Source organism: Aythya fuligula, chromosome 1, assembly GCF_009819795.1.
Source record: "Aythya fuligula isolate bAytFul2 chromosome 1, bAytFul2.pri, whole genome shotgun sequence".
NCBI classification, from domain to species: Eukaryota; Metazoa; Chordata; class Aves; order Anseriformes; family Anatidae; genus Aythya; species Aythya fuligula.
In genome coordinates, this window is record NC_045559.1 from 192,462,438 (window position 1) to 192,750,795 (window position 288,358).

Here is a 288,358-nt window from a genome sequence, read left to right on the forward strand (position 1 = left end):
GGGAAGGGAAGGGAAGGGAAGGGAAGGGAAGGGAAGGGAAGGGAAGGCGTTTGGCAGCAGGACAGCCATGATGGGCTGCAGCATGCACAGGAGGGCCCAGGTCAGGATCTCCATGTCCTCTCCTACAGAGCCAGAAAGACCTGGCCCCTGTCCAAGAGAGGGCCTGTGTGGCTGTGTAGGAGATGGAGGGAAGGAGAGGCAGCTCTCCTGAGAAGTGGTCTATCAAAATTTGAAGCTTGGAGCAATGGTAAGCGTCCTTCAGGATACTTGACTGCAAGTCTGCAGGCAGCAGAGCTGTCCTGGAACAAGCGCAGGCACAAATGACACATTTTCTGCAAATTCCACTTTTCATATCATGTTTGTTACTTGCTTATTACATGCAGCCTGCTTAAAATAGAAGCATTTAAGAAACTGCTGCCATCTTAGGTCCTCTCAGCTTTGAGCGAAGGAGAAAAAAATCCCCTTCAGAAGTTAAAGGGCACCAACCTCCAGTTCTTGCCAACCTTTGCTGCGTACTAGCCCTCCTTCACACCTCTCAACTCTGTGTACTTGCCACCCACACACCTCTGGGGGTTGAGTAAACACTCAGGGCCATGTCTGACAGTAGGTTTCTCAGCTGTTGGTAATAAATTTGAGTGCCTAAGTCCAAATAATGCAGCCAAAGACAACTAGTGTTGGATCTAAAGAAAGCAAGAAAGAGCCTAACCACCATTTTTCTTGTTACCAGCCTAATGTTTCCAGCCTTTACCTTGGAGGCCTGAATTCCACTCCCTGCCCTTAAGACCATTTCTGTTTTACCTGGTAGCTGTTTCTGTGTTTGATAGGGAGCTGGTCTGGGAGAATCCACCTCCTGTCTGCCTGCCACTCTCCTGCACTAGATGAGGCAGTTGTGTCCATCTCTCTCTAGTCCTTGGCTGCTCAACAGCACAGCTACCTATAGGAAGACAGGGAAATCAATCACAGCATTAGTCCAAGTTATCTATAATCAGTAGTCTGGCCCTGTTGGTTGTGCTGGTCTAAATCCTTCAGAGCAAGGAGGGGATTCACACCAGGTACAGCAGGCTACTAGGTCAGGTGGGCCAGCATGGCAGTGCTGATGCTGGGTCACCTCCTTCTGCTGATGGCACCAGTTTGCAGTCACAAGAGCACAACACCATACTTATACATGGGCACTGCCACAGCTCTTGTGACTGGAGAGCTGAACACATGGGGACACAGAAATTACTCAAAATCTATAAGAATATGGAATGAGTTTCTTCAATCACATGCAATATGCCCTAGTATGACAACCTCTACCGTCTTCTCTTTTCTGAAAGGAGACTGAACCTTTCTTCCTCTGGCCCTAAGTAAAGCAAGGCAGTGAGAGCCCTGAAACACAAACTGTTATGTTTAAACTATGAACTTCTTGCCAGTTCATTCCAAGAGGTTTCTCCCCAAACAGCCTTGTATCAGATAGCTCTCACTCTTTAAGCTGGCGTCTTGTATCCCTCTGAGATAGTTGAGTCCTCCTAACATTGCACACAGGGAAGGTGGGTACCTAACACGGGGTCCAGCTTCCATTCTGCATGGGAAGCTCCCTAAAGTTTGGCTTTGCAATGTTCAATTTGTAAGCACATAAATAATCTTTTACATCTGGTTCTCAACATCTGGGAAATCTATTACCGAGCCTGTTTAGAAAGCATATTTGATCTAAGCTCTGGCTGGAGCACAGTGTCTGCATTTCATCTCTCCTCGTCCTGCGCTGCCCAGCTGTTTGTGTACCAGCTTTCTGTGTAAACAAACCTGCTCCTGCCTGATTCATTCAGCAGTTTCACAACCCGGCATCTGTGACCTTGCGATTCCCAGGCCTCCCTTGGAACAAGGCTGATTAAAGGCGAGCCTGTACTACCCCACAGCTGTCTCAGTACTTCACAGCAATGGGAAAAGGAATACAGAAAGCGAGGACCACAAATTGATTTGAATACAATGAAGATATTGTTCCAGCTCGCCCAGCTGTGGCAGTGACATTAAGGAGACCAAGGAGTTTGGTCTCTAGGTTTTCATGCAAGGAGTAGGAAGGCTTTAAAAAGCACAGATGTAATACGTAGCTCGGGTCTCCCTTATGCCTGTTGTCACATGGGCAGATCAGGCCCTCGGTCTGGTTTACATACTGTAGGACTTCTTGGAGATGTAGGAAGGTGTTTAATCTCCCTGCTGAACTTCAGTGGAAGGTACAACCTAGAGAGCTAAACTCAGCAGCCTCAGCAGCCTCACTATCTCCCTGTCCTTTCCCTTCTTCCGGAGACCTGCCTGTCACCTGGTCCCCTCTTTGGGCCCTGATCCTCCCCAGGAGGCACCAACAAGCAATTAACCATTGCCTGAGCCTACATAGCTGCTTCTCATAATCACCAGCCAATATCAAGGTAAGTGAAAGCAGACAAACACACAAAAGTGGAAACACACAAAACAGCACAGGCTGCCCAGAGAAGCTGTGGATGCCCCATCCCTGGAGGTGTTCAAGGCCAGGCTGGATGGGGCTTTGGGCAACCTGCTCTGGTGGGAGGTGTCCCTGCCCATGGCAGGGGGGCTGGAAGTAGGTGATCTTTAAGGTCCCTTCCAACCCAAACCTTTCTGTGATTCTAAGTAAAACTGATTTTCCTACTGTTACAATAGTTCAGTTTGGGGCAACTTTACAATGACACCTGCAACCTGTCTCTGGAGCATGATTCAGCAGCTGTGTGAAGGCAAACGCCTCTCAGTGAAATATGTCCCACCTTCTTGAAGTTTGTGGGAAATGAGTGATTTTTCACTAATAGAAAACCCAGGCGATTTAACCTGTTACTAGACTGCAAATTAGTTTAACAGCAAATTGCATAAATGAGCCTGCTACTGAAATGCAATCAGCTATTTTCAAGACAAACGTTCATTTTTACCACCTGCAGTAGGTGAAGCAGTTCACATCCCAGTGAGGAAAACGTTTTCCTGTTGGGTAACAGAGGTCCTCATTAGCATCACTGTGATTAAGCTGCTGGGGTTGGCTAGCAGCTAGATAACTGCACATCGCAGGCCTTCACCACCATTAAGAAGACGCCAGCTATTTAGGGAACTTGCAGGGCCCTCCAGTCACACCCAAGGTTAGTCGTGGTCTGAAGCATTATGGCTGCAAAATCTGGGGCTCATAACGCCCAGCATGTGAAGTACCTTAAGCTACCACAAAACTGTGCCTGCATGTTGGCCTTTTTCAGGAAGACTGTGCTCTAAATTAAGTAAACATCCACTCAGGGAAGCCCCACAGCCTGGGTTGTGCAAGACATTGGATTAGGTTTACAAGGCTGTCTCCTAGATTTACAACTGCAAAACAGCCCAATCCGACCCCAGCTGACTGGGCACAATGTTACCCCACTGGAAATCTAAGTAAGAGCTGGCTGGGCGAGCCGACCTGTGAATAGCTCCCACTGCCTGCCTGGCAGAAAAATCTGCTCACAAATATGCTATGCTTATCTGGTAGCTTATTTTTAAGCTTATATCTAGAGATTGTACAAATGAAACACATCAGTGAGATTCAATGTCCATGGATGTGAGTTACAGACTGCTGTTTTGTTGTTTTTCTAAATTGGCTTTATCTGAAGCTCACTTCTATGCTAAACTGTAAGTTAATACTTCTTCCTTGCTTCTCACAGAGGCATTTTCTGCAGCATTAGCAGTTTTGTTGTTGTTGTTGTTTTGTTTTGTTTTAGTCATCATTAAAAAATAGGCAGCGAGGGATGAAGCATTTATCAGTGCTTCTAATTTGAGGATTTGGGAAACAGAATATATTTTTGTAAGGGGCTCTTGGAGATGGAGCTATTATACACTAAGATATCAATGATTTTTTGCAACTGATTTTTTTTGCCTTCTTCTGATTTAAATAATGGCTCATGATAAAGAAATAGCTTTATATAAACTGTCCACTGAAAGACAAAAGTATTAATGTATTCAGGATCATAAATATTTGATGATTTGCCTCCCTTTTTAATATCTTTTAAAACAAAATCAAAATATTCTAAACTGAGTTGAGTAAACCATTGCAGAGATGAATGTTAGCAGAATGAGGAGAAAAGTGAGACCAAAAGACAAGGGACCCCACATATTCATTTAACAGAAAGCTGAAATTAGAGATTAGGGAGAAGAATACAAGAACGCTCTTCCAGATGGCAGGAACTGCAGAGGAGGAAGAGCATGATGGCAAGAAGCAATGAAGGGAAGCTCATGATGGATGAAGTAGGATGAGAACAGACACTTTGGGGCACGCATCCAACTCTTTGGGTTACATAAAATTATCTTTACCATTTATGCACTTCCCTCTTTTCTTTCTGGGTGATGTGCATTACAGATAGAGCTGGTAGCACTGCTTGTAATTACCACCGCCTGACAGTTCTCGTTATGAGATTCTGCTTTCAGTTGCTCATGAGCTTGTTGGATGTTACTCATCCAGGCTGAAATGTCTTCTGCCAAGGACTGGCCTCGGGCTGATTCTTTCCCCCTCCATTTTCTTTTAGGAGGAGGGGAGGGGAGGGCAGTTTCAGTAAAAATGATTCTGTGGTTTTCAGGGCAAGATTAGGCAACCATTTATTTGAGCAAGAGTCTGAAATTTGGCAAAAGGCAGGGAGGTCACCCTGATGCCAGAAGACGTAGCCAAGTTATAAATGTGTTTTTAAAAAGCCTCGGCTCACGTACTTCAGCAGAGACTTGTCAGCTTGGCAGAGGGGCTTGCAGAGGGTTGTGCCAGCATGGGGCACGCTCCATCCCCTGCCAGCTTCCAGCCCCCAGCAGGGCTGTCCCCAGCAGAGCTGGCCACCGTGGGCCACTGCTGTCCACCAGCCTGGAGCAGGCGCAGTTGTGTCTCTCCAGGGATGGGGGCTGCAGCTGAACTGGGGGGCTTGGGGCTCAAAGGGGTTGGGAGCAGGGAATCAGCCTGAATTAGCAAGGTAAATAGGTAAATAGGTGCTTGTTCATAACCCAGTGAGAACAGAACTGTGCTGAAATAAATCACTGGAAAGGTAAATACCAGTGCCCTTGCCTAGCAAAGAGCCCAGGACCAGAAGGGAAGCGGGCATCTGGTGGGACAAGAGGAGCAGAAGGAAGGACAACAGCAAGGAGAGGGAAGAAACCAATGTCAGCGGTAGCTATCGTGCTCTCTGGAGCCCAGAGCAGAGCCCAGGCCGTCCCCTTTCCTCTGTCACCAGCAGAAATCTGGAAGTCCACTGGCACATGTGGTTCCTCCTGCTTGCAGGGGTTTCATGCCCAGGCTGAAAACATGTCACTCCTGTTCCTTTGTTAGGTCTACAGGATTATTCTGATCCCCTTTTCCAGCTGCCTTCTTAATTTGTTCTCAAGGATGGTCTTCGTTGTCCTTCAAACCAACACTGACAGTTTCTCAGAAGGGCCCTGCATGGCCAGCTTGCTGCCAAGGGGTGGCTCAGCAGCCTCTTGGCCAACCAATGCCACCACACAACTGTGCAATACCACCTAGTGGTATGAGCTTGGCCCTCAAAGCATGGTGTAGGAATCAACTCATACCACAGTTAGGCACAGAAATGTCACAGTGGTAAGCAATATTGAAAAGAAGAAATAAGAAAAAGATCCAGGAGTGATCTTTCCACAGTCTCCTTGTTCCTGGAAAATGCTCTTCTCAATGAAACATTGCTTAGAATAAATACAAGACGTCCTTTGTTAAGGTCACTTTGTTCCAGTTTGATCTACTTGACCTGAATGGCTTGAAAGTTGTAGAGATGAGAGCACAGATGAAATGACAGTATTGTACACTGGAGAAGTACAGGTTGTGCTCATACCTGTAAAACTCTGGGCAGTTTTCTCCTTCAAAAATGATGGTGTAGGAATGGAAAGGTTCAAAGAAGGGCAACAAAGTGGTGGAGGCTGTGGACCAATTTCACACAGAGGGCACTTAAGTAAGCTAGTGTTGTTCATTTCAAAAGTAGAAAGGATGAAGGAGAAAGTACAAATAAAAAATAAAAAATGAAGTTGAAAATAATAATAATAAAAAAAGTGGTTATAGGACAGGAAACAATTACCTTCTCTTCTGATGCAAAAAGCATGACATCAGATGACATGAGCAGGGATCAGGTTCAAACCACGTAAGAGGCTATTTGCACAACGTTTAATTAGCCACATGATGTAGCAAATATTGAAATGTTTGCCATGTGTCAGGAAGCATTCAGGGCTTCTACACCTTACCTCCGGAGCACAGTCCATGATCATAGAGCTACACTCTGTATTTTAAACACCATGAACCATCCTGTGCTTGCAGCCTTTTCCTGGCAATGGGGAACCTGCATTGCAGAGCTTTGGTCTGAGAAGAGCCATTGTTCCCAGGGGTGCTGGAAGGGTTTGTTAGAAAATGTTTTTTATTTAAAAATGAATTCAGAAACCCAAACAAAGTCTACAAAAATATACAGAGAAAAAGATCTAAAAAGATCCCAAAAGTTTTACAGTAGTGGAAAACCCTAAGAATGATTTTTCTTGTGCAATGACACAAGGATATCTGAAATACCACTGTTTTCCAAATAATCTTGGCTCCAAGGCTCTTTTACATACTATAGGTTGGTTGTTCAGTCACTGGATATTTTCAGCGTGTGCTTTTGTAGGGAAAATAATTTCTAGCTGTATTTATTTGAAGACTATACTACAGTGACTAAGCATAAATAATGTATGTGAGGAGGCAGTGAAGAATTGCCTGGCAGCCTTCAACGTGACATTGCCATGACTGCTGACCTGGCAACCTTAATGTAGCTCTTTGTGTAGGACAAATTACAAACCAAATCGTAGAATCATAGAATGGCTCAGGTTGGAAGGACCTTAAAGCTCATCTGGTTGCAACCCTCTGCCATGGGCAGGGACACCTCCCACCAGCCCAGGTTGCTCAAAGCCCCATCCAGCCTGGCCTTGAGCACCTCCAGGGATGGGGCATCCACAGCTTCTCCGGGCAGCCTGTGCCAGGGCCTCACCACCCTCTGAGTATAAAATTTCTTCCTCATGTCTAATCTAAATCTACTCCCTTGTAGTTTAAATCAATTCCCCCTAGTCCTCTCCCTACACCCCCTGACAAAGAGTCCCTCCCCAGCTTTTCTGTAGCCCACTTTAGGTACTGGCAGGCCGCTGTAAGGTCTCCCTGGGGCCTTCTCTTCTCCAGGTTGAACAACCCCAACTCCCTCAGCATGTCTTCACAGGAGAGGTGCTCCAGCCCTGTGACCATTTTTGTGGCCCTCCTCTGGATTTGTTCTAATACTTCCCTCTCCTTCTTGTGCTGAGGGCCCCAGAGCTGAATGCAGCCTCCAGGTGAGGTCTCACAAGAGCAGAGCAGAGGGGAACAATCCCCTCCCTTGCCCTGCTGGCCACGCTGCTTTTGGTGCAGCCCAGGTTGGCTTTCTGGCCTGCAAGTGCACACTGTTGGCTCATGGTGAGCTTCTCATCAACTGACATCCCTGGGTCCTTCTCCTCAGGTCTGCTCTCAATCCGTTCTCCACCCAACCTGTATTTGTGCTCAGGATTGCCCTGGCCCAGATGATAAAATAATAAATAACTCTGAGGTAAGTCTTTCATTGCCCAGATGTTATTTTCCAGTTCCATTCAGGTCCCAAGTGCTGTCAAAGTGCTGAAGTTTCAATTGATACAACTTTTCATACTGAAAAATCTTTCTTTGCTTAGTTTAAGATGGTCGAAACTCCTCAAGGTCTCCCTGAAAATTCCCACATGGAGACAGCGCTGTTGAGATGCAATGAGTCAGCGCCACGTCCAGCCTCAAGCACTCTGGGGGCTGACAGAGGACCTCATTCTGGTGACTGATCAGGTGAGGAGGTGCCAAACAAGAGCCACAAGGAGCATGCTGCTTAGCCATGAGCCTGAAGGCACCCAGGCAAAGAGTATCACCTGCAAGCAAGGGCTACCCTTGGTGCATGCCTCCAGCAACACCTCAGGCGTGGTGGCTCGTCATGGCGTCTCAGCCCCGACTCACTAAAATGGAGGAATATTACTCCTTAATGTTCAGCATCTGCTTTCTGAGGTGCTACAGTGTTTCTAAAGGCTCTTCCTTCCCTTTGGATATGGGCAGGCAGTGATTTTCCTCGGAGTTAAGAGGAGAGCAGCCTTCCTGAGGCTCTGCAGCAGTTCGTTCCCTTGTTCTTCATCAGAGGGCAGGAGGACACTGAGCCCACTCTGGGGACAGGCTGGAGATCCAGCTGATGCTGCCAGAGAGATTTCCTTATTTACTACTGCAAAACTAAATACAGCTACCAAAGTATTGTTTAATCTACCATGAAAAAATCCATTGACCTCAAAATTTGCTATTTTTCTTTATATCACTACAAATGACACACTTTTTGTTGTTTTAATACTGATGGCACGAAAGTTTTCACAATCAAGAATAGTTTAAGTAACCATGTTAAATTTATAAGCATGTACCATAAACAAAATAAAAATAGCTTAGGATGCCAGAATCAGTCCAAAGCAAACACAACCTAAAAATAATAAAGCTAAATTTAACAGAAATCAAATATATTAGAGTCCAGAAAATATTAAGCTAAAATACACACACACAAAACACAACCAACCAACCAACCAAAAAAACCTCTCTTTGCTTTGATTCTTTAGAGAGTTATTTCAGGAACATAAACACAACTCAGATTTATATTGAGACGGGATTTTTTTAGTGTATATATTATCTTCCGTTTGAGGTCCTGCCCTTCAGATGTTCAACCCTGGGCATTTTTAAAATAATAATTTAAAATGCACATACCCAATCGACTGTTATAGCATTTTTTTTATTTTTTTTTTCTAGGAGGAAAAGTATGGAGGACAAAGAAAATTCCTCAGTTTCAGATAGAGTCAGTTCAAAAGTTGAGCACTGCTCTGCATAAGAGAATTGTGGTTGAATAATGAAATTTTAAAACAACTTAGAGACGTATGCTGCCGCTTACTTCCCCCTTGGTAAAACTAACATGCAAGTGCAGAAGTAAACGTAATCTGTGATGAGAATTTCTTCTGGCTTTCAAAACATCAGCAAGAGGATACTCAGGCTGCACATTTGGGGCCTCTTCTGATGCACGACCTTCTCAAAATTTATTTGCGTGGCTGCTGCCAACAGGCCTCTGAAAAGCACCAAAGTTTTTGAATTGCTGTTGGGGTCATCTTACTCAGCTGGGGAGCCATGACTTGGTGGATATATCAGCTATCCCACTGCTATGTATGATATGTTTCCTTTTCCTTCTGCGTGTGGGCAGCCAATGTGAACTCCATCTGTTCAAAATCAGACCAAGTTTTTCATTTTTTTTCTTTCCTGGGAAAGAATTTTTATTCATCCTGTAGTTGCCCATACCATTGGGATTAGGTGGCCATTTTGCTGGATGGATGGATGGAGAGGAAAGATGTCTGCTTAGGGTAAGACTGGCTGCATCTATTTCGTAGCCCTTTGCTTTGTAAAAAAAAAAAAAAAAAAAAAAAAGCATCAGAGTTAGACCAGAAGAAAAAAAAAGGAAGGGCCAAAAAGCTCAATTAAAAAAAAAAAAAAAAGAAAATCAATTTGCTGCCTACTCCATTTATTCTGAATGACAAGGGAAGGTATGAAGGCCTGTTCTTTTCTGTTCCTCAGTGAGTGACAGATTATCCCAGCTGGTTACGCAGCAGATTTCCACCCCTACATCAATGATGATGAATTCCTGCCTCTCCACTGGATACCCATGAACTTAAAAGCTGCCATTCACACAAATGCTGTAGAATAACCAAGTCAGCTCCAGCCTGAGAGCAGCCACTCTCCTCACCAATTTCTGCCATTGGTCTCACTTTGACCATACCAAAGTTGTAGGCCCCTCTGACCAGCAGGACCTCATCAGGGAGTTCTCCAAACTAGCCAAGCCAAGTATACCCATGTACAGCTCTTTTCAGATCTTCCTTAAGCTGTGTGGATTTCTGAAATACTGAAGTCCAGAGAAGTTTAATGAAGCTGATGAGGGGTCTAGAAAACAGGTCTTACAAGGAGCAGCTGAGGGAGCTGGGCTGTTTAGCCTGGAAAAAGGGATGCTCAAGGGAGACCTCATCATGCTCAGCAATTATCTTAAAGGAGGCTGTAGTGAGGTAGAGATTGTCTTATCACTTTGTGTCTGGGAGAAGAGCCCAAAGAGAGATGGCCTCAAGTTGCATCAGAGGAGGTTTAGGTTGGACATTAGGAGAAATTTCTTCACAAAAAGGATTGTGAGGCATTGGAACAGGCTGCCCAGGAAAGTGGTTGAGTCACTGCTCCCAGAGGTCTTCAAGAAACATGTAGATGCAGAACTTAGCATGGTTTAGTGGTGGACTTCAATAGTAGGTTAAGGGTTGGAGTAGATGATCTGAGAGGTCTTTCCCAACCTGAATGACTGTGATTCTCCCCTTTCACAGGATTTAAGTCCCCTTTCACAGAAGTAACACTGCAAGAGAAGCCCTGCTGTGGGGGCACTCCTGTCCTTACTGCATTCAGGGGATGGATCCTGTTGGCACTCAGGGTTTCTGGGTCTACACAGGAGTTTTTAGCCATGTGGGCTTCTGATCACGTCTCAGACAAGGTGGCTAAATCGCTGGTGGGACAGGAGATCTCGGGCTGCTGTATGCAAACCCTTGTTGGGAGGGCACTGCCCGGCGGGCTGCTGGAGCATCTGGCATCCTGGCATTAGTGGACAGTGCAAAGCAGAGCAGTGCTGAGAGTAGCATTTGGTTTACTTTCCGGTTCCTCCCAGGTCTTTTAACCCAGAGGTAGAATTACGCTGTGAGGGGAAGGTTAGAAACATGAAAGTGCTCCTCATGCAAAACCTAATCTGGTTCGTTGGAGGTCGCGTACATGGCTCTGTGATTTACTTCAGGCTGAGAACAGCATTTAGAAAGCCCTGTCACCACTCTTAATTATGTTGTGCAGAGCTCCTGGCTTATTTTACATTGTAGCAGATGAGTGCAATTAGCGTGTTTAGGATCAGAGCGATTGACTCGGCCACACGAAAGCCCATGGCCAGCACCAGCAGTCGGGCAGCTGCAGCGGGGCTCACGGGCTCTGCTGAGAGGGGTTTCTGCTGACACTAGCTTCATCTATGCCATTGTTTAAAGCCAAGAGCAAGGAGCAATTTTAAAGTAATAGATATAAGCCAATTACTGCTGTAAATCAGGGGAACAAAAATCCCACTAAATGGAGAAATCCCCTTTTAGAGGATGTACCATCTACTGCTTACTCAGCTGTGCTTCAACATAACCCTCCCACAAACTTTTTTCCCCAAACAGAAAAATAAATTAGGAACTAAAACAATTGCATTTATTGTTATTTATTTTTAAAACTATTTTTAATTATTAATTTGCAATGTATTGCATACCAATAGCTATCAAAAAGGATGCTTATTTAGCTGCCTCTGTATTTGCTTTTATCTATCCATATTCTGAAAGGAATATCTTGGTTCAGTTTTTCTTATGTTTTAACCATGGTCACACTCTGATGATTGAACTAAACCCGGGGAATGGGAATTACATATATTTCTGACACCTGGCCATCACACCCTCCAATAAAGAACCACTGCAAAGGAATCTTAATGATTTTTTGTAAGTGAGGTACAGACTCCATGTACTTACTGAATGGATTAATCGAGCAACTCACCTGTCAGCAAAAGCATTTTAAGGTAGCTTTACAGGATTAGTAAACTTCATGGGAAATAGCAGATTAATGACTGCTTTTTCGTTGATATAATTGCACCGGGCATGCCTGCATGCTTAGTTACACCTTTTCAATGCTGTTTTCAGTAGTGAGCCTGACTGCAGATTTCTGTCCCCTTGTCTCACCAGACAGAATTGCATTCACGGGTTTATACTGAGCAGCAAGCACAGTCAAAGAACATCCCGGGGAGAATTTTCCAGGGACTGTACTACATGTCGTAATTCATTTCTACATCTGTGATTTGACTTAGCAGCATTTTGTTCCTGCTTTTCATAGAAAGAACTGCACTGTATCCAAAGCAAAACAGTCAAGCAACCCACTGGTACAAGATGAGAGATGCCAGGCTTACAAGAGAAGTCTTCTGGCGTGCCAGAGTTTCATGACAGATACAAGCGCTGCCAGCCCTGCAAAGGTGACGCCACAGAGGAGTCAGGCTCTATAAGCAGGCACTTGAAATACCTCTGGAGAGCAGCAGGCCAAGCTCACCTTGGCTCTGAAGAACCCTCTCCAGGCCAGGTTTTTGCACTTTCAGGAAATATTTTGGTAGTTCTTAACCCTACTGTTCTGTTTGCTTGTTTTGTGGATGCCTTTCAGGAATGACTTGTTAGCTTGCAAAGGAAAAATTTTGACCCTACCTAAAAAAGCAAGTCATTTTCACAGTGGCAAATTAACTATACCCCTTTCACAGGTGAGGCACATGAGAATAGGTGTGTCGAAAGTCTGAGCTCTATCAGAGCTCAGTATTTGGTTGTGACCCTGTGGGGCACTCCTGCTCCTCCATTCATGAGTGACCACTTCAGCCAGAGTTATCAAACAAGTGGTTTCACTCTCTTCTTTTCCATGCAAACTAGAAAAGCTCACTTGGATAAAATGAGGATACTTTTACTTTCTTATTTTCCATGCCAAGAAATCAAGAGAACCAGTGCATTTTACAGATCAGGCTCCTTGACTGCTGGCATCGGTTGTGGGCTGGGAACAACGTGGTTAATGGCCTTGAAAAAAAGGGATGTTGTTTTGCACGAGGTGGAAGCACATGTGTGATGGGGAACTCTCTGCTAACTTGACTGAATCACTACTTGAAGGGAACAAAGTGTTCTCATCTCTCTGCCCAAAAATAGAAGAGGGAGAGACAATACTCCTTCAAGCATTTGCCAAAACGATAAGGGAGACCAACAGAAACCACTCCCAGTGCCAAAGCTCTAGTTTCAGCTCACCAAAATGCTGCCTCAGCTACCCCAGTGCTGACCCCGAACATCCCATCCTTCCATTGCAGGGCAGGGAGAAGCTGCAATATAACCTCATCTGCATTTTAAAATAAAACCATTCGAAGAAAAAAAAATGATAGAGAGCTTATGAAGGAAGCAACAAACTCTTTGATGTTATCACTTACATTGGCGTGCCCGGGCTTGAGATCTCGCCTGCCTGCATGCTGTTTGCTGTGCATTTAGCTCACTGAAGTACGTCTTCGGGGAGAGGCTGTCTCCTGAAAGCTTCAGGATCTATCGCTTCCTGCCTCCCTAATCAGCTGTGTGAGAGGGTAAATTTAGAAACACCAGGCAGCACAGCAGCACTGGCAGGAGGGGGCTCGCGCACATCAAAACCACTTTGGAGAAGTCAGAACGGGTCGTGCATGCCTCCAGCTCAGCCAGAGCTGGCAGATCCCGGGTGAAACAATGAGTGGCTCAAATGCATTCAGCACCCCTTGTCCCAGGAGGGCCTGCGGTGGTCTGCAGAGCAGGAACCGTGTGCGAGGCCTACCTCTGCTCCTCAGGTCTGGGGAGGGATCGGGGTGGGCACAGCAGCCAGCCGGGCTGGGTCTTCACCAGGAAAACAGCGCATGAAAGAGCCCCTGCCTGGCAATAAGCACAATGAATTATTTAAAGACCCCGAGCGAAAGGCAGAGCATTTCACCCTAACACGCAGGAAGAGCTCCAGAGTCCCAGACAGGTCTGTATTCCAGAAATTCCCTTTCAAGTCTCGTGAATCATTATTTATTTAAGGGCACAATTGCAAACACCAGAAAGTCAACTGTGAGAGAGACCTTCCTTGATGGCAAATAAAAAAGGAAAAATCATAAAGAGAAAGTTTTTAGGGGGGGGAACACGCTGCTCCCTTAAGGGAACTCTATACCAGTAAACAAATGATGCTGTACGTCTGCAGGCCATCGCTCTTACCACGCTGCTCTGCACCAGAGAACGTGCAGAAGATTGTTCCATTAGAGGAGACCACACACTTCTTGTGTTGGATTTTTTTTCCCCTCTTACCCAGTTTGATGCTTTTGTTTTTGCCAAGATTGGTATCTGGGCTTAGCTTCAAGCTCATCAGTAGTTCCCTTGGAGTTGCAGCCAAAATAACATCTTTTCCACAAAGGCTGGATGATTTTCAGGATGATTTTACTTCTCCGCAGGAGGTTTTTCTCCTACTAAGTGGGAGCTGTGCTCAATCTATTGTATCTTGGCCACACTCGGGCTCTGCTAGCTCAGTCAGTGCAGACAAATTGAAGACATGCAGTACAGTCAGTCAGAAGACAGATAGCACTACAGTTCCCTTTACCACAGTGGAAACATTTTGTGCACTTTATTAAAGCAGCCGAGCTTAATTAAAGCATGTAAGTGTTTCCAACAGAAGAGAAGAGCAGGTAACTAAAAGACTTGTTAAGCACAGAAAGAGCCAATGCTTGGCAACTGAAACAGAGCAAATGGAAAGAGCAAGTAAGTTTTTTTCCATGTTTAGACGAGTCATGTGATTGTCCTTCGGAAGGAATTACTGAAGGAAGGGGTAGATCTTGGTGGAGTCAGGACTGCACATTTCTGAAGCATTTACCCAAGTGGACGACGAACAGCAGAAGCGAGGGGTTAGCACCGGGACCAAAGCTCCGTCTGTGGGCTCAAGCCTCCAGCTGGAGCTCTACCAGGAGCCCTCCATTTGCCCAGGCTGAGGAGCAGACCCCAGGCTGGTTCAGCTCTTTCATGCGTTTGCCAAACTCATCCTTCGAGCTCTCCCACCACAGGGCTACTGCAGCTTCTCGGGCACCTCAGCTAGGGAACCCCTAAAAGATTTCCCAAACCTGTTTTCCTCACTGCAATGTAACCCTCTGGCTTCTTGTCCTGTGCTCCATGGATAATATCCTCAGTGGCTGCTGCTTTTTACTTCAATGTTATCTTTAATTGCCTTTTCTCGAGGTGAATGGCCCAGCTACTGCGCTCTTCCTCTCCCACACTGTCCTCATCACCAACGCTCTCCTCTGGACCATCTCCAGTGCAGGTCTTCCTCCAGACGCTGTGCCCACAAGTTGGCCAGCATTCCAGCTGCTCACTGCCCTGTAGCTGGTTGTATTTATGTTCATGCATCTCATGAGAGCATATACATTTTTACAAGAGCAAAAAGTTGACAAATCAGTTTTGCGATGTCCTCTTGAAGCACAAAAAATTATTTTATTTGCTGAACTACCAGTTCCTCATCTTCAATTCCTGTAGCAAAATCAACTATCTGAATGTATACCCCTGTATCAGCTTTTTTTGTTTCCTAAGCACTTCACTATCTGATCTTGTTTTAGTTCTCAGAGCCCCTCCAAATTCTGTGTATTTATTCTAAATACAGTTCACAAATGTATGTAAATGCTTTAACACACAAATGCATAAATTGTAGACATTCCTGCTGAGATCCAAGTATTTGAATAATACAGGAAGGGTATCATACATTTTTACAGATGACATGATGGAAAAAAGAGAAGCCTAAGAGAACAGCCACCAGAGTCAAGGCTGGAGACAGTCGGAGCACTCAGTTTGCCTATTATGGGATATAGAAGTCTGCTTGTTGTTCCAGTAGCAGACCAGATCCTATGCAAGCACAGCATGCAGTCCAAAAGGCTCATTCAAAACCTAAGGTCAGAGACTTGAAAAGCACACTGTATCAGCTTCAAACGCCAAGACATCACCCTATATACCTTATATGTCATCTTATATACCAACACTACTGTTCTACAAAGGAGGCACAGAACTAGTTACACTCCAATGTGGAATAAACCCATGTTAATACATTTTAAAACATTCTGTGCCCACCCAGGGAGGCAGCTTACATCTACAAAAACAAAAGAAACCCCAGCAACTGTCATGGGATTTTGGGGATGGAGAAGTAATCCAAAAAATGTCTTAATCTCTATTTAAAAAGAGTAACTCAAGCGAGTAGCAAAGTATGTGCTGTGTATCAGAGGAACGTGGTTCCCTGTTACTATTAGGCACCTATTAGGGCTTTTATCTCTGATATGAGCAAACATCTTGCTCCATGGTATACCAGCTCCATCACTTTAGGCACACACACACCTGTGTGCGTGTATGCACGCCATGAATTAGGCATTGTAGAACGCACGTATACTGAGGTGTGTAGCCTGAGCCATGCCTTAAGCTCGAAGGTCGACTTCAGAGCAGACAAATCTCATCTGAAGCCAACTCACTTTCTTTATGTCCCAGCATAGAAGCAAGAGATGCGCTTTCACGGGAGAGGGAGGTGAGAAGCAGCTCGTCTTCTCTTACCCCAGCCCCTTTTTAGTTTTTTGCAAGGTGCCTTTAAGCATCTAAAAAGTAACCTTACTTGCACATAGTTTCTTCAGATGCAGCATAGCTTAATAGTGTGCACATCCGTGTTCTCTTATTACTAATTTTAGTGTTAATTGTGATTGAAATGCTCCTGCATCACACCTAAAACCTGGAGATTTGGAGATAAGCAACAACCACGCAGACCTAGTAACTGAGATGCACTTTTACTGGTTCTTTCCTTACGAGTCTAGACCAAATGCTCATGAATAACTGAGTTGTCTTTAGGCACAAATTTAGTGTTTAACTGTGTGTCTATAGATACACACACAAATGGATGCAACATTACTCTGTGCATGTGTATATATATATATATATTTAAGTATATGCATAATGAAACAAGATTTTCTCACCCTCACACCCAGAATTAATCAATACAATTTTACAACTAAAAGCCTACTCAGACTTCCCAGAAAGATTACTCACTAAAACTCCACCAAAAAGCTGAATCAGGGGAACAGCTAAAACCCAAGGACTTAGGCACAGAAGTTTCCAGAGAACAAAGAAGTGGTGCACATCGCTCATGCACTCTTACCTTCCAGCAAGCACCAGGTAATTTCAGTTTTTTTTAAGTTTTTGTCTGGTGAGCAGCAGAGAAAGGTAACTTGAACTAGCCCCCTCTTCCTCCTGAGCATCCCCATGCCAGTGAAAGCTGCTGTTTGACGTGCACTGACCTATTACCTTTCTGCAATGGATTTGTGGGATTAAACTAGTAGAATAGGATGCATTCCTCATACTGTATTGCTTGAATTGCAGTCCTACTTCTTGGTGATGCCACTCAGTAAAATTAGCCAAAACCAGCAAAGCACTTTTTTACCCTCAAAGCACTTTGCAAACATTAACATTTCAGTGCTCCCATGAAACGAGTAGAACCATGCCACACAGCTTTCCTGTGCACTGCTAAAATGCCTTGCTTAAAGCAAAGCATAGCCAGGTGGGAGTCCCCTTTATCCAGGACAGCTCTTACTCAGCTTGGGCATACCCAACACCATATTTTAAAGAACATTTTCATCCTTGGTTTCATTTGTCACCAGCACGCTCACTTCAATAACGTGGCCATCTGTTAAAAGTTAGTGACATTAAAAATAAAATGCAAGCAAATGTGCAGCCAGTTCGCACAGAGACGAGTCCACCAGATATCTTCACTTCATCAGAAGGGAGACATGGCTAAAAGCAGCTGCAGAGCTCTGGCCAACACAGCAGCACGGACCGACTGCCCTCCTATTTTCATGGACTTCCTCAGACTTCATTCACTGCTTTGTTTTCAAGGTGACCACAAAGCAAAAAGCACACCACAAGTTAAGCTTCACCTGCAATGAAATCACAACCATTGTAAGCCTGATCCTTACTGCAATCACGGATTTTTTATGTTAAAAAGCACCTTATTTTCCAAGCCCAGGCTAGTATACAGTTGAGAGAAACTCTGTATTACTGTTTGGCTGACTGGTTTTCTAGCTTTGTGACAAAGCTGCACAGAAATTTTTTTTTTTTTTTTTTTTTTTTTCTGATCTACTAGTGCTTCTCTCATACAGATAATTTACAGAGGAACCTATATCCATATAAAAGTTACCAAATTTAATTCACCAAGTGCCTCCAAAGGACTGAGCAAAATGCCTGCGGGTCAAACCCCTTGCTACTTGAGTAAGAATGCAGGGAATGCTAAGAGGAATTATCTCCTTTTCTCTTGTTATTTTGAACCGGGACCAGGTACATATTTCAGTGTTTAACAATAAACATGCTTTTAGGGGAAACTCTGGGGTATTTATCATTGCGAGCTCTGCTTTCCCTGGACATTACTTCATGCTCAGAAGGCTATTTTAGTCTTGCATTAGAGAAAGATCCTGAAATGCTGTTAACAGCAAACTTTAGCAGGAGTCACACACTATGTGAAAACAAACAAAATAACAAAAAAATGAATAAAGGAGATGGGTTTAAAAATACTGCTGCCTATGAATGCAAAAGGCCAGTCTGCAGTTGCAGCAGGGCTTTAACAAGTCCTGCAGTTGTCACCATTTTAGACACTGGGACTTTCTCAGCAGCCTCAAGCTGTCCTGCTCAAATTGGGGCCGGCTGGTCTAGCCGGGCTGCCCTCAGCAGCTTCTGGCTGGGCACAGCTCCACAGCCCCTTGCAGGATCACAGGCTGAAAGCCACCAGCCCGACCCCCAGGCACCTCACAGATGCTACCATTTGCTATCAGACACTGCCATTTGAATCACACTGCTTAAGAGCAGGGCTCTGGGATTTTGCCACATGCGTGCACAACCAGCATCTCTTTAACTGGGGACACTGTCCAGTTACAGCTGGACCTCTCAGAGGCCTCCAAGCCATCCTTTCATACCCTCTGTCCTCAGCTGAAGGAGCAGATCGCTTGGTGAAGTCTGGAAAAGGTCTCTGCTCAGCCTGCCTTCTGCTACAGACTTGCACCAGGGTGACAACTGTGGTCCAAAGGGCAGCAACTCCGGATGAGCCCTACGGTCCTGGTCTTGGTTAAAGTCTTCAAGTGTTATATCAGAACTTGAAGATGGCCAATACAGTAACTAAATTCAGAAATTAAATCAAGTTCAGAGATACCATACATGGGAGAAGGAGAATGGGATAGTATACCTCACCTGAAATGTGTTTTTAAAAATAGAAATCTTTTGTTGTTGCCTGACATCAAAGAGAAAACCTCTTGTGCTACTCTTGACCATTCAAGCTTTTTTTTTTTTTTTTTTGAATTCCTTAATAAAAGGATAGGAAAAGCCAATACCTTGGCTTTCATTCCAATTCAAGCCTATTTAATATACAAAGAATTATGACTGGAGGACCAACTTTGTCCACATATATAGGGAAGGCCACTGGTCAGCCTGCATTTGCAGTATTCACTATTATGGCATCTTCACTAGAGAGAAGCATGTCAGGAAAGGAAATATCATGAGTTTTCCACAAAACTGACTGGGCAGCTTTATCAGATGCACAGCTATGTATATGCTTCTTTTTCATCATGCTTCCTCAATTACTTGTTTCTTTAGAGAGAAAAATACACTAGCCTAGAGGTATTAAGTACTGGTCAATGTTGGTAAATAAAGCTCTACTCTACACTGAAGACAATTTGATTTTTCAGCTGGCATAAGCTTTACCATTTCACATCAGCCATGATTTCTCATTACACTTGTCATCTGCATCCTGAGTTTAGGCGTCATCAAAATAGGAAGACAATTGCTAGCAGTAAGAAGTGGTGGTGACACGGCACCAGCAGCACACCTTCACTTTCCTACAGGAAAACACAGGATACTGACACACTAAATAAAATTGATGTGCCCACTTTTATCCCAGAAAGAACCTCCCACACAGGAGGAGTTTATCAGATTGTAGCTTGATTTCAAACAATTATTTTCTTAATGATCCTGGGTGAAAAATGCCTTCCTCCCCTCTTCTCCTCCTGCTAACTCGTACATTATCATAAGGAAGGCTCAAAGCTTCCTCGGAGGCATGCTATTTCTGGCTCAGTAAAACCACTACTTTTTTAACTGCGTTGAAAGTATTTCAACAAGAATTCCCAAGCGAGCTTGGAACACCTGGACCAGATATCCTGCTTTGCTGTAGTGCAGCCTGTCTGTTTGGGGCTGCCTCAGAAGGTCACTCGTACTCCAACTGCTGCAGTATGTCACCACCTTACAAATGGCAGATAGTGATAGCGCTATCAGCAAATAAAACTGGTGCCCTGGCATGCCCTGGCACAGGCTTCCTACTCCCAGGTGTGAGGTATGATAGGTTAGGTTGTAATTTAAAGGATCTGAATGAGCAAACACAGCTATGAGCTCATGAGTAAAAGACACTAATACAGAAACATTAAGTCCTACACCTTTAACTATGAAAACACGCAACTACATTGAATTTTGCAGGGCTGAGGCATTTTGGTGTTCAATACTAGTAACTCAAACTACTAAGAAACAAAGCTGTGACTTCAGCCATCAAGAATTGCATTGCATAAAAAAAAAAAAAAAAAAAAACAAAACCAACTTTTCCAAATTTGTTTTATAGGTCAAAATTAGCAAACCCCATCAAAATTTTAACTTGTGCCCTTTCAAATTATGCCATTACACATTTCACATTTCATAAGTCAAAACTTGGGAATGAGAATAGTGTGTCTTTATTGATGGTCTGCCACAAGTTATTGTGTATGCCTTGAGTTAACCAACAAAGTGTCTGCCATGTGGAAAATCCAGAACATTGCAAACATATCTGCAAAAAGAGGACGCTTCCTTACAGAAGATAAGGGATTTTGTTACCAGCTCTCGCTAAACTGCCATATGCAATCGCAGTGTTGTTTTACATGAACGGTACAAGGCTCAATACAGTCTCTCTCTCTTCATTACTGCAAGCACATGGAGATGTGTACTTCAACGCTAAGAGTTCAATGGGACTCCTCTGTCCCTTAGGTAAGCTTGTACACAATGTTTGCAGGACTGGAGTTTACGATTACAAGAACTGTGACGAGGAGGACAAAAAAAGACAAACTAAAATAGGAATTCAACAGTTCACTGCATCCATCTCACTGAAGGAAACTGATGTCATTACATTCTACTGAATGTTAAAAACGAATCAAGATGTTTAAGCACAAAGTATATATTTATACCAAATAAAACAACTGAAAAAAGTATTACATAAAGAAAATAATGTAACAGAACGTACTTAAGTACCTAACTTACAGTCATGCTCATATCTAAAAAGTAACATGGGTAACTAATATATGTAATTTTTGACAAGGGTGCATTTAAGAGTTCTCTAACATACAACATTCTAAATGTGTAGAGTATTTTTTCCAAGATACAGAAAACAAATTATTTTACACAGGCACACTTGTTAATTTGTATAAAAAACATGCTTGTAAGTGAAAAGGTCACTTTAGTACTGATTTACCAGATGTGTGAGAGCTACGTAGTGTTAATTATGTTGAAATCGTCTCTTTGCCTTTTGCATTGGTGAGCGCCAACACTGAATGGTACAATATTTGATCCATGTGTTTTACTGACACTGCAACCTGTTCCCAAGCAGGAGCCCTGCCCAGGTGTTGAACAGCCCAGTACTGTACAGCCCCATCTGTCTGCATGTAGTGTATTTAAAACTAAAAGCTATTACAATTATTACAATGATTTGTTTCAATATATACATCAGTATAAAATACTACCCAAAAAACTTTTGCATTTCGAACAATTTTAACCACTTCATCAAACAATGCATTTGCAGAATAAAAAAAAAAAAATCCAAATTAGTGTTGATTGCCAACAGTACAGCATGTCTATGGTATGTTTCCTAATAAATGAGAGAACGGAAATGTATTAAAATCAATTAAAATAAGTATCACAAAACAGAATTAATGTTAGAGCAGTTCAAGGATTCCCAGTTTGTCAGTATCTATCCTAAGCAGTGCTACCCAAATACAGTATAAGCCATTTAGTGTTTTTACAATGAGAAGAAAACATTCAAATATTAAAGCTGCAACAAACACACAAAAGCAAGGAAAGAAAACCTGTTCTGTATACATCCCTGTTGTACCAAGGTACAGCATGTCAGGAGTCTGCACTCAGTGCATTGTATGTGCTATTATACCTGGATACAACTGTGGAAGACAACTGAATGGAAACAATGCTGAATTTCCTTGCTGTTGTGGTTTTAAGTCATACCATTCAAGTTACAACAGCTTAGTGTCATTTTTTCCTGAAGGGAAGAAGAGAGAATTTGTAATGAAATTGTAAAAATGCTACTAAAATCCCTATCTTGGACACAATATACTGCTTCAGGAGCTACCGTGTCATTGCACAATATATAAGTGGCCTATTAATTGCTGAACGTAGCAGAATATACTCGTCATTGTGGAAGTGTTTTGAACATTGCTATTTTAAAACCTGCCTGTATTTCATAGCAGGCCACAATTTTGCGTATTTCAAATACTAATATTCTTATGTAAGGTACTAGAAGTACATTTATAGTGGCAAAATTCAGATCTCTGCCTCTGCTGCTTCAGTTTTTAAAATGAGACTTTTTCAGAGTTTTCATTCTTTAAATTTATCCTATTGGAACTATTTCTGAAGCATAAAATTCCAAGTAACGGCAATGATTTTTTTTGTTGATCCATTCCTAACATGAAAAAATTGTAAAAAAAGAAAAAAAAGAAAAAAAAAAAAGAAATAACAAAACAAAAATAAACCAAAAATAAACCAAAACCAAACAAAAATGAAACAAAAAACACAACAACAAAACACACCAAAAATCTCCCCCTGGGAGAAGTCCCTGCTAGATGAGATTTTTTTTTTTTTTTTTTAAAAACCAAGCTTCATGCTTACAGTATCCTTAAAATTGTGTTACACACCCTTGAAAATAAAGGCTCACGTTGAGAATGGTGACAGGCCCTTAGTTATAGAGGTGCTAACTGGTGACACTACTTTTCGTCAGAAGAAAACCACCCCCCGCAAAACATCATAGCTTATACTGAAAGTTTGATTCATGCTCATTTTGTTCATTTAAAAATACTCTTTGGAAACTGTCAACTCCTGCAGACAACTTAGTGATACATCTTTTCCTGTTAAAATAAAGATAACTCATATTCACCTCTACCCCATGCTAAGCTCTACTACTAATATACACTTCATTACTTGCTCATGTCACCATCTAACACGTATCTTTACAGTCTTCTACATAGTGTCCAGGGCTTATTTTTCACCAAACGGAATTTGACAACTATTACACTTCGGAGTTTTTAATTGAGGATTTTTTTTATTTTTTTTATTTTTTGGTGTTCTAGCCTTTTCATTGCAACTTAAGAGTGATATTAAGTTCAGACTATTTTTCCATGCTAACTTGAGAGAAACTTTTAATAAAGGTCCCCCCCCCCCCTTGTTAAGGATTCTAAGCTCACTTAGATATCAAAACTGAAAACCAGAAGAGAGATAAGATGCATCTGTCATTTTAAAATGGTTTCTGCTACTTTAAAATACGTTTTAAAATTATATATACCACACTTAGATTCTAATTTAAAATCTTGCAAAGAAACATGAAAAATAAGCCACTGGTCATGAATTCTAATGATTACATTCAAAGCTAGCCTTTAAAAAATAAAAAAGTTACAGGGAAACATACTGTTTTATGTACTCACTAGCTTATCAGGCTACAATAGGCATGTTTTAGGTATAAAAAAAAGCAGACAATTCAGATTTAAATAAGACTATGTGAAATCAGAAAAAAAAACTTAAGATTTCACTATTTAAAAAAACACCTAGAATTACTTCCCATCCTACAGCTACAGTTAAACCAACTAACAAAAATAATCAAACTATTTTTGACAAACAAGAGTTAGGCTAGAATAAGTGGCAACAATCAAAGTTCATATATGTTTCTATGTAAAATGACTCATGATTTACTATAACATAAAATATGAACAAGAGCACTTTGTGGCTAATGAAAGAGCTATCGGTAGCAACTCTTAATGCCAAAGTCTTCAGCCCTCCTTTAAGTTGTATCTCCAAATCAGTATTGACTTCTTTTGACCAGATACATCATTTTTGGCTTGTCACCCCAGTATGTCATGTTTTACCACTTGCCACAGGCAGCAGGAGACAACTAGCTGAGCAAACTACAAGCAGTGTCATGCAGAAATTAACTCTCAAATCTGAGTACTTAGATAAAATGATATGCAAGCGCACACTAGGACAAAAGGAATGGCATTCGTCATCCAAATAGGCTCATCATCTCCCCCCCACCCCAACAGTAGTTGCAACAGCAATAGAAAAAGATGAAGAAGATGTCTGTTCTTCAGAGTCAACTGTGGAAAAAAGTCAGCAATATATAACAGCAGCGATGGACAAGGAAGAGCAAAATGAAAGAATCTTGTTGAATATTTGTTCATTTACTTTTTCTGAACACAAGCCAAAGTGTGCCACACTGGCTTGTTCTGAACTTCAGATACAGGTGTCCTATTCTCCTTAGATCCTTCACAGATTTAGAATTCAGTCTCCCTGAGGCCCCTATAACCAAGTAAGAAAACTCTCTTTATCTAGCTTGGTGGCTGCCAAGACAGATTCCATGTCATTAAGGATGTCAGAGCTCAAAGCCTCTTGCAGACTTGGCATCAGTTCTTCTCCTTCTATATTCATTCCATCTCCTTCCAGTGTCCCAAGGTCCACATTTGTCCCTGGAATGGCTTCAAGGTAGTCTGGGAAACGGTTCTGATGGGACGGGATGTTACTTTGGCTGATACTGTCACCTAGTTAAAAAACAAATCAAGAGGGACGTTAAATATACTGGAGGTACCAAACCTACAACTTATCACAACTGGCTAAAGGTTAATCCTGGATCTCTTGCATCATACAAGCAGTGTGATTCACAGAAATCCATCACGAAAACCCAAGATGACTTAACTGCATGCAGACATGCAAAGAACTTGCCTTTGTTCAACTTTAACTTACTAATCTGAATCTCTACATATCTTTGATACCATTTAGCATATTTTTATTTTTATGCTTAAAAGGCAATTCTCAGTCAAATTCTGTTTGGAGAAATATTAGCAATACTGCTGAGGTGGTGTTATAACGAGTTTTTTTAAAAAAAGCAAACTCAAATTCCATGTAACTACAGTAGTGATACTATTTATGAGCTCTGCCCCACCCCCTCCCAACAGAATTTATTACAAGTATGCCTTTCACAAATTTAACTACAACGTTTCTGTTATAGAAACAGAAGCAGGAAGAACAACTATGCAAAAAATTTCTCAGAGTTTCTCAGAGTTGCTTGTTTCCATTGCAATGGGGCTGAGCATTTGACACAAGCATATTTGGGAAGCATGCGTTAAGACTGTTTAGAAAAACAAACCTGTATCCATCTCATCAACACTGTTCAGGAAGTCATCGGGGGTTCTGGGTACACTGTAACTGCTCATGCTAAGTCCGCTATCTGTGCTTTCATCTCTGGAGTGATATGTTCCACTGTAATAGAAGAAAGGCAGAAAAAAAATGAGGGTAGAGTACTTAAGCAATTAAAATAGTTAGATGTTTGTGTTAGAACCAATTCAAGGGCTTTGATAACATTGCTGTCAGAAGAAATGCTCTATTCTAATTAAAAGCTGAAGTCTGTCTGTAAGAGACACCTGGTTTTTATTTTATGCAGACCTTTTCCAATTAAAACCATATTATTTAGGTTCAATTTAACTCAATAAGAACACAGTTAAGTGGCTTTTAAAAAAAATGACCAACGTTCTGCATTGTTTTAAACTTTTCACACCCACCCACAGCTAAAAACCACCAGAAGCATATCACTGTCCTTAACGATTATGAAACTTAATAATGGTGTACCATTTCACATTTCTGTTAAGGTTTTAAAAAAAATTTAACTACTAACATCCCCTTGTTTCATCAGCCACTGAAGGGCATTTCTAGGTCACTAAATAGGAGCTGAAGTTGGAACTCCTTTAGGAATTCATCCATTGCTTCCCACTGCTGCATTACTACTGGTGCAGTCACACATGTCATAGCAAGAGAGTGCCCTAATATAAATCAAGCACTGGTACAGAAGCCATCCTGTAAACAAACCCTCTTTAGAATGATCTTGTTGACAGAACAGTTAGCAAAACAGGTGGCATGGGGCCTTACATACATTAGTTTTCTTACTGCCATCTTACTGCCACAGCAGACCAAGACTACTGCAGTGGGAAATTTGGGATGGGGGTGAAGAGTAGGCCAGTCAAATGATCAACTTGACCAGCTTGAGGGGGATGCATCCAGTTTTCAGTTGACTTTCTTATAAATTTGATCAATTATTCATTTGAAAGTAGAACAGTAAGAAAAGCTATATACAGCGGTACAAATCATTATCCTGGCTGGAACAACAATTTTCAAAAAAGGGAGGGGGGGGTTGCTACTTGTTATACAAATGATACAGATCAGCATAAATCTGAAAACATTTTGCTATGATAGCTAACGGATGCAAACAGTCACACCAGACAAAATGAGCAGAAGCAGCTGTAGGAACACAACACTACCCCATGTCTACTAATATACAAGCTTCACAAAACATTTTCAAATCTGTATTTCTTCTGGTTGTGGTTACATTCACTGAGGACCTTTACAGGTTTTCTACCTTGAATGCTAAGTGCAAATCAAAACAAAATTAAGCCGTACATCAGCTCTATTAGCATTTGAAGACATACTGATCCTGCTTGTAATGTACTTGTGAAATCCATAGTGTATGCCTTGTCAAGCATGCAGAACCGGACTGAAAATAGTTGAACAGCTGTTCAACATCGGATGCAAGTCAAATGCCATCAACTGTGTTTATATAATATATATTACATACATATATATATATATATATTATATATATTTTAGATTTCATGAGGACATCCTTGCCACACAAGAAAGAAAACTAGCTTTTCTATACCTTTAAAGCACTTCTTTCCCCCCTCATGATTGATTTATAAATAGTATCACCACACATTTGATTACAACCTTAAAAAGAAAGCCATTTAAAACTTCTTTGAAAAAAAATGCTGGTTTACTTTGCGAGACAAAATACTAGGCACAGAACTGAGACTATGCTGAACTAGATCATTCTGGCTGAGAAGGCTTTTTGGCTGCTGCGGTCCCACTTGGAATGTCCAGCCCTCCTGTCTCCAGATCACCCTAATACACATTTCCTCGCTTCAGCAAGGACTTCTTCATCCAGTCATCACACTGCCCAAAATTACTGCATGCAACTAAACTACATTACCCAAAATAGAGCGGATGCTTCTTCAATAAATACTTGTCAAAATGTCTGTATACAAAAGAAGAAAGCCCGATTTAGGAATTAAATGGAGAATTACCATCACTGCCAATATAAATCTAACAGCCAAAAACATAACCAGAGTGGCAAATCAAAAGGTGAAGTTGTTTAATAAAGTCTGCATTGTTAAATATTTCGTTTAAAAATAAATCGTAGCATAAAGATAGTAGGTCGTGAAGACAGCAGGCAGAAGACTGACTACGTAAACGAGAACACCACTGTACATTTTTTCGAATTGCTTCACTGTAGCATTGAGATGTTTTGGTCTGGATATGTAAGGAGTGGAAAATATTCAACTACCTGAACTTTGGAATGTAAAGTTAGGAGGACTGCTTCACCAGGAACTTTATATACACTGGAAAGAAAAAGCATTCCTGGAAGTATTCCTGGAAGTCTGAACTTTAACATAAGGGATAAAACGGAGACAATTAGGACAAAACTACTGGACCACCAGACTGCAGCATCTGGTTCTCAGATCCACAAGTGACATCCACTCATATCCACAAGTGTCCTTTAAGAAGTCTCTTTCCCTTATGCATATGTCAGAATTAAATGCAATGATGTGTATAAAATTATCTAGAAGGGAACAATGCTCAACACAAAATGCAAATGAAAAAAAATCTGAGCTCAAGTCAGGTATAGATTTTTCAGAATTTGGTACGGGCTACAAAAAAAGGGAATAGCTAAACATATTTAAAACTGGGCAAATGGTAACATTCCCACTTTACAATAAGTACCCTTTGCTAATTATCAACCTGGCAAAAAACTACTTATAATTTGAATTTGTCCTTTCTAGCTTTTTTGCTCTTTGTAATTCAAGGCAAAGATCTGTCATTTTACATTTCATATGTACAGAAGCACAACAAATTAGTCCATTGCTGGAATATTTGACATAGAGAAGAGTACAGTGGCCATTTCAAAACCTAAAGATGCAGAAAACAAGTTTAAGATGTGAAGGTACTACATTTTTTAAGAAATAAATTTTAAAACATTATTGGATTTGATGTATGACGGCAACAGCCTTCAAGAAAATTCAAGCTAGTTTTTACTACAACACACCAAGGCCATCTTCCATTTACAAGAATTTCTTCATTTCATAGTCATAGTATGGGAAATTATTGCCCACAACGGTATTGCTCAAAATGCAACTTCAGATAGATCAGTAGGTAGTCAGTTTTAAGATTTCTTGTCCTTTTTATTCGTTGGCACAGGGCTAGCACAGCTAAAGATCACACCAGATTCCATGTTGAATTCCATGGAAAACAAGCCCTCCCCCTAACAAAAAAATGAAGTTTTCTAAGCAGATTTATTTGTGTAGGAGGTCTAGGTCTTCCTGAAACACTGACCCAAAATTTGGAAATCACACTTACTTAGGGATTTGAATAACAAACCACCACTGTTTTCTTCTCCATATGCAAGGCCTGATTTTTTGATTTGCTTTTCTCCAACACATAAAGAACAGCGTACCTTGAGAAGTTAACTGCTTTTCCTCCCCAACAGTAGCATGCGCAACACTTATACACACAATACGACATGTAGTGGAAGAAAGTACATCTTAGTGATATGGTTTAGTGGAGGACTGGTTAGTGTTATGTCAGAGGTTGGACTAGATGGTCTTGGAGGTCTCTTCCAACCTACACAATTCTGTGATTCTGTGAAAGTACTATGAGCAACAGATTTTATTTACATCACCTAAACTGTATGAACGTATTCTATTGGCAAGATGCTGTAAAAGCATGCCATCCATCTGCTGAACTTCTCAAATCCTCATTCTAATTAGAAGAGATGGACAAGACTCCTATAAAAAGTAGATTAAACTGACATAAACTAAGATCTCAGAATGTCAGTAATGCAAAAAGTTAGATACAATGAAGATACTTTTTGAGGGATGAAGAACAGAGATGTAGAGATGTAAGAGATCAGTAACGTTCCATAATTTAAAAGAATGGAGGAAGAAATTTGTAATTGCAGCAAAGGTTTACGAAGTTTTTACGTTTTCAGTATCTGAAATTATAGCAGGTATTTAGTCTTGCTCAACTCCAGAATTACGCCGGTCCTAACATGATGTGGACCTCCTATCTTGCAAGCAGAGCTGAAACTATATTGGTGGCAAAAACATGGAAGTTAAGACTTACATCAAAAGAATTAAGATTAACGTGTGGGTTTTTTTCCCCCGTACATATAATAATGCACCACTAAAGAGAAGGACAAGGCTGTTATACTACATAAGAACTTACAGTAAGCACCCTAAAGTTAGGCTAACATTTCAAAGTAACGCAGAGAAGTACTGATGAACTCTGATAGAACACATAATCTTTTTGTCTAATGGTAACAGACGCCGAGTTGGTACCAGTTTAGACCACTTTAAAAAATATAGTTCAGTGGAGCACTACAAAATTAATGACCACAACTTAAGTTCAACCACTTAATACTGGTGAAAATAGGTAATTTTTTTACTCCATTAATTAAAAAAATGTATGCGGTTCAGAGATTAGATTTTTTTTGTCATTTCCATCTTTCCTTTTCAGCATGCTAAACAAAAATATAGATGCAACTTATCACAAGCTGCAGCAAGTTTTCCAAAATTGTGCTTGTTAGCATGAAGTATTTGCAAGCTGTAATTAGAACAGTATTTCTAAGAAAACAAACGTTCCTCAACTCAGACGGATTAAGGAAAAAGTTACATAAAAACACCAGTCTATATTGCAAAATTCTAATTCTTAAATTGAAAGGCCCACACTTCCAACTAATACTGTATTTAAAATGAAACATTCCACTGTTTGCACAGCTAACATTTAACGGAGTAAAAATACTGCTAAATTAAATAACTGAACCGATGGGGAGAGGTGAACAGAGAAACCTTAAAATGAACCTCAAGGTGTAGTCCTAAATGTGCCTCACAGTTCATCTGATCTCATAGCAAGCTATTCACAAATTCTTCTGAGTCAGTAATTTGAAATGACTGTTAGTCAACAGATTATGCAGAGGCAACATGTTATGACTTTGAATAAAAAACCTTCCTACAAGTCTGAACAGACTACTTCCTCCCACAGGAGACAGCTTTTAATCCTCAACTTTTACTAGACTTGCCATTTAAGGAAAGATTCATTTACAGCTGTGGCTTTTGGCACAGACAGATGTTCAAAATAAACTATTACATGTACTGAACAGAATTTTAAATCAATTTTTTTTTCCTCCAGTAGCTACTCCTACAAACCTGTTAAGAAAGGGATCAGAACTATTTGTAGTCATTGTTCTCAGTTCCTGAGACATTCCAGGAGATGATACGGGATTTTGAGATCCACCATCTTGTTCCATTGTTGGAAGCTGGCTACGGAGAGCCAATTCCTAAAACAGGAGTGAAAAACGAGGAGAAAAGAAAAGATCATGTTAGACATTCAAATATGTTCCAGATACATAAACATATGACATTCTAGGATAACTGATGCTTTCAGTGTTTTCAGTTACAAGATTTAAATGAAAGTAAGCTTCTGAAGACAAAGCAAGAATTTTTATTGGCTTCATTGGTAACTGAAGTTCAACCAGCCATGTCCAGTATTACAGGGACTTCACTCTAAATATATTTATGTATATAAATATCAGTACATATAGGTAATTTTTTTCATTGCATTTCAGTATCCTTTTACTAAGTTTATTCTTAAGATCAAAAAGAACAGTTAACAGTATCTGACCTCTGAAACATCACTGTGACTAGCTCTTTTTCCCTATTTCCTGTAATTTCCTATTTAATCCTTTAATCCTTTTTACCACACCTATTTTATTCAGCAAGTTTTAAAGCCTTTCCCTACATATTCCAATTCACTCATTTGATATATTTTGAAATTTGTGATTGATAAATTCAATGATTTCTCCCAAAAGTAAATCTTAAAGCTCTTCCAATGCCTAATAATTCCTTATTAAAACTAAAGAAGGCGGCACTTTTGAAGTCACAAACTTCAGATTATGTATTTTTACTCATCTTACTACGCACCGAATGTAGAACCACACAATCCATCCATAACGCTTATCATTATTACTTACTGAAAATAAGTTTTAACATTAAAAAAAATATATATGCAAAATTAAAGGTAAGTGGAGAAAAGGAACATTTTCTGTTATTTCTACTGCCCCCGTTCCCTTTTTAAACAGATAATCTACATGTTACCCATCATCTTTTGACTATCTTGTTACCATCATTAGTAGTACCTGATTATCCAATCTGTGCCTGGGAAGCTAATCTCAAGCAAAAGTTGTCTTGTCAGTCTTAACAATAATCAGTATTCCTCATTTGTACAATGAGAGGTCTTCATCCAGTTATATGCACTATATACACACATACATTAATATATGAACACTATATATAGATTACAATACTCTTTCTCCAATTCTTGTAAGTGATTTCTTTAAAAATAACATGTAAGGTTACTATATTTTCCAGCAGACTGTGCTAAATACGCTTCCCCACTGTACATTTTTTTCCCAATCTTGCATGTGATTCACTACAATTCCTGTGAATTTATTATTCTACATGTTCCTTTAATAGCAAGTTCTGTATCTTGTACTAGGATTTCTCACTCCAGTTGATTAGAACTTTGCAGAAATGTACCAAACATACCAAGTGTCTTTTTTTCTGAATCTGATGCACCTGATTGTTTCCCCAAGTAAATACAGTCTAGTGTTCACCAACACTTAACTGGCTACTGCCCTAATAAATACTAACATTCCTTGTCCTTGTGTTCAGATCACAGGATGGTATGCATCTTTAACCCATTTCTATGATTTTCACTTTCTTATGTAATAAAACCAAGTGCAAAGGCTATATAATGAGGTGTTGGTTTACAGCTAAGTTTACCAGCTTCTATCAGCTACATTGGATTTGATACAAAAAAGTTGGTATGAAAAAAAAAAAATCTTTCTTGGAACACTTCACAAATGGTGATCTGAGGAAGGTCTCAGCACATCAAACCCAGAGACAACTCAAGAACTGCAAAAACTACTTGCTCACATTTCTACCCTTCTGGAGACTAGAATTCTTCCACATGTCATTTGAACCTTCCCTTCTCTGTGAGACTACCTTCATATGATGCAGCTACTAACTAAATCCATCTTGCTATTTTGTCCAACAAGCAGGGCAGGGGTGGAAATCACTTGGATTTGCACCACTGCTTTTAGAATGTTTTCAGCCGTGGGCTCATACCTGTAATACAGGTATGATACACATTCATTCTCTGACAGCAGAGCTGTCAATCTGTGACACCTCTGCTCTTATGCCTCTCCATCTACCTGGCTGCGGCAAGAACTCTTTGGCCTTTTCCCCTTCCCTCTCAATTTGATCCATATGTTGCATTTGTACATCCTTGGGCTGCAGTCCCTGCCAAGCTAGCATAAAGAAAAAAAAATCTCTGTACTTTAAGAAAAAAAGTCACTACAACAGAATAAGCAATTTGGAAATGAGAAAGTTACCTTTGTATTTTCTAAATCCTTAATGTGTAGTAAAGATTGACTGAAGTTTTGCAATACATGACCTTAAACATTGCGGTAAAAATAAATGCTACTCATATACTGGCTAGCTACAAATGAAAAGTTGCATTTCACTAAAGATCCACTGAAAAGAGATTAAACCAGAAGAGAGAACTGCATTTTGCCTATTCTTATGTGTGTACAACCTAGGAAATTAATAATATTACTACTAATTTTTGTTCTTGTTTCAACAACAGCATTGCTGAAGTGCAAAACTACAGCTGTTTGCATTAATGCTAATTATTCAGGAGGCAGAACTACAGCTCTCCCCACTAGAGAGAATGTTATTCCATTACTCATTCAAGTAATAAATTTATGTCAATCTGGGAGTCTGGAATGGAAAGGAATTACAGAAAAGCCACGCTATTCAGAAACAAATGCAGAATGACTTTTAATAATTCCATAAGAGGGGCAAAGTTTTCTATAAATCTTCAAGACCACATTAAGTGTATTTTTCCTAAAAGGTGCACATAATGGAAGCTAAACTTGGGTAGCTCGAAGAGTAGTCTTTTTATTTCTTCCTTATAAAAGTGACTTTCAATAAAGAAGCTATGTGCTTCCTATAATTAAAAAACATGTATGGGAGTGTATAAGCCTGTCCCAGCTACAAACAGAGCAATGTGAACTCCAGGCTTTTAATTCATGCTTTAAAAATATATCCTTTATTAGAAGTATTTAAAGTCTGGAGGCAAAAATAAAACCATGACAGAATCCTGGCTTAGATTTCTATAACTTGATCTCATCCTATTTTTGTAAGTATCTCGAACTTTTTTTTTTTAAGTACCTCTGGGAAAATAAAAGCTTAGCATTCCTATTGTTAATACAGAATCTGAAGTTTGGATATTACATACAAGACCAAAATGATCTGCTATCTCCTTAAGCAAAGTAATTTTAAAAATATGGTAAGTATTGTGTAAATTCATCAGGCTGACTTTATCCAGTACTTTTCACAGTTGCATACAGTTTTATATCAAGTTCCAGGTCACACACACCATGTTCAAATTAAGTTTATGAAACTACTCTTTTCAGAGCACTTTTATCTTTACAAAAGTTCTGAGAAAAGGTAAAGACTCCCTTGTGCAACTCATGTATCATATTCTTACAATATTAAACATATGACAAACTGGTCAACTTCAATGGATATTTATTTTGGTAAACTGACTTGAAGAGGTCCAGTTGTATCATTTCTGTCTCCAAACACTGCTCAACTATTCAAACCCTCCACAGGCTTCAATAGGATTGAAGAGAGGCGTTAGGGGAAAGGCTGCACTTCGGGTAGACTATCAGCACCAATTATTTCATCACTTCAAATATTCTAGATCTCATTTAAGAGCCACAAAGTTAAAGTATATGTAGAAAAGAAACAGGGAAAATGCATGAATGGATGAAGACAAATGAATTCGGCAATGAGGAGTTATGCAATTAGTGAAGAATAAGGGAAAAGCATAAATCATTTAGTGTTGCAATCACAAAAACCAGCAAAATTAATTTAAGAGGTGATGCTGATAGAGTGATTGTTAATTGTGTCGTATACACTTGGCACAATTCTACGTAATGTCTTTTGCATAAATACTTTGTTAACAAAAGCTTTTAAACAACACCTTTGCAAATGTGGATAGGGCAGCATAAACTGGAATAGACATTGGTAAGTAGAGTCTGGTTTCTTGTCTGGTTTTGCAGTCCTCTGCTGTGCCACCGCTTCCTATTCCTCTTGCTATCTACCATGCCTCCAAGCACTGTACCTGCCCAGATGGCATGTCCCCAAAGCATCAGTTAACCAGGTATGTGTCAGCAATCATGAAAACCAAGCAGAGTTGGATAGCCTCCCTCTAACAATTTCTGCTTCCTTCTAGCAAAAGCTGGTATGTTCTGCCAGCCATCCCATACTCAGGTCATCATGAGTCTTCTGCTTTAGCAGTACCTCTGGCCTTTTTAAAATGCAAAAAGTCCTTTGAAAACACTCCCTGTAACTCTCTCTTTGTTGAGAGCTTAATACCCTTGATGAAACCATGATAAATCATTTTTATTTTGTCAGTCTAGGTCAGCTTCAGATAACACATGGATGGCTGAGAAGAGAGAGAATGTCAATGGACAACACTGGGATTCACTAGGAAACAAAAGAAACATTTTAAATCTTAGTGAAAATGTTGAGCATAAAAATGTACCTTAAGTTAAAATAAGCACGTGAAATTTAAAGCCATAAAACTGAAATGTATCAACAATACAACACATCTGAATCTTTCTTTAAACTCCACATTTTTCAAGACCCAACAATAACTGCACTCTAGTTCACTCCCTAAAAAAGAGCTGCAAGTCAGCAGCTTAATACGATACCATAATACTTAATCCTCATATACAAATTTATGCTGTTTTTTTTTTTCCCTAATGACACATTACATGGGAAAAAAATAAGTGCTCAACAATAGTTCCAGTTTTACTAGCACCATAGAAACTGCCTGCAAAACTCAAAAGTGGACTTGTTTTTAATGCTGCCTTCCATGCTTTCTAGAAAACATCACAAATCTGACAATAACACAGCTTTATATTGGTATATGTTCAAACTGACTACCAGCTAAAATGGAGACAAAATTAAAGGACACTGGAATAGCTTTCAAAACCAGCATTGATTTAGCACCGTAAGTGCTCATATTTTATGCAGGTAGGAGCAAATATCAAACAAGAACAAGCGATTCAGAAAACAGTGAGAGACTGGCCAAGTGTCTTTGCAGATTCTTCAAAGAACAGAGGAGTTTCCAGAATGTCCCTCATAAGTTGGTACGAAATAAGCCTGAGGCAACAGAACAACAATGTGAGAGAGGTACTTCATAAAATAAAAAGGACCAATAAATATGAAATGATGAACACAGAGCACATTCCAGGTATGTAGAACTACCAAGAAAGCAGCAGAGATAACAGAAAGGTAACTCAGAAAGAAGAACTGAGCAGACTGGACAGGACGTGGGGCAGCATGTGGTTCCAAGACAGGGCTCTTCATTCAGTGCTGAGAACACGCAGAAGATATGAAATAAGCAAGCATACCTGGAGGAGCCTAGCACATAAGCAGCTATGTATTAAGCTCATCTGACTAGCAAATACCTCAATATCAGTGGCAGACAAATGAGAAATCTTCCAGTCTTATCACAAGTAAGTAGTCTGTGTATCATCCAAGAATAACACCATCAGTTCCTCAAAATTATTTGCCTCTTTCTCTTTCCATTGTATACTGGAAGACAAGGAATCTGTTACCCTATTATCTAGCCAATTTTATGATTTATGCACAAGTTGGCTAACATTAGGTGAGATGTTGACAACTGGATGCTAAATGTAGGAAACTTCTGGAGGCAGGGAGAAGTCAAGTCACTCAATCTTGTAACTAAGACAGGTATGCATCCTTAGGATGTTCACTGATAATTCACGATGAGAATAATTAAGCGAACAGATGCTTGCTGTTTTCAAATTCCTTGGAAGTAGCAATAGCCAAGAGTACTTTTTTATGCACAGTAAATATGGATGTCAACTTTTGCTTCAAATACCTTTGCCTTGGACATTTTCAGAATTATATGTCCTCATTCAAACAAGAGTATTTCACGGGACTTACAACAGAAGATGAAGCTGAGCAATTGTTTCACCTTTCCAGGAGGCACTTAAGTACCAAGACCTTCATACCTAACACTGAGTATTACTACAGGATACTACTGTATCACAGCAGAGAAAAACTAGCACAGACAACATCCAGAACCAGAAAACCTGACCAAAGACAGATATCAACTTTGTATCCAAGTTAGGTGAATAAAAACCTCAAGAAGGAAGAGAAGGTTGGGCAAGATATAAGGTGTTAGACTAGATGACTTCAAGTCCCTTCTAACCTATCTGATGCTATGATTAAGAAAAGCTCACAGATCTCGTTGAGTTGAGAAACATTTCTTGGTGTTCATTCATATAAAAGAGAGATTTTATGAAAGACAAGCTGCAAGAATGGTGGTATGAGAAATTTAGCAACAAAAGCTATTATTCTTCCCTTAAATGCAAATTTATTATCATAACGCAGAAAACTCCTCTAAGCTTCATGAATTTTATTTACAAGGGAATGTATCTGTCAACAAGGAGTTGACTGAAGAAGTGTAATTTCTCTGCATATTTTCCAGGTTCACTAGGTTGACCTGACCAGAGGTTCATGTTAGGACTTCAATAATGGCACCAATAGAGAAGACAGACAGTGTTTGATCCTGTAGCGTAAAGCCTCAAAAAATGTTTAGAAAACAATACAGAAAAGTCCTTGTTTCATATGGACACTACATTATTGAAGTGGCAAATGAAAGCACAGAAAACACATCCAAGTGATGTGACATGAATAAGCTAACATAACAGAACTAGAAGTTGACATGGTTGCATATTTTTCTATCAGATTATTCAAAAGACAGCTTGGCTCATTATCAACTGCAGACTGATCAGTCAGGTGAGTGAGTATACATGGGAACCTAGTATGAAGCCTCTTTAAATGTAACTGGAATTCTGATTTTTGCTTAAGCCCTTTCAGTGGTACCCCACCCAACCCCCCCAAAAAAGTGATTGATACACGTTTGCAAGTTATCAATAAGGTCCCTTGAGATTTTATAGCTCTTTAGTGAAATTCTGGATTGAAGAACTAAATTCAAGAAATCTGATCTTTTTGAGTTAAGTATGAAATTGATTCCAAAGACTCCCATTTGCTGCATATTTGTAAGTTGGCAATAGGAAGAAGTAGTTACTGTGGAAGAGGGAACAACAATATGATAGGGTTTCAGGCATACCAGGAAGCACAGAATACACTTTTGGCATTTAGTAAGAAAAGCATCCCTTCTGAATGATTTAATTGTAGCAGAAGATAAGGTGTTTCCAACTGGTGTGAAGGAGTGTGTTTCTCTGCTTATTTCCTTCTATACCAGCAATTCTTAAGTCATTTTTTTCTTCTCTTTCATAACAGGATCTAATATTGTTCATTGAGAGCATTGTGTGGTTAACGCTCTGTAAAAAAATAATATAGTTGGATAATGATTGTATCTCAGGTTCAGTTTTACAGTGCCACTTACACCACCAAACAAGGAAGATTTTTTTCAGGGTGTCAGTATGTTTGTTTGTTTGTTTTTAAGTCCGAGTTTCTTATTTTGAAGATGATCTTCTCTGAAGAACTAGTAATGTACAAATTCTGCAGTACAATTCAGAATGCAATAGTATACCACTACTCATTACTTCCAAACACAGGACACTTTCTTCTATTCTGGTTTTCTTGCAGAGTGCATAATACTGTTTTTCTTAGAAATACAAAGTACAATACAAGCCAATAAAAATATTGTCCTAAGAACCAGTAGATTAAGAATAATGTTAGCAATAGCAAGCAAGCAGCTCTCTGAATGTATCCATAAATCCACCCTTTTCAGGGATTCATTCCATATTCAACTTCTTAAGCATTCAAAAGAAGTCCACATTCAGCTGTTTATTGTGCTACAATTTTGACCATTTTCATTTTCTCTGAGCTTGGAAGTCTTTTAGGAATTGTTGTTTCCAATAAAGAAAAATGTATCTGTGCAGCAGCCTGCACGTATCAAAATGGAACAATTATGTATTATAACCCCACAGCAATTTTTTTTTTAGTCTAATCTATTAAATAATTATTACACTGCACACGTTTAAAAGTAATAAATATTTTAAATGAATTGTTATTAACTGATTTACAGATATCCTTCTTTAAGATCATACCTGTTTAAGCAAACTGGCAAGAACATCCATATTAAAAGTATTTAAAAGTAACAAACTACTATCTTCGAAATAATGGGAGGTTTCTTTTAAATATACATCTTGACATCAGGACTGGAACAGCAGTATCTTCAAGAATGCTAAATAGGAAGGTTGTTTCCAATGCAGAAAAACGTGCAATGAATTCCTCATTTGCTTTTAAATATTGATACAAAGTTGTGGGAATGCTGCACTCAAAAACAATTTTAGGGTTGTGATCAGGGAAGTGGTTCAAAAACATGTATGGCAGAGCTTGTTTGTTTTTTTCTTAGAATGCCTTTATGTAGCAAAGTTCCTCTGCTAGCCTAATGTCTTCATGTTTCTAATTATGCTGAAACATCAGTTAAGAGCCTACCTGATGTTTTGGAGAATTTGCTGTGCTGGGATTGATATTCCGCAATGCCTAAGAGTAAAAATAAGATGGATAAAAATTACTTTAGCTGCATGGTTTGCCTATGCAGGCTGTCTTATAAACACCATCTTGTAGTATCAAGCCCCCAAGACAGGCCAGATCAGACAGGATAAAGGAGTTAAGAAACTATGAAAATCATGACACAGTGAAACAAACTTATAGATTTACCAAGGATGAGTATTTGACAGAAAAGCTGGATGACCAGGGAGAACAACATGAAGGGAACTGGCTGTCACCTGGTCCAAAGTTAGTCAGGTTTTCAATGACAACTGAGGTAGGAAGAAAATTAGAAGGCCTACCTAGAAGCATGCTAGCACAGGGTAAAATGTTTGTCGGTGGATTAATAGCAAAGCAAGAACAGCAGAGGCCCAGATGCTTAAGCATAGAAAGTCCTGATGCCATCTTTGCCATGTATTCTTACCTAGAGTACTATAAAAAGTAACAGCTTTAAAGATGACCCATCTGATACCAAGAGATGCTGAAGATTCCTACAAAAACAAGCCTTGACTACAAAAGAGATAACACAAGTCAGATTCCAGGACAGAACACTGCAGGTGATGAAGAAAGAGAAGAGCTGTCTTTGAGGACTTTAAGATATTATCCTCTCCTGATACAAGGCCCATCACCCAAAGTGAAAAGGGAGCAGGGTAAGATTTTAAAAGGTTTTCCTCAAAGAAAAGATTAGTGTTTTCTTCAACAGTGCCAAAAAAAAAAAAAAAAAAAAAAAGACACACCAAAGAATATCTTAAGTATCTAGCACAGATGGCGGTCACCTCTTCTAAAACATTCAGATGGAAAAGTGGAAGCAGAAGGCTTAAACAAAGTGAAAAGTCAAGCCCGAATTCAGGATCCAGAGATTCTAACATCCAGCCCTACATTTTGACATTCTTTATAGTAATACTTATACAGTAGAAAAACACTAAAATGAATAGCTTGCAGCCTAACTGTGAAGTTTGAAATTCCTCATCATAAGAAAAACCACAGGTTCAAAACGCAGCATGAGTGATTCAGGTGTTCCATGCTCCCCTCCACTGTAAAACAGATGAGATTTTAGCAACAAGCTGTCTCCTCAATGTATCTTATATAAACCATGAAAGTGCCTCGGAATCCTACAGACATGTTATGAAAGTGAAAGACTTTCCTCCACTTAAAAGGGAGAACTAAAGCAACTGTGGGAACCAGCTTCTTCTTTTTGCATGACTCAGAACTCAGTGAGTATGAAAATATATTCTCAAGAGGAATCTCCAATCAGATCAACAGTCCATGATGTCATCCTAATAGCAGAAACCTGCCTTCAGAAAGTTTTGTTAGAGAGGGAGGAAAGCAAAATCCTTCAGTGTGGTAAGTCAGATGTTTTCACTACCAAGCTGACACCAGTAACAGAATGACTTCAGATCTTTTTGTATCTCAAAGCTTTTTGTAGTTACTGATGTTTCAGTGAGCCTTGAAGACCAACTTAGCCAAAACAAAACAAAACGTAACACAACATACAAAAGAAATAGTGGAAGTAGGTGTCTAACCTGTGGCCTCACCTGCCGAAGCAGTTCTTGATGCTTCAGTCTCAGCCTTTCCTTCTCCATCTGTAGCTGCTGAAGTCTCATCTGTTGCTGCTGATTGGAGCTACTCCCACCCATCACACCACCTTGAGGACTCTGAGGAGCCAGAGGGGGTGGCTGTTTCACTGGAGCACTTTGGCTGATTCGCTGATTCATGGCTAAGAAACCAAAACAATAAGCATTTAAAAATAAAATTCAAACAGATACAGAATAAGTATTATCCTAAGACAACACGTATTAAAAAAGTACAAGTCCCAACAACACAAAACATGCAACTATACTGATTTTCAGTGTGATATGTATGCTCACATGTATTGTTCCTGTGAAATTAATGCAACCTTCTCATGTTTAAGAGCACGTACTTGTTCTAAAAGCTTCTGAAAACAGAGTTAAACACACAAGTTGGTGAACATTTTCAAAGCAGTGGTGAAATATTTCAATTTTAATGTTCTCTCTTCTTAACAAACTATTCTCAATTCAGAAACAAATAATAAAAAATCGCTTGTTCACATGAAATCTTAGAATTGCTAAGCTTAGGAACACACAGGATGACAAAACAGATCATCACACTTATATCCAGCTACATTTGATTACAGGCTCCCACTCTTCCTGATGTGGTGCAGCTCATCCGACAATCATTCACATCCTTGTCACAAGTTTTGAGTATTATAGGCTCCAGCTAGGTCATCTTGACACACAAAATTAGAGCTGGTACAGAAATGGCAGATGAATTACACAGCCACACATACTACCATTTGCACAGGAAGCATTTTACTAATGCTTTGTTTTCTTCTTTCCCACAAAGGCTATGTGGTACACCTTTCTTGTGCGACTAATACATGAGAGCCAATCTCCCCTTCCCCAGGAAAGCAACAGCTAACAATTTTGTTTTATAAAATAATGCATCTACTTGACAGACCTGCTCCCCCCCAACCTGTTCCCCTCCAGAGACCAGTATGGTTAAAGTCAGAGGCACTGGAGTTCCCATAGGGGAGCAAAAGGCTGGGAAAGGCTAATATGTAATAAGGGCGTGATTTTCAGAGGCTTTCACTTTTGGAATTAGCTCCACTTCTTCCTTGGAACAGCCTGAATCTGTTAGCGTTCACAATATGCTGCACAATGCATTTGTTGAGGCAGTAATGGGAGAGGTAGGATTTTTTTTTTTTTTTCTGGGAATGAGGATTATGGTTTATGGGAACCAAGAGAAAAAGGAGTGAACTTCTATTTAGGATGACAGGCTGCTTTGGTGCAAAGAAAACCATCTGGTGTCTTAGTTTGAATTAATGTTTTCATCATATAAAAAGGATTCCTGGAACACTAACATTTAACTATTTTAAGAAAGGAGCATTATCTCAAAGAATTGGTATCATCTTTTCCTCTGAAAAGCCCTTCAGTCTGCACTGTCTTTTGAGTGTTCAGCTTAAGGTATAGAAGTGTCTTCGTTTTGTTTAAGCTTAAATACATTTATCTCATAATAACAACAATGGTTGTTGCTTCACAGCTTGTCTTTCCTTTGAGAGGTAACACATGAGGAAATGCTGTATTTGCTATACTGAGAACAGAACAGACAAGAAAAAAATTCAAGACGTTATTCAACTCTCTAGCTTGCCCTTTTCACTATTCCATGTGGTGCTCATGTCCAGCATTGAGTCAATATTTTAATGGAATGGTGTGACAAGTTTTCATGGGTCAAGTGAAAAGAAAATGAAGTGTTGAATAGCTTGAAATAATTTGAAATATTTGTGATTATATGTATGAAACATTAAGACATAACTTCCTGTAAGGTAAGTGAATACATGAAGCAGGAATAGAAACTTGATCAAAGTACAAGTAGAAAATACAGAGTGAACACAAAAGAGCTGGATATTAAACTACAACCTGCAAGTCCCATCTTGACTCAGTGAAAAAGAAAAGAACAGGGAGAAACTGAAAATGCTGTGGATAAAGCTTAAAATAAAGTGGGTGTTGTTGTGAGACATCCAGCATCTGAACTGTGTTCAGCTCTGGGGCCCCCAGCATAAGGTCGTGGAAGTATTAGACCGAGTCCAGAGGAGGCCACAAAGATGATCAAGGGGCTGGAGCACCTCTCCTGTGAAGACAGGCTGAGGGAGTTGGGGTTGTTCAGCCTGGAGAAGAGAATGCTCCAGAGAGACCTTACAGCAGCCTGCCAGTGCCTAAAGGGGGCTACCAGAAAGCTGGGGATGGAGTCTTTGTCAGGGGGTGTAGGGAGAGGACTAGGATTTAAACTACAAAAGAGTACATTTAGATTAGATATAAGGAAGACACTCTTTTCTATGAGGGTGGGGAGGCCTGGAACAGGTTGCTCAGAGAAGCTGTGGATGCCCCATCTCTGGAGGTGTTCAAGGCCAGGATGGTTGCAGCCTTGGCCAGCCTGATCTAGTGGGTGGCATTCTAGGAGGTTTTGAATTAGATGATCTTTAAGGTCCTTTCCAACTCAAACCATTCTGTGATTCTATGATTCATGAAGAAGTGACCTGGAGCAGCCAACCACCTGGCTTTGCAGTGTGGGCTATGATCTCTAGTCCAGCAACAGGACAGCTTGTTCCTCTGCTGCACAGGACACAAAGTTCACATGCCCCAAAACACCACAAACAACTGCTAAACAAAAGTTTCAACAGCACAAACAGCTGTCCTATGAAGGATATGAGCCATGAACTAACACAAGATCCAAGAGCTCCTCTGGGCAATCTCTACTGGAAGACCAACAGCAGTCAGGCTACCTACATTTTCCAAACTAGGGCAAAACTGAAACTAGAGACAGTAATGCAAAAAGACAGCCCATCTAGCAGCTCTAGACAAGCTGGACACGACACTACTAGACCGAGGAACACATCTCCTTTCTTCTTTTTTTTTTTTTTTTTTTTTTTTTTTTTTTTTACCCAGAATCTGATCACGTCTGGAACCAGGACTGTGTCTTTTGCTTTTTGCATCCTATCCTCTTCCACCTTGAAAAAAAAACAATGAAGGGGACAGTAGGGGACAAACAAAAACTTTCTGAAAGTAGCCAAAAATAGCTTTTTCCTGCTACTAGCTAATTCTATAACTCAGGCAGAAGTCTGTGCTGTGGTTCAGAAGCTCCAGGATTCAAACCCTGCTATTAAACAAGATGGAAGGTCAATTACAGTTGAAAGTAAAGAGGGACAAAGGTTAGAAGATTACGACTACCTACAAAATCACCTGAAAAAAGGTAATCTAAGTTGAAAGCAAACTACCTAGCTTGTAAAAAATAAGTACCTAAAAGTTGAAGAATGTCAATTTTCATTTGGTTAAAAAGGCCACCTTTACGGTCTAGTCTCCAGTTACACAATCCTAGTTTCCAGAGTCCGTGCCTCATGCAATTCACAGCCAAGTCATGTCACAAATAATCTCACATACATACAACAGTTTGTAACCTCAGTCAAACACAAGTGTGGATTAACGACATCCCTTCACCGCGTTTAAAATTTGTTTTTCCTGCATGCAACATACAAGTATTAGTTCCATCAGTCTCTTTTCCACTGATATGCAACTTTGCGAATTGTTTCCCTCTCACGTCAAATTTTTCATGTTTTATATACCTGTATCTTTCTGACAGCTACTTGTATTACTCCTGCTCACCCTGATCAAAGTTTGCTCAATTTTTCCTATCTGTTGACTTTGCAATCTAAACTGTTAAGAAATCATGTTTGTCTGACACTTTTCATTTTATTCCATCATCCTAGATCCCTGAAATACCTTGTAATGATATTTTTCTAACTAGAAATGTATTTAAAAAGGAATATCACAAACTATTGATACATCAGTGTATATTATTAATATTCAACAATACATATTTGGGGAAAATTATGTGATTTGGTAACTCTTCAGAAACAGAACTTAAGATACAGTTTCAAATTTTTTGTTCAAGTACTCACTAAAATTATTGTCCAAGTATTTTACTGTTTGAAGAATGCAAGAATAAAAGACTTGAGTAAAAATAAGAAGAAGAGTAAAAAATTGTCAAGATTTTAGAACTGTTCTCTCAACAGATCATAAAGGTATTTTCATGTAGTGGGAATATTTTACCTATGAAATTAAAGTTTGGGATTAAAAAAGACTTAATAAAACTCAACCAGCAAATACATCCAGGTGAAGACTTAGTGGAAGAAAAAAACACTACTAAGATCAGCGATCTTGGCTCATTACACAGTTATGCAATCTTCAAGGTAAACAAAGAAGAATGTAGTTTTCTACTATTTCCAATACATTATTTAATTAAAAAGGGGGAAAACAACTTGTTTCAAGTGACAGGGAAAAACAGAGGCTTTGAAGTTGTTTTGTGCGTGCACTTGTGTGTTTTCTGTTTAAATCTCAATTCTCCAACCATTACTTACTAGGGACATGACTACAGACATTCGCACTCTAGAGAATATGCTTATCAGTGAGATCTCCTATATGCACATTTAATTTTTTCACACCTCACAGGTTTGTCATGATCCAGACACACACAGCTCTTTTTAAATACCTTGAATTCAAAGTCAAAGAACTTCAGTTATCTATAAGAGTTAGGACTTATCAGTTTTCTGATGCATCCTGTTCCTTACCTTCCAAGGGTATGGAAAGCATTTAAATAAGGGGCTCTGCACCCACACAGTGAAGGCTGCAAAGACCTCACAGGCAGAGGAGGAACAAACAAGTCTTTGTTTCTAGAAGAGGGGGATTGGAGAGAGGAGGAGGAGGGGCAGACAAGTTAAAAAACACGGGCAACTTAAGACAGTAAAAAAGATCGTGCAGTCCTATAATATGGCTTAGATTCACAATCTGCAGAATGCAGTCTATCATAATAGCTGCAATATGCTTTTGAGAACCGTTTAGGAATTAGTGGTCTTCAAATGTTATATATTAAGCGTTCTACCACCTAAACTCAACAGCAAAAAGCCTGTTCTGTACTGTAGCAGATAATACTTGACAGTTACTGAAAGGAGTTTAGACCGCTGTCTATAACATTAATGGGGGAAAAAAAAAAAAAAAAAAAAAAAAAAAAAAGAAACAATTACCAGGCATTAGTGCTAGAGAGAAAAGGCCAGCATATTGGTAACAACTCAAACATAAAAGGCTAATTCTCTCCCGAGATCCTATGCCAATTTAAATCACGTCCCAGGGCGCTGACAGTTTGCAGCAACACAGTACCTTTCCCCATGCTGGATCACATGCAAACACTGCTGTAGAGCACCCTTGCTGATTACGAGACACAGCTGAATGTCTGAAGGTCTCCCTTTTGTTTTTATCAGTTCACTCTTGAAAACCAAAGCTAATTTCCATCTCCAAATGCAAAGACATTTATTTAAGCAAACAAACTAAAGCACTCAGTATCTGGACAAACTGTAACTTACTGTTCATAACAGTCAGAATCAATATTTTGTTGCAGGAACTGAAAAAAGAGCACTTTTCCCCTTTAGCTGCACTTGGAAGTTAAGACAGTTCTTTGTGGATCTGTTTGGTTATGGCTTGGCTTTTTAACGATGCTAGCTTGTACCACTGCAACAGAGGCAAAAATCCTCTGATCAAACTGAAAAGAGCTGTGAAGAAAGTTACCAGCAGGATCTAAAAGAATGCGTCTCGGAAGTAATTAAAGCTTGTTCCAAGTGCCTTTTTAGAGAGACTTGGTACAACAATTTCTTGGCTTATCAGAATACAAGCCATGTTTCGAACTGCATTCCTATATTACTTAAAGGAAATCCCAGTTGGTGTTTCCTAATGCTGCTGTTATAATGCAACCTAAAAATCCAGAAAATAAAATATTCTGTTTTCAATTTTGATTAATCCAAGAATTCAGAAGCTAAAAGTGAGGGGGAAAAGCTACATCTTTGCTGCAGTAAACATAAAAGGAAATCTTAGCATCATAGGTAAAAAGAAATATTTGCATACTCCAGAGCTAAACTCTTGGTTAAAACAAGAAATATCTGATGAAAACGCTATTACAGAAGCATGGCCAAACTGTGGATTGATTACTCTGCATTTATTATTTCTACTCAAATCAAAATTTTTTTTTTTATTTTTTTTTTGGTATCAATGTGGTTCCCACTGATTAAAAAAACTATGAATTATAGGTTCTTTGTTTTGTTTTGATAAAGCTGCCATTGCTTTTTTATGAGTCTTCTTGTATCCTAGAATGCAGAGTTGCCACAGCTTGATTGATTGACCATCGTTAAGACCCTACAGCATCTCTGACTCCATGCCTGTCAACTGAAGATCTGTCAAAATATTTCATTAAAGCTGGCCTGCATTTTAGACCAAAGTTTAATCAGCAAAGAGCTATACATGAAGGTATGTTCCCTCACATAACACTTCCTGAGTTAATTAGGCCAAAATGTAAGCTTTTGTATAACTTCTCATAATTTTTTTTTTTTTTTTTTTTTTTGGTTTGTTTTTAAATGGACACTTCCTTTAATTCATTTGTCCACTTTTTGAGGTCCACATACCTGGTGTAAAAACATGCACACATCTGCTTTTTTTTTTTTTTTTTTTTTTTTTTTTTTTTAAATCTCCACTATAAATCCATTAGAAAATATTAAACAGGAGTTATACAACCTGGCAAAAACTGTTATTAAAAAAAAATCAGTGTTCTATCAAGAAGCAGTGTAAAACTACATTCTATATAAGAAACTGAAATCATGTTTCAACACGCCTGAATTCAAGGAGGGAAAGAAGAAAGCTAATGCTTCTTTGAATTTTAGATTATGTATGATTAGATATAGAGTATATAATTATTGTGTGTATATATATTTAGATTACAGATAAACGATGCACCTTTAATTTCTAACATAGCTCGTTCATTAACAGAGAAAAACTGCAGTGCTAGAAGAACATGGTGGATAAAATGGCCTTATTAGGAGTACAGATTTCTTCTACTGTCAAAGTTGTTCTAGCTATGTTCATCCACAACAGTGGAGGTATATACATTAACTATACTGGCATAAAGATACCACTGCCAACAAATCTTTCTCAAACTGTTTTAAATAATTCTGAAAAGAGCAAGTGTAAACTCATGTAAACCTATTGTCCCAAGAAATCTTCCATAAAAGGTTTTATTTTTTCTCCTTTTTATTAGTACACTAAATATTCTACATAAAGTAGTTCACACAGTACTCGTGGGCAGATTCAATGAACTCCATTCAGTAAAGAGGTCTAAATACATACTGCTTGTGAACAAAACAAGATTTCTGATAGATAATGACCAACTAATAAGCATTTACTGTCACATTTTATAAGGGCAGCATCTCGAAAACAATGGGATGCTTACCAGTGAAATTTTGTCTGGCTTGCAGATACACAATGAACTTACTTTGACAGAAGCCACTGGTTCAGTGAATATTGATGTTGCTCAGAATGTACACATTCTGACAGTCATACCAAAATAAGTAAGTCTAGTCCCCATCCTAAATGATCTCCTGAAATTGTTCTTCTGGAAAGACAGAAGCAGGAAAGTGAAAAATCTAGTAACAGACCTCTCAGATGAGTCAAATCCATTTTGTTTTAGTGACAGAGCACGTAAAGACAATATAACTTTAAATTTGCAGATCAAAAACAACTGTTGCTCATGTTCTGCCTTTGCACAAAAATGGAAGGCGGATCTGGAACTTGAAAAATCTGAAAGGCCACTGTGACTAGGCAGAAGGCCTGGGTCACTTTAAGACCAGATAAAAAAAAATAATAAAAGATTCTCCAGACTAGAGGTCTATCTCTGTCCTGTCCACAAATCTGCCTCAGTGAGGCTACTACAAACTAATATGAAGAAACACATATTAAAGTGTTAGACGGGTAAGGGATAAGAAAACAATACGGAATACTGCCTTTTAATCTCCTTCAGTAGTCCTGAGCACACCCTTTATTGTTGTTTTTAAAGATATAAAGTTCCTGGATTATGAAAGAAGGAAACAAAGTCCTGATGTGTGTTCTCTGCACTCCAACTGTCCTCATTACTCCTTTTTCTACTTGTGTAGTTTAAGCAGCTACTGTACACCAAGCCCCTGTGGCATTTTCCATAATAATGTTAAACACTGTCTTGCCATCTCTTCCTCCTCATCCAAAATTCATACAGACCTTCACAAAATCTTAACATGATCCCTAAGTGGGAGTTGTGGCAACAATTTCAATCCAAGGTCACATCTCTTGCTTCATACCCCATTTGGCAGCTCCAACATATGAAAGAACAGAAGGAAAAAGTCTGGGATATATAACATTAGTCTGATCGTTAATAACAAGCCTCTAAAACTGAAGTTTAGAATAAAATAAGAAAACAAACAGTAATGTGTTTTATTCCAATTCCTGCAGAAAGGTTTGTCTACCTTCTCTAACAGAGTACTACATTCAAATGTAAGACTTGTATTAACCCAATAAAGATGCAAATTAAATGCCAGTTTCCAATATTTTCCCACTTCAAGTTCACCAAAGGCAAATTATTTCTCCTTGTGTTTCAAAAACCAGCCCTGCCATCTGCAAACTGAACTAACAGTTAAAATTCCTTTAACAGTATTTGATACGAAAGCCAACTCTCGGAAACCTGTAGCAATAAAGTTGAATAATTCCAAACTTCAAGTGGTTCTAAGAAATTTAATTTTATAGAAAAAGCAGATGTTCTTCTGCTTCAGTAGCTCTGGCCACTCAAGAGTGCTTAGCTGACTTGCTTCGCACCGAGACAGTCTTTGACTATCAAGAAAACGTATCAACGCTGTTTGGGAGGCCTACAAAAAACATCAGGATCTGTGAAGAATGAACAATGCACAGTAGCATAAGCTAGTGAAAGACAAAACATCACAAAACACAAGCTTGACCTGACTGTTTCTCTTAAATATGTAACCTTAAAAATAATAACTTGAAGCCCTTTCCTATGGGGCCTGTAGAGGCACCGCTAAAGGCTGGACAGCATGTTTGTACCAGATGCTTCACTAGCACAAAGAATCCTGCTGACACAGGCCTAAGGAAGCCCCTTCCCAACCCCCATCCTTTGATCCCATCTAATCTTCTACGATTTGTCTGTACTTGGCATGAGAAGACCCTTCTTTCATATTTCGTCCTCTCCTAGACTTTAAGCTTTGTCAATTCTCCTAACTCACAACTATTCTAATGCCAAATACGTAACCTTGGGAGGATCAACATCTGAGTGAGCCAACAAGGCTTCTGTGCCGTTTAAGCAGTGTAGCTGAAGACCTCCGACCCACTTCAAAGGTGTTAGATTTGGGTCTCTGATCGAAGCTCTTATCTTCAACTTGGAGCACTCAGATTTGAGACTCAGCCTACTCCACAGCACAGTATTCTGACAGAAACTCTTATCTGATGCACCGTCTTAAAGGCCTGCTTCGAGAAAGAATCCATATCAACAGCACCCTTTTATTTTCTGTTTAGAGGCACGAACGCAATACCCAAATTCCCTTTACCAAATAAGTCAGTAGGTATGTCTGCCTAAAACAATTTCTTTAACCTGATCCTCCTTCCTCCCTCTTTTCCAGCCACATTAATGGAAGATTCCAAGCAGTACTTTTAAAAAAGTATATGCATACCTACTGCAGAAAAGAAAGATGAATACAAAGCTGCCAAGTGATGAGCAAAACACAGAGAAATAAGGGCTGTCTCCTTGGAAGCTGGGAATTCAAAAGCAGTAAAGGCAAAGACTCTTGAAACCTTCCCTTTCTGAATACTGAAATAGAAGAGTATGTTTGCACATACCATTCAACAGTTTTACTGTTTTCAATGGTTCTTCAGATCACTTAGAGGGGTATTATTGAGGAAGAAATGAACTTCGTCATTTTCAATTAACGTTAGTATTGTAATGATCGAACACTTTACTATTACAAAGAAGAATCCACCTTGGTTCCCTTCAGAAAGTGTTAGTAGACGAAAAAAATAATGAAATCCAAGCCCTTGTATTAAAACACAATGACAGAAAATAAATAAGGTGATCTGGGGGGCTGGGAGTGGGGATTTTCAACCTGCATTAAGCATTAAAAGGTAAACTTCTGAGTCATTCACGGTCTATTTAGGGTCACAGCACTTACTAGTTGAGGATCTCTACATGATAAATAAATGCAAGGCTCGCTAAGTTAGCTCTGTCAAACTGATTTTTTCTTCTTTGCTGGAGTGGTTTCTGAAGGTCACAAGTGAGAAAGCATCAGGAAAAAGATTCAGTATTTTCTTGGCTTGAATGACAAAAACATAAACCACAATACGATGTGTACAACGTCAGATTTCAAGGAAAACTCCTTCAAGCTCAACAGCAGCTAGCAGCTTGTCTCTATTTGCCGTCACTCTAGATCAGAAGAGCCCACATGCTTTTTTTTTTTTTTTCCCTTCTTCTTTCCTGCCCCTTTCAGTTACACTTGAGCTCTTTGACTGAAAAGGTCTGGAACAGATTAAAAGTCCGACCACAAAATAAAGAGCCTTGGCATATACTCAAGCCTGTCTGGGATACACATACACAGTGGGCCCAAAAAGGGAAGCTATGCAGCAAGAAACCCTTATGCAGCCTTTTGGACATTTCTAACTTCTTTCAGTTTAACTGCACAGCCTTCACATTCGAGGGACTTTCAGTATGCACAAGACAAGTAGCTTTTACCCTTACGGTTAGGCTGCAGTATTTACAAAGGAGCAGAACGTAGTTCTGAGAAGTAAGATTCATCTCACTCGTGACCTTTGCCAATTAAAGCCTTCCCCCCCACACACTCCTTTTTAATTCCAGCTGGTATATCCAGCTCATCATCCGAAACTGCACGGTAATGCAAAGAAGAGCAAAATGCATATCTTGCAAGATTACTTAAGTGAATATAATTGACCTGCCCATTTTAAATGCAAAAGGTAACATTGATTTTCAAAATGACTGCTTCCTTTTCAGCCTTATTCACCTGATTATGTAATTGTGAGTTGCGAATTACCCACACACTCCTCTCGCAACACGCAAACAGGTCCACAACTCTGTTAAAGCCAGCATGGACGCTTGCCAAAGCTGACAACCTTCAATATACGCCCCACCTTTGTGCTCAAGTTGCACAGTGGTTCGACCTGTCTACAAACTGGAGAGCAGTTTATAAACAAAGTGTGACAACCTAATGATTTCCATAAGAGCAAACGGATGTTTAATGTGAGCGCTCGAGCCTACAAAACAAAAAAGCTGAAATTTCTAACAGCCGTTTCAGAAAAGCAAAACAGAACAGTGACTGTTGAGTTCTGCAGCTCTGTGTTTATATGGCATTCATGGAGTTAATGCCTCTCCCAAAAGGGGCCCACAGTTGTTGTTAGGTCAACCCCTGTAAAGCTTCAAAGGCTTTGTATCCCCTCAGCCTGACCTACTCAGTGATCTGCACACTGTTTTCATTTAGTTGCACCGAGTCCAAAACTAAAGCTCGAAAACCACAATGATTTTTTTTTTTTTTTTTTTTTTTTTTTTTTTTTTACCCCTACTGTTCCTTCCATGTCTCTGGAAAAGTTAACTGAAATCCAAAAGAACTGAAAGTACTAAGTTGTTGGGAAAACAAATCGCGGGCAAATTAATGCATCTAATAAAGCTCACACATACAGAGATTGTGACTTTAAAGAAAAACCGAAGTTGTAATACCACCTTAAATACATCGGAACAATCCCTTGGACCATCTAGTAAACCATTCTCTTAATGTTATTGCTATTTGTATTCATCAGTGCCAATACTTTATTGAAGTGCTTGCAGCTCTGCTTTTCATATAGATCAAAGAATTGCAAAAAGCTGATACCAGTCCTATTTTGTTACGTATTTAGATCTACACCTTGTGATACCTAATTTAAGTTACTATTTCCATTTTCAATAATAATAGTCTGCTTAATATTTTTTACCTCACACAAAGGAGGTTAAAGTAGAAATGACACATCTAAACATTTATCTCTGTATTGTTTAAAACAAAGTTTCATCATGATCATCACTGTGACAAGCTGGAATTATAAGCTGGTATATGTTTCAAGTGTATTTAAATAGCATAAATTATTATTTGACAATACCCTCCCTTAGGGTAGTGCAAAGGAAAATAAGTATTTATTTGGGAATTAAAAGAATCTTCCGTACTAAAGAATTGCAAGTTTAAGGGAAAACTGAACTTGGCTGAGACTGTCTTTAGATAAATTATTTCTAAAGTTTAGGAACTCTATGGATTATATGGCAAAATCCCAACACCTAACGTTAGGTGACATATTCCTACAGGATGTGTGCTAATCTTTTTATATTTTTAAAATAAGGATTTAAATAAGGTCTATGTTTCAAATTAAAAATCTATTTTAATTATACTATAAAGAGTTTTCAAACTATGCCTGTGTAATTAAAGCTAAGTGAACTGAAGTGAATCAAAAATTCTGAAGCGAGATGAACTTTTACCAAAGCGTGGGTCAAGCCTTGGGTCTAGCCAAGATGTTGTCTTGTTCTTATGGTTTATGTAGTAAATTTCTCCATCCTGGGTCATAGCTTGTTCCCATCCATCGGGGAGTGGGCCTGCAATATAGAAGGAAGGAGTTCATGGCGGGCTCTTGTTTGCTCCAGCTGAAATTGATCTAAAAAAAATTCCAACATTTTACATATATAACAGTACATGAAGCAAAGGAGTTTCAGGCTCACGTCTAACATTTCTGGGATAAGGACAATGAAATGGCGAGTGGGAAATCAAAGCACAGAAAGCACTATCGTATTGATTTAGGATTTGGAGTTTTATTTTATAATTTGTTTGCATCCTTTTGTATGCTTTTGACACTATCTTTTGCTATAGCATTATAGTACAAAACCAGCAATAAGTCAAGCCTGCCAGAATGAAACCAGCATGAGCACCAGAAAAAAAGAAGCAGCATAGATATTCTACCTTTCATGGGAAAGTTTAGCTAGTGATTAAGGCCCAGCAGCAGCAGCAATAGTGACAAGTTTCAGAAATACTATTTCCCTGATCCTTCACAAGCAGTTAAACAAGTGACAAGACTTATTTGCACTTTTCTTCACACTGTAACTTGCTGTATAAGTGTTAAAGGCTTAAGCAAGCACAAACACAAATCTGAAGAACAGGACGCAAAAAAGCAACGTAAAAGGTAAGAAAACACCAGCAGCAGACAGACAAAGCGCTACGACCAGCAGTGCTACATCTCTATGCACAGAAAGGCACATTCAGGGAAACCTACATTTAGGCAATGGTAAACGCAGCTGTGTTCTGGAGTCCAAAGCTATTGTCTGAATACAGAGTCTTGAGGTCCAAATATCAGCTTTGGAGGAAATAACCCTTCAGTGCTCTACAGTTCAGAAAACTCTCATTCCCATCTCTGTATGATCATGGACATTCACCTATATTTTGCATCATGTACAACCTCTCTTTCCAAAGTTCCTCAACGTAAGACAGTAACACATTAGCAAAAGCCATCCCTCTGCTAGACTCAGACTCAGAGACCACTCTGCAGAAGATACATTATCCACAAAGATTGTCATTTCACATAAGATTCAGACATACACCCAGAAATTAAAATATATGGCTGAAATACCTACTATATCCACATTCAAAGTACGGTAGCTCTTTGTCTGTCTTATTGTTCTACACTTGTGCTACTGCTGAAGATTTTCATTATTTAAAGCCTTGGGAGGGCGGAGGATAGATTTTTTTGCTTAATCTCAAAAGACATTCCTGGAGGAATGTCAAGAGAGTAAAATCATCATTCAGTTGCATTTCAGTAATATCCCAAGGCGTAACCAGGACAAGAATTTCTTACTGTAGTCTTTGGCCCAAGAAATCCCCTACAAACTACATTTCTAACTCCCTCATTTTGGCCCCAGAAGCTATGCCTTTCTCTAGCAAACCCTCTATTCCACTATCAGAGAGCTACATGCTGCCAAATGAGGAAAACCGGTATACAGGCACTGGATTTTCCTTTCTTCCTCTTAATGCTCACAAGCTTTAAGTGCTGCAGACAAGTAACACCACTACCTCAGCTTTTATCTGAGGCTGTTGAACAGAACAGCAAGAAAGAGTGACAATGCTAGAAAGCATTCAAAAATCCTACCACATCCAGGGTTAACAGGACTTTTATGCAGAATTCAAAGCTCAAGTGCAAAGAACCCTGTACTTAGTAACTACACCCCAAAAGCAGCCAAGCTAATCAGATGCTATTTTATACCATGGGTACATGCCCCATATCATCCAACTGTAAAATCTGATGAACCGAAAATGTTCCCTGACTGCTAAGCCAACACCCTAGCCACGCGGGCAGACCTTCTAACCACTGTTTGCCCCAGAGTCCTTCAAAGCCACACATCCCTAGAAGATGAAACTCAGCAAGAATATCTCTTTTGAACTGCAAAGCCAAAAACCAGCTGGCTCTAGGAAAAAAACAAAACTACCCTTGGGGTGTCAGTCCTCTTGAACATTGAGTAAAGCATATTCTGGTCTGGAATGTTTCTTTGTAAAAAGAAAGGATAAAATGCCTTTGAAGCAGGATGCCAGGAGCTGATCAGTCCACCTACCTCCTGGAAGAATTCTGCTTACTAGATTCAATGATCTGATGAACATTAGTTTACTAGACAAACCTGGCCAAGGTTCTTTCTAAATAAAACACACAACTGCAGACAGGACAGTAAAGGAGTAAAGGTCTGTCTGCTCACCTGGCTGTCAGAGTAGCCAGTGGTCTTTGTGAAGTGCTATCAACAGCTGCAGAAATAGGTTTGTCCTAGAAGCTTTTGACCACTATGTTGCTTTCTTCTCTAGCCAGTAAAATGCTCATGTTCTGCTGACATCCCTACACATTGAAATGGTGAATTAAAAATTGGTTTGTACTGCTTTCTATCATCTCTGTAATTCCCATTTAGTTTTGTGAGCAGTTATGAAATCAGACTTTCAAGTCTGATTGAACTCCTGTGCAATTACGTCTCCACATCTCCTCCAAAGGCTCAACAGGAACAGAATTCCCAGAATTAACTTAAGTCACCTAAAACATAAGCTATGTAAGCTCAGTAATGCTGATGTTCAGACCTTTTCACTAAAACTCACGTAATTACTGTAGCCCATATAATGCAGTAACAGCCATTCTGGGTCTAACCAGAAATCCATCTAGCACAGGCACTTAGCCTGGGTGGATGGACAGCCCTTACTAGATCACTGAATGACTGATAAATGACTGAAAGGAGACTGTTTACTGTCAGACTCCTAAATCACATCTAAATCTAGAAAGTATAGTGACTGTGAATCCCTTGGCCTCCAGATACCTCAGTTGATTTCCTCAGTCAGATTCTATTTACTAGGTGCTACGGTATCTGTCTTTCAGATACTTCTCCATTGTCCCCCTGAACTTTCATAAACATTTAGCAGCAACAATATCCTTGTGGCATGGTCTCCTACTAGCTCTGTTTGATGCCTCCTAGGTCAATCAAATACAACCACAAAATTCCATTTCTATTAAATTATTTGCACAGTGAGAGACAAGCCTTCTAGTTCAACTCCCCGTTTACTGAAGTATATTTTTTTTTGGTATTTTTTTTCTGTTTAACTAACGATGACTAACGTTTTGGAAGTTGGAATCTAGCGAACTACTGATAATGCATACCTCTAGAACTAAACATTTATATATTGCTGTAACTTAACGTAAATACATGCATTTTTAAAAGTCCATGTGCATGCCTCCATTCAGTGCAAGTCTTCATTTTTTGTTTTTAGTTTCTCGGTACACCATTTTTGCCGTGAAATGCAATGAGCCTTGAACACAAAGCAGAGCTCACTGCTGGCAGATAGAAGGCAACAGAGTTACCAAAGCAAAAACATAAATTCAACCTACACTGAGATACAAAAGTAAATACAAGTCGCTACAGTTTCTGATGTGTAAGTATAAAATGTAAATAAAGCTGTTTTTTTTTTAATCACAAGACTAATGCATATTAGAAAGTATCTGTATTTAGCTATTAAAAGAAAATGCTCTGACAACCAAGGAAATGAAATCCTCTAATTCACAGCAGGAATCACCCAATACTTTGATCTTTAAGGACTTTCCTAATCTGTGAAATCACTGCGATTCCCAAACTTTTTAAAACGATATCGAAATCTACAGAATTCACCAGGAGTCCAAGTTTATCTCATCAACTGAGCACAGCTTACAAAAGGATATTATTATAAAATGGCAGGGCAGTAAGGAGTGAACATTACTGTCATGCATATACTTCGAAACTTGAGTTTCACAACAGAGCATACATGGTGTTGACTGTGCACAAAGCAGCACTTGTAGTACAACTGGTTACACAGAAGGGAAATCTGCAACTGAAGTGAGCAAGAATCTAAGAGAAGAGCTAGAACTTGTTTTAGTTATTGGCATATTCCTCCCTCTCCCACAAAGGAAGAAAAAACCCACACCTTAAATTACAAATTAGTCCATTTTCCTACTGATGTTTAATATGACACCAAAACCTTACCTGAAGGGGCAATGCAATAACACTATGGCTACAAATTTTCACCAGGAAGCCCAATTCCAAACTGCAATGCAAGGGGAAGATGAAAGATGACAAAGACAGGGAATCTGCTCCAAAGCCAATGATCTAATGTCTATGTGCAAGCAGAAGAGGCTGAAGTAAGCAGTGCTGTGTTAAGCATGACTCAGGAAATAAAATTATCTGAAGAAGGGAAGTATATAAATACACATTTACTTATCCCATCTATATTATCTCAACTGGTAATTATATAACAAAAAGGCATTGTTTCATTTCTTTGTTTCATGTTTCATTACTTCAGTAGGAACTGTACAGGACAGGTCCTCAGAATAACTATAATTTTATTACTACATATGTTCTTAAGATTAAAAATAAAGACAGAACAACATATTTTTTCCTGCAGTACCTTTAGGGAAAAAAATGTTAGAAATGCACCAAAAATCAGAATAGTTAAAGCTAATTTTTTATATACATTGCATATTTAAAATTAATAGGCATGTTTCTTTCCATTATTGCTGCAAAAATTCAATCATATTTAGTAGAAGATTAAACAACAAACGGCATCTAAAAACACACCATGCTTCTCCACATACATGTGGCACAAAATGTTTTAGCTGATTACGTGATTTAGTTGAGTAAGCCAAGTACAGCAGAATTGGGACAAAAACGCATCAAAGAAACAAACCAAAACCATCCTCCCTTTCACATACTGACACCCTCCTGTAAATAATATATGCTTACATATATATATATATATAATCATTCATATAGCACTTCATTCACATTCCTATCTAGGAATAGATGAAGCTCATTCAGATGACTTTAATTTCCTTAAAGAAACATAACTTGCAGCAAGATACCTAGCTGCTCTCTCACAGTCTCTGCCTCAAGAGATGGGATTTCTTAAGAAAAACAACCTTAAAATCTCCAACTACATCCTCCCAATGCCAATCTTGATTCCAATCACTTTTTTGACTTGCCTCCATCCTTTCCACTAATCTTTTCGTTTTGCTGTCTTCCGACTTCCCCTGAGCTCCATTTATCCTGCTTATCCAAAAAGACAACAGGTTTATCTTCAATATGCAGCAGCTTTCCAAGGCCTGTGTATCCCTCCCTCTTCGGTTTGTTTTTCTGTTCTTAACTCTACCTAATTTAAGCCTCTAATAACTCTTAAGGCAGCCCCTAAAAATCTTTGTTTTTGTATTTTACCACAGCAACTTTACTCGCAAGCTCCTATGGCAGTCTGCAATTACATACACTAAAAGTCGATCTGTAACTTCTGATTAAGGGCTACAATTAATTGGTGCTATACAAGGATGAACTGTATAGAAAGAAAAACTTCCTCTTGTGGTATTTTAGACAATTATTTTTTTTGCTGGTCACTGACCCCCAGCTGTCACAGTGCTTACTTGGATTTTCCTACCATCTTTCCTGAAAGGCTCTCAAAGCACTAGCGCATGTTTCACTGCCAGCAGTATTTCATAACAGGAAAAAATTTGACTTGAAGGTCTCAACTTTATTTCCCAGTTCTTGAGGATGAATTTCCAAATTAGAACATTAAGCAGTCCTATCTATACGATGCTAGCACTCAAATTTAAATTCCACTGTGCTGCGGGGATAGTTACTTGGTTTTTCCATTTATCTCATTCTTTATGAGCCACCAAGGAAGCACAAATTGCCATAAATTCGGTAGAAGAAAATAACAAACCCACATATAAAAAGCTTTAGTAAAAACAATTACACAGTTAAAATTTTAAGTTAGTACATGAAGATTTACCAAATCAAGTATAAGAAACAGAATTACACAAAAAATATAGATTCCTTATTATTTAATTCAAAATAGCTTTTTGTTAAACACAATCAAGTTAAAGGGGTGCACCCAAAGAGTCAGTTCTAAGCCATATTACTCCAAGTGATTTAAGTGTTAAAAAAAAAAAAAAAAAGAAAAAAAAAAGCACCATTTAAACATGTAATTATCAATATACAGAGAAGTTTTGGTTTCTTCATGCACATGGTCAAAGCACTGGGGAAAACCCCTTTACAAGATTTCAGTTTGTATTCAATACAGTATCATTTATGAAATAAAAAAGGAACGCTCAATAAATTTGTATTCAAATAAAATCCTTCTCAGGCCACAAGATAACCCACAACAAATTTTCATTTCTTCTTTACCACATGAGCAGCAAGATCTATGCAAGATCACTTGCTCGCACTTTTGTGATTACATTTAATTTCTTCATTTTCTTTTCGAAATAATCCTTGAGAATTGCTATTCTTTTAGATTCTTATCCCCTAACAACTAATCATTTTCTTCATTTTTTCCTAAGTATTTTACACTTATTTTTATAAGCATACAAAATGTGTCCTACTTCACTATCAACACTTTTTCCTGTTAATTCTATGATGCAATGGAAGGTTTGAGGAGTTATCTTAAAACACAGAATGTGTCAGCATTCAAACAGTCAGCAGCTAGTTTTAGTATAAACAAGAAGATAAACCAAAGAAAAGAACAGACAGAGAAGTTGTTTTCTTTCTCCTATTCCCTGTTCTTCAGAAAGAGCCCTAATAAAACACATCATCTCTATTGCTGTAGTTTCCTGGGATATATTTACAGAAAAAAATAATCACAGATTGTATTTTCACATTAGAGACTGAGAGCTTAATTGCTCTGAATCGTGACTTCCTGAACTTGAACAGGACTCTTTCATTTGTTTCAGGATAATCCAACCTCCTGGCCCAGCCAGCAAAACTTTTGATCAGCTTACCCTCTAATACTCAGCCACGAACAGCACAGTTTGGTCATGTCTGTTAATCTTTCAGTATTATCTGCAGCGTATGAATTGCAGCAAGAAACAAAGCTGTCTAAATGGACAACAAAAAGCAACACCAAAGACCAACCTTTGTGATAAACAGGAACAGCAGACATACACAAAATGAAATCAGACAAAAAATAAATGAAATGTGAACCCCAGAGACAGACGGTGACAAAGCATAGAGAAGAGTGCAGCAGCAAAACTAGCATGGGGCCAAATTTACCTGCTTGCTCTCTGCATCATCAGGACAATAGAGCTATGAAAACATGTAGCAGATTTTAGAGTAAGAACAAACACACTTTACTACTGTCTAATAACAGCCTCCCCTAGGCTAGCTGAAAAACAATTCTAATTCCAGGAAAAGATATCCTATTTCCTCAGCTAGAGGAACAATCACAATACAGGATTTTGAAAATGGTTGGAGAAGAAGAAAACCAAAAGGTCTCTGCTTCAGAATTTCCAGGTGTTTGCTTTGTTTAGTAAAGACAAAAAGGTGCGATGTCTATTACAAATGCAAGAAATATAAATATACAGGAGGACACCAAGTATAGTAAGTGAGCAAGGGGAGGCAGAAAAATATTGCAGAAGCACTAACTTTAATGTAAAATTACACTTATATAACAACATTTCATTCAGAAGAAACAAATGCAGGAATTCACTTTCTTTAAAAACATTTGAAGCATACTTTTTACACAGACCTAGAAACTACAGCATACTTTTTGCTGACAAACGTTACATGTTCTCTTACCTCAAGTATCAGCCTCTCGTTTGATGCATCAGGTTTTTTGTTTAACATTTCAAACTAAACAGACAACTGTGAGATTTCAACAACCCTACAACAACCCTGCGGATTAAAATAGCTACCAGTATCTTCATTTGTATGACCTTCTCCACAAAATACAGATTTTGCTTACCTGATGCTGAGTTCATTAAGTTCTGTTGCACGGGAGGACTGGTGGGAGCTGTGACATTCATCTGGGAAAGCATGGCCTTCCTCGGATCTTGCCATGTTGTTGTTTGATCAATATGACTGAGGAAACAAAGCCAGAGTTAGGACAGTCAGACATTCACAATAATGACCTGCTAGCTCATAAAGTTTAGCAACAAAAGGTTAAGGCTGCCAACAGCAGCCACATTCAAAACCAAACAAGAACTTTTGGATTCTTGCCAAAGAACTCTCAAACCCTTTACTCTGGTCACCATCACTTTCCCAGCAAAGAGCTGTAGCGATTAGAGCTGCAGCAATGGTCAGATGTGGCTCAAGATGAATACTGGAACCTAGATTATTGTACCATAACACATCCATGAGCTAAACATTATCTCCCTTTCTTGTTTAGTTACTTGTCATTTTTAAACACGACTTCAGTCTTTCAAACCGAGCCAGTTATGCCTGGAATCTCAAGCACAGTCGAGTAACTTGGCGTGATGAGTTCACATCCAGTGCCTGGGGAGCTGTAATGAACTGGCTGGTGAGTAATCATCAGTCTTCCCAAACTTTCTGTGCGTAGACCGCATCCTCTGATTATTTGAGGCCTACTCCCCTCCCCACCGAGGGCTGGTTACTTAAGTTACCACAGAGATGTTCAGTCACACTAGAGCAGTAATTAAAAAAAAGTGATGTTCAGTAGCCTTTCAACTTCATGTGAAAAGATGAAGACAGCTGGATTGCCCAGGAACTCAACTTAGTCCTCTCTAGAACCTAATTACAACACTTTGGGAGCTTTGATTTATCTGTTTTGAAAAGAAAAAAAGCCCTGGAAAATACATTCACCACTGTCATTCACAAAACTATTTAAGTCAATGAAAACACAAAGTGTAATGAATGATTACTTCACCTTTTGAGTATGTGATTAGCATGCTTTGCTAATCTAATGAATAACAAATGCAGGCTATTCACAAACAAGCACCACAGTATCTTGATGCCATTAATTGAGATTGCTCAGAAAAGTACATGTGGAACAAAAATAAAACTAATGCATGCTAAGCTTTGACAGCAAGGCTTGTTATCAATTCATTTCAAATTGGTATCAGTTCAAACTCATATCCAGTAGCCCTACATCAATTAGAATCCAAGACATCACTAACTTGGTGCCATTCTTTCCTTACAGTAACCAAAGTTCTCTCTTTTTGGATTATGTGGAATGCTCATTTTCACTTCCTCCAACAAAAAATGCTACATTTAAAGTTGCAATGTAGAGTCCAGTGGTGAGCTAAATTCAAAACTAGGTACTCCAATTTGTATTTGTGTATGTACCCATGTTTTGCATGGTTTTGTACATGTCCTTTGTGGATCAGTATGTATTTGTACAGAACTACTAGTCAGGCTATACATTTTCCATCTTTACGTCAGGATTAAATCACAATTGTGAATTGGGAAGATTTACTGCACAGTTAATGCTACTTTAAGGCATATCTAAGCTTAGGAGGTGGTACTGTATTATTTTACAGGGACAGATAATTCATACTTGGTCACTTCAAGATCTACATCTTTGTGTACAACATCTGACCTTGTCACCCCACTCCCTACTAAATAGGAAGGAACCTAGAAGAGCACTGTTAGGATGTTCATTTGATAAATTTAAGGAATGTACTGAAGGTGAATCAGGCCTATTTTCTCCATTGAGAAAGGAACCTAAGGTAATTAGGTCAGATCCACTGACATCAGAGGAGTTGAATCTCAAACTTGATGTATTTGCATGGCCACAGCACCCCAGAGCACTGGTCATAAATTAAGATCTACTCCTGGGTCAAACTGGCTTAACAAAACAGAACATCTCTGCGCCCCAAGCAACCAGTTACTGTGTCTAGGAACTTACTACTGAAACCCTTGACTTCAATTAATGAAACCACATTCTGCTGAATTAGTGTTTTTAACATGTTCATTGGTGTTCAAAAATATATCTTTTTTTTTTCCTGAAATACTAAATTCTGTTAATAGCTATTGATCTCAAACAAGTGAAAATTAGTAACTACAACTTCAGAAGATCATAAAATGGGTCATTAGTCACCAAAATAATTACTTGTATACAATTATTTATCATATTGTAACATGAAGTCCCTTTAACAATTATTAGAAAGTAGAAGGTATCACAAAGTGATTTTCAAAAACAAGTTTTATTTTAAGCTAAGTATCTTCTCCCTTGTATTTTACCCTCTCTAAACACACATGATTTCAGGCCAAGAATTTAAAGCCATATTCTAGTAGGATCACAAAACAGGCAGGAATGTTATTTTACAAAAATCTAAGGGTAAACAAAGCCTTACTTTGTCTACGCGTGGCAAGTAATGCCAGCTTTCCCTTGTAGACAGGAAGCCCCCCTGTTACTAAAGGTTTAATTAAAATGGTATCACTGCCATGGTGTTACTTTCCATGATACAGCTCATTTAATCCAGGTACTATTAAGCATACTATGTCTTTGCTCACATACATTTTTCAACATGCAGCTTAACTGAGAAACATGCCACATGCAGCGAGGCTTCTTTATTTCCTTTTTAGCCTGTTTATTTATAGAACAGGGAAAAACATAGTAAAGACTGCCATATATATACTGGAATGTACATAAAACTTTTTTTCCAAAAAAAATTTCATTTTTCTGCCGGTCAGTTTTGCAAAGCAATGAAAGCAGGAAAAGATAATACAGATGTGAAAACACTGTACAGTAATGCTTCACAGACTGTGTTTAAGTTACAGTACCAGCATGTGCCACTCCTCCCCTCTATTTCTAATTTGTTATATTTGCTCAGTTCAGTTCTGGGAACAGAGGAAACTGGGAAAACACCACTGCGCCCATGATTACACATTTTTTATTTCCATTTAACTCCTATAAAAATACTTGCAACACTACACAGTTATAAAACGTATACCTAGGGTACATATTTTATAGCCTTTGTTTTTATACCCTATTTGAATGCAGAGCACAAAACAGAGAGAAAAAATGTTGCCTCACTGCATTACAGAACCATTTTACAGTTACCTGTAGGGACACACAGAAACGACATTCACCAAACTTTTCCAAACATATCTGAGCACGGGACAGATGAAGGGACTGTGGAAGAAGCCATCTCAGAACCACTGCCAATTTTGAGTACAAAGGCAGCATTATCAGCTCCTCAAAACTGTGCAAGTATACCGTGCAAAGTACAGTTAATGTTCAGATGGGCTTGTTAACGTGGTTAGCTATTTTAGACAGCAGCAGCTTCCGACTTTTCCCCAGCTGAGTATCACTTGAGGGAAGTCAGCATGTTCCTTACTTTATCAGCACAGCTCCAGCCAGGATTCTTAGAACAAAGAGCCACAAAAGAAAAGCCTCAAAGCAATCAAGCTGATTATGTTCGAGTCATACGAATCACACGGCTGGTTCAATAAGGCAACTTTGTCCCATCCAACTCAGCTTTCTGCTTCCTGGCCTACATATACATTTTCCCAACACCTTCACTCAAAAATTCTCTATTTTTCCTCAAACCATAGTCCACACACATACCTCACCTCTCTGTGCCGTATCCTGAGTTTTTGGATGCTACATATAAAAAAAAAAAAAACACCCCAAGCATCACAACGCATTAATTCTTTCCCCCAACTTCCAAATCATGCTAATCAAACGGAGGAATGCAGAGCAGGCAGGCACCCATTTCTGAGGATGAAAGGTTTAAGTAAATCCCAGTACTACAGTAACAACAACAGGCTTTAATTTTGTTAAATATCTGCAGTATGTGTGCCACGGTAACTTACTATAAACATCATGCATTCCTCATCAGTTTAAGTATGGAAGCAGGACACTCTCTGCAGGTAGAGATGTTTGCCCCTGTTTTGAGTAGCAGCACAGGGAAGGTCTAAAACGAGAACACTGGCACCAACCCCACATCATCTTTCCCTGCACTGAACAGAATTTTTCCATAGTAGCTCCATTAGCTGCCAACTGCCCCAACCCTTACATTTAGTAAAGGTGATCTGACCCACATTTTGATAAAGTACTACTGTCAACCTCATTAAAAAAGTGACATACAAATCAGTCCTTATATCTAGTACAGTACTGTAAGATTAAAATTAAACCTACTCATGAGGTAGAATCACAGCTCTGCACTGTGTGCACAAAACCAAAACACCCAGAATATGTTAAATATTTGCTAGCAAACTTGTATCAATTCTGGTATCAAGAAGAGTGATTGTTATAAGAAACAACCTCAACCAAAAAGCACTTTAAGTGCTATGCATTATGAAGACAATCAAGCTGTTCCCCCCTATATATGTATTATAACTTTTAATAAAATGTGCTTTGTTTGTTTTGTTTGTTTGTTTGTTTGTTTGTTTTCATGCTAAGCGCATTTCTGCAGTTACTAAGAGCCGTAGTTCTTATGTGAAAGAAATCTTTTTTGGCATTAAACACTATCACATGCCAGAGACGTCAGTCTCACGTCAGTGCCTGGTAAAATCATGGAGAAGTTGGTTCTCGGACTTATTGAGGCGCACCTGGGGGACAAAGCAGTCATTGGTCCCAGCCAGCATGGGTTTGTGAAGGGTAGGTCCTGCCTAACTAACCTGATTTCCTTTTATGATAAGATCACCCGTATGGTGGACCAAGGGAAACCAGCTGATGTGATTTTTTTGGACTTCAGCAAGGCTTTTGACACGGTTTCCCATAGGATCCTACTGGACAAAATGTCCACCATACAGCTAAATAAAAACATCATACGATGGGTGAGCAATTGGCTAACGGGCAGGGCCCAAAGGGTTATGGTAAATGGGGCTGCATCAGGCTGGTGGGCAGTCACCAGTGGGGTCCCTCAAGGCTCCATTTTAGGGCTGGTACTTTTCAATATTTTTATAAACGATCTGGATGTAGGAATAGAGGGTATTTTGAGCAAGTTTGCTGATGACACCAAACTTGGAGGAGTTGTGGACTCAAATGAGGGCGTAAAGGCCTTACAGAGGGATCTGGACAGGTTGGAGAGCTGGGCGATCACCAACCGCATGAAGTTCAATAAGAGCAAGTGCCGGGTCCTGCACCTGGGACGGGGAAACCCTGGCTGCACGTACAGACTGGGCGATGAGACGCTGGAGAGCAGCCTAGAAGAGAGGGATCTGGGGGTCGTGGTAGACAGCAAGTTGAATATGAGCCAGCAGTGTGCCCTGGCAGCCAGGAGGGCCAATTGTGTCCTGGGGTGCATCAAGCACGGCATCGCTAGTAGGTCAAGGGAGGTGATTGTCCCGCTCTACTCTGCGCTGGTGCGGCCTCACCTCGAGTACTGTGTGCAGTTCTGGGCACCACAGTATAAAAAGGACATGAAACTGTTGGAAAGTGTCCAGAGGAGGGCTACGAAGATGGTGAAAGGCCTGGAGGGGAAGACGTACGAGGAACGGCTGAGGTCACTGGGCCTGTTCAGCCTGGAGAAGAGGAGGCTGAGGGGAGACCTCATCACAGTCTACAACTTCCTCGTAAGGGGTTGTCGAGAGGCAGGAGACCTTTTCTCCATTAACACTAGTGACAGGACCCGCGGGAACGGGGTTAAGCTGAGGCAGGGGAAATTTAGGCTGGACGTCAGGAGGGGGTTCTTCACAGAGAGGGTGGTTGCACACTGGAACAGGCTCCCCAGGGAAGTGGTCACTGCACCGAGCCTGTCTGAATTTAAGAAGAGATTGGACTGTGAACTTAGGCACATGGTCTGAACTTTTGGGTAGACCTGTGCGGTGTCAAGAGTTGGACTTGATGATCCTTAAGGGTCCCTTCCAACTCAAGATATTCTATGATTCTATGATTCTATGATTTGTGGTATTCAATTCCTAACTGAATTTTAAAAAAAGAAACAAACAAACACACACCGCCACATCTGTTACTTCCTACTGAAAATCACCCTTAGGTGCTGAAAGACTAATAAAATACAGCCATTCCTAAAAATGGAGAACTGATCTGCCCCTGCAGTAGCACGATACACCTTCACCTTTGTACTGTAGTTGCTCCACTGAAGAGAAGTGAATGGTATTACTGGAAGCCAGGTCAGAAGTGAGCTAACACAAAAAGGACACTCAACATGTACTTAAATCCTCCAGTAAAAGTTTCATTCCTTAGGAGTTGCATATCCACTGCAGTCCTGGAGTTATATGCAACCACAGTCACCAGCGATAAATATTACCTAAAATGCCTTCGGTTTTGATATTCTGGAGGAGTATTGCAACTGCAGCCCTGTTGCTCAACACACACTTCCCAAGGCATGTTGAGGACTTTGTTCATTTAACGGAATTCTCAGTCATTACAAAATCATGATTATTTCTTCCTCTTTTTGTCCCCAAATCGGCATAAATATTCCTTATATATAGTGCGCACCTCTATGTCATCTGCAGTGAGAATTTTCATCTTACAAGAATGGTTCCTCTCAGAAAAGATATTATTAATGTGAGTGAGTCAGAAATTGCCAAATCATTACCCTAAAATGCGTAAAAACAAACAAACAAAAAACGTGCCATTAAGAAGAAAAGATGTTTTAATCTTAGATACCAGATGAACATAATATGTAAAATTTCTGCAATAGCTAACATTGAAAAGGCCTGATCTACACATGAAAGGATGTACACAAGACAGAATAAACAACCCATCACTTCTCTTTGCAGTTTGGACATGACTTCATTAAAGAACATTCCAAGAAAAATAAATAGGCACAAACATTCAGAAAGGCAAGCTGTTGTTCAATACGAAAGCATCCCTAAAGAACTAGCTTAGTATCTGTCGATACAGTCATGCTTCTATGTTTTACTAGGTAGACAAGTCTTATATTTTATGCCTGCATGAGAAAATTATTTCCACCGTCTAGTGAAGTCACAATGACTAACTTGGATTTTGGTGTTGAGATTTCCAGGACTATTTTAAGAATTCACTGGAAGTACTGTTTTATTAGAAACAAAGTAAGAACACAAGCACGTACCACTGACCGCATTGTGACAGACCTACCAAAACTGGTGACTAGGCCTCATGCACTTTTTATACATTTGGGGATGAATAAGACAGTCTGTGTAACATGAGCAAGTGGCACAAAGCTAAGCTTAAGTATTTTCTAAAGTTGGTGTGAAACTTCAGCTTTTCATTATACCCCAAATGTGAACTGCTCCATCAGCAAACACCTCACCTCTGATTCTGTTTTATCCTAAACGACTGAGCCACAAGTTGTGTTCTTCCAGATTTTTCCCCTTGTCTTATTAACCACCTGGTTTCCTCAGGCTACCTAATGCGTAACGATGTGAAAGGTTTTTAGAGCTCTCACCCGTGTATTTCAGTACGTCCGGACAGGATGTATATACTGAAAGCTGGTTCTTCTGCTGGCACCAGGAGAAACTGAACGAGCATTTCTGCTCTTGGAACTGCCATAAACTGCCTCTCACACACAAAAATTAATTTCAAACTAAACCCTGTGCCAAATCTTATACAAACTTGGCCTGTGTCTAAGCAGTTTGGGTTACCTGCAAGATAACCAACCTGTATATAGTGCTAGCAGGCAGAGAGGAAACCAGAATATCCACTTTTGCAGAGGCCTAACCTCTACAGGAGCATGAAAAATGTGGCAGTGTGACTGTAGAACAGTTGTGAAAGTGACAGGATCTACTAATTCAAGAGCAGAGGTGAACACAGATGTCTAAGAAGGGTGGTAACAGCTAAAAGGCCAAAATCTGACACTGTAGCTGTTGGGTCCCCTAGCCCATCCATTTTCTAAGATTCAACTTAAAAATGGGATAAAAGAAAAAGTTTAGAGTAAAAACAGTCTCAGTCTGAACTGCTTTTATTACTACTCTTGAAAACTGGAAAATAGGACGTAGAGATTTCTACATTATGACTGATACGATGCTCAGGATATTATTACACAGAACGGAGCGGATTCAGCTTTTCCTGAGGGTGGAAGCTATGACTTACTTTGTCCATCCTTTTTTCTACCCTATTAATGGTACTTCCAAAATGGAAGGATTGAAATGTGAAATCAAATCTTCAGCTCTATGGGCCATTTTTAATTAGGGGTTGCTAACTTAAGAGCAAAGGACAGTTCTTTGCCAACTGTGTAACAGCATTACAGATTTACACCTTACCTGCATTAAAACACTGGGATGACACGAATTTCAATGCCAAGCAGCAACAGTAAGAAGAAAAGGCTGAAGGGTAAATGAGCTCTGTTGCTAGCAATGATCTCTATCTCAATCCAATACTCCATAAACACTTTCCTAAATTCGAACCAGAGTTATACAAGATACGCTCAAAATGACCAAAGATCCTTTAAGAACCTCACATTTCTCTTTTTAAATAATAATAATAATATATATATATTTTATTATTCTTTAAATAAAATCAACAGAAGGAAAAACTGTTGTTCACAGCAATGAAAATAGCATCCGCAGAGAGATGACACTCCACCTATTGCTGGAAAAGCATAGCTTCCACTTGTCCTCTCCCATTATCTTGCAAAGTTTCCCTAGGCTCCAGGATTATTACAGATTAAGATCAGGTACACAGCAGTAAAACTGACAGCCTCTTAATCTGACTTCCTCCTAGAAATTGCAGAAATGAACTAAAATTCCTACCATGATCCATCTCAAGGTGAGCATGGTCCAACTGCTGCACAGAAATAGGAACAAAGTTTCTGAATATTGTGGCAATACATAACATTTTTGTGTTTTGTTTTTTTTTCCCCTCATCAGATCTGTATGTTAACCAGGCAAAGATTGTGTTGGACTACTTGATTGACACTGCTGCTGATGTCCTCACCAAACCACACCACCAGCATACGACGACAGAGCACGCTGGTGATAGGATGATACACACAGCTCTATCCTACTTACAGCTTGCAAAAGCACATCCCCAAATCAACATGCAACTGGTAAGTGTGCAATTATGTTGTGCCACAGCTGCAATTTCATTAACTTTGAGAAAGAACATAAGCAAAGTGTATTAGAAGAATGATGGGCACAACATTGCTGTTGACAGCTACATTACCAGGTGAGAAGAGCCCATCAGAGCCGTGTCCCCTTAGAGCATCAAACAGACCTGGGCCAGATACACACGATGCTTCATAAGTACAGTCCTAGGCAGCAGAAATTCATTCCACACATGAATGATCTAAAGCTGAACTAGAGCAACGCAATAAGGAGCACCTAAATGACTTCAATGGTGCTGACAAAAGCCAAATTAGTACAGAAATACATTTTGCACAAACTCACTAGGAGTCAGGCACATTCTCCAACAGACCCCCCTCTGGAATTCGTTCCTGAAGTAGAGCCAGCATGCAAGATGCTAAGAACCAGCAAATTCCTGCAACCACGTCCCATAAAGCCACAGACATTGGTACATGGAATATGAGTTATGGAATAAGAGTTTTTAAAAGATACACGAAATGCTGTGTTTAAAACAGAGTATTCAAAGGCGGCTTCTATTAGCACCAGCCTGTATGCAGACAGCACATAATGCAGATACACTGGGGATTGAGTATTAGGCTCACTGCTCTGATTTGTTTAATCACTTTTTGGGGGTGGCAGACAAGCACAGCTCTTCTTAGGAAGGCACTTTCAGGAAGGCTCTCCCTGAACTTCAGGGGAGCATATAATCCTAAAATGCACAGGGGCAGTAGGCAGTCTAACCATACGGGCATGACTAACATGAGATGAAGGCACGATAGGCACAAAGCTTTGCCAAAGGTAGACTCACTTTTATTATAATGTGCTTGTAAAACAACTGCCATTTGTCAAGTAAAAATGGAAGTCATGATATGCTGATCTCTGGATTTGTTCTTTTTTCCTCCTGTCCCTCTTCCTACTCTGCACTCAAGGACCTCATGCACTAAAAAGAAACCCAGGAGTTAGTACCACAACACTTAAAACTTAAAAACATTTTAAATGTTTAAAAACATTTAAATGGCTTATGAAAAAACACAATTCTTGGATTTCTCTTTGGATCTTCCAAATGAAATGATATTCTTTTCCGAGTTTGAGATGAAAGAAATGAGGACACTTCAATTTCCAGGGCTCTTCCCATTACTTTGAAAACTGTAAGAACTGGTAGTATTGCAGAGATTAAAAAGAAAAGACCTTGCTTTTACTTTCTTTGGAAAATGATTGAGTTGATACAAATTCTGTAGAGGACCAAATGCTGGTATCACAGTTGGTATCATCAGATTTATTTGATTTTATTTAAACCTGCCCTCTCACAGTCCCACAGAAGACTTTATTTAAAGGAAACCTCCCCCTTCTCTCCACGCAGCCCCCAAAGTTAAGAAGTTTGTTTCCCTATGGCTGAGCCACTCAACATGCTCAAAATTCATGTTTCTTTCCTTAACTTTAAATGAGAGAGATTGCAATACCACTGAGGGCAAACCTAAAGGAAGAGCTGTCTCCACCGCTATTCCAAGTTAATGGGTTCTTTTAACTTTACGGATGCCCTCCTACGCCCCTACGTAGCAAGCACAGAGAAGACCTTCTCCAGATGCGACCGTTTTGTTTTCTGTAACAATAAAGAGGAGATTACAGAAACACTAACTTTCATGTTATTAGGGGAAGGGCAGACCATTTTGAGGAGCCATGTGCCATAGAATCCCTTATCACTTTCCTGTCCTTTTATCTCTGAGATTCTATCTCATGCCTCTCTCCCCAGTCAGCTCATAAAGGAGACAAAAAGCAAGAGGGAAATCAAATGCATCTCTGCATGTGCAGGAGCCAGTTTTATGCCCCCTTCCATATACCTGTTTTTGGTTGCCTGAAGGTTGCAAGTCAGAGAGGCTTGCCTAAGCACGCTGCAATAAAAGCTGCTACAGCCAGCTGCCTGAGGATCTAAAGGGGGTTCCTAGCAATCCTGCTGAATAACCCTTAGGCTAGCCACCACCAAGGAAAACAAAATATGAAGATAAAAAGATTCTTTAGCTTGTTTCCTTATTGCTCTAAGTAGGAAGTCTCGGAGGGCAGTTCAGACTGGTTGCTTGAGTGTTCAGACAATGATCGCTCCCAGATGGCCCTGACAGGATGGGCTGGCTACAAAACCATTAGGTAGGGCCTACTGGAAACAAATGCATGGCATTTTGCTGAAAAAACAAATGAAACTGTTTTTCTTGCCAAATTAATATCATCAACTACTTTTAAATACGTGCTTCAGAACAAGCACTTCACACCTTAAGTCAATCAGCTGTTTAGATGTTCCCAGCTTTAGTCATATGGACAGCCTTATAGGTTATCTTTTCCTCATTTGAGACTAAACACAAAAAAAAACAACCCCCACACCACAACTCCTTTATTTCCTTTCTCCGTACTTCAGTGTGTTGGCTACTGTATCCATCTCACACTGTTAATGTTTAGTTTTTCCTTCTTATTATTCAGTATTCTTTCACCCCCCCTTTCCACTTCCACTTCCTGTGTTACTGGATTTTTCCTTCCCTTTCTGACTCCTCCTTACGATCACGTCTCAGGCAGAGCTTGTTCCACTTCCAGTTCAGACACTACGTGCCACTGAGGTTGGAGGCAATTATTCACATCCCTGAAGACTTTAAAGATTGCCACATAAAACAAAGAAGAAAATCTTCCAGGCATGATGCTGCCTGAGCTGGTACCTGTGAGCTACCTGCTCAGCCAACTGTAGGCAATACAGTACTTTGTATTTTTCACCAGCAGATTATTCCCTTTTCATCACCATGCTTAAACCCCCCTGCAACCTGATTTCCCAAGTTGCAAAGCATCAGAAGCAACAGATTTCTCTGCACCCAGATATGACATATTGTCTAAAGGCTATGATTTGACAAGTTGTTTTTATTTACCCATTTAACCTTAGCTGGTAAAGATGATACAGAGCAAAAGTGTAGGAAGAAATTACACTACTTAGCTTAAACAGTTTAAAGTGATATCTAAAATAACTAAGTATACTATATACATAAATATTAGAACTACTGAATTTTGATAGTGAGCTAAAAATGGTTTTAAATCTGAGGATTTTCAAGCTCCAGGATCTACAGTTCCTCCACCACAGAGTTCAAAGAGCATCAGTTTGAGAAGTATTTTAGAAGCCCATGGTGTTAAATCAATAATGCAAGGTAAAACTGATTTTGAACTCAAGTTTCATTGCAAACATTCAAAAACCATCAAATGGAAAATTTCCATTTGAAATAGCAATAGAAATCTTTATATTATTACACATGTGGAAGCAACAGAGAAACTTAAGACAGTGAAATCACCAAGAGCAAAACAAACCCTACTTTCTCTCTAGAAGCAAAAAGTAAAGACCCATGCAACTTCTAAAAATAGTCTTTTAAAGAGTTCTTAAGTTTTAATTTATTCCATGAAATCAACATTGTGATACCAATACCTCAGCTCTTATACATTAATTTCACTTGCTTTCTGCATTTCTTTTGATATATAGGGAATGAAAATTAGAAATTATAAATTGTGATGAACAGAAGTTTATTTAAAAATCACATCAATTAAATTACTAATGATTCTTAAAGGACAAGGGATATGTAACATCTTTATCTTTACCAAGAACAGTAACTAATACGTCTTATCAATATGTACAGTGAAGTACTTACTTAGGAACGGTTCAACCCTATCCTTAGGCACAAAACAGACCACTAATATAATGGATCTCCAACTTTCACTAAATTTCAGCATGGGATTTCCATTAGAGCTGAAGTCACAAATAAATCCTAATTAATGAATATTATCACCTTAACTTAGTATCAATTAATTCCAGCTTTGGAATCCCTTCGGTCTTCATCCACCACTTACCACAATCAGCGTTCAGCCATTACAGAGGGCGGGAGGGGAGGCATAGGAATAAGGGGGAAAAATGTAATATCTGGTTTTTATTTGTTTTTTAATTTACTTATTAAAAAATGTACATTTACCATTTAAACTCCGGCTTACTAGTTACAGACTTCTCCAGTATAATAAAGATAGTAACACAGATAAAGATGAGGTTTCTCTAATAAAATAGACCCTACCCAAAAAAAGAGACAAGAACCCAGGTCACACCAGAAGTTTAATTGCTAAAAGCATTATCCTAATCAAGCCCTCCTTCCAGCATAGCCCCTCCCCAACTTCTAGCAGTTCAGCTCAGACTTCCCCCGGCCAAATTTCATGCTTGAACAGTTTGGGTTTTATGTTCCTTTTAGGAAGTGAGGCCAGCTTTTAAACACAAGAACTCCCTTTGAGTGTTTGCTGACCATTAGTCAGCACTTCCCTGTGACCCATCCCTTTCCTCCACTCCCTTTCAGTTCCAAAAGCCAACATTATCAGCTTCCAGCTTTTCCTTTCTTTGCCTGCAAAATTCACCAACTGCTTCAGAAATTCACTTGTCAGTGCAGGACCCTTCTTCCAGGGCTTCACTCCGAATTCTTGGACAAACTGAGAGCCTTTAATCTCTTCTAAAAGATTGGCTTTCTGTAGCCTAAAGTGTCCTCACTTTTCAGGGCTACTTTTGATCTGGGCTTACCAACCAGGTGGCCACAGTTTGTTTTTTTTAAGCCCCTCACGTAAAGCAAAGATGTAACTGCAACAATCTCGTATGTTGAAGTTCTGCCTTGCCTATTTGCTTGGATTTGACTTGTTCTGTAACTAGAATGTAAGATTCTGGGGAATAATGTATTTGTTTTATAACCTGTGTTTGGAGCTACACTGACACGGATCTCAGAAGTGCCAATGCGTGCTGTCCTATCAGTGATTTCAGGAACTGAGCAATAGGACTCAACTTTTCTGAATTTTAAGCAGTGAATTACAGATCACAGTTAATGAAATAAACCTGAACAATCTTCACTCCAATTCCACGTCAACTTCTCATGGGCAAGCCTCTACATAGGTTATAGGTTACTGACACACCTGCCAGGACAAGCAGCGTGAACTGCAAATGACTGCAGTGATAGCACTGCTCCATCACAGGAATCCATTGTCACAGCAAACCGGTGTCTCCACTACTGCCCTTTATAGTCAGTGATCTAGATTACCATCTATATCGTAATCTCCAGATCAGGAGGTATAAATCAGTCCTTACAGGCAAAAAGGAGGATATATCAAGAGAACAAACCCCACTATCTTTTTCATTAATATTCCTTACAAGTCATCTGCAATCCCTTCAGCCTGCCCCGCTCCAGTAATTTTCATTTTCCTCACAAAATGCCTGATCTGTTTTAGTGACCACCCTGCTCTCTTCAGCTCCCAGTTTCTTAGTTTTGCACTGAAAGGCCAAGAAAGTAAACATGCACTTAGCAAATGCCTTCTGAGCTGTGGGTCACTACTTACCCAGCAACTTCCTTCCAGAATTTATCATGCTCTCAGAGCTCAGTGGCAAACATGCACAGGTTAGTGTTATCTTTAAAATTTATTCTGCAATCATTTTGAATCACTACGCAGGTCATAACATCAACTTTTATCTCAAGACCTTTTAAAAGTAAACTATACATAAAAAATACATTTTTTTAGTTCTAAAACCTTGCACATTAAAACTTGTAGTTATTCTCTCAGAGCTTATTATATTTTATACATATTTTCAGAAATCTGTTCAGGAAATTGTGACAAAATATTTACGTTCTAATGAGAAAGGGACTGTTACAGATCTGATACCATGTTCTACTCTACAATAAACCTTTTTTATTTTGTGTTGATGAAGAAAAATGCAACAGCATAACAAAGGCAAAGAATAGGCCACAGAAAAAAAAAAAAAAAACACATCCAATGTGAAACTGTAGGAAAGTGAGCAAGGCCATGGAGTTGAGTGGCTTTATTTCAGAGTCCCCATTTCTCTGTGCTCCCTTTCTCCTCATCTCTGACTTCACTACTTTCTGAGCTCTTCAGTATTTCGGTCTTACTCCACTACCTAAACGAGCCTTGATTGCTGTAGCCCTTTAATCCAGCAGTCTGTCTGGTAACCCACGTACCTTCTAGCACAGGAACAGCTGCTTGGATGGCAGGCACCATCCCAACAGCCAAACACCACCGCGCTCTGTGCTGGAGCACGCCCAGAGCTGGCTGGAAGCTGGTGCTGCCAGTATCGCCTCCACATCAGCCAGGAGCAGGGGAGGGCTGCAGGCACGCTCCTCCTGCCTGCTGAACTGGCCAGGAACAGCTCTGCGCTGATTTTTGTCAATAAAATCAAAGGGGGAGGCAGCAGGCAGATGTTGGGTTTGCCCCCCTAAATACAGTACCCGCAGTAAGACCGTGCACCGTGGGCAAGAGAACTAAACCTGCTGGTGGAGCTGCTCAGCCTTGTCTCACTTGGAAACGGATTGGTGAGGAGGGATTTCAAGCAAGCCCATTTCATGTGTATCTTCATCAGATACCAAGTATCTTATCTGAGCACCACTGTAGGTGTTGGAGGAACAGATGCCCTGCAGGTGAAAGGTGCTAAAAAAAGAGTTTGCACAGAAATAAATTATCTTAGTGGAAAAAGAGCTTGCGTCCTGTCCAGAACTATGCGAGGATCTAAAACTGTTTAATTACTGAAAACCTGTAGCTATTTTGTTAGATGGTAAAACTCATTTAAATTTCTCCACTTCCATAAAATCAAAGGGCACTGCTCCAGAACAACACAGACCTGCAAACAGCTTACCTGGCCTCAGAGCTGTGGAGCTGATTGCTTGTTTTCAGACAAGTAGGAAAGAAGAAAAATCACTGTCAACCACCCCAGCACGGTACTAGGGGTGATTAACTAGGGAGTGGCTGAGGAAAGGATGAAACATCAAAAGAAAGCGAATGGTTGAAGTCTAAAAGAGGAAACATGACTTGCACAGGAATCTGGCAATCTAGAATATCAAAATCTGCTAAGGAGCCAAGTGGCATGAAGAGAAACTGAGGTAGCAAAGGAAGGAGGTGGAAATTTGCAAAATTTGCAAACCACAGGAAGAATTCTTGCAGAGAATGAACAAAGCCTGAGTTCACTGGACAGAAATTGTCTGGCAAACTGAATTGTGAGGCAGACTCTCACTGAAATGGAAGGAAGTGCTGAATAAAAACAACAACAACCCTGTGCTACTCACAGGCAGAGGAAGGATACAGAGCACTTAAGTTCAGGTGGAAGAATTAATGCCATGTGCTGAGCAGAAAACTATCACACAGCAGGAACACCACTTACCAGAGAGACTAGGAACTGTGTCAGAAGGATACAGCTGGATTTAGAGATCTGCAGCTGAAGAACAGTAAAAGAGAACACAAGGAAGAAGTGAAGCCAAAAGCTAATATAAAATATTAGCAATATAAGAACTGATTTTTTTTAATCAGTACAAGTTAAAACAAAACCTTACATACTTGTAAAGTAAAACCACTGTTTCTTCCACTAGGCATCTGAAATGCATTGTAGGCATCAACTGAGAAAAACACCATCAGAAGTTGGAAAGCAATAAATAGCACAGTAAAAATATATGCCAGCTGCATACAAGAAACGTCTGCCCCTCAGTACCAGAACTATTTTTAAAAGTATTGTGCAAGTCCTTCTTTTGAAAATCCTGCCCAAAAAAATGAGAAAGGAAAAGCTCCCTCGCTCTCACATTGCCCAACTATTAGATGAAACACTTTCACCCCACTGCAACTCGTAATGACCACAATTTTCCCTTATTTCTGAGCAGAAGGATTTTCTAAAACTGTACAACAGCTCTCACCAGACCCTACAGAAATGTGCATGTGTTCTGTTTAAGGTGGTAACACTGCTCCCAAGCAGAGAAAGCCAAGCACTGACTTAGCAGTTTTGTGCACAAAGCTGCCCATTTGCTCCTTGCTCGCCTTGTTTTTGCTTTGCTGATCAAAGCAGTTGCCAAGTTTTTTCTTTACCATTACAAGGCAGGAAAAATGGCTCTCCTCAGAGAGGCCCCTTGTGAAGGTCAGAAAGGTTAGCTCCACAAGCCCTGGAGTCTGCTCTGATGCCGGAGTGATTGGCTGGCTTCCCTGCAGTTACCCTGCATTTCCCCTCCTTCACAATAGTGCGCTGGTTATGGAAACTAAATATGAAAGAACATGGTGGGGGAGGAAGGAATTTCTATGGAGACAGTCAAAAACACTCTGAAGTCCTACTTTTTTCAGCAGCCTGAAAATCCAGCACTCTAAAATGTTTGATTTCTTCCTGGAATACTCAAAGAAAAACTTTGCTATACACTCATTTTCTTGACCCTCCCTTCTCATCCAAAATTCTAAAGAAAATATGTCAATGAGTGTGCTTTTTCTAAGAATACGAACAATTGCATACTGGTCTGCCTTGGTCTGGAAAATGGTTGTTTCTTAAGATGTTTACTTGCCCCATCTCTGGATTTAATCAACTGGAACCCACAGGTCACACCCTCTTAATGAAGCTTGAAACAAAGCCAGCTAATCACAGCCTGCATTTGTAGCACCTTCCCGCTCCTGAGCGGCATCACGCAGGAGTCGTTTCTAAAACCTTGCAGTAAATGTTTATTTACAGGCACCGGACCCCAACCACTTCTAGGTCCTAAAGTCAAGTAAGGAAGGTATCTTGGAATACCCAGCAAAACACTCGGTACGTTTCAGATGGTTGATTAAATACACTCAATGCTTTCTATAAAGTCAAATCTACCAATCCAGAGGCAACCACAACTATTTAGTTTTTCTCTTAAGCATCAAAAACCTAACTAGTAGTACAGACAATGAAAGACCTAGCCTCTCTGAAGCATCTACTTCAAAGAAGCAGATTCAACGCTAGTGTAAGCAGATGAAAATACCACAAATTTTCTATTTTGAAAAGGGAGATTTTGAGATTTCATATTTGGTGCTACTGTTCTGTATCACTTCAGAACTGAAACTGACTCCCAGCATTGTTCAAAAAGCTTTCTTACCACCCTGGAAGCCAAGCCAGGCTCCCTCCTCTCTGCATAACTGTAGGTGTCAAGTTCTGCCTCCAGTGCCATCACCCATGTTTGGACAGGTGTAGCTAATTAAAAGTCAGCCCGTGTGTTTGATGCTGAATGCACCTCTGCAGCTGTTTTGAGTTCATTATGTTACCAGGAGTCAAAGTACTTCCAGCAGTAGTCAAGTTGTGCAGCCTCACTGTTTCAGTACTCGCAAGATTTACCAACATGCAGTAAAGAGAGGCCCTATGCTACAGCCCTCTCATCCGAGGAGGAATCAACAGGCTTCTTGTGCTTCCACATCCATCCTAAAACATGGAAAACAGCCCCTGTATTGGAAGACAGCAGTAGGCAGCTGACAACTACAACATCCTCAAGGAATTAAGCCAAAACCAGTAAAATTGCATTGTTAAGGAAGGAAAAAAAAAAAAAAAAAAAAAAAAGCATAGAAGTGGGATTCTGTACAGACACCTCAAAGGGTCTCTGGACTGCTTCACCAAGCCCACACTGAAACGCAGAAGCAACAGGAGAGCAGGAGAAATCCTCATGACAGCCATACTGTAACAAAAAGCAAAAGGTATTCATAGCACAACAAACGGTACATGTGCACACAACGCCACATTTCTCTTTTCCTCATTTGTAGGACAGCGTTTATGACCAAGCCTTGCACTTCCCAAGCCTATTTGGGGAGGGTACAAGGGCCTGGACTGTGAGCACCTACTGACCCCACAAACATCGCTTGAGCTCCCACACAAAGGCCACGCACACAATCTGCTGGCCAGCACAAGGCATAATCACCAAAAATACTTATTTACAGCTCCATCAGACTGTTCATCCTCCCCGTGTGCTGTGACAGTGAAACCTGAGAGAAGAAAGCATCAGTCAGAGTGGCAAAAGCTGGACATCCATTATCTCACCAGTGGGCATGAGCGCAACTTTCACAGAATTACAGAAAGGCACTTTTTAAAGACCATCTAATTCAACCCCCTGCCATAGGCAGAGACACCTCCCAATAGATCAGGCTGATCAAGGCCGAACCAGCCTGGCCTTGAACACCTCCAGGGATCCACAGCTTCTCTAGGCAACCTGTCCCAGGGCCTCACCACCCTCACCTCTGACCACCTCAGCTGGGGAGATGACCTCTTACATTCTGGCTGATGTTGCCAAGTGGGCACAGGTCTCCCCTGGCGTGTCCTTCACCCAGCGAAGGCACTTCTCCTGCCCTGCCTGCAACCCAGATGACAAGTATTTTGGCAGAAACTTTCTTTTGCCATCACCTCCTGAATCCACGCTAAGGGGCTCTGCTGATGAAATCTCATTTTCTGAGAGGCCTGAGATGCATGACTTTGTTAACCCTCCTCCATTAACCCACTCCCGTCTACGGAGTTTTATTCAGCAACCAGAAGAGGTGAAGCAGCATTGCTTTATTGTAAGTCCTGTATTACAGATACAGGACTTGAAAAAAATCCGAAAATACTTAAAATATCCCAGAGTATCAAAACCAACTTTAGAAACTAATAAATGAACAAAACAAAATCTCTATCAGCAGCAAGACCAAGACCCTACTCAAATCTAAAGCATGGGAGGAGGCTAAAGCTTTGGACTATGTTTTCCTAAGTTTTTATGTTAAAGGTTCAGATTGCAGTAATTCTTTAACGATGACACAACTGGGCCAAGGACCGGGCACACTGCAACCAGCCCCTTCTTTCCGCTGTATGTAATGCAGGCAGAACTTCCCAGACAACTTCTGAAAGCAACCCCCTTCATAAAGATATTTTTAAGAAAATGCTGAGTATTTCCTTGACACAAGACTCCAGTTATGCAAAAATCGATCATGTGGATGTAGTACCATGTGCCCTATATCAATCCTGAAACTGTACAGAGGAAAGATGTCCAGAATTACTGTCCTTCTCTGAGCAAATTAAAATTAGAACAAGATTACTAAAAAGAGCTTGAACATCTATTTTTCTCAAAATCTGAACTGAAAAGAGTTTTGAGTATGGCAAAAAGCTAAAACATTTCATTAGGTGCTTCAGTTTCTTTCAGTTTTATGACTTACTATGTAATCAACAGCTCAGTAAGTTCATGCTTTCTAAATTAACAAGTTTATGTAAATTGATCACACAGACTATTAAGAACAGACAAAGAAGAACAGAAGCAACGATACAGTAAAATTAATTAGTTTCACTATTTCTATTTCAGGAACAAGGATGTCTCAACCTGCCAAATACCACATCTGATCTTCTCCTTCTTCTTTGGTTTTTAACTCAATGACTTTTTTTTTTTTTTTTTTTTTTTTTTTAAGTCAGCCTATAAACGTCAGTAAACCTAACATTATTTTGTTTAAACATAGCCAGCATTTATTGGAAATGTAAATTCTGACATCATTTTAAAATGAAACTACTACAATTTTTTTTACACCAGCACAACTGAATCAAAGTCATCTTTCCATAGGCTTATTGTTCACTCCATACAACCTTACATATACCAGCACAGGTTAATCTGACCAACTAAAAACAAAACTGCGAAGTACTTTGCTCCTAATGTTTTAAAATAACACTATATGAGAATATGAGAAATTTGCCAGTAGTAAGAAAGCAGGACAAAGAACCCAACACACGAAAATTCTAGACCAATGGTCTCCAAACTTTTTTGATCATGCACCCCATCAATAAAAGCTTGGAGCACACATCCCCAGTATATGCGTATTTGTAAGTTATATAGATATTGCATATTTGTAAGTTATATAGATGTATGACTGCATGGATGTATTATACAGATTACAAAACATATACAAAACCAGAAATTAAAAAAAAAAAAAGAGAAGATTAAAGCTATATATATATATTTTGATTTATTTATAGTACCAAAAAAAATTTCTTCCCACACCTCAACAGGAGTTGAAAGCACGCCATCCACTTTGGAGACCACTGGCTTACTGTCCAAGTGGTGAATGTCATCCTTAAGAAATGTACTCCATTTCAGAACCCGGAATATGATTTCCCCTAAAGTAGCCAAAATGCAGTTAACTTTTTTTTCTAGTTAGGCAGTTTGACCACACTGCTCTTACATGTTTGTTGCTAAAAACAGACATGCCAGAGAATCTTTGTATCATGCTTTTATCTTTAACAGCAATCATATTTGTTACATTTCACCAAAAGCTGAGACTTCTAGAGGTGTAGGCAGATCACAATCCAAAGATGGCAGCATTTAACACAGCAGAGTATTATTCTGCTAGAGATTACATAGTTCCATGTTTGCAACAGGTAAATCCATTAGGCACATCACAAAACCTACCTGAAATTAGCAGTCTCGCAAAACTACTTAAATTTTTCTTTTCTCATAAATAGAATGAGAATGCTGACCTGATGATCATGCTTAAGATTCATCTCTAATAATTCCCCATCAAATACAACAGTATTAGAAGGAGTGAAAGGAGGAAAAAAGGTTGTTTTAGTACAAAGCCAAATCCAAATGACAAAAAAAATATAACCAACAATTAAGACAGGCCTGATGTGAAAGGTAAAAGCTACAAAAACAAGGTTTTCCTCCCACTGCCTGCTTTATGCGGAGAAGGAATCCTTTAGTTTGCCATGATTTTTGTATCATCAATTGTATTGAGCTTACATGGAAAGGTTTTGGTGGAAAGGGGCTGTAGGGTGGCCTCTGTGAGCAGAGCCCAGAAGCAGCCCTGCAGCCCCCAAGGGGAGTGCAGCAGGAGGGCAGGAGGTGCTCCAGGCACAAGGCAGCACAAGTTCCCCTGCGGCCCCTGGAGAGGCCCCTGGTGGAGCAGGCTGTCCCCCTGCAGCCCATGGGTCCCACATGGAGCAGATCTCCATGCTGCAGCCCCCCCATGGGTGGAGGAGCCCCCGGTGGAGCAGGTGGATGTGGCCTGGAGGAGGCTGCGGCCCATGGAGAGCCCCCGCAGGAGCAGGGGGTCTGGGGGGAGCTGCAGCCCATGGAGAGGAGCCCACGCAGGAGCAGGGGGTCTGGGGGGAGCTGCCGCCCACCCGTGGGGGACCCGTGCTGGAGCAGTTTGCTCCTGGGGGATGGACCCCATGGGACGGAGCCGTGTGGGAGCAGTTCCTGAAGAGCTGCAGCGTGTGGACAGCCCCCTCAGGCTCAGTTTGGGAAGGACGGCATCCCGTGGGAGGGACCCCATGGGGAGCAGGGGCAGAGAGGGACTGTGAGGGAGTGGTGGAGACGAAGCGCCAGGGACTGACCGCAGCCCCCATTCCCCTGCACTGCTCAGGGGGATGAGGTAGAACACAGTGGATAGGAGGGAAGGTGTTTCTAGTTTGCTTTTAGCTCTCACTGGTCTGCTAGAGACAGGCTATAAATTACATTAATCTTACTATGTTTTTTGTTTTTTTTTTTGCCTGTGATAACAATTGGTGAGTGGTGTCCCTGACCATATCTCTACCTTTGAGCCCTTTTTCATAATTTTCAATCCTTACTTTGAGAAAGGGAAATGAGAAGGCGATTGAGGTGAGATTCAGCTGCCCTGACAATCTATAGAGGTATTCAGTTCATATAATCATAGAATCGCTTGGGTTGGAAGGGACCTTAAAGATCATCTAACTCCATCCCCCCACCACAGGCAGAGATGCCACCCACTAGATCAGGTCAGCCAAGGCCCCATCCAGCCTGACCTTGAACACCTTCAGGGATGGGGTAAGTTCTTCTCGTTGTTCATATGTCTTGCCTGATAAAGTGACTAGGTGTTTAAAATGTATTCAAGTGAACAAGTGAGACAGGTAGAAGAATCAGCACTACTATTAAGGATTTTGAGTACCTGCGTCCCACATTCCCATTTCTGTGTATGGATAAGCAGAAAAACACCAGCAAGACAACACTTTGACCAACTTAGCCTTATCTTGATCCAACACTCCCTGAGCATGTAGTAGCAGCAACCTAAGACAGTCATCAGAAAGACTCTAACAGCATCAGTACAGTTGACTCAAAAAACCCGATGAAGTGGCAGGGGAAATTATGGCCCACTTACCAAGCCTACATTTGTTATGTGAGAACGCTATTTACAACGTCACATGCTGGAACTTGTTCCCAAGCTAGCTAAACCTACATGCTTAATTGACTCAATAGACAATGCTGTATTGTCAAGACTAATCTTTTCCTACAGGCTACAGTTTCTAAACCACAAATGCTTTTATCCATTTTTATTTTCTTAGCATTTCCCAAACCAGAAAACTTGAAAATACACAGAAACTGTGCATTTCAGAAACTATTAAAATGCACATATTCATATGAAAACTGACTCACCAGAAAGTCCAAGCATTTTTAAAGAACCTGAGAGTCAACAGGTTTTTTAGGTTTGTATTTCAGAAATCCAAGACCGAAGAGACTAAGCTAGCAGGAAAGCCAGAAACCAGACTCACGTCACCAATACACACCATGTGAGCAGCAGTTCTTGCATTGTAGCAGATTTTGATTGAGTCGCTGTATGAAGTATTTGTTTCAAGTTACTGCCAAAGAGTAAGGTTTGGACAAGAAAGAAATCTGGTTAAAGTCTGAGAAACTGTCAATTAAGAACTAATTTAAACAAACATTTCATTGGATGCTCCGGATTACTTTTTATTCATATTGATGAAAAATACTTCCAAGAAAAGGCATGTGTAGAAAAAATGGGAGATCAGAAAATAAGACAAGGATTTACACAGCAAACAAGTCATGAAGTGAAATAGAACTTGAGTTTTTCAGCATTTCTATGCCAACTATCAAAATAACTGGTGAATTTTAGGAACTAAAGTGGTTCAATTACTATTTGTTTAAAAAGGCAAACTGACTCAAGCTTTTCTATTAGCAGCTTTAGATATATGGAGTTCACTAACCTAGGAGCCACCAATTTTGTTTAATATTTCTCCTACTTTCCCCAAAACTGATGAAAAGAAACAGCTCAGAAATCAACACTATTAAATCCCAAAAGCTGTCGATTGGTTTGGGGGAGGGAAGAGACAGGGAACATACCAAAAACATTTACACTGTGCTTTCTGAAACTACTAACAGAACTGAAGGCATCACAATGCCATAGAACAACTGTGATTAGTTGATCAGCTGATAGCTTTTAGACCAGGTGATTGGTTTAAAAGTACCTATAAACCACAGAACAAAATAAACCCAATAGCCACCAAAAACAGGAACACAAAAAGTCAAGCCAAGCATTAAAAATATCCATATGCCTATGTACCTAATCTTTCTGTACAGAATGGTCATTTAATGAGTTTACTTTTAATATTATTACATTTAATATCATGAAGACTCTTTGAACTTGTTTTTTTTGTCATCAGTATCCCAACAAGATAGTACTCAACAACAAAACAGTTTCCCTTTTCCAAAGCAATGTCTCACTGTAGAGACTGCCTTCAAAATGATGTATTCAAGTATATGCAACAGTTGTTGGATTCATGACTGATATGGTTGAGCACGCTGCATCTAAAACACTGTTGATAAAACCTGTGTCAGATAGTCTGCCAGCTCTTGTGCTTAATCAACTCAAGTTGAAAACAACCTTCTACAACAACAGAGGGTTAAATTAACAACCACTGTGTCTTTCTTCCACTGCCTCTCTCCCCTCTAATTTTCCACATCAAGCTTCCATCAGATTTATACCGTAGGAGGATAAAACAGCTTTGCAAAAACACATTACTCCCTTTAATAACATGCTGAAGTGTATCTGGTTCCATTTGTTTCGCTTTTTCCTGATCTTCATTAAAATACCCTTATTCAACTCAACTGCGAAAATTAAAGAAGTTGTAAATAGAAAACTATTAAATTAAAGTATAAAAAATGGACTCCAAAAAGCCAAGCCATGTTGGGAAGATGTTCTTTCAGTTGCCACAGGGTCTAATGATATTTTGACAAGACTGCAATTATGCTTCTGTTACAAGAACAGATCTTGTTCTCCACGTCTTGCCAGGGTAATACTGCTTTTAATTAATGCTTTTGTTGTGAAGTGTACCCTCAGGCAGTAATAAGTTTTATAATAATTTCAGTATGTAGCATGTATTTCCCCACACCATTTATTCAAAAATTCTCATCATTCAGCTTCATAGATAATGTTGAAGCCTTACTTCCCAGAACTCTTCAAAACATGGTTAAACTCAGAGTTAACACATGGTTGTGTCTACCAAGATGCTGTTAAAACATGTCTTTGTATGACTGCTTTGCTCTGCTCCATCAAGAAGGAAGGAACATTATGTGCCTATCAGACTGGCACTACCACAAGAAAACCGAATTTCCTTTTCAATTTCAGTCTCTATTCCCCTTTCAAGAATCAGCGTGTCTTCTTTTCAAATGGTTGAGAAATGCTTTTAGTGTATTGTCTTTTAATCAGAATTATCAGAATTACAACCATTGCCAAAGTGACACGAGATGCTGATTTTCAGTTCCATTTACTGATCACTACGCACGTTTTATACACGTACACAAGTGCACTTTTATTCTTACAACCCACCTCTCAAATTTGAATAGCCTCACTAAAGGAAGTCACAAACCAGAGCTTCAGCAAACAAACAGGCAATTACTGAAGCCACAGAAATCTAGACACATATTTATCCGAAGTCTGAGACAAGTAAAGTACTGTGTGGGAAATGTTATGAAATCCCCATCAAGAAAACTAGGCCTCAAATTTAATCCACTGACTTCTCTCTACCACAAACAGCTGTGAAGTAACAAACTCATTTTTGTTTTAAATAATATTACTTAATAAAACACGACTGTCTAATTAACTCCACAAGAAGGTGGGAAGTTTCAAACCAATTCTTATATACCAATTAAAATTGTCTTCACAATTAGTTTGGATAGCTTGCATTGACTTTGAAAAACACAGTCAATATGCAAGCTGTCGCCTTTTCAGACTGCAGGGACCCATTTTTGTCTGTCACATGTTCTTTGATCATATTCTAGATAAAAAATTAAAATCTTAAATCTCACACTGGAATATTCAAGCTTTTTTAAATTAAAGTGATGTCTATATTTTAGTAGATTAAATTCTCTGAAGTGTTCAAGCACTAAAACCTATGCTGAGTTTACACCTTTCTCAGAGAGGAGTTAACGTTACACATTATTTCCTTTTCTTTTCCATTACTTTTGCGTTCCACCAATAACACAAATCCAATATTCTGTATGGTCTCTCAGAAGAAAAACTCATTTCAGAAATTTCAGAATCCTAACTCCATTTCATACGGAAATGATCCTCAATTTCTTCTGCATGGCTCTTGCATCACTCCAGTGAAAGCAAACATTTAAACAGGACATGATTTGGCAAGAATACGTTTATATATCGTCAGAGAAATTAATGAATGACAGTATATGGCCTACATCAAGAAGGCCAGACTAGGTGACAACCACCTCTACTGCTTCCAAATTAAATTATCTTCCTTTTGCTGGAAGGTGCATCAGCCTAAAAGGGCACCATTTGAATTTCAAGGTCAGGTTGGACTTGTTCACACGGTCTAAAATCTGATGAATCAGTAAAAACAACAGCAGGTTGAATTCCAAGTTGTGTTAATGTGTATTTGCAAAAGCAGTCAGTGCAAAAGTTCGAAGGCTTGCAATACCACAGAAAATAAAGTTAGTCTACTTAAACAGTCTAACAGATGTAAGACCACTCACACACACACACAATTCTGTTGTTTGTGTGTACACATTTTTAGAATCAAGCCTACCACAACTTTGAGCTTTTTCAATCTTAACTGCCAGTTTCTTCTGCACCCTTGAGATACTTGTGCAGCAAATAACTACTGATGGACTAAATAAGCAGTCAAAGCCAAACCAAAAATAAAGATCTTAAGTTTCCAGGCTTTCCTTACAAGAATCAGCAAATTATCAAAATCAACAGAAATCCACTGCTGGCTTCTGAACCGCATGGTATAAGCATTGATTAAATAAATTACCCTTTTGACCTTTTCCTTTTTCTTTAAAGAAAAGCCTGACTTGGTTACTCAGTTCTTAATATGTTTCTTGGTATGAAGTAAAACATAACCTTGGAATGAAAATGGATTCTCCAAACAGAAGCAGATTGAGTAACGTGTTAACCTATTAGACTTCTGGTAATTGATTTTAATAATGTTAACACCAAATCACTCACTGAAGAAGGAAGTATTCAGTCACATAAAAATCAACCTGTACATTAGCTTCAGTTAACTGCAAAATCAAAAGGTATGTGTCTTGATACAGAGCATTATTTAAAAAGGAAATTAAAGCCATTAATTGTTACAGTCTACTGAGTGACATTATAACCAATGGTGTATCTAGTGCTTATAAAATGAAAAAAATAAGTCACAACCTAGGGTATAAAAATACATAATAACTCATAACCAAGATCTCTCTGTTTTTTGTTTGTTTGTTTGTTTTTTGTTGTTGTTGTTGTTGGTTTTTAAATGATTTTGGTCATACTGGCTAAGCTGCATAAAAAGTTACCCCATAAAGACTATTAAGGATAGACAACTCTACCTCACAAAATAACCTCAAACACAAAAAAAAAAAATCCAGAATCACAACTACAACCTGTAAATCTTAGACACATCTGGTAATTACACTGCTTTGAAAGAACAGAAATGTCATGCTATATACAATATATATAAGACCTTAACTGGATTTACACAACACACAAATATAACACTGTTAGACCTTTTCACTCCATGGGTGTGTCAATCACTGAAGTTCTATACTGAACATCAAGAATTTTAGTGACATTTATTTCTTAAAACAAATTTGGTTTTTAATTCCAACTTCTGAATAAAATTAAATTGTTTACCTTCTCATTTATGTATCTGCTGTCAACCTTTCATTCTCCCATCAGAGTTGAATACATCTTTCTGTAATGAACACACGCACTGAAACTATTTGCTCTATCATCATGTAGTAGAAAAGTTAATTAAAACATTCAAAGTTTACTTTAGTTTTACACAGCACAGCAGTTAAACCAAGCAGGTCAACTGGAAGAACAAGTCATAAATCAAGAAGGAGCTGTGTACATGTATAGCAAGGAACAGCTTCAGTTTTTATTCTGGTTTTTGAGATTAACCACAACTACAGCAACTATTTACACAAGGAACGGAGAAGAGACTAAAAAAGCACTGACCTTTTACAGTTCGTAAAATATCAATGTGTATTCACACTTACAAACATCTAGAAGAATATCCGATGACAGACAATGGTACAGGCTAGATTTTTTTTTGTTATCATCAATTCCTCCAAGAATAAACCGTGACCAATTCCTATACTAGCAGATGTGCACCTACACATCCCTTCTTTTCTTGCTTCCCCAACATCAACCCCTGTTGGTCAGATACTCAGTGTTAGTTTTTTTTTGTTGTTGTTTGTTTGTTTTAAAAATCATCCTGCTTGATAGGCCTATGGGGAACAAACCACCTGTATTTTCAGAGCAAAAAACATCGTATAAGAGAAGCTGATCCCTCAGGCTGCTAAATCAAGCCCAGCTCCACTGCAGGAAATAGTAGCGTGCTAGTTATGCTGCTGAGAAGAGTAACACACCATAGGCATGCAATTATTTCAAACCATCATTATTACTTACAACTAAGTTAAATCATTGCCTGTTCTATTGCTTTTGTGGAACAACTTTGTTTCGTACACAAGGGAGAGAAATGAGGAACTGCCAGTTCTGCATTATTTCTCAGTTCCCTTCTACTGCAGTTTCCCTGAAAGCCCTCCCCACATTACCTGCACTATGAGTTTGGACTTTGCTCCACTCTGCAATTCTGCTGGTAACTGTGCTTCGGGAACTTGCAAGCTCATCAACAAATAACTGTACCTGCACAACTTTTAACAGAGTTATGGTATTGCCCTTTTCTTACTAAAACTTGGTACATTTATTAATTGTTCCACTGATACACACTTCTACATTTAAGATTTTTACTTACATGTGCGTCCTGACAAAAATTCTGAGGACTGGCAGGACTAACTCTGGTTTTACCTGGACCAGAGTTGCAACAGAACTACTACTGAAGAGTTGTACAGCATAAGTACGCTAGCTTCTGTGTTAAATATCCCACTTAAAATAGAGCAAATAGATTCTTTTTCAATAGAAAAATAATCCTTAGATCTCAACCACTTATTTTATAAGAGCTTATTTTCCTCCATTTTATTGAGAGTATGCTTTGATTAAGTTATTACTGGAAATAGCTTTGCAGGAGTATTAAAAGTCACTCAGAAGTCATGCTTTTCCCATCATAATTTTGAACACAAGGTGCACAAAATCTGTAGTGTTAACAAATTGAAATTAGTAGTCTGATCCCTTATTAATAGTTAATACAATAGTGTATTTATTTCATCCGGATTTTAAATCCCATCAAAGCACTGGACAGACCAAAATCCTGTTCAGCATTCACAGGCTTAAATATACAGATATAATTTTACATAAAATACGGACTGATAAAAATCCAAGCTATCTACCTCCCAGTGCTGTTTACAAAAGACACTATTTCAGGTCTTCCAGTTTAGCAGGAGTGTTTTAATTCTGATAAATTACAAGGAAAGAAAAAAAAAAAAGATTCTGTACAAAGGCAAGAAAATTGAGTTTCAAAACAGATGTTAGCTACGTTAGCATAATACATCACACTGACTAATAGCTCAATACCCAAGGTAGCTGCTTAAAATAAATAAAACACAAAAATATAAATAAAATACCCACACACCTTGCTGACTTCAGTTAAACTTAGTTCAAACATCAAGTTTATAACCACAGCAAAGCTAAGTTATGAATATTGTTAGAAGTGTTTAAAAACAACCACGGACATTCGAGTATCAGTTACAGAATGTATACTAGATTACAGCTAAGTATTGTTTTATATATATATATATGCTTACTTAAATATATATAAAAATAGATATTAAACATATATATTTACATATATTATTAAAAAAAAAACAGAAAAAAACTTGCCTGTCCCAATTAACTATGATACATACTGGTGGGACTGGAATGGACTGGAATTACTGAACCTTGGTTCAGTTTTTGTGGAACAGGAAGGTGCTAACTCTACACAGATGTCCGCAATAAAACTTTCCCAATTTCAGTTTACAAGCCGGACAAACACCTGTTTTTTGTTGTTTCCCTTCTCCATACAGCTGTTTAAGAACTGCTTTTTCCCATTATTTTGCTATTTTGAAGTTCATACTAAGCTATACATTAATGCATGGTTGTATTTAAAAAAAAAAAAGTCTTTTTATACCAACTCATCCATACCATCACCCATGTATGTATGACACAGTCCTAGTAGATGACCAACATTTACTGTTAGACACAGAAATAGAAAGTCTTGGGCCATGTTTCAAATTCCTCCATTCAATGAAATCTGTGCTTCCATACGGAGCATGGAAATGTAAATTCCACAACAGAAAGATGTGCAGATAACATACCTACAGGAATTCATATACAAGGAGGTTTTTGTTGCTGTTGTTTCTTTCTTAAAATCAAATATCTCAAAATGCAATGTTACAAGTGAAACTCAGTAGGCTTTCTTTCACTATAATTCTCACAAATATTAACTATGTCAGCTTCCTGAATTTTAGATTAAGAGTAGCTGGTTTTGTTGAACATCGCCATCACAGGCTGTGCATAGAGGCTTAACAGGAAAACACAAAAGGATCCCTTTTCTGGAGGTTCATAACAGAACTTGGATTCAAGGAAGACAAAGTGTAAATGTTATGCCTATTGCTTGCTTACTCTTGTAATGACTGTGTTTAAAAGTCACAATGAATTTGTTTGCAACTAGCAACAGAAGAATATTGCTTAGAAACTAGAGTCAAGAATTAGGAGACATTTAAATAAAGCTTGTTTTTTAAATATTTATATAGTTTCTCCTGTAAGTGTAGTTTTATCATTCAATACAGCCATTATACAGTTGTTAAAAATATATTTTCAGTAGAGTAAAAACAGACTCCTATGAAACCTCAGATATATTTATTGCAGACAATATAAATGCATCAAAGCCAGTCTGAAGCTGCCAAAGATAGAGTAATATAACATCCCTCTATCTCTCTATAGGAAGTGTTAATATGATGTTACATTATAAATAGTATTGATAGTAATTAAAAAAAAAAAAAACACTCCTCAAAACATCAAAAACACGTTTACTATGTTCCAAAGGGCAAAACAGAACTGTTTCATTGGCTCCAAAACTGCTTCTAATGTTTTAGGATATTATGAACAATGCACAGGACACAAGAGGAGGAACAGTACAACACACAAAAAAAACAAACTGTCACTCTCATTTACTACAATTCTGTTGAAAGTCACTAGTGCTATACAATTATTTTAAAAGTTTAAGAACTAGTTGGTTTATGTTATATTGAATATTGGATCAAAATACTAAAAGCCATCAGCTATACATTAGTTAAAACACTACACTGTGAAGTAAAACTGGATTTCTGTGTCAGATGGAGTGACTCCACGCGCATCTCTGCAGCAGCAGCACTGCTGTAAGGGGCTTCGTTTATTCTCATGCACAGCCCACCTCTACCACCTCCTCTAAGCAGCCTCGCCATGAACTGGGGCAGAGAACCAATCAGTTGAAAAAAAATACCATACCAGAAAAAATGCTTTGTGTGTGGCTCATGGTGTAACTTCACAAATAATTATGCCAGCACTACAGCTCTGAAACTCAAGAAACACTTTCTCAAAGTCTACAAAGCTGTTTTTTTTTTTTTTCCACTCCTCAAATTTGATGTGAACATAGAACACATTTAACCGTATAATGCCCTGCCTTCCGATGAGTTTTACTCCCATCTCACCCCATCTCATGTACCACGCATGACAAGGTCTCCCACCACTGACTCATAGAAAAAATTAAGACCAACTGTAGCAATAAGAACTACAAAGTAGCTCCCAAAACAGACAACAAACTATGGCAAACATAATGGCCATCTCTGTGTATGATTGTGGCCACCTCAATGGTAGCTGAACCCATATCTATCCTTCTTGTATTCATTGTATTCAGCTGTGAGGTTACACTTGCAAGACTTTTTTTTTTTCCCCACTACGTATACATAATCAAACTACATTAAAAATAAAGGACATACTTCCCCCGTGGATTTATATTTTAATCTGTTCTATCTACTCCAGAAACCCATAATTACAGAACACCAGGAGAACAAACATGGAGGATGATTTCATAGGCAAGCAGCAATTTCTTCTACTTTAAATACAATTCCCTGCTATTATGACTTAACACGCAGCGCTGATCACTGAAGAAGTCATCTCGTGTGCTAGTTGAAATGGGATTACTGTGCTCCATACCCAGTAACCTATCAGAGCTCCAAGCAAATTAAAGGAATTGCATAAATACAATCACAACACTGAGCAATAACCTAGAAAACCAGTATACATCATTCAAGCACTCCAGGAAGGCAAATCCCTATATAAATAATTGAACTCTACATACGAGACAATAAGAAAATCCTACCCAAAAGCATGCCACTTCATTTGCTTGGTTTGAAGAGAAACTACACCCCGTTTTAGAAGTCATTAGGTGTGAGCTGTCCACCAGAATCTATGCTATAGGCTTTACTCTGCTGTATAGAGCCTTTTTGTGAAGGAGCATATTAACAGGAGGAAGAAGGGCTGTGGGATCTCCACCCTTGGAGGTTCTCCAGACTTGGCTGAACAGTCACACCTGGCCTGATCTAGTGTTAGCCACGTTCTGCTCTGAGCATAAGGTTGGAGAGATGACCAACCTTCATTAAACACTGTATTGGCTACATAGCAATTAAGACACAAACATTTGCATTTGTGAACTTAGAGAAGGAAAAAAACACAAACATATCTAGATCATATGGCACATCCACAGCTCTTTGCATCTTCCTGTCTACTTAAGATTCCTAACAATCCTGAAGCTCCTATGTCAATTCAATCAACCTTCACTGCTCGGAGAAGAAAGTTTTCATCTCACTTGAACTTGAGTCACACAAGGGTTTTGGGTTGTTTGTTTGTTTGGTGGTGTTGTTTTAGAAGACCCAGATGATTGCCCCTTATTATACAATTACTGATCACCACATATGGAAACATCAAATATCAGAAGATAGTTACCACTGGTTGACAATCTTAATTAGTGCCAAATACTCTTATTTTGGTAAGAAAACTGTCTTGACATGTAGTCACTATTCTTCAGTGTTGTGCAGTACGTATCCAGTGATGATAAACTAAAATAAGTAACAGTATTGACAGCAGTTATTTTGTAATTGAATTCAAAAGCAGAATTTGAAATGTCAATTCCAAAGCAAAGTTCAGACTGACATTCTTCCAGCATTACTGGAATGACACATATGAAGAAATTACCTGTCTTCCAAATACCTTGGTATTGCTTACTTCTCCAACAACATATGCATTCAATTAAAAACCTACACGTATGTGTGCAGTATCAGCTAAAAGACAGATACTTCATTCTGGAAATGAATCTCTCAGGGTGTTTTTTTTTGTTTGTTTTTGTTTTTTTTAAATGATATAACGTATCATTTTATCACACCACCACACTATTGTTGGAGCAGATCCCACACATGGGAATGAAGTAAAGACCTTTCCCTTTCAAAGCAAATGCACCAACGTTAAGAGTTTGTATCTCAAAATTCATTAAGAAAACTTCTAGAGACACAGCAATAATAGCAGGCATAATGTTTCAGAAACTGATGACTAGAAGATGTGATTAGGAACAGCAAAGTTGTTTTTGTTTCTTTTGTTAAAAAGGCAGCTACAGAATAAGGATAGGTCCTGATACAACGTGAGCAATTTATACTATTAAATAAGAACCAGGAAGTAGAAGTCAGTAGCTTTTACAACACAGATAGGCCTGGTCAACTTCCACAGGGGCCTATGCACTAGGATCTGTGCTGGAAAAAGAAGCACAGCAGCAGCACAAAGTCTCCCAGAGATAGAAGTTCCTCTGCTGACTACAAAGAACTGAAATAAAAACATACAAAGTCAAAGGACAATAAATAGCAGACAGAATAAAACGAACATGAGATTACCTTTTTTTTGTTGTTGTTTAAGATGGAAGGTTCAGAACGATGGGTGCTGCACAACATCTTAAAAATACAAAAAATTGCAAGAGGCTCACAGAAGGGCTACAGGGATTACTGAAGGGGGGAAAAAAAAAGCTTCTGCCCCAAAAGACCCAGCAGGTTAGGACTCGAGTTTCAAAAAAAGATAATTTGCAGAGAAGATCAATCTTGAGCAGCATGGGCAAGCATCAACTGTTCATTGTCACTTCCAAAATAAGAACTGGGCACCACTGATTGAAGCTAATGGAAGCCAAGTTTAAAACAGAAAAAGGCGTTTCTTCATGCAGTGGATGGATGGCCGGAGTGAAATTTCTTGCCAAAGCACACAGCAGATGCTAAAAGCTTACATGGTCTGAAGGGGAGACAGCACAAGTCTTGGAGGACAGAAATAGATAGAAACCATACCTGGCTCAGGATACTCCTGGAATGAAAGCAGTTGTAAACCAGAGAGTACTCAGGAAGAGTATCACATATACCTTAGTTGTTCTTAGTCCGTCATGGATAGGTTTCTTAGTCATCATGGATACGTTTACAGAGATGCTGCTAATAAACCATCTTATGAGAGCAAAGCTGGCAGGGCTCAAGTAGTTGCTAGGTTTTAAAAATTGAACTTCTAATCAAAAACAGTAAATAAAGACTTTGGGAGAACAGCATGGCTACTTCTAACTGCCTCCCTACTGCTAGTATTCTCATTTCTTATCTCCACATCAACCATACAACATCTGATTTATTTCCTTCACATAATCATTATATCTATACCTTAGATGTATTACACAAAAGCTACCTATATGAAACAACGCTAAAAAATTAGTGTCTGATTCCGCAGGTCAGCCCTTCTGTGTCTGCCAAATGCCAAATACTGGATCTGTAGGATCCACCAGAGAGGTAACAGCTAATAGGTTCTCTGAAATGCTGGGCAGGAACACGGGCTAACTAGCCTAATAGCTTGGAAAAAATGTACTTTTCCTTTAACAGAAATATTGCCCATGATGCAAGTGATATACTAACCTCAATGAAAAGCAACTGGTCCTATCAAAGTGAAAACGAAGATTGCTTTATGAAGCAGAACAATGGGACAGAACCAGTCGCTATAGCACTGCAGCCTGTGTATCTTCTTTTCATAATTTTTTTTTGACTCATCAGTTTGATAAAGTAACTGCTTCCAAGAATTCATATCTTATTTATTTTTCTGCAGCTTGAAAAATAGACAAAGATTTTAGTTGGAAGTCAAGAACCGAACCACATCCTGTACAACAAAGTAACACGTGCATCTATTTCTTTTACACAACATGCATCTTGCAATTGGACTAAATCATGACAAAGTACACACATACCTACTACATATGGTAGATGGGACGGGGATATTTTAATCAACAGCGGGCAAGTAACTGAACGGCTACTAGTCTAAGCTCTCATGACTTCATACCACAGCTGCGGGTAAAGGCAATACAGATCAAATACCTTTACCTGCAGAGATAAGTATACGATAGTTATTCCAGATACTTAAGAATTATAGGCATCACGTAAAAGCAAACTCATAAGCTTGCAAATCTCTCTCATATAAACAGTTTTACAAAGTTAAAGGAAAAAAAAAATATATGCAGATCCTGGCAAGGCAACAAGCACCAGAATCTCCCGTATTTCAAATAAATTCCATACAAACGGACTTGTTCTGCGAGCACAAAAAAAAAAAGTGCTTAATGTCTTCCTGTGGGGAATAAAGACTTCTTCACATAAGCTTATTTACATTAAATTTATCCATTCCAAAAGCCAGCAATCTTCACTTTACTGCAACTCTCTCAACAACTGGGTAAGTAAGCTATTACCTTGGTTTAGAAAGCATTTTAAATCCTTCCCCTTCAGTTTCACAGAGCAAGCATCTAAAGACATTCTGAGAGGGCAGAACTTGGCAGAGGGCAGGGGCTGCGCTCCTCCTGCGAGAGAACTGCGGAGTGGAGGAATCAATTACAGTTCACACGCAACCTCCGAGTTGCTCACCATCATAGCATAAACAGGACTCAAATTGTAGCCCTGAGCAAAAGCCACACAAATAGCTGCGCCAGAAGAAAAAAGCTCCCCTCCTGCCCACCCCCATTCCGACGCAACCTTAAAACCAGAAGTTGGACAATGGGCACCACAGCTTCTAAATTGAATTAAGAATCATTTTTCCTGGAGACATTGCCATGCACAACTGACATTTAACTCATCAAGAAAACAATGAATGGTCCAAATTCCTCCACAAATGTCTATAACACAAAGCTGATCGTGTTAGGACCCACCTAACTGTGAATAAAAAACGGGCACAGATTTGAGTTGCAAAATATTTTTTGAAGAATATAATTAAAACTTCCTTTGACCTTGTTAATAAGGATACTTAAAATGTTAATTTTTAACTAAATGGTTATGCTAAGGTTTGTTTCCCATTTTTCTTCCTTATGCCTAGCCAGTGACTAAATTATCAGGATATTGTGAAATACCAATAGATTTTTTTCAGTTATTAGTCATTATGGTAAAAAAAAAAAAAAAAAAAAAAATGGCAAAAACAAAAACTCACAAGCATACAGATTGTAACAGTTCTCTTAACACTACAAATCTGAAAGTTCCTATCCTCCATTATCTAGTAATTACTTGGTCCCAATATCATAGTTGTGCTTTAGAACAGCTTCAGACTATGATTCCTGTAAGGAAAAACCTGAAAGACCAGCTATGAAAGAAAGGGAACGCTTGTTTCAGTCCAAATGTTAAACTGACTGGCTAGAAGAGTGTAAGTATCCCATAAAGATGGAAATTAAGTACTTGCGTATTTAGGGACAGAAGTAGGAAAGTGAAACATGGATCAACACTGATGGTAATGTGATTATGTCAACAGCAGACTATGAAAAAGCTCTCAAAACCTACCCATTCACAAACCAGAACACAAGCGGTTTTAGCTTAGTCAGGCTCATTCCTACAAAGCACTGCAGCCAGGGAATGTGCCATCGGATGCTCTTACTAAGACTGAGAGAGTTTAAAACTTTTTGCTGTTAAACAGGCATAATTCATCCTGACCTAACGGCAAGCAGAGACATCAAGGGACAGCTAGGCTCCAATTAACGCACACTATTTCTTCATTTCCAGAAACATGTTTTTGTTATATATACAAAAACAGCCTATAAAGTCAGGCATAGAAGGTGCTTCTTAGACTACCAGCTAGGATGCGAAGATTCATGTTTGATACACAGCTACCATTGCATGTCTTTATTACAAAAACATTTTTAAACTCAGGCTAGAGAACAAAAAGTCCATGCACCGTCCCCTGTAAACAAGGAAAACACATGCAATCTGTGCTGTACCACTCAGTCCTGTTACATTTTGTTACTAACAGTAAGATTTCCACTAATAATTAGCATTATTAGTAGCCCTCATGCTAAGAAAACTTTTATTGGGACAGTGATTCTTTAATTTTACCTTTTCTTTGTAACGACCTTTTATATTTCAGATTACACTTTTGTAACTGTACCTCATTTCCTATACTTAATGTAAAGCTGTTCAGTCTGATAAAGATTTTTTCAATAATGAAGTATTAAAGAACACCACTGAATTGTGAATACCAGGTATTTAAAGTCCTCCAACTATACCATCAACACAGTAAATGTGGAAAGAAACTTTATTCTCTCTTACCATTCTAAAGAGACCACATATATTTTGAATGAAAAGTAGTTGTAGAGGATTTGCCAACCAAGGTTTTGAAAAGGATCATGAAACAAGGAAGAATTTTTTGAGGTCCTATGAGAAAGTATACCTGGAATTAAAGCCCACTTAGTGAGTTGTGCTTCTTTCCTTTACCCAAAGAATTCCATTTTGCATATACAACCCATGCTTGTTTGCTTTCAGATAACGTACTACTACGTCACAGATGGCTAATTTTATAACATATCCGGAAAAGACAAAAAGTTTACTTAACATTTCAGTTACAACAGGTAATTAGAAAGGGAAAGACATCCTTAAAGCAATAACTATTTGAATAAACTCATGCAGTGCAGACAGACTACCAACAAAGCTCTCCATAAATCAGAACCCTTTGGAGATAAACTAGCAATAGTAAATGACCTTTACTTGACTTCCCTATAAAACAGTTCAGCAGGAGAAAGAAAAAAACACCACAACTGGCTTCCCAACCTCAGTGTAATAATCAATAACTAAACTTACTGCTAACACCAATCTAAGTTAACAAACCGCATGCCAGAGTCTCAAAAGGGATCTGATCTTTCACTATGACACAGCAAAGTCTCATTAGTGAAATTAAAGCAAAGTCCATGACTGTTTTCAGGACAGCTTTGTTTCCTTAGCAACTGCCATGACTGACGTGCAGCACACTGGTAAAGGTCCTGCTTTACAAGGCAGCTTTATATTATTAGTTTGACTTAACCAGCAATTTAGAAAACCTAGCTATACTTGCCTGAAACACCGCCTCAAGTAACTTTGTTAAAACCAGATTAAACACCAGCTGAGCGAATCCCAGAAAAGAAACTCCAGGAAGCACTTCAGGAGGCTGTGAAACAGGGGCACAGTCTGGTTATGCCTTCCAAAAACTCCTGTTCTTCAAACAAAACTCCAGTGTTACTTAGCAAACAAACATGTATATACACACACATATAATATATACACGTATATCTGTATATATACATATGTATGAAGTACAGTTTTCATTAAAAAGACAAACATATTATATGTATGTGTGTATATATATGTGTGTGCATACACACACACACGTGGTACAGTTTTCATAAAAAAGACAAACTTCCCCCATGCTCTAGATTCCTATTTAAACACACTGAAATATATTTTATCTGGTAAATTTCCAAATATCTCCTTACACAAAAATGAAGTTTAGCAAGCTGGTTGTAAGACTATGTCCTGCCATTACATGGCATTTATCTGCTAACATTCCAGCACAGCCTCCTCCCAAGAAGGTTTCACATTATGCGAACTCCTCAGCCATCAAGCTTCCCCTACAGACAGTCCTGTCTTTCTTCCACAACTCGATGCTATCTTTTAGCATACAGCAGGTTGGGAGGCCTTTGAAAAGTGGTGGAGTCTCCCTGCCATTTTTCGGAGACCTTCAAAAGCCGCCTGGACATGGTCCTGGGCAGCCTGCTCTGGGTATCCCTGCTTGAGCAGGGCTTGGACCAGATGGACCCCAAGGTCCCTTCCCACCATTTTGTGATGCTGTGATCTCAGTCACGCCCTAGGGACACCCGCCAGAGGATTGCTGCTACTCATAGAAGATTCACGTAAATTTCCCGCATTCAACCAAGGGAAAATTTCTCTAAGAATTACTGAAGAAATTGAGTCATTTAAATATTAGGGGGGTTACATAATCACACACAGCTTATTTGGAAGGAAAGAAAAAAAAAAAAAAAAAAGAGGGAACAACTTTTATATAAAATAGTGAAAGACTGAGTTCTACCATTAATGAGTTTTACCACGTATGTGTGTTTGGACTGTACAAATAAATACAAATACACTGCAATTTACAAAAACATTAGGAAACAAAATTAATAGAACTGAGCTGCTATCAGTTTCAAAAGGTTAAACCAAATCGAATTACATCATCTGAATTTGTTCCCAGCTGTGAAGATAAACACATGCAGTGGTCTGGCCACATATAAAAAGAGGAGAAACATCTCTGATTTGGCTGACATCTCTCTATAGCCATTTACCTCATTTTTTTTTTTTTCCTTTGGTTGGCTGGCAGTGGGAGGATAGTCTTAATCAAGAGTCTGACTGAAATTGTTTGCAGTTAATACCAGAGCAGTTTTTTTTAACAGTTACTCTTGTATTTCAACCCTGAGTAAAACATCTTGATCTCCAGGAAATCTTCAAGTAATTACTGATGTCTGATATATGAAAATGTTTATTTGGGAGCAAACTAGGGACAAGTACTCTGCTTTCATTTTACAGGTGACCCAGTTTAGGTCCCGCAGGTAAACATTTCAGCATGTCCAGTAAATAAAAAGTTCCTTTCTCTGAAAGTCTACTGTAAAGATGGGCAAACTGCGTGAAAAACCCACTCTGCTTGCTCTGTGCTAGCTTTTAAAAACATGCAGTTGTTGTGCCACAGGTGCAGATGGAAGTGGAGGCTTTGCATATGAAATTTTCAACCTACTGACTTTCTTCATTTGCAGAGGAGGAGAGATAACGAAGCAAGAGATGAATCTTATTAAAAGGTCAGATTTTTGCCACATACTACTCAGAGTTCAATTGCATTTACCCATTAGAAATAATTTTTGTAAAAACTGGTAGGTCCACTGTCTTGGATTTATCGGAGCTTTCAAATTAATATCATTTTATTTTACTGCTCTCTACTGAGTGGGAATTTCCATATTGTGGTTGATGGGTTACAGGTTACACTACGCTACAAACCAAAAGACTACTAAAGAAAACCTTCTATAATTCTTTGTCATCTTCAACACTCAGAAGAAAGGTAAAGGATAAGAGAGTCCAGAAGATACTCATCTTGATTTATATCAAATTCTTGTTTGTCTTTAGAAAAGGTCAAGACCTGAGCAAACAGAAGTGATTCCATAGTGGCATAATTGCTCCCATGGAGCTTGATGCTACTACTTTTAAACAAATACAACCTGACAAAATCTTGTGTGGAATAGCAGAAGCATACTTTATATAGAATTCTGATTAACCCTGTATCAGATGCTTCTTATTACTGATCAGAGAGACTCTAAGATTTCTCATTATAAAAGACATAGTAAAGAATTTAGTTACAATTGCAGCGGTCACCACATTACAGTTTTCAGACCCCAGTAACAAAAACTCATTTTAAATTAAATGTAGGAGATATGTATGTATGGCTATAAAACAGTATTATACATTCCAAGTATATAAACCAAAAGTATTCTCAACAGATAAATAAGTACTAATTCTGACCAACTCACTAACGGAAATTGAAAGGTTTAGCTTTTATGTTTGATACTTGAAACAACCCCTTTTTTTCTGCCTTAATGAAAATTGTGTTAACACAATCTTAATTTCACAAGTATGCCACTGCTTTCTCTCTCTCCAGTGTGTGTATTCGGATCCAACTTAGATTTGTAAGAACCATATTCATCATCTTCTACAGTTGGCCCATGCTCCCCTACAGCACTAGCAGCTCTCAGTGGAGGTTTGATCCAATGCTTTTCAGAATTCATGGAAAAGTTCCAGTAGGCACTGAATCAGACGCTATAATGCACAAAGATTATTTTTAAGAGAGATATTGAGAGGCAAAACCTGTGGGAGGAAGAAAGGTGCAGATCAACAGCCAATTAAAAAAAAACATCCTCAAAGAATTTAATTATCTTAAAACTAACTACAGATTCTGTATTTGTCCCAGGTTCTATTTTTTCTGAGAATAATTAATATAAACACACTTATAAATAAAAGGAAAATATGTTAATGAAAACCACAGGGTATAAATTTTGTTTACCAAAAAATCACATCAGCTTAATAAAACTGTTTTTGGAAGAGTCTTATGAAATTATCTTGTATGGCAGTATATTGAACGCAAAGATATTATCAGTACCTCTGCAATTTTTCTTAGGCAAAACAAAATCAAACACAGGAAAAGCACCGTGTGCCATTTCTTTCACCAGTGCCCACCCAGTAAGCTGGCTGCACGTTCTCTGAATTGAGAGAACTGGAGGTGTGCTTTCATCCTCCTTCCAGCTCAGGCTCAGTACTAACACAAATAACACAGGCTTGCCCTTCTGCTTCTTCTTCTTCTTCCTCCCTTTTAAAGATATGGGAATCTTTAGTACAAGTGTACGTTCAAAATAGTTTCTTTCACAAAACAAATTTCAGGTTTCTTCAAGTAAGAGGCAGAAGGAAAGATACACGCTCTAGTACTTGGCCTTCCAAGACCCAAAGTCTTAAATTGCCAAAAAACATACCACAGTGTATTCTACTTCAAAAGCATTTGAGCTAATATTTCTCTTCTCTAGCTACGTTCTGAAACTGACAGTGCCCATTTTCCGCTGCACAAATCTCATGGAATTTTTTAGATCAATGATCTCATGAATACTTTCATAAAGTCAGAAATCACCAATATAAAGATGAAATGAGTTTGACATGTTACAAATAGAATTTAGCAAACAGAAAAAACTTCCATTTCTTTTTAGTGTAAGTATGAAAAAGTAGTCAAGCCTGCCAAAAGCAGTGGTTGCAGGTTTGGTTTCCAACAGTACATCTCTTTCAATGCCAAACTAGCCTAAACTATAGAACCACAAACAGAGGAGCTCCCATAACTAATGATTCTAAATACACAATTCCCCAGAAAATTTAGGTATTCAACAAAAATATACAACTGTGGCAGCAATTTTTCCAACAAACATTTTCTGCCCTAGAAGGTTAGAAGGGTGGGGAGGAGAGGAGAATGAAGGGAGCAGATGATGTCGCTGAAGCAGTTGGTTCCAGACAGGGGCAAAAATAGAGATGTGAAAGAAATTTAAAACAGCATTGCTGGTTATTTGTCATGTATGACATAATATTCTTGTACACATAGAGTCCCATGAGTTAAAGAAAAAAAACATAGCTCCCTGTTATCTTAAACCCGTTCGGTATCTTAAAACCATTCAGCTTCACTCCGTACAGCCATGGCTCTGTGTGGAGTAAGAAAGAAATGTGTAACAACGATCTATTTTTAAGGTTTCTGCCAGATGGGTAAACACCTCAAACACGCCCACAGATACTAATGAAAACCACCTTGGCCTCCTTCAGGAAGTCATTCAACACTTCACAGAAAAAATAGGAAGTTGTTGATAAACTGCTTGCAAGAACTACTTCCTGTAGGAAAAGTAATTACAAGACTTGTTTGCTGGACAATCAGCTAACTTTTCCCCACAAGACAAAATGTGAAGTATTGCACGACCTCTGTAAGGATTAAAAGCGTAAGGCTGAGTTAAAATGGCACAGGAGGAATTCCAAAAATCAAACGGAGCCCGTACACAGTTCTGCTTTGGGGAACTGCCGCCTGCTCCTCCTGCGGCATATTTTCTTTTGCCTAGAGAGTGATCCACTATCTTTCTCCATAGTTCACTGAAATGTCAACCAGCAGCTGGCTAACAGGAAGTGGTTAAAAAGCAATGCAGTTGACATCGCCACAGAAACCAAGCAAGTCTCTTTGACTGCATGCTTAAGAATGGGCTAAAGCCTACCGCACAACAATGCTGGGATGACTCAGCTATGACCACTTAGAAACCAGGCAAGTCTCAACTAATAAGTTCTATTTAAGTAGCAGTTTCAGTAAAAAATAGAATTAGTTTTACCAGCTGGATAGCAAGAGTGTTTGAACTCACCGGCCAAAACCATCTGCATTTTCATTAACAGAAAATTACACTCGAGAGTCCTTCTCATAACAGCAAGATGAACGCTAATGAGTGGAAATCATACGTTGGCCATTCACGCATAAAGGGGACTGTTTATCTAGATGACAGACTGATTTACCAGAATAATTCTGGATCACTCTACACTTCCACTCTCACCCTCTTTCAGTAGGCACTGATAGGTGCGTGGCATGTATCTGGCCTATATACACATAAACACATGCATTTATTAGGCCAGACAGGTATTTCCCCCCCTGTACTTACTGTTTTTTAATTTACCTCTTTGCACAAACCACTATACGTGTGGTGCTTTACCTTTTGGTTAGTGGAAGCAACTAAAATCCTTACAGTATTAAGTACGAAACTCGCTTTTAAATTATTCAGTTTGCAATGTAGCGTATTATGATAACTATAACCATAAGGCTTACTGACATCTGGAAAAAATCTAATACTGTTACCTATTCTGCAAAGATCTTTCTAGAGCCTGATTACCAGACCGTTCATGGAGTGGCTACAGAACAAATGGAAACAAAGAGCAATGCAGCCAATCCAACAAAAAAGCTGAATACTTGGAAGAGAGACCAAAAATCAGTATAGAAGGAACCACATTAAATTTATTTAGCATCAGGAATCTCAGTCCTCATGCTCTGAGCAAAAATGTAAGGTATAACTAGACAAGACATGATTTTAACAAGTTTGCACGTATGAAATTGAACTTATCACTCAACAATGAGAAAAGCTTCTGAGATACAAACTTGCTACTTAAAATTAATTCTCAGAAATTCTTTGGATTTCTTAAGCATACAAAGAAAACATTTTGCTAGTACTTGAAAACATTGAGTGTTTTTTTTTTTTTTTCTTACAAATCTTCATGAACTCCAGTGAAGTTGGGGGGATATCACCTGTAGACAATATTAAACAATCTTTTAAGAACCAGAAATGTACTTCGAAAGTGTGAACAGAGCCTTCAGAACTGTCCTCATTAGCCTCTCCATACCACGGCATCACCCAAGGAAAGCCAAAAGAAAACAGCCCATTAAGCTGTTTAAAATCTCCCAAGGTCAGCATGTGACCCAGCAGAGAGAGGTTCAGAAAGTACAGCCTTTATTTTTATTCCTAACAACCTGGTTTGTTTCCACTCCTTTCCCCTTCAAGACACATCCTTCACAGCTAGCAGCTCTTTCAATCATTTACTTTGGATGTCTGCTTGAGAACAAACGATCTTGCACATGCAGATGAGTTTGCCAGACTTGTGTGTACTTTCCAGTCTCAGGCTCTTTATTGTTCTTGCTGAAACCTGACCCTTTGAAATGGATACCAGAACACCAAGAAAGGACAAGAAACTTGCAGAAAAAAAAAAGGAAAAGATTTTTTTTTTTGTGGTAATAATGAAGCTGCACAAAAGCTTTCCAAGATCAAAACTTTCATTCTGATTTCACCTGAATAAGCATAATTTTAAAATCAACTTTTTGTGTAAAGACACTTTGTATCTCTTAAGTTGGTCTACTTTCTGCAAAAACCACTACATTAACAAAAACATTTGTAAGAGTAAAACTTAAAAAGCAAGTATCTGTTTTTCAGGTTTCATAAGTTGTTCTTTAAGAGCTTTCACTAACAAAGTCAAAACAAGAAAGTTTGCTTTTCGTTTCCTCAAGGCCTAATGAGCCACCAATCTCAAATGGCATAAACTCACATTGTTCCAAGAAATTCTACTTGTGCCCACTGAAGTTCACACATTCTAGAATATGCTGATTTGTTAAACTGCACCAAAGAAAATACCACATCTTCGACATCTTTACGTAATACTCATTTTTGTTTTCCTAACACAAAACGATGGCTTTCAACAGTAACATTTAGGATCAACTAATTTCAGACAATTGCTGTAATCTATTTTTGGTTTTTAAAATTGACACTAATTTCTCTGTATGAAAGCACCACCACTATAGGAACAAGAAAGTTTTAAGAAGTTCTGTGATATCCGTTCTTACTGCAGACAACATAAATTAGTTTTAAAAGCTACAAGCTCAAATACTTCAATCAAATGGAAGTATTAATGACAATGTTGGTTTTTAGCAAGAAAGGTAGGAATACAGATGTTTTACTTGGCAGAAACAAGTTTTACATAAATAACACACTGTGCTGCCCCTCCCCTCTCCCAGCCCTGAAAATGACACACAATGGGTTATTTAGAGCCTTCCAGTTAAATAAAAAGTTCAAAATATAGTCAAAATATTTGAGGGCCAATTATGCGTCATGGTGGGCACGCTTGCAGAAAGAAGGACAAGCTCCTGCTGTTTCAGAAATGGCAAAAAAGAAAACGCTCCCTGATGGACTAGCTGTCAGATGGCTGGCATATGTAACCTCTCCTCAGTTACAGAAAAGGTGATACTAATTTCACTGTGTGAAAAAGCCACAGGAACAAGAAACAATGTTAAGAAACAATTTTTCTGGAGAAAAGGAGGCTCAGGGGTGACCTTATTGCTCTCTACAGATACCTTAAAGGAGGCTGTAGCGAGGTGGGGGTTGGTCTGTTCTCCCAAGTGCCTGGCAACAGGACGAGGGGGAACGGGCTTAAGTTGCGCCAGGGGAGTTTTAGGTTGGATGTTAGGAAGAACTTCTTTACCGAAAGGGTTGTTAGACATTTGAACAGGCTGCCCAGGGAAGTGGTGGAGTCACCATCCCTGGAAGTCTTTAAAAGACGTTTAGATGTAGAGCTTAGGGATATGGTTTAGTGGGGACTGTTAGTGTTAGGTCAGAGATTGGACTCGATGATCTTGAGGTCTCTTCCAACCTAGAAATTCTGTGATTCTGTGTGATTCTGTTAGAAGTTCTGCAATTTCCCTTTCACTGCAAGGAACGCAGATGAGTTAAGAGTTACAGTACTGCAATCAAACACATAAATTAACTTCCTCATGAGTAGAGTAGGCAGCAAAGTTTTGACTCTTTACTTACACAACTGTACTTATTGACAAACCAAGAGGTCCTGGTATAGCCTCACTATAATAGTCTAAGGTTAATCTGTATCATGAAAATAAGGTAAAGTGTATTTTGACCTGAATGAGAACTCTGGCAAGATCCAACAGACCCAAAGGTCATATTGTTTAAAAATCACAACATGCTTTTCACTGATTTTTAGTACACAATATAATGGATGACATTCTTCAGCTGAGATTTAGATAGGATAAATATTCACAGAACAACATACAATTTTCAGAAACAGTAGTGTTAATGTGGGAGAAATTCCTCAGTGGCAGGATCTCCTCTCCTACTACACATAAGGAGTGTTTTTAAAATATGTACTTTAAACACAGTGAACTTTACTAAAATTCAGAGACCACAAAAAAAGAAGATACAGATAAACAAAAACAAGTTTTACTTACTTAAGAAAATATCTCTGTCCAGATGGTGTCTTTGCCATCTCCCAACCTGGTGGCAAAGGTACATCATCAGGGATCTCAAAGGAAGACTGGCGGAGATGTTGAGAAGATGGAGCTCCAGGTCCAGTCACTACTCCCGAGGGTGTAAGTGTCCCCGGAGAAACGGCACCCAGCTGCAGCGATGCTGGTGAGGAATGAGCTCGGACATGCTGAGGGGTCAGGGCTCCTGCTGTCCCTGCATCAGTGCTGGCCTGTCAGGAGTGAAGGTATTTCCCGTCAGATTTTTGTACTTTAGCAGAAATACATCTGTTAGAAGACATTTCACATTAAGTGAATCTTTCAGAAGAAACTCCAAAGTTAGTCATTTCCAGTGCTCTGCTCATTTTGCAGTTGTTGCTGTTCAATAGTCTTGAACTGGGTTGGTTAATTGGCATAAGTCCTTGTAAAAGTCAGTATTAACTATAAATAACTCCTTTTAGTTTTATTTTGAAAACTGAAGTTCTTAATCCTTGGTGTGGGCTTAAGAAGAAACCACGTCTGCAGGCAGCAGACCACACACAGCAGGCTGCGTGGTTCACTGCTGGACTGCACCCACCCATCCCCATCGCACCCTCGTCCTGCCGGGGGAGTTAGTTTCACGCTCTCCTGTTGAAACGGGGGTGCAGGGTGCAAGGACATCCCTCACACACCCTCCACACGGCTTTAAGGGATTGCACAAGGAGAAAAGCAACGCAGGCAGGCCCACTGACTGTAGCCAGCTCCGAGAGGAAGACTCCTGAACTCAACAACAACAAAAAGCTACACAGGACTGAACAGAGAATTTCCTAACCCTTGCACAAACTGCACTTTAAGGGTATCGGGAGCTTACAAAGAGCCTGCCTGAGCTTTATCTAAAGCAAGCTTCCGCGCACGGTGTAACCGGTCAGTCAGAAGTGACTCACAAAGCCATTCACGCGAGCTGCCAGCCTGAGGTGCCCACAGCTCCTCTGCCAGTAGTAAACTCGCGTCCACCACTAAAGAGAAAAGGCAGCTCTGAAAACTGGATTAAAATGGTAGCTTTTCTATACGTTGACTGATTAATTAGTTCTGTAGATACACCAGAACAACATGGCCACCTACAATAAGATGCACGGCTCGGCCCTTGCCACACCTCCCTACGCAAAGGATTGCACCATACACGAGGCCCCATTTACAACTCGGGGAGGCTTTCTGCTCCAGCTGTGCGTGAGCACGCTCCAAGCTTCACACGGTGCACTGGAACCGAACTGCCTTACTTTGGGGTATAAACACAACATGAAAGTTGCAATTCAACTGAATTTGGGGTGCTTTAGTTGTTGGGAGTTACAGAAACGTGAAGCCCTCTCCCGTTCAACTATATTGATACGGATCAACTGAACGAAAAAAGGAAAATGAAAGTGGTCTTTTAATATAAGATGGCCAACAATGAAGTAAATGATTCTCTGGTTGCAGCTGAATTTCAGGTTTATGTTTTAGGAAATGCTGACAGAGATGAGGGACAACGGCCCCACTGAGCAGCAGGCGTTACAGACGTGGGGTAACATACCCCGGTGGGACAACACCGAGCTTACAAGCACAAGAAGCTGGGTGAACATCCCATCCCGCAAGTTCGCTGCATTTCGAAGGCCATTTAGCTGCAGTTCCCGCAGCAAACACGGCACAGCAGCCGCTGAGCGTGGGCCAGCTCACGTCCGTGCACCAGCACACCGCGACGGCGCTCGCACAAGGGGGAGAGCGCTCGGCGCAGCAACTTTCCGCTCCCGTCCCGCGGCCCGGCGATGTCAGCCTGCAACTCGGGAGCAAGAGAACAAACTACAGAGGCAGCTCAGCCCCACCCCTCTCCCTATTTTCTTTTCGGCCTCCCAACAGAAAGGCCGGGCTGATTTTCGAGTCTTTGGAAAAATGAATCAACCCCTAGGCGAGCCGTAAAACCCCCAGCCCCAGAACTGGGCAGGATCACGGAGGGGCTGGCCGACCCCATGGAAGGGCAGCCTCCCTCCTGCTGCCCCCCCCCACCCCCCTCGCGGCCAAGAGGCGACCAGAAACCCCAATTATTTCCAGAAACCCCCTTGATTTCCCGAAACCCCATTTATTCCCCAGCTGGGCCTCCGAGCCCGGCCCTCGGTGACCCCCTGGCGGTGGGCACGGGCCGTGTCCCCCCGTCCCGTCCCCCCCCCCATTTGGGGCGGCGCCGTGCCCCCGGCCCCGGCCCTGCTCGCACCGGGGGAGGGAGGGCTCAGCCCTCAGCCTGCCCAGGCGGCGAAATGGTGGAAGCGCCGCTCCATCCATATTGTTTGGGAGAGACGGAGGGGGGGGGGGGGGGAGCGGAAAAAAAAGTTTGGCACGGCCTCCCACAGACGGGACCGAGCACTGCAGGGCCAGGACAAGTTTGGGGACCCCTCTAAAGAAGAGGAGGAGGAAGAAGGGGGGAGGGAGGAAGGCAGCCAGCACCCCGGGGTCCCGCACCAGCCCCTGGGCAGCACCGGGACCACCCCCCCCCTGCCCCCCGGGCCCCCCCCTCACCTGCCGGGAGTGGGCTTTGGGCTCGGGCGGCTTGAAGAAGGAGTCGGGCAGCTTCCTCAGCCGCATGGGCAGCGTGTGCGGCACGTTGGCCCCCTTGGGGTTCATGACGGCGTTGAAGAGCGCCTCCAGGTCGGTCTCCGAGTCGCCCCGCACATGGACGATCTGGTGGCCCGCCGGCGGCGGACCCCCCCCGGGGGGCTGAGCCCCGCCGCCCGGGGTCCCCCCCGCCGCCGCCACCACCACGGCTCCGGGGGGCTGCGGAGGAGCCTGCTGCGAGGCCGGGGGCTGCGCTGCCGCCGGCGGCTGCTGCTGCTGGGGCTGCTGCGCTGGGGGCTGCCCGGGATCCATGGCTCCGGCGGGACCCCCCGGCGCTGAGCGGCGCGGGGCTGGGCTGGGCTGGGCGGCTCACAGCCCGGCTCGGCGGCCCCGCATGCCCCGCGGCTCGGTCCTGCTGGCTCCGGGGGTTTCGTTAAGCCCTGAGCGGGGAAAGCCGGGCGGCCCGACGGCTCTGCTCTGCTCTGCCCCCCCGGCCCCAGCCCGGCCCAGCCCGGCCGGCGCCTCCGTCCCGGCGGCGGAAGCGAAGTGGCGGCGGACGCCAAACAAAAGTTCGCAGTTACGCCCGCCCGAAGCGCTTTCGGCTCCCGGCTCCGCCCCTCCTGAGCCCGCCCGCACCGGATCCCACACGGGCAGCGGCCCGCCTGCCTGCGCCCGCCCGCACCGCCGGACAGCAGGAGGGGTTTGGGGGGGTGAAAAAAGGGGGTTCGCCGCCCGGACCCCCCCCCAGCCCGGACCCCCCTCGTACCCCGCAGTCTCTTTTGTGGCCGGGCTCGCCCCTCCTGCCCGGCGCCCCTCTGTGCGCGCCCGCTTCCCCCCTTCCCCTGTCCCGCCCGCCCGCCCGCGCTCCCCAGCCGCGGGGCCGCGCCGCCAACCACAACTTTTACCCCCCCCCAGCTCCTCTCCCAACTTCCAGGCGCCCGCGCTCCCCTCCCCCGCCACCCCCGAGGGGGGGGCGCCCCCAATATCCCCCCCCAAAAAAAAACACACAACCCCCCCAACACCTCCACATCCAGCAGGGGGCTGCAGCCGAGCCGGGGCCACGACCCCCAGCACCCCCCAAGCACCCCCAGCACCCCCCCGGGGCGAGGAAGAGGAAGACGAGGAGGAGGAGGAGGAGAACCGCCTTTAATTAATTAACCGGGCGGGCGCACAGCCCCGCACAGCCCCGGGGCTGTGTTAGGCTATGCACAGCTCTCCCCCGGCCTCGCAGCAAGGTGTGGGGGGTCCCGACCCCATAAGCGGGGGGTGTTTTAGGGGCAGAGCGCGCTGACCCCGTAGCAGTGGTACAGGGCGTGCACGTGGCGCTGCCAGGGGTCCACCGCCAAGTAGGAGAAGCTCTGCTCGTGGCTGCTGCCCGAGGGGTACCGCAGGCCGGCCTCGTCCTGGGAGGAAGCGAAAAGAAGCGTGGTAATGGCGACGTGGAGGCCGGGCAGGGCATTCCTCAAAGCTGGGCGAAACGCAGCGGTTTGCCCCAGCGCCTGGCTTCGTGGCACGACGGGACAAACGCTGGTTTGCGTGTGGGGTCTGTCCCCATTCGGATCCCGATGCTCCAGCAGGCACAGTGCTGTTACCCGTCCCAGTAACCTTACAACCTTTAAATGCACTACTAATATAAAATGCAAAGTTAGGCACATAAACACAGGCTTACACAATACAAACCTAAAATACAGATGATTGAGTATACAAGGATCCCAACACGTTTCATCAAAATACAAAATTATTTAGGGACTAAGTATGCAAAGCTCTTCTAACAATGAGTCTTCCTCAATGAACATTTACTAATGCATCCATTCAGTCTCAAATACTTAAGGAAAACCCTCACTGAACCCGCACTTACTAACAACTTATTTTTAACAACTTTGAACTGTTATCAAAAGCAATTTGTGCACCAACCCGCTGAAAGCATCTGAAGAGAACCTAGACACCTAGCTACCAAATCCTAATTCTGAAAAAACACATTGAGCTGGCACCAGACACTGCAAGAACTGGGCTCTTCCATTTAACGTCCTACTTCTGTGCGTGTCAAGAGAGGCTTCAGCCTTGACAGGGCGGCACAGCTCAACACCCACTTCAAATCCAGGTACACAGGAACTAGAGGGGGGATTTAGGGAGGTGTTTGTTTGTTTGGTGCATTCATTGTGGTAGATGAACATCTAAAAAATCAACAATATGTAGCTGACACCTCCTGTCTTTGACACACTATAGTGTCATGCCACTCCTCAACACCTTTATACAACACATTTGAAGAGATGTAGGTTCTGAGGGAATTCATATAATGCATGTATTTTCCATTTTCTCCAGGAAAATTTTAAACTCCTCAACTAAATACTATTCCATACTAGAGGCACATCTATCACAGTCTTTTGTTGAAGCTCTCTTCCCTTGCATAAAATAATCTGTCTTTTTTTTTGGACCAAGAAATCATGGAAACTGTAATCAGTCGGCTTAAAGGAAGAGATCTGGATTCCAATTTCTGCTCCAAAGACCATCTATGAATTTTATCCAGTAGCTGTTGCTGGCACCCCAGTTTCTCTGTTTTTTTCAAGAGGATGAACCCCCTACTATATGTTCTGATAACTTCCTTTGAGGGATTATTCAGGACCATACATCTTAAGATAAGCACCACTGTAAAAACATTGTTTAAGACAGGTAGAGATTTTATGCGTCTATTCACTGCATTTTCTGGTGGTAGTCAAATACCACAAGCTAAAAATAGCATTCTATTTTTAAGGAACACAGCATACAAACTCTGTAGCTCCAATTTTAAGATACCTAACTGTCTACAGATGTTTTACCGGGATCCTTGTGTATCAAATGCTGGATTCTCAATAACAGTAAGGAGAGCAAGCTTTACAGTTTTACAGTACTCAGCATCACAATGCCTTGGAGTTTGATCCAAAAGTAACTTAAGTTCATGCACAAAACAGAAAGAAAGCAAGAGACCAGTGTCAAGATGTGATTGCTGGTTAGATTAAACTTATTTTCTATTCCTGCTGAAGATCCCATTTCTGCAGTCCAGAGTTGATCTATGCCAGCTCAGTTTTTGACTGTTTAAAGACATCAACTCAAGAACAAAAGTAACTTCTTGGTGATAAGGCATTTCAAGAAACTCCAGAGTATAGCAAACCTGGTATGAGGAAAAAAATAAATCTAATCAAGTTAAAAGGGTCCTTAAATTTATTTTAGTTAGTAAAGAGGCCATTAAAACAACAACAACAAAATTAAAGGATTTGACCATAGAGGCACTGGAATTTATATGGATTTACTCTGCTCCTTATAGCAATTGGGTGCATAAAGGATCATACCAATTCTATCTGCAATTTGGACTTCGGTTCAGACATGTAGTGGGTGAAACGATTTGATGTACTGATACAGAGTGGGGTCATTTTACTTTGTAGGAATACAGATCGTGTGCAGATGACTGAAAAAGAGCACATGCATAGCGTAATACAGAAATAATGATACTGCTGAACATTTCGCAGAACAGCATCCTTTAATCAACAGTTTTTTAAGAAGAATTTTTGAGTAAGTTATTTATTACAATGATTTCTAACATTGCTATAGTTAGGTTTCAGATTAAAAAAAAAAATATTATAAAATAGCAATCACCATCCAAATACTTCATCTGTAACAAAGTTTCACTAGCCCCAAGATTTAAAATGATTTCTCTTATGATAGCCAGGTCTACAAAGTTCTGATGCTAAACAGATCTGTAGACATTTATAAGTACACCCTAATACCTTTAAGTATCAAGATTGAGAGATCTGACTACTTCAGGATTAAATTTGTTCCAAACTGCTTTTTAAGCATACCCCTTTCAGAGATTACATCAGTTTCCATCACTGGTTTTGATATGATCACATCAGAATTATAGCTCTATCGACACAGACTTGCTAAAAAGGAGGCACTACTCACAATTTTCATACAATATCAATGACAGTTTACTTTGATTACCTGATTTTAATAATGTTCTTTTTCTAGATACTGTTTACAAAATGAGGGCTCATTAGCCAAAACTTAAAAACTAAGTAAAAAGAAAGTGATGGTATCAGGATGGTGTTACATAAAATTAAGTCCTGATTCCATTCATACTTGTGCAAATATACAAGTATTTATTTATCCATTTATTAATGCAGCTTGCAGAAATATGGCTTCTTCTAACTTCTCAGCTGCAGTTCAAGTCACCTTTACCAAAACAGCTTTCCTTTATGTCAGGCTACAATGGTATGTCCATTTCTTTCAGGTACAAATCAAGAAAATATGGCTTATAAATTGTTACCTCAACATTATCACACGATACTCTACAGTTATTTACCAAATGAACTCAGAAACTACATCTACTGCAGAAATGTGTTTGTCTCTTTGAGAGAAAGTTTTCATCTAAAGCACAAGACATTTGTGTTCTATTAAGTACCTTTCTGTTAATTTCCAAGTAGAGTTTTGTTTCACAGAACCATCAGACAATCCAGACCCAATTGCTTAAGACTCTGTCTGTTTTCAGGGAAGTTTGTTCAAGATTTCTTTAGAGCAAACTAGAATTTTAGAACTTTCCTTCACCTCACAGTTTTTCAGAATATGCAGGAAAGCCAAATTTTCCCACCAAGGCTACAGGAAGGATAACATACTATGTATTTACACTGGATTTTCTTTTGTCCATCCACTTCTTTGTTTTCAAAAAAGTTACTGAAGGATGCCTTTTGTTGTTGTTAATACTGATGATATTTAATGTATGGCAAAGACAGCCATGGGAGCTCTTAAATATCTAAACATCTACCTAAACACAGCAGCAGTCTGCAAAGTTCGTGTCCATATATTTGATTCAAAGATAGGGGGAAAAATGGTAATAACAGTAAAATATCACATTATCAGTTGTGGTGTTTTTTGTTTGTTGGTTTTCATTTTTTACTTTATTTTTTTTTATTAAAGTCTGCAGCCCAGTAGAAAGGTGAACTGTGATACATTAAGTAAAGTACTTATTTTTAGAAAACATTTTAGAAGCCTTCTATGAATTACACATACTACATAAAAGATGATGACCCACAGATGAACAACCAGGGTATTGGCAACCTAAAGGGAAGTTTGCACAGTCTGAAATGACATCAGCTATTTCTTTTGGATGTCGGTACATTATCTGCTTACATATTCTGGTTACTCAAGAAGGCTTTGGAGTAGTAACAATTAAACGCCAGGTATGCTGAATCTAGTAAACATGCAGCCAGTTCTCAAACTTATCTTGATGGTAAATGCATGATTTTGCAAGAGAAACAGAAAGGAATGAGACTTGACAAGGGAGGGGAAAAGAGGTTAGCAGTCATCTCACCATTCTCACCCTTTCATATACTCAATTTTCTTGCAGTCTTTACAGTAAGAGATGCAATACAAGCTATTCAGAAAGCTGTAGCAACATTTCAAAGAACAGAACTATACAAAGTTGAGTGGATTCTTAATCCTTACTTCTATCTTAAGTAGATATAAAAATAGAATTACTCAGACCTAAAGATACTTATTTTTTTTAATAAAGTAGTTTCTGGATAACTATTATGACTTCAAGTGTAATCCAGTAAACCTATTTTTAGTGAACTACCCAAATAAAATTTTAGCTGGTGATAATTGATGAAGAGTTACTCAAGAGTGCAAGCAGGATGAGATCAGGGATGAATTTATGAATAAACAATGGCAACAACTATGGAAAAATAACCCTCGAAAATGGACTATTATATTTTCATTGTGTAAATGTCAATTCCATGTTTTCATGCTATGCATGTCACTTCCAGTAAAATTCTGTACTATAAAATTGTTAATACTTACATATGCAGACACTCTGAAGACAGTTGAAGTAATGCTTATTTCTTTTGTTTCATGATTCTTTTGAACACTGAAAACCAGAGGAAATAATACATACTTAATATTTACAGTATTATTTGAATCCTTCATTCAATAAATACATTTATTAAATATATTTAAAATACATTTTAACATATTCATTGTTCTTGCTCAAATATGATGAAGTTCAAATTAATAGTTAAAATTCAACTCATGTTACATTGGTTCATGAAGAGCTACACTGTTAGATAACATGGATATTATGAAAACAGAAAACTGTTGGATGAAAATGCAGCTACTCATCTGAATTGGTCTTACTGTTTTCAGCCACTAAATTTCAGTAATATTACCCAGGCCTAGTGTATAAAGTATCCAGTATGGAGTTTGCATTTTGATAGCCTTTCACATATTCTGCAAGAAAAAAAAAAAAAAAAAAAAAAGCTGCAAAGTGAACCACATCTTAATTCAGACTACAAAGGGTAGCAGTGGTATTTTTAAAGAAATGCAAACTTCAGCTCATTTTTAATCAGTATATAATTATGTTTTAAATTCATTTTTCCTGCTTTAGAATGATGTATGCATGGACAGCTATGCAACTCAGGATGGTATTATTTCTGAATTTTTCAATTTCTAGATGTGTTTGTTGTGGACTGCCAGTTCTTCTGTCACTATTACCAATCACACTAAGATACTATTGCAATTATCTCAACATATTTTTTAAAGGAATTATTTTCCTCAGGTCTGCTTTAAGTGATGTTTATATTTCTTCCCGATGTAGATGGTGTAACTTGTATTAATTTATCTAATTTCACAGATTCTTATTTAAGATAACTCAGCGTGGATTAATTGAGCTTTATAGGTCACTTACAGAGTTCCAAGAAGCACATAGCTCAGAACCTGCCTTGTCACAGTCAGGTTCAAGTTCCCTAGAAAGGTCCCCAAAATAGCCAAATTTCTATAAGGTGTGTGTTAAACACAGTCTAGTTGTACACTGCACCAACTCCAAGGTATGAGAGCAGTTCCCTAATCTCATTGCTTTCACAAAGCTGCTTTTTATAAGGACAAACAAAACCCAGACCAACCAGCACCATTCTTGTTGATTCAACCTCTTTAACCAGTTAAAAAACTGGCTTTAACTGATTTCATCTGCAGAGTAACAACAGTCATGTATGAATTAAGCCTATACTGTGAAGTTGATCTTTCCTGTGGTGAGTCAGTAACAAGGCTTTCTCAGAATTTTTTGCTGTAACTCACATGTTGATAGACTCAGCAGTGGATTAAGACGGCATTGCTGAAACTGGTACTGGCCCCAGTTGTCTGCCTTACCACCCCTCATGAGATTAGTGCCTTCCCAGCAGGGACAGCTCAACTGGTTCATGAGTCAGCTGCTGAACCACTGCAGTTTACAGACCAGCATTTTAAGATAAACTAAAATGGATGTCAGTTTATGCTAACGTACAGGGCTGTAAACTCCAGCAGTTCAGGAACTGTTTAACCACGTCTGCTAGAAGAGTGACAACTTTTGAGAACAAGGCATAGAGCAGTAGTGGGGTCAACACTTTCTACAACACATCACCACCCTGAAAAGCTGCAGTTGTGTTTAAGTTACTGTGGCTCCACATTATTCCATCTGAGAACAATAGCTTTCAATTTCTGGTTTCTACATTTTTATATTATATACATATATATCTAGGATACCAAAGCAAGGAGTGACAGAAAATAAATCTTCCTATTTATTCCGCTGCATTGAGAAATTTTCCTCTTGTGGTTAGCTTCCTGTAAGTCATTTTTCAGACTGAATGTTTATTTCTAGTACTTTGGTTAATTTTAAGGCAAAATAACGTATCTGCCAAAATCAGATGAGATACTCCTCTTGCTGGCTTGAAAGAAACCAGGATGTTGTCTTTGACAAACTTTTTTTTTTTAAAGGTTTTAGAAAAATACTGCCTTGTCTTCTTGAAGATGATATTTTTTCTGTAAAAATAATTTCATAATACCCATGTTTTTCTTCCAAATTGTTAAGTCCTACGCTACTCATTGAATATGGAAGTTTCTTCTTCATTTCAATGTGCATCTATCCTCAGTTTATGAAGAAAAAATCTTTCTAATCATGTCTCAATTCACTTTGAATTGAACTTATATCCTAACCTTACTGGCAATATTTTACTAGGCTTTCCAAACATTAAAAGAACAACCCAGTGCTTTCACATAAATTCATTTATTTTCAGGGAAAGGAGAAGACACAAAAGGAAGGAGAAGAGGACACTAACAACAAGACACTACAGCAGCTGCCACCAGTGAGAGACACTGTCAGAAAAATCAAGTTTAGTAGAGAAAACAAGATTTATCAACTTAGGAGTTCACAAAGATTTGTAAATTATATCTTAACTAACACACTTTTGTGATGTAAATGTGTTCTTTAACTAAACCAAAAATACTACAACCATCATTTTGATTTTTTCTAGGTTAAACAGGACACGACTGAAATTCTGGATGGACTCAGTTGGTCACAGGTTAATTACTGCTGGGTTAGTATCAACAAGTTGTTCATAAATTCATTATGAAGCAATTATTACTCATTTTCCAAAGCAGAAAACCTCTGACATTTCATAGTTTGATTTGGAATTCCTTAGCAGTGCTTGTAAAATAGCGAGAGCAGTTAATTTCAAGATTGTTACACTCTCTCATTATAAAACCATATAAATGGAAATGGTTCAGTAAAACGAAATATCAAACCTTTTGACACTATTTTGAACTTTAGTGCCTAGGAGTTGGAACTCAGGGATGGCAAGGAGAAACTGTAAGAAAAAGAATAGGGAAAACCTCCTAATAGGTCTACTGCTCTGAGCACTAGAGACATTTTTGTGGAACTCTAAATATGAAGGCTCCTTCCCTTAAGAAAAACTTTTGGACCAAACAAACACCCGTGGGTTTAGTCTGGAAGCATACCATGATTGGCCTAAGTTCACCTGTAGGGACTAATTTTTCCATGCACATCAACTAAGAACTAATAATACTGTCAATTTGTTTTCTACCAAGCCTTATGAGCTGTCAAGAAAAAAAAAAAAAAAAAAAAAAAAAAAAAAAGGTACAGCTTATGGAACTTCTCAATACTGTAAGTTTTTATCACTTTACAAGTTTTTATCACTTTACAAAGAGTACAATGCATCTAATGAGATTGCGATCCAAGATGAGAAGAAACCACATACAAGATAACTGTCTAGAAGAGAAGAATTTAAAAACAGTTGAGTTTCAACAGGAATTTTAAGGTGAACCCTCTGGTAAAACAATTTAAGAGACCAATACTGTCATGAGCTATTGTTTACAGAAAATAACAGGCCATAAGAAAGTAATTTCATCGTTTTACTGTCTAGTATACATTGTGCAAAAATGAAGTAAGTGACACAGTACAGACTACAGACTGGAAGTTAGAAATCAAACAAGTCAAGACTGGCATGAGCTCTTCAGAGCTTCGTTGTTTACTGTTTCGATGTTTTTCTTCTCTCTTAAGAAGGTGGTAACAAAAACAACAAAAAATAAATAAAAGAAAAACACATCGTCATTTTGGATAAACCAGGGACAGAGGGAATAGAGAGAAAGCAGGAGACAAATGTGACTGTTAATGGGGAGAAAAAGTCTGAAATATGGAGATCGAAAACTTTTCTGATTGGATTGACAAATAATTTAATATGAAAGGAGCAAGATAAAAGATACAGTTACATTGTGACTTGTTTTTTCAAGTACTAGTCAGTGCAAATACCAGCTCCACTGGCAGCGAGACATCTACAGACATTAGTCACAGGAATGGAGAGACACACCGTAGGTAAGTATCAAAGAACAGTGATGTCACATGAGGTGAACAGGTACGTTTTAAAACTGTGGAGGATAGAACAGTAGCTGACAACTGAAAAACAAAAAACAAAAGTAACACACAAGAAAAGTCACAGAAATATGTAATAGGACAACAGGGAATGGGTTGAGGATGTAGGAAAAGCAAACAATGAAAGCAGGATGAAATTTTGGGGAAGACTTTGGAAGGTGCTTTTGTGTTTGTTTGTTTGTTTGTTTTAATAACAAGAACTACTTAACATCCTCATCGGAGTTTACCATAGGAAAAGAAAGAAGGGGGAAATGTTTAAGGAGACACAAAAGCAAGGAGGAATGGCTCAGAACAAAACTTTAAACTGTTTAGGGAAAAAAAAAATCATCATTAAAAGGAAGTAAGAAAGTGAAGGAACTGATTAGATTTGGTATTTTATCCTGGGTCAACTCAACAACACGAGCAGAAACAGCTGTAGTCAGTGCACAGTGAACTAAGGCCAAGGATTAGTGTAAGGAACAGCCTGTTTAAGTGCAACTGTTTAAGAGAAAAGGGAAAGCAGAGCTGAAGTACTGATAGATCGTTTTACATCATACTATGTATTTCTGAAGGACCCACTAGATTTCTCTCTACATGAAAAATCAAAAATGAAGTTCACGCTAGTAAGAAAGCTTTGGTGACTAATCCCAAAGTTCGAAATAATAAATGCAGCAACCCAATTTAGTTATTTCTAAAAAATCTTGGAATATTTATAATAGTTTCTTTGTTTCAGAGGTTCCTTTAGAAGTATCAGCTGTTCTACTGCTACTTTAATCATTTATTTCTTTAATTAATTTTATAAATGATTAAGAATAAATTTTATAAATAATTCACTGGAAACAGCATATGACTAAATCAACACAGACCCTGAAAAGTACTGACTATTAGAAAATCTGGGGGCTGCTTAGCAGTTATTAAGGTTTTGTAAAATTCTTTGGTTAAGTATTACAAAAAAATGCCAAGAAAGAAGCCAAATATTTTGTTTTATGTATTCTGTTTGGATGCAGCAAGCTTCATACAAGTGCTACAATGGTCAAGAAATATTCAGGTGAGTCACCGAATCTAATCCTTTCACCATATCTTTGTTCAGACAGATTTTACTCTGAAGTTTAACCAATGGCATTTTAAGAACAGACTCAACGATGAAGATAATTTACACGTGATTTTTTTTTCTAGTGTGCTTGTGTATAATCTTAAAATAGGAGATGAAGTAACAGTTGCTAATCTCACCATTCCAAATACAGCCGAGGAAAAAAAAAACAAAAAGGAGAGAAAAACTGTTTTGTCAGTCAGTGAAGTCATCATATGGGTACAGGGTATATCAAAAAGGGAGAAAGTTGCTTTTTTTTTTTTTTTTTTTTTTTTTTTCCCCTGAATTGACATCTTTGATCAATTGCTCTCATCTCAAGGAAAAAATACATAAATGCCAAACAATTCCATATACCAGACCTGGCAAAAAAATGTGTTAGCTCACTGTCATGCTGACAGCCATATTCCTCCACAGCTATATGCTGCAAGAAGTGTATCTGTGGAGCAAAGAATGCCAAAATCCAACTGAATTTTTAAAAATAATAATAATCAGATGGAATAAAGCATAAACAGAATTAAAAAAAAAATTCATTTGATGTTATTCAGTTTTTAAATCCTAAAACAAGAACAGCTTGAAAGTAGTCCAAGACTATCCATCCAATACTAACTTGATATTTTATCAACGACAGTGGAAATACAATCTAGTTCCAGTGGCATGCAATGTTTTCATTAGAGGACTACAGAAACAAAAATCTTTAAAATGGGAGTGAACTACAAAACATCAATGTCCATTCCTGTGATACAATAAAAAGGTTTTATGTAGGACAACTGCCATTAAAATTGCATATATTTTGCCACTAAACTATTACCATCGTTGCAGGGTATTTTAATAAATGAACATAAATAAGCTTGCAGATTTATTAAATAACAGACCTATTTTTGAAGCAGTAACACACAGTAAATTTACAGTAATTCACACAAAGCATCTATGCCCAGCACATACATACACAATTGTATAGAAAGGGAAACACTTGCCTCACCAGATCTTTATATAAAGCTTTGGTAGTTTCTAAGTATGGCCCAAGCATGTCTTCAAACTGGCAAAGAGCTCCTCCAATACAAAGATGCTTAAAAAGACAGAACAGAAATTCTTTGCGGTCTGATTGACTGAATATATCGTAATGGTCCGAATCTTCCAGAAGCAAGACCTTATGGAACAAGAAAATAATAAAGAAATTAAACAGACGAAAAATTCTTATTTTCAATTAAGTATACAAACAACTACTTTCCTGCATATCACACAGTTACGTTCATTATGTTTTATATGAATAAGGGGTGGAAATAATTAGTACTTTTCTCTAAATCCTTCTTCCAGTGATACAATTAGGTTTAAAATACTGTCAATACGACTGTCAGATTCGTGCCCGCAAAACATAAGGGAATATTTTTCAAGAGTCTTGTGATTCATTGCTTAATTGCTCATCCACCTAATGAAACAATCAATAACCTGAAAATAATCTAGCTCTATCTGGTATGTTGATCACTACCAATTAGTTTGTCTTTGGTAACTTTGACCGCATTTGCTTTTTGCCTCTAAGCTTTTACAGTTATCTCACATTCCTAAAGGTATCCCAGAGGAGATCAGTCAAATTCACACCATTCTTTACTGCAGAGTCTAGTGAGCGTTTATCTGTACCATGGATAAGCCAGGCATGCTATTCAGCTGCTTCCACGTGTCCCACCAGCCTTTTGCTGCAATATTGTGTGAACACAGGGTTCTTGCCAGATTAGCCTCGATGCTTCCAGCTGTAAGGGTGGGCAGGAACTGTAGTTCAGCGTGACAACAAAACATAGGTACCAACCTAGACGCAGGCAAACAGGTCTAAGCTAGACTTGAACTTACTGCTCTGTGGCCCTCTTTATAGCTTCACTACACGTCTGAGTAACAAAGGATCAGGACAGCAGCTGTTGTTGGTGACCACATACATATCCCAACCCCTCCTCAACTGAACCAAGAGAAGGCATGCCAGCTCGAAATGAAACATGAAGTTTTACAGCTGAGGGCCACCCTCTGCCACCTGCTGACACCAGGACACTGGACAGCTTGCTGCCCCCTACAGTCTACAATTCTACGGTGCTGACTAATTGAATCTGAAGCTTTTGAGTTCAGTTGTGGAAGATTTGACTCTTAGTTCTTTCTGCCGTCTTAAGTCTTGTAAGTAGGAATCATGTTCATTACAAACCAATGTGAATCCTTCATCCTGTAAAAGCAGTCATGCATTTCTTCCAAGGGAAGGAAAATGAAGAGAGACTGAAACTCCGATGACTCATTTTAAATGTTGCCTCTAACTTTATTACATCAAATATACTTAATTTTCAGAAAACGTTTCACACAGACCCAACTTATAAGCAAATAGATAGCATTTTGAACTGCTAGGCTACAGACCACATCTGAAATTCAAACATGAGCTTGAGTTCTCTGCTTTTCCCAGAACTTTACAAGACAGACCAGTATTTCAGGCCACATCCTGTAACCAGTGTCACTGGTTCAAATACATCATCTTCAAAGGATTTGCCAAGTGCAAATGAGTGCAACTCTATAATTATTAAGCACTTACGTTGATTATATATACAAGAAGAGCAAAATCCAGTTCTCCCACACTATGCTTTGCTAATGCTAAACAAACATAAGTAATAAAAATTTGTTTTAGCTTATGAAGTCAAAAGAAACACTTACAATGAAGATGTGTTGATTAAGAAGGTGACACTCTTAAGAGAGATTCTTTTTCAGAATCATCTGCTCTCTAACACCTCCACTGGAAGGTGACAAACAGAATTTTCACCTTGCAGGCCTGTTTAAGGGTTATGTTTAGTCCTTTTCCAATCTTACAGCACAAAATCATTTCTCTTTTCTTAGTTTCCTCTCCTTTATTTCAGCTCAAAGTATCTGGAGCTATGTTTCCTCAAATACCTTCACATATGATATGGTCAGCATTCCTGGTGAGGAATGCTTCAGGAAGCAGCTACTGAGTGCACTCAGTTTCATAAACTACCTGGATGGTTGGGTGAACCTGCAGCTCTGGGTATTGCAGGACCCTTCCACTGGCTCCTCTTGTTTTTCTACGAAAAAGAGTAGCTGGATTTCCCCACACATCACCAAGCAGTGAGTGCTTGTCAAAGTGGTGGGGAGAAGAAGGTTTTACCTTTTTCTCCTAATTGAAAAGATAAGAGGGCCCAACTGGAAAACAGCCACTGTCTTGATACTCAGGCACTGCAGTGCTTTAGTCATTTCTATCACATGGCTTTCAATTCCCATTTTTATCTTCAAAGGTACTGTCAGAAAAAAAAAATACTGGAAAAATACTGAAAAATGTGTCCTTTGGAACCTAACGGAGTACAAGAAATTAAAAAGAATTATTCATTGCTGTACTGACCTTCCTTAATTCATCAGAGATAAGAATATCATCATAATACTCATCATAACATTTCACAATGTGTCCAGTTTCTCTAACAAGTCCTTCAGTGTACAGCCGATCAAAAAATGACATAGAAATCTGTGTACAGGGCACCACTGTAGCTTCAATTTTTGTCACTTTGGAACCTGGAATATAAAGGAAAGAGTCACATCAAGCCTGTTGTGATAAATACAACAGAAGAATTTCCATGTAGTAATTGTTTCACAATCATTCATAATTTGATATGGTGTGGAATTAATTAACTTCTCTAAATGGTTGTGTGGCATATTCTTAAAAAAAAAAAAAAAATACAGACCACATAAGTATGACTCAGTCATACAGTCCCTCAAAAAAAACCAAAACCAAAAACAAAAAAACAAAAAAAAACAAAAAACAAACAAACAAACAAACAAACAAACAAAGAAAGCTGAGAAAGGGTAAAGAAAACATTAAATTCAGCCGAACACTAACACTACATTAAGGCTCATGTGTTTGCTCCCCCTGTTGGCAACAGTATCAGTCGAAACAAATAATAGATAAAACACCATGTGAAACTCCACATCACGTTAGATCACACCCTAGAAAATCATATTCCACAACTTAAGCTGTATCTGAGAACAAAATACCACATTTAAAGTAGAAAAGTCACTAGCTGCTAACAGCAGCCAGCAAAGCAAAATAAAAGAAAATCCCACAACCCCAACACATTTTTCTTTTATCTGAACTTTTCACAAAATTATTTTGTAGCTACCTACTGTAAGCTTTACTAGTCAGCTATTTCAGAAGATGAAAAAAGTACTGTCAGCGTTTCCTGCATGAATAAGGAGTATTCTTTCTGCAACCAGTAAGTACAGGTACATTTTCCTGTAATATTTCTTTTTGTTTTCTGTGCTTGTGAATGATCTGAGGCTGGATCTTCTTGCTCATAGACATTTAGTGCCATCTGAGATACTCCGTAGCACTTTGTTTAACAAGGTATCAGTCCATAAGGGAACATATCTTCTTTCTATACAGTGTTACATCTACAGATCTGTATGCATGGTGTTGGTAACTTGAGACATCTTCAATAGCATTGGACTCATACGTTTAAGAAGCACTGGACACAGTCCAGTTCTATCTGCTCTCTATAGACCAAGGGTTCAGTGAGACACACAGCTTTGAGCAACCTGATTTAGTGGGAGGTGTCCCTGCTCATGGCAGGGGATTGAAACTAGATGACCTTTAAGTTCCCTTCCAACCCAAACCATTCTATGGTTCTGTGAACACGTGCTCTGGTCATCTCCGAGCCCCCCTGAACATCCTTCAGAGTGCTTCTGAAAAGGAGAGGAAGAGAGGGCACGACAAAGGATGAGCATGAGGGAAAACATGAGGGAGCACACACTGGCAATGTTTCTCAGCAGAAATAATATTCACAAAATTCCAGCTGTCTAGGAGTTTACTCCCATCTTTTCTCATTTGTAGATTCCCTCAATGGTAGATCAGTCAACATCAGACTATCAAAAGACTGTTAATTATACTATTAAATTAAGTGGTGAGCTGGCAAACTGATCTAAAGGATCACTAGGAGTAATATTTTGGAAATTGCCAAGTTTCACTCTAGACAACAGTATTTCAGAAACAGAAACACATTAAAAAAAGCTGCATGAACAGCGGTGCTTCCAAAAGCATATATGACTCTCCATTCTGATCCTAATCTCTGCAAGCATAGCATAACCTAACATTTCTCTTCCCTCACACTTCCAAAAATCTCAGATATTATCCATAGAGATTATTTATTCACAGGTTAAGTCTGAACAGCGGACTTTTGATACATAAATCCAGGTAAACTGTACACCTATCTGATCAACACTAAGAAAAGCAATTAGAGAGAAGTTATAAATAGATGGCTTGAAAACATGTCTATTAAGCTAAAAGTACCATCTGAAATTGTACCTTTTTTTTTTTTTTTTTTTTTCAATTGGGCCAATGTGATGTAAAGAAATTATATGGAAAAGCTTGGCATTTAATTGCTTGAGTTCACATCTACAGATATGGTTATGGCAAAGGATAACTTTTGTGAAAGAATAAGTTTTAGGACATTCTCGCTGTCCACGTAGGGATTATGAAAAAATCATTAAATTATGTAACCAAAATCACAAGTCAGAAAAAAAAAAAAAAAAAAAAAAAAGGTGACTTAAAGCCTCTTAACCTAAGCAGGGAGGGGAAGGAGACCTTTATGTAGTTAGTTAGTTATTACTTCCTTCCAACTCCTCATCCATGGACTCACCTAACTTCCAGTTCTCTGCATTCCTTTCACAGGGATTTTTTTTTTTTTTTTTGAGGTTTAATAAGAAATAAATCATCCTCTAACATATAAATTATTTTGTAAAGATAGATGAATCAAAAACTGATTCAAGATTAATAAAAATCAGATGTTAAACAACTTGGAAAAAAAAAAAAAAAAGAGACATTTTACATATCTTACATTTTCCCAGTTATCCAGCTCAAAGTATAAGAAAGTGATCTATTTATAGGCCTTCAATTTGTTAGGATTTTACTGGGGGGGGGAAGGAAAGGAAAGGAGACACACTTCAGCTCTGAAAAAAAGATGTCCTGAAAACATCTGTTGGAAGAAAAAATAAAATCAAGAGCTTTGTGTCCTATTCAGCACTTCAGACAACTAAACTGTAAATGGAAAAGTTTGAATATACTGGAAGCTCCTATTCTCCATTTGAGAGGTGAGGCTTGAAACAGGAGATTCAGAATTTCCTGGAAAAGAGTAACCAGCTCTAATAACACTGTAAAAGTGAGCAATAAAATAGGAAGAAGAAATGTCCCGACAACTCTGCAAGTGGAAAACAAAGAGCTAAGTATTGAAACAAAACTTCTTACTTTTGGAACATCTACAAAGTGCTGCCAATATACTTTTAAATGAACATGTTGCTTATCTAGTATGGGGGAGATAAACCCCAGAATAAATACATCTAGAATTCTTCCAATGTTTAAAAAAGACTTGTTCCTCAAGGAAACCCCTTTCAACTTAATATTTACAAAACAGTTTACATAGAACATATATTGTGCAAACTTAGTGCTCAGTTATAAAAAGTTGTTACTTCAGAAGTAGAATTCAAATAAAGAATAAAAATACTCAAATAAAGAAATAAAATTCAAATGACATCTACAATTTTTGCAAATGAAAACCTGTAACAGCAGCCTAAAAAAAAATGTTTATTTAAGATTACCTCACAGATTTTTAAACCCAATTCCAAAACCAGAAATCATTTAAGCTTCAAGTATGTATGGCAACTCAGTCTTTCTTAGACAAATACTGAACTTTTACTTACAGAAAAAAGAATGTATCCCTATCCTTTGAAGATAACTTTTCAAGTGTTAATTGAGTTTAAGCAGATACAGTCCTGCCTCCTTAAGACTGCTGACAGGTGCAAGGCTGGTAATGTGTCAAAAGAAAAATTACCATTTAGTTTTCATTGCTGCTATTTAAAAATACAAGAGTCAATACATAAGTTGGAATGCATCAAATGTATTCCTTGTGCTGCTTCTATTTTAGAAGTATGAAAGTAAGAGATGAAGGGAGCTTAAAACACGTGACAGAACTGTCAGGTACTCTGTTAGGAAGCCAGGAGGAGGGGAAAAAATCCATCCCTACTGCAGTAAGTTAACAAGTGTGGTGTAAGAAGAGGTAATAAAGCATATCTAATCAAAAGAACCAGAGGAGAGAATATGCTTATGTATAGTTTACCTAAAAAGTTGTATTTCGAGTAATGTTAAAACTGGAGTACTTAAGACAATGAATTATTGTGGGATTCTACTGGGAATTCCAGCATGTGGGGGAGCTGGGAAGAGAGGGACATTTTACACTCCTTGATGCTGACTGGGGATATTATGTCCGATAAAATTAAGGTGAGGATGAAAAGCAGAAAAGAGAAACAAACACTGAGATTAAACAACAAAATAAAAGCAATAAAGCCATAAAAGCAGTAAAACTTATAGAGACAGATTTTACAGAAAGGAGATAGACAACTAAAAGAGAAGAGGTGGAGATAAATATGAAAGTGAAACAATAACTACTGAATTCAAAAGGAAAATAAACTCTTAGTAAGAAGGTGAAAGAGGACTGCAGCCTGGAAAAAAAAAAAAAAAAAAAAAAAAAACAACTCTAAAATATTATATTGAAGTTTTAAATAAAGCTGACAGGGTCTACAAATACTTTCTGTCCAAGTTCATGCTGGATGAAGGGGGAAGATTTAAGAACCTATCTAAACTCCACTTTATATTATGGATCATCCCCTAAAAAAAAAAAAAAAATAAATCTACATTTTGGTTTGCTAAAGAATAAGTAATAAATGCAGTATTAGAATCAATAAAGATTATGTAATTTTCTTCAGGTTTAAACAAACAAACAAACGAACAAACAAAAAACCCCACTACCAGTAGTTTAATTCAGGAACAGAAACTTGTTTTTAAAAGTTACTCCATGGTGACAAGTAACTTGTATATCTGGATTAATATTTTAAAGTGTCTGAAGAAGGAAATACTAGATGATTTTGTACCTCCTCCCACTCAAAGCTAATTCTTACTATATTTTCAAAAAATGCACATGAAGACTAACTATAGAAAAATGTGCCAACATTCCTCACCAAAAATAGGCAAAGAATGGGAAGATGAAATTTTAAGAGCAAATGGGGTATACCAGCTGTTCAGGATTTAAAAAGGGAACCCTTCCAGTCCTCAAAACAAAATGTATTACTTCTGTGCTGAGGAAGATTGAGCAGAATCAGGAGTTAAGCTGGGATCCTTGGCAAGTGACCCTCTGCTCTTAACATGAGGTATGTAACCTACTGACCTTCACTACAGGGACTGACAATTCATAGGCTAGACAGATAGCCGTAAAAGATTCTTGCCCAAAGCAGGAAGAGGTTCACCCAGGCTTTGAAATATATTTATCTTCTTTTTGCCAGAGTGAAAAAGAGGCTCCTTGACATTTTTTTGCATGTTATATAATTCAATTGTTTTAACAGTGGGATAGTTTGGAAAATGGATTCTGCTGACAAACAGGTGTCAATGTCTAGTGTCAATGTATATAGTGTGGAAAACCTATGCCAATTCCAGAGAGATGAAGTGGAAAAGCTAGAAAATTCCCAAAGCTCCATTAAATATTTACACATACTAAACTACTTGCAGACAAAACAAAAGAACTGAGGACTTCTCACAATACCCTTTTTAAGTATTCCTATTAAGGAGAATCACTTTGGAGATATCAGAGCTCACTTTATGTACAATATCCTACTACATTATCATATGCAGTTCCATGACATTTTATGTCTCATTTACACAATAAAAAAAAAAAAGCAGTTTCAAAGTGTTGCCATAAAATCATGTGCTATTGGTCTTTCTTTGTCAGCATCCCACTTACATCTTCAGACAAAATCAAGTGTTATGAGTGTATAATGATAGGGCAAACATCAATCTTATACCATGATGGAAACTACAGCAACCTATCACATGGATCTCTCTTTGCACCCAGATAATTTTTAATGTGTGGATATAGCACACCCCAGAGCTTGTGTAAATACAATACCTAATCTTCTGCTTCCTCTACTTTAATTTGTAACAGAGCAATAATCTCAGTCTCTCCTAAATTAGGTAGCTACATACGTAGAAAAGTGTCTTTCTCCAAATATTATCTAAGAATAAGGTATAATAATAATTCAGATTATTCAACTGAATAAATGGTTATGTCTGGATAATGATTAGGTTAACTGGATGTCACAGACTTTAAAACCACCTCTAGTAGCTTGGCTTATGAATCAATGTGGGGCTCAGGAAAAAAAAAGTAAAATTTGTCAACTTAGCCTTTAAAAAAAATAAAATATTTTACTATTATTTAGTAAAAGAAGTCATTCTTTACAGTATTTCAACTAGATGAAGATACAGTATATGAACTGTTATTATTACAGAATAGTAAATTAAAATAAAACAGTTACAGAACAAACTTTTTTCTTTAAGATTAATTTATTCTAAATTTACCCAATGTAGTCCACTGTCCTGAAGGTGAGAGCAACTTTAAACTGGAGTTCACATTTGGATCATTAAAAAATGCCTAATATTCAAATAGAAGAATAAGAGTTAATTAGATCAAACATAAAATCGTCGTATACAGTGCCTTTGATATTTTCAAAATCAATTCTAAGGATCCAATTAGCAAGTGCATTCTGTATGACCTTTCACTTTGGATACCAAATTTCATACCATCAAATACATGTTTTTGTCACTTTGTGTTGCCATTATCTGGAAGACTCAGTATCTTCATAGACACCTACATATGCAGTATGAAGTTCTTGCAGTTAAGAACTTACAGTCCAAGAACAGACAAAAAGAATTAATGAAATCATTGGAGGTACAGAAGAAAAATGACATGTAACAATTCTACCTCTGCATGCAATGTTGTTGAGATAAAAAATGAAATGCTAAAATTTACATTTTGTAAGTAAAGTTGAAGTTTTGACAAGTGTAGATAGGTAGAAATTATTAAATTGATACAGAAGAAATCCATAGGTTATTGAAGGAATGGAAAAAATGTCCTGCAGTAAGATCTGCTGTATTCCATCTTATTAATTTATCAGTAAAAAGTGCATAGTGATGTTGATAGTTGACAAGTTTAAATGATATATAAGTCAATTAAGAAAACCCAACCTGATGTATACACATACCACCAGAGTGAATAATCACTGAACAAGCTGCTAAGGAAAATGATGGATTTTTCAGTGTCTGCATCACCAAATCTCATTATCACCTCTCTGAGACACAGAGAGATCAGACTGTGTAAAGTAATGCTCATCTCATCCTCCATTAATTCACAGCTACTTGGAGTCCATCACTTCTTAGTGATACTTTTACATTTTTAATTCAAAGGAGACAAGCATTGAGAACCTAAATGCATAATTTACAAAGTAAAACCTTTTTACAACTTCCATAATTTGAGATGTTTTCAGTGGGAGATGAAATATTACTGTATTTTTGTGTGGATTCCTTTAAAATACCAAGAGGTTCAATTCTTCCTCCAAGATAACAATATAAAATACACCTACAGCAAATAAAAAGTTTTTTGTCATTGTTGTTGTTTTGATTTTTTTTTTTAAACAGAGTTGAAGACCATGCTGTTTTCAAAACCACAGATGACCATTTTTTTTCCACCTGCAAACAGGTGGAAAAACACAACAGATTTGCCTTTGCAGACAATATAAGTCAAGGTCACAAAATCAGTGTGAGAGATGAGTCTCAAAAAGATGAGAGCCCACAATTCCAGTATAAGCAATGGTATCCAGTAAATTTAAAAATGATGCACTTTCAGATACGTGGTGCTTATGCATGTGTAATTATACTGTATATTTACTGCGAGAACGCAGTAATAGCTCTAAGCTAACAGTACAAACGGCATGTATAAAGTCCTAGGTGGACTTCCCAACATTAAGTGTGGTGGCCAAAATCAGTATCCATCTCAGATTCCCATTCTCAGGCTTGAACAAATTGTTCTATCTTAAAACAGTATCAAGAGTATAGACTGAGATACTTTCAGTGGGCAATACAGTTAACCCACAAGACAGGGTTAGAGCACCATACCTAATCACCTACTTTCAAAGTGAGCAAATAACACGTTAACATTGCTCCAGTGTTTTCCATCATTTAGGTTTCCAATATATATAATTTCAAATACAAAGGACTTAAAACTACCGAAACAAATTCATCCTTCTGATAGGGCTTAAACTGCTGGTCAAAACTGAACGCTTGCGCCGTGATCCTGCCGTGCATGGACCTGAAACGGAGAAATGAGAAGCAATGTTCTGCATGTGCAGTAGGTACTTACTCACTGTGCACATTTGCCTAGACACACTACATGAGGTCCCCCTCAGACCAGTGCCTACACTGTTGCGTTTTTTTTGTTTTGTTTTTTGTTTTTTGTTTTTTCTTTTTCTGTCTTTTATCCACACACATACACACACACACACAGCGCTCCATGGAGGGCTGGGGAAACACAGCTGTGGAGCTGCAAGAGACCGGGGCTGAGGCTGGAAGACAAGGATCAACACCTTTCGCCTCATAACAAGCGCTTTGTACCGCCGGAAAATACTGAGGAGACTTCCAAGTATATAATAACATGGGGGGGGGACGACCCGGACCCGGACCCGCCGCCGGTTCATATCGAGAGCTCTGCTCCCTCCTTCCCCCTCAACCTCCCCCGGGGGGCAGCGGGCTTCCCCACGCCCACCACTTGAGGAGCCGGTCCCGAATGTCCCTGTTCTGCAGGCAGGGGAAGGCTTTCTGTGGCAGCAGACGGAAGGCGAAGCCCGCCGAGCCCTGCCGCTCCCCGGCCGCCATCTCACAGCGCCGCCGCCTCAGCGGTTGCCTCGGTAACGGCGCGGCGCGAGCGGTGCGGCCCCGGCTCGCTCCCGCCGCGGGGCCCGGCCCCGCTCAAAAAGGTTCCGGCGCCTCGTCCTGCACCGCCAGGGCCCAACTTCTGACAGGATTTCTGTGGTTCTCATAAAGAAAATACTCTAATTAAACATCAGCCCGCTCCCTCCTTCCCTCTGCTCCTATCCGTGTGCTGGAAAAAATCAGGCTTGCCGAGGGAGAGCCTGTGCATGCCCGGGAGTGGGACCACCGCTGTTGGCTGAGCCAACGCCACCCGGTCATGCCAAAAGTGAATTACGAAACGCCCAAAGTTATAAATTATGAAGCTGTGAATGAATCAGGGCTGCTTCTTACTTCCCAAAGTGTTGAGCCATGGGGAAATCCTGAGGTTCTGCTTCCAGGCTTTTCCCAGTGGAAAATTTGAGGAAAGTATGTTGTCACTTAAGGAAGTTATTTGTAAAAGCCCAGTAAAGCGAGAGATGTCTTGCAAAATCTCGGAAATTTCCTGCCCTTTTCAGGGACAGCAGCAAGAGCAGAAGGCTGCTGCCTTATGCTACATCCCCTAACAATCCCCCCTGGCTCCAAAACCAGCTATGGTCTCCAAAAATGTCATCTCCCCATTAATCTGCTCTTTTGGTTAACCAGCAGACCCATTTATAAGTAAGAAGTTTAGCAGTAGTTTTGTTTGTTTCTAATATTGTTTGTTTCTTTTGTTTCCTAAAAAAAATAAAATAAAATCCCTGAAGCTGAATTGTGTCCGATTTGAGGGGAAAGCAGAGCACAAAGATGCAGTGTGTGCTGGGGGCAGAGCAGAGAACAGAGATAAAACCACTGGCAATGGCACTGGAAAGACATCCCACAGATTCAACTCTGGGATTAATATAAAAATGATTTTTATCGTGGGATAAAACAAAACAACAACAACAAAACAATCAAACATGCCTTTCTACTTAGTACTTAAATATGATCAAAAACGGTGACACCTGAAACAAATAATTATAACCTTATTCTCAACACTTCTCCACCTACTCCAGTGCTACCTCATCTGGTGAATTCCTCTTGCCACTAATATTACTAGCCAGAGATTAAATAGCCCAAGTGAAAGAACTGGTTTGGGCAGGGAGTGATGTGTAGCAACAACTACCAAACACACATTCTGAATTTCAAGTTGTGTAGACTCAAATATAGATTAAAAAAAAAAAAAAAAAAAAAAAAAAAAAAAAAAAAGGTGAAACTTTAGGTCCTAGACTTCTGGGAGAAAATAAATAAATAAATAAATAAATAAATAAATAAATACAAGAACACTGGCTTTAGTGAGGATTTTCTCTGATTAAAATGTCGAATCAACAACTGTATGCTCAAATCCCACTGAAATCAAGAGTGTTTAAATGCTTTGATGAATCAGAGGTAAGGAAATGAGCAAGGACTTCAGAACTGGCTCAGGAGGATCAGGACAGGAAGCTCTAAGCTACTGAATTAATGTCTTTAATGTTGTGTAATGTACCTGTCGTAGTTTTTTAATTCAACATTTCCAATTTTAAGCACTTTACAGCAGTAGAAGTTAGAATGGGACTTGGAATTTGAGTACTGGCTTCATCTTGTGCTTCATTCACAACAACACAAAGTAGATAGTCAAAGAAGTCTTAAACATGAACATTTAACTTTTTTTTTAAGTTCATGCTGCTAAGGATTTTATGGTCTCAGGGAAGATATTTTGAGGGAGGAAAATATGTTTTTCTGCTGCAGAGTGAAGTCTTGTAAGTAATATATTATTAAGCAATAGTAGTGTCTCAGTCTTTGCCAGACCTATTTTCAGTATTGTTTGTTTTTCATGTATTTACTTACACATGATTTTGAAGAGTTTTACAGTCCTGAATAAACCACGGCCTTTAAGTGCAAAGCAAACAAACCAGCCTTTCCATGGCAAACAAAAATCAAATTACAGAGGACCAGCCTTGTTGCACCTTTGCAAAGTGCATCAGTCTTTGAGGCAAAGGTCAGCTGTTGGCGGAGCAACAGCTGGTTCCAGGCAGGGAGGCGGCAAAGAACCCAAAGAACCCGAGCAGCAGCTCTGCCCTGCTGACAGAAGTCTTCAACATCACTGAGGGATGGTTAATCTGCACAAATTAGTGAAAGAGAGGAGTAAAGGGATAATTATGAGCATACATTTGTGAAAGAAGTAAGTCTTTCCAGTATTAAAATCACTGAATCACACAATGGTTAAGGTTGGAAGGGACCTTTGAAGGCCATCTGGTCAAACTGCCTGCTCAAGCAGAGGCATCTAAAGCAGCTTGCTTGGCACTGTGTAAAGACAGCTTTTGAAGATCTCCAAGGAGGAGACTCCACAACCTCTCTGGGCAACCTGTGCCAGTGCTCCCACACCCACACAGCACGGAAGAGCTGCCTGGTGCTCAGACAGAACCTCTTGTGTTCCAGTTTGTGCTCATTGCCTCTTGTTCTGGCATGGACACCACTGAAAACAGCCTGGCTTTGTCCTCTTTGCACCCTCTTTTCAGGTATTTATAGACATTAATGAGATCCTCCCTCTTCTTTTTCTTCTCCAGGCTGAACAGTCCCAGCTCTCTCAGCCTGTAGTCAGAAAGGGTGCTGCAGTGCTTTCCTTATCTAGGTGGCCCTCCCTTGGACTCTCTCCAGTACGTCCATGTCTCTTTTGTACCTGTGTGTGTGTGTATGTGCAAAACTGGACACGGGAAGAGTCTGACTGAGAGTAAGTTACAGTCCAGATCCTGCATCTTGTTTGTGCTGTGGTCAGAACAGGAAGCACTATGTACGACGGTGTCTTCCAGCATCAGCAGAAGACTTACAGGATATCAACATCCATCTCTAGGTACTTGGACTGATAAAAAACACCAGACTCACAAGTCCATGAGACAGACAGAAGAGAAAGGGCTCAATATTATGGGAGTTAATTAAAATTACCAATAACTTAGCAAATAGGAAAGGCTATGACATGTCTGAACTCTCCCTTTACTCCACCTTCACACCAACTTCTCCCCTTCAGTAGTGCAAAGGTGCAAGGCAGGAGTCCCTGTCCCCTCCAGAGCCAGGCTGAGGAAGACAGACAACAACACCTCCGCTTGCAGATAAATGCCACAGGTTTTCTTTCAAAACACAACCAAAGAGCTCAAAGTGGCCACCTTCATACAGTGTGACTCTCACCCAGAAAGAGGGAGATCTGCATTTTAGCCTTTTTCAGTATGAGAAGGTCCAAGTTCTCTCCTCCTAACTGCCTCAGCAACTGGGGTTGGTGTCGTGTCCCCTATCCTAACAAACTTATTTCTGGGTCACAGTGTCAGGACCTCGGGTGAGGTGCAGAGACTTGGCAACACACTTTTCCCCAGTGATGTGCCTGCCTGCAGTCAAGGCCAGCTCTGCAGTAACCTTGAGTCAGGCAGCTGCAAGAGCTGTGAGGTGCCTCGATGAGAGCCTGGTCCTCTTGGTTTGGGAACTCCATTATCAGCCTTAGCTCTTGCCTTTGCTCCTTCCTGGATCTGTGTGGATGGCATGCCTGTGCCTGGCTGTGAACCTCACCCATCCTGAGCCTGACCTCAAGCTCAACCCATCTTGTCACTACTGGCTTGCCTGGTGACCTGAACTCGTGGTTGAATCTGGTCACTGCCACCGGACCTGCTTTGCAGTTCTGGCTGGGGTGCTGTGGGACTTGGCTGTGCCAGGGAAGGCTCTGCCCTGCTGGCCTTATCATCACCCGCAGCTCTCAGCTCATCCCCCTTTACAAAGCAGCCCAGTCTGATCTCCCTGACACACGGGACAGGGTGAAAAGATGGTTATGTTTATGCTAGATTTGTCCGTGTTGCCTGTTTTAGTTTAATCAAGAGACTGTTACATTAATAACCTCCAAAGAACTTGTGTATATTGCTTTATATATGCACTGCAGCCAATTATGAAGCTTAATTCAAAAAGCAGTCCCAAAATAGAAAATTTACAGTTTGCGTCATAAAAAGCATTTAGAGATAAGTAGTAAAAGAAAACATGTGAGGCTTAATACCAAAAGTGAGTGTAGACATCAAAGCAACAAGCATTGAAATGCCTACATTTTCTTTGCTCCTTGAAAAAGAAATATGAGATGCCTGGAGAAGCATAATAAGAATTAGAGTGAGGCCCAGGAAACCCAGCACAGTGTGTGTGACACCATCCAGGCCTACCAAGGAAGAGAAGTTTCCTCAGACAAAGGAGGAAACAAAAAAAAGATCAGACACTCTCATCTCATCTCCCCTTTACAATTTACATACTCCCCTGGAAATTCACTGTCTTAAAGCTCTCCCTTGAAGGCTGGTTTCTAAAAACCCTTTTTAAAATCAGACACATGTTACAGTTTCTTTTAAACCACCAAGAAAATAAAAGGGTTCTGAGCTGCCGTTCCGCTTTTTGAGCAATACAGGAGTTGTTCATATGCACAAGTAGAACTGGGATGCCCAGTTCCAAATTCATCCACTACCCCTTTCTTCTAGGAACGCAAGCCAAGAACATAGCTCACACACAAAGTTTTCAGTCACTGTTTACATACAAAGGCTTACAATGTATCTGGGTAATTGTATCTCAGAAACCATTTCTCCATGTAGAAAATAACATTTGACTATAGTAGTTAGAGAAAACAAACCTGATTTTGTCTCTATAACTTCTTGACTGGGGCACTTAGCAGGGAGGGGTCAATTCTGGGGCCTGTCCAAGTGCCAAGGATCTTATTACTTTGATTCAGTGACTGCCTAGCTAATATGAAATATTGAAGTAATCTTGGATTTAGACATGAAAATTCTTCAGCAAAACTATTTTAAACTCTTCTTATTGATCTTTTTTTTTTTTTTTTTTTTTTTTTTTTTTCTTTGTTGGTTTGTTTCTTTTTTTAGTATTTATAGACAAGGTAGTAATTGTGTAGCCATATTGTTAGTTTCCCAAGAGAGTTTTTACAGATGTGTTAAGAATTACATTTTGCCTATGGATATGCTTTTGTCCTGACTGATTTCTGATACTCGCATCTTCCCATTTGAAAACAGATTGTCTCTATATTGTTAACAAGTTTTCCATACTTTTAAAAGTGTAACATTTAATCTCCTTTCTACCTGCATGAACACAGCAGTACCAGGCTATGGGACATGCTGCTTTTCTCTGGGCAGTGATCAGGGTACTTGTAGGAGTTACTGAAGTTCTGGATGCTGGAGGCTTGACTCAGTTGCTTGATCCCTCAAGGGACTGCAACATCTCCATTGGGCTGTCAGATATGACACAAGACCTAGGGGACAACTGTGCTCCTCCAGTCTGGTGACTGGAGGTTGGGTGGGCATTTCAAATGGCACTGGGTCTAGAGATGAGAGCTAAGACCTGGAGGTGTGTTTCAGCTTTGGAGGTGTAATTTGAGGTGTCTACTTGTTAGCACTTACAGGCCAGCAAAGCTTCCATTATCATCAGGGGAGATCAAGATCTCAATTTAATTGCATAGAGAGATATTTCAGATGCCCAAGGTATCTTTCAGATTGCCCTAGATATTCCTTTTCTGATTTTCTGGAATGGCAGCTAGAGGCTGTGTGTGCTCCAAGTAATGATATATCTGCCAGCTCCTTAAAGGGAAGCTCTGCTTTGTCTCAGGTGGAACTAGGTGCTCATGTGTAGGCAGCTGAATTGAGTCCCAAGTCACTGCTGCCCTTAGAGTTTACAGACTTAATCAGCTGATGAAACGTCTACCAAATTGTGAGCTGAAAAGCATCCTAAACTCCATACTTCAACTGTCTTGAATGTGATATAAATACGAGTATGATGGCATGGATGCCTACTGTTCACGTGAGGTATATACATCTACCCAACGTGTCCCTAAAGTAAGGGTTCAGGGATTAGCTCCAGGTGTGGAGGTGCTGGCTGAGTGACTGAAAAAAAAAACACGCCTGTCCTTCCTATCACAAATGCATTTAATCTCCCTCCCAGCTCCATACACCTTATTCTCTGCCTATGCTCTTTCTTGATAAAGGATCTAAGACTGTTATCTATTATCTACCCCAACAGTGTTTTGCACATCCCAACTTAGCCCCACTCCCCCATAAGTACGAGTGAATGACAGAGCTATCTCCAGGATCCCAGTTCCTGTGCTCCTGCCCTCGCACTGTTGGCACATCCATCCTACTCAGCCTTGAGCTACTTTGTCTCTTCTCCTCCCACTCACGCTCAGGAAGCTTTGCACCCTATGTTGCTTTCTGTGCCACACCATTCATGTTTTACAGCTTCTTCATTATAAATAACAAAGTCACCCAGTTGTTTATATTTAAAATTATTCTTTTTGCATTTTTTTTGTGTTTGACTACTGAATTAAAAATGAGTTACTGCATTTATTTTGACACTTACTTTGTTACATCATTCACGCTGATATTCCTTGGCTTTCCTTCTCATTGAATGGGGTTTTCTAGGGGTTCCATTTCTGGATTATCACATCCAAAATTCAGCGAGTACTGAGGGGTTAACAAGGTGTGATACCACATTTGAGAAGATTATAAAAAGTTTCAGCAGGGAAAAGAAAAGCTTCATTTCAAAAGGAAAACGTGTGTAGTTTTCCAGCAGGGCACGTTTACAATATAAATATATATATATATATTTAGAGTGACTTAGAAGAAATCTGTGTGTGCTGAAATTAGCAAACAACAAGCGAGGGCTTGCCTGCAGTATTGCTTTTACACTGACAGGGGTAAGTCAGTGACAAATCTCAGCATAGCTTGACATGGATCATTTGAAATCAGCATGCTTCGTACCCACAGAGATCTTGAATTCTCTCCTGCAGTGCATGTGAGCTCAGTGTTTACAAATGCATCTCATGTATGCAAGCTACTCATCAATATACTTTGCTTTGAAAAAATTACCTGGTGAAAAATCAGGGTGGTCTCCACTGCAGTAAAGGTCTCCACTGCAGTAAAGCTATGAAGGGTTAAACCTGCCTGCATTTTTTTTTTTCTTGTTGAGAGGGTGGGGTTATGGCAATAGGGGAAGCTATAAACATGTAAGATTTGGAATGTAGCACTGTTGCCTAACAAGACCTCTGTCTTTGACATTAAATTCAGTCTTTTTCAGGGCTGGCAGGCAAAGCAAGTTCTATTGCTCTTCTAAAAGCTGGGTAAGAGGTCATGTGACTGTTTTGCTTTCACAAAAATAGCTTTTATTGCAAAATCCAGTTTCCTTTGTCTACTGTTTATACTGTTTAAACAAAGTTTATAAAGCAGTGTAAAATAAGGTACCCAAATGTCATTGTCCATTCAGTCTGACAAGCATCCTTCATTGCATAATCATGAATCTTAACCTAGGCCATCTGAGAGGCTGGCAATCTAAACCCTGAAAACAGACTGGGAGGGTGGAGAAACTGCTCTGTTTTCAGTTCTGTTTACTAAAAAGGTGAGGTCTTTGCTGAACTGCCATATTTGTTCTCTGACCTTTGTGAAATGCCTTATGTGTGGGGTTTTATTTTAAATGTTTTAGTCTAAATTCCTATGCAGATTTGTTTCTTGCTATTGTTTCTGATGGTGTAAGGAAATCTCTTCTATTCTTCTTAGAAAGGGAAGGGAAAGACAGTCTCCAGTATGGACTGCATCTTCTGGGCTTTGGAAAACTGCAGTCAGTTCCCAGTGTGACCACAAAGTTTCTATTGCGATTTAAGCAAGCAATTTAGCACTAGATCCACAAAGGACATAGAAGGTAGCGTTGTTGGGCTGAGATGCCTATCAAGATCCAGATTCTTGGTTACATGTCTGGTCTGCCACCACAAAATGTGAAGAGATCCAACCCCCCCCCCCCCCCAAAAAAAAAAAAAAAAAGTGGCAAAAAGCCACCTAAACTTGCCAAAAGGAAACAGCATAAGACAAAAGGAGAAGTTCCACATGAATTAAGAGAACTGAGACGTGCCCTTGAATTGAAGTCTCCTTCCAGTAACTCTAGATTCATTCTTACGCTCTTCAGTCCAACCCGTATTACATTTCTACACAAAAGAGACAATTTCAACAGTGAGGCTAACAGAGATCGGTGCTATAGTGCCCTCTGATCTGGAAGTTATCAAAGGCGATGTATGGATACATATTTCCCCCATAGGTAAAGTCCAGCTTTCATCCATGTGGATGAAAGGGTAACGCAGACTCTGTCTGTCTTGGTTCGTGTAGGATTCTGTCTACCGGGACAGCAATGGGAGTGCTTACTGAAGCGGGCTCGGGAAGTCACATAAAAGAGGACAGTCTGCACCATGGATCCTGATGGTATTTAGGTATAAGACAGGTATTTAACTGTTCCATAAAGTCAAGCCTGAGGTTGTTGCAGGCTTGTCCAGAGAAAGAAAGAAAATACAACACCAAGAACAAAAAAAGTCATTTGGAGGGAGGGGAAATCTTTCTTCTTTTGAAATTTTCCAATCGCTTTGCTGTTTTCTTCCACAATTATGACTTCTGCAGGAGCCAATAGACTATCAACCAAGACTTTTATTTCTAGTTATAATGCCAGCACCTCCTGTACTGTAAAAGGCAGAGGAAGAGAGATGTTTCATGCAATTCGCCCTGCTCAAAGTGAGATTAAGATTCTGCCAGAGAACTGGTGATAATGAGTTCTATCAGGCGCTGGGACTGTCCTTGGTCACCTCTGCAAATTCAACCCTGGAACAGACAAACATGTCTAAGGATGTAGGGATAATAAACACCTGGGAACAGACTGGCACCCATGTAAATGTCTGAAGGAAAAGATGCTTGTCATTCTACTCAACCTAAGAGACAGGCTATAGCAATCAGGACTAATTGAAGAGTGAGGGTAGCTTTTCAAAGGTGTCTGTTCTGGATGAGTTAGGGCAGCACAGCCTGAAGTCAACAAGTATAAGGTCAATGTAGGAAAGACTGGTGTTGTCAAAACAGAACCATCAAACAGTTTGAACAAAAACTTGACATTTCTGTACTTTGTACCAAAAGGAACAAACAAACAAACAAACAAACAAACAAAAACATTCTAAGGATTGTGCATCTTGGGAAAAAAAGTTAAAAAAAAAAAAAAAAAAGGTAACCATTTCAGTTGGACTTACAGGAATCATGAGGTTAATTCTATTTACAAACTCCTCCTCCTGGATCAATTGGTGTTTTTCTTTTCTATTTTCTATTCTAAGCTGTTGTTTGATTTTCTGTGCAGTGTTAGTGGTCTTATGATCGTAGTATGCCTCAGAAACTATGCTGAATGAAACAATTCCTCTCCCCAGTCCCATGTCCAAATCTGCAAGAAGAGTGTGGAACTCTGGCTTACAGATGTGAATTGTGTGGCCTAAATCTTGTGCATGTCTTCTGGAAAGGAAACAAATGAGAGAGCTCACCACTTTGTCTACAGATGCCAATTACATAAGAAGACACGTACACTGGTTTGCTTCAGTAATTTATCTGGTGAGAATAAATTTCCATGTGTAAAACAAATGAGCAAAAAGGCTGAAAATCCACAGTAATATGCCAGGACAATATATTATACAGGTGCATGGATTCTTCTGAATTCTGTCCTTGTACTATTTTCCTCACCTGGTGTATCCCCCTCCTTTCATTCCTTGTGTCTTTCAAATCATACTGTGCAGTTAGTGTGTCAGCATCGGTCCCACCCTTTGACTCCATTCTGAAAGGACCAGTATAAAAGAAATGAGCTTCCTCTTAGCCTTCCAAATAAGTGATTATGGCTCAGTCACTAAAGCACTACTGTCTCGGTGAGGAAATGACATACTCCTTCTAAGACATAGGCACAGGCTAGGTAAGAGTCTCCCATGTTTCTTAGTCCGCACAGTATCATTTGAATAAAATCATGTGCAGATGCTGTCTTAAAGTTTTTCCAAGAATATATTTCTTCTAATTGGAATAATAACAAGAAAAAATGAGCCAGAAACGATGAAAATTGATGAAAACCAATCAGTTCTATCCCCTGCAAAAAAAGACAGGATTGTTCTTCCTGTTCATCTGACATGGTGAAGAATAGACAATCTGGTTTTATTCCTTAGGAACAAGTCCAAAAGAGAAGTGGCAACATTTTACTTTCAATTATAGTATTTTCTGTATTTCAGTTTCTGAAATAAAATTATCCTTGCTAAAGCTAAGAAGTGATAGATAAAGGTTTCAGCATACAAACTTATCAAAGTCAGAAGTCCCGGCAGAAGGACGTGTTGCCTTTTCCTTCTGAAGGATTCTTGATTTACCATGCCCAGGCTGGCTCCCAGAGGATCGTTGTCATTTTCTCTGAAGTTTCAGTTGTCTTCCTAATCAAGCTGTAGTTCATCTGAGGAATATTTAGACTAGAGTGGTAAATGTTTGGGTATTAAAACCATTTTAGAAAAAAAAAAAAATGGATCAGGGAAGAAACATTTGGAGAAATTATTTATACAACAATAGACCAAGAAATCCTTGCCAAAAATAGACTGGTTGTTCTAGGCATGTGCATACAGTAAAATACTTTGTAATCTGAAGAAGGGGTGTTAAGGGTTTTCAAGCCCGTAAGCAAGACACAACAAATACTTCTTGCAGAGAAGTAGCACCTCTCCTATAAAGAAAGACTGAGAGAGCTGGGGATGTCCAGCCTGAAGAGGAGAAGGCTCTGGGGAGACTCACTGCAGCCTTTTAATACTTAAAGGAGGCTTACTAAAAAGATGGAGAGCAACTTTTTACTTGGGCAGATAATGATAGGACAAGGGGGAACAGTTTTAAACTGAAAGAGGGAAGATTTAGATAGGTAGGGAGGGAATTCTTCACTCAGAGGGTGATAAGGCCCTGGCACAAGTTGCACAGAGAAGCTGTGGATGCCCCATCCCTGGAGGTGTTCAAGGCCAGGCTGGATGGGGCTTTGGGCAACCTGGGCTGGTGGGAGGTGTCCCTGCCCATGGCAGGGGGTGGTGGTGGAATTAGATGATCGTTAAGATCATCTTCCATCCCAAGCCATTCTCTGATTCTGTGATTCTATGAGGTAGGGAAAGGATAAGGTGCTCTTAATAAACCCATGCCTTCCTTCAGAGCTCACAAAATTATCTTTCAAATATATTCAGAACTGTACACAATTTGATGCTTTATAGTTCTATCAGGAGGTGTTCATATATTTCAGTAAACATTATTTAATTTTCTAGAGAATTTGAAAAGCAAACAAGCATTTCAGTAATCTATAAGCACAAGGAGATACAAAGATTTCTCCAAAAGACTTTTCTAACAGAACTTATGCCTGACAAGTCTGGAGTTGGCTATGAGGTCTTTAAAGCTTTTTTTTTTTTTTTCTTTTTCTCTTCTCCCTTGAAAAGTAAATTTAAGTTAATTCATAAACAAATTTCATTACTATGGGATTTTTTATTTGTTTTAATGTGGTCTTTCTCTTTCTCTCTCTCTTTTTTTTTTTTTTCCTTTTTTTTTTTTTTTTTTCCCTTCTCTTTTGTTTCCTTGCTAACACCTTCTCTTCTCAATTTCAGGTTCCTGAAAATGTTTCAGATGCTATTGCCACTACAGTTGTTGGAGTTCTGCCTTTTAATTCAGAGCAAAAGGATTGGAGTTTTACATACTATTCATATGTGAATATCTTCAGATGTAGATGCATCACTCGTGGTGGATAACTGGGTTTTCAATCTTCAGACATAATTTTTAAGAACACAGTTTTTCAAGTTAGATTTAGAACACACATTCAGTGTTAATAAGGGAATAGCAAAATATTCCAGGAATAAAAAAAGTGTCTCAGGAAGCAAATATTATAGCCATATTCACATCCTCATATTTGTCTTAAATTAGATCAATAGTTCAAATATCCCGTGAACTGTAATTCTATCAAATCTGTAAGATAAACTTGATTAAGTTGGAAGAACTGAAGATTGTTTTAGGTGTGTAAGGAGGCTTTTATATTCAAATGTTGACAGAAAAACGTCAAATGCATTGGCATCTGGTTCACTGAGGAAATTGAAAACATAGTCAAAGTTAACTTATCCCCATTCATTATGCAGTTAGCAAGCAACTTAAAAGGTTGGCAAGCTCTACCTCTTTCCCTCTGGGGAAAAATAAACATGAACTTAAAGTGAATGCACTTCCTAGGATCCTGTTTATTTTAAGTGTCCTCCTTATTCCAGATTCTTATTTTACCAAAATCAGTATGCTGAATACCTCTTAGTGAAGCATTGATTGTAAACCTGTACTCTCCTCACAATATTATCAGAATGGACAAATTTCTCAAACCCTTGTCCTATCACCCGACAAAAACTCTCAGTTAGACAATACAACTGCGTGATTTGTGGGTAAGACAGTGTTAAGAGCCCTAAATTGGCATTAAATGGAATAGGGATTGTTTGCTCCTTTTCATCTCATTGAACATACAGACTGTTGGGCTGTGTTTATACTGCTGAGTTGATTCAAGCCTTGGGGCTGAATAGCGCTGACTGGCTTTGCATCCCCACTCTGCAAGGTCAACTCCCTCTAGAACTGACTTTTATTGAAAACTGGCGTGGCCCACAACAGAGTGAAGGAGAGCGCTAAGAATTAAGCAATAGGACAATAAGTGTGAATGTCTGAGCTCATTCCTTGTTCCTTGTTTGTTTAGATATGCCCTAAAGAAAAATAAATTAAAAAAAAAAATCCAGATGCTGTGAAAACTTAAAAACAAGTCACCAGGCTAACAGTGATGATGAACGCATTAGAAGATGTATTATGACTCTATAGGAGTAAGCGTTACAGTCTAGAAAGAGGGTTCCTCCCTGGTATTCTCAGTAATATTCATGTCCAGAGACACAAAACAGAGACCTGCTTCTCAAGATCATGGTCACAGCAGTCACGGATCATGATGAACTCCACTGCAGCACTTCTTGCAAGAATCACAACACATCTTGTTACAGCCAAAGCAGCAGTGCCTGGCTGCACCCAAGGGCTGGTTACCCCTCCTGCATGTATGCATGCCCACAGACATACACACATGGGAGACAAAACTCATGCATATATACACATATACAATTTACACATACGTAGATATGAAATAGAACCATCACTGCTCTCCAGCTAGTATGAAACTATCTGGTACTATAGTACTCAGAATAATTTTAAACTGGTGCTAAGAAATCTTCCTGACAATGGACCCATTGATTTGGGCATGGTCCTTTTGAGATGTTGCCCTGGGCTGCTGTTGGGAAGCTGCTTTGCAGCCTGCCAGATATGTCTTTTTGTTGTGTAACACCAAGGGTGGCTTAGGACATGAGGCCATGGAGGGGCCTGCTGAAAGACCGGTTAGTCTGGGAGAAGCCAAATCCGACATGAGTCAGATTCATGCTGCACCTTCCTGCAGTGTGGGGGTGGGACACTGGCACACGTCTCTTGGGCTCTGTTGAGTTCTTCCCAACCCAGAGACTTCTGAGCTTGCTGAGTTAGTTCGAGGGTGAGCTAACACATAGGCAGCATAGACATTAAGGAGTGAAGAGCTGGCAACGCTCTAGCACAACCCAGCAAGACAGTAGAGATGTATCTTGTGTTTACTTAAATTTGATTTTTTTTTTTTTTAATTTATTTTTTTCCCCTGTCTTAAGTCTTCCGCTTGGAGTAACTCAAACTTTTATAGTGGAGTTGGTCAGATTGGAATTGGGAAACTTACCTGGATAACATTGAAGATTCTGCCTTGAAAGATCGAGTCAAGAGACCAGTGTAATATTAAACCCTCACTCCAGTTTAATATTGAGCATGCTACAGCAGTGTATTGTCTTTCCTTGATATGTTCACAATGCAAGACGATATTAAAAATACAGCCATTTCTCCAATGCCCATGGCCAGATTATCCTTGTTGGAGTTAAAACCAGGTCCTAGGTACAGGGATATATATGAACTGGCTGTTTGATGGAAACCACAACCCACATTCACACGACACTATGTGCCAGTGCTTTTTATTAGACTCTTAAACCACCTCTGTAGCTACATTGCTGTAGGATGCTACATGTAGGAACACAGGGGATGGGTTTATGCACCGAGCTGTTGGTGGTCCATGCAGTTTAACTGGCAGCACTCTCCCTGACAATGTCCAAGCCCAGCTCAGGGCCTACCACAGTCCTGGGACTCTTCCCAAATGCAGTGTGAACAAAGCACCCTGCTCTAGATGGAAAGAGAGCTTAGCTGTGTTGCTGCAAGAAGCAGCAAGGCGCTTGCTTTCGGAGCCAGGGAATTGGCTCTGGTCCATTTTATTTAGTGTTGGAGCTATAAGCAAACTGATCTACACAGAGTCAGCCCAGTGTCTATACACCAAGTGTACCAGTGGCACCAGACGCTTCAAGAATTAGGATGCGGAGATTTCAGATATCCTCAGGTTAAGTTCAGAAGCACTTGTTTCATTTATTTGTGGAAGCACAAATCTTTGGTTATTTGGATAAAGGAGAATTCATGGCAAGTGAAGAAAGTTGCATCTACAGGCACATGACCTACGGGTCAGGATATGCTGCAGGGTGCACTGGTGATAGTCAAGTTCTTATTGCTATCATCTGTTTGTAGCTAAATTCAGTAACCTAAGTTTCAGATTTAGTGGGAAAATGTGAAAAAAAAGAAAAAACACATACCCCAAAACAACTACCAAAAATTAACCAAACCAAACCAAACCAAACCAAACCATACAAACCAAACCAAACCAACAAAACACCACCACCAAACAATAATAATAGTAAAAAAAAAAAAAAAAAAAAAAAGTGTGCCAAGGGAAGAAGTGAAGTCAGTAGACCTCTCCTGGGTCTGCTACAAGGGCAGACCATCTACCATCTATCATCTATGTCCAAATGTCTACACGGTACTTACATCTGATCTAGTCTCTAAGCTCTTTTTCAAGTCATTAGAAACAAATAGGCAGTGTTAGGGACTGATTCCTCTGACCTATTTTAGATATATACCTTAGGGGCAGATTAGTTGTGCCTTAAAAGTGCTTATTTCTCTGTAGTATTTCTAAAGGAAGCAGGGCAATTATCTCCCACACAATTTCTACACACCTACAGGAAACATGAAACTTATAATTCCTTGGTCTACATTGGTACCGTACATTTATTTTTTAACATCTCCTTCCAACTTTCTCAATAAATCCATACACGGGACACCAAGAGGCAGCTTTCAGCTGGTGCCCTGTCCCCGCACAGCGGCCAGGCAGCAGAAGGCAGGGGTGCAGAGCCCAGAGGGGTGCAGGTGACACGTGGTGGCCCAGGGGGCAGCTTGGGGTCTTCCTCAGCACACGGAAAACACGATGGCCGTGGGCCTGGTGGGGCTATGCTTCTGCTACGGCTGTGGATTTACTGCATGTGAAACCTCCAGCTGCTCAGCTGCCAAAGGAAACAAGAGCAGCCATGGCAGTAATGTTCTTTATGGGAAATGGTTAAGGACAAAAGGGCCATCCGATACCCCGCATGCTGATGTGCAAGGACTGTCTTATTAAGGAAAAAAGAGATCTGAGGAGCAGGAAGAGATGTGAAACATGGTACTCCTGCTTCTTAAAATATGTTAATAACTCCATCATCCTTAACCCTTCAGCTTTTCTCTTCCACAGGAAAAAAAATAAAAGTGTAACTTTTAGACTCATTAAGTTTAATATACCTTGAGTTTAATAGTTCCTGGAGGATCTTAAAGTGCTGTATTAATTATGGGCCAGATGTTGCATGCGGTGCCAAGCTAAATTGACAGCACTGTGCAGACCTTTAAGTGCTGTGCCCCAAAGTTATGTGTTTGTAGTAAGCTCTCAGGGGAAGGGTAACGTGGCTGGCAGCTGCGAACCATGGGAGGAGAATTTTGACCCATGGAGGCAGGGAAATCTTTATAGTTTTAAGAATTATTTTATTTTTAAAGTCTCTCCTATATGACTTCTGGAAAGGATTTACACGTTGGTATTCAGGAACTGAACTATGCATTTCCACTGGATTCACCTTGATCTGCTGCAGTCTGCTCTATACATTTATTGCTCTTTTGGAGGAAAGGTGCTCTTCAAGTACCGTGTTTGTACTTGGTTTATAAATCATACCTAAGATTTTAAAATCTTTCAGAAAAATATGAACACCCCATTTCCATTAAAATAAATGGGAACTTTTACTCCCATCAGGGGTCAGTACACACTTCCGAAACTACCTTTTAAAGCCTTGCACTATTATAACACTGTCCAAAAGTTATTCCTTTCAGTATGTTAAATAGCTTATTTAATCTTCTCTGAAGGAAATAGGAAAGGAAAGGAAAGGAAAGGAAAGGAAAGGAAAGGAAAGGAAAGGAAAGGAAAGGAAAGGAAAGGAAAGGAAAGGAAAGGAAAGGAAAGGAAAGGAAAGGAAAGGAAAGGAAAGGAAAGGAAAGGAAAGGAAAGGAAAGGAAAGGAAAGGAAAGGAAGAGTTCCTTTTAAGAATCTTTGACATGAAGAATAAAGAACTTGAAATGTCCTTTGTTGGAGCAGCCTGTTTGTATAAATTCTACAAGCCAAAACTCACTTGCAAGCAGAGATGAAATAAAGCATCTTAGTATACTGTTCTTGTTGGAATAACTGAGCCCAGATAGGGCCGGAGACAATATACCTGTGAACCCCTCTGAAGAGAGCTGGTACCAGTGTTTCCTTGTGCTGATCTCGTGCTGGACTGAAAGTATGGGGGGGTTCTTCTGTATGGGGTCTCTGGTGCCTCATGACTGGAAGAAACAGAACAACTTCAAGCTGGTTGCAGTGTTATTTTTGTAATGGATGAATGGAAATGAGCCACTCTCAGAATGGAAGGAATAGGCCTACACTGAAAATAAAACAAGCTGCTTTTAACTGCAGTCAGAAATCCTCAAGATGTTCACCCACGTGGACACCATCTACATGTATATGTCTCTGTAGCCACAGTTTTGATGTGCAGTGCCAGGTGCAGTTTCCCTGTTGGAAGTGGTCCCTGTGTCCATTTCAGTGCTACCTCCTCTCCTTTGCTGTCATGCACTGAAGGCCGGAAAGAGGGTGAGACATCTACCAGGTCCCTTGAAAGAGGGGGAGGTGGGTGGGTATTGAGAGCAAACAGGGCAGCTTCCTTTTGCAGGAAAGATCTTTTCTCCAGTTACCTCTTTTTTGAATGTCCCCTGTCTAATACCACGTGGGGATAGCTTGGCAGACAGTACTGCCAAAATACTGTTTTTATTTCCAGTACTATCCATGACAAGCCTTGTGAGTCAGGGCCCCAAGGTGCCCTGTTCATGGCAAATGAATACTCTGGAGGCAGCTGTATAGAGTAGCATTTAACCTCGACAAGGTTGGAGAAGTCTTTTATATTCCTCTTCCATGTCCTAATTCACTCAGATAATATCTGTGAGGAGACAGCACAACCACTGTGACTGTTTGTGTCTATAGAGTGACTAGAAGCCTGGGGTGATCACGTAGTTCTCTGAGGGATATTAACCTGTGGGAACATTTAGAGTGACATGCACATGTCTAAGGATAAGTAAGGTCAGGACAATGGCCCAGTGCCAAACCCTTGCCCAAAGTTTGGCTCCCGCCCAAGCACAGAACTGCCTTGGGTTAACAGACTGTCTGGGCATCAGTTCTAGGTCCAAGGCTTGATTCCAAATCTGCAGCCAGAAGCTTTTACATAGCATCCTCCTGCTTTTCTCACTCTAGACCTAGGTCCTCAGAAACACAAAAAGGGCAGTTTTCAGAGGCAGGGCTTTCCAAGAAGGGAAACACAGAGCTGCAGTTGAAAACTTTGGGGTTTGGATTGCAAAGGTTTAACAAATGATTCATTACTTTAAGTATTGCCTTGTTAGATCATTGAACTTTGACAGAACTTTAGTATTTAGTACCTGGAGGAAACTCTCTGGATTGTTTCTTCCAGCTTTTTGTACTAATGGAGGCATAAAATACTGGAAATCAGCTGCACTTGGATAGAAAACTTATAAAGGAGAACTTCCTTGATGGGAAATACAATTTATGCGAAGTAAAGAGATAAAGAGAAATTAATACATTTGGGAAAAAAAATAAAAATAAAAGAAAGAAAAGAAAGAACAGTTCACATTTTTCTGTCACTTAACACCAAACATTCAGCCAAAGAAAAAAAGGTACGGATTAAGCTGAAGACAGTCTAAGTTAGTTAAAGCTTATCATTCACATATTGCCTAGAAAATGTCATGCATTACTATCCTGATTAGTCCATATTTGGGCTGTCTGGCATTCAGCGACAAGTCGTTAGCAAGATAGAAAAGCTGCGATTGCAGTACAGTCTGCTCTTCTGGAAAAAGCTTGCAAAACAACGAATAGCACAAAAAAAGTGAGCAAGATGTTCCTACTTCCCTGGGCTCACCAGAGAGCAAAGGGACATGATATGAAGCTGAGATAACCTAAGCCAATTTCAAAATCTATTAAAAAAATAAGACTAAAAATACTTTGTGGCTCTTCTTTATAAGACCGAAGGCAGGATTTTATTGAGAAGATGCTGCATTATTTCATCTGATCCATAGTCAGAGTTCAGGCAGAGGAGACCAAAAGGTACAGCAGGATGTGAGGATGATCTCTACTGTTAATTCGGCATGTAAAGACTCATCTGCTGCACCTTTACTGGGGAGAAACGTGTCCTATTTTCACCGTATGAATTGCACATACCACGGGTGCAGGTGTGTGCATTCACAACACCCACCTTCCCCTGCCCCTGCGGTGCTACACTACGCGTGGTGGGGCAGATCCCTGCTCTCTACTGCAGTGTGTGCTATTTATCAGCAGTTTTCCATGCTGTGGAGCTGGCTACTGTCTGAAGGTTTGCCTAATGTTTTCTTCTGCCCTGGCTCCTCACCTGCTCTCAGTTATTTAATTTGTGGAAATTGGCCACAGAGTTTGTATTTGGATGTTGTTTCATCTGACATGGCATCGACTGTCTGAGAAAATGTGTTTTACAGGAGTGTTCCCTCAGTGCTCGGTGTCTGTCCGGGCCGTGAGCTGACGGCACTGCATGCTTATTTCTACCCGTGACAGCGCGGCAGGGCGTGCAGGCGGAGCTGCGAAGTCACACGCCGTGCTAATGATAACCTGCCCCTGTTTCAAGGCAGCATGGAAAGCGGTGGTGACAGCTGGGTGGCACTTTGCAGCCTGACATTGCCTGCACTCAGATAGACCGGCCTTTAATCCCCTCAGAGACGTGCTGGAGTTCACTGGGCTCTGCATGGTGCTTTATGAGGGCGTCCTGCTGAGGGGCTGAGCAGGCCTGCAGGCCTCGAGCTGTGCCCTCAGCACACACGGCTGGTCCGGCCTGCTCCATTTTCTGTCACAGCGAGGCTGGGACAGGCCCTCTGCTTCCTTCTTACTGCCCAGCAGCAATATTGATGAATTAATTAACGTTCTGGGCATCCTCATTTGTGCCTGTCAGCACAGAACAGACCCCGGGCCGGTGTCTTCGAGACCCTTCATGTAGCACGGTGGCCCTGGGGGCTGCGGGAGGGAAAGCGGCTTTTGGGGTGTTGTTATTCCACCCAAAAATGTTTCTTCAGCACGGGGAGAAAATTCCTGCAGCCATGATGTATGATTTGCAGCTAATAAGCCATCTTAGAGTGACTCAGCTGTGAACCAACATAAATATGTGAAAAAGTATTTTAGGCCGTGTCTCCACAAATCTTTAAGTCTAATGGGCTTGACTGTGACGTTTGATCCAGTAATCATGCTGAGTCTTATTAAGGCCAGAAACATAAGGCATAGTAAGTGCAGATTTAGACCACTTGATATTTGACTAGATATTTTCCTGAGAACTTTCTGACCCGTGTGTGTGACAGAAGCTTTCTTTTTTAAATAACTTTATGAATGTTTGCTGGCATGGCAAACCACAAGAACAAGATACAATAGCCTCTTGGTATAAATCTCAGTTAATGAGATCAGGACTAGAAACCTCATTGTTCAGCTTGCATTCTGTCTGAACGCAATCTGCTTCTCAAATTATAAATCAGGGGCAAGACACTGTACCATTGTGTAACCCTACACCCTGGCTCTGGAATGTTTCCTAGTCACAAGAGGATTGTCATCGTTTCATTTACGAGAGAACTATCAAACAGGCTTGGGCCATATTTGGTCTACAAAACCCCCTCAAATGAAGGCAGATCCCCCCTCCCGGCCAGCAGGGTATTTTTGTAGCAACCGCACAGAAGCATGCGTTATCATACACCACATCCTGAAATCTAAAAAGAGTAGGGAAAAAAGTTATTATCTCTACCACTCTTGCAAGCAGTGCTAACTACTAAGGATAAAGAATTTATTTATGTATACCCTATATATGTCTATCCCTCCAGAAAAGGATCCTCATATGTATAATAAGATCATTCCACTGGAAGGTTCAGTTGTGCTTGCGAAGGCATATCATGTGTGCAAAGTCTCTGCCATTCTGCCATCCCACAAGACCTTACAGCATGATCTGCTTCAGAAAGCAGATCCTTTCTGTAGAGCTCAGACCACCAGAGAGAGGGACTCAGTCACAAGCTTTGGATGGTGCAGCAATTTTGAGAGGTCTGAAGAACATAATCATTTGCACATTTTCATCCAGCTTTCTAACAACCCAAGAAAAAAGAGGGAAGACTTACTAATGTTTGTTACTGGCTTAGGAGCTGTCTAGGAAATCCCAAGATCACCCTTCAGCTCCACTGGATGCAGGTTGTTATACACTTAACCTAAACCTTTCTGGTCGGCCAAGTCTCCTTTCATTTCTGGAAGGAAATGGAAAGAGTTTCACCCAGAGCAACCTGGGGTCTGCCTCCCTGGCTCTGCTGTTAAGAGCAGTATCCTGAAAGCTCTGTGCAAGTACTCATCCTTGCCTCCATATACCTGCCAGCTGAAACCTTGCCGTGCTGTCTCAATATCTCTGGTCTCCAAAGGGATACTGTGGGCATGGGCTGACCAGGAAACACCGAAATCCATGTTGCAATGTGAATAACCAAGAGAAAATAACTCCAGCAAACCGACCATATGATCTCTTAAGGCCATGTTCTCCAGTGTAAGCCCTTTGCCTACACCTAAGAACAGAGTTTAAACATCTTGAGCAGATAGCACAAATAATTTTTGCTTTTAATTAGAGGGCCAAACTGAGAAATCAGAAGGGGAAATAATTTCCATTGGCGAGACATGAATAAAGTATTTAAATAGACCTGAAACTAACCATTTCATATAGCTTCCAGCTAATCTGATTAAGCTACTTTTAGTCTCAACACCTTACCCTGAAGTGAGATAACAGACTTTTAAACATGAACAGAAATATGTTAACATTTCTGATCTTTTTCTTTGACCAAAACTGTTTGCAGAATATGAAGTATTTCAGGATCACCTCCTTTAGAAATAAGTATTTTCATTTATTTGACTTTGTTTAATGGCACAGTTCTTCAAATGCAATCAAATAACAGACAATGGTCCATTTTATTGGCATTTTTACCTGACTGTACAAGGGCACAATGTTAAAGAGATTCAGCATCTTTTAGTGTCTCATCCCAGCACCAGTAGGAAAATCTAAATATGAACAGATGTTGCTGAAAGTTGAAAAAAGGGCACAGGGTCTTTCCTTCTTCTCCTTCTCCTTCTCCTTCTCCTTCTCCTTCTCCTTCTCCTTCTCCTTCTCCTTTCCCGGTTTCCTCCTCGCCTCGCCTCTCCTCTCCTCGCCTCGCCTCTCCTCTCCTCGCCTCGCCTCGCCTCGCCTCGCCTCGCCTCGCCTCGCCTCGCCTCTCCTCTCCTCTCCTCTCCTCTCCTCTCCTCTCCTCTCCTCTCCCCTCCCCTCCCCTCCCCTCCCCTCCCCTCCCCTCCCCTCCCCTCCCCTCCCCTCCCCTCCCCTCCCCTCCCCTCCCCTCCCAATTTTCTTTATTCTTTCTCTCCCTGTCACTCTGAAAGATCATGCACTATTGGATACAAATTAAATACAAATGCTGAACAACTCCTTTCTTCTCAAACACAGAAGTAATATATACAATAATAGATTATATGTAGATTTGTGTCACCCACAGTCACTTCTGTCACCTGGATTAGTGCCACCATTGTTGCTGGCTTGGGATTTATATTCAATATTGAAGGAATCCTGTGGCTACAATTTGAAATACAATTCCAAAAACATTGTGCAGTCATCTCTAGTTATATAGGATCAAATTCACCCTGGGTGAATTCTCTCTTATAAAAGCAGTGGTGTTAGAGCAGGACTCATTATGAGCCATCTATTATGAATATTATGATAAGGATGATTAAAGAATGTGGAACCTCCTCTCTATATGTGATTGAGCAGATTTAAGTGTTTCATTGTGCTTGATGACAAGTGAGTCTGATCATTCCCACACACCAACAGCCACATGTTTTTGGTGTTGCTTCCCATATTCAGTCTGTCCATCGTTTGCTGATTTGTTTTCTAATGCGCGTTGTCATTCTGTTTTTGTTCGCAGAACTTGACAGCATCAGTCCCATTCTCGTCCACAGCAGGAGCTTTACCATGGCTCCTGCCATACAACTCAAAGACCTGTGTACTAAATGCTGTACATTTACATACACATTTACTAAGACCAGTAAATGCAACTCTCAAGAGGGCCTTTTAGTCTCAAAGGTTTCGAGGTACCCTCAATCCTAACAGTGTGCAGTATATAGAAAGGCAGTGCCATTTTACACAAATGCTGGCTGCTCCTCAAACATCATTAGAGTAGAGGTTTATGTGTGCTCCTTTTGACAGTAAACATAGCATTTAAAACGTTTGAAGCATGGAGTACAGCTGGCCAGTCCCTTCACAATGCTGCAGGTCCATTATCCTCTGAATCTGGAAGCTGCAGAAAATAATTTTTCCCTATGAAAGCAAATTAGCCAGAACAGTGGCTGGAGGAGGAAGGTCTCTGGCTCCTCCCAGCCCCCTCTTGCCTCCTCTCACCACTGCAGTTATTGCCACCACCAAGGCCTCACCAGCAAGCAAAGCACCTGCTGCCCCTGGATGGCCGAAAATGCCAGAAGGGGATGGAGAATCAGAGTCTTGTCCAAAAACCCCGGGCTGCTGTGGCAGCAACCCAGCCAGGCCCCATCTCCTTGCCTGTCCCCACCAGCACACGTCCCTGCAGCTTCACCCACCCCTCACATCCACAGCTACTGCCTCCATGGCACCACCAGCAGCCACAGCCCCTGAGAAGGGCACCTTGCCTGAGGTGCTTTCATGCCCTGCAGATCCCTGGTGGGCATCAAGATTGTGTTAAACTCAGCTTCTTTCTCCTAACCCCAGCCTTCTCCTGGTGGGAGGCTGCTTTCCAATGACACCTACATCCAGTTCTGCTCTGCTGATGTTTGGGACCTGTTTGGGATGTTCTCCGTGGCTGCTGCCTTGTGTTAGTTGACAGGCTTAAAACAATCACAGTTGGGTTTGCCTATGCAGTAGTAGTAGCATTAGTGGTATAGTATTTAGTAGTAGTAGTAAAATATTGTGAGTAGCATTAGTGAAATATTATATTAGTAAGCAGTTGTGTTAGTGCAATGTTACACCACAGGTAAATATCCCTTACAAATCCACAATTCGTGTATGGGCCAATTCAACCAGTGTTGAGCCTCAAGGAGCAAATTGGAATAAGAGGGAGAGTAAAGCAGCAAATTTCTTTCCAAAAAGAAAAACACATTTGTTTTCTGTGAAAAGTGGAAGTTTAATTTCAGCAATGCAGAATTAATTTTTGAGCTCCAGCTCCCCTGTATGACTTCATGTGACATGTTCGACTTCAGATTTTTGCTTAAAGCATACTTCACCAAATGGTGAAGGACAGGTACTGAGGATACAAGGTTATTTTTGAAGGAGAGCATTTAGGCTTGTATTGGAAACCATAATTTTTAACCTGTTTTCCATATGTTTTCATACTAAAATTTAATTTTAGAAAGAATATGGACTTTTTTTTTTTTTTTTAAAGCAACAAAAATGGCAGGCAGACTGAAGAGTTTTAGGAGGAAGTCTAAGGTACCCAAATTTTAATGTTTGTCTAAACCAATCTTGTTGATTTTAGTGCAGTTAACTTGAAAAATTAAGTTATCTGCTTTATTATTATTTATCATCATCGTCATTATTTATTTCTATGTGATGAATAGAAAGATCTGTAGATATCAATCTGAAGAATCCATCAAGTAATGGGAGCAAAAGGGCTCGTTGGCTCTTCTGAAGTGCTCAGAATCCAGCAGCTGCCCCTGGGCTCGCTGCCCTAACGCACATTCCTTACTTTTGAGAATCACACTGTTGAGACACCTAAACAAAAACTATACTTTAATATTGTCAAAGGAGTCAAAGCAATCTAAGAAACAAGGTTATCTTCTTTGAGTTGAAGCCTGTAACCCTAAATCAAGTATCCTACTTGAAAATATTTTCCTAGAAACTTAAATGCAGGCACCTGGCTTTGAAAAATCTCACTGTGTAATTACGAAAGGAAGCTGACTCTCTGGCTTTGCTTTTGCCACCTAAACCAATTAATGGAAGAAGAAACCTGGTTAAGCTGACATTCTGGCTTGCTGACTAGCAAGGGTTGTTTTTGATCCATGGCCTCTGGTATTTGGATTATTTGCTTTCCGTCTCTTAATCTCTGTGGGGAAACTTCCCCTCACTATTTAAATATTAAATCCTCACCATACTGGAATGTTGCAGCATACTGCATACAAACAGAGATGTGAGGGCTGAGTTTTTTCAGTGCAAACCAATTCTGAAGTCAAACTCAGAAGGCCTTTGTTCATTTGCTCTGAAGATACATGAATGTCTTCTGCTGGGTATTTAACATGTATTTGAGCACCAAAGACCCTATAAGGGCTGACACACATTGCAATCCTTTAGGCTTGTGGGCTGCAGCTACAGCTTCCCCCTACTGGCAGCGGGGACAGGGCAGATGGCAACAGAAATCAGAAGGGGACTCCGAGTTTCTGCAGTTTTGGTGTTTAAGTACAATTTACGTTAACAGGCTCCAGACTGACGTCAGCCCTTTCAAGTCTATCAGTTATTTTCCCCCAAAGATGTTGCAGTGCCTAGCTAGAGGAGAAAGCTAGCACCCTTCCATTCTTCAAAACATTGTTTTGAGAAAAACAATCTTTCCCTAAACTTCCTTTGTAAAATTTCTGCTGCTATTTGCTACAAACTGGTCTTAATTGTGGCTGATATCACCCACCAGCAGGTAGCCCTAATTTCCTGATAAACTTTCCATTTCTCTGTTGGGCACTTGTTTTCCTTTTGTCTCCGTTTGACAGGTTGCAATGGCAGCACTAATTAAAGGTACTGGTGTGATGGTCTTGGTAGGATTGGGAATAACAGTTTTAAAAATACTTTTGCCAAATATCTTTTGATTGCTTCTTCTGGGAAGATGTGTTCTATCCAGAGAAGTGCTTATGTCCTTCTGAGTGTGTGTTTCTGTGGTTGCACTGGTAGAGCACTCGGCCCACTCCTGAAATACAACTCTTCTAAGCTCCCACTCTAACAAAGGCTGGCAATAACACTGTGTAGCATTTAGGCAGCACTAATGGAAATACGAGTGCTTATGTCCCAAAGCCAACCCCACAATTTTTACTGTGTAGATAATAAAAGGAAAATCAGATATGTAATAGGGAATTATACATTCAGAGATTTAGTGAATTGCTTTTATTGTTTCTTGAAGATGGTTACCAGCTTAGATTTGTTGACCGGTTCTGTGCATTGTGTATGGCTTCTACAGCTTTTTGCAATATTTATCTACTTTGCACTGAAACAGCAGAGGAAGAGAAAATGAGAGGAGGTTAAAAAGTTACTACTCCTTAAAAATTATCAACTGTCACAGATTTAGGTGTCATGCTAGTTAACTAACAAAAGGCCTTTGCTCTAGAACTGGTGTAACAACGCAGACAGGTTTATCACCAAAACAAATCTGTTGACATGTTAATAGTCATACAACAGGTGAACTTAAAATTGAAGGACCAATGTATAAACTGTCAGTCCAAGACTGTCAAAACCAAATTGCCCTCCAAAATAACCACTTACAATGACAACTGCAAGTGCACCAAGCTCTGCAGAAAGACATTTAGTCATGTTCTTGGAATATATATACGCTTATGCAGAATATGTTATTATTTGGCTCCATCTGTGTATCTTAAAGACAGGAATGGAGTCCTCCTCTCCAGGCCTGTTGTCCCCACTTTGATTGCTTGTAACTGTCCTTACGTGGCGATTGTGTAATGTGGATTACCAAAGTAAAGCTCATGAGAAAAAACAAAAACCACATTTTGCTGTTGAGCTAGCTGAGTGCTTATGGTGTTGTGTTTCTAGAATAATTATTTTAGCCCAAAACTGCCATTGACGTATAAAGGTTTCCCCAATGTGCTTCAGTGAAAGTGCATCTACATACCCTTTGTTGTATTTGTCCTTCCCCAGGAATTTTTCTTTCTAATTTCCTGCCAGTTTCAGCCTGGGTTCCTTCACATGAGGAACTGAGGAAGAACTGCTTTTTAAGTGCAAATGTTGAAAAACGTTGAGGAAAGCTGGAGAACTGGAACCTCCAACAAATTCAGGAAGAAGCAGTAGAAGTATGAAGGAGAAGCAGAAGAAGTATGATGCTGGGAGCAGTCGGTTTCAGCACCATCAGATGTAACTACTGAATAAGGTAGTAATTACTGCAGACAGTCTGCAATAATTTACAATACAGCCATTGATAATAAAGAAAAAAGATGAAACTCCGTGCATTATTTACTGATAATCAAATCACTTTTACAATGCATTATTTACAAATGTAATAGAATCTATTAGCAAATCATAAAAAACACAGAAATGGTTTACACATAATCTAAGTAGTGAATTTTTTTTTCCTTCACTTTAATTACAGGTACAGGAAATTTACACTACCAATATAAATGCTAAAAATGTGAGGTATTTTCATTGCTTTAATATACAGTGTTTTACAATAAAGTGCATAATAAAATAGACTTAATTATCCTAAAAATGCTTAACAGCCAATTGACATTCATTACTCGAGTTACTGCTTTCATCTTTATTTTATGGCTAATTTTATAGTGTCAAATAATACACACATAAAAAGTACATAATGCTGCAATATACTGGAGCAGCTTTTTAAGGAGAATATCAGTATTTCCTGTGCAATTGCAACTGATTGCTAGCTGATGCATTCTGGTACTGCTGGGTGGTTACTGTAGTATTCACCAAAGGGGAGGATATACATTGCTGAATACTCTATAATAAAATGGAGAATAATGAGATGTATATGTGCAAAACCAGAAATGCAATTATGTGTAACATTTAAGAACCATCATTTGATGATATTGATGTGACCTCTTTTCCGTTATATGTGAACAACTGTGCAACTTCATCTGGATTTAGAGGTTGGTATTACAGGGCACGATGTCATTCATATGAATTACTGAGTGAATACACATGCTTTATTTGGATGCTCTGAAATTAGAAGAGCTGAAGCAGGTGGCCCTCCCTGTGAAGTAAAAATTAAGACTTTTCATCTCATCCCATAGCATAAGAATTTAACCTCAGTTTTCTGCTCTTTTTCTGCAGCTGGGAACTTGCACAACAGTTGTTCACTCATCATTGAGAAAAATTCCAAGCCAGTGCCTGAGATCTGGATCTGTATCTACATGTACACACTCCTGTTTAAATGATCAAGTATATAACCATATGGAAAAAAAGCTCTTAAATGCCCATTAGTGAACTTACAGAGACTAGTGTTTTTATTTTATTCATGCAATAAAAATGCTGTAGATGAAGGATTAGTGGAAGAAATGTTTGTTCATTCATGATCAGCTGACCAAAAGGACTGACTACTGGATGACAGAAACTTGCATTGGTGGGGACAGCAGCTATTTTTTTTCTTTTTAAAGTAGAATGAGCTATGAAGAAATCCCCAGAGAAACCCACAGGTTCAAAAATGCTATAGTAAAAGACAGTTAGATGCAATAAAGGTAATTTTATTGCTATACTAATTGCTGAAAAATAGCATTTTTAATGTTGTTGTCCATTAGGAATTAAATTCTTAAGATAGGAGGCAGAGGAAACAACACTGAGGTTCTAGGCCACACATACTGAGGCCCACATGAACAGAGATAACATTGTGCTTTACACAATTCCACTTCAAATCTAGGCAACCACGTTGAATTTAGGGGCCTCAAAAATGTTCTGTTTTTTTTTTTTTTTTTTTTTTTTTCCTTCTAGTTTCAAACTCAGTAAGTGGCAAAAGACTTCTGAGTAAAAAGTATTTTCTATAACATTTTTGTTAGAGAGCTTATAAACTCTAGAGTATATCCAGTCAAGTATGAAGTATGTGAAGGTAAGTACAAGTACAAAAAGTATATGAAGTATACAGTCATCTGGCTGTATTTTTTTCCTAAGTTAATAAACATTAATATACACTAGCTTCAAAATATACAATATACTTTTCCTAACAAATATACATTAAAGGAGGAGATTGATATTACAGAAACATAAATACTAACTTCTGAATTACAAACTGATAATGTAAATTGTAAAATGTAAATGTAAATTTTGCACATTGTGCACTTATTTACCTATTCAGTTCTTTATATGGCAGGTGTCATGATTATTTTGTTTCAAACTGACAAGATCTAGAATACATAAACCAAAACATAAACACTTCCTGAAGAAAGGTAATATCTATCACTTACATCTGCAGGTCCAAGTAAGAATTCATTGTATTACCAATTATTTTATGCACTACCACACATCATTCTCCTTCTCCTCTCAAAATTATTATGAAATACAAATTAATTATGAGTTATATATAGTTCAAATGGATCCTGCTACATTATTATTCCTGAGAAGTTCTTGAAACTTCTTGGACTTTTCAAGCGTCTTCAGATTTCAAAAGGGAAACTGAAGCCAGAGGATAGGGTAGTCGGGTATAAACTCTCACAGCCCGATTACAGTAATGCAAAGTTCATTAATGTATTACTTTTTACATAAATAGAAAGCTGAAAGTCTGGCAAGTCAGTTAAACAGATTGAGGTAAATATTTTCAATTATATTTTTGCTATAAAATAAGCCACTTTGTAGGAACGTAGGTCAATTTGTAGGAAATAAAATTGAATAGCAATAAAGCTGAACTTATTTAAGTTATATACTTACTAAAGGAGTGATTATCTGTAAGACACCTGAGGCAGATGGGTTTCTGGTAATGGCTTCTTGAACATCTAAAAACAGAATCAAAGTATATGACAAATGTTATTTAATCCAAATACTAGGATAGAAATATGATTCACAATCAAATATTCAGCACAAAACTTTGTGAAGAGTGTGGAAATGTAGCTTAATAGAACTGTTCTTTTTCCTTTACTGATATCTGTTGAAGTATATGACACATCTGTATTTTAAAAAAATTCAGCTAGGTATCTGGAAAAAAAAATCTACTGTGTCTATAAAGAAATCTAAATCTTTAGAAAAGTGTGTCAGGTGGTCAAAGCTGGCAACAAAACTTACCGACAGATTGGTTAGTGACTATCTGTTATTCATTAAACAAACAAACAAACAACAACAACAACAAACACACCCAAACCTACAGAGTTTCAGGCACTTAACTTGGTAATGTGTGAAAACAAAGCTGAAAAAGGTGAATAAAGATATTTCAAAATGCCATGTACTTATATGTCATCTAAGTACTTTACTTATAACACTTTACTTACTAACTTAGAGGTACATACTTCCATGTACTTACATGTCATATGTCTACCTGTAAAATTTCACAACTTCCTATGACCAATTTCCAAAATATTTAAGCAAGCTAAATTTAGAATACATACATATATGTATTATTTTAATTTGCACAGTCACTTCATTTGTAATCCATTGACTTCTATACTTTAATATTCCTTATGTTCTTTTCTTAGTTTCCTCAGTGTTCTTTTTCACACTTGGCAAACTTCAGCTTTATTGCTTTTAATTTCTTTGATGAATTTTTTTTTTTTTTAATTTCTCTGTTATTCATACAGTAATTTCTTTTGTATTTTCTTGCATTTCTCTTCCCTAATGTATACTTTATTAACCTGAGCACATCATACCAAAACTCCTCTCCTTCTTTACTTCCATTTGCCTTGAAGCAAGAGGAATGAGGTACAGTGTCAGGAAATTTTGAATCACAGCTAGATGGGAGCAAGAATTTTAAGCTATAGTTACAGAAAGTTTCTAAGAGGTTGCAAAGTTCTTTTATCCTGCTGTTGCAATTTACAGGAAACTGAAACTTTTTCCCTCAAAGTCAAGCAGTCCATCATTTGATGTGGAAACATATGGATAGTGTGTTGGAGTTTAATGCCATAAAATACGTCCTGGTCTGGTATGATTCCAGGCAACAAGAACTATCGGGGTAAACTTTGGTAAACTGACCACGAAGTAATGGAGTCCACTAGGAAAGGAAGTAGAACAGTAAAATAAAATCAATGGACTTCAAGAAAACAGACTCTTGTAAACTTGAATAATTGGCAAGTAAAATTTCAAATGAAACAAATCCAAGCAGAAAGGAAAAAACAGCAGAGTTAGAAGTTCCATAAAAAGCAAAAATGACAAGCAGAAGTTATTCCAATATGTGGAAAACCATGAACAGACCACATGGACCAAGTCACAAGGTCCCCCATTGATTTCCAATACTGTATCATGGTATCATAGAATATCCCAAGCTGTAAGGGACATAAGGTCAAAAGGATCATCAAATCCAACTCGTGGCTCCACAGGAGACTACCTAAAAATTAAACCATATGTCTGAGAATGTTATCTTGGAAAGGATGAAACACACAAAATGCAGAAACTGTAAAACTACTGAGAATTTTTATTAAAGACCTGCATGATTATAGAATCATAGAATAATTTTGGTTGGAAAAGACCCTTAAGATTATCCATTCCAACCATCAGCCTAACTCTTCCAATTTCATCACTAAACCATGTCCCTAAGCACCACACCCACGTCTCTTAAACAGCTCCAGGCATGGCAATTCCGTCACGTAGGTCAAAGCAAATACTAACCAGAAGATGCAATAGCAAGAGACTAAAAAGTAAGTTAATTCTACGTGTGTTAGTTCTAATAGGATGACCAATGAAAGTGTTTAACCACTGGAGAGAAAAAATAGCAAGAACAAGTAGAGACTTTTTCTCAACATTCTTCAACAAAATGTCGATTGTGATCAAATAGCTCATATAAGAAACACTGGCATAAAGGTGGTATACAAAAAGAACAGGTTGTAGAATGCTCAGGTAAGTCTGACATTTTAAGAGTATTTGTGCAAGTGATATTCACACAAACATTCAGATTTGGCTGCAGCAATCTCAGAATTGCATTTGTGATCCTTAAGAATTCATGGAAAAGAGGAACATTCCAAAAGACTAGAATAAAGAAAATGAAAACCTTTTCATTATAAAGGGTTAGATATGTGAAAATATAAAGTATATAATAAAGAGTAATTCTTGACAAAATATAATTGAAAAAAAAACAGGATGGATAAGCATCAGAAGAGATTCCTAAGTGAGGCTTGTACTTGTTTAAAGAACAGTTTTAAGAAACACCTATTACAAACAACAGCTACTGTTGTTTCTGTTTACTGTTTCTGAAGGGCTGAACTAGTTTCTGAAGGTGTCCTCCAATCATATTTTGATTTTTTTTTTTGACAAAGGAAAAGTCACCATTATTTTAAATTAGTTCTGTTGACTATAAGAAGGTTTAGTGATTTTGATCTACTGTTTGCTACAGTTAGTAAAGAATAATAACAAGAAAATAAGAGGAAAATAGATTTCTATCATGAGATTAATGTTTTTAATCAAACCTAAGCCAAGACAACAAAACATAAAGTTACTTAATCACTTGATGTAGGATCCTATTTATTATCAAACTTACTTTGTAGCCTTTGATTGAGACGATCAAGAGACTGGAAAATCTTCTCTTCTTCTACTGAAAGTGCACTCATGCCTAGACATGGAGCCCTGTTAAGCAGAAAGGGTTGTCTCGCTGGTTGCATACCTTCCATAGCTGCCAGGATTTCATCTTCTGCAGCTGGTGTACTTGCAAGTTTTTCTGCCATAAGAAACTGAGCAGTGCTTTCTGAAACTGATGAGATTACAGGGGTAAACTCAAGCGAGAAGAGCTCATGACATTTAAATATACTGCTTGTTTTTGTGACTATGGGTCTGTGTTAAATTCACATTTAAAAGATCAAAAAGATGGCAGTCAAGAAGCATGATATGTTAGAAAATGATATAATTAAGATCACTAATATGTTTTACAATGGGGATGACTTGTTCCAGAGCAAGTTCTACTAGTCTTGCAAATATATAATAAACCAATACCTGTCCCTATCATACTGTTATGTATGATACATACAGCTAAATACAAAGAGGAACATAATTAAACTTGACTATTTGTTCTTATGCATAAAGAATAAAAGTTATAAAACCATCAATTTCATAACATATAATGTATTTTACATTTCTGTGAAAAAAAATAGGTCTAGACAACAAACTAGAATCACTGAGGCTAAAAGACACAAGTGATGTTACATAGTGCCTACATTAGGTCACTACTTTATGAATAACAAAGAATTGAAGTGAGATGTGTTACTATACCTTCTTCAGACTTGTAGGTATTATTCATAGTTTGTGCTGGATCAAATGCAGATTGAATAGGACTCAGCTGGACAGCACGTAACGAATTCTATCAAAATATTTTAAAACTATTTTAAGTGTAATTTAAGGTTACTGTACTACTTCCTGAACATTTTAATTTATTATTTCATATTACTAAATGTTTCAAGTGCAAAAATGTTAGTGCATACTAATTCAGTAGATGTATTGAAGTTGATTTAATTATTTTCATTAGTAGTGACAGCAAGCTGACTTAGCACATTGATTCAAAATTGTGACAGAACATTTTTGATACACCTGAAATTATTTAAATTTTGAGGAAAAATAAGCTTTTTTTTTTTTTTTTTTTTTTTAATAGCATCAAATATTTACCTGTGTATGATGAGTCGATGTCTTTTTAGATGCCACAGTTTGGATTCTCTGTTCTGAAAAAGCTCTGTGTTTATGCTCACAGTTGTCAAAAATCTGTTTTTGTCTTGTAACAGGAACAACACCTTAAGTGAGATGCATACAAAAATAAAATAAACACATGTAAAAATATGATAAAGAAAAACTATTAATGGTGAATGAATTTCTCTGTCAAAGTTTAAATGTCTATCTTATAGATGTTTGCATCAGATCTCTCTAGATTATTTTCCTATGGTGAAGAGTAAAACAGGTGCTTCTAAGGCATATTTAGTTTAATCTTAGATAAGACTATAAAATCCAGATGTGGATTATATGCACTGTATAGTATTTTCCCTCAGATAGAGAGGCCTAACTTAGATATTGTACCTCAAATTTATCTCAGTTTTGTCTGGTGTAACAATACATTTTCATAATCAAACCATCAGGTTTCAAAATGAAAATTAAGTTCTACTTTAAAATTCCATGCATGCAATCTGAGGATGCAAATCGCTATTTTCACCTGCAAGTCAGGATCTACATATCCGAGGAGATATATTCTCATTTGTAAATACAGTTATTTGATTTCTTCTTGGGAATATAAATCACCTATTTATTTATGTAATACCATGTAAATTTAATGTACAGCTTTATAAGTAGAACTTCAGGACAAGGCCAAGGAGTCTTTTAGTGATTTTGACAGAATTTTAGTTCTTTACTTGTTATTATAGTGATATTCAACAAAGCAGAATTCTTACTGTTTGCAGAGAAAGAAAACAATTCATTCATCCTAGAAGAAGGTTTGAAAATAGTCTTCTGGCTTCTCTCACCAGCAGTAATACAGGATACAGGAGCTTTAAAAGGTTGCCATTTAGTTATATGTGAATTATTGTAATGTGACACATGATGCTGAATAGCACCTGAAAAGAAAGAGAAATGTGACTCTGTAATATTGAAATTTGGAAAGAATCAAAGAAGAAACCCTGTCTTATATTAGTAATCACATAACCTTTCTCTGAAAAATAAATTCCAAAGTTACTCTATTGATACATCAACATTTAATTGAATCAGTTTGCAAGATTAGATCTATGACTAGGAAAGACTCCTTTGGGAAATTTAATACAAAATATAACAAGCAATAGTGTGTTTAAGGGCATGAGGTACTGAGATATGTCTATTTAACTCCAAGCATGTGAATTAGTCCCGTGTTTATCACACAATCACAGAATTATTTAGGCTGGAAAAGACCTTCAAGATCATCAAGTCCAACCACTAACCTGACCTACTGAATCCCATCACTATACCGTGTCCTGTTCTGTGCCCACGAGGCACAATTTGTCTCAGGCTGAATGTTAAACACATTTTTAAAGCATTTTACTGGCTGAACACCAAAGAAGTTAAAATAATTCTACTATCCAGCAACAGAGGATAGCTTGTGTCAGCCAGACAATACACAATTTCAAGCCTGGAACCCCAGTTAGAGGACGGTCCTCGTTTACGACAATTTTGTTTCTTCAGCTTATTCTCACTTTCCGTAGCACACATTTGGCCACACAGTGCAGATCACATTTTCTCACAGACCTTACTGAGCCCTGTGATAGTGCCACAGCAGATAATTTACTCAAGAACAACACAGTACTCAGTCTCTCTATCAAGCCCTTCAAAACAAAGATCATGGTGATATATATGTGTTTGCAGGCAATAGAACAAATACTAGCCACCCATTAAGACTTATCTAGAGTATTTAAAATAAAGAAGACTTTCCAAGCACAAAATGTAGGCAGATACTGAGGGCCACCCACCCCAATTTTAAAATGAGGTTGCTCAGCTCTTCCTCTAAAAGAGCTGCAGCTCTATGACACTGGGGCCTGTTCACTGATCTGATGTGCAAATAAGGGTATCAATAGGCAAGTAGCTCTGCTGGAGGCCACTTATGGTAATGGCAGACTTCATTCATTTCCAATGTAAAATCAAATAGGCTAACTTAAATCACACATATCTTAAGCTCATCTGTTTGCCTTTGAACTGGAATGGAGAAACAGAAAAAATTTCTCATTTTGTCCACCTCCTTCAGGCCAAGAATAATCATCTAGCTCTGCTCCCATCATTAAAACTATGAATTTTGTGTAGATAAAATGAGAAACTTTTTTTTTTTTTTTTTTTTTTTTTTTTTTTTTTCAAGTTACCAGAATGTCTTATTTTGCTAGAAAATCTCTTTGAGCTGCATGGCTGATGATAGCTCAGTCAGCAGGTTGGAGCGCTGTGTGTACCTGCAGCACAGCTTGGTTTCAGGAGCTCTGCTTCCAGCTGCAGCCCTCAAGAGAAAGCAAAGCAGCATATAATATAGAAAGTACCAGCAGAAGGATGCCATCACTGCCTGAAAGTACAGCATATAGCTGGGTTGCAGAGGAGAAAAAAGCTAAATCAAAAAGTATGAAACATTTTGAAATGTAAACCCCATAGATTAAAATTTATTCTCTCCAAATTTCTTACACATCTTTTCTCTTACCTTACCAAACACCCTCTGCATTGTATTGCTCCTAAGGTTTTTTTCGAATAAATTGCAAGAAATTTCTGAAAAATCCCTGAGATTTCTTAAAATTTAAAAATTTGTATCTTAAAGATCTTTACAAATCAGACATTTTGAAGAACAGCAAATTTGTCTAGTAGAAGTTTTTAATTGTTTAAATCTTTTTTGAGTATTAATTGTATTAATGAGACTAAGACTTAATAATTTTAGGCATTTGCAGTGTCAGCATTTTAAAAACATGGTAGATCTACATTTCTTTCACTTTCAGGTGGCAGTGACTTGGATAACAAGCTATGACTCCCAGTTACCTTGTAAAAATTGCTCATATAAACTCACTTCCTCTTATATCATTATTTAGACCACCTGTCACATCTGCTCATTAGTCAGGTATATAATCTCAGGGAAAGCACTTCCTTTTCATTTAATATTGTAGAGAGCTTATAAAAATGGGGATCTGCATTTGAGAGGCCTCTGGGCACCACTAGAATAGAAATGATAATTACAACTGCTGAAAACTTGTTAAAACCAAGTATTGTGTGAATGGATGAAAGGCTGAAGGTTTTAACTGAAAACAAATTTGTGATGTAATTTAAAAGTATGTTCTTATGAATGTCCCCCACCCCAAAAGCCCAGACATATGACTCTAAACCACCAGCAGAGTCCTTTGGAGCTAGGGCAGCATGCACTCCTTTCCATGCACATCTTGTTTTTTTCAGCTGTTGGGATATGATCAGGATGTAATCCATTTTCTGCATTAACAGATCTTCTTTCAGTGCAGGTTACTGAATGATCTTGACAAGCACTTGTCTGACCACTATTTACAGAACAAGTATTTTTTTGCCAAAGGTTCGTATCTGGACGTGCTGCAGCAAGGTGTGGCCAAGTCAGAACTACAGGTAATGCTCTCTCTGTGTGCTCTAGTTCTCCTCGTTAAAGCTTGATCTGCTAACAAAACATGCCTTTCATTGAAATAATTACCATTTGTAGTGGCAGATTGAAGACCAGAGGAAGGCCGTGGCTGAAACCCCAGGCTGACCATGGTTTTGCCACTTGTGTTTCCTGTTGTAGGTGCGGATGGTGGGTGAGGTACCAGCACCCTGCCTCGAGCTGCTGGAACTGTGTTGGCTTCAGAGGCTGACTGCGGTTGGACCAGAGTGCCTCTTCTGTTCTTCAGCATAAAACCCAGCTGGGCTCCTATAGGTCTTGGTCTTCTGGTTATTTTTGGCTTATTTTCATGTTGATTACCTTTATGAATTTTAGATTTGTTATTACATTCCGGGGGTTTGCTTTCTTCATCTTTTGATACCATCCAAGCTTTTTTAGCAAAAGAGGATCCAGTAGACATAAACGTATTGAGAGACACACATTCTTTATTTGATGTTCCAGAATTAACATTTGGTTTTGATATATGAGAATTTTCCTGGTGATTTCTTGTGAACCTAGTGTTTGAAGGGTGAACAACCATATTTAAATTAGTCCAAGGAGCATCACTTGCATTTTGAAGACATTGCAGCTGTGCAGAAGATATTTCACTGGTATTTTTTTCATAGCGTTTTTCATTATTTTCCATTATTATCTTGTTAATCTGATCACACCATCTTATTTTCCTATTGTTTTTTTCATTTTCTGCACTTTTCTTTTTCATTTTTGCCAGTTCCAAACTGTCTCTGATAGAAGACACAGGTCGAGTTCCAAAACTGATCCCATGGTTCATAACCACAGCTTTGAAATGACTGGGTTCATATTTAGATTCCTTCTTTAAGATACTTCTGAATAGTTTTGCTCTTTTTCTGTCATAAATATTGTTTTTCAGGGTTTTGTGCTCTGCAGGGATGCCAAAACTGAATTCTGTATCAGACACCAGTGACATAGTTTCAGCCACATTTGCCTTTTCTTTCTCCTTGTTATTCTGTTGCTTAATATTGCACAGAACTAAAGCATCCTGAAATAAAGATGATCCTTGGTCAAGGTCATCAACACATCTAATGCTTTCTCCTTTTGTTTCAATCACTTTTCCCAAAGTATTTTTAAAAAAATCTTTACTAATGTTTTTGTCCTTTGGCAACGTATCAGCTGTGCTGGGAACGCCAGTGGAACACCTCTGATTAGGAAATAAGATTCCAGATGTTGCAATAGGTTCACTGAAGGTTTGCACAGATTTACTTCTATTTTGTGGGGTCATTTTAAAGCTCTGTTCTTGCATCAGATCCTGAATTCTTTCTCCTGGAATAGAAGCAGGGCTGGCCCAGGCTTTGCAAGGACTGAAAGCAGGATGACCAGTGGCCAATGTGCTGGCCGTTCCAGAAGATGGATTCTTTCTTTCTTCTTTTATATTTTTCAGAAAAGTAAATGCTTTATTTACAGAGCTTTCTTGATTACCAGAAGTAAAGAACTCTACAGCATTTTCTTCAGATCTGTGAGAAACAGGTAACTCCTCTTCTAAACTATTTACGTCTTCAGCAAGAGTTAGAAAATTATGTTTAGCTAAAAGATCATGAACAGGTAAGTTGTTGTGGCTGTTTTGTGAATCTAAATTTCTCTGACAATTATTTAGATGTATGTTTTTAGAAGTGTTTTCATTTGTATAAATCAAATAATTGCTCCTGGTCTGTGATTTTCCAGGATTATACTGGGCACAGTCACATTGCATAGTCAAAGGTGATTCACTTGGTGGTCTGCAAGTTCCATTTTGTTCCCCAGCCTCAAGACTGTCAAGACTTGATAAACTTCCTGAATCATCTGTTTTCTCAAATTCTTGAAAATTCTGAAATACAGACATAAAACCAGACTGTTAAATTTATCAGATTTTTTTTTCTTCACTGATACTAGTTTTTCATTTTAACACTACAGCTTAGGCTAAAATACAATTAATATTGGCCCAATGTTTTTGTGACTTGGGGTCATAGCATTATTAATGTTTTCATCAAGTCAAAATTTACCTGTGTTTAATTGCAAAAGAAAATGATCTGCTTTCGGGATCAAATTCAGAGGAAAGAACTGTGATTCTTGTACTCTAACATGAAATGGAGTTTACAAAACAAAAGAGAATCCATGAAAATGCAGATTCAATATTAATTCTTCTCCAAACTAGAATTATTCCACAACACTAGACCAAACATGTTTGTTTGTTTGTTTGTTTCATACAGAGCTCCACAAGTAAGGCGCATTTAAATGTTGTCATGGCAAATGCGACAGCTGTCATACTCACACTCCTTAACTCCCTCTTCTCATCTTTCAGAAAGTGGAAAATATCATTTGCTCGATCAGGACTTATCAAGGGTATAGGGGATTCCATGCCCTCCCCCAACCTCCTCATCATAATGCAGTGATGAATAAGAGCAACAGGCACCATCCAAATTGCCAGTGGGGTGACTTTATGTGCTACGCAGGTATTTTCTTCACTAATACTTCTCCATCTAGACACTCAGATGCCTGACATGGTTGAAAATACATATTTTATTAAGTACAAGATTTGAAAATGCACATAAATGTCAAGGAATACATGCCTATTATCTGCTTTCACATTCCAGTATTCTTCTCTCTACGTGCTATTAAATCCACTTACATATAACTGAGCTGCTAAATTTTACTCTATGCATTGGAGAAAATTGTGATGAAAAACTAAGGGGAACTGCCTTAGGCATAAAGCAATGCCATTTTTTTGGCTTTAAAAGAGAAAGGTTTCAAGTGGCAAAATCTGTTCACCTAGGTGAGTTATTATGCATCCCTCTGGAAATTAGAATAGAATTAGCATTTTGAAAACTTAATAAAGTGTGCATAAAATTAGAGAATAAGAACATATTTTTGTAGTAAAACTGTTTATTCTAACAAAAAAATACCATAATATTGCATAGTTTATAGCTGTACAAATATTTTAAATTGCAAAATAAAAATCTGAGTGGGTCCTGAAAGACTTTTTATGATTGAATTAAACCTTATCTTGCCCTAAATGTTGAGAGGTTGGTACAGTCTTCTATTATAGTTATGATCTGAGATAAAGAAACTAAATACAAGAACAAAGAACCAAGTGTAGAGAAAGATCCCTTTAGGGAACGTTTTTAAATTAAAGCTACACAAACTGGTGTCTTTCTAATAGAAAAGAATAAATAATGCATTGTTAGTTATTTATTAACCTTATGTTTGGCTAAATTGTATTGTTAACCTCTGCTTGAACTTAACCAAACAAGGAAAAGGCATATGCTCGTAGGTTTCTGTACCAGGCCAAATTTAAGAACTAACTCTGAAATTTTCAAATGGGAAAAACAAAACAAATCAAAGCAAACCATCAGTAAAAAGAAAGCAGAGGTGTCTGGCTTACTTCTCGTCTGAACTGGAGACTGCACCTGTATGGCTAACCATGCACTTCTAAAATGACTAGGTTAAATATAGGGGAAAAAATGTAATGGTTGACTTAAAAAAAACAACCCTGCTTCTATAGCAGGTTAGCTTAAAACTGCTTTGTAGAATGCAAGAAAAGCTGCAACTTTTAAAAATTAAAATCAAAACAATTCAAATATTTTTGGTTCAAAAGTTGAAAACAGATTTAATGCCACATTATATGTAATGTTACTGTCCTGGTACAACAGAACCTCATGGGGACAAAAGATTTCAGGTGAGGCAACCTCCAGAAATAAGTTTGAAATGAAAGAATAAAGGTGTCCTCATTTAAATGCATAATCACTTTTACTTAGTTCATGCAAATTTAGCTCACATACATTTATTTTGTTGTAGCATGCAATTTAATCATTTCACACATGAAGGCTGCTTATCATTCTCATTAAATATTTACATGTTTTATTTTGCTTTTCTAGTGGACTTTGTAATGGAAGTGAATGTCACATTTTCTTCTAAAAACGCATAAAGAGTACTATGCATAAAGACCTCAAAAAGCATTCAGCAATTATTCATTCCTTTAGTGGTCAATAGTGTCAGGGAAATAAACCTGGATATCCCAATCATTTGTTTTGATCTTTGGGAATATTATAGGGTGATAAGGCAGCAAAAATATTCATAGAGTGTATTATGCCTTTATTTTCTAGATTTGCATATCTTTTCTGTTACATAAATACGATTTATTGTATTGCCTGTTGCCTTCATTTTCTTATGTCCCTAATACACAAAGTCTAAACCCAGCCTGTCCACATACTTGGTACTTTGGGAGAGGGAATATTTCTGAGGAGTTAAAGAGGTCGCTTACATGTCTTAAGACTTAGAACAGCTGTGTTAAGCCATTTCATTTCAGCAAAGCACTCAAACAAAGAGAAAACATAAGCCTAAAAAACCTTTCATGAGGCAAATGAAAGAATAACATTGCAATAAGTATAATATTAAGAGAAACTGACAAGAGAATTTTCTGCCAACGGACTCTGTCAGAGCTCCATTACACCAAAGAGCTGCCATATACGTATTTGACATTTTCTGCAGAAGTGCTGACTGTTCACAATTCCAAGAAATGAATGAGAACACTCTTCTGACGACAAATGCTGTAAAAATGCTACCTGTTCTGAAAACCCAGGCTCCTGTCTTCTCACACTATTTGCTAATTTTGAGAATTTTGATTTTGATTTTTAGTTTATTTACAGGAGTTCTTTGTGTGTTATATGCAAATAATGCTCTCTCTCACTTTTGTTGTGGAGTAAAAGACACCGATGTTCATAAAGACACAAGGCTACCTTTCAAAGCCAGTGAGGTACCTAAACACTTTTACTGGTTTTGAGTTCACCGTCTTTGGAATGGGAATGTCCATTAGAAAACTTGCAAACTATTGTCTATGCATGCTTGGTAAACACATACAATTCAGGCACTACACAATGCTGATTTCTCAGATGATTTGGGCCAAGCCAAGAAAGCAAATCCTATTGAGGCAGGATTTTAGTTCCTCTGTTAGACAACAGATCCAGAACATTCCACCAAACCCACCAAAGAAGCTATGGAGGTGTCCCTTGTCTTTCCTAGTTCTTAGATGTTTCCTATTTCCTACCTGCTTTTTTTTTTTTTTTCTTTTTTTTTTTTTTTTGATTTATACATACATCTACTACATCCACCTTCCCCTAAAAACCTACTGAATGTAAAGCTGACATTCATATGCTTTTCTTGACACTATTTGAAAGCATAATTAAGTTGGTTGTTACAACATCTGTGAGTTTCCTGGGTCCCAGATGTTCCCTGCCTGTTCCTGTCCGAATTCTGAGAGTCTGGATTAATGCTCGGTTTCCCAGTTGGTGAGCCATACTTCTTTACAGAGATGTGCCAGTATCAGGCATTAACTGCACAGCAAAGATCAAGCTGCAAAGTCCTACAGAAGCACTGCTGGGGATTGATAAGAATTAATACTGCATAAAATTGAAAGAGGTGACTATGTTTCTGTTCCCCAGCCACCATGAGCCTACTAGGACAGAAGAGGAATACTTGAAGAAAAATAGTTAAATTTTATTTTGCTTTCCACTTCACAAAAAGAGGTTTATCTCTTAAAACAAAACAAAATACAGCTCTGACATCTTCAAAGGGCAGAATTACTCCAGACAGAGATACTTTAATCTTGGTGAGAAAGCAATAGATTTCCCAACTTCCCCTTGAGACATTGGTATATACTCTCTCTGACAAGACCAAGTTATCATAATATAAAATTCTGGCAGATCAGTATGCAGAAACTTTATTATTTTCCATTCCCTTTCTGCAAGCAAACATTTTATTATTACCATAACCACAGTAAATAAGAGATCATATACTGTTGTTTTTTCCCTCTTTTCCTTCCCTTTAGCTGCATTTATGAACATTTTATTCTGTTCCAATAAAACAAGTCACTTCAAAAACAGCTCTGAAGAAATGGAGAAATAATCTAGTGCATAGCTATATTAGTTATTTCATATATACATACATATATATGGATATATGTTTATGAATATAAAAACAAAAATGGAAGCATGGTAATATGTATGGCAGTTCTTATGAAAAAGTATATGCTTATAAGGGAGGAACAGGTATGTATTAGATGACAGTTCTCAATTTCCCTTTTTCTATGCTTTGTGACCAATGTTGTACATGTAACAATTGTTATGTTTTCACAAGAAAAGTCTTATTAACATATTCATCCACCTGTAAAACAAAATCTTTTGTACTGTCAATGCTGTTTCTGCTTCAATTCTATATGATCTTCTGCTAAAGTGGGGCTCTGAATTGACGCAAAGTGCTCTTCAAATAAATGAACATCCAGATTGTCAGACACAAAGTTTGTAATGTCATTTTCTTCAGCACAGTCTTGGAATAAAATGCTAATTTACTTTAAAAAAGACTACTCTGAGGAATACATAACAAAAGCAAGTCTGAGTATTAAAATAAGGAAAATAAATTAGTCTGGAGATAAATTTCAATGTGATTAGTAACCCTTATAGCAAATGTGAAGTTGCTTTGGATTAGTGAAATAATGTGGATGATAGTGGTATGTTGCAATACTGGTTGAAAGCCAACAAAAGTTGAGGCTCCCTGATCTTGCTAAAAGGAAAAGCAGTAAGGAAGTCACTTGAGTTTGTCATAAAATTCAAGTGATCAACATAAAAGATGTTAACATTCACAGTTAAAAGTCAAAGATGACCAGATTTTTTTTTGGTTTAAGGTGACCACAGAAACGCATTTCCAGTCCCTGAATGGTCTTCTCAAAATCAAATCTGAATTCAGTTCAAATCCCATTTTATTTTATGCCCTCCCCTTAGAAATCTGTTTTCCCAATAACTAGCCCTGACCATTCTAAAATTTCTTGACTCCTGGGAGAGATTTCATATACTGGCACTCCTTTTTTCCATGCTGGTCTCATTTATGCCTCTGAAGAGCTAGAATGATACAATGCATTCTGCAAAAGGAACCTTTGTTTAACTCATTCCAGTCATAATAGGAATGCACTTGAAAATTAATTCAGTTTTTCTGCAAGATACCTGACACATTTCCATTTCATAGACACAGTCCATACTCAGAAGCCCAGTAATACAAAGAGCTAACAGTCACACTGGCCACTCATTCATGCAACTAAGGCAACGTCCATACCTACGTGTTTGCAGTATCTGCTGCTTTCACTCAGTGTAACATCACTTAAGAAATATTCTTCAGTATTCTTCAGTATTTTCCCAGATGCCTACTTACCCTATACATAGAATATATAATCACACACCCTATAACAGGCTACAAAATGTTATTATATTAGAGATAATACAAGAAAAACCCTCCAACCCCTTGGGTTGGGTTGCAGTTTCTAAGAAATGATACCTGTGCCCCTGCTTCTATAAACAGTGAAGTACTTTATGGCAAGGGGAACCACAGAAATAACAATAATAAGTACTTTGATTGATGCACAATATGCTTTAAAACAAAAGGACAGCCAAAGTAAAATTCCTGTTTCAAATCAATCAGAAAAAGGATTTAAATTTGGATTTCACAGATACCACTTGAATAATCTAATTATGGTTATGCAGAGGAGGGAAGAGGAAAATACTGTCTCCATGTTGTAATCTATAGCTATTTTGTCTGTGAATTTGCTCTTACTTCCAACTATTTTGTTTAAAAAAATGAAACAATAGAGATAAAATGTGAAGTCAATCAAACAGTTTAATTCAAGCCTAATGTGTTTTTCTGGAAGAGCATAAAAGTATTGTATTGACCAAAACAGTTTCATATGGGCACTGAGTTGACAATATGATGGAAAGAAAAAGACAAAAAGTTATATGAATAATATTATTCCTTGACATAGTTGAGCCATTTTAATGGGAATTTTCATTATTTAGCTCCAGGCAGGTGCCAGAAATAGAAAATTTCAACACATAACATTTGGCAAAATGATATGCAATTGTGGGTAATGTCTTTTGGTCAAAAGCTGCATGCAGCTTTAGCTAAAGACAGTGCTACCAGCTCCACCTTAAAGATTTTATTTATGCCTGCAATACAAACAGGAAAGAACTGTGCAAAAAAACCCCTTTGATCGAGAATGAAGTTAACAACGTTAATTTCTTCGAAGTGGAGTTTATTTATGGGCATAATAATTTGATGTACTGACTCAGATGCAACTGTTGTACAAAATAAAATCTATTGCTCTCAATATTTTAAGCAAAGTAATTTTGGAGAATGGTAAAAGGGTCACTGAAAACCTTGGTTTACTGCTGAAACTACACAAATCTTTAAGGTTGGAAAGCAGGGAACACACCAAATCTATGGGTGAGGTCTACATAGAACTTTATTGCTCTGTAGGAGAGAAAAGAATTTTAGGAATCTTTATAATCCTGGTAGGCCTGTAAAAACAGAACCCAAGAGAGGTTAAAGGACCTCAATGGATGGTTAGACTGCAAAGCATGCCCACATTGAAATACTTCGACGTTTGTTTCAGAAAGGCAAGCGCTGCTGAAATGACTTTGGACAACAGACAGCAACAAGACCACTGAAGACTATTCATGTCAGTAACCTTAGTAAGAGTATTATAAATACTGCATCACATCACAGAAAGTCACAGCACACATACACACTAGCCCAATCCAAGAATTAAGCTTCCAAACTCAGGCTTTAGAACAATGACGATAGTTTTCTTGACTATTTTTCTAATCAGAGTCCAAAGCTTGAAATTTCAAGAAAGAAAGTCAAATGCTTCAAGTATAAATAGTTATAATTTTAAACTATTTATCAGAGGGAAGAAGATGAGCAACCCCTAGTGGCAGCAGAAAAATATATTCTGGGAGAATCTTAATAGGATCAAAGCATTTTCAAAAACATTAATTTGTAAACACATTAATTTGTAAATTTCTATATTATATGCAGCATCTAAAGCTGATTATTATATAAAAGAATGAATACTAATCAACAGCCTTGCCAGTACAAAATGTTCCTTCTGTCTCCTCAACCTTTTTGAAATTTACTCCAGTTGAGTGAGATTTTCTGTATTAGCCATCGGCTTCTCAAGATTCTCATGAATCCCCACCAGAACAAAGTGGGTACAAAGACTGAGATGAATGTGCCTGGAAACATTAATATCAAAGAACTCCAAATATATCTGAACAGCACACAGTCCTTCAAAAGTCCTTTTAATGCATCACAATGCATTAAAAGGAAAAGTCCTTGCTTTTTTTTTTTTTTTTTTTTTTTTTTTTTTTCCTAAGGAAAAGTTCTTGGACAAATTCTTGTCAATCAATGACCTCTAGCCATTTCCAGAGTAAAAGCAAGGCTGCTTCATTGTGTCAAGGTCATCTCAGACATCATGAGTCTCATACTTAGTATTACAGAAATATGAGTGAGAACAAAATTATGTCCTTTTGTTTGCAAAAAAATATAATATTAAAGAAAGATATTTCCAAAATCAAAGACAACACTGACTGACCTAAAATCAGACATAAAGGTGCAGTTGAAGGAAATCACTTTGGACCTCAGTTCTTCAGGATTTTCACTGTGTTTCTAAGGTGCCTTTTGAAACTGATTTGGGGTCCAGAAGTTAATTTAGCCATGGAATTAAGATGTACCCATGGCTTGTTACTAGAACACTTACATATATTCCAAAGATGACAAAAAAGGACGTAGAATCTCAAGAGACTTGAAGTCAATGCCCAGGAAATCACCGCACATTAGGGAAAACAAAAACAAACTCAACATTTGACCTACCATAATTATATTGCTATAGCTTTTTGTGCTGAGCTATAGCAATCAGCAAAGCAGAAACTTAAGTGCATTACTGGAAGCTGCCAGTTTAAGTTTGGAGCTAGCACAAGACTCCTGTGATAGACTAATGTCTAGCTACTCCAGAGCCAAGAATTCTAGCAGTCAAATCTTAGGTTCAGAGAAAGAAAGACAACATAACTGATGTCTTTGAGGCTTTTGTGAAAATATCCTTACAAACATTTTTAAAGATTTCTGATTTCTTACTGAAAATATGTATACTCTAACTATAAATAACCTATTAGTAAGGCAGAGTGCAGTGTGTCTAGGTGTTGTCTAATTTGTAAGGTGTGCTTAACAGTCTTTCTTTTTTATCATATTCAAGAATATCATTTTCAAGAATTACATTTAAAAAACATCATACAATGAATCACATGAAAATATCGTACCTCCAAGTTGCTGAGATGCTGTTTTTCTAGGAGCTGCTGCATTTCTTTCAGATTTTTCTGGAATAGAAGTTGGTTACTATCCATGCCTGTTGTACTGCTCTCCTGCATTGTGTTATCGTAGCCAACCATTGCTGAAATCTGCTCCTGATGGGAATAACCGTTTCTAGATGCTGATGAGGATGAAGTGTCATCTGTGGCTCTTGATGCAAGCAAATAACTTATTATTTTGGCTTACTTCTATGCGTCAATGATACACTTTCAAACATGTTCCTTTCCAAAAGTATACATCACCAACAAATGCCTGGCATGTGAAGGAAAGCTGAACTCCACGTAACTACAGGTGGTGCTATTTGTACTGTCTAGCATTAAAACTCTCCAACACTTTCCATTTTAAACGTTCTCTTCTGTTATTTATAAATTGTCAGAGTTTTCTGATTGGGTTGTTGGGTGAATGCCTCAGGCTGGATTATTCCAGAAAATGTCAGCCAACAGTTTGGTCATTTACAGGACAGGAACATGGAATTTTTTTTTTTTTTAAGAAGGAAAATGACCTCTATTTTTTTCCATAAGGCTGGCTTATATAGAGGATGACTATATACTGCTTCTGTCAGATATTCCCTTACTTCAGACAGCACGAAGGCCTTGTTGTTTCTAAATGTTGCTTCTAGTGATGACCAGTAGTGTCAGTATTGTGGGACATGAAAGAATTTATATTTTCTACCTGAAAAAAATATCTTCAGAGTTGCTACTGTAGCTGTGCACTGTGGTCACAGTGAGCCCAAATGAAGACTGAGGAAATCACAGGTTTCCACAGGTTAGGAATTATCCAGAACCATGGGGCTGACAGACACCCAGGAATTAAAGAGGCCAGGAAGCACGGGAAGCCAAATGACAAGGAAAATGAGCAATCAGAGACTAGGAAGGCAGGGAGTCTGTAACAAGATATGTTCAAGAATGAAGAGAACTGGAACTTGACTGGGTAAGATCACTAGGAATAGGAACCAACGTGTGAAAAACCAGAAGTGAGAAATAAGTAGATATCAAGGATGACAAAAGCAAGAAATAAGTTTTTCTTCTTTGCCTCAGTCTTTAGCGGCAATACCGGTTGTTCTCTGGATACTCAGTACCCTGAGCTGGTGGAAGGGGATGGGGAGCAGGATGTGGCCCTCACTATCCATGAAGAACTGGTTGGTGACCTGCTACGGCACTTAGATGTGCAGAAGTCGATGGGGCCGAATGGGATCCACCCAAGGGTACTGAGAGAACTGGCGGAGGAGCTGGCCAAGCCACTATCCATCATTTATCAGCAGTCCTGGCTATCGGGGGAGGTCCCAGTTGACTGGCGGCTAGCAAACGTGACGCCCATCTACAAGAAGGGCCGGAGGGCAGACCCGGGAAACTACAGGCCTGTCAGTTTGACCTCAGTGCCAGGGAAGCTCATGGAGCAGATCCTCTTGAGAGTCATCACACAGCACTTGCAGGGCAAGCAGGCGATCAGGCCCAGTCAGCATGGGTTTATGAAAGGCAGATCCTGCTTGACGAACCTGATCTCCTTCTATGACAAAGTGACGCGCTGGGTGGATGAGGGAAAGGCTGTGGATGTGGTCTACCTTGACTTCAGCAAGGCTTTTGACACCTTCTCCCACAGCATTCTCCTCAAGAAACTGGCTGCTCTTGGCTTGGACTGGCGCACGCTTCGTTGGGTTAGAAACTGGCTGGATAGCTGGGCCCAAAGAGTCGTGGTGAATGGAGCCAAGTCCAGTTGGAGGCCAGTCATTAGTGGTGTTCCCCAGGGCTCGGTGCTGGGGCCGGTCCTCTTTAATATCTTCATCAATGATCTGGACGAGGGCATTGAGTGCACCCTCAGAAAGTTTGAAGATGACACCAAGTTAGGTGCCTGTGTCGATCTGCTTGAGGGTAGGAAAGCTCTGCAGGAGGATCTGGATAGGCTGCACTGATGGGCTGAGGTCAACTGCATGAAGTTCAACAAGGCCAAGTGCCGGGTCCTGCACCTGGGGCGCAATAACCCCAAGCAGAGCTACAGGCTGGGAGATGAATGGTTGGAGAGCTGCCAGGCAGAGAAGGACCTGGGAGTGATGGTGGATAGTCGGCTGAATATGAGCCAGCAGTGTGCTCAGGTGGCCAAGAAGGCCAAAGACATCCTGGCTTGCATAAGAAACAGTGTGACCAGCAGGGCTAGGGAGGTGATCGTCCCCCTGTACTCAGCTCTGGTGAGGCCGCACCTCGAGTACTGTGTTCAGTTTTGGGCCCCTCGCTACAAGAAGGACATCGAGGTGCTTGAGCGGGTGCAGAGAAGGGCGACGAAGCTGGTGAGGGGCCTGGAGAACAAGTCCTACGAGGAGCGGCTGAGGGAGCTGGGCTTGTTCAGCCTGGAGAAGAGGAGGCTCAGGGGCGACCTTATCACTCTCTACAGGTACCTCAAGGGACGCTGTAGCGAGGTGGGGGTTGGTCTGTTCTCCCACGTGCCTGGTGACAGGATGAGGGGGAACGGGCTTAAGTTGAGCCAGGAGAGTTTTAGGTTAGATGTTAGGAAGAACTTCTTTACTGAAAGGGTTGTGAGGCATTGGAACAGGCTGCCCAGGGAAGTGGTGGAGTCACCATCCCTGGAAGTCTTCAAAAGACGTTTAGATGTAGAGCTTAGGGATATGGTTTAGTGGGGACTGCTAGCGTTAGGTCAGAGGTTGGACTCGATGATCTTGAGGTCTCTTCCAACCTAGAAATTCTGTGATTCTGTGAAGTAGCTTTAACCAATAAGAAAGGTATTAAAATAGCAAAACAAACAAACAAACAAACAAAAAACTAACCAACCAAACAAAAAACACCAAGCCCCAAAACCCACCAACTCGCAGGCTAACCAACCTCTAGCCTTTTGGAAGTATAACTGTTAGCAGGCTGCCAGCTGTGCTTGAGTGCTTGACTTGGTTGCTTGACTGCTTAGGTAGAACTCCCTAGCAATTGACACTGATCCTTTCTGTTGTTTCTTGTTTCTGTACATGCCTAATACATGTACAGAAACTCAATAATCCCTTTCTTTCGTTTCTCTCCATTTCTTGAGCTTTCTTGAGAATATTTTATATAACTCTTCCAAAAGGTTCTCTTAACTGCACTGACCCAGTCAGAATATATGTTTGGCAAAGTCTGAGAAGGAATTTGTTATTTCTGATGACATGGCTGATAGTAAAAAGGGAGAACAACTTCTCAAATTTATTTTTAGAACTCTGAAAACTGCATTCTGCATTCTTCTGAACGGGAGATATCCTTGTCAACCAAAAACCTGTACCTATTGTCTGTTGAAGACTTTGTTGTTGTGGACCAGACTTATATGCATGTGGACACAAATCTTTTTTTCCCTTTTTTTGGTAAAGTTTCTTGATATCTATTTGAATGTTTAGATCAGTTACATTTATAAAAATTTGTAGGTAGCTTTTTTTCAGGGAATAGTTTTGATTTGTCATTTTTAGTTTCTGTCCCAAAACCGAACATAATCAAATACAACTCCCAGGGAAGTGGTCACAGTACTGAGCCTATTGGAGTTCAAGAAGCGTTTGGACAATGCCATCAGACATATAGTTTAATTTTTTGGTAGTCCTGTGTGGAGCCAGGAGTTGGACTCCATGATGGTGGGTCCCTTCCAACTTGGGATATTCTTGGGATATTCTCGATGCAGCCATATTTGTCTTACATGCTTAAAACAATATTCATTTTTTTTCTTTAGAAGAGGACTTTTGATGAATTCTATGCATTCTGTTGCTGAGGGAGGGTAAATTATAATGATGATATATATATGTATTGGTTTAAATGCTTACAGAATTGTAAGAATAGACAGAAATATAGAAAGGGATCTACTGCCTCATTTGAGTAAGTTTTTTGCTATCCCCAAATTTTGGGGACTGTTATACATATTTAAAGGTTTACATCTCACAACTGGTGAATGGTTACTTTCTGAAAAAGCTTTTCTGTATCAAAACTTGCTTTGCTTTACTGTTTTGGAAGAAATCTATTTGACCTCTAAGAGAATGTTACACAATTTTTGGAACCAAGTCTGAATACACAGAAATGCTACTTTTGTGACCCACACAGTAAGAGAACTATGGCTCCCAGTCAAAAATGAACAGGAACTGCCCAGTGCTAACATTTTCTGCAACAGACTAAAATAATCTGTGCTGCATTGCGTTTGTTCAGTTTAAATCACAGTGCTTACAGTGGGTAAGGCGTTGTGTGAGATGCAGACAAAAATGCTTACTGTATTTTCTGTCACAAGGAAGAAAGATAAATTATGCTAGCATTAGAATAAGCAAAGCTTTATTTCATAATATTTTGCACACTTTGCCCCTTATAAAGAAACCTTTATGGCGACAACTTAATTCTTTTTCTGTTATTTCTGTACCCACATTGTCCACATCCTCCTTCACCCACCTCATATGGCTACTACCCAAGTCTCCCAGTTACTAGCTGGAGAAGAGGCAGCACATTCTGTGGCAGGTTCCAAGATATTCATGTGCTGTCTTACCAATACTGACTGGCTTGTGACCCGCTAATCAAAATAGGTCAATGTGGACACAACTTTAAAGTGTTTTTCATGCTGGGGTCACTTTGAATAGTTTCTTCCTTGCATAATTTCCATTTTCAAAATCAGAGAAGTAAAATTGTATTTGAGATTCTCTATCTCTCTCTTGTATTTGGTTACTAGGGGATTACAGCCTGTAAAGAAATATCTTAGAATGGTTTGGGTTGGAAGGGACCTTAAAGATCATCTAATTCTAATCCCCTGCCATTGGCAGGGACACCTCCCACCAGACCAGGTTGCTCAAAGCTCCATCCAAACTGGCCTTGAACACCTCCAGGGCTGGAGCATCCACAACTTCTCTGTGTAGCCTGTTCCATACAAACAAATAAACTTAATTTCTATAAGAAATCAAGTTACAGAAATGAAAATCAAGGAAAGAATGCACTACAGTTCTTATAAGATAGCGAATTTAAAAATGATACATTATAATATAGTGACAGCAATGTAATCCTGTAAGAAATTAAGCAAAGAGTTAGTGGTTTGAAGACGTTCTGAGAGAGACCTGTGAGCCCTTGAAGCACAAGAAGTTTGTAGAAAGTTGGGAAATAAATAAAGAAATTTTGATAGTAGGGGGAAGACACAGAGTTGCTGTCCTAAGCCAAGCCTGAGTGAAATGAGACAAAGGAATGGGTGCTTCTGTAGTGTTCAGAAATATCTACATGTTTTTACCATAATTTCAACTTGTATTTGGCAGGTAGTTTTTCCTTTTTGTTGTTGTTTTTTAATAGCTACAATCCACTGGACACAAACATTATCTCTATTCTGAACATCTGCACAATTTACAGCATGTGCAAAATAATTATAATGATAGTAATAACAACAGCAGCAACCAGAAAAAATAAAACACTGAACTGAATAGTTGAAGAAATGTGTGTTTGGAAAGGTGATAGTCAGGAAAGAGTATCAAATACAGCAGATAAAATATACAGTACAAATGTTCTGTGATAAGGCAATGCATCTTAGAAAAAGTGCTCAGGTAGAGTGAAGAGTTTGGGATTCAACTTGTACGTGATATAAGAAAAAATTACAGGGCAAATTGTTATCAAGATGTTCAAGATACGTATAAGGGATGAGAAATCGAAAGGAGCAACAGCTGGAAAGAAGATAAGATCATGGGATGAATATGAAAACAACACTATCCTTGACTGTCAAAAGAGAAAAATGTGGATGAGAATAAGAAAGTATCTTGACAGAGTACTTTATACTTCATGTACTTCAAGCAGATGCCTTGGTAACCATGACAGTCTGAGTCAGGCACAACTGAACGGGGACCAGGTTCACCCTGACTATTCCCAGAATTCTCCTGAAGGGAAAAGGTTTGTATCATCTCCTCTGCTGTTGTACCTACTGCACGCAAACAGCTTAAGGATGTTTCATAATATTTTCATTGGAACATTTCACAGAAGTGCCTTCTTTGCCACAGAAAGACGGCCTGCAATTTCTGAGAGAGTAATCATCTGCTGTTTATTGAATACACCAAGTAATTTACTTCTTTTGATCATCAGAATAAACAAAAATGCTTACCTGAAGGTGGTTTTGTTTCTGCTGGGCAAGTACAATCCTGATGTTAAAACTGATCCTTTAATTTGTTCAAGAGCTTCTTCTAGCTGAAAAGCTGCTTTTGTCTGGACTAGAGTTATCAGGATAAAAAACACAAAGGAAAAAAAAAATAAATTGGAATATTTTACCATACATGTTTTGGTTTAGATTCTTAAATCTGGAAGCCTAAACCAAGACTGTTACAAAAAAAAAAAAAAAAAAAAAAAAAAAGTGGTTTAACATTGTTAGGCATGCCGGAACATCTCATGTTCCTCTGAAATAAAACCCAGTCTATTTAAGTGTTTATTGCAATGCATTTAGTCAACAGTTTTTCTATTTGTTTTTCTACTGCACTGTTGAAAAAGTGGGTGGTTAAAAAATCCAGCACTAACTTTGTTTTCACATCGTGATTATTATGTCCATGCACCAAGCCAAAGTTATGACTTGCAGGTGTTTTATAGAGGCCAAATTGTGACTTAGGAATTGAATCAGTGGAGAAAGAAAGAGTCCAGACAGGCACATGGTTTTGCTTCATACAAATAAGCAAACATAGGATAGAAGTGGCAGAGACAGAATTGCTATTAAGGAAAACCAAGAAAAAAATTATGATTCATTATCATTGCTGCACAGTCTGGGCTGTCAGTAGGGCTATGAAGAAGAAGCCCTAAAACAGTACCATTCTATTTTGTTATTTTAATCTGACATTTGATCTTGAAGTCAGAGACATTACCTCACAGCTGGCGCAATTGCAGTTGGAAGAGTAAATCTGTTGAAGAATTTCTAAGTAATATACCACATCTTCAGAGTTTCAACACTGGAAAGTTGACTGGAAGTCAGACTTGGCTGAAGCTGTTAAGAACTCCTGCCAATCTGCCCTGATTCCAACTCAGAAAGCAGGAACTGCATTGCTTCGATCATTACTTCCCAGCAGTGAAAGAACTGCTTAAAAAGCTGACTAATTCAGCAAAAGTTATGTAATACAATAATATACACTAGGACTGCCTTTACTTAATGATAAACAAAATGCATATTCTTGAATATTTCACATTCAGGGCTTCACACAGGGGATTATCACACTATCCCAGTAACTTTCAATGGCCTTGTAACATCTTATACACAACTTTGAAATCGCAGTATTAGAAGCAGAGGACACTGCAGTGAAAAATTGGGGGAAAAAAAGGAAAACACAATATCCCTGGGAGCTAATTACATGCTGTGATTGGAATATAAAGAAATATCTCACAATATAGTATTTAGAAACAAACAAAAAAACAAACATGCTGTTATTTCATTCCTTCTACCACTTCTGTCATAAGAATCAGACCTGTGCTTCCTGTCAGTTATGTTTTGCTTATTAATTCAATTAATTTGAATTAAGTTAATTGTTTTGTTTTGCCTTAACTACATTTTATTAGCATAAAAAAAACCACATGTGTATTGTGAATAATGTCTAAATTTTAATTTACAAACCTATTTGTTTGTGCAGAGGAGCAGGCAGATGAGCACGCTGGAACCTCTCAGTTGCTTCTTGAAGTTTAATCCTCCTCTGTTGCAGAACTTTTTCTCTTAGTCTCTGTTCTTTGTCTTCTTTTTGCTTCCGTCTTTCTTCAAAGGCTCTGTATTTAGGAAGCAAAAGTAGATGATACCCATGTTTTCTAATTACATTTACAGAAACATCAGCATCTAGTTTATTATTTTGTGGTTTTGGAACGGAAGTTTGCTTGTCCACAAATTAAATGTGATAAATTTCAGCACAGTTGGATTATTATGGTTAGACTGAACCTAAATGGGACAGTGGGTTATGAAGAAGAGACACACCATAATCCTGTTACTTTGTTAGCGTCAACCAGAGATGTAATTCTTTCTTATACATGAATTAACATGCATACTCAAACCGTTCTTGTCACCAGTGTCATTTTCACTACATTCTTTACATTACCACCAAAGTCTGTCACAGTGGGCAAACCTACAGGAAGGTGAACTACAAATACTGTGTGTGCGTGCCTTTCAGGAGCTGTTGAGGAAATAGTTTAAGAGGTGTTTTCAGAAATAACATACTAGAACTACAGCTTTAACCTAGAAATGCATAAGAGTTAGTATCAGCTTCTAATTGTTGAGAAACTTCCTGAAAAACAATCAGTTTAGTAGCACAAAGTGGGATAATAGAGTGGTGTGAAACTATGATTGACTGAATCTGTTGTTAATATCATATACATTTAAAATGTGTCCTTCAACCAGCTGGAAAGCAATGCAGATTCCGATTGAAAAAAAATCACAAACTTCTTCTGTAGGCACAGGTTTGTTGAAGCTATGTGGAATTTTTCTTCTTGCTGACAAAAGCCTCAACTTTTGCTGACAAACTTAAATTGGTTCCTTGAGTAAAACATACCTTCTATCAGTAAACTCACTGGCACAGTGCCTCCATAGACAAAGCAACACTTAAATACACAACTTCTAATGAGTCTGCCATGCAGCAATCACTACAACTGGAAGCAAAGCTGCTCCTCAACAGAGTTACTCCGTAACTCAGGCTATTTGATTTATTCTTCCATTTTCTTTCTAGGGAAAAAATTCAAATATTCAACTTTAAACTCCCTAGTATCCCTTCAAAATGCTGCCATTTCACCTGAGAAAACAAACAGGAAAGTAATTTGAAATAGTAGGGTTTTGGAAGTCTAAAGGCAGTAAGTGCACAGTAGTTAAAAAAATAGGAAAATATCCAACTAATTCCCAAATACAACTTTTACAGGCATATCCACTTTATTACACCTGAAAGCCAGAGTAGCAGATACCTAAGGAACTTTTGCTATTTTGAAAACACAGATATGCACAGTTGTCAAAACCCACTGAATCTAATGTCTGACATTTCCCAATTTTATGGACCAATTATTGCATTAACAGCAAGTGAAGGCAAAACATGTATTTTTTGAAGTGGAAATGCACTGTAAAGGGCTTCCATGCAGCTATTCAAAACTTACGTTGCAAGTAACACTTAATAAAGTTACGCTTTCAAAAATCCAGAGGAATTCCTAAGTAATTCAAGGTAATCACAGAATCACAGAATGGCTGAGGTTGGAAGGGACCTCTGAAGATCACCTCGTCCAACCCTACTGCTGAGCAGGATCACCTAATCTTTTCTAGAGATGAAGAATTACAAAGCTCTATAGCTCAAATGAAGAACAAGACAGCAGACTGACTTATGCAAACCGAAACTGAATCATAGAATATGTAAGGTTGGAATCCACCTCCGGAGGTCCAACCCCTGCTCAAGCAGGGACACCCAGAGCAGGCTGCCCAGGATCATGTCCAGGTGGCTCTTGAAGAACTCCAAGAAGACCCCACAGCCACTCTGGACATCCTGTGCCAGGGCTCCCTCACCTGCACAGCACAGAAGTGCTTTCTGATGGTCAGAAATAGTATTAAAACATGATCCCATCACTGCAGGTTTCATTTGCAATACCTCTTCTCAGCAAGTAGGAATAATTTGACATGAGGCATGAGATGAGGCTGGACAAGCAGTTATCCAAAACCAGAAAAACTCTTCAGAGAAATATACCCACATAACTTTAGTTGTTCATATAATCTAGAAATTTCAGAAACAGAATGAGAGTTTATTTTCAGCTTTCAGTATTTCTGTGTTTCACTTGGGTTAAATAGAGAAATATGCAATATTATATAATTTTTATGTTGACTGAAAGTATAGGAAAATCACAATTGAGGAAACAGACACGCTTACCCCAGAAAGTATTTTAAAAACATTCTTCTCCATCTCCTTAATATTTCTAGAAGCTGCTCAAGAAAGACTTTAGTTGAACTATAGCTGTTAAATTCAGACATGTGGGAAATTCTACAACTTCGCACCTGGAATAACTCCAGAGTATAACTCCAAAAAGGAATGAGCAAATTCTGACAGAGCCTTTCACTATTTATTTTTAAAGGGATTTTGGAGTATGACATAGCTGCGCTCTTCCACATTCCTTACAGCTGGAATTAAAAAAATACTCTTGTTCCATATAGCTGGAAATGGGAAGGTACAACTGCTGATGCAGTCTGGAGTAAGACATGAGGGAGAAATAGTATTTTGTTTTAATTGGAAGGAAATGTATCTTTAAAGATACTCAACGAAGCCTGCATCATTAACTTCTTGACCTTACAGAATGTAAATTGGGAAACCCAGGTGCATTATGTAAAAGAAATCATTTCACAAATGCACAACGACATCTTACAGAAAACCAGTTAAAACAAATGTTTGTCCATCCACCAGATGAAGCCACCAACTTTGGTTCATATCGCAGATGTAATATTGACAAAAGAGCATGGCTTTAAGATGGGGAGTTAGCAGAAGAATTTCCTGATTGGTGTTTTTTTAACCTGGTTTTTCTGTCTACTATAAACAATCCGCTGGTGCAGCAATTTTTGCAACGGCTGCCAAAATGTTTATAGCAAATTTGGAATATGAACCTTAGAAGATTTAGCATATACAGACATTATGTGGAAGGTATTTTCATGCTAAAAACAGTGTAACCAGATGGTAAAACTATTTCCTGGTTAATTTTATTAAATTACCTTCACAGTGAAGTGATGGATGCTACAGTCATAGGTGGACTAAATGCTTATTACTGCCTTGGATGAAAAAAAAACACAAAACAATATATATATAAAGAGAGAGAGTGCATTTGGAATGCTATGAAATAAACCTTTTGATACTGAGGTGGTGATATTCATCAAGATACAAATATCCTTTGTCATACCTTCATTGCAAACCAGTGCACAATAATTTAAACTTGATGCGGAAGGGTATCTGTACACTTAATGACTACAGCAAGATCAAGGAAAGGGTAGAATGGGGTGTCACAATCCAAATGTTATCCATGAGCAAACAGGAAATGCCCCGTATCATTAAAAGGTTCTGTGGAGGTTGCTCGTAAATCAATTATTTTATTTAAATGAAATACTCGCCAGGGTCATAGGAACACACATTAACTGTACTCTGTCATCTTCTGTGATGAAGATTTGCTGAATGAAAAGGGACAGCCCCAAAGTGCTCTGCTGGCTTCAGAAGGACTGACCATTGGGGCTCACAGGGGGCTGTGCTCCAAAACGCCCCAAGGGTTCACAGCAGAGATGCCCACACTATCCACCAATTTGCTGTGCTCCAAATCTCTTTTATCAGTGAAAAGGAAGCCTACCTTATATGAGCCAGGATTTTTTTTTGTTAGGATAATTCAGTTCCTAAGGGACTAATTTGGACACCGTTAGCCCAGATATAATTGTTACTGAAAAATAATAACACAGTTGGAATATTTCCATACAGATAAAGACTCAACAATAGTAATAATAGTTGAAACTGCTATTCACATGCTTAGTTCCTTCCCATTTTCTGACGTTATGCTCACTCTTCTCTTTCTCTTCTGGGTCCCAATTCTGGTGCTCCTGGGCTGTTGCAGTGAGTTGTCAGCATCTAGAGTCCCTTCACCAGGAGCAACACGATGTTTGTGCTAACGCTTTCTTCTCCCTCACCTTAGGATCCACTTGGAGCGTTTTTGTTTGCTGTGATGCTTTTACACCTTTGCTCTTCCTTCATGCATCTGCAGCCCCACAGTCCATCCAAACAGTCCACACAGGGAGACTTTTACATGTACCACATGCCATTTTGTTTTTCTCTGTTACCCCTAAAGTCACTTTTGCCATCTCCAGGTCTGCATTTCTTTAACTGACTAGCGGTGAGTTGTTTATAGCTGCGGGGTCTCCTGTGCCAAGCCTGTGTGCCAGCTCTTATCATCCCGAGCCTGCATTCCTCCACGCCTCAACCTGCGCCCCCAGATCCTGAGACCTCTGCTCTTGTACCAGGCCTGTGCTTCTCTGAGCTGTGTCATCAGGTTGGTCGTAAATTCTTCATCCTGCACAGACAGCTGCTTGTTACTGCTATCTGTATAAAACCATGCTCATACCATAAAAAGACAAACAACGTGAAATAAATTAGCCGTAGATACCTGGTCAATTAGAAAAATTGCTGTCCCAGCTAAACCAAGCAAAACGAAGCTGCAGGCAGGTCACGAGAAGTTTAGACAGAGCAAACTTGACAAGCCCCCAGCCTGAGACCTTGCAAAGTCAGCACAATCCTGTGGCCCGTCTGCAGCGGTGGCAGCGCTGGATTACAGGTCAGCGTGGTTGCACTGACCGCTGCTTTTTGCAGCTTCATTCTCATGTAGAAAGCAATACCAAATTCTTAACACTTGGTCTCCTCTGCTTGCCAGGTGCTAACAGTTCCCTCACATTTCTGGCACTAAAACCTTTGTGTTTCTCTATCAAAAACTGAACTTAAAGAGCTTTTATTAAATAATCAGTGATAATCAGCCAGTAGGTGGAGCACAAAGCTTGTGCATACATTGAAAATTATTATTTTCTTTTTTGAAAAAAAAAAGCAGCAGTGATTAGATTGAAAACTGATACAAACTGGGAAAATATTTCCTTCCCCAATTACAACAGATGGGTTAGCTATTCAGATTTCAAGGTAATTCAAAACACTGACCCATGGCAGCTAACTGCGGGGTTTATTTAAAAATGCACGCACACAATTGCATAAGATTTTCTGCTTCCTGACCCAACCATCTACCTGCAGCCAGTAACCTCACGGTGAAATGGGATACGCACTTTGCAGAGCAGTACCAGCAGGATGGCTGCAGTTCCGTGCATAGAAACACAAAATATGATCTCCTATTCATTTCTATAAAGTATGTGCTTAGTCAGTAGCTCTTATTTCTGAAATACTGTTATTTAAACAAAATATGTCAGCTGCTACCCCAGAGCTCATTTAATTCTTAAACTGGTCTTGAAATTGCAACATTATGTATTAGCGCGACAATCATGGAGTGACTCAGGCAATTTAAGTGAAGATAATCTGTGTGGCTGTTCATTATGTTGAAGGACTGTTGTTAATACAAAACGAAGGAGTTTGGTCTGTACAAGGATGCAAAGAAACTGACAGCATCAGATAGGATGCAAGCATGGGTTCCTTTAAGTATTCACCTTGAAAAAGATCTGTGACTGAAGTTGTTGAGGCTTTGCTTTCCAAAGCTACACCTGCTTTTTTTTGGTGCAAGTGATTTTTTTTTCCTTACTAATACATTAATTAACTGAGCACATCTTGTCAGAAGTGGATGATTTTTAATGTTGAAGCTGCTGCATTTTAGATGTATTGACAACAGGTCAATACAATCTGTCAGGTAAAATTTCACTACAAGTCCATTTAGAACAGGTGGAAAACAAAACAAAACAAAAATTGAAAACTTCAATTTGCAACCTCTCTGCATACGGAGATCTCCTTAGCTTAAAAAGTGTTGGGCACTAGAGGCTAACACACTTGGCCTCATACTTGGTATAAGCATGTTTAAAGATAGACTGGTGGTGGTTCTTCCAAGAAGAACCCAACAAACCAACTCATACACATACACAAAAGACCCAAACGTGTAAGTTTTTCTTCACAGTGCAACACAAGGAGAAAGAACCTAAATAAAACAAGATTAAGAACAGAGCAGAGGCTCTGCTATTTCTTCCCTAGGTCTGTTTGTAAGAGGAGATTCACTGCAATTGCTTTTCAGGAGAGGCTTTGTAAATTTAAGGGTGACCTTAAATTTGGCCATGCTTGACCAACTTGATAAGCTTCTACAATGAAAAGTCTGCCTGGTAGGTGAGGAGAGACCAGTGGATAGGCTACCTAGACTTCAGCAGGGCCTTTGACGCTGTCTCCCATAAGATCTTAGTAGACGAGCTGTTGGTGTATGGGTTGGATGAGCAGGCAGCGAGGTGGATGAAAAGGGGGCTGAAAAGCCGATGACAGGATGGTGACCATGGCACCCAGCAGTGCTCCCCAGGGGCCAATGCTGTGTCCAGTCCTGTTTAGCATCTTCTCTAATCATCCAGATAATGGAGCAAAGTGTACCCACAGCAAGTTTGTAGATGACACAAAACTTGCGGGAGAAGTGGATACACCAGAGGCCCATGCTGCCATCCATAGGGATCTCAACAGGCTGGAGAAGTGGGCTGACAGGAACCTCGTGGAGCTCAACAAGGAGAAGTGCAGAGTCCTGAACCTGGGGAGGAACAATCCCAGGCACCAGGACATGCTGGGGTGTACCTAGGTGGGAACCAGAAAAGCAGAAAGGGACCTGGGGGTCCTGGTGGGCACCAAGTTGAACAAGAGCCAGCGCAGCAAAGAACCCTGACAGTATCCTGGAGTTCCCTCCTTGGAGATCTTGAAAAGCTGTCTGGACATGATCTTGGGCAGCCTGCTATGGGTGTCCCTGCTTGAGCAGGGGTTAGACCAGATGGACCCAGAGGTCCCTTCCTACCCCAGCCATTCTGTGTGAAGGTTAGAAGTAGAAAACAAATTGTCATATTAAACAGTGCATTCCCGTCTCCTCTGTATATTTGAAAGAAAAAAAAAATCAAGAGAAAATTCCAGTTTTGAAATTATAAAGCAACTGTGCCAAGAATAACTTCTGACACGTGCCTGCGAGCCCTGTCAGGGAGAATTTAGGATGCTGTCAGGTGAGAATGTGGAGCTTAAAGAAGTCATGCTACCCTTGAGAAACCATCATCATAGCTAACACCTTTACAATGTGTTACAAAGCTAATGGATCTTAGCTCATACACAGGTTTGGAATGTAACCTGATGGCTGATCCATCAGAAGATAAATCACTTCCTACCTCCATAAGTTTTGGCAAAAAATATTCGATTTCAATGAACTTTTGACTTCTAAATTGCTTTCCATCATATATGCAATGGCCCGAAGTTTTGAATTATATTTCACAGTTTATTAATACTGTATGCACTCACTACCTTTTTAACATTAGACAACTAACTCATTTGCAGTTAGCAGAAGACTTGTCACCACAGATTTCCATCTGAACTGCTTATGATACTTGTTTTCAGTTACCACAAATGGAAACAATTTCCTTCTATGAATACCATACCTACATTTTTAACTGGCTCACCTGGGTAACTTGGATTTATACTGTTTCTTAAGGCCACAATGAATTCATATGGAAATGTATTTATGTATCGACGAGCATTAGTTTAGCTACCCCAGTCCATCAAAAATATGCAGGCTGTCTAGTGCTTGCTTTTCCATCAGAGTATAATATTTCAAGCCCAACATATGATAAATAGTGTTCGTCTGAGATGCATGGTGTTACAGGAGTATGGTTCCAGAACACTAAACAAGATATTCGATCTTTCAGCTGAGGCTCAGTTTATTATCTGCAAAGGCTGTGGATTGCACACGGTCTTTAATCACTCCCAGGTGATACTACTGCCTCTTCCATTTTTCTTTATATTTCAAAATATATGCAGACAGCACATTATGCTGGGCTTTTGTGAGGCAAAAACAGCAGTAAAGCAGTATCTACTGCCTCTAATGACTTCTCAACCCATGTCAATAAATAAATGTTGCACAGCAAATCACCTGATATGGGTACTATGTGGGATAAGTGTTTCAGAGAGTTAACACTAGGCAGACAAAGCTGGTCTGAGGCTGGGGCTGGCTCTGAAATGTCTCAGGGAGGAACCCATCTGTCTCTAGAGCACACAGCATCAGCCCCTTGTATATGAGAGTATGACCTAAGTCCTAGGGAAAAGCCCCCTGTGCCTACCAAACTACCCACACCTCTGCACTGAAACATCTCAGTGTACAATTTACTTCACCTATTTGTCACAGAATATTTCACGACGTTGCATTTTCACGTATGAGGAAATGCAGGATATTCAAAGTTCCATTAAAAATATCAGTACATAATAACTTGGTGAAAAATATACTGCTTAACTAGGGAGACTTAGCATTGCATTCATTGGGCAGTGGGATTACAAAGCCACATCCCATAGGGGAGGCTGTCCAGCTGTTGCTTCATGCACTCACTGCATACACTTTAGTAAGCAGGAACAATGGCCTGCCTGCTCTTACCGTATATCTGAGCTCATGTGTTACAACTGAAACTAATAAAAAATGGAAGTGTATAATAAATGCAAATCAGAGCCACAAGAGGACCTGATAGTTACCTACTTACCTGTATTTTATACAATAAGAGGTGACTATATTGGCTGTCCAAAGAATAGTACCTCTGAATATTCACCCTTTATAATTTATTTGTCCTTTAGAAAAAAAAAAAAAAAGGCCTAGATGCCTCTTGATCAAAGCACTGAGGCTGCTTGGCAAAGTGAATATGCACACAATAGAAACATATTGACCTGTCTCAAACTTCTGACTCAGTTTTTTATGATCTGCAACCAAGGAGCCCTAGCTACTTACCTTCTTCTTCTGTTTGTCTCTATCAGATATTTCTGTGCCTTACTCCGAAACAGCTTTTGATCTTCTTTCAATGCCCAGCGCTCTTCTTCTAAATCCCATCCAAAACGAAATGTTAAAGCTCCGTCCCTAGTCTTGTGTTAAGGACAATGGGAACTGTATCCAAGAGGTCGTTACCAGATGCAATAGCCTGTTTGACTCGACATGTCTTTTTGGGAGAGGGCAAACTTTATCCATAAGATACAAAATTGATATGCCATTTTACTAACTATGCAACAGTTGGTCCCATAAATATATATTATGGTCATATCTCACTCAATGTTCATCCAGAGAAAAAATATAATTGCATTTTACTACTTCCAGCGATTTTAACTGATGCTTTGCACTCACTTTTTATGATATGTGCAGATGAAAAATCTCACCTTAGTCTATTTGCAGATACATTTTGATGTTCTTATCTAAATTTGTACCATATGGATGCTTGTATCACAATGAAGACGTTTAAAGAGCAAAAATACCTCCCCTCCCCCCCCCCCCCCAATATATAAAGGATTAGTTGTTTACGTGGTGAAATTATTTTTGTTGGATAATAACAACTCTCCACAGAGTCACGCCTCACTGAAATAATGCCTTAAGTAGTACAGTACAAGCAGAGCTGACAACTTGTGTCAGTACATCTTACACCATTACTTAAAACTGCAGAAAACACAGATTTCCCAGTGAGGATGGAAAACATAATTCCCAAGGGCAGTATCTCTGAGAAGAGGGAAAACAAGGAAGAGTATTATGGAAAAGTTGACTTGGTAGTTTGTTGTTACAGTTGTTTAAAAACAACGGCGGAGGAGTTTTACCCTTAGCCACCTCTGAGGCAGCCCCTGACGGGGGGGATGCTGACGAGGATGCCACCGCCCTGTACCCATACCCCACCACCCCATACCTACCACCCTATAACCCCACCACCCCACAGGGGGTCCGGGCAGCCCGACGACCTCGGCAGCGAGCAGAGGTCCCCGCTGCCGCCCTTGAGGTCGCCTCCGTGGTGGGCTCCTTGAGGGCTCCCCCGGCCACCTCAGACCCCGGCCCCGCGGCGGCGGAAGGATACGCGCCGGGATCCGCCATGGCATCCCCCTCGCCCGCTGCCCAGCGCTGGAGGCGGCGGCCGAGCGCTGCCCCGCTGGGCTCCATGAGGCGACCCGGGCCCTCTGCCGCCCTACCGGGGGGACCGGGAGCGGTTCTCGGCTCTTTTTTTGAGGCACTTTAGCCTCGCTCCGCCGGCAACAGGGCCGCCATCGTAGCAACCGGCGACGCCGCTTCCTTCGCAACGGGGCGGGGCAGCGGGGCAGCGGCTGAGGGGACGGCGGTTTGGCAGGTGCTGCCATGGGTGGCCCTAAACCAGGCCGGGCCGGGCTGGGCTATGGAGGTGTCCGGGAGCTGGTCCTGGCTCCCCCGGGTGCCTGCCCACCTCCTGAGTGTATCTGAGGGTCTCTGAGGTCCCACTGGGCTTCCCAGCCTCTCTACAAAGAGCAGGATGCTACCTGATTATCAATTTATTTATTTTAAACCGGTCTCTCGAAAAACCACGTTTCTCCTTTTTTTTTTTTTTTGCAGGGCCAACGAAGCGCATTCCTGAGCCTGCTGCTGTTGATGGGCTTGCAGATCTCTCCGGGGATGTATGTGGAGTCTGTCGGTGGAGAAGACATGGCAAGAACAGGATAAACACTTTTTCAAAGCACAGAATGCAAAAAACGCAATGAAAAATAAATAAAAAGACATGTAAATAAATAAAAACAATAAGATAAGTAAAAATGTGTATTTTTGTATACATTTTATTAAAAATGTAGTTCAACAAAATAACATATGTACAAATACATTAAAATATGTATAAATTTTATTTTAAAAAGTACATACATCTGCAAAGTAAGAAAAAAAAAACAAAAACAAAAACAAAAATTCTTATGAAAAGTCTTCATTTTATTTTTCAGGCAAAGCAGGGTGTGTTGTCTTGGGATACTGCCATGCCTTGGATGAGTTGTCAGCAGAAGGCTAAATGCCTTGGTGATTTCCTGGCGAGACGTTTCTTGGCTGTTGTATTTGAGCTTAAACCAATTCTTCTCTTTTTCAGTGTGCAGCTGTTCTATGTCTTTGACCAGGAGGGTAAAAATAGTACTCTGCATTTGTAAAATACTTTTCTCCACAGACACCCCTGCACATATTTGCAGCAGCTTATGAAGTAGTTGTTTCTCTTGCCATTTTACAGTCAAGACCAATGATGCTCAGATTGCCAAAAATGCTTCATGTTTACAATATCCCAGATATCACTGTTGAAAACACCCTAAAATGGAAGTCTTCTAGTTTCACCTCTAGTTCAGACAAAACAGCCCCACATTCACCTCCTTGCCCAGTCTGAACTTTTCTGCATTGTAGGTGGAAAACTGGTTGTCACTTTTCTGCCTCTGGATGGTACTTTTCACATGCTTTTTCAACTCACACTTTGAATATCCCAGTTATCCTGATAAAATTCAGCATTTCACTTAGGAAGCCTTAGAAGACTTGATCAGTATTGAGAACAGAGTCACCCAAAGAAGACTGCATCAGAGCTGTGAAACAACTACAGAATTTGAGCATCTTTCTTTAAACTTACTGCAAATTTTGACCTTAACTAGCAAAACTCACAGCTTCATCTTGGATACTTTCTGAAATTTAGGATTATGTTATATTAATAATTCACATCTTTCAGACTGTTGGATGAAAAGATGACAAGCTGAGGACCATGTATTAGAGAATTGTATGATTATTCTGAGACAGCGAGCAGCCTGATCTCAAGTGGTTACAAAATGGAAGGTCCTGCTCTGGCAGCTTATTTCAAAGAAGTTTTATAAATTTTAATGTGAGCTAGAGACTGATATTCCAGTGACAAGATCAGCTTTTAAATATGTGCAGGACAGACTGAATTTATTACAAATCCTATTTGAAACCTGAGCACAGCTATGCTGGTGCAGAAACACATTTTTCTTTCCTTCTTGTTCCTGGGGGGATTAATCTGCTAGTGCCCTTTAGCTTTCGTCCAAGCTTTAGTTTATCTGTGTAGGTGACTGCATGGGAGGAGTTCAGCCAAGGTTCTGACCATTTTAACTATTCCCTTCCAAAATTTGCCTCCTCTTCCCATTTCTGTGTATAGGGGGAATAGTCATTCCCCCTTAATGTCGTTTATGGTTAGCAATGGAAATCTTTTCACCTTCATACAAGGCTTGACTATGGATCATAACATGCATTTTTTTTTTTTAAGCCAGCATCCACTGAAGCAATTGTAAAATTCTCGTAGCTCTTATCTTGGAAAACTATAATGTGGGTTGTGGTACTTCAGAACAAATTAAAAATTTGATTTAGTAAGTTACTGGAAAACCAAAGTTGTTAGAACTTTCACAAGCAGTTGAATGTGCTCCTCTCAGGAAGACACCAGTTGCAGGTGCTTAGTGCCCTTCAGTTATTAATTTCGAAACAAAACATTGGGTTAGAAAAAGGATTAAAATCTGGATTTAACAGTGGATTAACCCACAACTTGCAACTGCTTTCAGATCTTGTTATGGTAAAGGCTATTTCCAATGTAATTTCCAGTGTATTCCAACTTCAGACAGGGATGGAGATGAACCACAGCATTGAGACAAATTTAGAACACTGGCTGTACTAGCATAAGGTGATGTTGAACAGTCTCAGTGTCCTTTAGACAATATATATCCCAGCTAGGAGCTGAAGTTTCATTTGTTCAGCCAGATCACAAACAGTTTAAATTCTCTAATGTTCATGCGTAGCTGAAATCTCTTGGACCTTCAAGAACTTTCAAAACAATTTCCCTTTAGATCTGGCTGGTTAAAATACCAGATCTGGTTAAAATACCAGATCTAATTTTTTAAGATACAAAAATTGTGTATTTGAGTGTGTGAAAACTGTAAGCGCCTGCTGCATAGTTTTAATTAAGTTTCTGTGGACTAAATTTAATTTTCTTTTTTTTCAGGACATTCTCTTTGACATTTTTCAGGGGTAAAAATTGCTGTATTTGAATTATTGTCCCACTCTCAATACCACTGTTGCCAAAGATGGTCTACCAGTGAGACTGAGCATCTTCTCAGTAATTTTTAACATAACAAAAAGTATTAAAGTAATATTTTTCACTTTTCTATGTAGAATTTGCTGCTGGGACATATTCTAAAATTCGCTCCGCAGCCAATTCTAGTGCTCTGCTATCACACCAATGTAAACACCTTCATTTTAATAATGAAAACCTTTGTAAAAAGATGAAAATTGATGATTAATTCCCCCTCCCCTTTCTACTAGCCCCAGATTCTCAGCACCAAATATACCAATTCTCAAAAACAGCATATAAGATATCTGTCACATAAGAATTCTGAAGAAGATTTCTGTCATATAAGAAATCTGTCACAGTTTTGCCACAATGACAATGTATGTTTGGTGTGTCATCTACAGGTAATAAGCAGTAATTGCTCTCAGGAGACAAACAGTGTAGTATATAAAACCTACTGTGCAACTGAAATATGTTTTATTAAATGCAGGCATTAGAGGAGTGTTGTGTTGGCTGCTCTTTGTGCTCTACACATTCCCGAATAGTTAGCTCAGGACTTCATAGTGTACAATCCTTTCCACAGAAACTTGAAACCCGTCAAAACATTTGCATTTCTTCAAGTAAAAGATGAACTGCTTTAGGGTAACTTCATTGATATCTCTTAGTATTTTTTTGGTCAGCTGGGGAGAGACTGTCATAAGTAATGTCAAACCTTGTTCATCTAAGGTAAGATTTTCAATTACTATGCTGAGATAAGATAATGAATATAACTGAATAGTTTCTCAGAAAAGTGGCTGATGCTTTTTAAAATATAGACTGCTCTATTCAGGATAAGTATGAAAATACAAAAGAATCAGGTATTTTCAGATAGAGAAAAGAAGCTGTAGAAATTCAGTATATTAGGAGAAAAAAAGTTGTCATAATGTCTTTTATCACAGTTCAGTGGTTAGGCCATATTTTTATCCCACCTATATCACTGTAAAGGCAGAGTACCTCTTGGTCTTGGCAGCGTCACAGTTTTCACTTGAATTTCTGAGGTTAGATTTAATTGCCTCTTTCATGTTGGCATTTTAAAAACAATTATTGATTAAAATATTTTCTGAACAGTATTTAACTGAACAGTTGGTGAGTAGCTGTGGTAAAGCCCTGGAACAAAACTTGGTTTCAAGCAACCTATTTGTAAGTTTCAGTTGATCTATTTATAACTGTTATAGAATTTTTCTTCCTTTATTCTGTGTTTATTTCTATATTAAAGAAACATATTATTTTAGATCTCTAGCATTTATTTATCTCTAATCACAAAAAGCAATTAAAATAATTCAGAAACTTTTTTTTTCTTATAATATATTTGTTAATAATTTAATTTCTTTACTTATTTATTAATGTGTATTGATAATTAATTTATTTATTTTCACTTTGAGGACACAAAAATAGGAAAAAAAACGTGTCAGTGTAGTGCCAAAACCAGAAGGAGAAACCTGAAGCAGGAAAGGAGAACAAGTATGCTGAAGATACAGTCAAGTCTAAATAAATTTTCTTTTTCATTAAAATCCTTGCATTTCTATGGGTCCTATTTACATCTGAAAGTGCAGCATAGGAGCATGCCACAGTGCCTTCTGAGATTATGGAATTAAGAAACAAAGACAAAGGAAAATATGTTTCTTAGCCTTTATACAATGACACATATTTCAGGGATTACTTTTAGCTTTTCTTTAAGTGATGAATCAGAGACATTCACTTATATCATATTACCTGGTGCCGTGGAGGAAAAAATGTTATATATGAAAGTACTGTTTTAAAATAACATTTATAGGTGCAGCAGTTTGAAACTACTTTTACCAATGCTTTTATTGTTACCATTTCAGATATTTTATCCCTGTAAATACAGTCCCTTTATTCTCTCCTCTGAAAGAGCACTTAAAATATTTTAAATGTTGGGTTTGTCTGCAAATCTGTTTGGGACTACTCGTGTGCAATTAATAATCTGTGGAAGTATTTCCATGATCAGAGTCTAAGTCATGGATTTAGGGACTTTGTAGAGTAAAAGTGTTTTGGTAGTACGTGGTAAGTCCCAAAGCCCTCTCCTGTTGAGTGAAATTAACTTTGTTAGCATTTGAGATGTCTGTTGGGAGTGGTGGATGTAGTCGTCTTAAGTGAAAGCACTTGTGAGCTGTAGCCTCCAGTTCACAGTACTCACAGGTAGAGATACCACAGCAGAAATGTTGGTGGTATTTTTAAAATTGATAGAGGTTATTCTTTGCCTCTGATACTCTTGAGAGGTATGGCTAAGCAGAAGATACTTCATAGGCCTAGGTCTCAGCTCTGTCAAGTAGTGCTTGATAAAAAAAAAAAAAAAAAAGGTTTTAAAGGAAGATCCATGGAGTAATCTGCTTCATTTTGGCAGACTGAGCTATTTAACATACATTTATGATCAATTTGTTTCCCCCTTCATTGTTTGGTACAACAGGGCACAAGGAATGTTGGAGCTGTGGACGAACCACTCAAGGCAGAAGAGAAAAATAAATCCGCAGATATTTCAAATCAAAAAGAACAATGCCTTGTACCATGTGATGTTCAAGCTAAAATTTTACGAGGGGAAAAACAGTACATGTGCAGTATGTATTCATAAAGAATACGCTCAACAACAAGCTATGCAATGCCATGCTACACAATCCTCTGCTATGCTATGCTTTGCTGCGCCAATTTATTTTTTATTTTTCTTGAGCACATGTGACAGACTTTGACCCATCTACCCAAGGTGAATATTGTTCAAAAGATTTGGGGTGTTGTGTGCAGCTGGGATGACAAAGTTTATTGTAGTAGTTTCTTTTTATAATCATTGATGGGGACAAGCACATCCAGGCAACAATTTGCTCCATGTAAGTCTGTGTTGTCCTCTGAATGTCTGTAGCTCTCCCTTAAAGAGGAAGACTAGGGTGTCTGTCCCTCATTTAAATACCAGCGTTAGGTGTCTGAAATTAAGTGAGAAGAAATTGTACCTCAGCTTGACGTCTGAGATACCTAGACAAAACTACATATCAACGGATGCTATCTATCCATCCTCAGAAAAATTAGTCAAAATTATTGTCTTTTTCATATGATTTTTAATATGTACTATTAACTATCTGGCAAGTTGTATTATTATTATTATTATTATCATTATCATTATCATTATCATTATCATTATCATTATCATTATCATTATCATTATTTTATTGTATTTTATTTTTAGCATCAGGGCAAAAAGCAGGAGCATGAGTAAATAGCATAGTGAATGAATGAAATTGTAGAATGGCAGGAAACCATGTTTATCCTTTATCAGGTACATTTATATTTCTGTTGTATCCACTAACTGGTTATCTGAGTAGGAAAATATGAAATTCTTTAAACCTTATGAAGAGTCATCTTTTCTTAAGATGTCTGCACTGCAACAAGTGAGGCTGAGGTATTAGCATATTTGTATTTAATCTTTGGTCTCTGTACTACTTTAATTTCACTTTTTGGTACCCTAAGGTTAAACACCTTCAATATTCACTTAGATATCATAAATAAGCATGCCATTATTTGGTCAAGAATATTTCTAATTTGTGCTAATGAAGTAGGTGAACATATTTCTTTCAAAGGAAATTTACAGAACTCTCTTGTTGAATATGCAAGAAGCACAAAAAAGTTGGTGAGAAACATGATGGATGATCAACAGTCTTCCTTGGATTACCTTTCTAATCAGGTATTTTTATCATAAGGATTTTTATTATTATTTAGCACTACACTTATTGTCTTATGGAGGAAAAATATATTTTTTATTTATTTTATCATTAGAACAGTAGAATTAGAATCTCTATCACCATCACTTGTACTTTGGGTAAGGTGTGAGTTCCATTTCTATAAGGAGTGATTAGCACTCCTTATATTGATTATATATTGATTATATATAATTACCTGTTACATAACCTAGGGGCACACATGGCAGTAGGGTGACAGCCCATTCCTGCATATTGCTTGCTTTATTCAGTCTCAGTATATTTGTGCGCATGACATTATATCATCATTAACTCTGGTAGTAATTTACAAACACTGTGCACTCAATACAGGTAAAAAGGCCTAATCTAACTGAAGGACTTTTCTTGAATTAACCAGAGTTGTGCCTAAAAATGATTTTGGATGCAATAAGTGAGAAGTTGGAACAATTCATATAATGAAGTTACAAATCACTAACATATCACAAAAATGAACTTCAGATTATACTTATTAGAGGTAATCTCCTCATTTTCTGGATGAGGGGATCCCCTCATTTTCTGGAAGAGGGGATTGAGTGCACCCTCTGTTAGTTTGAAGATGACACCAAGTTAGGTGCATGTGTCGATCTGCTCGAGGGTAGGAAGGCTCTGCAGGAGGATCTGGATAGGCTGCACTGATGGGCTGAGGTCAACTGCATGAAGTTCAACAAGGCCAAGTGCCGGGTCCTGCACCTGGGGCGCAATAACCCCAAGCAGAGCTACAGGCTGGGAGAGGAATGGTTGGAAAGCTGCCAGGCAGAGAAGGACCTGGGAGTGATGGTGGATAGTCGGCTGAATATGAGCCAGCAGTGTGCTCAGGTGGCCAAGAAGGCCAACGACATCCTGGCTTGCATAAGAAACAGTGTGACCAGCAGGGCTAGGGAGGTGATCGTCCCCCTGTACTCAGCTCTGGTGAGGCCGCACCTCGAGTACTGTGTTCAGTTTTGGGCCCCTCGCTACAAGAAGGACATGGAGGTGCTTGAGCGGGTGCAGAGAAGGGCGACGAAGCTGGTGAGGGGCCTGGAGAACAAGTCCTACGAGGAGCGGCTGAGGGAGCTGGGCTTGTTCAGCCTGGAGAAGAGGAGGCTCAGGGGCGACCTTATCTTTATAAGGTCGACCTTATCTTTATAAGTACATTAAAGGAGGCTGTAACAAGGTGGGGGTTGGTCTGTTCTCCCACGTGCCTGGTGACAGGACGAGGGGGAATGGGCTAAAGTTGCGCCAGGGGTGTTTTAGGTTGGATGTTAGAAAGAACTTCTTTACTGAGAGGGTTGTTAGGCATTGGAATGGGCTACCCGGGGAACTGGTGGGGTCACCATCCCTGGCGGTCTTTAAAAGACGTTTTGATGTAGAGCTTAGGGATATGGTTTAGTGGAGGACTTGTTAGTGTTAGGCCAGAGGCTGGACTCGATGATCTTGAGGTCTCTTCCAACCTAGACAATTCTGTGATTCTTTGAAAAAGAGCTTCCTATGAATATAAAGTTTCTCACTGCACCATATTTAAAAATATTTTATTTAAACTTGCAGGTGAATGAACTCATGAACAGAGTTCTTATTTTGAATGCAGAAGTTTTGAGAAAGCATTTGGATCCACTTCCTTACAAAGCAGTTCAATCTCATGGCAAGTATTTTTCACATTTAGTCTTGACCTCCTCCTTTTTTATCTGTGAGAGTATTTTAACAGAGAACAAGTTAAAGCAAAACCAAACAATTATAACATGTACAGTATTTATTCTGTGTTACTATGCACACATAAAATCTGGAAAATTTGTGAACTACGTAAGAATCTATGTAAGAACAGGTTTAAATAATTCGCAAGCTGATAATTGTGGGCATTCTTTTTAGCATCTTGTTGATTTTTATGCAAAATAACAAGCATGATCATCAGTTCATGAGTTCATGTCTTATGTTGCTAAACAGTACTTTCTTTTGTAATGAAATAATTGTGCTCAGCATTTGCAATACCCATTTTTCAAATGAAATGGAAGTCATTTCTACACTGTTCATCTTTATAGTGTCTAGCCCAACTACAGGAAACGTTACCTCTAAGCACTCCTCCTAGCCTTAGGAACTGCTTCCTTGAGTCTAACACAGACCTGCCTTAACACTTAGAAGCAAAGGACATTTTATATAAACATTATGATGTGAAAGCTTTTATAAATATAGATACAAATATTTCCAGGAAGAAGACATTCTTCCCTGGATAATTCGTGTTTTTACTCTGTACAAGTGTTGCCCAAATACAATCTGTAAAATAAGACCCGGATATAAAATCTTTACTTTCTGTATCATATCAGTTGAGATGAGATAGAACTTTCTCAATAGAATGCAATTTATTCTTCTTTCCAAGCTTAATGGAATTCAAAGAATTTTCATTTATAAGGTAAATTCATGACAAAACATAATTTTAAGTTTTCATGACAATATTTGAGCGATTATGTCATTCATAAATTCCCAACAAAATTAATATTTCTGTGCTTAAGCTGTATTTTTTTAACATGTTGTGCTAACAAGCTTCATCAAATACTTTGTTCTCTAGGGTTGGATTGCACTGATATTAAAGATACCATCGGTTCTGTTTCAAAAACTCCAACTGGTCTGTACATTATTCATCCAGAAGGATCAAACTATCCTTTTGAGGTAATGAATTTATCTCTCACGATAGTCACAATTTACTTAAGAATATGCACTTAGAATATATTTAATAGATTTAAAGTGTCTTCCTTGACAGTATCCCAACATATGAATAAGAAGTTTATTAAAACATCCAAATGTGCCTGCCTTTACTATAATTTGGAAATTTTTCTCAGTTTCTACAAAGAAATTTAATCTCTCATAATATCCCATCATCAGTTTTCAAATACGGTGAAAAATATACAGAAGAGAAAAATTGAAGAAAATTTCAAGCCTCCCTTTTGGATATTGAAAAATGCTGTTCTCTTCTATGTTAGAGGTAGAAAGTGAAGAGCCAAAAGTCTGATCCATTTGGACCTGAAATTGGACTTCTTGCTTTGCTGGACAACTGTATAGTGTTGCCTTCTCTTGAGAGGCAATGTTGGTATCTATACCTTGAAGTGTGATATTTCCCGGGCATCTTAATGTAGGTGTTGATGTACATTGCTAGAGAAATAGGTGCTTAGCTTTTGTCTGAGCATCATTATTACTCAGTCTTAAGGCAGAAAGCGTCTAAACTTATAGTCTTCATATCCAGTCATTGTAGGACATACATACTTAAAATGAAGAAAAAAAGAATGAAGTGCAGCATGAAGTCATGTTTCCTATGACCAGATCCATGAAACCATAAGGAAAACTTTTTTTTTTTTTGTCAGTTTATTTCTGTTTTGGGTTGTTCTACTTAGGAATTCCTTATGCATAGTGGGAAGGCAGATATGGCACTTACAAACTTTCAATTTTGCAGTACATTCTGGGGTCATTACTTTTTGGAGAAAAAAATATGTGGAGTTTTAGCCAGCTAATAAATAGCAAAATTTAATATCAAACTTTAAAGTCCTCCTTTATATATAACAAAGGAAGGATGAATCCCTTTATCTCTAGCCAGCTGGAAACCTACAAAATGCTATGAAAAAGAGCTCAGAGTTGTTATGAAAAAGCTTCAGAAGTATCTTGGGATCTCAAAAGACATAATGGATTTGGTTCTGTAGACCCCTGATAGAAAAGCCTGTTGCTTGCTCTATACAATGCAGCGAGCTCAAGGCGAATATCTGTAGCTCATCAGCAAGTTCATTCCAGGTAAAATAAAGGCAAAGACACATAGAAGTGTTTGCAGAATAATCACACTTATAAGTATGCAGAAAATACTCTCTGCCTCACCTCTGCTGAACCATAGCACAAAATGCATCTGCTTTCTTCTGGATTGAGGGGTATCGTGTTGAGGAAATATTCATACGTCACCCAAATTACTTTTACTGAGAGATGGTATGACTTTTCTGTCTATGTGAGAAAAGTGATTTCTTGGTCTAGTCATAGCTTTTGGCAAATACATGTGAAATGGTAAAGCTCCTTTCACTTCAAAAGTATATTTAACATTTTTCCACATTTGAAGTTACTGCCAGTGTCTAAGGAACCAAGAATCAGTTATATATGTGGAAAGGTTCCCTAAGGAGAACAAGAAACAAAAGGAAAAATAATAATTTGATTAAAACCACAAGGTAACAATAAATAATAAGAAATCTCTGCACTCATGAAATGAGTGTCTCATTTCTTGTCTGGTAGATGTTACACAGAAATTAAAAGATAGTGCCAAAAATTCTCAGAGAAAAATATCTAAAGGATGTGGTGTGTTCCCTACAGAATGTTATTTTAAGGAAAACTGTTTCAGGTATTTTTAACATGTGTTGAAGCATACAAAGAGTACAAGAGAAATTCTGGATGAACAAAAACAATCAAGAAATTAAAATATAAACAATAAATTGTAATGCTTTTAAGAGGTTGATACACATGCATTTTGAAAGATTTGAAGACTACCAAAATAAGAAAAATACAAACAGGTAGAAAATCATATAAGAAATCATTAAGAAAATAATAATAATAATAATAAAAACAGAAAAGAAAGACAGTATGAAACAATTTGTTTAAATTAGGACCTTTTTAGCAATGGAAAATTAGCTGCCCCTTAAATGTATCTGAAATCAAAACAAAATTTCTCTAGAATAATTTGCATATATAGATAAATGAAGAAAATTATTTTAAAAATTTCTCATGATCTCATGACTTCATGTTTGAAATGGCATGTTTTCAAAAGTGAGCATATGTTTTAGGTATTTAACTTGAACTAATTTAAAACTGAATTCAGGGAGTAATAATATGCAGTTTTGGTGTGAGCGGCAGGTTCTTGTCATCTCAGAAAATTAGTCTCAAATGGCTTTTTGTCTGAGCATCCAAACACGAGGCAATTAAAATCAGTTTCTCTTCTGGAAAATTGAATCATTCTCACTTTCTGATTCCTTTCCTTGTGAGTAAATTTTAATTGATGACACTTCCAGGGTGGGTCAGTGAAACTACAGTTGTTTGTAACATACTTCTTATGCACACTAAAGGTGAAAAGGGAAAATATTCAGTAGAAGCAACTTCTTGGTCATTTAGTTGAAATTGTACCTGTCACAGTCATGTCCTGGATACCTTGCATGATATGGGACATAAAACAAGCTGTAAAGTGGATTAATGATTACAAGGCTTTAAGAAAGAAAGCTGTCACATGATTTCCAGCATATAAGGAATTAAGAAATACTGCAATGACAATTTTTTGTGTACCTATTTCATATTCTTGCTTAGCTGCAGTATGTTTAGGTGCCATATCTAAATAATCGGCTGATGATCTTTCATGTAGACCCAAATCAGTTCCTTCTGAGAATTATCACCATTCCCACTGATTTATATTGGATCAGAGCTTGATGTTGTGACTAACTGGGCTCCTCTTCTGTTTCTGATTGATAGTGAGAGGAGTAGCCAAGCATGCAATCCTCTTCTCAAGACAATAGATGAGTTAGTAGGATTATTTTTAATACATTTTAGGTATCTGTATCTAAACACTCATTTTGGAATCATACATATTTCTTTTTATTCCAGTTCCACCTCCCCTGGGTGACTGAAATAAACACATGATTCTCCAGGGAGTAAAGCCAATCATTTTCCAGCTGTACTTCCACGCACATGACCTTTACTATGATTCATTCAATATTTGGGTTATAAGAATTGCTCAAAGCATCCAATGGCATTGACTTGCTTGAGAATCCAAGACTGCACAAGCTGCATTAATTAGATCAAATTGCAGCTTTGTTGCCTGCCTGTCTTTCATAGATGTTAAGTCACAGAAGGTCTGAGTATGATGTTGATGTGCTCCTGCCAAGGGAAGAGTCTTTGGTTTCATGCCAAGTGTCTGAGTGGTACAAACCATGGGGGTGCAACATACAAAACTCAGACTGCTCCTTAGGTGGTTGCACTGTCTAAATGTGCAATATGTACCTCTCTATATTAGGATGTCAAGAATGTTTAATTCCTGTTAGGCCTGGTGAAGCACTGGCACTGAGGATATACATGAAAAATATCCAAAGTGACTGTGATGCATTGCACTTAACTTTGGGCACTTTAGTGAAACCCATAGAGTGCAGCCAAGAGTCTAAGGACCCTTTCTGTAGACTGTAGGAGGTATCTGCCACCTGCAGAGGGTGATTTAGATCTTGGTTTCCCAGAGCCACAGTATGAATGCCACTTCTCTCTAGATGGGGAATTAGAGGGGAGACAAGCACAATTAGGTGCCCAATTTAGGGAACTCAATTACATGTCTAAAGTTAAATGGGCTGAGGAGAAAATGTGCCACGTAATGTGATACTCCATAGTAGAGCAGAGAACAGGTAGACCATTGCCATTTGATTGGGCACAAAAATCACAAACCATTGGGCACAAATTTTAGTGATGTCTCATAAAGCAAAGAATTTGAGAGTCAATTTGGTGTATTCAGTGGGACTGCTCAGTTACAGGCTGTTAAATGTTCATATTGAGACTTTCCTGGATTGGGGCCCCTTTTGATGTAGAGTCTTCCACTGTTCCAGCATAAATGATTATATACTGGCTTATCACTATCACTTTTTCCATTCCCTCACCTTTTAAGGGCTCTGAATCTCCCAGGGATCACAAAGACAGCCTTTCTTGGGAGGAAGGTATAATGGTAGGGGAGAACACAAAAGAAGTATTGTCTATTTTTCTTTGTTGAAATAAAGGTATATTCAGTATTAGTGCTTCTATCTGTAAGTTTTTGCATAAGCAATACATGCTGTTGCATGTTGCTTCCACTTCATGGTTTTATTAATATACATTAACAATTATGAAAGTACATTTTTTACATCTGATGTGAACAGACACTTGCATGCAACAGTTTGCACTGGTTGAGGAAGTCTCCAAATGCAGCAGACTAACAAGAACATAAAGGAAAATACTCCAGGTTAATTACTTAATTTTGTTCAAGATTTTTCGTTAAAATAATTGGAAGGTACATTGTTTAGCAAGAATCAGAATAGTCCACCTTTATTGCATTTAAATGTTATTTACTTCTTTATAGCTGCTTCAAGAATACTTAATAGTATCTATGTTTATGTTAGGTTTTGTGTGACATGGATTTTCAAGGAGGTGGATGGACTGTAGTTCAGAAAAGAACCGATGGAATCATTACATTTCAGAGAACATGGTCTGAATATCTGGATGGATTTGGTGACCTATCTGGTATTAATTTTAGATACTCTTAAGTACTTTGGATCCAGTGTTTTTGCTGTCTTTATGTAAGCTACATTTACACTGACTTGTATGGTTTTTAGGAGTATGGAGAATAAAGTTCTTGTTTCTTAAGAAGTATTCTAGTTATACTTCTAGTTAGAGTTTGTTTGTTTGTTTGTTTTATTTTCCCTCTCCATCAAATCTATTCTCTAATCTTCTCAATAATGACATCACCCTACAGGAATCTTTAACCATTGTATTCTGCTCACAAGAAGTGTTTAATATGTTGCAATATTTTCATCCTGAAATACGTATAAGTTGCATTTTCCCCATTTTTTTTTTTTTCAGATTTAAAAAGGCCTTATGTGGTTTTAATAATGCTTGCAAAATATTTCCCTGAAGGAAAGAAAACCCAGTAATATTACACCATTAGGAATGGTTAGAAAGAGAATGGATATATTTCAGTAGCTAATACCAACACAATTGTGGTATTATTTTGTTTAGTGCCACCTCTCATCCAGCTAGCCTAAAAACAGCTGCTTTTTCGGGATTTTGTCTGGGATTGCAATGAAACACATACATTTTCAACTATAGAAATAAGTTCAAGTCACATGGAGCAACCTTTCATGGAAAAAAGCGTGATTTACAGGGGCAGCAAATCTCGAGAACAGGGTTTGAGCTTTGTTGCGTTTCATACAATTCTATCATTTGTTTCTCGGTATTGCCTGTAGGAGCACTACTGACTTCTATTTAGTCAAGAGGACCTTTAGCACTTCTAGTTCTTGTGCTCTTCTGAAGCAGGCTGGAGATGAACATTTGAAAGTCATCATGTGTACAGTGTTCTAAAATTGTTGCTGAGGAAAGCAATGATGCAGGCATATGAATTCTTTCATGGATTTTCCCAGTGAAGTACGGAGACCACTCATTAGTCTTTCAAATGGACATATGCCCATCAGACAATTTTTATTACACTTGGTTCAGGAACAAAAATAGGAAAACTAGAAGACACTACACTTTTTGTTTCTAGAAATTTATTGACTATACATTATATTCCTGTTTTAGGGGAATTTTGGCTTGGATTGAGGAAGATTTTTCATATAGTAAACCAAAAAGCAACTAGTTTCAGTCTTTATGTGGATTTGGAATCGGAAAATGACAAGCATGCCTATGCAGCGTATGATGGATTTTGGATAGAGGATGAAGCATGTTCTTTTAAAATCCATTTGGGGCATTATTCGGGAAATGCTGGTAAGAACTTCCTTATTTAATGCATTTAAAGATTTCTCTAATTTTGTTTTGACTCATGTTTACTAAAATGCAAGAATATTCACTTATTATCAAAGTATTAGTTATTCTCTGAAACTGTTGGTGCCTTATTCTGCCTGTAAGAAACATTATTTTTTAGTAAGATAATAGAACCAGTAATCACTGACGTCTGTGTTTAAACAATTCAGTTTCATCTCATGACTCACTCTGGAACTTTGGGCACATTCCTGGAAAATCTTCAGTTAACAACTCTTCTCATTTCTTTTATCTTTTTTTTTTTTGTTTTTTACTGTCTTTGAGGACAGAAGCCTTTACCTTCAGAGCTAGTGTGTATCACTAAGAGCAACAGGAAGGTAAAGGTGTTCCATCACCTCTTCCATACTTCTGAGTATTTTATATTTTTCCTTTCCTGTGTCTTCAACACATTACCGATTCATTAGTGCTGTCTTGAACTGCTTTTGAGGAAATCTGTTTTTCTGGTAATTTTAGAGGAAAAGTTTGTAGTGTTTCTCCATAAATAACTCCTTTATCATCATTCTGTTTTATCTTTTGCACTTAGGTGATGCCTTTAGAGGATACAGAAAAGAAGATAATCAGAATTCAATGCCTTTCAGCACATTTGATGTTGATAATGATGGGTGTAGGCCAGTGTGCACTATTAAACAACAGCCCGTAAAGAGCTGCAGTAACTTCAGTGAGAGCACTGGATGGTGGTTCAACCAGTGTGGCCTTGCAAATCTTAATGGTGTTCATCGTTACACAGGTAGATTTCTTGCAACTGGGATTCACTGGGATACATGGACAGTAAACAACAAACCTGTCAAAATTAAATCAGTTTCAATGAAAATTCGGAGAACCTTTAATCCATATTTCAATTAACCTATGAAAATAGAAATGCCTTTCTTCTTGCAGTTATGTGGGAAAATGTATCACTGCAACATTAACACTTTTCATTTTCAGTAAAACAGTTCAGTCTTAAAACATTATTAGATATTTACATAATACAGTTACTCACTTTTATTATGAAATGTCAGCATTTGTAGTGTTCCCACTTGAGTGAGAAGGCCCTAAGAAAAGGATTTTCAGAAAAAAAGATGAAGCTTAGTGCTTGTCAGCTTTTGTTTAGCTGCTTCTTATGCAATCTCAGTCAGTGGAAAAATTATAATAAGGACAGTAATTCTGACTTTTGAATGTGTTTCTTCTATGCTCTTTGCATATCTGAATTGCCAAGAAATTGCAGGAAGTTTTCTTTAAAGCATCATATACCTGCCACTCCAGTAATCATATTTTGTAAAAATACCTTTTTTTTTTTTTTTCACCTTACGTTTATTTTCCATAGCCAGCTCTTCTTTCTATATTCCTTATCAAGCAAGATTACACTGGCTCATGTCAGAGCATATGTAAGTTTTCTTACTTGTATACCTTGTAATACCTTATCTGTATAAAAATCAGGCCCTGAGAGTATTGTATGGACCCTGAGCACTCTGTACTCTCAAGATCTGATTTTTATACAAGTAAGGTAGATCCTGATGTGCAAGGTCTGTTTTATACTTAAGTTTCATAGTCAACGTGTTTCATATTTGGGTTTTTACTCTTCCGTTATGATTTGTCTCTTTCACAGTTCACTGAAAATGGACAATTGTTTTCAAAGAAAATGTATAACATTTCATGTAACCTTTGGAATTTTAATATTTGGATATATGGTCACAGTCTTGTCTTTTTCATTCTTATTGGTATTTACTTTGTGAATGTTAATGTAATAATGAACAAAAAATTGGAGTAGTGTAAATACATTTTAAATTAAGCAGTGTGAAATGTTTGAATTCCTATCAATAAAAATGGAATAATATCAATAAAAATGTGAATATTGTCTGTACAGCAGTGTTTCATGAACTCAGCACCTATTCTGTAGAAACTGAGCACAGTGTTTTTCATTTCTGCTTCAGTTTCAGCAGGTTAGCTCTGTAGCAACATGTGGAATTAAATCAGTTAAAAAATATAGTCTTCATTTTTACTGTCTCACACTTTCTATAGCATTAGGACAGTGACTGCAAACCGTCTTCAGTTCAGAATCACAGAATCTCTCTTTCCAGCAGCTCCTCGTCCCTCTTGTACTGGGGAGCCTAGCGATGAGCACAGGACCCCAGGAGTGGCCTCAAGAGTGCTTCTTTGAGGGGAAGGATCATCTCTCTGGACCTGCTGGTGACACTTTTGCCTAATGCAGCCCAGCATGCTGTCAGGGTTCTTTGCTGCACAGGCACGCTGATGACTCTTGTTCAACTTGGTGCCCACCAGGACCCCCAGGTCCCTTTCTGATCTTCTGGTTCCCACCTAGGTGCACCCCAGTATGTCCTGGTGTCTGGGGTTGTTCTTCCCCAGGTGCAGGACTCTGTACTTCTCCTTGTTGAGCTCCATGAGGTTCCTGTCAGCCCACTTCTCCAGCCTGTTGAGATCCCTATGGATGGCAGCATGGGCCTCTGGTGTATCCACTTCTCCCGCAAGTTTTGTGTCATCTGCAAACTTGCTGTGGGTACACTTTGCTCCATTATCTGGATGATTAGAGAAGATGCTAAACAGGACCGGACACAGTATTGACCCTTGGTTATTTGACACTGCTAGTAACTGGCCTTCAACCAGATTTTGTGTCACCCTCTGGCCTCCACCATTTCTCCAGTTTTCTATCCACTTCATTGTCTGCCCATCCAGCTCATCTATGACAGTCTTATGGTAGACAGTGTAAAAGGCCCTAATGAAGTCTGAGTAAACTACATCCACTGCTCTATCCTCAACTACCAGGCTAGTCATTTCCTTATAGAAGCTTATCAGGTTGGTTAGGAATGACATCCTCTTGGTGAATCCACGATGATTTTCTTCTCTTTCATGTGCCTAGAATTGTTTTCCAGGATTAGCTGCTCCACTACCTTCCCAGGGGTCAAGGTGAAGCTGACCATCCAGTTCCCCAGGTCTTCCTTGACCTTCTTGAAGATCAGAGTGACATTTGCTTTCCTCCAGTCTTTGGGCACTTCTCCCTTTCACCATGATTGAAGATGAGATTGAAGTGGCCTCGTAAACACATCTGCCAGCTCCCTCAGCACTCATGGGTGCATCCCATCAGGGCCCATGGACTTAGGAATATACAGTTTGCTCAAGTGTCCAGTCACCTGATCCTTGCTCCAGTCTTTTCCACCTGGTTTCTGGGACCTGAAATTCCTGAAGGCCAGTCTTACTCATAAAGACTGAGACAAAGAATGCATTCACTACCTCAGCTGTCTCTCCTTGTGTAACCAGGTCTCCCATCTCATTCAGCAGTGTGACCACATTTTTCCTAGTCTTTCTTTTGTCACTGATGAAGTTATGGAAGCCCTTTGTGTTGTCCTTGACATTCCTGGCCAGATTCAATTCAATAAGCTTTAGCTTTCCTAACTTAATCCCTGGGCACTTGAATAATGTTTCTGTGTTCCTCCAATGTTACCCATCCTTGATTCCACTCTCTCTGTGCTTCCTTCTTGGCCAGGAGCTCCTTGCTTATCCTCCCAGGCCTCCTCGTATTTTTGCCTGACTACTTACCTTTTGTGAGGGACCACTCTCAGGTTTGAACTACCATGTTTTAGAACTTTCCAAAATTATATGCAGTTATAGGAAGAAATGAAGCTTCTGCTAGGTTTTATGTAATGCTACAAAGTCAAGGGAGAGAAGAGTTTTTTCTTTGTCTTTTGTGCCTGACTAGTCTTAAACAATTGGAGCTAAAAAGTTTCTAAGAGCAGAAGGAGGTTAGTCTTTGCTGGAGAGAAACTGAGGACTGTCCTTATAGTAATGGAGCCCTGTAGCAGAAGCATGGTTGGAAGTAGCTTGAGGAAAAGTATCACAGGCCCTGAAGAGGGATTGTGGGAGTGAGGGTATCTGACACTCCTTGCAGAGACTGAACTCTCTGAGCACGGGGTATTTTGTTGTCAGACCCTGCGGGGGGTGTGATGAGGATTAGAGAGGATGTAAGAGTCTGAATAACTCCTTGCAGTACCTAATATACTTCCTGTAGTCTTCGGAGATAGACGTGGTAAGAGGGCATGTACACCTTCTTTATTGCTCCCTTCCACTCCAGGTTTATCAGGAAAACAATCTCTTTCTAACAACAATGTGGACCCAGCAGACCTATAAAGGCAGATACTAAAATGAAACAGCTTCCACATTAAGATTAACAAGCATTAGAGGAATATGTCACTGCTTAAAGAGTAAGAACTCTGGCTGCAAGCCTGGATGTTGTTACTCTGTTAGGGCTGTTATGTCAGAAAGAGTCCCCACGCTGCAGTACAACAAGCCTAGTGGAGAATGGCCGCGGACAGATTTGACATTGATGAAATTTTGGTATTGATGAAAGCCTGAAAATTTGAAAGTAGGACCTGTGTGCTGACAACTAGGTCCAGGCTTGTGAGAAGAAAGAAAGAGTGTAAGTAGGAAATCTAGTCTAAGTAGTTCAGTTTTGGGCCCCTCACTACAAGAAGGACATCGAGGTGCTTGAAAGAGTCCAGAGAAGGGTGATGAAGCTGGTGAGGGATCTGTAGAACAAGTCTTATGAGGAGCAGCTGAGGGAGCTGGGTTTGGTCAGCCTGGAGAAGAGGAAGCTCAGGGGTGACCTTATCACTCTCTACTGGTACCTTAAAGGAGGCTGTAGCGAGGTGGGGGTTGGTCTGTTCTCCCATGTGCCTGGTGACAGGATGAGGGGGAATGGGCTTAAGTTGCGCCAGGGGAGTTTTAGGTTGGATGTTAGGAAGAACTTCTTTACTGAAAGGGTTGTTAGGCATTGGAACAGGCTGCCCAGGGAAGTGGTTGAGTCACCATCCCTGGAGGTTTTTAAAAGACGTTTAGATGTACAGCTTAGGGATATGGTTTAGTGGAGGACTTGTTCGTGTTGGGTCAGAGGTTGGACTTGATGATTTTGAGGTCTCTTCCAACCTAGAAATTCTGTGATTCTGTGATTCTGTGAAATCTGGGTGCTAAGTATAGTGCTAGAGTCTATGGACACCCTGAGACTCCTTTTGAATTTATAAGATGTCCTGCTTAAAAATGAAGGTGGTAAATGAAGACAGTAGACCTGTGTTTGCAGATATTACCATATTTAATTACCAAGTTTAGTTTCTCCTTTGTCTACATTTCTTAGATTAGCTGGTAGTAATAAATCACAGAGGAGATGAGCCTGAAGAGGTAGCTGAAGCTTGAAAGATCATTCTCACAAACAGACAGTGAAAACTGAATCTAAATCATATTGTAAAACTGCACCAAAAAAAAACAAACCAAAACAACAACAACAACAACAAAAAAAAAAACTCAAAATCTGTACTGGGGGAGCAAGAGAATATTTACCATTCCTCAGAAGATAAAAACATTTCCAAGACAATTTGTAGAGTCTGTATTGCGCTCAGCAAATATGCTTTAATACCACTGAATACTGTTTTATTAGCAAGGTCACAGGCAGGCAGTGTGTTCTCTGTAGGTTAGAATTTCTTCTCTTTGTAAATGTTTTGGGTTAACCCCATTCGGCAGCTAAGCTCCACACAGACACTTGTTCACTCCCCCACAATGGGATGGGGAAGAGAATCAGAATATTTAAAATGAGACAGACAGTTTAATAGATAAAGTAAAAGCTGCATGTGCAAGCAAAGCAAAACAGGAAATTCTTTCACTGCTTCCCACTGGCAAGCAGATGTTCAGTCATGTCCAGGAAAGCAGGTCTCATCACACTGAACAGTTGAGAAGACAAACACCATAACTCTGAATATCTCCCCTTCCCCATCTGTTATGATGCCATATGATATGGGAAATCCCTTTGGCCAGTCTGGGTCAGCTGTCCTTGCTGTGCCCCCTCACAGCCTCTTGCCCACCCACAGCCTGCTCCCTGTTGGGGCTGGGTGAGAAGCAGGAAAGGCCTTAATGCTGTGTAAGCACTGTTCAGCAATAGCTGAAATATTAGTGTGTTATCGACACTGTTTTGGCCACAAACCCAAAACATAGCACCATAAAATCTACTATGAAGAAATTAACTCTATACCCACCAAAATCAGCACAGTAGATAAAATGATTCAATTTTACTCCAGGCTTGACTTGTGTTGAGCTGTAGGAGTAGGATCTGCAATGTAATCTGTAAACAGAATGATGTCCAATTTACAAATACTACTTACATTTTAACACTTTAAAATCATGCAGGCACAATTCAGGCAGCAAAAGAGAGACAATGTTTTAGTCCTTTTTCAGATTAAAAAACAGACATGAAAATAGATTGTTATGATTTTCTCCTCTTGTATTTCCCATATTATCAATTAGTCATGATCACACTTATTGCTTCTCTGATGTCTACAGCAATTAATCAGATAATAATTAATAGCATGTAATGATTTTCATTCCTTTCATGGAGTCTAGCAGCTGAGAAGATCTGAATAAGTTTTTGATAAAAAGTTTTTGAGCATGGGATTCTCATAGTCCATCAACATGTGAGTGTGCTGAAATGTAGTATATTGGTATTGGTATAGCCTGTTTTTGCTTTAGAATTCAGTTTATGCTTAGAAAAGCAGAGTGCCAGAAATGAGTTGGCAAATTGCCTGGTGCAAATCTGAAATGCAGCAATGACAATAGAATATTTTCTGTGTGATAGATGTCTACTGCCTTCAGATTTATTCTATTTCCTCTCTTAGAATAAAACAACCGTGAAAACAAATAATTGTTTTCCTTAAGTACAGAGAATTTACAAGGACATTCAACTGATTTTGGGGCCTTGTGTTCAGTATTTACAACCTGTGGTTTCCAAACCCATACATAAGATTTTTGTCAACATATATTTAGGACTTAGTAATGAGCCACTTACTACCCAAACAGACTTGTTTCAACTAAATAAGGAACCTGTATGGTGTAGCACATTTAAAGAAACTGATTGAGTGCTCCAAATAAAAAGGAGCTTGGTTAAATGACATTTAATATCTATTCCAGGAATGATACTCCAGACTATGAAAAATCGTCTTTAAAGGACAAGTAATCTCTGATGTTATGAAACAGCATTTCTTTTGTTTTCTTTTTCCAAGAGTATGTCTTCAATTTGTAAATCTTAGTTTGGTGAACTCAAATGATTTGACCCAGTTTATGATGCTACAGTAATATAAACAAATGACAACATGGTTTCCATAGCCTGAGTACTACTGACGTGGCAGTACAGGGTTTAGTGTATTAGACATCTGGAAATAACAAAACAGTACAACCAAAGGCATTTTACTTTCCACTTGGAAAGACCTTAATTGGACAGTAAAAGATCCTCTAAACTATTAGATTACTTTTTTTTTTTTTTTTTTTTTTTTTTTTTTCCCTCTCTTTTTTAACTGTAAATTCTGGTATTAATTTAAAACTTTATAATCAGCCGTGTTTCATTAACTTGAATAAACATTTTGGTTTTATTAGCGGTCTCTGTTACAGACCACATCTACAGAAAAAATATGCTAACATTATATATACTGTATTTATGCTTCACTAAAAATATGGTGTTTATGTGCATCATACAGTACTCCAAGTTGTAAGTTGGAAACTTTGATGCATAGCTTGATTCTAAATTTTAGTTGGTTGCATTCAACAATTTACATAATTTTTTCTAGTTATTTAGGGATCACTAATATAATACACAATTAATATGCATTTATTTAAACTACCATCTCAAGAATCAAGAACTCTTGCTTGAAATTTATTGTGTTGGGTGTTCTGCAAATGTTGGCAGCATGATCCTTGACACTTCTGCTTGTTCTGAATGTCCAAGCCCACTATTCTTTTACTGAAGGCTGCAAATATAGCTTATATATATTGAATATATATATTATATTTAATATATATGCAATATATTAAATACACTTCATCCTGTAAATGCCCAGTTCTGTAACCTCAGCTTCATATGGAAACTGTTCAGTGATTGGTGTCTGTAGAGCTGTTTCCTTTTCCTAGTTATGTAAAAGTGCACAAATTAAGCCCACAGCTAACCTAATAAGCATGGGCTCTCATTTTCCCCAGCCAAAGCTGGTGGATGATCCAACAAAACAGAGACAGTCCTGATTTGTCTTGATCTTCTGAGAAAATAGTGATCCTGCTTTGTACAAGTCATCCAGAAATAACAGCCCCAGAAGATTATGTTTTTTATCTTCCTTTGCCTTTAACAGAAACCTTTAATAGGCATCAGTAGCTGTGGTCAGATGATGTTGCTGGGTCAGTATAAGGAACTAGACTCCATTCAGGCTTTACAAATACGGGGAAAAAAAAAAAAAAAAAAAAAAAGCTTATGTCCTTAAGAAAATTTGTGTATGTGCATGCATGGCATTCAATACATTTTGATTTTTTTTTTTTTTTTTTTTCTGGGTGCCTTCACTATAGATCTGTTCTAGCTGTTCTAGTTGCATTTTGCCATGATCCATGTAAATAACTCAGAGACAGATGTTTTCATTATATGGGGTTATAAAATGAGGTACAGGTCATTGAAGAATCATTGATGATTTATGAAGCTCACTTAGTCCAAGTCCCTGCTAACAGCATATCTAATTAGATCAGGTTGCTCATAGACTCCTCTATTCCAAATACGAAACAAACTCTCCAGGCAATATGTTCAAGCATTTGCCCACCCACATGGTGGATTTGTTTTCCTAACATCTGATTGGAATTTCCCATGTTCCAGCTTGTGTTTGCTGCCTATTGTCCTATCTGGACTGCCTCTGTCTTCTTGTATATGTCTGAACTGGGTTAAGTTAATTCTCTGTTCTTCTGCTGTGGGTGCTGCTTCACTCCCATAGACTCTGCTGGTAGGCTTGGGGGACCAAGGAAGCCAAAGGACAAGGCTCAGCAAAAACAGGCAAAAAAGGCGTCAGGTACCTCAATCTTTCTCATGTCCCTGGTTATGAGATCCTCTGTCCCTTGAGCAATGGGTCAACCTTCTCCTTGCCTTTCTTTAGCTGTCAGTGTATTCATAAAACCTTTTCTTGTTGACATTCATCTCCCTTGCTAGTTTCACCTTCAGCTGAGCTTTGGCTTTGCAAATTCTACTGGACAACTGGAGGCAATGTCTTTTTGTTCTTCTCAAAGAGGTTGTTGCTGCTTCCACCTTCTGGGTCCTTCGTTTTTGTGTTTGAGCTCAGTCAGGAACTCCACATCCATCCATGCTGGACTTCCATGCTTTCACTACTTCTTGTACTGTGAAATGGACAGATATCTGTGTGCATTTTGGGGTATTTATCTATATTCTAAAGCTCTCTGAAGATTATTTATTTATTCAATAGCAAGTAATATAACAGAGCACAGACTTGGGCCAGAGTGCATTACTATATTTCCGCTACAAGACCTCTACTTTTTTAAGAATTGATTGCTCCCTTTTCTGGAGAAAAATCTGGCTCTGCATATATACATACTAAATCTGATGTAAGAAACTCTCCAAGCTCACTGCAGTGCAATTGTTTGTTACTAAGGTGGTGACATCATCCTGGTTACAGAACTATAGACCAACAGCAAACAATAACAAATTTTTCCTTCGTAAAGTCAAGTTTCTGCAAGAAGTCTATAATGCATAGAGAAATACACGTCAGCTTTTCCTGCCATAATAGTAGAGTGAATAAGTTTCCTGGGAATGCAACAGAATAGGATCATTCTCCTCAAACTTAAAACTAGTGCCTTGCAAATTCTTCATAAAATTTTATTTCTTCCCTTCTTCCAAAGTTGAGAGATGACTCTCATCTCAGTAATGGGACAATGGCAAAACAATAAGCCTAGAGCATACAATGCTATAAAAAAAAAATACAATGAATATTGTATTCAATATTCATAAATACATAAATTCATGAATACAATAAAAAAAATACAAAAATAAAAAAAAATTGTTTTGTTTTGTTTTGTTTTGTTTTTCAAATCAATGGAGAGAGATCACAGAATTACAGAATTGCTGAAGTTGGAAGGGAACTCTCAAAATCATCTGTGCAAGCAGGATCGCATAAAGCAGGTTGCCCAGGACTGGCCATGTCCTGCTGTGTTTCCAGTATTCCCAGACTGTAGTTTCTAGAACCCCTCTGGGCAATCTCCTGAGGCATTCAACCAGCACCTCAGTATAAAAGTGTCTTCTACTTACCAGAGGTCCACCTTTTGAACTCCTATGGAGACAGTTCCAATGTTTTATTCCCTTCTTTGACAACACAGGAAAAAAAAAAAAAAAAAAAAAAAAAAAGGAGAGATATTTGTGCCTTCATTAAAACAGTAATTCTTTCCCTTTTGGGTGGATACATTTAGATTTCATAAAAAAATGATAATCAAAGTGGAAGAACATGCTCCTTGCTTGCATAACAGATTACAGTTTTCAGTGTCTAAAATATTTTGCCATTAAGTAGGGGTATAGATCAGTTTCAAGTTTAGAGTTTAAAACAGATCACTGTATATAGCAGGTTACCTTGGCCATAAGCTCTAGGGTGTATTTTTTTTTTTTTTTTTGAAAACAGGCACTCAACAGTCTTGATGATAAGAATCAAGGGACAAGGACACCGTCTATGAAAGACCTTGGCTCACAGGAGAAAGGCTTGCTTGCTACTTAGAGTATAAATGAAGTTTATTTTAGATAGGCACACCTGAATTCTCTGTTTTATGTGTTTTTTTCCCAAGTTGCTGACACTTGGGTTCCTGATGAAAGTGTAACTCCAGGTTTCCACATTAGGAGTAGAGATTGTTTTCAGTAAGACATTAGTCTGGTAGATAAGGACACAGTTCTGCTGTATTTCTGTCTGCCTAAAATCAGATGTCCCATTTGGTGGCTGCTCTAACCACTGATCTGTTAGGCAGAAGATAGTTGCTACCATGATCAGCTATGCCATTAACAAAATGCTTAATGAATCTCTTAAAAAGTGGTAGAAAATAATACTTTCTGAGCTGATAGTTGGATCCATAGCTGGATTTTGAAAAATACAGTGATGAGCTACATTAGGTGATTTCACTCCCAGTGGTAGGCAGAATTAGGTTTCGTAAAACCATATCTTAAACCAATTATGTGTTTCTGTTCTACAAAGGAAAATTATAATTGGCTTCTGATGATGAGTATTACCAGTCCATGTCTAGTCATGATTCAGTAATTGAGTCAGCGTTCAAACTTAAGGAAAGATTTATGTGCATAAAAAGTTATAGTATAGAATATTCCCATAGTGGTAGTTGAAATGTCACACAAGAAAGTTGATAAATGGGTGAGAGGGATAATCACAGAATTCGCACAGATGAAAGATATTCAAGAGTAAGACTATAAAGACGATAGCAAGAGAATAAAAAATATACCGGTGTTAGAATAGGTAAAAAAGAGAAAAGAGAACATTGCAAACCTTCCCTGGTTATAGATGCTTTTGAAACTTTAAGAGACTCCAGTGCACAAAGGAGAAAGTTCAGACTTAAACAGCTAAAGCAGACATTTAGTAAACAACTGTGCAGAGGCTTTGCACCTCTTTAATGACCCTGACAAGTTGTTTCCAGCTCCTGTGATATAAATGAGATTGATGTGATGAAGAAGGAAAGAATGCATGCTGTCTGCTAGCATTTTGCTGGTCTGAATAAAGATATTAGAACTGTGGGGAAAAAAAATAATTAAAAAAAGGGCTATGTGCCATGGAATACTTTGACATGAGTCTTGAGAAATTAGGCTAATTTTCTGTTGACTCTGCAGTTTATAATATGTAGAAATGCAACACAGTCCCAGACAAGTATATTTTGAAAGATGGGTAACATCTGCTTTGAACTTGCTAGATGCTGCAAAATAGAATATAGGCAGAAAACAAGTGTTTAATAACATCCTCCTTCTTTGGCAGGATCATTTCCACTGCTGAAAGCATGCTCCAGTTGCAGATAAAGAACATGGCACTGGTATCCTCTTTGAATTGTTTTGAAATTTCAGGGGAGATTCCAATAACAAATAAAAGTTGAAGTTGTGTTGCATGGATGAAAATTGAACGGAATACAACTCTTAGTGGTTTGGCTCAATCATTTGTAGCTTTATGTTTAAAAACAACTTTCGGGAGAAACACGCTAAAGGAAAAAGAATAAATAATAACTTCTCAAGCGCATCAACAGCAAGAATCCTAACAAAGAGTTTATGTGATGAAGAAATAATGCAGATTTAAATGGTGTGCCTGCATCTTGAACACTGCATTCATACAGTTCTGGCCACTCCAGTTATGAAAGGTCACAGTAGGGTAAGAAGAAAGTACAAACAAGAGTGACAAGAGCAACTGAAATATTAGGTAAACTAAAGACACTTTTTCTAGGTTAGAAAAACAAAATTATAAGAAGGAAATCTGTGATTAACCATTATTGGCACAGGGACGAGGAATCCTTGTTAAGTGGCTCCCAGTCTAATCTGATAACAGTTGCCTCTATACAAACAGGAAATCCTTTCGTTATAATCTGTGATTAAATGTAGGATATTACCATCATATATTGTGAATGCCAAAAATACAAGTGTGTTCAAGATGAGAAGAGACGTAATCATGACCCTTTAGGTACTGCTAAACATGACGCAAACTCCAAATGTAATATCCAGTTCAGGAGGTTCCTAAATACCAGACTTAAAGAAAGTGGGTAGGTATGAGTGAGAAGTCACTCTTTAACTGCTCTCATCTCACATTGATTCCTGAAGCATCTGAAACAGTCACTGCAGGCCAAGTCTAAGATGTGATGCGAGGCCAGGTACATCTCTGAGCTGTGCTTGGGGTCTGGTGCTCAGTGCATAGTAGAGTCGTGGACATTTTTGACTTGCAGTGGAAAAAAGACCTCTAATGAAGAATCAACTTCCAAAAGGAGAAGTAGGCATCAATGTTGTCAAACACTTTCTTGGAATAAGTAAAATTCTTGACCAGAAAGTAATGACATAAGTAAGATACTGCAGACACAACAAGAACACGTGGTGAGGGAGAAAAATCAAGGACCACAAAGCCAATGTTTTTTTTGATCTGAAATCAATGAAAGTAGGGAGAGTTCGAAGGGTAACTGTGCACACTGAGCAATTTATAATTAAATACAAATGGAAGAGACCAAAGCAGCCAAGTCACCACATTCTGTGGCTTGACTGAAACACATTTGTGAAAGCTGTCACGGAAGGTCCTTGTCTGAGAGAAATAAAAATAAAACTGTAAGTGGCATTCAGGGATTGTGGTAGGTAAGAAAGTCTTGAAGTTTGGGTCTTTCTCCTTGTAAGCAAAAAGAATGAATTCCCTAAGAAGTGAGATATAATAAACGCACAGTCATTACATATAATGAACTGGAGATCATAGAATAAAAAAACACTAGTTTTTCCAAGATTAAAACAGAGAATAAAATCATGACATTTTTGCTCAGAACTGTGGTCTGATGAGGCTAGCCCTAACACTTAGTCTTAGTCTTTTATAGCAGAAAAATGATACAGAAAATAGTAAGATCATTCTCTGCTGAGTATTTATTTGCTCCCCCAATATAATAAAAACAGGCAGCATTTTTAAGCTTAACTTTAATTAGGTTAGTGGGAAATATGATGACTTGAAAAACATTGCAGATAAGATGCAGAAGAGAGAAATAAACCAATACTTTCCACATGCAAAGATCTGAAAGCTAGCCTTAGTATAAATTTGGATACATCAGGATCAAATAATATTACTTACAGCTCATGATTCTGTACAGACCAAGGTTATTTTGCTCTAGTGGGAGATGTCCATGCTCATGGCAGGGGAGTTGGAATTAGGTGATCTTTAAGGTCCCTTCCAACCCAAACCATTCTATGATTCTGTTTTGTGTTAGTGATAAATCAGTAAAATAAGGAATCTGCATCCAAGCAGTGCTCCTCTGCTACCAAGCCTGTGCTTATGCAGAGGTTTCCATGTGCAGGTGCCCTGAAATCCTTACAGCTTACTTTCTGAATTTGTGTACATTGCTTAGGCAGCTATCTAAGCAGCCAGGTTTTTACATTGGCCTCATCACTGGAAAATAAAATAATAAATTCTCACATGCTGAGACTTTCAACTAGGGAGTTCAGCTACTCAGTGCTCCCCATCTTATCAGCAAAAGACATGCATATTAACAGATTGATCCAGATTTTAAATTGCCCTGAGGAAAGTCATACTGTCCCTGTTGATTGCACAGGGAGCAAAGAAAACCTGCGCTTCTTACCTGAGCTCTGGAGGGTACCTAGAGCTTAGCAGGACAAATCAAGTCCTGTGAACATGGCAACCTTTAGAAAGGGATTAATCTGCCTATGCAGAAGCATTGGAGCTATTGGAAATATCATTGCACACAAAGTGTCCCACACAAATTTCATGGTAGACACTGGCTGCTCTGGAGCTGGAGTATATGCCAGGCAGGATACCCAGGGACACCTCAGTTGGCTTGCAATACCTGAACCTTTCCCAGAAGGAGAGGCCTGACTGTTAGCAATGGCAGAAAAGAAGTTAGAAATAATTTTGTCAGTGACGTCTGACAGGGCATGCCAGAATGAACCAGGTCATCAAGGAAGTAATGCTCTGCCTCCCCTTGAGATCCCATGAGATCCATGATCTGTTGCCTCTTTCAGTCTCCACCGTGGTGGTTCATACCAGAAATGCTGCCATAGATGTATTTGTTGCCGTTCCTGGAGATGAGCTTCCATCTGGCAAACTGCATTCAGCCATTTTTAATTAGGAAGGGTCAGGCTGGGTGTTAGGAAAAGGTTCTTCACCAAGAAGGCGGCTGGGCACTGGAACAGGCTCCCGAAGGACTTGGTCATGGCACTGAGTCTGCTGGAGTTCGAGAAGTGTTTGGGCTATACTCTCAGACATGTGGTCTGATTTTGGGGTGGTCCTGTGTAGAGCCAGGAGTTGGACTCGATGGTCCTTGTGGGTCCCCTCCAATTCCTGATACTCTGTTTCTGTGTTACATATATGCCAATTCTACTTTTGATGTGGATCCTTCTACATGCAGCCACTGTAATGCACCTAACAGTGAAGAATAAACATGATTTTATATTTAGATCCAGTGAATCAGAAATTTTTCCGGTGACATTAGCTTTGTTTTGCAGCACTCCTTCTGGAGCATTCCCTGTGTGTGTCTCAGTACTAGCCTGGCAACCAGCAGGGATAATCCATCGGTGTAGGAGAGCTGCTCCATGTGATTTGTGTTTGCATGACTGTATGGAGACCAGAAGTTATTTATAAAATGGATACTGGAAACATGCACACCAACTTCCAGGCTGGGTATTGATCCACCGCATGTGCTGATCAATAAAGACAGGCTGTACTTTGTTTTGCAGCTCATTGTAAAATGTATTAAAATTGAGGGAAAAAGTACATCTTGGGCTCTCAATGGATGCAGTTGATTTTCCTACGTTCTGTGATTAGTCATCAATCAAAAGTTTAATTCTTACTTTACAACAGGCTCTAACAAATCCTCACATGGAACACTGCAAAGCTCTCTATTGTGTGTAGCATTTCATAAAGACATAACTCATGTAATTAAATGAGTAGTCCTTCCATTAAACTTTCTTTGCTTCAAGATTTTGAATTTTAGCTGTGTGTCTGTGTATGTATGTGTATAGTGATCACGTGTGAAGACATACCCAGGCATTTCTATTGTAAGGCTCAATGAAAGAGGTGCCTGGTAAGATCACTACAAAACTGTCTTGACTGCATTTATTTTCCACGTGTTTTTCTCCATCGCCTGAGCGTTTCTCCAGGCATATGTGGTCTGATGTTTTTACTTTTTTTTTTTTTTTTTTTTTTTTTCCAAAGACTGTCCTTGAAAGGTGGCACACAGACAGGTCTGTAACAAAATCAAGCCCACAGAAGCAATCACCAGGCTCAGCTTTCAGGCAAGAAAAGAAAAGAAAAAAAAAAATAATCCAAAACCTGAAAAGTTTTTCCAGGTACACCTCTTCCTTTTGCCAGCGACAGAAAACTGCCAAGCACCTACATTCCTCTTGATGTTCAAATCCTGAGGGGACAGACTCAAACTTGATGAAAGCCAAGGGGATGACCAGGCCCGGGGGGTTGCATGGATTTTTTGGGGGGGCTGTTCTCTCCCCCGGGGTTTTATGGATTTATGTGGGGGGAGCTGCTCTCTCCCTGCTCAGCTCAGCCTCCGTGGTTAATTTCAACCTAACCCGGCACAGGCAGAGCACAGACACCCGCTATGCCGCGCTCCTCGCCCAGGGGCAGCGCCACAGACATGGCCGGGCGGGCTGCAGGCGCTGCCATGGCAACATTGCTCGGTGCCACCCGGCAGGGGGCGACAAAGCACCGAGGACATGTCGCCGTGAGGGGACGGGGAGGGGACGAGGCCGCCAGGGGGGGCCGGGACCGGCCTCGTCCCCTCCCCGTCCCCTCTCGGAGGCAGCTCCGCGGCGACTCGCCGGGACGGTCTTTCTCAGGGAGCCAGGGGAGATGTTGTACCTCCCAGCCTCCCTCGTTCCGCTTTATAAGAATTATTTATTTATTTTTTTTACACGCTATCTTCCAGCTTTTACATCAGCTGTCCTCACCTGACTGCACCTCAGCCCAGTTTGCATGGAAGTTACTGTTTTCACACCACAGCTGGTGGTGGTAGGAAGGGCAGCCCGTGCTGGGCTCCCTGTGTTTGTGCTCTGCCGTCAGGAAACCCCTATAGCTCACACTGACCCTCACAGCTCCTACGTGTTGTGTTTTTTATGCATTTCCCTTTATTTTACTGTGGTTTATTTATTTATTTATTTATTTATTTATTTATTTATTTATTTAATATTTCCTCCATGCAGTCTGAGATAATTTAGGGGTGCTTTATGAGGGGCTCGTGGTGATAAATTTCCACTCTTAAAAGTGACCACATTGAATTCTCTGCACATGGTACAGTGCAGACATCCGGTGCTAAGCAGTAAAACAGAAAACAAAAGTGTAGTTGCGCTGGATATCTGCACTGTGTTCAAACTGTGGTAACCAGGGTTGCAAAGGCAACTTCCTAGGGTACATCCACAGGATGGCATGGAGACATCTATTACGATCTTCTGGATGGGCAATGGGTCTTTAGGGCAGGTGCTAGAATGACTGGGAAGAAATTCATGGTTCTCTGTAGGCAATCTGACAGATAAAACAGGGGAAAAAGCAACAACAAAACAAACTACTCCCCCCCAAAACAAACAAACAAATGAAACACACACACACACACAAAAACAAAACAAAACAAAACAAACAAACAAACAAAAAGAAAAACAAAAAAAAATACCAAGAAAACAATAAAGTTACCCCAAACTTTCTAAGAGCCCAAGCAGAACCCCTGGACAAGCCAGGCAGTCCAATAACCTCAAAGTTCATCTCATTGACCCTCTGCCACTCATTGTGGCGATGGCCATTTTAGACAGTCCCGAAATTTACCCATGAGTTATGAGCTGAGCAAAATGACACAAGAAAGACTCAGACAAACAGTTCTAGGACAGGTAAGTCTGACAGTGGCTTAATTCCTCTTCTGCATAACTCTTCTCGTGCCTGGGTGCATGCCATACACTTCTTCCCCTTGTGCACTAAGTTTTCATGGAAAAGTATTACATGGTGTTTCCTAGGTGGGCAGTACAGCATGCTGTGACCAGGTCAGAGCAGCTGTCAGACCAGGACTTCAGGGGCCACCATGCAGCCATGTGTCTGTACAGATGGAGAAAGTGACCCCTCTCCCTGCTCAGGACTCTTTCTCCAGACCACGTACAAACCGTAGGTCCCTGTTTCAGTGTTCCAGTTCTAGCCTGCCTTCTATGTTGGAAGTCAGCAGCTTGTGCGAAGAGCAGTGCTGTGCAGGTGTGCAGAGCAGTTGGTGTGCTTGGATCTCTGCGTGCTGACCACATGGCCAAGCCTGCAGGAGAACACTGTCCAGATGCTGCCAACTGCAGCTGTGTCAGGGTTTGGTCAGGCCTCTTGATAGCACTTCTCAGAGTCACCTTTGTTTCTGGTGTGTTTGACTGTGCAAGTTCCCATAAATGGACACTTGGACATGTTATTCTGAGACAACAGTCTCTTAATTTTCATTAGTGTTACAGTACAGCTCAGGCTGCCAGCTCTGGGCTTATGCAAAAGCTTCTGTACATTTACAGGAGCTAGGAATTTAGGAAGCAGCTGATGTGTTCTTTCCGCCTTTGAATGGCAAATAAGGAAGCAGTTTAATTGCCAGTGCAAGCAGAGGTCACTTTTAGGAAGTTGTCTCATAACTGCTGTGAATATTGCAATTATAAATTTATAAATGGACACAAGAAAACATTTTCTTAATGAAATAATTTCTTCCTGTCTTCGTTTTCTATTTTCCCCTTATCCTTCCAGATTGTAGTTTATTTTCATATTTTCTTTCAACAATCAGTTCACAGCAAACTTCTGACAAAGCTGTTAAAATGAACCAGGGATTGGGAAACCATGATACATGTTAAAATACAGCAGTGGTTTCTAGGTCTCAGCTATTTTGTGGCAAATAGCTGCAGATAAAAATGTCAATAACATCAATTAGTTTTCTCCAATGAGCAGGTATGAAATTGAAACTATTTTTTTCTTCTACATTTTTGGTAAGCAAAAGTAAATACAAGCTATGAAATTGAGAACTCAGAAATGAAAGTTTCTTTAAAAAAGCATTCATTTTGCATGTTTTCTGCCTATGACAGTAGATTCCTTTTTATGTTTAAAACTGTTTTTGCCTCATAATATTCAATAAAGTCCTGCAAGTCTATGTATATTGCAAACCTTTCTAGTGCTCTGATTTAATTGTGATCCGACTACATAGACTGATAGTCCACGTAGAGAAATAAATAGAACAGAATTGAGCAGACCACCGCACCAAAGCTGAAAAGGTCCAAGTAATATAAAAGAATATTTTGACACAAAGCATATGAGATATTACAGTTTTAATAACCTTTTTTCTTGATAGAAAATTGCAATCAAGAAGAAAAGGCATACTCTATTTTTTCGGGTGAAATATTTGAAGTAATCCAGCTATCTAATTGTTCAGACATTTTTGGTTAAGTTTTGCTTTATGTCCATTTGCTAATGTCTTTTTAGATGCTTAAATGATTTCCCCCCACTTCCTTTCTGTCCGTTTTAATTAGTAATTAGAAGGCAGAGGCAGAAATAACTCCTTCATATTAATGACAATGAATGAGTGATTAATGCTTATCATTTTTAACCACCTTCTACTTAGAGATTTTTCAAAAGAATTTCAAGTCTGACCTCCTGCACAAAATGGTGCTTTTTCCATGGTGTATAACAAGCAACCACTGACTGCTGACAAGCTGGGGTAGGTCTGGGGGTGGCTTTGCTCTCGGGCTTGGATTTGTGAAGGAGTGTCCTCCATGGGGCATGTACCCTTCCAGCAGAACAATTCCCCATGGTCTGTCCAGACCCACACAGTAACGATAGGCATGTTGGGGTAAAATACGCTTAATCCACCTCTAAATATGTGTGAGAGAGATGCTTGAGTCCTTTTATTTATAACCTTTCTAGTTTGGAAATCTTTTTTTTTTTTTTTTTTTTTTTTTTTTTTTTTTTTTTTTTGTAAATCAGTGTGGGTTTAATCATCTGCAAGTCTTTATCATTTTGCCATCTTCTCAAGAAACTTCTTTTCCTTCAGAGGTTTCTCTTCGAAACAAAATCATCATGTAAGGTCCAGTCTCACGACCCTTGAAGAGCTATTGGACAAGCCTGCGTGCAGATGCCAAGCATCAGTGCATGGAGACTGGAAGGTTGATGACTGAAGGTTGATGCATCCTTGCAGGGTTTGGTATGACAGGAATTATTACTGCAGGGCTGTGTGCCACTGTCTGCTGCAGACATTGCTCCTGAGCAGGGATGCTCCCTTGGAGGACTCGCTGCTGGATTCCAGGGTGAAGATACAAGGTGTGGGGATGCTGCACAAGGAATTTGCCCTCCCCAGCTGCCCGAGGGCTTGTTCCTTCTCCCTGAGCTCCTCCACAGATGTAGGAAATGAGAATGCTTCTTTTGGATCCTCTTCTGCATGCATGCAAAAGCTGAATGAGGAGATGTCAGTGCGTACAGCCTGGCTGCTTCTACAAACCCTCAAGGTCCCAGTAATAGAGCAGACAAGCTGAGATCTTGGGGACTTTAAAGCAAAGGGGAGAAAGTTTCTAAACCAACTGGAAGGGGTAAAGATCAGTAACCTAATCCCATCCCTAATCCCAAGTGAAAGGTGAATGTCTGGGGAGAAGTTTATAAGTCTTTGTAAGAACTAGGGAGAGGTCTGCTTCCAGGATGTCCACTGGACTAGACCAAGTAAATTCAAGATGGAAAAGCAGTCCATTCCTAACCACAGTAGGATTTTAAAATGAAATTGAAAACATAAAACCCAGAGGAACAGGAGAAATACTAATTCAATTTAGATTTTATCTGTGTATCTTTACCCCAGTAAATCTGTATTTTTTTCCTCAGTGATAGCTCTTTTTTTTTTTTTTTTTTAATGAGAATTTTTCTCAAAAGTGTTCCCAGTTAGCCTGTCTTAACTCCTTTTAGCATCATTCCCATTAGTCTGTGATTATGGAGAGGTTTTAAGGCCATTTTGCATTGGCATGACCGGGAGGATTCTACTAATTTATTTTCCCATGTAATACTTACTTATAATAGTCATCACAGGAAGGTGCAACACAAGTCAAAGAAGCTTTATAAAGCCATCTCCACTGAATCATATCATTTCTCAGCAGCGTCCCCAACACTAGGGGACAGTGGGACTAGGAGATAGAGCAGCACAGGTGTGGGATGGGATGTGGGGTGGAGGCTCTGTGAAGGGAGGTCTGTCTCAGACTAGAAAAGCAATCGTCCTCTGCTGTGGTGGGCATAGTAACACCTGCAGCATTTTCAAGCCTGGCAAAACATCATAATTTGTGTGCAAAATCTGAAGATATCAAGCCAGGATAGCAGGGGGAACAGTCTCAATTGATAGGATATTAACACCTAAATTGAAGTTACATTTTTTAAAAGAATAAAAGGAATAGCTTTAGGCCTTGTTTTCCATACCACTAAGAAAACTGGAGATGGATATGAAATGTGCTGGAAATGACAGATAAATAAACACTAAAAAAGAGCTAGTTCAAAAACTTTGTCTACTTATTTTGCTATAACTACAGGTGGAAATTTCGTCATGTTGCCTCAGTTTAATTTCTGTGACAAATGTTATTTAACCATAGAAAATACTCAAAGCCCGAAGCCAACTGCACTCAAAATGTAACCCCTTCATTTACACATATAAAAATTAATTGGAGAGATCAATAAATAACACTTTTTATGTTATTGTCTTGAGACAAAATGGCTATAATTTTAGATTTTAATCTATCCTGCTTGCTGTTAATTTCTCTGATTGAGCTAAGATTTTCTCTTCACCTTTAATGCAGAACAAAAAGAAAAAAAAATAAGAAAAAGAAAAAGAAAAAGAGGGGGAGTAAGTGTATGATATGGTAACTCTTAAGTGTTTTTGCTGTATTGCTGTTGCAGCCCAAATCTCCTAAAAGGAAATGGAAACTTGAGTGAAATCAGGATATTAACCACAGCCAGAGAGGCAGCTTTTTGGGCATCCTTTGGGCTCTGACAGAGGAAGGTATGTACCTGGGGAGCCATACATTCCTTTAATTGGATACATCTATATAGGGAGTCTGGGGACACCTGAACTTTCTCTATCTGGGCCTTGGAATGGATCTCCCCTCTGCCCACCCAGGGCCCTACCATTGCCTCCTGCAGCTTGGGCACCCCAACCTAAAGTACTTGCATGTTACCTTAATTAAATGCTTACCTGAATCCAAGCTGAAGTCTTAGTTTAGGAGTCAAGATTAGACAATCAAGCTAAAGATTTTTTAGGTGAAATCTTTAATTAAATTTAGTATTTAACATATTGGTGCAAGACATTCTCTTCAATTGCATTTATAGAGTGTATTTCTGCTTTGTTATAGAGTGAAACCTTTTTATGCTCTTCCCTGAAATACTATTGAGTTGAATTAGCTGTGATTAAGTTCATTCACTGAAGTAGGTATGTAACAATTTTAAACCTAGATGGCCATATATTTCTGTTGCCTTTGAAAAATGTATATGACAAACTTTGATTTGGTGAGTTGTGGATAACATTTAAGATGAGGAAAGCCTCAGGTTATTTTATTTTCTGGGCTGTAAGGAAAGAACATATAAAAGGACAGGAAAATTCCACAGTGAATTCACAGATAATCAAATATAGTTTTATTGACTAGTTGGTGCTCTTCATTACAAAATCTCTGTCTTTTCCTACATCACTACTTACAAAGTTACTGAGGAGAGCCACTGTATTTATGACTATATTAATAGATGTAATTAATGCCAACAGCAGCAGAAGCTTTTGTGATTATTTACAAATTTGCTTTTTCAATGAAGGAAGCACTCAAATTCTGGATTCAACTTTTTCAGAAGCCAGCTACAAGCGAGGAAAGCTTGCAAATATGCATCACTGCATCAAACTAAGTATGTACCATTTCTGATTAGAATTACTGGAAAAAAATCTAGGTTGACAGAGACATAGGTGTGTTTTGCTTAGTATTCATTGGCCTTTGAGAAAATAAATGCCCCAAATTAGTCCCTGTTGCATATCGTGCCATCAGTTTGTGCAGGCTCACTGTGCATTGAGAGTCAGGCCTTTCCTCTGGCTTTCCTGGTGATCCTGAAAGCATATCCCTGGTCTCGAGTTCCCAGTAACTCCAGTAGTTCCTGTACCTAAATTAGGTACCTCTTTAGATGATGTTTTTGGTTTTCAGATGGTGCTGATACCTAACTTTTTCCAGGCGTAATGGAGCAAGCCCACTTACCTAAAGGAAGAGGACTCCTGTATCCCTACTCAGTCTCCTTGTTGTAGGAAAATTCCTGGAGATGTAAGTGATGCGTGTTTGTGAGCTCTCATATCACAGGATGCTCCTGAAAACTTGTAATTGTGGACAAATGGAGTTTAGCCATGTAGCTCTTCTGAAAATCCTCCTGGGAAAGAGAGAACCCCCCCCCCCCCCCCCCCCGCCCAAACAAAAACAAAACAACAACAACAACAAACAAAAAACAAACAACCAAACAAACAAAAACACATTAAATATGCTTCCTGACTGGAAAAGTAGAGAACCTTGCAGTGCACTGTGGTGTGTAATCTTAGACTGAAAGACTTCTATTTTATTTAGTTTTTATTTAGTTTTTGAAAAAGAACCTTCAAAAAAACATTTTCATTGAGAGTAGACCATGGTTGTTTTTGTAGCTGATAATGGTCCGTATTATTCTGGAATCAGGTTTGCTATAGAAATATGTGATTATTATTGTGAATAGGTAGGCAGATCTCAGCTGATCCTTTTGCACCAGGTATATTTATAAATTATATAAGGCTTTTTTGTAGAGTCTGATTGGTGGAAAATTTCCAGTTCATTAGATTAAAAAAAAAAAAAGGCAATGTAAACTTTTCAGGGCAGTTCTACAAAGTATCTGTCGTTTGAGTCCTTTATGGCTGTGAGCATAACGAGTTGATTAAATCCTTGAGGTAACAATATATCTCCTTGTTTCTGATTTTCCACATCTATGCAACTATTTTCTCCAGAAATACTGAAAGCTTTTTAAGGTGTTTGCTTCTTAGCTGAACTTCTCTACATTGTTCCTGGAGAAATGAAAAATAATTTATTTTACAGCTGGGGAAATGAATAAGTGAATTTAGTGGAACTGGTCAGAAGTTTCCTGACCAACATTTTTCTTTGGTAAAATACCATTTTTGAAGCTACTGGAAGCTTGTTTGCTGTCTCAGTTTCTGTTTATTTGTGAGTTTTTCAGCTGGAGTCTTCAGCAGCTCTTCAGAAGCTTCAGATCCCACAGGAAACCTGAAAATTTCTGCCAGCATGTGGAGTGGGAGCCAGTGTTAGGCATAGAGGAAACTGGCAGTTGTTTAAGAGGTAGCAAAAGCACAGCAGTAGCAAGATAGACCTGCATGTGCTTTTCTGCTCCAGGAAAATTAGCTGTACTCAGTAGCAATTGGCTGAGTGTTGTTACCAAACAAAAGCCCATCTCTTTTATAGAGGGTAGAAAGGAAAAAAAACTGTTGGTGATCTGTTGGCAGAAAACAGGTGCAAAGGAGAGGAGGAGGAGCAGAGGTGGTTGAGGAGAGGAGTGAGTGGAAGGTAGAGATGGAGAGAGGTGGAGGATGAGGCAGACCAGGCTACAGACACCATCATCCTTGAAGAATTAAGAAGGTGAGGTAAAGAAGTTTGAATCTGTAGCAAAAGTGGAGAGGATGCCAGTGCATGAAGGCAGGAGAAGATTTTTTTATAGTTGTGGTTAGATAAGAGCAAAAAAGAAACAAACAAATTTTGTCTCTGAAATCAAAACTTAGCTGCCAAGCATGCATTGCCATGGAAATGGTTAACTGTAGTTTGTCACACACCGAGTTAAGTGACACCGTGTTATACTTCTCTTACATATGTTTTGTGCGATAAACAAGCTGCGATTTTGTAAATTATTGAGGCTGGGATAATATTCCTTATGAGTTCTTATTTGACTTTACACACCCGGGATGGAGTTTCCTGACATTGTCATTTTTCCCTGAGGGGTTGTTCTGCCTTGTCCACCAGATCTATGCCTGCAGTAAATAAAAGCTTGAATTTGTTCACTAATTTACTTGAACAAAAGCTGTCATCAGATCCCAGAACTCCCCAGACAGTAAGATGACGTGAACAGAGGATTCTGTTAAAGATTTCCCATCTAACACTGATTTCCTGAAATGCCAGTGGTGCCTTGAAGATACTTACTCCTCATGTGTTTCATTCTTAACTCAAACAAATAACACAACCTAATTGAAGGATTGGTGAAACAGAAAAATTGTGATGTTCATTTCTCCATTTGACTATTCAAATGTTATAGGAAAACAAAACAAAACAAAACAAAACAAAACAAAACAAAAAAAAAACACACACAGAAGATTTGTGTTTAGAACTCACCTGAAAAGAAGCAGAGCTGATGCATGAAAACAGGAATGCCATTGCACATGAGCTCCAGCAGAGGAAGCTTTTGGTGTACTAACAGCAGTGATCTAAAATGGGAAAAAAGCAGGTAGTTTTTAATGTTAGAAGTTATTAATGCAAAGATTTTATGAAGTATTCTTACAGATAGCACATAAACTTCTTTACACAGGTATGCAAGAGATAAATAACTTTTTCCAGTGATTAAAGAGTGGGGAATTTATAGAGCAAAACACTTTAAAACATGTGCGCATGTAAATGTTCATGATGTGATCACATATTTTTTTTTACAGAGGTACGCTTCCTCATTCAGTGCACAAGATGGACTGTGTTACACTGGCCAGTATTTTATTTTATTTTATTTTATTTTATTTTATTTTATTTTATTTTATTTTATTTTATTTTATTTTATTTTATTTTATTTATTTTAATGTTCATTGTTCAAGCTATGGCCTAGCCCTTTATTTACTATATGCTTCTCTGAAAATAAAACCAATCCTTTCCTTGTGGTGTTTCTATGGCAATCATTGTGTGGAGTACAAGACTTTCTAACATACTAATTTATTTTCACAAAAAACACAGAGAGAAGAAGGACTGTTTTTATCCCCATTGTGCATCTTGGGAACTGAGGCACACAGCGATATCTTCTAAATATGGAGACTTTTCAAAATATGCTTCATATTATACAACACAGATGGAAAGGCTTGGTACCTCAAGAAAATTGACCCCGGGGCTGCTTGTCAGGTATCCAGAAAACAAGAAAATTACCATTTAGCTACCACTCATGAATATCTTATCTTAGGTTAGTCAGGCATAATCAAATTGGCAGTCAATAAATGATTTATTATTATAATAAACATCCATTCATTATTATTATTATAATGAACATCACTGGCCCAGCCCTGCTGCTTCTTTCCTGCAGTGCATTTAGTGAGGGGGGACCATGGGCAAGGAGGAAGGGAGTCAGGACAACTGCATGAGCACTCTGAAACTGTCAGAAAGTGCATGTATCAAAGCCAAAGGAAGGTTTGAAAAGCCCTAATACTAATGCTAGACAGAAATAACATGCTACTCACCTTGCATTGGTATTGGCATCAGATCTGTATCTGCATTTGGTGTATATCACAAGGAAGGGTTGTTGAACACAGGGGTGGAAAATGGGAAAACTTGAAAATTTCACCTTCTTCCATATAAGACTGGGGGTCACAGCTTGAAATCACATCTCTGATTTGGGCACTTTCGTTGTTTGAACTGTAGAAAATTAGCTCATACTTTGTTTTCCCAGTGGCAGGTGCTTTTTATAGGGCAACTCAAGTGATTAGAGAGCTCTTGAAAATAAGCTTCACTTTCCAGCCTGAGAGGCATCAAGGTGATGTTTTCCACTACCTTGGCTCATACACAAATGATTAGGTTTGATGATATATACTCAAAGGCAACATTTCATACTTCATTAAGGCTTTTGTTTCAGTTCGAACTCATTCATCCAAGAATGTGTTCCTGCTTTGAATATCTGCTGCATATGGCAGTGATAATAATAAGGATTGTCATCCTCCAGTTGTGCCCTGTGTAAGTCTGTGTACCTGGGTTGCCACTATTGCCAGATATAAAAGATCACACGCAGTCCAGAAGTATGGTAAATCAGATAATGGAGACCAGACAAGACATGTGAGTGGTCCTCCTTTATGGAGGACATAAAGCGAAATGGGAAAGTGTAGGAAAGATGATTGTAAAAGTCCCAAGTAAATTTATAACACATTTATTTATTCATACTGGATTATGCTTCATTAAAGAAAATATTTGCAATAAAGATGTGGAATTGCAAGGGCATTTCTGTAGGAGATGAGAGGAGTACAATTTCCTCTAGGCCAGGCCTTGCAACAAAGCTATGACAGCCACATGGCTTCCAAGCAAGTGCTAGAAATGAGCTGGAACACAGTAGCCACTGAAGAAAGGAACGTCATTTAACATTTCACTGATATAAAACATTCTTTGTACAGAGAGATAGGATCTTAGCATAACGGACTGGCTTTAATAGACTTGGAGCAGGAATGTGAAAAGGGGATTTTTGTCTTAATCTAAAGATAAATGATTTATGTGAATTGCTTCAGCATTGTGATACCATGTGTGTAACATAGATGGATGGCAAATCCACATTTAGTCTAGGAGTGATTCTTCTGACTTGTTGCTTTAATAATGTTCAATAACATTTAGTTCATTACATCTGGAACCTATAAAGGTTCCTGCTTGTGAGTGTCTTTGTCCTCCTCATATCAGTAAATTGATGCAGGGATGCAATTGTTTACCTCTTCTGTTTTCTGTGCAGCGTTGGGTACTTCTCTGTTCTACCACCAAATCAACCCAAGCTACCGCAATCAACAATAAGCATCTCTAAGCATGGATGAGACCATTCAGGAGCACTGTGGAACAGATTCAGGCTGCCCAGGGTCTTATAGTTCCAAGTTGGTTATGGCCCCACATCATCACCACACACAGCAGGAGCATGAACCCTTATCAGATCTTTGATGACTAACTCTATTAACGTGAGCCTTGCCATTTAAATAGTTTTGGGAACAACTTTCTACATCATTTGATTACTTTTCTGTTGCTGCATAATGGGACAACATAGACAATATTCGGTGGGGCCAGACAGTATTTAGTTTTTAGTTGCATCCTTTATGGGTGATTTCACTCAGTCTGGTAACTTATTTAAAGGAAGAGCAGTGATAAACATATACGTAAACTTGAATTTAGTGTTTGTTCAGCTGCATAACCCGAATTGAAAATTCCTACTCCTTGTGTAAGAATCTAAGTCAGTTCTTGTAAGGGCAGGGTACCAAGTCCCCAGTAAATGCATTGGTAGCACTTTTAGAGCAGTGCGATGTTCAACAAGGGGGTTTTGAGTTGTTTCCATGAAAATAAATCCAAGATCCAAACTTTGCCCTGCCTAACATTGGGATGCACAGTAGGCGGAGCAAACATCTGAAACTATCCTGTGCTTGATAGATCTGCTGTAACGATTTGTTTGTGTATGCTGTGGAAGTACACATGGCATGATTCTGAACTTTGTTGGTTTTACAGGAATTTAAGAGGAGATCAACCCTTGGAGTTTTTACTGGCTAAGCTGCTAAAAGTTTAAGAAAGTTTTATTGACCCTCTGGGAGTTGTAGGATTTGATTACTGGTAATGTCTTGAGATTTTTTTTTTTTTTTTTTGTGTGTGCTCTGATGAAATGGAATTTTCTTTCCAGTTCATGTCTGGTTTACTTGTTTTTTGCTTTACAAGGTCACTTGCACAAGATTGTTCTAAACTTGTTCTAAACTCTTGGGTAAGCCTGATGATCTCACACTTTTATAAATTTTACTTAACCAATAAATGATATTGGATTGACCATTGTTCAGTTTCATCATAATAATGAAAAACTCTATTTGTGAATTTGGTCAACACCTTAATGAGGCTCCATTTCTTGATAAGTAGTTCCTGAACATACTGAGTTAGTACAAAAGAGCTTTATTTTCACTTACTGACAAGAGTAGCAATAGTGTAATTTTACAAAGACTGATACCCAGTAAACTGGGCAATTTCTAACTCTGTATAATAATAACTATTCTGATTTATGGTGAATTATTTTAAGATTTATACAAGCAGCATGCTTTCTTTTGTTTCCTCTGGAAAGAGTAGCTTCACATAATGCTGGAAGTGATACACAGAAGCTACTTTATACACATAAAATATAAGAAATTGACAATAGTCTTTCTGTCCCAAATATGAAAGACCGATGTTAGAACAGCAAACATATTAGCTCTTTTTTATCTGTTTTTTTTTTTTTTTTTTTTTGATTTTTAGTGTCAGAATGGGAGATTATAATGCAGAAGAAAAATAAGTGAATCAAACTAAGTCATTGTTACTGACTAATACTGGGAATACTATTCATGGTTTGTTGGCATTTATATGGCCCTCCTTGCCAGGACAACATCTGAATGCCTTGGAGTTGTTAATATATTTTCTCATACCTTTAAAACAGATGAATGCTGTTGTCTACAGTTTAGAAATTGGTAAGTTGAACCACAAAAATATATATATATAAATATATATATATATTTGGTAAGCTTAACTTTCTAATTTTCTCTTAAATATCTGCTCTTAGTATCATCTACTGGGTATCTGTAAAAGCTATCCAACCAACTAGAGCCAAACAACTAGGAAATCAGTTTTGTGAATTGAAGCAGTTTGACCATGGCCCTTAGTGATTCACCTACCATCTCATTAGGAACTTCTGGTAATGACAAGAAATCAGGATTATTATTTTTTTTCCAGACTCACCATCATGCATTTACCACTGGATCATCAGACCAAATTTTGCCCCAAAGAGTGGGAGACATGCAATTTGGTTAAATCCTAGCTCCTCATTCAGTTTACTGGCAGATTTTGGATATTATGCATAGATTTAAATTAAAAGGTCATTCCATGCATGCTGAAAGTGATGCAAAATTGTGCATGGAGGCTGAGCTCCTGTGTGAATTCTCAGAGTTGTAAGAGGCACCAAGCCTGTAGTCATTCATTCAACAGAGAGAAATGGGAATTATAGAAAGCTCCAAGAAGGCCTAATATATTCAAATAAGCTCCAATTAGAACTTATTATCACAGAAATGAGAGTTCTAATAAGATTTATTTCCCTGGCTGATTAAAATTGTTATACCTGTGAGACTGTTACTGCTGTTGAATTTGAATTTGACCAACAGGTTTTGAAATTTTAGAAGGACAGAGACAGAATAAGGGGGAAGACTGGCAAGCCAACTGAGGTATGGACAGTGAAATGCCATGCACTCACAAAGAAGAGCTGAGCACCAACATTGCAGAACAGGATACACTGCCTAGAACTAGCAGCTATATATGAGCTAATGGTGTAAAAATAATAGTGTAATACCACTGTAAGAACTTGTAAGCCTTGCAAGCTAAGATGTTGTAAGACCATTGTAAGCCTTGTAATGCCATAGACATGATAACTCATGTCTATGGCATTAGTGTCACTGTCCTATGTATGACACCATGGATTGTCATATCAGTGGGTGCTGGCTTGGCCTCTTTCCATCTCATGTGTCATCAGTTAGTATGCTTTTGAAATAAAATAGAAAAAACACTTTCCTCTAGCACTTTGTGTAAAATACATAATGGAGAATGAGAGAATTTAATCAGATGAAAATTATTTTCTACTGACTTGCCAAAAGAGCACATGATGTAAAGGCTGTTTAGCAGGTCCACCCAGCTAGGGCAGGCCTTGGGAAGGACACAAAAGGCAGAGCAGTGTGCTGTGGCTGCCTAGATGGACAATTCTGTCTGGAGGAGGAGAAAAGGGTGTAAAAGAAAATCTGAGTGACCCACCTCCTAATGACACCACTTCTGAGGCCTAAAAACAGACAGGAATTTGTCTGATATTTGTTATTTGTCCTAAACAAAGAAAGGGAAAAGGTTTGTAAGGAAGATGAGGAAAGGACAGAGTGGGTGCAGGAGGACTGTGAGAACAAGAAATTTCACTACACTTTTATTACATGCAGCATATTTTTCCTTTTTTTTTTTTTTTTTTTTCTGATTACAACATATCCCTCTTGCTGGCACATGATACCTTAGTCACAGTGTGACAGGTGATCTTAGGGCAACCATTTCATGTTCAACTGAGAGTCATTTGTCCTGTTCCCCTTTACTATGATGGGGGCAATGGTCCTCTTCAGGCAAACTGTAACATCACTGAACATGTTCCTGTCCCATTTTTCCATCATTAAGCACTACTGGAACATCAGTCTGGTGTCTGATACCAGTGTGGGCACAGGCAAGATGGTATGTGTAGTTAGTTTGCCTGGTCACTGGCATTTTAATAAAAAAACTCTACTGTTTTGATTTTGTCACTGTTTGAACAGTGGAGAGTCAGGCCACTTTGCTGAATTCACTACTAAGGAGACAGTTGCATAGCAGTTTCTCACTTTCCACGCATGTTGGTGGCACCATTTGATCCATAGCATAGTCTAATGATGGGAATACAATTGGTCATTTCTGTGATTTTCAATTGCTACTAAACTGGCTTCACACCAACAATTTCAAAGAGACATTGATGTAAGATTGGTGTGGCTGCCTGTTGAGTCAAGATTCTGCTTTCCATTTGTTTGGCAAGACTATTAAGAACATCAGTTAGGAGAACTCATTCCATAGGCAGACACTAGCATAGAAATGCTTATTAGTTGTTTGCATTAAGGAAATAAAGTTGGGAAAATTGTGAATGATTTTTCAATAGAGACTAAAGCAAAAAGCAAGCCGTGATATGTTCTATCCAGAGATTTTGAGCTCTAGCAGGTGACATAAAGGGGATGTATAGAACTGAGATCAGATTTTGACATATTGGAGTTAGATTATGTAACTACATGTGTTTCCCGGCACAATAAAAAAGACATGTACTTTCTTAACATGAGATTTTGTTTGCTGGAACTTCAAAAGAAAATATAAACTTCCTTTTATGTTGTTGGTAAACTGGAACATTTCTACCCCTGTGATTCATATTGCATGAATAGGTCCTTGTTAGATATGCTTCTTTTCTCATTAAAAATAAAAACATGAGCTTGTGTCACCCGCCACGAGCTATTTAAAGGGCTTCTTGGTATTTAAGGTCACCAGTTTTCAAACAGGAAATGGAGGCAAGCTGTGGGAAAAATCTCTAGTGTAAATGTTTAAATAATACTGACATAGTATAAAAATCAACCGTACACACAGGAATTAGAAGTAAACTCTGTGTGTGTGTATTCACGAATGATACAAATCTGACATCTGTTACAATAATAATTTAATTATTATGATTATCATTATTATGTCTCTCTATTACTACAGTTGTTCTTGTTAATTAGCTTCTGTAAAGATCATGTGAATGTATGCTATCTCCTATTATTTACTCACATTCTTTGTAAGATCACCGTGTAGAACAGTATTATGATGAATCTCATAAGTAAGTCCTGAGAGATGTCTAGCTTCACTGCTGCATACCCTTCATTCCTTTGGCAAAATCTCTTGCTCGGAAGTGGCTGGGCCACTGTTCAAAGAGGATTGAAAGATTCATGGGGCCAGAGACAGATAGAAGAGAAAGCTTGACTTCTAAGCCTGGCAGGTTGGGGTTTCCCCAGAGACAGCAAGCATCCTGGTTTTGCTCCTGCCCCCTATTGCCGACTCCCCAAGAAAAATACCTCAGCAGATTCAGGAAAAGGGATGGCTTTTAGGGTGTTTCCATCCCAGTAAAATTCTGCTTTCAGTCCCTACCATGTGCTTTCTTTTAGTTTCCAATATTTTTGCATTGCTTTCAATAGCAATATACTCAGCTTGTTCCAGTGATCATGTTTGAGAAAGATGACCTTGTTTATACAGTTAGAATCCACTAAGCGAATGCTGAAATTTGCTTTTACCTTAGGTTTGGTAATTTCTGTTTTCTTCTTCTCATTCGCGCTGGATAACCTGATTTTGCCCCCAAGCTAAACTTTGTAACTCTATGTAAGTAGTTATTTTGGGAACATGATGAGATTATTTATTACCTGTTCATCCTCATTTCTCAGAAACCCTATTTTTTCCTTTTCTTTCTTCCTTTATCCCCACACTTCCTGGCTACTTTAACCATAGTTTTATTTCATAATCAGATGGGATTTTTTTTTGCATTCTTTATAGACTCCACTCCATTTACACCCAGTCTTTAGTTCTTAAGACTTCCATAAAAGATTTTTTCTCTCCTTACCTGTGTTACTAACTCAAGTTAGAATTTTCCTTTTTGTCTTGTTGATTAAATATTTGCTACCTTTTCAATCTGTTATCAATATATATGGACTTAAGAACACAAATCAAGGGAAATAACTATCAAAGTAATACAAATGAGTAGAAAATGGTTCAAAATGATACATGGATTTACCAAAGGTCCACTGTACATCATTAACTCAGTATCTTTATTTGAAAAGAATAATTATTAACTATGTAAAAGAAGTGATATTTAATCTATCTGGACATAAGCATAGAATATGACAGACAGTCACCATGGAAATTATTCATTAAATGGAAGAAGTTGGGGATTAATGTGGAAATTATAAGATGCGTGATTAACTGAGTAAGTGAAAGACAGAAATGCTTAGAGCTGAAACAGTGGGAGCCAGCTTTGGGGGATTTTACCACTGGAGTTCTTTAAAGATTATTTTTGAGATTGGTTTCTTTAATGTTTTGATTCATTCATGCACACATTCACATGATTGTATAACATGGGGACAGAACTTTTGGACTGTAATAGTGAAAGTGGAGAATGATGGATGATGTGGAGGAAAATAAGAAAAGGGGAGGTATGGAGCATTAAGTATTGAGTGATCATTGCTATTGCAGTTTGATAGTAGGAGTGTTATCTCAGTTTGTGGACAACCATAAGTTTCAAGTCTTCTTCCCACTCTTCTGCTTCTTGGAGGAGTCTTTCTGTGTTACCACTTTCTGAAAATGTCCTTGCAAGTTCATAATAAAAATCTCTGCACACTACTGAAGGGACTTTTGGTACTATGTGGAGAGTAGATGTGCTAGAAGTTCAGGCAAATATCAGTGTTTTAAGTTCTCAGCTACATGAAGAAAAGACACTTTGGTTGGTCACCCATCATGAAATCTCTTTTAAGACTACAAAGCTGAGTAAAATTTACATGACTTATTATATTGAAATGCAAATCTCAAAAATTCATCTCTTATAGTTGAAGATGGGCACTGGAAGATGAAGTCTAATGTGCTTTAAAACAGCCTGGAGGCTGGTACAATTCGAGGTGCTTTCTCTGTTCCCTACAGTTAGCAGACCAATAACTTCAAAGAGAATTTGTATATTTTTCCAGTGCTGGAGCTGTTGTTTGATATGTCCCATCCTCATGCTTGCCTCCCTGAGAATGATTCAGATAACACGTGAGGATTCCACTTAGAAGGGCTTCTGATGAGTTTCTACAGGCATGTTTCTCAGCAGCAAACACTTTATCCCAACCCTAACTAATGCACTGCCACTGTACTGATAAAAATGTTGGTAGTGATATATGGGGAAATAGATCAGAGAGCCTTTTTCTTCACTCTCATAAATCCTCTTCCCCATATGCTGAGGATTTTTGGCCAATAAGGTCTACTGGACTTTAAAGGAGTTGATTTTTTATACTTTTGCTGCCCACAATTGACAAAAAATGACTCTCATCTTTTGAAAAACTCATTAGACCTTTATGAAGGTTGACTTCTTGGACTTTTGCAAAGGATGACTGATGACAAGTGATGTAACTTCGTGACCTACTCAAAGATGGAGTGAAATTTGGGGTCCCATTCCAAAAGCAAATGAAAGCAATTGATTGTCACTTGGTGAGTCTTGAAGGATCAGTTTATCTTGATACAGTTAGAACTCTTCTCCATATCAGTAACATACATTCAAAATTTCTGGTTACTTAAACTTGTTGGTCAAAGCTGGGAAAAACAGTGAACTATGTGATACTTCCATAGCAACGCGAATTGTCATTTTTGTTCAGGGAAGAAATTACAGGGAGCAATCTCCAAATGACCTCTATTGATGTTATATAAAGTTGACATGTTAGTCTATTAATTTCCCCTATGCAAATCTCTAGAGGGTGATTCATTATATTAGTGACAAACAGCTGTGTGCCAGCCCTCAGCTGCTCTCTGAGATGCAGTTTGTTTCCCAGCATAATTTCTGACATCCAGAACTTATGTGACAGTAGGAAATACCTGTACTATTTTGGTGTGAGGCCAGAAAAATGAAATAAAATGCTTTCTTTATCTTTCTAGAGTGTGGCATTATATAACCAGCTGTATTATTACTACTTTGATATGATTTTCTACAAATACTATTTCTGGACTGTCTTTCACATAGGTTTCTGTAAATCATGAAGAGTTTAAATATAGTTACAGCAGTGTAACGTTGAAAATTGGTAGAATCATGATCAAAGTTCTAAGATGATTCACTTTAGCAAGAAAAAAACACAGAATCACAGATGGTTGTGGTTGGAAGGGACCTCAGAAGTTCTAGTTTGGATGCTGAAGTGGACTGCACTTATATATGTATATTATGCTTATATTTCCATATAAATTACTTGAAAATATCCAGTTGTAAAAAAGTTGTTTTAACTTTAACTCAGACCAATCCAGAATACATGTATTGAAATTCAAATGACTGTAAAAGTACTTGAAAGGTAATTACTTAACACCACAAATGATTATTGAACTGGTGTAATTACCAGACTACAGAAATAGTGACAAACAGAACACACAAAGAATAAGTTCCTAGAAATGTGCTCCTGGTGAAGCAAGTTGGAATTTCTAAAAAAAGGCCAAAAAATGTATTTCATTAAAAAAAAAAAAAAAAGATTTTTTTGGTGTACAATTTTCATTTAAGATTTACTAAAACTAGAGATTATTCTGTAGCAGATTTTTTTCTCTCTCTCTCTTTTTTTTTTTTTTTTTTTTTTTACGTCTTTATTAAAGAAATATTTATTTATTTATTTATTTATTTAGTGTGTGTGTGTGTGTGTGTGTGTGTGTGTGTAGAAGGAAATGATGTCCTCGGCAAGTCTTGTATTCATATTGATTTCCTACTTATATTATAACTTGCAACTTGCATTCACAAAAGTTTTAAGAAGTGGGCCTAACAGGAAGTGTTTAACACAGTCCATAATTTACAGTCTTTAAAACAAAATAAATGCAAATATTAGCAAGTACATTAAGAGATTTTAAAAGCATAAATGTAAACATTTTTCTGTATGAGTAGTTTAGTATCAAATAAACACAAAATTAGGTCAATATTGCAGGTTTACTCTTCCCACTTTTATTCATCTCTTTTTATTGTTGTGTAACCTTAAGTATAAAAGAAAAAAACTACCAGAAGCTGTACGTATCCACTTTTCTTGAAATCTCTTCCCTACTAGCAACACAGAGCATCACAATTAACAGAGGAGCAAAACATTTTTCATTTTACTCTAAGGAAGTTTTTACAGACAAAAAACTTGCACTGCATAATTCAGAATCCTGTCATTGTTGACATTTTTCTCTAACTTCATAACCAGATGGTGATGCAATATTCTTCCTGGAAGCCAATGACTTGCATGAATACACCCAGCAGGACAGCTCTTCAGATGGGCACCAGATGCAGATATAAACATTTTCTGTTATTTGCTGCTCTACACATTTCACATCACTGGTGGAATACCTTGCACGAGTAGTGATGCAGTAGCTTTAATCAGTGTTGATTTAAATCAATTTAATTAATTCTTTACATCTTTAGCATTACACTGAAGGCCCCAAATACTTTTTCAAATCCATAGAAGCAGCTCAAGAGTGCTTTCACAGTGTTTAGTGTGCAGCTTCTCACATATGAAGTATATAAAAAGGGCTTCATCCTGCAGCCTCACCTGCTCTCCCTGATGCATTACAGCAGAAAAAAGCACCAGCATGGCTCTCTTAACATGCCTGGCCCACTGGGGCCTAAGAGGGTGAGAAGGAAATTTGGCACTTCATTTTCAGTCAGTGAGAAACAACCCAGTGCCATTTCCCTGGAACATGGGATTGTTCCTAGGGGAAAAAGTTTTAGACTAATGGTCACACAATCCTTGAACTAGCAAACAAATGAGCAAGCACAATAGCAACCAGTATCATCATTAGTAAGGGATTGGAAGAGATCAGAAGACCATAAAATTGCTTTAATAGTTCCTTCTCAAGGAAACTCCTGCACTCCAGAGTAAATTGTTGTTATTTGATAATAAGAAAAGGTAAGTATGTTTGAAAACAATTTGGATTTGTACAAAAAAGAAAATTACATTATCACAGACTGTGGCTGTTTCCCATTTTGTCTGACATGTCCCTTCCTATTTCTAATGCACTTCCTGGGGAGCAGGTTCGTTGGGTACAACTGCTGCCCTGAAGCCCATTTGCTTATTAGTTTGGATTATGTCAACAAGACTGCTGGGAGCTAGTATTTTTTAAAGTGAAACATATGCTCCACAAACATCACTCTTTCCTCTCTAATGGGCACAAGGGTTTAATTCTGAATGAATAATGGGCCATTTCTCTGCAGAACCACCCACTGCTCCCATGGAGACCATGGAAAGCAGCAGGACCTGTTGACTGTTCATGGTTCAACCTCAACAATGAAGCCTAAGCGCAGATTTTTGTACCCACAAAGTAGAAATAGGCTGAGAAGGACTTAGTATTAACTTGCTTTGAACTCAGTCATAAACAAATTAATATAAATAACTGGTAACCAATAAATGAATATTTTTGTACACAGTGACCCAGTTAAAGTCATTGTACCTTATGCTTAATTGTTGTATGCTAACTGAACAAGCCCCAGCCTAGGGTTGTTACCAACTTGTGGTGAGAGCTTGCTGTCTGAACTGGAACATGGTGTTGGGTGTCTCCAGTCACGGTGTGAAGCTGAAGCATGGGGTAGCAGTGGAGACCTTGAAAGCATGGGCACAGGTTAAAAAGAGAGGCCTGAGAACTATGAATAAGTAGCTGATGGTCACCTACTGGTCACCTGCTGATCACAGGGGAAGGGCAATAGTAAGATCTGACAAGACTGCTTTTGCTTTAAGACAAGAAGATGCAGTTTAGCAAGCAAGCAAAAAAAAAAAAAAAAAAAAAAAAAAAAAACAAACAAAAAACAAAAACACAGCAAAATTGTAAAATAAGGTACCAGCTATAGTCTGGAATATAACGCCATCAAAACATCACATAGCCCATATGTACTTCAGGAACAAGGGTAAAAGGCCTAGGAAACATCCAGAGACTGAAAATTTACAAAAGGAAATCTCAGATTTGAGGACAACAGGAGAGAAGTATGAGGTCTATTTCAGGTCCAACCTCCCTTATGAAGGAGCTTTAAGGCTTGATTACCTCTGCCTAGGTAACTAGGATCACCAAGGACCATAGCAATTAGTGCTGACTGTGGATTCAGCTTCATGGTTCTGTAATGCAGACTTATTTATCAGTCTTCTGAACACTCCCATCACAGCAGTCTCTAATTTGTAGATATATACACATATTCAATTGCAACAATATGCAAACAATTAAGATATTTTCTCAGATTTTTATTTCAGGATTTCTCTGGTGAAAGTGTTTGAGAATTTTTATTATGATCTTGGACTCTCTAAGGTTAGATGGGAAGAGTGTGATGACCTGCTGAGATCTCTGTGAAGCACCAGCCATACTTCTCCCATTATTGCTCCATACTATGTGTTCCTCGAGAAAGCCATTACAAGGGTGAACTTCAGCTTTTCTTTGCTGTTTGTAAATAGAAAAATACATCCATTTTATCTCACCATTACCAACATTTTGCAGAAGAGATGATTTTTATGTTGAACTGGTGAAATTTTATTTTCACTTTTATTGGATCTTACCTTGCATCTGATGGACTGCAATCACAGCTCAGAAATCTTTTGTAATATTTTACAAACAAAGAAACCTGAATGTTTCTTCCCACACATGCATAAATATTATTAGGATTGCATCTATTTTTTTTTTGTTTGCTTTTTCAGAAGGTGCTAATGGTATTTGCCTGTATTTTATGGCAACATTTCCACTTGCATAATTTTGCAGTGTCTGTGGTACGACTGCTGAAGTTGCTCAGCAATTGCAATAAATCTGATTTTATTAGAACTGATAATAAACACAAAGAACATTAATGGTAAGACTAATTCTCAATCTCTCTAGACTCATTAATTTCAATGTTTCAAATCAGCACAGGATGCAGCTAGCTTAATCCTCCAAGGACTTAATTCAACAGAGAATGTGGCCATTTAATAACATAATTGAGGTACTTAAGTGCAAAGTTATTACTTGGATTTGTCTCACAGAACTTTAAATATCAGGTTTTTGCTACTACATCTGAACTAGACAACTTAGTTGGGATTTATCTTGAGCTAATGAAGAAGAACACCTTTTTTTTTTCAAGTCTATTCCCTGTTAGCCCATAAAGCCATGAACTGTTTAGCTGGGGCAGCTCTGGCCATGAATTGATGCAGATGTACAGGAGTAGAATTCACCTCCCCTGCAGTAAGTCTCTATGAAGAGTTGGATCTCCTGAATGTCTTGATCCACTAGGGCTGCTTCTTAGAAAATACGTTTTTGACACTGGTGGTGTCTATCTTTTATAGCACTGAGAACACTCATCTAGTCCTGAATTCAAAGCCCTAAGCATAAGATCATCTTTCTGCCTTACATGAGATAATAACCTCATGAGATGATAACCTTACATGAGATAATAACCACAATGCTACCATCTAGGCTACAAACAGATATTTTCCACCCTCTCTGCTGAAGTTGGCCATGACACTTGTGCTCCTCTGTAGCAAGTGACATGGTATTTATTCAACTATGCATGTGAATGCTGTTCTTAATCATTTTTACCTGAGCTATGTAAACATTCTATCTAAGGAATGTGTAATTGTAAAGGATCTGGATGTAGGCACCAGAAACCAGATCTTTTGCTTTCTAGCTGCTTAACAGACCCAGGTGTATATTCCCAGTTCCTATGAATTGAGTAGTCATTGCCACATAGTCATCCATCTTCAGCAGGAATGGAGAATAACGTCCAGCCTTTTTCTTCATATCAAGGAGATGTGAGAAAGATCTTAGAGAAAAGATCTCAGACTTCACAGATAGAAGCAAAAAGTTTCAGAAACTGCTATGAAAGAGAAATCTCCTTTAGGCCTCTACATCTTTCTTTGATGTCTGTAATATTTTTCTCTGGTAAATGATTTTTAAAAGGTATATGAAATTCTAAAGAATACTTAGTTTCCAATACTTTCAAATTATTTCCATGGTATAATGAACTGAACCTACAACTCTGAGGCAGAAAATTCATTGAACATCTGAGTTACAGAGAGGGAGGCACATGGTAGAGTATGTGGCTGAACAGAACTCAGCTAAATAATTGGTCATTAGGGTCAGAAAACTGATATCACTTTGCAGTTCAGGCTAAAATATTTATTTATGACTAGCAAATTGCAAGAAAAACCTTCCATGATAGGAGATGTAAGGCATAAAGACAAGCCCCCAGTCTTTAACACTCCTCCATAAGGAACGTGAAGACTTTAAGTGCTCAGTGAATTCATTAGTGGCAAAAATTGTTCATCATGTTTGATACTAGCAAAATTAAGTATTTTTGAGGCATCCCCTGCCTTTTAAAGACACCTATTGCATGGCAATGCAACTGGCATGAAACATCTCAGTACATTTTTGAAGTAGATAATGTGGAAAGAAAAATGCACAGATTGTACTACAGGAATAAAAAAGATGCTCTTTGTTCCCAGATGATGGAAGTCCATGAATTTTTTTGTTAAACAGTTGTCTTACCTTTGACCTGTATCTCTCAAATATATATCTATATAGACTCTTGCCCTTGAAAACTGTAAAATTTGACAGGAATCAGGTCTTTCTCAGTTTCACTATTGCTGTATTTCAGTCATGCCATCTTTTCATAACTCAATTTTCTTAGCTATAACTTGTTTTCTAAAGGCCTGTGACGCTTTACGTGCTTATCTGAGTGCTTTGAGATCTTCAGCTGAGAAATATGTAGGTTGTTGTTTTATTAGTTATTAACTCATCTCAGTTGGAAATTACTGGCTCCATATTTTACAACTCTTTCAATACGCTACACTAAAAGCTGCCTTAGTATCCTGAGAATCAAATGGTGAACATAACATACAAAAAATCCAGACAAAGAAAAGCACAAATATGCGGAGACATATAATTTGATTTAGCTTCTAATTTTCTATACTCTCATATTTCATATCCAACATTTTGATGTAAACAATTAGCAAAGAAAATTAACATATTAATAGGCAGAGGAAGAAATTTGTCATATACTAAAAGAAAAACGGTAAAACAGGAGCATGTGTACCTTAAAGAGCTGTTCCTTTACTGGTACTCCATTTTGATGTGTCTTTGCCCTGCTGAAGCCTTAGCCATAGGAAGCTGGAGAGTGCATATCTCTGATCTTTACTCATTATTTGAAGAAGAGGCAGTGGTTGCTGAGAACTTTTCTATATTTAAATTGTTTGTCTCAGTGGAATGACACAAGCTAATCTAAAGGAGTAATCTTCCTGCAGTCGGAAGTGATAAACCTCTAAGAAAAAACATTTTATACTGGAACAGCAATGCCTATAAGAAGAGAATACAGGGCTGTGGGGAGCTGTTCACTAAGCAAACAGCTTCATGGGTTCACAATGTCTGTCCTCCTGCTGAAGTTTACAGACAGTACAATTTTTCCTGAAGGAGAAAAATTAATCTATGTTCCCTGCATTCTTCTTCAGACATAACTTTTTTAAACACTTTAATGAAGGGTCTGGATTATTCTGACTGAATAGACTGGGAAACACCCACCTGGACCCCTTTTTTGAGGGAAGCTGTAGGTACAGCCACCTTCAGCGGGGAGGGGATGGCAGGGACCTGGATGTAGCCACACTCTCAGTGTCACATCTGGAGCCACAGAAGTGCTGCTTGCTTGAGTCCACACCAGTACGAAACCTCTGGGACAATCTTAGGGATATAGTTTAGTGGGGACTGCTAGCGTTAGGTCAGAGGTTGGACTCGATGATCTTGAGGTCTCTTCCAACCTAGAAATTCTGTGATTCTGTGTGATTCTGTAATAAACCTGCATTCTTCTGGACGGGATCTCTCTGAGGGTGGATTCCTACAGAGTCTTCAATTGGATCTGCAGCTGAAGGTGAATTGATACAGAGATGAGAGGAAAACTTGGAGAAATGCTGTGAGCTGAGACTCAATGTCACTGAGTGCCAGCTCTGTCCTCAGCTGCTTCAACCATCAGGTTGGCTCTGAGGTCAGCATTTCTATTGCTGTGTGCCTCAGTGCTGTATGCCTCAGGCTAAAAGCTTTTCTCCTGCCATGGGGTCTCTTTCTTTGTCTCCAGCTCTGTTTTTCTAACACCAACGGAAGGTGAATCCACTGCTGAAGGATCAAAAGTACTGGATGCTGGTGTGAAGTAAATCTGTAGCCTCGAATAAACTGGCAAAAAGCAAATGTAATTATTTTCAACTTTGTTTAAAATAACAAGCTTGAAATAATGCCTTGGCTTTACCAGCTTGCATTTCCTGTAAGCTAATTCAAAGTACTAAACCTGTTATCAGGCGTTCATTGCATTGAGTTTTAACTGCATTAATGGGTACGTGCACAAGCGTGTTGGCTAGATATTTACTGTCAGTGCGTCAAACGGGACTCGTAGGGGGTGTGCATGAAATCTCATTGCTGCTAATGAGGGCTCTAATGCTATGCTGAGTGTTGGGGTCCCCAGAGTGTAGTGATTGCCTGGCTGTAAGTGGTATCGTATGGGTAGTGCTTTAGTATTGCTGCCAGTACTGGGTACATTAGCAAGCGCATTGTATCTCTTTTGTGTTCACTCCTTCCATTTTTCTCTGATAAGGAATTGAGTACAGCCTCCTCTGATGTAAATTAAGTTAACTTTCATTAGTTTTGGTGAGAGCAGGACCATAGTCATAGCATTTGTGTGTGCATGCATCTAGAACATATTGCTAGGTTTGGCAGTAAAAAAGAGTGTCTAGTGGGCAGCTGGAAAATTTCAGTTTTGTGTTTACACTGCTGATGTGAGGTCTTGGCATCAGAGGCCAGGAGTGATTCCAGAGGGCCAGTGGTCAAAGCTGAGCTGGTGACAGTATGTGGGGTGACACTGCAATGAGGTCAGTGCTCTCTCTGCCCTCTCAAAGCAGAGGTGCACAATTGCACAGCTTTCGCGCGTTGATGAGTGTGCACAGAAGAGAAGTGCTGAGACATGGCCCATGTGTGTTGTAGATGAGCAGAGGACCCCTTGCAGACATTGCAATTGCACCAAGTGCAAACCACATCTAAGAACAGCGTGTGAAGGCACCCAACGTGGCTTAGTATGAGCTGAGAGAGGCTGGGTGTAGTGTAGCCACGGCTGTGCAAAATAATTGCAATCAAGCTAAATATATATGCCAAGACCCAGTGTTAACAGTAAGTGCTACCTAAGCACAGCGAGCCTGTAGCTGGATCTCCACAGACCAGTCCTTCTGTGCTAGTTTAAAGATATCTGCCCAGCTCCTTTTGCACACAAGCTGTTCTTCTCCTTCACCCTCCATGCTCTAAGGCGGTAGCTGGAGTATTCAGCTGTCTGTTTAGAGATGAGGCACTATATAGCTTTTAAAAAGATTTTCATTTCAAGGTACCTGAGAAGCCAAAATTATCTGACATCTTTTAACCGAGCACTTGCAACTCCCAGTTGACAGCCAGCAACTGAAATATGCAGGAGAGTGAGCCCTGTGCCCTTTCTGGAAGTTAATTTAGTTCATTTAGTGGTGCAGTAAGAAAGCAAAAGCTGGCTTTTTCCAGCAGGCTGAGTTGTCAGAGAAGGATTTAATTTCTAAATAGTAATAGCAAGTGATGGCCTTTACTGCTGAACACTGCCTGGAAAAGGGCTTCCCAAGGTAATGAAGGAAAGAGAAAAAAGTAGGACGCAGTCAGCGGATTGTTTCAAACACGCACTAGCTTCATGGTGATGTTGAACACTAAAAGCTTCTGATAACCTCTGAGTTGAGTTATTTTTGTTGATATTATCTTGTTTCTGCCAAATGGATTCTGTCTGGCTTACAAAGAGTATAATCCACTGGTTCACACAACGTGAGGTCGGGAGCGATCACTGTGACTGCTTAGTGCTGTAGTCTAGTAACATACGCCAGCTGATTTTGGTTGGTGCATACCTAACTTAAGGCCAAAAGCAAATTGCTTTTGGTAAAACTCTGTGAGCTCATTGTTATCAGATTTCTGATCCCCACATACTGCTGTTTTCAGGCTGCTGGACTCTCTGTCTTTATATTAGTAATGTTATATGCAGCACCAAGTCTCTTTCCAGTGCAGGAGGCTGAGCATCCCAGACTGCATCTATGCTAGCTTCTCAATTTAGGCTGGGAGTGCACTTCAGAAGTGAATCCCGATGTTCCATAATTACAGTGCTGCTGTTCATGTTGTGGTTTGGTCTCGCAGCACACAGACACAGTTCTTTCTGGAGAAAATTAAACTGGGAGATAGGCTCCAAGACCACATACAATGCAGTCTGACCACTGAGGGGTATTAAATTTCCAGGGCCAGACTAGTTCCAGTCTGGAGTTCAACTTCCCTGTCTGAATCTATCATGCACATAGGGACCTTGGAACCAGGCGTGCCTGCCTACCAACCTGCTTCCATTGTACCACACTGTTTTTTAGTTTTGGTGAAGTCTTAGCATAGGACTCAGTGCCTGAAGCACCCCTGGTCCCAGTGCCCACCAAGGACAGGCACAGGGCTCAAAGGAGGGCAGGGGCAAGTAGTCTCTGTGTTCATCCCCAGAGCCTGCCTGAGAACTACAGGCCAAGACCTTCTCCAGAAATAAGTTCTCATCATTCTCTTTTAAAACTAGAGAAAGGGTTAGTCTTCATAAAAGAAAGCAAAACAAAAACTGGGTGATGAGGTCTTTGCTCTTGCCTTTTTCTTCATCACTTAGGAGGTTAGGAAATATGTTGTCATTGAGATGGTTTTTAAGGTAGTAGTTGAAAGTTTTCCATTTTGCACTTAGAAAACTGACTTAGAAACTGACTTAGAAAGTCAGATTTCTTATGTATACTTTTGAGTTAAAGCTCAGTGGACAGACCACTCACATTCCCATGTGCCTGTATTGAACATTTTTTTAATGTCTGCTGAGTCAACCATGTCAGACAATATTAAATCTAATAAAATTAGTAATGGAATGCATTGAATTACGATATACATTTATTTTACATCTGTATAGATGATTTATTACCTTAGCATTGTAACTCCATTTCCTGAGAAGGTACTTAGGGACACCCTCCTTTTGATAAAAGACTAAAAATAGAGTTTGAAAAGCTATGTGACAGATTAGATAGCAATCAGCTTTTGCTTCCCACGACCATTTCCATATTACATTGAACATGGAGGGTCTCTCTCCAAATTTTCTAAATATTGTTTGGAAGCTTGATCAAAGAAACTGAAAAAAATCTACTAGTTTTGGGTTGATCCCTCAAAATATTGACAAATTGTTCTGAACATAGAAAATCATTTTGGCCTTGCAGAATACAGGATGCCCAGAAGGGGATGCACTTATGTGCTGCTTTGTGCTCTATTCCTAAGAACTGGTTATTCTACAGGAAGGTAGGTACAGGGATTTTTTAAATTGCTGTTGGAAAGTTTTGAATAAACAGTCTGTTTGCAATTTCAAGGAAAGAAGAAATCTATTTGCAAGGTATAAAATCTTAAAATAGCAACAAGCCTGGGTTTTAAAACCTCCTTGGTGTTTTTTTTTTTTTTTTTTTTTTTTTTTTTGGGGGGGGGGGTGGGGGGAGAGTCTGGTTTTCTTACACAAAGGACTTAGATATAAGACCATTGAAAACAATGAATTTATAATTGCTCAAGCTGGAAAGTGGGTAGAACATTTTTTCTTCTCTTTCTGTCTGAAAGAGAAGAAAAAATATGGCAAAAATATGGCAAAATTCACTCTCCAAATAGGTTTTATAACAAAACTCAAAAGCCATAACTGAGTTGCTCATATCAGTTTAATTAGTACTTCCATTACATGGGGAAAAAAAGTATAAATGGCATGGCAATTGAACTCAATACATTTTCACATTTCATGTGCAGAGGTGGAACTAAAGTTTGTCTAAATCAAAGAATCTGTACTACTCAAAGGTGATATATACAAAGTTTTAAGAAGCTTGTTTTAAGGAGTCAGACCAACTCCATTTTAGCTCCAACATGTTCAATACTGAGCAGTCAAACATTTGAAAATTTTTCAGTTAGCTTGACCTTAAATTCCAATGTTAAACTTCAGCCAATGTAAAACAAAACATGACACTTAAAACATAAAACATAAGATCCTTTGCAAACTGAAAAAACTGAGTTTTTCACAGCCCTAATGATGACTACAGCCAGCTGCTCTGATTTGAAATACTATAACATTGTTAAAGTCACTTCAAATTAATTACTGTGATAAAGAAAGTGTTTGATAAAACCACTTCCATGGAACTTGTTACAAGCCCAAATAAGACTTGGAAAGAAGTCTGATTTTGCCCTTATTTGTAATAATGAATATGATATCACTCCAGAAATCAATGGTTATCTTTACAGAAATGTAAATGAAGACAAATCAGCTCCATTGTGAAATACTCTCTTTCAAATCATCTGTTAGAAAAAGTACCATGTAAAGAACATCAATTAATAAAGTAACGATAGAAATGCAGCAAGAATACTGTTAATGAAGTTACATATTAAGGACTGGGGGGAAATCACTGTCTTACTTCACAACAAATTTTGAGAAATTTGAATCATATCTGAAACTATCCTGAAAATTCTCAAAGGTTCCATTAGCCAGATTTAAAAATGTCATCAGTTTTGGACAGTAGAAAGTTTTGCTTGGAATTTAATGTTTCGTCTAAATATTTAACTTTGTAGCAAATTTTCTTTGTAGAATATACTAACTATTGTAATGAAAATAATTAGACTTAGAAGCAGAGTTTTTTTTTCTTTTTTCTTTTTCTTTTTCTTTTTCTTTTTCTTTTTCTTTTTCTTTTTCTTTTTCTTTTTCTTTTTCTTTTTCTTTTTCTTTTTCTTTTTCTTTTTCTTTTTTCTTTTTTTTTTCTTTTCTTTTTTTTTTTTTTTTTTGTTTTCTTTTTCTTTCCTGTAAGGAAGACATGTCAATGAAACAATTATGAAACAAAACCACCAGGAGACAGAAGCAGAACATGATTTTATCCCCATTAGTTTTTCCACCAAAATTTCCCTATTTTTTTTTCTATCTCATTTCACATTCTAAGTTTTTCTTTTGTTGATTCTACACTTCTGAAGTATGAAGCACAACTTACATTGTCAGATGTTCTAAAGATACAAATGACTGCTGTGAATTACCATATCAATGTCTTTTTTCATGCAGAGGCAATGCTGTTGGGGAAGCAAAAACATAAACAGAGAATTTTTTCTTCAATTAAAAGAAACTAACAGCAATGGGCAAGTCTGTTTTTTTTTTTTTTTTTTTTTAAGTTGGAATCAAGTGTTACATTTTGATCTTTGGAGCTGATTTTCTAGTCAGTCTTTTCCTCTTCAATTTAGCACAGTTTGGCCTGCCTTGAGTCTAGTTGGTAGTTCAGCAAGACCCAGTATAAAGTTGTAGAACAGTCACACTTCATAGCTGCTGAGTAAAACTTATGCACTTGCATTAATATCACTGCTTGTGCATACGGAAACTCTCATAGTATCTCAGGAAAAAATGCTTACAAATGTCTTCAGTTTTTAGAATCTGTCTGTTAGGTAGAAACCACAGAGTTCATTTTGAACTTCTCTCTGAGAGGAGAATTTATGAGAAAATCATCAGATCATCAGATCATCAGATCTTTCACTGCTCACAATCTGCAGCTAAATGTGAGGCTGAAGACAGACACAATGTCCCTACCACTCAAACCATGTTTATTTTTAACAAATGCAGGATTTTAGTCTGTCAAGTGGATGAGATTTCTTTTCCTCTGATTTCATTCCAGCTTCACTTAGGAAGAATAATATTCTATGGTATGATATAATAAATTCTCATGTAACAGAAAATAACTGCTATTGCCTCTTTGTGAAAACATCATTAGTTTGGGAAAAGGTCAGAGAAGGGCTTCTGTCAGTCATTACCAACATGTCATCACCAGTCTTTCCAGAATGTAACAAGAGCCAATGAGTGGCCAGGATGGATATAAGCCCTACATCCTTCTGGATCCTCCTTAGTGCCACCTGTTTCATTTTAATGGTTTGTATGTAGTTTGCTAATGAAGGCTTCTCCATTAACCAATTTACAGTTTTGCTTATCCATCTCAATGACCAAGAGACAGAGAGTGACTTAAAAGGTACAATGTTGGCCTCCAATGTTGGCCTAAATTTCCTAGGATTGTTATGGGGTATTGTGATGTGGTCGGTATTTAGGCTTCGACATTTAGGTAGGGTTGGCATACCTTAGCACATGCCTTGCCGTTAAACTCAGCTGTTAGTTTGCTACATCTCAGGTAAAGAACTCTGGCTACCTTTCATTTCATCACAGAATAATCATTTAATGTTTCCCACATAAAATAACTGGGGTAAAAAGGAGTGAAAAAACATTATACAAATAAATTCTGTGGAGAACTGGCCCATTGGACTTTGTAATGTTGATAAATAGATATCTCCTCTTTCAGAAACCACTTAGTTATTCTTTTTGGGTATTAACTATTCATAAATTATTTGGAAAACTGTCTGAATATAGATACAAGATAAACCAGAAACCTTTAGTAATCCACTCTGTGATTGGCATAGCAGAAGGTTCAGATACTTGCCAAAGCCACAGAAATGGGGAGCCACTGGAATAATTGGTAATAATGTGTGCAGTTTGGTGGTGTTGAATTTTCTCAGGCAGCTATCAAATGAGGAGAGGTAGCCTAGAGAAGATTGTCTTAGCTGGACCTTAACGTGTCTGAGCCATCAGGATTTCGTGACTTAACACACTATTGTGCATCACGGAGTAGCGATGTCTGACTGCATGGGTGGTTTCAGCTCCTTGCAAATGTGAGATAATGTGGACTAGGTTCAACTCATTTCATCAGCGTGCATCACCTTGTGTTTTCCTAAGACTGAGAATATAAACATGATTCATGACTGTGGGTCAGCTGATGAGCAGCAGTTCATGACACTGCAGAAATCTCTCCTGTGTCCCAGGCTTGAGATGGGAAGTAACTGGTGGTGAGGGTCCTTCACGATGAGGTGTCTAACCAGTGTTCCCTGCATTTTTACCCATATGTATTTGGGATTAAAGATAACTCTCTTTATATCCTGGGGAAGGATATTTGCTAAATTTCAGTGCTGAGTTTTGTCAAATATGCTGAAGTGATATTTAGGTGGCTTTAGGGCATCATACTCTGCTCCATGGTCTCTTAAGTGCAAGGCTTAAAAGTAGCCATGAGAGGTGAAGAGACTTTGAAATGTAGAAATATTTGTCTGGAGGAAACTCTGGGTTTGAAAGAAGACAAGTTTTAGTCCTGTTTGGCACAGTTCTTCCAAATAAAAGTGTTGCCTTTGTTGAGAAAATGTTAGATTCTTATTTATACTTGCCTTATTCCCTGAAAAATATGGAGCACTGTTGATCTGGGCCATTTTTTAAGCTCCAAGTAAATAAGCCAGGAGAACTTGTTGAACTTTTACTGGCCTGCTTTGGGAGCAAGTGGAGAGCGTGTTCTCTGGAAGTGAGTTTTTCAAGTGACTCCATTTCAGCATCATTAATCCCTATGTCATAGGCCACAGAAAATTTCAACAGAATCTGAGTAAGCCTGTGAATTTTAGAACACTTGGAGCAGCCAGTCTTTGATAGTGACCTTTTAAATCATTTTATGAACTGGAAATAGTAGTGTTTCACATAGAAAGGAAATGTATGGCACGCTTGAGCAAGAGGATCATCATAGGTCGTGGAAACAAAGACCATATTACTCAAGGGAGCAATTCTACTCTGTCTCACTGTCTTTGTTTGTAAATGCCATGTGGTCTGGATGTCAAGACACTTGGCATCTCTACTTTAAATAATTTGTCATGATTGCTTTTAAAGTTCAGTGCACTTGTTCATGACCTATCTTGAAAACCAGCAATAAATATTAGCATAGTAAATGGTCTTTGAAGTTATTTTGATTCAAAAATTGTAATAGAGCAATATTGCAATACTTCATTCTAAAATTAAGACACTTGTATCCTTAAGGCATAAAAAAAATATGTACAATTCTTTTTTTCCAACCTGAGGTTCGTTACTCCAGAACTACTGTGGTAGACTGCACCCTTTCCTTTCCTTGCCTTGCCTTGCCTTGCCTTGCCTTGCCTTGCCTTTCTTTATCTTTGTTGGTGGTGGTGTTGTTTTTTCTCCTTATTTGAGTGTAAAGTAACATCAACAGTCACTGTAGATTAAACTATTTTGACAGCAGAGGGTATGACTGTGGGATAAGAACAGCTGGAAGTTAAAAAACAGTTATTTTTTGGACAAAAAACAATGCATCTATGACAAAGAGTCTGGATTCACGTGATTTTCCCTAAGGCCTGTAGAAAGAAAGGTCTAAGTCTTGAAAGCAGAACTGTGGGAAGAGGGATTAGAAAAGCCTGTGTTATTAGAAGGAAGTTTGATCTACAGCATTTTTTTTTTTTTTTTTTTTTTTTATGATGACTGACGTTTCCAGCCCCAAATTTTCAACAGTGATGACAGAGGACCTTCATCATGAGAATGTTACATTTTGTTATAAGGATTCTCACTGATACACTAGATTTTTGCTCATTGAGCTTAAATAAGAACCAACTTTAGAGTGTCACAGGAGGTTGGTAGCACCATGTTTTATTGAGAAAACTGAGTTTTGTTTTACCCTCTGTAGCTTTATTTTACCAAATCTGTTTTACCATAAGGCAGCTAGAATTTCAAATTCTATCTGAGAAAAAGAGTCTGGAGGCTGCAGTCTCATTTTGCTAAGTAAATTAATGTGAAATATTGATGCTACGACTGCCTAGATGCATTTTTTTTTCTTGTTTTGAAATAACCTACCAGGTTTTCTTGTTCCTTCCTGTTCTTAATTTGTTTTGATTCTTATAATTATTTTCTTAGCTTTGTCCTTGTTTAGTTTTGCTTTTGATGATGATTTTGTTGGGTTTCATTAAGAGCAATCATTCTATTATACTCTCTTGCTTTTAAAGGTATTTCTGCTTTGTTTTGCATGAAAGATGCTGTACAGAGTGAAGCTGTTTTGTACAATTTCCTTGCTGGAAGCACCAATCAATCTTGGTCTGACCTGACCCTTCTGTCAAATGTGTTTAACCAGTAAGAAAAGGATAGGTTCAATTTCTAATGATTTCCGTTAAAAGCTTAAAACAACTTCAGCCCATGCTCCATCTCAGACACTAAATTGCACCTTCCGGGGTGCTTCAGAGGGAACAGCAGTCACAAAGAGATAATATTTTTAAACAAAGGCCTTAAGGAAGATCAAGGTCCTCTTTTATATATGTGAAGAAAAGCATATTGGAAAAGCAACTGATGGAGTTTAAAGAGGTAAGGACAAGTCTTTAGGAAATGTTGATAACAGTATTCCTTCAACTGAAGGAAATGTTGATAACAGTATTCCTTCAACTGAGATTTACTGATGTGGTTGAAGATGCAGCCCTTATTCCCTGATTATGCCGCATTACGTGCTTATTGCCCAGCTCCTAGTTAGTTCAATAGCTTGTTCTGAAACTACTTGCTTTGCCTGCTACCCTCTTGCTGCTCCTTTTATGCTTCTGACCGCTGTTTCTATCACTGTTTCTTGTCACTGCTTTGCTGTTGCCATTCCCACTTTGCTGAACACATCTCAGTATCACAAGTTTTCTGCTCCCTGGGAATATAGCTACATCAGGTGTGGGTCTGAGAATGGGTCTGAGACCTAGCCCATACCTCTTTATTTTAAAACCCCAAATCCAAGTTTGACTACAGGCATTTTGAATGGGATTAATCTCAGAGACCTTAATCTGTCTCTTACAAAGACATTTATATCTGAGTTAATCTTGCTTGGTTCCCTCTGTAGCCAAAGAAGAAGTAAATATTTTTAGAGCATGATTCATCTCATTTTGATAGTGATGCTTGAAGTAGGTCAGGCAAGTTTCACCAAATGCATTTTCCATATGGTGGGATTCCCAAAGTGACTATCTCAGATGTACACATCTTTGTTGTGTTTGTCTAAATTTAGATGAGAAATGAGTCAGGAGAGTATTAGAGTGAAGAATTGTATGTTAATAAGCTGCTTTTTTTCTAACAGCAGAAGAGGACTAGGAAAAGAATGAGGATCCTTGCCTAGACAGACCTTTTTTTGGCCTCAATACCGACATTTGCATATTATAGAGGAAATTACCTTTTATGCCTAAAACAATGTTTGCCAATTGGTATTCAGAAAAGTGGCTGCAGTGGTTTAAATTGAAAGATCAAAGCATGAGCTGTAATTTGTAGTGTGAATATAATCCCTAGTGTCACACAAGCCTTCTACTTCATCCTTTTTCCCTTTTGCTGTTTACTACCTTGTTTTAGGTTTTCATTCTACTGCAACAGCTGTATCAATGCTTGGTGTTACTTCTTCATCTGCACCATGGAGCAAGACATCCAATAGTGTCTTAAATAAAAATACGGTTAGTATATTAATTCTGCCTTTTAAACATATGATTTTTGAACAGAAATGACCCATAATGTATGCAAGGTACAGGAAATGAAAAAAGTCAGAAAAAAACTATGGAAATGAAACAAATATTAGTCAGGCCACTTTTTTCCTCTTCCATAAAAAAATACCAAACCAAGCAAAAATCATGTCTAAGAGACACATTCACAGAATCACAGAATAGCTGAGATTAAAGTGTATCTCTGGACAGATCCACTTTAGAATGGATTCTAATTAGAATAGATCTCTGGTCCAAACCCTCTGCTCAAGCAGGGCCAAAAGGTTGATACTGGATTAATTTCATAAAAGGAATAAAATATATAGTTATCTTAGAATTTACTTGAATCACTTTAAATCTTCCTATGAAATTATGGTATTTTTCCTATTTTATTCAAATTGGATTCTATTTTCATCTCATTTAATATTCAGTAATTCAGAAAAAATCAAACACGTTGTCTGGCAGTGAATAGGGTGGAGATAGCAAGGAGAAGGAGATGGCACTGATACAGTGTTAAGTGATAGAAAGCTGACTAAAAAATTCACTTAGAAATTATTTGACAGTATATGTGGTTTCTTTCTTACAAAACATTATTATTGCAATCACAAAGGCACAATTCTAAACTGAAAGTAATTTCATCTGATATATAGAATAGCTTAGATTTGCAGGTACCTCTGGAGATCACCTAAACCCAACCACCCTGCTCAAAGCTGCTCAGTGTCAGCTTTTTCTGGCTAAATGGCCTTGTCCAATTAGGTTTTCAATATCCCCAATGAGGAAGACTTCAGACCTCTCTGGTCAAACTGTCCCAGAATCTGATCACCCTCACAGTAAAAAAGCTTTTTCTTAAGTTTAAATGGAATTTCCCTTATTTCAGTTCCCATTGCTTCTTGTCTCTGGACACCACTGAGAAGAATCTGGCTCTGTTTTCTTTACTCACACCATCTGATATTTATATCCATTACGAAGATCCCCTGAGTTTCTCTTCTTCAGCTTGAACAGTCCCAGCTCTCTCAGCCTTTCCTTGTATGTGAAATGTTCCAAGCCCCTAATCACCTTTGTGGTTCATTTCTAAACTCCCTCAAGTATGCCCATGTTTCTCTTGCACTGAGAAACCCAGCACCAGGCACAGTACTCCAGGTGTGTCTCACCTGAGATGAGCAGGGGAGAAGTGTCAAACCCCTCAACAGGCTGGCAATACTCTAACTAATGCAGCCCAGAAGGCTGTTGGCCTTCTTTATAGCAAGGGCATATTGATGGATGGTCAACCTGGTGTCTACCAGGACCCCCAGGACCTAGAGCTGTTTTCCAGGCAGTTTGCCTCTAGTTGGCTTTCCCATGTACAAGATTTGGCATGTCCCTTTATTGAACTTTGCGAGGTCCCTGATGGCCCGTTCTCCCAACCTGTTGAGGTCCCTCTGACTGACAGCACATCCATCTGGTGTATCAGCCACTCCTGGCCATACCATCAGTGCCCATGTGGAGGAGCAGCAGAGAGTTGCTGTGTAACAACTGTCTAACAGCCTTAGCAACCTCTAACAATGTCCCGGATCTACACCACCAGCAAGCAGAAAACCTGCCTAGGTGACAGGTTGGGTCTCACTTCCCTTGCCATAGAGAATCTCTCACCAGCCCATCACTCGCTACTTCATCCTGGTACTCCCATGTAGCTTGGGTTCAGTCCAATGGAGCTGTGCTGGATATGGCTCCTGACCCTCCTCTGCTCCACTGAAACTCTTCTGTAACTGCAGATCTGCAGGCAGAGCAGGAGCCAGAGTTCACCAGCTACCAGACTGCAGTGTTGTGGAAATCTCAATTTCCCAACCCAGTAAGTGGAAGCACTGCAGATCCCACACAATGCATCTGGGGCTGGGGCTCCTGAGCCCTCATTACTCCAATGCTGCACTGGCTGCTGGCCTCCTCCATCTCTGAAAGCTTATGGGCAGTTGCAGCCAACCTTTCCTGGCAGAAGCAGGCACCCTGCTGTTCCTTGGAGGGCTCCCAGCCGTCCCTTGACAATCTCAGTTAAAGTTCCCAGAAAATGTACAGGATCTCAAAGCAGAGCCCAGAAACTGTTGCTTGAACTGCAGTGTCCACTAGCTGCCTCTGCTTTGCTGTAGAGCTCTATGGGACTGAAGGGATACCGGCTTTTATCATGCAACATTTTTTGAGAGGAAAAAAAAAATAAAAATCACAAAACAAACAAACAAAAAAACACACACAAAAAAACAGGAAAACTAACCACAAACAGAAAAAAAAAAAAAAGATACATTAATCTTCTGTGGACAGTAATAAATGCTTCTAAAAATACTTTTAAATGTTTACCCAGTCCTTCAAATTCAGGAACTAATGTCTGAGAATGTTTGAGAATCTTGATATGAATATATTATTTTATTAAAACCTACAAAAACTTTTCTATTTGAAAAGCAAAGATCAGATTAAGTCACACTATTGCAGGAACTGTCAGTTCTCATAGCTGGCATAGTTGTGAGTAGGGTCTTAATGGAGTGTTGTGATAAAGATGAAGTGCTTTGTTCTGGCTTTATCATGTTGACTCTTATATTAGGATTTGTCATGGAAAACTTTAGTGAAAAGACTCTTTTGTCTGTATTGAAATGAAATTTCAGATAATATTCAACATTTCTGAGGTGAACTCTTCTAGAAATTTAGCCTCATGGGAGTTTTTGACATTTAATTTCAATTTCTGTTAAAAGGCAACACCAAAGAACTAAATGGCCACACAGATTAGAAATTCCAGAATTTGGCCACTTCTGACATACTCTGAGATAGAGACTGTGGTGTTTCTTCCTCTTCCTACTCTATTCATTTCTTGCCTTTTATCAAATTATATGTTAGTACTAAAATCAATATTGGGGAAGCGGATTTCAGTGTGTGTTCTAATGAGCTCCATGTGGGAATAAAAAGTTTGTGTTTTCAGAGTTGCTCATATTGATCTTACATATCTGTTTGAATCCCTTATGTTACATAGCACCACTACCCAATGGCCCAGATTTTGCCTGCAGTCTCTTGCAAAGACCAAATTGATTTAGAAAACAAGATGAGTGTTGTCACGAGAAACTACAGCTTAAAAGCTTTTACGTACAATATATTTATTTTTTTCTCCTTACTGAAGAACAATTAATTATAGGGAATCTATTTTCTGTTACTCTTGACTGTGAAACAATCAAAAAGCCAGAGCAAACAGAACTGTGTTCCAAATAAATGTTGCATTACATTCTGTGAATTGATGTTTGCTAGAGAATATAGACAGATCTGATTACTCAAGCAGAGGGCTGAATTTGGTAACTCCACTAATTGTTCTGTTCTGCAGAAAATAATTTCTAATCTGCTCTTGAAATAACTGGCTTCTTTCCTGGAAGTTATAACACTTTAATTTGAAGATATTTTTCCTATTTCAAGACTCTAGGATTTTAAAAACTCCTTACTATGACTGGTGTTCATTCCTGCCCTAGTGTGACAGGTCCATGAAATTAGATGTGAGGAATGATCAGATAAGCTTATAGCTAGTTCTTGGACCTAAATCCGAGGATGAAGGACACCACAAGTAAACACACACTTTTCTCTGAAATTAATTTAGTTTTTCCTAATTATTCCCTCCTAGAAATGTCCCTGCAATAGTTAGGTTTGGATGTGAAGGCTGTTTCCACCTCTTGGTTCTTCCTCCATCAAGCCTCTCACATCCCTGTGTTCTAGTCCAACCTTAAAATGAGCTGCCACATCACTGAGAAATTGTCTCTTCAAATGTATCCTCCCACACTAGAAAAAATGGTATGAAGTTATATGGTAGGAAGGAAATAACTTTTAGTACTGAACAGATTCCCAGGCCTTGGGAATTTTCTTTCTCCAATTTTCCTAAAGATGCTCTTTGTGGATGCTCAATGATCTTTTATTATGCTAACATGATAGGACCTCTGGGGCCAATGAAAACTCAGTGGCCTTTATGGAGCTCCCCAAGAGCAAACAAGGGAAGATTTTACATTTGGGGTGCATTCCTTTGTATGCTCACCTGGTGGTGCCCCCCACTTTTGACAGAGTACATAGGAAAATCTACCTCCCCTTCCAAGCATCCAGCTCTGAGGAGGTGACCAGTTGGTACATCCCCAAGCAAGGGTGTCAGCACCTATGGGCAGGTTACATATGGGCAGTCTAATCTTGGCTGACTTTACAAGTCCTTCATCTTACTTGCAGAGATTGTATTACACTGAACTGCTAAGTAAGATGTTATTTTTAACTGGGACTCCCCGATGACAGTAACTGCAGAATTCAGAATTTAGTGATGTACCAACATTTGAAATCATTCTGTGATTGTTACAATACACTTCCAAGTTCTAAATTTCTGTTAGCCTGTTCTAATGTTTAAGCTTTGAATACTTCACTGACCTTGATTTATTTAGTATTCCTAGTGTTCTGCCTATTATGCAAAATACCAGGGAAAAGCCTGTTTGTATCCCTATCATCACAACTATTATTTGTGATTTTTGATGGCTTTATTATACCTTATCCCTGAAATCAAGGCTAGTTTGTTTAACTTTCTTACAGTTTTGATTATATGTATATGTACATGTATATTTATACTTATATTTATCCAATGTAACAGTATTAATAGTTAAAACACAGTTTAGCAAAGCATTCCAGCACATGTTGGAATCTGGGGGTTGATTCGCCTTTTTAGTTAAACAAAAATTCAGTTATTTTTCAACTGAGATCATGAAGCGGAGTTTTGCATTGAATGAAAGCACATTCTGGGTTCCTATACCTAATATGAGACCCTTTGCAGCAAGGTTTTATTTGTATGTCATGGCAGTGTGTTTCAGATGTCTCTTTTCTGTGAGTAACAACATTTTCCTGGACATTGCTAAAATATGACTACTGTAGGTCAAGGTCATTCAAATCATATCTCCCCAGGAGACACATTTTGAGCATCTGTCACTGAGGGCCTTACAAATTTTAAGTTTATTATTCATCCCTTATTTTTTTGGCACTGAAAGTAATCACTGAAAAAAATATATATCTATTATCATTTCCAGTAGTAATCAGAAAGTTAGGCACTGGAAGAGCCTTTACCAGATTGTCCTAAATTTAAGTTCATGTCCAAAGCAAAATTATTATTACATAGTTCCTCCACATGCCCTTCCCTTTTTGTGGTTGACCCCACAAACTCTGCACCTTGGGTATCCTTTTTCCCCACCCTGGGTCTTGGTGGGTGCCTGTGTCTCCTCCTGTTCTGACTGTCCTCCTTGTTCCACAGGTTCTCTGGTCCCTTCCCAGAAGCATCACCTGCCTATGCCTGTGAACGTTAACTGAAATCCTATTTTATTTCTTCTGATTGGTAGGAGGGCTAAAGAAAACTTTGCACTTAGCAGTGAAATCAATGAAATTTTCAAAGTATTTTAATATAAGTGGAAAGCCAATGAACTTATTTACCCTCTTAAAAGATTGAACACTTGGAAAAAAAAAAAAAAAAAAACACACACAAAAGTTCAGAGTAAAATGTTGCTAATTTGGGAACAGAAGAGTTAAAACCTCTCATAAATTTCAAACCATTTCATCCCTGTTCAGAATATGCCAAAAACTCAAAATGTCTCATAGGCATACTCTGGTGCTAAAAAAAAACATTCAACATCTACTTTGCTGTTGCCAAAACCAGTAACTTTCACTACAAAGCGTGACAGTGCAATGATCTTTATGTTACTATGTCTGAAAAACTGAGACCAAGAGTGATATCAGTCACAAGGCAACTGCATGACGGGTGATGCCTGATAATTTTACAAGTAATTTGATTCTTCCTTTAAGCTAGATTTTGAAAGAGTTCATAGCTCTGTAGCACCATCTGCAGCTTCCAAAGCTAAGGCCACACTTGAAAAATGACCTTCCTGTGGTAATTTTTCTAGAATTCTCCAAAGGTTAGAAAGACTCACTAGCACTGCACCCATGTGAATTGGTCTTGTGAATAAAACAATACTAATCTGGTATAGAACTGAGTTGATATCTTCGCTTTCTTACTGCTGACACTGTTTCTTGTTGGAAACATCTTATCCAGCACTGCCGTAAACCAAGTTTAGAAGACTTTAAATTTTGCATAATACAGTTTGGCTTCTGAAGAGGTTCTAGAACTAATCAAGCAATTATGAAACCCCCAAATGAAGTGCATTAACAGATTTATTTGGGAAGTTTTCACAGTGTCTTTGCTCCGTGCCTATATTAAACCAAGGCTATTAATAGGGTGGAAATGTTTTGGATAAGTCTCATGAACTTTCACATCAGACTTAAACCAAAACTTTTTTAAGTCTTGAAAAAAATCCTCATGTTCTTTTCTGACTTGTTTTGCTTACCTCTGTGCTTCTTGTTTACTAGAGACAACAAGAAAGGGAAGGTTCAAAACGCAGTTTGAGAAGCTGTTCTCATGGTGCTCCTGACCTACCTGGCAACCAGAACCATCAGAAATTGCCAGGGCGTGTTCCTGATTATTACCAGTAATCACAATAATTGCTGGAGCTAATACAGATCTATTGTAGTTGGTAATTTTCTGATTAAATTGATTGTTAGAAATTTAGTGAATAGTCAAAAGTAATGAGTAAAAGAGACATACAGCTAGAAAAGTCTGAAATGCGAGGGGGTTTGACTTATACTGTTTATGACTGCATGTGTTGTTTCAAGCATTCATCACTCAACATAAACTGAATAGGCAAATTGTGAATAACATCTTGTAAAAACCTGAAGTTTGAAATTTGCAATTATTCATTAGATTCTTTTGCAGGTAATAAGGTGTATGTCACACAAGCAAACACAGTGCAAAACAGTTATTCAGCAGTTCTTCACCTGCAACTAATTCTTCAAGTAGCAGTTCAGCCATTAATGCCTAGACAACTGGGGTGCTGGAGTGCATCCCAGTGCTGGGATTTGGTTCCTTGGTGTCATCCAGCAAGCCACTACACAGATTTCCCAATATGGATGAATTTTCTAAGATTAAACACTGTTTATTGTTGTGATCATTAAGCTAACTAGTCACCAGAATTAAATTAATGTAAAGAATTAAAATACCTCAAAAGAAGTATGACTTTGCACTTACTGAAAGTTCTCAAGCATCTTTTTCTTTTCAATCTGCAAACCTTTTTCTTCATTCTTTCAACAAATTATACCAAATTATGCTTATAACTCTGCTTGCCATAGTCACACACATAAACATACATGAACACATGCACATTATTTTATAGAGGAACAGTTATTTAGTGTTTGTTTCCATTGGTTTATTGCAAAAGGAGTGGTTAACATTGTTTCATATATTTCTAGCCAAGTACATTACATTTATTTGCCTCTTCCATTGATACACTTGATTATGAATCAGAACTAAAATTAATAAATTACGTCACTAATTCAAAACATGAGTTTGGATGCCTGTGAAACACATGCTGTTGAAAGCATTCTCTGTTCCCCTGAGCCTGGAGAGTCTTCTGCGCATTGTTATGTTTATAAAGTGGTATCATTCACATTATTGGATTACAGGTGTATCTTTCCTTCTCATCCACACATCAGTCTTAAGGATAGGCTCATCTACAAGTCCCATCTTGTCCATACGTTCAGAGTTAATTTACAATACCTTCTCTCTTGCATTTTATCCAGTCGCCTGAAGTAGAAGTTGGCATCATCCAAGAGCTTATCCACTCATCCCCATCCTTCATTCATATTGTCTCTCTCATTGCCAGCTTTACACCTGTGTAGCCTGTTCTAAAAACTATTAAAAAGAAGAGAAAATCAGATTGAACAGACTGGTTGTTTAGAAATATTTTAGTCTGGTCGCCATGACTTTGCTTCTCAGTCACTTTTTCCCTACCTTTCAGACTATGTAGATTTGGCTTCTAATTTCTTCTGCTTGTTTTTTAATTTGACATGAGACTTGATAAAACAATGGCTTTGGGTTACCTGAGAATTGCCTAATTTATTTTGTTTCTAGATAAAAGAATTCTATACTAATTTAGGTAGATCCCTGAGACTGGCAGTGTTCAACATACAATCAGTGAATGGCAGAGTTAAATATTAAATGTTTCACATAAAATGGTTCAAATCAAAATGATATTCTATAATTCTGATTTAAATTACAATGAAGAAGTGACTGCTCAGTACAGGTAACAAGATATAAAAATGTTTATGATGATCCTGTGTAAAAGTGAATCATTACAGAGAATCAAGTTATGTATGGTAGAAAAGAATGATGAATTCTCATATAAACAGGAAATTAACACAAAGACAAGAAAGACTTAAAAACCAGAGCAGCACAGTAATTAGCTATAAATAGTCTTGATTCAAAAGACTTAACTTTCTGTTTTGGAGCATATTTCACAGTAATGAATAATATGTTTTGAGACTTAATTGACAGGAAACGTAGCACAAGGTCATGTAATGACTTTTTTCAAATATAGTATCCTAGAACCTTGCTCTCAGCTGTGCTATAAATATAATGTTAGTTCCCTCCAAGAAGTGATAAAACCTCAGAAGGAATACTTGTTCAGTTCTAGTATTGTGGGTGGCTTTGGCCATTGGCTTAATCACCTGTGTGCTCACAGGGAATTCACGTTACCAAATGCTTTAAGGGGAGTGCCTACAGGTCCAATGGGACAATTCACTATTGCTTGCATCCATGAACCTGGTTGACTTTCAAAAGGTATTTTTTTCATGGAAAGACGTGAGAGCTTGGCATTTGTATTTTGCTTTAGCTTGCCTATTAGTAAAGATGAAACAGGAAATTAATACTGGTTTTGTTAACAAAACACACTGTTTTAAGCCTAGTACTCCAATAGCAACCCAGCTACATATAGCAACTCTCAACCATTACTAAGTTTCCTGAAATGAGGCTACGTGCTGCCTGACTCTTGCCTTTGTGACAATTTTCCTGTTTGTTGATATTAAAATCCTCTTCCCAGGACCATAAGTATCATGCAGTTCAGAAAGGCACGTACTAAGCACAAATTCACACTGATTTTAAAGGATATTTATCACAGCAATAGTAGTCCCCAAAAAGTAATTTTCTATTTTTAACATATGGAATTACACTGACTTGCACACAAGAGAGGCATTTATTAAACAAGGCCGTTAATACCTCAGTCCCAAGTAAAATTCCATGCAGCTTGAATTTCAGCTGTAAAACTTCTGATTACTAAAGACTGCATCTTACCTGGAAATCAACGCCTTATCTGAAGAAGTTAAGATCCCATATCAATAAGGCACACTTTAAGAAAACTTCGGTGTTTGCATGCTGGTAGGGTGTCTGACTGGCATTTGTTAAAAGTGCCAAGATTTTTTAAAGAAGATAACATCACAAATGTTTTGCCTGACCGTGTCTGTAACTATACATATATATACTTATATATATGTGTTATTACATATATATATATGTAGTTACATATATATATATGTACTACATATATATATGTAGTTGGTTATATATATATATGATATATAATATATTGTAATAAAACATGATTATATATATATTACATATATATATATATATTACATATATATAGTTATTACAACTTTCCTAGATTTAGAATGCAAACTCAGGGACCCCATTTTATCTCTATGAGTTTGTACAATTCCTACAGCTGTAGTTCCTGACTAATGATTTGGAGCCACTGATGCATACTGACGTACAAATAATATATTATTTTATATGTATAAGTAGATGTTTCAGGATAGCAGAAAGCTGCTATGGAGGCTGCTAACTCCAGACATAGGAATCATTTCAATCACATATAAGAATAATATAATCAGAATACTGTAGTCAGGATACTATAGCCTACAGCTCAGTGAAGTGTCTCATTTACAGCCAGGATGGACAAAATATTCTGCAGTTAAAATCAATCCCATACTGGTAGGGAGATGAAAGCTCTAAATAGTAGACTTTTAAGATTGTTTCGTTCTCATCTCTTGTTCAAAATCTAAACAGCCAAACTTAGAGCAGTTTTTTGGCACATCAGGAATGGGTTTCCCAGCTGTCCAACCATAAGTCCCTGCAAAATCATTGTTCTAGGCAATGGCTGGGATAAAACTCATTCTGTAGTACATGGTACTATCAAGAAGACCCAGATCATGGTGGAAGACAAAACAATTTGTTTTTCTCTGGTCAGTATATTCAAAACTATGTTACATATTCCTCCACTGTCTGGGGAAGAAGAAAAATGCTAATATGATTAATCTTGTCCTTCTGCACAAAATCAGTACAAGGGTCCAATGTACATAAATCATACTATATTTGTCCTCCACATTATTTGCTGACATACATACTGTGCAAGTTCATTAACTTTTAGTGAGGCAGCAGGAAACACATAACCTGGATCAAACTGAAATCCATCACACTTTCAAGGAATAGAAAGAAAATTTATTTCTTCAGTTCCTAGGGCAAAATATTAGAAGTATTCACAGGGAAACAAAGATCTTTTGTCAAAGGGGACCATGATCGGTGTAGAGCCAGGTATCACTGCTTTGTCAGTCCCTCTAGTACATTTACTACTTTGTTGTCATGAGCACATTCTCAGTACATAGGTCATGTGAACGTGACTTACGAAGCTGTATTTTTAGCTTGAATGAATACATATTTTATGAGAGGAAGAGAGCTTGCAAATGATGTGAGACTTATTTTTTTCCCACAGACTCTTACACATACGTTGCAGACATCAGGAGTAACAAAAGCTTTTAATGCAGCTAGCTAGGACAGCTGCATGAGTCAAAATACAGTGCTAAGTTCATTGATACTTGTCTCTGCTACCAGATGTTCATCTTGTTTGCCCTGAAACTCACTGAGTATGGTGTAAATTCAAGAATAATCTGTGATTACATTATGCTATGTACTCTATCGCACTATAGATTGTAGCAGCTCTCTCAGAAAGATGCCCAACAGTTGAGGAACTAATTATAGCTCAACATATGCTGCATTTGCTCTATAAATCTTTTCTCATGCAGAATATGGTTCAGTTAAAGCTGGCTAAATATTTCTATTGCCTGACTGATTCCACATGGACCTTAGATTCAGTCTCAAGTCACTGCTGTATGAGTTTTGTGACTCACAAGTAAAGGAGAGCCAGGTCCTTATATCAACTTAATGCAGTACATCACTTCTCCTCCCTCATCCCACAATGGTAATACGAATCTTTCCAGACATGTCATAAAGGAAATACAAATTACAATATATATATTTCCCTTCCCTTCCCTTCCCTTCCCTTCCCTTCCCTTCCCTTCCCTTCCCTTCCCTTCCCTTCCCTTCCCTTCCCTTCCCTTCCCTTCCCTTCCCTTCCCTTCCCTTCCCTTCCCTTCCCTTCCCTTCCCTTCCCTTCCCTTCCCTTCCCTTCCCTTCCCTTCCCTTCCCTTCCCTTCCCTTCCCTTCCCTTCCCTTCCCTTCCCTTCTCCTCCCCTCACCTTTCATCACCTTTCATCACCTTTCCTTGCCTTTGAAAATAGTGTAGTTCCTTGCCTAAAGAAATCTCCATTCCTAAAAGCTTGCAGCATCATTTTAGGCATAAAATCTCAGTGAGAGAAGTTTTAGTGAATAAGGGAAGTAAGATTAAGGCAGTAAGATTATGTTACCATGAAGCACATGCATTTTCAGTCAATTTGGGGGATTTGAAAATATTTTTATTGATTCATTAGTAGTGTCCAATAACTAAATATTTCAGTGGAATAACTGAGAAAGAGACAGTGGAAGAACTGACAGCAAGTCTTGAGTGACACAGAGGAAAGGGGATTTTTGACAGGAGCAGATAAACTGCATTGATATTACCACAGTTGTGTAGTGGGAATTTGACTTATTAAGAGGCTGGATGTGGAGAAAGGGAGAGTAATATGCAACATTTAAGGCAAGGACTTACTGGAAATAGTGTAGCAATAGAAGTCTAAAACTGAGAGAGAAATCCAGTGGATCACTGTGTGTGAAGAAGCTGACTGCAACCTACTAAGACAATTGCTTAAAGCAAGGACTGAGTAGAGCTGGCTATAGAGAACATCTTTAAAAAAGCAGGCTGAATTTATCAAGAATACATTTTTTTTTTTTTTAGCAACCTTGGATGTCAAGCATGTCCCTCAGGGTCTACTTTGTTGATCAGACTCACACATAACAACAGGATGATGTAAGATTACATAATATGTATTCAGAACAAGCTATATCTGCTATCACAATAATCTCTTCATTCTGAATTGACACAGCAGGCTCTCACATTAGTGACCTCTGCAGGTGTGTCAGGGACTTTGTGCTGAAATACTAAGCAGGTTTTATGACTTAAATCCTGAAAAATGTTGTTCACTCATTGAACATTGACAGTGAACATTTAACAGTGTGACCAGCAGGGCTAGGGAAGTGATCGTCCCCCTGTACTCGGCTCTGGTGAGGCCGCACCTCGAGTACTGTGTTCAGTTTTGGGCCCCTCGCTACAAGAAGGACATCGAGGTGCTTGAGCGGGTGCAGAGAAGGGCGACGAAGCTGGTGAGGGGCCTGGAGAACAAGTCCTACGAGGAGCGGCTGAGGGAGCTGGGCTTGTTCAGCCTGGAGAAAAGGAGGCTCAGGGGCGACCTTATTGCTCTTTACAGATACCTTAAAGGAGGCTGTAGCGAGGTGGGGGTTGGTCTATTCTCCCACGTGCCTGGTGACAGGACAAGGGGGAATGGGCTAAAGTTGCACCAGGGGAGTTTTAGGTTAGATGTTAGGAAGAACTTCTTTACCGAAAGGGTTGTTAGACATTGGAACAGGCTGCCCAGGGAAGTGGTGGAGTCACCATCCCTGGAAGTCTTTAAAAGACGTTTAGATGTAGAGCTTAGGGATATAGTTTAGTGGGGACTGCTAGCGTTAGGTCAGAGGTTGGACTCGATGATCTTGAGGTCTCTTCCAACCTAGAAATTCTGTGATTCTGTGATTCTGTGACTGAGCCTACTATGTAAGACAGACATGTTTTGCTTAGCCTTTCTTCATGTATCACAAATGTCAAGGGGTTGAAAAGAAGATATAAGTCCATGTCTAATTCAGCATACAATGAAAAATTGCACCAGGGAAAGGAAAGGAAATTCTCATATACAACAGTGATGAGAAAGAGATAAAGGACAAAACAAAACTGAATTAGAAATTAAATGATTAAAGACAACCAGTGACTTTCTAGTGCTGGAAAGTACAAGGTAATCATGAGTCCCTGAAAAGAAATTGCTCAGTGAATTGGCCAACAGCCAGTTTTTACAACTGATTACAATTTCATTAGGGAGACATCTAGAACTACAAAAATTATAAGCAGTCCAGATTGCAGTAAGTGCTATGTACCATGGGCTAGGACCTGTCGGCTTTGTATTTGATTGCCTATATTTCATATAGTATTCAAATTGCTTAAGTATACTGAGACTTAAAATGGTAATATTAAATAAATTCACAAGTAGTTAACACAGTTTACTTATTTTTACTTTAATAATTATTTTTTGGCACAGAATTGTATTTTTATGCTGTAATAACAAGTGGAATACTATGATTCCTCAAATACAGATCTATTTTTCTTCAAGACCACATAATTTAAATCTTAAATTACTGTAAGTAAGGACTTTCTATAGACTAAATTAACTTACCAGTGTTAAGTTTGAGAGTAAGCAATACTTGACTGTTTTCTTTACCAACAGGTTTACAGGAGAAAAATTTTAAGATGGTAAGATAACATATTAACGTACTATGATGGAGTTCAGGATCCTTAGAGCAGTGAGGAGGGTGCAAAGCAAGATCACAAACCTGGACTTCAGGAGAGCAGTCTTTCTCCTCTTCAGTGATCTGCTTGGTAGAGTTCTGAGGGATAAAGCCCTGGAGGGAAAAAGGGATGAAGAAAGCTGGGTAATATTCAAGTATCACTTCCTTCAAGATCAAGAGCAAAGCATCCCAACACAGAGGAAGTCAAGCAAAAATGCTGGGAGGCCTACACGGATGAACAAGGAGCTTGTGGCCAAACTCAAACACAAAAAAGAAACCTACAAAGGGTGGAAGCAAGGACAGGTAACCTGGGAGGAATACAAAGACATTGTCCCAACAGCAAGGGATTGAATTAGGAAAGGCCAGTAAGAATTTAATCTAGCCAGGTATGTCAAGGACAACAAGAAAATCTGTGAAGCTATTTTATTTGTGATTGCAGTGGCAGGCTCTCAGCAAATAGGAGCACACAGTAAAAGTATTTCATAACTGTATATTTCCTATTACACGACACTTGATTCCTCCTCTTTCCTCATTGGCTGGGTACTACAGGTTCACAAACTACTCAACACTTATTATTTTACCATGTATGTACAATTTTATTTGACCAACCATTAATTTCTCCTTTTCCTTTTTCTTTCTTTCTTCCTTCTCTTGTGACTAGAGGGCCTGTGATTTTTTATTTATTTATTTATTTTACTGATTTTACACTGCTCATAATGTTTTTCTTAGCCATCTTCCTTATTTTGGGACAGTGGAACCTTCCCCTTATCTGCTCAATGTTCTCCCCACTGCTATGCCATTGTAATGCATGCATGATCACTTTTGAATATGCAAGTTCAGTGGAATTTTACACTGCAAAAACAACATTCTACATTCACATTGTCCACTGCAAAAACACAATGTTGCTTCTCACAAAAATAGCTCTGCAGAGAACCTGGGTGTCCTGGTAGACACCAAATTGAACACGAGTCAGAAATGTGCCCTTGCCACGAAGAAGGCTAATGGTGTTCTTGCCTACATCAGGCAAAGGCAGGTCAAAAGAGGTGATCCTTTCTCTCTACTTAGTATTGGTGAGGCTGCATGTGGAGCACTGTGTCCATTTCTGGGCCTCCCAGTACAAGAGAAATGTGGATATACTGGAAATATACAGTGGAGGGCCACCAAGATGATGGAGGGACTGGAGCATCTCTCCTGTGAGGAGGGGCTGAGAGAGTTGGGTGTTCAATATGGAGACTTGGAGGCTCAGGGGAGATCTCATCCATGTTTCTAAATACCTGAAGAGAGAGTGCAAAGATGACAGAGCCAGGCTGTTTTCAGTGGTGCCCAGTGCCAGGACGAAAGTTAATGGGCACAAACTGGAACACTGGAGGCTCCCCCTGAACACCAGGCAGCACTTCTGTGCTGTGCATGTGATGGAGCCCTGACACAAATTACCCAGAGATGTTGTGGAGTCTCCTTCCTGGAGATCTTCAAAAACCACCTGGACATGGTCCCAGGCAACCTGTTCTAGGTGTCACTTCTTAAGGAGGGCAATTGGATCAGATGACCTCTACAGGTCCCTTCTAACCTTAACCATTCTGTGATTCTTTGATACAGCTAATTTACTTTTTCTCATAATCAAATAGCTACTGCTTGGACTCTAGAATTGGGTATAAAACACTTAGCTGGAAAGATGTTTTAAGAGTTCCAGTGAAGAAAGAGTATGACCTTAGTCTGGATGCCTAGGTGGAAGAAGATAAACTTTGCTCCCAAATGTATGAATGATACACTAGACAGACAAAGAAAATTGAATTGTTCTTGGAATCTCTATAATTTTACTTTATAATCATTGTTCCTGTCTTATTCTTTTCAATGAGCTCTGAGGCAAAGAGTTTTTTTCTTCCTTAACAAAAGCTGTCTTTTTTGCTTTGGCACTGGAGAGAGAGATGAAGTTTGGGACCTTGAATCTTCCCTCTTTTTTAGATGAACTATTGATATTCATGGATACATTTTTTTTTCTTTAAATTTGAGTTTATCTCCCTTGAAATAATCTGTAATGTGGGAGGAAAGAGCTAGAGACCATTTAGACCTCTGGATTGTTGTTTTCTGGAAATGATTGTTTCATCAGAAATATATGAGTGCTTTTTTTACTGTAAGTTACAGGTTCTTGCCTTCCCAGACTGATTAGGGAAATAGTCTAAACCCTGGAGAACTTCCAGTTTCATTTGTACTGTTTTCTCTATTAGTTATATTCCCCAGTGAGATTATCCTAGCTGGGAGGTTTTATCAGTGAAACAATTATTTTATATTTATCCTGTTGCTTATAGTCTTTACTTCAAAATTTGCTGCTTTTCACTGTTGGAGACAGGATACTGTGCTTGCTGTACCTTTGGCCTGACCTTGTTTCTTAGAAGTTTTGAACATGAAAAAACTCATTAATCCTGAAGTTTCTAGTTTTGAACTCCACTTCAAATTATCTCTCTGTACCATGGGTTTTGTTCTCTTCCAGTAGGTGGTCTTCAGACACATACAATATTTACTGTGGTGTTATTGAGCTAGGGCAATATTGCCTTCAGATAATTCATGCCTGCCTTTCCAATCTTGCTTCTCCCCAGCTCTATTTCTGTGGATCTGTGTGCAACTTGATGAAAATGATAGCTCTTTTATTGCTGGAGAACAGGGTTTGATTCCTCCTCTAGCCACTCAGTGGCCATAGTTGAGCCACTTAATTAAAATGCATATTCCATTAACTCAGGCTTATTACTATAGTGTTCACCATGATTTCTCCACATGAAAGACACCATGCATTAACATGTCCGCACTTTAATGTTAAATGCATTTAGACAACCTAAATTAAGGTAAAACCAATCTCCATGTTGAATTTTACTTCAGTGGTGGAGAGAAAACGAATCAAAATTCTCTTCTCTATTTCATTCTCTATAAATATTAATTTAAATTTTGTCATTGGTAAATGTCCCGTTTCAAGGTACTGACATAATGTTCTCTTCTTTTTCTTCTCACATTGCTGTAAGTCTGTAGATCTCCCAAATTCCTTTTGAGAAACTGCTAAGATATGAAATAAATTGTTTCTTTCACTGAGGACCTAATATGTTTTGCTATAATAACCTTATCTATTGATAGCAATAGCCTCAATAAATAGGGATGGGAAGGAAGAAAAAGGAGTGTGATTGTAGCATGCTTCATGACAGCTTTCTTCCAGATCAATATTATGAGCAAAACCTTTAGACTCATATTTGAAAGCTTTTTTTAAGGAAGTACAACTACAGTCTTGATTTTCAGGAATTCAAAAAACATACAGTTTGTGTCACTAATAACTATTGTTGTCCAACATTTTCTAATGTAACAATTGTAAATATTATAATCATGTTTATACTTTTATATTTCAATCTAATTATATTTACAACTATAAATCAGGTTAAAGGTCCATCAAAGGTGAGGACTAAACATTCCAGCCAAAGACCTTCATAAAACAGGTAACTATTATACAGTTTGGTATAGAGTGGAAACCTTATTCTTCCATTAGAAGTATTTCAGCCACTGGTGCAAATGCACCTCCCACAGTTAAGTTGGATAAGCAAAACTCTATTGGGGCTTAGCTTCTATTGGGATGCTAAATAATTTTCTCTATATCTCAGAGAAACTGCAAACCAATGAAACTTAAATCTAGCAGAATCTGATGAAATGCATCTTGCCAAGCATATGGTATGCTCTATGTATTCACTAATGGACTTAACTGGCATGGCTCACTCTTCTTTAACAAGTTCACTGGAGTCAATTATCTCCTCTGTCCTTCTCCTCTAATTCTGTGGTTTTCAATCTTTTTCCATTTCTGGATTGAAAATATTTTCCCAAGAAGCCATGGACAGTAAATTAAAGCAAATTTAAACCCTAAAAGACTACACTTATTTTTCTTAGGGAGTACTTGCACAGATAATTTTTCCAATAGGAGAAATACGTAATGAATACCTATGTCTTCCCCACAACTGCTCCTTTTTTCTATTCTATACCAGTTAATCATGCTTTGTTTATATAACAGATTGTTAAGTAACAAAACTGACGTGGCCAAAAAATAAACTTAGTAGGAGAAAAAGAGTTGAGTTTCTTTGCTTAGTATTTGTTCACTCTTTTTATCTCATTGAATTTGGCTTTGTTTCCAGGAGTTACGTTCCTAGTAGCCTTCACATACCCTTCTAGATATAAGTCATAGATACCAAGACCTTTATGGTCACCATTTGGCTAAATTGTATTCTGCAGTCTAACTTTGCACAACTCTAGACTGTCATATCACCATCAGTAAGAGTGTACTAGGAAGAGTGAAGCCTGTACTAGTAAAACTATAGCCAGAGGGCTGGATGATCATTTCCCCTTATTCAGCATCTGTGAGACAGATGTGGAGTTCTGCACCCAGATTTTGGCTCCCCTGTACATGAAAGATGGACATAGTGTTAGTTTGACATATGAAGATGCTCAGGGAGCTGGACCACAAGACATATCAGGAGTCTTAATGCCTTTTTTATGGTGAAGGGCCCAAAACTGAACACAGTACTCGAGGTGCGGCCTCACTAGAGCAGAGTACCGGGGAACAATCACCTCCCTGGTCCTGCTGGCTACATTATTCCTGATCCAAGCCAGGATGCCAGGGTACCATCAGCCTTCTTGACCACCTGGGCACACTGTCAGCTTATGTTCAGGTGAGCATCAATCAGCACCCCCAGATCCATTTCCTCTGCACAGCTTTCCAGCCACTCTTCCCCAAGCCTATAGCACTTTGTGGGGTTGTTGTGGCCAAAGTGCAGGACCCAGCACTTAGCCATGTTGAACCTCATCCCATTGGTCTCTGCCTATCGACCCATCCTGTCCAGGTCTCTCTGATGGGCCTTCCTACCCACTGGCAGATGGGTAGGAACTACCCATCTGCCACTACCCCCAATTTGGTGTCATCTGCAAACTTTCTGAGGGTACACTCAATTACCTCTTCTAAGTCATCAATAAAGATATTAAAGAGAATGGGCCCCACCACCGACCCCTGGGGAACACCACTGGTGACTGGTTGCCAGCTGGATTTCAGTCTGTTTGCCACCACTCTCTGGGCCCAGCTCTCCAGCCAGTTTTTAACCCTGCAGAGTGTATATGCCCAAGCCATGGGCTGCCAGCTTCTCCAGGAGAATACTTCGGGAGACAGATGTTGTTGGGTCTCTATTCTTGGAGGTGTTCAAGACTGGACATGACCTTGACCAACCTGATCTAACTGAACCTGCTTTGAGTAGAGACTTGTGCTACATGAACTCTGGAGGTCCCTTCCAACCTAAGTTACTGTATGATTCTATTGAAAAAATATTTATGAAAATATTTCCCTAAATGAAAAATCATCTTTGAAAACTAATTCAAAGGGTGAGAACTAACACCAGTTGTATAAACTTGAGGGGTCTAGTCTAAGACAGCTGCCTAGACTTCTCCCTAGTCCCTGATGATAAAAACACCTTTCTGTGGGGTGATTAATCTCATCCTAATTTATGTGTTGAAAACATGTGAGGTCAGATACTTTTGGGGACTGTCTGTCTGTCCTCATTACAACTGAGGAACTAATAAGACTTGTTTAAATTAAGCCTCTAACATTTTTATGGTTCTAAAGGATCCTACTCAAAAAAAACAGAGGGCACTAAGACTTTACCAGGCATGAAGAGAAGTTGTTTGTGGTTAGGATTACAGATTTTGGAGAGTACAGGAAAAATGTTTTCTATAACATAAGGCTTTTTATTTGTAGTACCTTAGCTCTGCTTCTGCCCTAAATGTCATGTATTTCTGACAGTATTTGAGATGACATGAAGACTTAAAGCCTTATGGCCATAAGATGACACAAAAACTTAAAGGATTTTCAGAAATTCTTTCAATATTGTCTGCTATTTATATAGCTTCACTGATTCAAATTATGTTGTGAATCACAAATTCCAACTGTTAACAGTCATATTGCCTTACTACATTCCCATAATATAGATAACATAGTCAGAAAACACTTGAAAGGACTCACACCTCTTACTTAAGATCATATTTATAAACATTCCTACTCCTTATAAGCTGAAAAATTAAACAAAAGTCTGCATTTAAATATGGTGACTGCAAGAATGTAATTGCAGACAGCTGTCCAGGAAAATTTTGATGAATGAAGGATGAAATGAAACCACTCTAAACTTCCAGTAAGGGACAGTGCCCATTGCAGTTTATGCTGGATACTGGACAGTTCACATGCATAAGGTTGGCAAATTGATTCCTGCATTCCTTGCAATGGTTGTTATCTGTTTAAGACATGCATCTATTGTTGACTTATTTTCTACTCACAAATTCTACCTTCAGATGGATTCCTTCTACAAAAGTGAGAAAAAAAATCTATAAAATCTTATTAAGAGGAAATTATAAAAAACTATACCAGTGAGAAATTAATAAGCCATAGGATAGCTCTTTACCTTCTACTGTCCATCAAAGGAACACTATCCTTACCAGCTTCTGAAGTTACCAGCAAGGCTGTTTCCTGCACATATAAACATACATGCTACTAGATTTAGAAGTCATTCGGAAAGTTTTGGTATTTTTCTTTGCTTTCCTCAGTGATTTAGAAAGCAGATTCCCTGCTAGCATAATTTGTAAGGTAAGTTTAATGAAAGGAACAGTGAATCTTTTCCCCAAGTCTTTGAACAAATTATTATAGCTCCATCCTGAAACACTAATTCATCACTAGACAAACATCCCCTTTTTCCTCTCTATAAGAACGATATGTCAGGACTATGTGGCTGACATTTGAGGCCAATACTCCACATTTTTCTACAATAGGTGTCACAGTGTTGATTTGCCAAAATAGGCAATTCAGGCATGTATTATCCAAAGTAGTAACTTTTTTTTTTTGGTAACAGAGAAAGAAAAGAAAAGAAAAGAAAAGAAAAGAAAAGAAAAGAAAAGAAAAGAAAAGAAAAGAAAAGAAAAGAAAAGAAGAGAAGAGAAGAGAAGAGAAGAGAAGAGAAGAGAAGAGAAGAGAAGAGAAGAGAAGAGAAGAGAAGAGAAGAGAAGAGAAGAGAAGAGAAGAGAAGAGAAGAGAAGAGAAGAGAAGAGAAGAGAAGAGAAGAGAAGAGAAGAGAAGAGAAGAGAAGAGAAGAGAAGAGAAGAGAAGAGAAGAGAAGAGAAGAGAAGAGAAGAGAAGAGAAGAGACAACCAAGTTTATTGTGAATGTTGTTAACCATTTACCTGATAATCATTTACCTGAATTAATAATGTTCCAAAATAACTGATGTTAACCAGCTGCTGTTCTTCAACTAACTGCTGTGTTAATGATCATGCAGACAGTGATGATGTAGAGCAGGAAAGGAGGGGAGAACTACAGTTTTCCAGCCGGCTTTTCCTAGTAATCAACAAAACGCTTACCCTCACTGCCAGTGGTAGGCAGAGCCCATCTGCTTGTTACCTGCTAAAAGGTCATTTAAACATCTACAAACATTTTTTTTCCTCTCTCTCTTTTATAGTTTATTTACTGTTTGCACAGTTACCTGCCAGTTTATGAAGGGATGGATGAGCACCTGTGAACTGAAAATCAGATCCCTGTTTACAGAGTGAACTGTCCGGCACAACAGGCCTTATCTGCTCTGTCAATCAGACCAGGAATAAATCTGTCTTTTATTTATTTATTTTTTTAATTTTTCCTTAACAACTTTCAGAGTTATCTCTAAAGCCTATCCCTAGTTTAGGTGGGAATGAACAGCCAGGAAGAAGAGAGAGGTATGGGATATCTTATACCAGCATCTCTATCAAACATGTTCTGGCCTTAATCCACAGCCTAAGTGAGGACTGAAAAGACCTCAAAAGATTAAAGTAGAAAACAAGGAAAATGAAGTAAACTAGCCTATGCTTTTCTGACTTGCAGGTAAGTTATTGACCCTGGGGGATTAGTGGGTTTTGAAATACCAAGCTAGGAGATCCAGGACACAAGTTTGGGACATAACAATTTAATTTTTAATCAGATTACAGTTTAAAACTCTATCTGAATCAGGCGTAAGAGTTTTTTTTTTTTTTTTAATTTATTTTATTTTTCTTCTATTTCTTTTTGTTCCCCTTACTCTGAAAAGCATCACTTCCTTCCACACAACTTAGACTTTGTAGGCTAAAAAGTGCGTTAGCAAACACAGGAACATTTCAGAAAAGTTGGAACAAAAAAAAAAAAAACAAAAGAAAACAAATATGTCTAGTTCTTAGAAACAGGATTGTTTCTAGTTCCATTCTTACCATCTGGGAATTTGGTTAAGTGCAGAATTAATTTAAAAATAAAAATATTAAGTTGGTAGATGTAGATATTTTTACTGCTACAAAGATCAGCCAAAATACACAAGAGTTCCTTTAATATCAGTCATTTGACTTCCCTTTGAGAGTGTGCAGAGGAGTCTTGAGGCCTTTGAATAAGTAGTATCTCAGAAAGAATTGATCCAGACTCAAAAGTTGGTCTTATTTAGTATGTAAGACACCAAGTTCAAAAAACAAAACAAAACAAAAAACTTGCATGTGTTGAGCATTTTCTCATTCAGCTTTTCAGACAGCTAAAAAAAAAATCTAAGTTTTGTTCAGTAGATAAAAATTCACTGTATATATATTACATACATAATATTTATTCAAAACAAATTATGATATGGAGGATTTCTTTTCTTTCTGAATTGTGAAAGGGAGAAATAACAACTTATAGCTGCTTTCTTATTAATTAAACAGTGCAACATGTGCAATAAGATTTTTATTCCTTTTGGGAGCAGCAGGAAACACAGGTGTTAAGGGACAGACAAAACTTTTGATGAGTTGTCCCACTGTTTTTTTTTTTTTTTTTTCCTTTCATCTTTACATATAAATTTCCAAGAATTGATTAGGATATTGTAATTTTTGGGAAAATTGAAGGTTCATATTAAAATATTGTATTTTAATATATTAATTTTTAATGTATCTGTATAGTGCCACCTGTTTTTACTTTGCTACAGCTTTTATTACTCACTGGCTTTTTTTTAAGATGATGCATCTGCACAAGTTCCATTAACATTAATGAAAATTATATGTTTGCATCAGATTGAGTCTTGAAGACTAGAGATAACAGTTTTAATATTTCTTGCAAAGATGTCTGAGAAGAAGACAGGTTTAGTTCTAATAGCTACTTCTTCCTTCTCCACTCATTATATCCATGTATATGGATATAATACAAATTGTTGTTTTCAGAGCTACTGTACCTTTACTCAGAGGAGAAATGAATTAGATTTAAGCAGCAGTAGAATTTAGACAGATTCTAAAATATGAAACAACTTATAGAATGCTTTGGGATGTCTTAGAACTGTAATTTAGGTTAAAGAGTTCCAGAGTAATTCTATAAGCACATACAGACACAGATTTCTCAGCAGGAATTATGAGGTCTGACCTATGTGGCATACCAGGGCAAGCCCAAGTCTTGTGATATAATTGAGATGTGAGTCTTCTGGCTCCTCGTTTATTCATACCTGCAACTGTTCCTCACAGTCTTTTGGGCATAGAAGACTGAGGACGATTAAGGATCTGCACTGCATTTTATTTATCATTTACCTATCTATTCTTGTTTGTCACTTAGGCTTATATATAAATGCAGGAAATTAGTTTTAATCTACTGTAGAAATTATATTGACAAAGTTTTTCACATCAACTTGTGGCAAAAATATATTTATATATTCACTCTGGATAGGAACTAAGCTGCTAAAATCCCATCTAAGTTGTGATGTAGACACATAAATCAAAGCTGTATGCATTCCTCCTAGATAGCAACCTAGACTTGCTGCTTTCAAATACTGCCTAATTTTGTAGGCACTTACCTACTTGAAAACCTCTCGCTAAAAAATGTAAAAAACTCACTAAAGCAGTATCTCGCTTTAGTCATTCACACATACTCCAAAGTGCTTTTTCTAGGAACATGAGCACATATCTTCAGGCTCTATTTCCATCATAATTCAGGTGTAGAATCACAGCATGGTTTGGGTTGGAAGGGACCTTAAAGGTCATCCAGTTCCAATTCTCTGTCATGGCCAGGGACACCTCCCACCAGACCAGGTTGCTCAAAGCCCCGTCCAGCCTGGCCTTGAACACCTCCAAGGTTGGGGCATGTATAACTTCTTTGGGCAACCTCTTTGAGTTCTTCACTGGAAGATAAGGTACTACGTATCTTTTGCTAAATGTTAGTGGATAAAGCACACACTGGCACCTTGAACTTTCCCTGGTCTATCGAGGATTCTACTCATTTTCCCACCTTAGAGAAAAGTACCCTCATCATAGCACTGTGGGATGTTTGAGTGGGAATGCTTCCTACAGATCCTTATGGAGCTGAGCCTGGGATCAAGGGATTTGAGTCAATGGGCTAAAGAAAGAACAGAAAGAGACAGTCTAGCTCTAGCCTGGGTCTGGGCACTCTTGAGAGTTTAATACTGTATGTATAGTTCCCAAAGCCTTTTTGTAATCCACCATTTCTTTCTCCTTTCAGTGTTAGATTTGTCAGTAGGCAGGAGATCAGAGCCCAGAAACCCATGTCAGAGTGAGCTGACATGGAACAAATGATTGGGATCTTTAAAGTTAAGAGGGACACCCACCTGACTTTGATGCTTTCAGGATTAGGGAGGCAGCAAGCAAAGCCATTTCAGGTCTTTGGATCCAAAAGTCCATTTCCGTGCTCTTCCTGAACATTGAAGCCAATCGGTCTCTGCTCTCCAGTGCCTTCTCTTGGTTCTCCTGTACCTGAAATCTTATTAGGCTATGCTCTGAAGATAGGAGTC

At 38.8% G+C, this 288,358-nt stretch overlaps 4 protein-coding genes across 7 annotated transcripts; 1 reads left to right on the forward strand and 3 right to left on the reverse strand.

Annotated features, from left to right (window-relative positions):
• Positions 1-22,595: 22,595 nt before the first annotated feature.
• On the reverse strand, positions 22,596-110,048 carry YAP1 (Yes1 associated transcriptional regulator). Of its 4 annotated transcripts, none has more exons than XM_032193536.1 (9): positions 109,686-110,048; positions 107,148-107,395; positions 60,505-60,620; positions 52,716-52,829; positions 40,322-40,503; positions 38,733-38,780; positions 30,303-30,433; positions 25,139-25,251; positions 22,596-24,533 (listed from the first exon to the last, which is right to left on the reverse strand). In XM_032193536.1, the coding sequence occupies exons 1-9, from the start codon at positions 110,031-110,033 to the stop codon at positions 24,295-24,297; spliced, it is 1,539 nt and encodes a 512-aa protein (XP_032049427.1). In that variant the 5' UTR covers positions 110,034-110,048; the 3' UTR covers positions 22,596-24,294. The 4 variants fall into 4 exon arrangements, with proteins under 4 accessions (XP_032049427.1, XP_032049419.1, XP_032049444.1 ...); XM_032193528.1 differs by having other exon boundaries at positions 40,310-40,503; XM_032193553.1 differs by lacking the exon at positions 38,733-38,780.
• Positions 110,049-110,992: 944 nt separating this feature from the next.
• CFAP300 (cilia and flagella associated protein 300) lies at positions 110,993-132,284 on the reverse strand. The gene is made up of 7 exons (XM_032207490.1): positions 132,175-132,284; positions 131,640-131,721; positions 129,936-130,008; positions 123,888-124,054; positions 121,489-121,661; positions 115,551-115,617; positions 110,993-111,124 (listed from the first exon to the last, which is right to left on the reverse strand). Exons 1-7 carry the CDS (start codon positions 132,282-132,284, stop codon positions 110,993-110,995), a joined length of 804 nt encoding a protein of 267 aa, XP_032063381.1.
• Positions 132,285-154,233: 21,949 nt separating this feature from the next.
• On the reverse strand, positions 154,234-196,634 carry CEP126 (centrosomal protein 126). The gene is given in 14 exon segments (XM_032207502.1): positions 154,234-154,320; positions 161,350-161,414; positions 164,099-164,308; positions 164,824-164,911; positions 165,214-165,335; positions 165,984-166,145; positions 168,405-168,456; positions 168,458-168,586; positions 168,588-170,519; positions 178,825-179,023; positions 184,937-185,042; positions 186,422-186,567; positions 195,259-195,389; positions 196,197-196,634. Coding segments are annotated over 14 exon segments (3,867 nt in total).
• A 3,326-nt stretch (positions 196,635-199,960) lies between these two features.
• Positions 199,961-212,481, forward strand: ANGPTL5 (angiopoietin like 5). The gene is made up of 8 exons (XM_032207440.1): positions 199,961-200,059; positions 201,801-201,948; positions 202,957-203,060; positions 204,637-204,730; positions 205,649-205,749; positions 210,225-210,345; positions 211,399-211,584; positions 212,162-212,481. The coding sequence occupies exons 1-8, from the start codon at positions 199,961-199,963 to the stop codon at positions 212,479-212,481; spliced, it is 1,173 nt and encodes a 390-aa protein (XP_032063331.1).
• The last annotated feature ends 75,877 nt before the right edge of the window (positions 212,482-288,358 follow it).

What these genes read in the sequence shown, in the direction of transcription:
- YAP1 (XM_032193528.1), bottom strand. Translation starts at nt 110,033, where the DNA reads ATGGATCCCGGGCAGCCCCCAGCGCAGCAGCCCCAGCAGCAGCAGCCG. An exon ending in TTCGGCAGGTGAGGCCACAG is followed by an intron (nt 38,781 to 40,309) that starts GTTAGACACCTA and finishes TTTTACTCTTAG; the next exon opens with GCATTGCGGAATATCAATCC. An exon ending in TCTGATCCCTTTCTTAACAG is followed by an intron (nt 25,252 to 30,302) that starts GTTTGTAGGAGT and finishes CTTCTATTACAG; the next exon opens with TGGAACATATCACTCCAGAG.
- CFAP300 (XM_032207490.1), bottom strand. Translation starts at nt 132,284, where the DNA reads ATGGCGGCCGGGGAGCGGCAGGGCTCGGCGGGCTTCGCCTTCCGTCTG. An exon ending in CGGGACCGGCTCCTCAAGTG is followed by an intron (nt 131,722 to 132,174) that starts GTGGGCGTGGGG and finishes TCTCCGTTTCAG; the next exon opens with GTCCATGCACGGCAGGATCA. An exon ending in TCTTCAGAGTGTCTGCATAT is followed by an intron (nt 111,125 to 115,550) that starts GTAAGTATTAAC and finishes GCTTCCTCCCAG; the next exon opens with GACGAGGCCGGCCTGCGGTA.
- ANGPTL5 (XM_032207440.1), top strand. Translation starts at nt 199,961, where the DNA reads ATGAACTGCTTTAGGGTAACTTCATTGATATCTCTTAGTATTTTTTTG. An exon ending in GGAAAAACAGTACATGTGCA is followed by an intron (nt 201,949 to 202,956) that starts GTATGTATTCAT and finishes TTTCTTTCAAAG; the next exon opens with GAAATTTACAGAACTCTCTT. An exon ending in TGGATTACCTTTCTAATCAG is followed by an intron (nt 203,061 to 204,636) that starts GTATTTTTATCA and finishes TTAAACTTGCAG; the next exon opens with GTGAATGAACTCATGAACAG.